The sequence below is a fragment of the Lycorma delicatula genome, chromosome 1 (assembly GCF_047948215.1).
Source record: "Lycorma delicatula isolate Av1 chromosome 1, ASM4794821v1, whole genome shotgun sequence".
In the NCBI taxonomy this organism is placed as follows: domain Eukaryota; kingdom Metazoa; phylum Arthropoda; class Insecta; order Hemiptera; family Fulgoridae; genus Lycorma; species Lycorma delicatula.
The window spans coordinates 95,982,929-96,271,286 of record NC_134455.1 but is presented as its reverse complement, the minus strand read 5'-3'; the positions used below and the strand labels follow the sequence as shown (position 1 = coordinate 96,271,286).

Genomic DNA, 288,358 nt, shown 5'->3' with positions numbered 1-288,358 from the left:
GTAATAGACAAGTTTATAAAATTTAATTACAATAAACTAATTGTAAAAGATTGAATACAGATGATATTGTTTTTACTATGTTTCAGTATAAGCGTAAAAGCTATGGTAATGTCAACGAATTCTTTAATAGTAAAACTGGAATATTGTTACAAAAGTTAGAATTGCACGGATCCCTTCCCTAATATTATGAAAAAGGAGGTCCCTCAGAAACAATCTTATACTGGTTACAAGATGCATATATTTTTATGCGGGGGGTAGATGTCTGCAAATTCATAAGGCTTGCATATCCCAAGAGTCTCCTTTTTACTCTTCCGCTTCTACTTTTTCTTGATTCTTCAATCAAATCTGAACGCATCTGAACTTACATGAAATACGGACGAAGAACCCCAAAGATCGTAAGTCTTTGTGAAGTGGAAATTCCTCCCCGATGGTCCATATCTGTATATGACGAAAAGAGGTATCTCATCTATTATTCAGACTCACAACAACGTACTGTGCACAGATCTCACCCTTCCATTCACCCCCAACAGAACATTCGTCCTTATTCTCAACAGCCCCGTGTATGAATTCTGGAGTTGTTACTGGCTAACCTCTTTGTTGTATTTTAAATATTAATATCATTATATCGGGATGCAATCTGGATATGTACAGGGAAAGCAGTATGGAAAATCATTGGGTAAATATAAGTTAATAGTCATGATTAAAATTAAAAAAAAAAATAGGAAATAAAATTCATCATATATTTCATTTCTTTTAATTTACAAATAACATTTGTGAGTAAATGAAATTACTTTATGGACGTAAATTCTGCTGTTCACCAGTTGAAGCAAAATAATCGTATTAATTACATCAACCGATTTGTGATGGTAAGCACAAACGCCTTTATCAACTGATTTCCGTTTGATTCCCGGGAAAAATATAGCTTTTTTTTGCCTCAAAATTTGTTTATTTACAATCGGTTACGTGTAACGAACAGCGATTAAATCGTAATGCAAATTGTATATCGTGAGGGGTTGTCTGTTAAATGCCCTCAATAAACCGTGCATACACATAAAGAGATAAATAAAGTATATACATAAATAAATATATAATGTTCATATTTATAAACACACTCGTACTCGTAGACCACATAAGTACAAGACATTGAATTTATATATCTATATATTTTATTTTCTATAGAACTAGAGTTCTATAGAAAATAAACAAAAAAAGTTTATAACATCATTAAAAACAAACAAATAGTAACGTAACAAGCTTATGGAGATAAATGGAAAAGTCTAAGCTCCTCATCAAGGCATAGAAAGATGCTCATCACGTATGTGATATAGAATCAGTCTAACAGGCTCTTAGAATTTCCCAACTCCAGAACATGTATGCGTTATTATCAGTCACTGGACATCCTCGCTGATGTCCAGAGGATTAATTGCTAGAAATGTCAAATGATTAGACAATCATTTGACATATCTATAGAATTATAGACAGCAGTTAGATAACTGCTGTCTATAATTTGAATCGAACCCTTTGACTTCTTTGCCAACTTAAGGTAATTCTAGGTAGTTGCAAATTTATTCGTTCCGTACCACGGTACTTCTGCAATAGATTTTGCCATTTTATTCTGGAAATGTTATATAATTTCTCGACGTTACTCTTGTTTATCGTATCCCATAAATAGCTAAAGTTCAAATCTCGTTTAGAAACAATTTGTATATTAAAAGTTTGTTGGACAGCGATAAGTGTGAATTCCTGCCTAACATCTAATAAAGCTTCTTGTACCGCGAGTTTAACATTACCCACACGTGATAATTCTAGATCAAACGAAAATCAAGGAGGTCAAATTACCATGCGTGATTAGAGAGTGGGATAAAAATACCGTCTAGATGGACTCAGGGACAGTCACTTCTCATCAGAAACGTAATATAACTTGATTTAATTTCATTTACATTTATTCTCCATTTTGTTAATCATAAGCTGATCAAGTCTATTACCGATAAGACTTTTGCTGAGACTAATTGTAGGTCTTCAACAATAGCTAGGATTGATGTCTCATCAGTAAACGAGGCTACAGTAACATGGTACGGAGCTGGAAGGTTGGCAGTGAAAATTGAGTACAGGAATGGTCCTAAGACTGAGCCTTGTGAAACTCCTGATCTAATGTCAAAGAATCTAGATAATTCATCGTTGTCTCTAATCTGGAAAAAACGAGGTTTAGTTTCGCAAAAACAGGTAGAAAGGTTGAGGAAGGCTGCACTTCACCTTATGGAGTAGACCAGGTAGCCAGACCTTGTCAAATGCCTATTGGACAATTGCTAAATCTAGCATTCATTTCAGTCTTATTAGCCTTCCTAACCTTTCTAGCTTCGTTATTAAAATACTTGTTTAGCATGACCAAGTCAAGAAATTAAAGACAGGTAATAAGAATTAAAACCAAATCTTGATTATTTAAAAAATTTTATAAGCTATATTCCTTAAAGTTAAGAAAATTCAGTTTTTGGATGTCTTGTTGTTACACACTGCTAAAATTAATTATGAAACCACTCTAAAAATATCGGAATCCTAAATATTTGCGAGATTTACAAGATGAAAATCTGTGCAAGCGGTGTAGAAAATCAGTTGTTTTAGTTATTCACAGACTCAGTTTAGTCTGCTAATAATCCATTAAAAAATATATACCATGTTTATTTTATGTTTATCAGTTATAGATTGCATTTAATAATTTGTAGCTTATGTGTGTACTAGAAGATTAGTGTTCCTTAATTCATTAATAGGTAGTTTTCTTAAATAAACAAGCTATATATATATATATATGACTATTTTTATATATTTTTTTAAACTGTGATTTTTCAGTACTATTATTACTATAATCTTTGAAATTTAATCGTTACGAATTAGCCATTAAAAATTAAACGAGTACTTTCCCATTATATAAATATAATGGGAAACTATATATATATATATAATTATATATATATAATATATTTTCTTCAGTTGTGAAGTTACAGTAACAAATTTTTTTAAATTATATGCAATATTTAAATTTCATTCAGTTTTAAATCTGGTAAAATAAAATTTACTGGGATATTTAATTAAACATTTTTTACCACAATGATTTTTTCCGTTTGAGTAAATATTTATTTTTCTTTTCTTAATTTAGTGATTTATATTTTGGAAAAGGAAATTTAAAAAGTCCCCTAAAAAGTATAGCATGCATCGTTTCACAAAGGAAGGCGAACATTAACTTGTATAACACGATATAGTTCAGAGATATTTTTTGTAACTACGAGTATTACGTGCATTGTGTAGCATCTCGAGTACAAGTGTCACTAATCCGAATAGTCTAATAAATTTCATTAAACAGCCAGTCCCTGAACTGAAAGTATCATTTGTAGAGCAAAGTATACTTTACATCTCGAAGGGCTGTTAACCTTATATACAATATGTTGGGATTAGTTTTCAAGGCAGGGGAAACCTCTTTACTCCTCATTTTCCCTACTAACCTGGAATAATGCATGTTCCATTTTTGCAAAAAATATTTCTAAAACCTGGTACGGGGTCCGAAATATTTATGGGAATGGATAAACTATTTTTGTGTGATACTTGTCTCATGTCCAGTCACCTATCATTAGGTTAACATTCAAAATACGTGTATGTACACAACATGCAATAATATGTGCTCGAAACGAAGAACGGTGAAAAAATAAAATTATATAAACTATTTTTCCAGATTTTTCTGGGAAACAAAGCTTGCGTAATTTTTAACGATAATTGCCGTTTACTACGCCAATAACAGGCAGATGAGTGGTAATCACAACTGTGATGTTAGTTGAATTTTTTTTAAGTAACTTCATGGGAATGGATGTATTTAAGACAGTTAATTTATTGAAGCCCACAGAATTTAAGAAAAAATTCTCCAAAAATTTGTAATTCTTTTGTTTACTTTATAATATTTCATTTGCATTAAAAGTAGTACAATATTGAAAACATAAATTTAAATAATTTGTGCATGGCTTGTAAGAAAATTAATTATTACAAAAAAATACAGGATTTAAAAAAAAAAAAAAAAGTAAAACCGTACAGTTACTCTTTTCTTTAATTAGATTGCCGTTAATAAAAGTCAAATATGTTATAAAGTTCTAAACTGAACTAGAAATGGATCCCTGGCATTCAAAATATTTTTACTTTATGGGATATTGTATAAATTAATTTTATATTTAAAATAAAGGATTTTATAATACGTCCACAGACACCTAGATTCATCATAAATGTTCTAATTTTGAAGTAATGTTTGGCCGAAATTTCGATGGACATAAAGGGATTTTTTAGAATGTTATAAATTTGATTCGAAATAAAACATATAAAAAGATAAATTTGAAGCCAATTTTGTTTTCATCTGAAAGATAACTTTTTGATATTTAATTTTTGAAAATAATTTTCGTCATATGTCCACCACAACTAACTTTAATTAACCGGATACGATCACTCCAGTTTTGAACCAATTTTTCAAGTATTTGGGAATGTATTTCAAGTATTTGTGAATTATTGCTGGTCTATCAGCATAAAGCAGAGACTTTACATATCTTCAAAGAAAATAATCCACTGGCGTTAGGTCATATGAACTTGGAGGCCAGTTCACTGGACCATTCGTGAAATAATTTTTTCATTAAATTGTTGTTTCAATAAATCGATTGTAACGGTAGTAGTATGACGTGCGGCACCATTCTGTTAAAACAGAAATTGTTGCAGGTCGATGGCATGCAAATTTGGAAACAAATGATCACTGATCATTGATCTGTAACGATCACCATTGACATTAATGTGTGGTCCGGTCTCATTTTTAAAGAAATAAGGACCGACGATACCACCAGCATGTAACCCACACCATACAATGCATTTTTCAGGATGCAATGGAGACTCATCAGGTTTCTGAGGATTGGTCTTACTCCATATCCTGTGATTGTGCTTGCTGACATAACCATTTAACCAATCAGAAATGAGCTTCGTCACTACACAAAATTATTCGATAAAATATTGGATCAGTTTCCAATTGGTTTAGGCACCATTCACCAAACAAACTATGCTTATATAAGCATAGTTAGATGGCCGAACACGTCTGCCATAAAAATTATGAAGTGCTCTATAAGTTTTTGCGAACAGAACATTGATTTTGGAAATATATTTTCACAGTTTGTAAAAGTTGTTACGCCGCCAGTTTTCCCATGATCATTTGCCAATATTCACTGATATGAAATGACAAAACAAAATGTCATAAAAACAAAACAAATGACAACTATTTCTACCCAAAGTTCTATCACTCTAAAAAAACATTCTTTATATAACTCAAAAATTAGGATAACTGTATTATTACGCTGATGTTTTTGGTGTATTTTTTATAGTGATTAACATTTAAACATTTTTGCCATTTTGAAGATAAAATTTTGTCAATTTAATTATAATAAATTTTTTTTTAGAACCACAGAAATACAAATTACTACGAAGTTTATTTCTATAAAAAATAATTTATTAGAAAAACTTTAGACATAAAATAGGATAAATACAAGAAATTGTATATTACATACTTAAATTATTCATAATTATGCATAATATAAATTTTTATATTGGAAAATTTGGTTCAGGTATGGTCTTGTTATTACTATTCACATTCATCCTTTTAAAGATTATTTTTCACTTCCTTCGTCAGAGTAACATTACAGTTATACTGTAATTAAACGTAAGGCTCATAAAGCAATAAAGGATAAATCCCTTTTAGTTTGTACTATGGTTTTATGCTCTAGATGTTACGTTTTCATGTTGTAAATAATATATTTTATTTGTATGTCAAGTTTTTACGAGATTATTTATTCACCAAATTTAATTCTATTTTTGTGTAAAATTCTTTTTTAATCTAGCGTTTTTTCGTATGCAAATAAATTTTTACCGTTTTGAATGCTCAATATAGTGTTTAATATAATTACAGCACTTTAATTTGTATGCTCTGTAATTTATCAATTATTTTTTAAGATGTTCGTTACATTCATAATTTTGAAAGCACTCTTATTTTGTGGAAATTTTGATCACGTTTTGTTAGCACTGATTAATATAAAGCAACAGTATATTATTTGAAGCCAGAGATGATTAGATATTTTTTCTGTATTCGTGTAATGAATAATTTTAAATGTATTAATATCAAATATTTTATTGTATTCACTTCTACATTTTAGTGCTGTATTGTGATAGTGTAAATCAGATGATGATTATATGTGTAAAACTTGCATGAATTTTCCATGTAAGGTGACAGCAAAAACTTCAGAAGTTGAACGTTACGGTTTTCCATACATATTTAAAATGTTTTTTTTCCATTATTGAATGTAATATTACAGATTATAAAGTTTGCCTTAGTATAATCATTTAAAAGGTTTTGTGAACGGGAATAAAATTGTAGTTACTAAAATTATTATCATATTTTTAAGAGCTAATATGGTATGAAACGGTCTGGAAATATTTCTTTAAAACATTTAACTAAATTATGTGAATAAAAAAATTCACATTGATGCTCCTTCCAAAATTCAAGTAGTGTTTATCATAACAAATTATTTTTTTTGCTTTTTTATTTACTTCACTCAATGTTTCTCCCACTTCAAGTGCATTACATGTAAAAGAGATATAAAAATCATTTGCATCATACTTAGTATAAAATCAGGAAATCTTGCCCAATTTTTTTTTTATTTCAATACTATTTCTGAAGAGCAGTCTTTTTATATCACAATTGTGATTTTTTTTCTCTCTTTTATTGATAGTTTTTGCTTATTTTTATGAAATGTTTACATTTTGTTTTTTTTGTACTTTAATTGTTTAATTGTTGTTAATTATGGATATTTATGTTTTTTTTTAAATTATGTTCAAAATTAATATACAAAGTTAAATGTACAACATTGTCCTTTTTGTACTGCATTTATTAAGTAGATTATTTGTTTTATTTGGAAAATAAAATGGAAATGGGTAAATAAATATTTTCTATATTTATATTTCTCTAAAAAACGTAAATGGAAATAATTATTAGGTAGATTATTTTGTTATTTATTTATGGATATGATTAGTTTGTTTTATTTGGAAAATAAAATGAAAATGAGTAAATCAATATTTTCTACATTTACATTTATGTAAAAAAAAAAATGGAAATAATTATTTGATAGATTTATTTAATTTCTTTTCTTATCCATTAACTGCAAATTATTTATTTTTAAAGAAAAGGAGTAGCGGTTCGAAATCACAATGCTGATTTTCGTTTTAATATATTTTCTTTATAAAAAAGAGAAAAATGGATTAAATATCAGTAAAATTCAGAACAAACTTTACCATTTCCTTTTTTCTTTTAATATTTCTTTCTCGGTATTAAACGCTGCAGAAAAAAATTAGCTCGGCTTCTTGAAGCATGCAATATTAAAAGGAACTAAAAGCATCGGAGGGTGGTTAAGCTTTGGGTATTATTAGGGCCGTCATTGAAAGCAGCATCAGGGATGGGAAAAGAATTAGCCCAGTTCTCGATTCCTGGTAATCTCTTATGGATGCGAGTGAGTGCAATAGCGACTGCTAAGAGGTCAAAAAAACAACCGCTTCACCGGCCTTCAATTATTAATACCGCCTGCCTTCTCTTGGCTACCAGTTTTCTGCTCCCTTGTACTAAGTTCTCCCCCGCATCATTTCTAGATAAAAAGAAAATGCAAAGATGTTACGAACTGAATGAATATTTACAGGAAAAACAAACTTACAGAGATTTATGCGTAGCCGACCTCCTGGAGAGTGAATATTTTAATCTGTAATTCAATTCTCATCGATATGTTGTATGCATGATTACAATTCTGATCAGTGATTCTATACTTTTTTTTTTAGATTATTTACCATTTATCTACAGAATATTTAATGAGTATTATTTCTATAATTATTACCAAATGTATTCAATTTTTTTAACGATTTTGAATTATAATAATAATTATAATACTTTTTTACTCATTTTATTTCGTATTTTTTAATAATATTACTTAAAGACCACACTCTGTGTAAAACTAAAATTTTCTGTGGAGAAATTTATGAAAATTAATTTGTATATTTTTAATTCTTAGACACAATTCAGAAAAAAATCCGTATGTATCTGTTTGCTAGTAAAATGTGTTTTTCCTTCTAAAATTAAAGAACAGAAAGCAAACGTTAAACTTTGTTTTAGCTTCCTTAAGTGTTCTTGTAGCTGAATAACTGCTAATACAATACGTACAACTACTTATTTTTTTCCACACACCTAGGTAAGTAATTTGATAAATACAAACTGTAAATTAAATTGTAAATTAAAAGTAAACAATAATTACAATATGTTACAAAATTATGAAATAATTTACAAAAATATATTTACAGAGAAAAAATTCAGAAGAATGAACTACACATAAATCTGATGGTACATTGAAAAATGAAAGCTTTAATAAGATTTTTATGGAATTCATACAAAATTTCATAAAAGTAAGATAAAAATTGTTGCTGCATAATAGTAAAATAAATATTAACTTATCTTATTAGAACTTGACTCACTTTTAGTAAATTTTTTGGCTTTGTCAAAGCTATATCTTGGATATAATTTAGAGTAACCATATCGATTCAGTACTTATCAAAATTTGCAATATTTTGTTCAATATTAAACCACCAAGAATATTTAAGTAGTATTATATGAACAGTATAAAAAAAAAACAAATAAATAAAATTTACCCATTCAATTATGCTTAACTTATTAACTAAATAAAATTAATATAAACCCATCGGGTTGATCTAGTGGTAAATTCGTCGTCGTAAATCAGCCGATTTTGAAGTCAAAGTTCTCAGGTTCAAATCCTAATAAAGGAAGTTAATTTTATTCGGATTTGCATATTAAATTGTGAATACCGGTTTTCTTTTATGGTTGAGTTTCAATTAACCACACCTCTCAGAAGTAGCCGACCCGAGTTTTTCAAGACTACAAATTTACGGAATTACTAATAACTTATAAGTTACTAATGACTTTAATTGTTGATGCGATTATAAATAAAACTATTTTTTAAAAAATATATATATATATATATATATATATATATATATAAAAAAGCCAATCATTTTTATTTAAAATGGGATATTATTATATTGACGTTAAATATATTAATGTGTATTAATCTGATGAATTCATTGTGCTCTTGAGCCAGCCAAGTGATTGGAAAAGGTTTAAGGTAAAAACAAAATTAATTCATTATATAAATATATTTTTATATTTGTAAGAACGCTACATTTACTTCCTATATTCATTTAATAATAAATTTAAATATTTTCAATCTCCACAAGTTGTTATTTACTACGGTATCGACATGGTATTGAAGATTCTGTTGCTAAGAGTACTAATCGATAATTATCAGTATAACAACTGTATTTTATGTGAAGCTGCTGAACAGCTTACAATTATTACATATTAATGAAGAAGGTAGCTGTAGCTTGAATTCAGTCTTTGGTAAATCACTTTATAGAATTAAAAAACCTGTGTTTAAAAAATTAACTTATAAGCAACTTTTACTATTTTATTTCTTATTATCTTAAATAAATATAATATCATATTAATTCGTACTCAAATTTCGGTCACTGTGCACTGAAACATTTAAGTATCGGTAGAGTCCAGGATTCTCTTCATGGATATCTTGATTCGTACTAATAATTCCACTTTAAATGGCTCAAAAGCCATTTCTTGATCTTATGTATAAAACAGACTTAATTTTATCAAAAACCCTAAAATCCAGTAACTATTCTATTGGTTTTTTATTCTAACCAATAAATATTTATTTCGCTCTTAATGAACTCCACAAAAATGTGAGTTCCAAAGTACCAATTATTAAAATTATTTATATAATACATTACCTATGATTGACAATCTACAAGAGTACATAATTTTACAGTACTTTAAAAACCTTTAATAATTACTTTACAAGAGTATAACCTTTTTTAGAATTGTATCCACTAACGGTTCAAATCTCTTGTCATATGTTTTGCAACAATTTATTTTTGAATAATCATACAGCTTTCAACTTTTTAAATCAATTTTTTTTACGTATATAATTACTACTTTCAAGGCATCAATTTTACGTTTATTTTTATTCTGGCATTATATTTAAGATTAATTTTGTTTAATTTTATTAATATTTTTTTTTAATATTAAAATTCTACTAAAAATTTCCGGTAATATGTACGGTTGATTATTTTATATTGTATTCAGTTATCTAAAAATAGACACTTATTATTCTATTCTTAGCATTTTAGATTGAGGCTTACGACAATGGTACAAAATTTCGATATAAAAGTTTTTTTTATATATCGTATTATCTGTCTTGCTTTTAAAAAAATTGCACGTACAACTGTATTTTTTTTGTAAATTATTTGTTTGAAAAAGAATTAAAAGTTATATAGTTAAATGGGATTAGAGCTCTTGAGAATGTTCCTTTCGTTAACGTCTATTTAATTATGTATCTGTAATTTACGGATAGAAATTTTTTATTGGAAGTCAAGTATATTTATTTATTTATTATCGATTGAAAATGATAGATACAATTTTATTCAACGTATTTATCCATGACGCAGCTAGCAAAAGAAGTCTTGAGCGCTAGCCGTGAGTTTACATCATAATAATAGGACGGTTAGTAAAAAGAACTAAGTAAAAATACAAAATTTAACTAAGGGAAAATACATGAATTTTTTAACATGTTACATAAAAATAGAAAAAAAAAACACATAAAAAGTTTAAAATGAAAAATAAAATAAAATAAAATAGACCAAAGAAAAAAATACATAGATCCAGAATGTAAAATTATTTAAATGGACATTGAAATCAGTAGAATAAAATGCAATAAATTAATGATCTAAAGAATGAGAGAAAAAAATAATTTCATAATGAAGAAATAAAAACTAATACTTTATAAAATAACCTATGATAAGACAACAAGAAATATTCATAAGATTCAACTGAATACTATTACGGATATATGGCATTCACTTAAACATTCACAGTTTCATATATTTAGATTTTTTTAATGTTAAGCGGTATAATAATTTATTTTGTTGTACGCTATTCATTATAATTGTATATTAAGTTTATTTTTATTAATGTGGATTATTTTTGTGTTTCAATTTGGTAATTTAAAATATATTTTTGTTTTACCCATTCATTTATTTTTACTTTATATTAAGATTACTTTTATTATTTGATGAGATTACTTTTTATTATTGATTGGGGGCTGTTAGAAAATATACTGAGTAAAGAGAAAATTGTCGTTAGCAAACAGTTAATTTTGAAAAGAATCTGGTGTAAGCATTTGTTACTGCTGAACGAGTATTGTACGGTGTATTTTTAAAATCAATATCAGTTTTATATGTAATATTATTTTATTGACATATATATTTCCCTCTTATGTACTACCATCCCACGTCTCGCCCAAAAAAAACAAAAGCTGTGTCACCAGCGAAAGATAATATGGTAACGTTAGGAAGATTCAGTTTTAAAAGATCATTGACATACGTTAGAAAAATTTACCCATGTTATTTTAGCACACTACCTAAAATCAAAACTATTTTCCAAGTGTTCCACTTTTCGGCCAAGTTAATCTGAGACGGAGTTGACAACAATTAAACCATAACTACTGGCTTTCAGTAATGCTGAGGCAATTTCATCCAATAAAATAATATTTCTGATTAAAAAATTATACTTTTAACTCATAAAAAATACTTATGTAAATGTTTTTGTGTGGACAATTACACATAACTTAAAAAAACTGTTACTATTTTATCGAATAGTTTTTCAGTCCTTGAACGTAAAAATGAAGATTAAAGTTTTTACCAATTTTTTACCGAACAAAAGTATGGTATTATTTTCGGTCGCATAGTGGGATTGGGAGAAGAAATTGAATTTGTTTAAGGTATCAGGAGTAAAAAGAAAACTATTGACTTTAAATGCAATTTCCTCCTGTATGTATGTGTATGCGTGCGTGCGTGCGTGCGTGCGTGCGTGCGTGCGTGCGTTCGTTCGTTCGTGTGTGTGTACATATATGAAAATATTTATAGATATATATATACAGGGATGAGCAACGTAAAACTGAACCCATAACGTAGCCGCTGCAGAATCGGTAGGTTATAATGGAATGAAATTTTATGAATGACACGGTTAAATTAAAAGAAAAACATAAAACCTATATTAAATGTTTCATTTATTTGCCACTGTTACAAAATATGTTCAAAATGACCACATTGGACGTCGATGCACTTTTGTGTTCAACTGATCATATTGAGAGTCGACTGACGCAAAACGTTATTGTCAATTGTGTTGATTTCTCATTAAATGTCCACCATTAGTTCGTTAATATTGTGAGAATTCGATGGATTAGCTCTCTCCTTTAAGTAGCCCTAAAGGAAAAAATCGCAAATAGACAATTCTATCTGTCCACTAACAATGTTTTCGAGAACCAAGTTACAATAACCAAGTCATTTCGGTTTGTCTGTCTCGTTCAGTTGTTGCACAGTTATAACGCGGTTTGGTTTCAAATTTAATTTATAAAAAAATTTACAAGATTTGTATTTAACATCAGATTGTTGGGATAACTGCGCAGTGATTTTTTTTGTAACTGCCTAATTCTTTCAATATCAGCAATGGCCTGTTGAGCCAAACGAAAAGTTGCTTATTTCGTTTTGATTTGAAACCGAACCTGTTTTATGCCATTTTTTAACTAAATTGTGTGTGCTACTCTTCGCTGGGATACAGGCATTCGGAAATTTTTCTACGAATATTTGACGTGATTCTTCAAACGATTCAGCACGAACATAAACCTCAAGTATAGCAATCCTTTCCTTAATTGAATACGGCATTTTACACAAACACAACTGCACTCACAATACTGCACTGCGACAAAACGTATATTGCACTGACACGTAACACCTGACAAAGGCAGCAACAATCAGTAGTAACATATACATCCACTAGTCGCGCTAGTTGTGTGACAATCTTTCATAAATAGTGTTGGGTAACGGTTTCATTACGGCTTCGGTTTTATGCTGCTCACTCTGTATATGCACATATATAAAATTTATGGCTCAAAAATTTCCAAAACAACTTGATCCCTTTCATTGATATTTAGATATGCTTTAGGAGTGTATATGAAATTTAACCCGTGAAAATGTGATGAAGATTGGTTGATTTGTTCCTGAGTTACACTCAATTTACGGTTGACAATAATCACATAACCTCAATTTGAGGTATTTTTTCGGTGCATAGTTTGATTGGGGGAATAAAAATGAATTTTTTTACGTTTAGAGGTATAAGGATTACCATTCCTGTATAAAATTTATCACTCGAAAATCTCAAAAACAACTACATCAATTTCATTGAAATTCAGATATGCTGTAGTAACCTATTTGAAGTTGTACATGTGAAAATCTGATGAAAATTGGTTGAGTGGTTCTTCAGTAAAGGTCAATTTATTAATCGAAAACAGACAACTTAATCTCAATTACCTTAATTAGAGGTTATGTTGTCTGAACTGAAATCCTTTTCAATTTGAGGTTATGTTGAAGTTGTATTAGTGCACGTTTTATACGCACTTATGCAGCGAGTTACAGTGATGAGTGAGTCTAAACTTGGTCCTTGTATGTAGGGTCGCTCGTTATTTTTATGGATTTCATCAAATAACGGTTACAATAATTTAATTTTCTTATAAAAGAGAATATATATATATATATATATATATATATATATATATATATATATATAGATATATTAAATTTAAAAAAAAGATTACACCTCTGTTAGTGTCCTCATTAATTTTTTAATTTTGTAGATTTCTTGAGCAAAAAATTATTCAAGTTGCGCAAGAAGAAGTAGATCTTCTTGCGCAAAACTACTCAAAAGAATTCTTTTCTCTTTTCAGTTGATTTTTCTAGATTATATATTTTTTTAATCTAGACTAAATTTTTTTCTATCTAATTTCTAATCCATTTTCTTCTCAATCCCAATAAAAATTTTCTACTCCCAAAATTAATAATATTTTAAGTTATATCAACAAGAAGAAAATATTACCTCTTTACAAACTTTAAAAAAAAAAAAAAATACATTCATATTTATTTTAGGTATTATACCAGAGAACTTATACCAGTAAAATATTTATCACCATAATCTAAAAATAATTATCAGTCATTCAGACAGTTTCCAAATAAGTTAATTAATGCTTTTTTGGTAATTATATTATTATATAAATATTATTTACCTTATGCGAAATTCATTTAACTAACTACTCGTATAAAAGCGATATTTAAAAAAAAATTGGAATATCATAAATTTCAAATACAGAAGTTAGTTACTACGTTGACTAAAGATCAATTTTTCTTGCGCAAAAATTATATAAAATAATTATATACGTTTTATACAAAATAAAATAACGAAAAAGTTACAAAAAAAAAGTATTGCTAATAAATGGATACTGTTAGCAAGAACCGCAAAATAAAAGCTTTTCACAATTAAAAGTCTAATTAATTTGTCTAGTTCTACAACTGTGTCATTATTATAGTTCTAATATACAAATTACATTGTAACAAATGATAAATTACTAGAATTTCAAACGGCGTCCTAGTAGTATTAACGAAAATCTTCTATTTTCTGCAAAGCAAACGTTTAAAGATTTATTCTAAATTTATCACTAAGTATTTGTAAAATAAGCACGATCATAACCGGGTTTTAGGGCCTTATTCTGATTAATGAAAAAAATTACTAGATGGTCTTAGGATTAGGAATTAACCTGCTTTTATTTTGATCAAATAAATCAAGTGAATTTAGTTGGAATGTATCCTATTTTCACAAACCAAATCGATTGATCTTCTGATGTAAAATAGACAAAAGCATTTTCTATTCCATACTTAGGAATGCTGTTATTACTAACAGTACTCCAAAGTATGAAATAACAAAAAAAAAAAAAGAAAAAAGAAATTCGAAAAGAGTTGTAATATTATTTTTTCGTTAATTCACTTTATATATATGATTTTAATTACCACATGTTAACTTTTTTAATTAATACCTACTCAATCAGTTTTGATTCCATACAGGAAATTACAAGGTTTAATATCCTTTTATGTACAAAACAAACGTATATATATACAAATGTAAACTGTTATCTAATTTACTATGAATCATTGAAAGTGTTTTTATCAGTATTTTAGTTTATTTGTTGTTTTTTGTATTTATATTAGTGTTATGTTAGTGGTAATTCTTTGGAGATATGAAGGTTTATACAAATTAAGCGAAAACTATTGAAGTTTTGTGAAATTAAAAACGAAGAACAAAAATAATAATTATAAAAAAACAATTCTTTTTAAATGTAACACTTAGCTTATTAAAATAATTTACCTACACACGTAATAGTACAGAAATTATCATGTAATTTTGTCTATTTTTATTTCTTTAAATAACTTACATTATGATAACTAAGCAGAAACAAATCGTTCACACGGTAAGAAATAATCAAACAGGAAATAAATTTTAAATACTGTCTGTTTTTTTTTGTTTTTTAATAACTGCCTGAATAAGGATACATTTGAAAATACCACCAATTATTATGCACATTGCTTTTAATATTAATAAATTCTTTGCTTTATCTCTGAAGTATTTCAGTATATGATAAATTAGGTCTTAGGCTAGGGACATGCTTTCTTTAACAAGTTATTATACATACCTTCTGATGGGTTTAAGTCTACGAATTAAGACGGTTAATCAAAGATGTTAAATTAATAATATCTGAACGGAAAGTGTATGGATTATTTGTATAAAATAATGTTATATTTTAAAATTAGGTTATAATATATCTTTCAGAAAGAAAATATAACCTATTCTTATCAGAATTACTGTAGTCCGACAAGGAATTGTTTTCCGTTAATGAAGCTAGAAGTTTAGTAAAATATCATTAATATATTTAATAAAAAGAGAGTTGCGTGTTAAAATACAAATTAAATTTGTTATGTAATAGATATTTTACATTATTACCAACGCCTTAGTTGTCATAATACAAAACCTCTAGATTTTGTTTGATGTATTCAGGATATTTTTACAGCCGTACAAATTCAATTGCACGTTAAAGGTTTCCAGTCAGTTATTAAGTACCTGAGTGTCTTGCGCTGCGTTAACCAATCCGCGACAACGATTTTTCCCGCCCCCCAATTGACTAACCACACGCGCGACCGCAAAGAAGGATGCGCTAACCGCAAACCATTGTCGTCTTCTTCCGCGCACCTCACCGATCACCAGAACCAACCACAAAATACCCCGCCCACACATAACCCCTGTCATGCACTCATATTTTGCATCCCGTTCTTTTGAATCGAAATGAACGACGCTCGCATTCTTATTTCGTGGACGAGGCATTTTATAGTGCAGTCTATATGTGTCGGGATATGTGTTTTTTCAGAACTGAATTCATCAACAGTTCTAGTTAATATTTTATTAGTTTATAAGTTATTACTGAAGGAAATTAGATAATTTGTTTTTCAATTTTCGCTGCTGTTATATTTTTGTGTGTAATACTTTATTTTTTGAATTAAGTTGTTAATTGGCAAGTTGTCAAACAAAGTATGATTTTACAAACAAAACATCAAGTTTAGCTAAAAATCAACTTACAAAGAAATAATTTGTATTCTGTGTATGATTAATATGAGTTTAAAAACTTCAATTCATACGATAAAATTAACGGATTGATGAATTTATGATGATGAATTTAACGTCTAGAACTCCGAAAGCAGAATTAAATAATTTGAATTAGATTTATGTTACTGACATAGCTCAGAAAAGCGTGAACAAAAATATGTTTGATTAAATTTTGGTATTAAAAAACGACTACCCACGAGTGAATTGACTAAAGTAAAATTATATTTTGTTAGATTTGATATTGAATTGTAGAGAAAATAATTTTAAATTTTTACTAGATATTTCTTCCTGTGCCATAATTTCAGACGGAAATAATTTGGTTGACCAAAATAAACTCTTTTTTAATTCAATTTTATTCGAATTTTAGTCAATATCATTAAAATATTTATGAAAATACAACTTTCAAACTAATAAAAAACCATTAACTAATTACTATTTAATTTATTGCTTTTAATTTTTGTTCCACAACTAGTTTATTTATAATCGGCTTCTTAAGTGGTACCATAAGTTAATAGTTTGATAATAAGCACTTGGTAGGTTTAATGAACTCCTACAATAATTCTTTTCATAGCAAAAGTTATCAGTAAGCGATAATCTTTCAGATCATTGGTAAAATAAAATGTCTGTCTTCACTACATAGTTCAAAAAGCAAATAAATAATCATGCAATAGCTAGTCAAACAAAGAACAAAACAACTTGTAGACATAAACAAAAAAATAAGTGAAGGAATAAACAAAGATAACATCACTAGATTTGGCAGTAATAACTGCAAACTATCATTTAATAGCCCCTAAGTCAAAAACAAGGACACGTTTCAACCTACGGACGTCCCAACTGCTATCAAGCAGATTGATCGCTGTATGTTAGACGCGATTTTCTATACGATTTATTTAATACTGTGCTATCTCACAACCTCAGGAGCCATAGGATATTCGTGAATTTCATTATCCCATATAAATGATGGTGCCTCTGCAATTGTTCTCGTTACCTTGTTCTGGAAACTTTGTATGATATATACGATACTATTACATGCTATCGCGCACAACTCCAACTCCACACCGTAAGTCCAGATTGGTCGTAGGATAACATTGTAAATCAGAACTTTATTGTAAAACGTGAGATGTGAGTTTCACCGAAGCAGCCGTTGCAGTTCCCTATACTTTACGTTTACACTCACGTGACACTTCCAGATCAAACGCCGAAATAGGTGGAGTTCTAGGTACCGCAAACTCTTTGTTTGTCTGACCAAGACTAAAGACATGACACCAAGACATGTTCACACCGGGACATTCACCCCTTATCATAGCGAATACGATGTACTTCGATTTATCGTGACTAACTTTAATCCTCCATTTTTTCTGTCATACTAAGACAAAGTTCAATACCATTTTCGGTTTCGGTGAGGCTAGTTTAGGGTCTGTTTCATTTATATATGAAAAATCTAGGAAACAGACATTTATTTGATTTTCAACACTTCGTTAGGCTTTATTTTATAAAATTAAGTATTCTTAATGCAAGGAAATTCTCGTAAACGTATACCTTGATATATATTAATCTATATATGATTTTTGCTTACTTAAACAGCTACACTTTTTGTATAAAACCAATAATATTAAAAGATCCAGTTTTATTCAAATAAAATTTTGAAACTTATTTAGTTGCTTTATATATTAATTTGGCAAGAAAACTGTCACCAAGGGGTTCAGAAAACAACTGCAATCCGAATCGTTGTGATATCTTGTGCTATGAAAATTGTCTGTAATACTTGAAATTTAGTTTGATACGTGAAAAATAATTATATATTGTGTTCTTAACTACTAAAAAAAGTTTACTATAACTCGTACGTATATGAGATGGAAAGGTGATCAATTTCTGTGACGGACTTAAGTTTTTATCGGCCCCTAAAAGCAGAACATTTTTTAATGACTAGAATATCGCAATATATTTTGTTTTAATTGAAAAAGAAGCTCTTCAATGAATATTTTAACAATTTAAAGAAAAGTTCTTTCTGAACATTTTTCACGTAAACATGTTTTTTTAATCCCAGAAGGTAGAATAAGTTTTGAAAGATTACTTATCAAAAATGAGTCTTTAAAACTGTTTAATATTTTTTTACGAAGACAAAGAAGCCAGAATCCTTTTGATATTGATTTTTTTTACTGTAACTAGAAGAAATTATGGGTTCAAACGATGCAAGTTTTAAATTTTCTCCATATTTACAAGAAGGTTTAGCAGGGAAGACTGTAAGAGTTCAAACTCTCATTAAATCTGTTGATGAACGGCCTCTGGATCTGGAAAATTTTATCCTAATGCTTCATGATTTTTTGTATAAACAGCTTTAAATAAAGTCATACACCTTTATACATAGTTATATATCTTTAATAATAAAATTATGAGAATATATTCAAAGGGAAGGAAAAATTAAAGGTGAATAGACATCTAGGCGATGATAGAGGAATAAATCGCCGTAGACTATTATTACATAATAGTCTACGGCGATTTAAGAAGTACATTTATAAACAATGGAGTTCTTCAGATTGGCTGTGCAATTTATGAGATTGGTTGGGACAAAGTTTCACTTTTACAGACTAAAGCATAATTGATATACTTCGTGTCTTCATTTTACTCCATACGAGCGTTTTCCTCGCGATCCTGTTTCATCAGATTGACAAAATGTTTCAGAAATTTTATATTAATTAAATGACAAAAAATTATTAATTAATTTTTAATTTAAAAAAAAAAAATAATTTTTGGATGTTTTTATTTTATTTTATTTTATTTTTTATTTTTTTATTTTATTTTAATGTCATAGCAACTTTACAATATGTTCAGTAAGAGAATTGATAATAAGTAAATAAGATCTATTTGGTAAACATTAAGTAGTCACAGACTCAGTAGTTTCTGATAATAATAATAAAGAAATGAAAGAAATGAAATAGAAGAGCACTCAGCAAGGCCGGACTGTAAAGTAACCTAACGGAAACGATAAATACCATCAGAATATTGTTTCTCAGCAATCTTGAAAAATATCTGATTGTGTTATCCAATAAATTGACTGCCATATAATTTCGGTGCCGATCCAAACAAATTTGATAGCCAGAGAGATTTCCTGTCGAACGGTTCGCAATTTAAAATCATTGTATATGAGGTTATTGCATATGTACTAGGGTATGTTTAGCATTTTTCGTAGTGTTTTTGTCTGATAGCGTTGAAGTATGTCAGTTGCTTGCTGTATCCCACAATTCAGGCCCGTAAATCCAAATAGGCTTCAAAATGGATTTATAAATTAATAATTTATTTTCTATTGAAAGCCGAGATCAATGTCCTATTAGGCAGCACATGTTTTTAAACTTGAAGTCCAACTGTATCCGCTTACATTTTATATGTTTTACACAGGTAAGTCGTCGGTGAAGATGAAAACCTAAATATTTAGTCTTGAGAACTTGAAACTGGAATATTGAATATAGAAACAGGTGGACAGTTCTCCTTTCGAAGGGTGAACGTGATGTGCTTCGACTTTGTTTCGTTTACTTTTATTTTCCAACTTGTAAGCCAGGATTCGAGGAGTTTGACATATTCTTGAATACTGTGAGATGCAGTAATTGGATTTTCGTGTACAGCAAGAATTGCAGTATCGTCAGTAAACTTTGCAACTGTGATATCTGTCATAATTGGCAAGTCGGGAGTAAACAGAACATACAAGATGGGTCCGAAAACCCTTCCTTGAGGTACCCCTGATTGTTTAAGCAACAAGTCCGTTAAAACTTCTCCATGTTTAACTAAAAATTTCTGTATTCTAGATAAAATTTTTGCACTACATAGAAAATACGCGGTAAAAGCTTTTTCAGTTTATAAAGCAACCCTACATGCCAAACTTTGTCAAAAGCTTGACTGACATACAGGAAAAGCGCGGAACAGTATTTTTTCTTGTCCAGAGCATGATTTATATCGATAAAAATCCTGTTTGCTTGTTCCACATTAGCATGCTGCTCCCTAAACCCAAATTGGTGAATCGGAATTTGATCGTTCACGAACCGCTTCAGCCTTTTCAAAAGGAGTTTTTTAAGCACCTTAGAGAGTACAGGAATATTTGTACAGTTACATTTGTTGGTTCTTTACTCGGTTTTTCTATCATAATTATTTGTGAAATTTTCCACTGGCCAGGAAAATTACCAATTCGAGTAATAGCATTAAAAATTAGAGTAACTTAACGTATCGCCCGTCGAGATAATGTCTGGAGAACGCGACCGGTGATGGAATCATATCCCGGCGCGTTTGTCGAATCTATTTCAAATAACGTAGGTTTTTAATAATTGTTTGCTTATGTAATATTTTTAATACGAGTGTCTGTTATGTTTATTATACTTTTTAATTATAGGATTTAAATTCGTTATTAGATTTTTAATACTTACAAAAATATATATTACTTTTCATAAAACTTAAACATAATTGAAAGTTTTGTTTATTTTAATAAATAATTTATGGTTCTTAAAAGAATCATTAAAACTTCTACTCTTTGGTCTTTCATAAAATTTTCACTGATTTTCCCGCACTTTTTTTTGCGTTATATTTTTCCACGTTTTATTATGTTGTTAGTCATATACATTTTTTAATCATTTTATGTAGTTTTTTATATTGTAAATTTTAAATGAATTATTTAAGGACAGTTCCTTATATATTGACAAACCATATATAACCTTGTAGGAAGGATGTAAAAAATTATTCTTTGCATCTTATTCTTCATTTATTTTTAATATATATATATATATTCTAAAAAAATATTAATTAAGATAAAAGAATAGATAGACAAAATATGCTCCCTCTGTTATATTTAATTAAAACGTTGAAACTCTTCTAAAATATTAGTGATAAAGTGTACCTTTTAAAATCATTTCGATAATATATAGAAAATGATAATATCAATGCTAAATAGTTTACTTTTTTGTTATATACATCAACTATGCTTAGTGGTATATATCTTTTAAAACCCTTGTACTTAAGCTTATAATTTTTTTTAGCAATTTATTTATTATTCTACAATCGGTTGCAAAAATTATCGCAACCGTAAGTAAAATCGTATGGCTGAGAGTAAAGTGTCAGGGGACCATTAAAAGAAAGCCCACCTCACATACAATATTAATAATATGCATCATCTCTCATGACACAAACGAAGCAGTTACTTTTTTAAAACAAAGATAAGAGAACTAAAAGAAACAGATAACAAATATCGAAGTCAGATAAAGAAGATAATAAACTCTCAAAACATTAAAGTAATTGAAGTAGAGTCACAATTATTAAAATCAGATAATAATAACGTGAATTCTAAAAGTTTAAAAAATATTTAACATAATAACCACAGTATAATCACGGGCCACGCACTTCAATGATCATCCATGCCATCAAAGATCAGCGAAGTCCAGTACATGCAGCATATCAATCGTCTTACTTCCTCACCAAGCTTATAATTTAAAATTTACATTACGTTTAGCCTGGTTTATTTGAAATAAAGGTCAATACACATGAAAAATCATTCCTTTAAGTACATATTGAATTTGTAAGCTCATCCAGGCTTAATGTTTATCATCTGTATTTATATTTAATTTTACAAAATAAATTAATAAAAGTTTTGCAGAAGTTTGATACAACTGTTAATTAAATTTTAAAGGTCTTTCTACGTTTAAAAATTTGAAATACCTAATCTATCAACAAAAAAAAATCTATCAATTTCATTAGTGGTTTACCTAAAATTTTGTACAAGTTTATTTTTGAAAATGCCTTTATTAAACTCATTAGTAAAATTTCTCGATTCTTCTGAAAATGAACTTAAAGTAATAAATAAAGTGGAAATTACACATAAAAACTGTAATTTATTTCACTTGAAAGGTTTTACAATTATTTAATTACAATAAAGTCTATTATAGTTCTTTGTTTCCCCAAAAAATGTTTGAAATATCTATGTAATGTATAACTACTTGTATGTAGATTTCAAGATTCCATATCTTTTTAATATTCCAACAGTATATTATTAAAATGCAATATTTTTTTCTATTTTATGATCTCGAAAATGCTCCTAAAAGTATTTTAACGAGAAATGAGAGATGAATGAAACAATATTTCAAAAAGAAAAAAAGAAAAATTCCTGGTAGACTCTTGTCAGGATCGTATTCGAGACCAGATGATTTAGAAAACAGCATGCTAACCACTAAACAAAATTATTATTTTTAAAGCTCCTCATTAATTATTAAATCAATTATCAGCCGTAATTTAATAATTATTATTAAATAATTAAATAAATTTAATTATGGTTAAGCCTTATTGAATACACACTTTGAATAATCTGTTTAGTTATCATTACAATATAAGCAAAGGTTATCATCGTTTTTGTTGGGTAAGTATTTGTTTGTTACAAGAAAGTAATCAGCATTAATTTGTACTTAATAGAATAGAATTCGAATTTACGTAGTTTATTGATGTTCTATCGAAAATGGACTAAACCGAATCGAAATTACGTCATCCGCCGATCTGACTGAAATTTAATTACCTATTTATGAACACAACTACTAACGGAAATAACTAATTATATTCATAAACCGTGAATTTGTTTGTTTGTGAAGAAAATGTCATTTATTACATAAAAATTGCAATTATGATTACATAAAAAAGGATTACATAAAAATAAGATTGGAAAAAAATGTATTCATTAAAAAGTAAAAGTAGTTATTTACAAATCGAACAACATTTTAATTACTCACATTCACATAATATACCATACAGGCTCTCAAAAATTATTCTAAAAAAAAGAAACTGATTTATTTGATAAATTGACAAATATAATAATATAAATGTTGAGGGAAGAGGAACAGTTTTGAGGAAAAGTGCTAAAGTGCAGGATACATTTTTTATTTTTTTTTTCAGATCACGGACGGACATAAACTGCTTTGGTCATTTTTCCCTATGAGAATGAATATTTTTAGCCTATGAAAAATACTAGCATGAACGGAATTCAAACCTAGGACCTCCGGATGAAAGGCTGAGACGCTATTACTACTCCGCCATGGAGATCGGCGTGAAAAATTTTAATTTGATTACTCATCCACTCACTGATGTTGAGTTAAACTTACAACCAGTTACTTTCTGATAGAACGTCAGTATACAATTTTTATTTCAGTATGTTTACGTGTTTTTTTTTTTTTTTTGTTATAATTCTTTGTCGAATAAAATAATTAATAAAAGAAAGTGTTTCATTTTTTAGTAAAACTGGTTATCATTATTATTCTATATTTTTTAATTCTGAAATAAATCAGATTTTTAACAAGTTTTTTTATATATTCATATTATATGTTTACACCAATGATAAAAAGTTTATGAAATAAGTCAATTGTTTTCTTCTAAAGCCTTCTAAAATCTAAGAAATAATAAGACTAAAAACAAATTCATCATTCCCTTTTTTGTGTATGTATTGTTTTTATTTTTTTATTTTAACTGTGATCTTTCTTTTCAACTGGTTTTATTTAGTGACAAAGAAAAACAAATTATCAAATTCTAAAATTTATTTGATTATTATATAGTGATAAAAAAGAATCGATGCTATTCGAAATTCATAATTTTATTTTATTTAATTTAAAAAATATGCCTTCCGATTTCAAAACGTCTATTTGTGATACTTTTAGAAAAGGTATTTAAGGGGATTTTAACTCTACATCCCAAATTTATATCAAATTATAACTTATTACAGCTTAGAAGATAGAATTTTTGTAAATTAATTAATTTCAATTTAACAATTTCTTTTTAAGTAACGATATTAGAATATATCATTTTACGTGTGTGTCAAGTATAGTAACTGAATGATTATAGATGACCTATCATAAGGTTTAAGTTCCCCAAAAATGGCATAGCAAATGAAATGGATTTCTTTAAGAATTTAAAAATTAAATGACTTACCACTTCCTTTTTTCACTTAATATATTCTATTATTGCATGCCAATTTATCAAAGCAAAACATGTTCCTGTGAAATATAAGCAGACATGTTAGTATCTTCATTTTTTTACTACAACAGATAATTTATATTGAACTTAACTATAAGATAAATCATCATTCTTCTGTACTTTCACAGAATATAGAGTAAAGTATCGTACATTGTACTATTATTATATAATATTTTAAAACAGCAGTAAAATGCTGAACGTTATGATAAGTTCTTTAAGTATGTTAATAGGAAAAATGCAGTCATTTGAATGTTTCTTAAGTAGTAAAATGACATGAAATAAACTGATCATTATTAGAGTAGTGTTAAAATAAGTGAATGTCATTTATGAATACTGTATTGAAATTAAATAACCTTCCGATTATACGGAAAATATATACTAAAAATATATATATATATATATATATATATATATAAATTTCGCCTAAATATAAATTGTAATTGTTTAATAAGCACATTGCGGATATTAAAAAAAGATCTTATTTTTTTATTTTCAAAAATCAAGAAAAGTAAATTATCAAAACAAAATTTCGTAGGACAAGATTAGGGATTAGAAAATCATATATGTATATTTTTGTGTTTTTTTTTATTGTAGAATCGAAACTATTAAAAAAATTGGCATTTTTTTTATTTTTTAGAGAATGATAAATATTTGATAGCATTGTTTGACCCATTTTTTTTTTTTTATTGTAACAATAGTAGACGGAACACAATTTCTTTCTGCTAGATTTTGGTTCTGTACTACTTAATGTTTCTTTTAAAAAAAAAAGTAATAATAAATTTTTCTCAATGATTTTTAAAACTTTTTTCTTCTTAACATTTAAGTTTATATTAAACATTAAAAATATCCTTTCTCATCTATTATAGTTTATTTTTCTACTAATTAATTTTTAATCTACATTAATTATAAACAAATATTATAAGTTACGATTTTTTTTTTTTTGTCTTCAGTCATTTGACTGGTTTGATGCAGCTCTCCAAGATTCCCTATCTAGTGCTAGTCGTTTCATTTCAGTATACCCTCTACATCCTACATCCTTAGCAATTTGTTTTACATATTCCAAACGTGGCCTGCCTACACAATTTTAAAGTTACGATATAAATTTGTAATAAAATTAATTAATTATATAAGTTAATATACGAGTAAAAAGTTTTTAATACAAATGTATGTTACGGTAAAATTGATTAATCCGGTGATTATACATAATTACCGTAAATTTGATTTACGGTAATCAAATTTTTGGAAGCGACTCCAAAATTGGAATCGCTACCAATTTTGGAGAATAACGTATATAATTTGTATATTTAACGTTAATTATACATTAACGAGGTTAGCTAGCGAAGCGACCGTACGAACGAAGCGTAAGCTACGCTCGCTAATCTCGACTAATTAACAATAATATTTTGATTATTTAAATTATAAGTTCTGTAATTACTGCTTACAGTCGAGTTGTTACTTATGTAAAATATTTTAATATGGAGTATATGTTAAATGATCGGTTATTCAATAAATTGCTATATATTTATTAAATTCTTCAACATTGGAGGCGTTTAATCAAATTAAACGGTAATTAACACCGGATTAATCAAACCTACTGTAACATATACATTTTCAACAATATAATGATTAAGAATATATGTATTTATAAAATTTTGGTGAACTAAAATCATACCGATTTAGCCTAGAAATATTAGTTAATCTACAACTTTAAATAAAAGTCATGTCTTTACTTCTAACGTCTATTATTTATATTTTCTACATAAATATCAATTATTTAGTCATAGTAATTATTTTTTTATTTTTGCTGAAACGGTTTACTACATTCTATATAAAAATGATTGAAATTTCTATAGTTCAGATTTTGGATGCACGTATATTATTTCCATCCCCAAATGTTATAAGTAACGACAACAAGAAAGAAAAAGATGACACCTCTTAAATGGATACTACATATGTATTAATTTCGTACTCTTTTTTTTGGAAACGAATTATAATTGATAAAAAACATTCCAACAGACACATTGAGAAATACAAAATATTCCAAGATTCAAGCAGATTGATAAAAAAACATCAAGGAGATAATTTTCAGTTGCCTAAAATCCTCTTTTCTTTTGAAGATTTTAGTTATTAATATCACAAATAGCTTAGACACTAAAAAACAACGAAGAAATAAATAAATAGAATTTAGTATTTACTCCATTTATGACTACGATTTATATACGTTATAATTAATGTATTTTATGCATCTATATTATATAGTACATCATTGTGTAAATATATAGGTTGCAGTAATGACACGTTGGTAAATTATTGTAGCGCATCTCGGAATCAAGTTTGTTTATACCACTTAATCGTAACAACCTATTGGATTTCTTTAAAATTTAACTTGGATTGTAAAGCTGGTTTAAATTTTTTTTATAAAATGTATTTTTATCTATATGTATACGGAATATCTGGTTTTATTTTCTTGAGGCAAAAGACAGCGAAATATTGACAAGAAAAAATAGCGGCGAATCGGATAACTAGTATGAAAGACGATACAAAGAATTATAAAAGTTGACTCTAACACAATCTGTGAGCAGCGAATAGAAGCAAGTGGTACAAAAATACTTCCTTAAAAGTCTTAAGAAAAGGGTAAGAAAGAACGCCTTAAGATTTCTTTAAGAAGTTTCCTTACATTCCGCTACTTTCTAGGCGCTCTACATCAGAGCTTTCTTTTCTGTTTAAAAGTCTTGCCGCTAGATGGCGAAAGCAGCACTTTATAAAGAAAAGTAAAGAGGGGATGAAAAACACGTCTAAGGAATAGAGAAAAGTCAAAGACATCTCGATGCGACACCCTCTTTTCAGTTGACGCGCGCCAACTAAGATCGTATGAGGACGAGACGATGTGCTTCTCGTTCACTTCCCTAACTCTGAATCTTAAACCCTTTAAAGATTTTATGATTGGTTCTTTACAGACAAGTTTTTCTTATGTTTAATAAATCAAAAAAATTTCTTACTTTTAATAAATAAATAAAAATTCCAATTTTTTATATGCATATTATAGACTTAGAAAATTTAAAGAAAAAGAATTAAAAAACTTTTATATTCTGTTGTTAATTTTACATGAATTGTAAAGTTTACAAAAATTTGCAACTTTTTATATAAAACTAATTCATAAAATGTAATATATATATATATAACAATAGGCTAAAAATACTAGATACGTAAATAAAATCTTAAAACAGCATTCGGTTGAATACATATGAAATGGTATATGCCAATTTTTCCAATAGCTTAACGGCTTTACTGTGGATATGGTAAAATCATTATAAAAAAAATTAAATTATTATAATTAAAATAAATTTTTCAAGAAATAATAATTACGGTTTTTAAGTTCCCGTAATCCAAGCATACTTACTTTAATATTTAAAAAATAAATTTAAATTTGTTTATACCACAAATAGTATTCTTTCAGTTTTTATAACATCTAAAATTTATTCTGTTATTATATAAAATGTTACAAGTATACTGAAAATTCATAATAATTTCACAATTATTAATTTTTTCCACAAAGTATCATTCAATAGAAACTAGTTAACATTCATATTTAAATTTTTTTCAGAGATTACTTTTAAATAAAATTCTTTACTTAGATTGTAGTTCTGTAATTTTCTTATCTATTGTCTTCCTAATATAAATTCATTGACTGTGAAATCTATGTATATAATTTTTTCTATCATTTTTATCTTATAATTAAAAACTTGATAATTCTCATTTTTGTGAAAATGACCATTAAAATTTTAGCTTGTGTAAAAAAGAGAGAATTTATTATACAAATAATTCGATTACATGTTATGATATGCGGTAGGTAATTTTGTTTTTAAAAAGAGCATTAAAAAAGTGTAGAGAAAATAGATATTTATAGATTATTTTAGAGAAAATAAAAAAAGGTGGATATTACAATATACAGTCCAAAACAGAGAAGTGAAGATATAAAGTGGAATGGTACAAGTACAGCTTATTAGAAATATTAAAAGAGAAATTTTACCATGTAAAAATTTATATTAATAATTCAATTATTTTACTTAAATCTATATTAAATTATAAATTAATGAACGTAGGCTAATTTTTTATTATTATAATTATTAATATTTTATAATAAATAATATAATAAGTTACAGGATGCATTTACAACGATTTTCTTTTATGATGGGTAGTTTAATTAATAAATTAGCAGTGATCAGAAAGGAATGGAAAATAAATAGGAAAAGGGCTTATGAGAGACATGCTTTGGAAATAGTGAACAAATGCACTAATAAATTTGGAAATGATACTGCTAAGATAAATAGTAAGGAAGACGTTTGATCAATTCATAAAATACATCTAACTTACATAACTAATTCAATATATTTAATTCCTTAAAGTTTGAAAGTGGTAAATTAAAACGTCATTTTTCGTTATGTATTTAATTGAGATTGATTAAATTAGAAAGGAATGAACATTACCGTCATAGAATGTGGTATATCGTAACTAACTTTACATCCAGTACCACGAGATGAGTGTTGTATCTGTAGGTCTACCTATATATCTACAGGCCTAACATTTCGACATACATTTTTTGTACCTATTTAATCTCTCAATTAAATTTTTTGAACATTAAATATTTCTCATCATACAGGAATGAAGCAGAATAAAAATAAATTAATAGGATTTTTATGCATATGAATCAATAATTATAAACGAATATTATTAGGATGTATTATAAATCACCTTAGCATTAATTATTTAGCGTATTAATTATTAATAACTGTTGATCAAAAAGTGAAATCTACAATTATTAATAAAAATTAATGACAAATAATGTAGTGATACTCATCAACTCGTAATGCATCCAGTCGTAATGCCGTAGTTGGTAACACTATCTGATGGGTAAAAAGAAGTACCAATTTATTCCAGTTCTTCAGGATCCAACCGTAATAGTGCTACCTGTTTACAAGTATGAATAAAAAGCCGGCCTCCATGGTGCGAGTGATACCGTCTCAGCATTTCATCCGGAGGTCCCGGGTTCGAATCCCGGTCAGGCATGGCATCTACTTATCATTCTACTACTTATCATTCATCTCATTCCTTGAAGCAATACCTAACGGTAGTCCCGGAGGTTAAAAGAAAAAAAGTATGAATAAAAAAAAGTACAATCAAGCGTGGAACAGAGTATTATTATAAGATTTCTTACGAAATAAAATGTAAAACCATCAGAAATTTGTGAAAGACAATTTTTGTAAGGAACGTTGACAAACATACGCATTTATAAATGGAGTAAATCTTTTGAGATAGGTCGAGAAAATGTAAAGAATATTTTTAAGATGATCGTCGAATTACAGTGCGGAATATTGCTTCACCACTCAGTATCATTACCAACAATGTAGATAAGTATAAGAAATCAACTTAATTTCCGTAAAGTATGCGCATGTTGTATTCAACGAAGTAAACGTTTGAACACTAGCACAAGCTGACACAACTGCAGATGGGTCGCACATTTTTAGTATAATATGAAGAAAGGGGTGATGAATATTCAAAGCCTTTTATTACTACTGATGAAACTTGGGAAGACTATTTTATTTGAAAAACCGAAAGAGGACTGATGCAATGGCGACATCCTTAACCTTCAAAACCGAAAAAAAACAAAAAATACTTTTTCATCTGGAAAAATTATGACTTCATTCTTTTGGGATATGCTGAATGTTTTACATATCGGTTTCTTAACAGAGTAGAGCACTACAAACGTCGAGTATTACTTTAAATTTCCTGAAGGATCCAGTAAAAAAAGTTGTGTCCGAAACAACCGGAAAAAAGTCCATATTTCGTTTTTTTTTTACAGAATAATGTGCGTCTCTCATACGATGTCTACAATCAGTGAATTAATTTAGACTCTTCTACAACATCCCCCTTAGTCTAGAATTCGGATCATGCTCGGACTTATGTGTTTGGACACTTAAAAGAATCTCTAGGGCGTAAAACGTTTTCTAAGAATGAAGAAGTCATTGAAGTTCTCTGAGAGCGGGCCATTCACGGGTATTCTTTTTTCTAAAAAAATTCGGATGTTATTGGAATTTTGACGTCTGTTCATTGAAAAGAAGGGGATCTTGTTGAAAAATAACAGTATAATTTACCTGTTTGTGTTACTTTTTGAATAAACAGTAAACTGCAAGTAAAATTTGAACGATCTTCGTAAAAATATGTTATGATATAAATGAGGTTGCTTTGAACATGTCAATTATGTTACGTAATAAACATTATGTTATTTAAACAAATTATTGTGTTATGCGCTGTTTCGTTTGCATACAAAACCGATATTAATTATCTCAATTTTAACAGGTAAAATAATAATTTAACAATTCATTTGTTTACAGCAGAGCCTCAACTACTGAAAGCATAATCAATTTGCACTTTCTGTAGCGTTCTAATTGTTATAAAATACGCTTTCTATCTTGGCTTATTTTTCAGTGTTTCACTGTAGATGTAAAATATTTCAGTATGTATCTATGTAACTAATTACCTTACTTAATTAGTTAAGTTTTTCAAATAATTAAAATACTGGGAAATGAGTTTCCAACAGTCAATCAATGCGTAAAAAAATGGACCAATAATAATTTTTAATTGAAATATCCTTTAAAATCAATCCTTTTTGCTAAATTTTAGAATATTGTTATTGATATAAACCAGTGTTTCATGTAACTGATTTTTGTTCTCTCTTTTATATCGATTAAAATCATTGTAACCCCACGCATTCAAATTAAAACCTGTCAAAAACAAGATTTCCCTTCAAAATAAATTCATATTTTTAAATAACAATCATGATAAAATTTATGGCTTTTAACTTTTCTTGTCATATTTTATCACTAAAATACATTTGCACCGAGATTGTTTTTTAGATAATGAGAATCCAGGAAGGAGATTCTAGAAGAAAATATTATGATGATGTAATTTGCTTTTAAATTGTATTCAAAAGAAGTATTCTACAGACTTAGTTAAAATAATTAAACTTTATTAAAATAAAGTTATATTTAAAACAATTAAACTCTCGTTTAAACTTTTTTCGTTAGACAAGTTAAAAGAAACAAACAAGCAGACGAAAATCCTAATAAATGCCATTTTGTAAATTATAAGGCTTAATAGAACATTAGGCAATTGTCTAATTCTTTTGCGGGAATATTCTTTTTTTATGAGATACGTTTTGTGATTTCGATTATATACATTTTTACTCTTTTTAAACTGTAAAACTTAAAGTAAAAAGTAAAAAGTAAAATCCAATCCAGGATTTAATTTTAGTATAAAATCACAAATTCATTTTTGCAGTGATTAACTTTTTACAGCTTCTTGATTTATCATTTTCGTTTCGGTCAGAAATCTATTACAACTTCTTACTATTGTAAGGTTTTCTGTTTCGTATTATTTTTACAATTTTTTTTCTGTTATTTATGGTTGTTTCTGTTTGATTATTTTTATAAACTTATGTACGTATATGTTGTTCTGTGATATTCTTTTATTTTTTGTATCATCTCAATTACTCTGAAAATTATTTTAAAAAATCTGATGTGGACAACACATGACTTCCTTGTACGACATTAAGTTACATTTACACATTTTTTAAAATTTAAAGTAATTTTATTTCACTAAAAACTTCTAATATTTTTTCTTTTGTTATTATTGAGTTATTATTTATCGTATTTTTTTTACAGTAGAGGTTAATAATTATTAATAAATCAATATATATTATCTTAAAAAAAAGTTAAAAAAATAAAGATGAAGTCTGAATCGAACCGATGTGCCTTCCTTAAAGATCCAAATACTTCATTAATTAAAATTTCATTTGACTGTAACTCTGGAACCAATGAAACTAAGTACTACTTATGACACATCGTTGAAAATCTCTGATTGAGGGCTTATTACTGTAGTTAAGAAAAAGTCTAAAATCCAATTTTTTTGGATTTTGGGTTTTTTGGACACTTTTGTTTCGGTCGATTGCTGTCAAAATGGGAAATGCACAACTAGATGTTTCAACAGTCCTAAATCCAAAATTTCAACATACTACGACTAATCGTTTTTCAGTTATGCGAGATAAATACGTACGTACAGACGTCATGCCGAACTAGTCAAAATGAATTCAGGGATGGTCTAAATGGATATTTTCGTTGAAATCTGGAAACCGAAATTTTTCGCGATTACAATTCCTTTACTTCGTACAAAGAAGTAAAAAGGTATTGTATTATTCCATACTAGATGGTGGCATCATATTTTTACATCATATGTTCTCACCATATGGAATCTTAAATATCGTTAATAACATATGTCAATCTCCTTAAAATGCAAATTCGCTCTAAATTGTATTGTTGATAAAACACTATTCGTATTTAGTAAATCATGAATTATATTTCAAAGAAGAACATGCAACTTCGTCAAATTTTTCAAATGAAAAATTACCGAAATTATTATTCTAAACCAAGCCATGATAATAATAACTTTTAACAAATTTTGAAAAAAATGTTAAGTACCATTCATATTTGAAATGATTGCGAGGAGAGCCAAAAAGATATACTGAGTGACACATCACTCACAAATACAAGAAGTTCATTCTTCTTACATTTAGCTTATAAGAAAATCAGTATTTTTCTATTTTATAAAATATTGAAACAATATTGATTTATACGAGAAAGATACATAACTGTTTTTTAATTGTGATGACTATGTGTATATGTAGATATGAAAATAAATTTTCGAATACTTAAAATACCCAAATATCCTATCAGCTCTTTCAGAAATTACTGGTTTTTGTAACCACGCAATCAGAATATTTGTTTTTATCTTTCTCCTCTTTATAAGAAATATTGTTTTACCTCTCTATCAATGTTTGTCATTATCATTACGAGAGCCAGCAGCATATTAATGTGTATTTTTCATTTAGAGTCAAAGTAATAATAATAATAATAATAATAATAATAATAATAATAATAATAATAGAAAATATATCAAAGTTTTCTATTAAAAGTGTTTTAAATAACAGTTGTTGATTATTTTACGTGTTTTTACTAAACTAATATTCAGACGAGAAAGTCAAAGAATCATATTTTTTACTAACAAGCGAATGGATTGTTAGATAATATACAATATTTGTGATATATTTATTTACGATAATTTGTTTACATCACGATTTGAATCACAGCTAAGTCGAAATTAACCTACGAATTTCATTAAAGCCAGATGAGCTGTACAGGAATGATATATTAGTTGACTAATGGCCTTCATTTTTGTTTATACAGAGATTTATTTTGCGTGCTCTGTGTTGCTACTATTTATTATTTAATCGAGATTTTACCCACGACAAACCAGTGGAATAAATAACGACCGTATATTATTAGAATTATAAAAATTACGAATTTTTTTACTGAGTTTAATACAACATATTAAAAGGAAAAGCACCTGTTGAGGTAGAGTCGGGACGTAATTGGATAACCATTTCTAAGTTAACAGTCCATGGCATTGCTTTCTGGAAATTGCCATGGTCGACACTGCAGTGTTGCAGAGCGGAGTGTTACTACTAACATCCTCAAATTACAATCCAGACAAAGAGAATGTCTATAGACCTTAATGTGGTCGTTATCTTGCCCTACCACGACACATCCAATTCGATTCAAAATGAACCCCGTAAAGAAAACATTTGAACATAAAACTAATTGAGATATCTTTAAAATAATTTCATTATAATATAAATAGTATAGTTTTATAATTGTATCGCAAGGAAAACGTTTTTATTCAGTAACGTACAGAGAAGATATAAAAATATTGATTAAAAATTGAATCGCTTATATTAAACCAATCTGACAGTATAAAAATTATCGTTATCTATTTTTCAAAACTTATTCTAATGTATTATGATGCAAATAAACAATCATCAGCAGTCATGGTAAGAGAAATTTTAAAAAAATTTGAGGCTTAATCCCGATAAGATTTTCTTTCAGTCATTTGACTATTTTAGAAAATAAATAATCCCTTCTAAACATCAGAAACTCTATCGATAGTTTCGTCTTCATTTCATAATAATTCCTTTCTACTCTGTACTAATCTTTTAATTTTCACATATTTTTTTATATCCTATACCTTCAATTATTATTTGCTTTTAAGTATTCTTTCCTAATATCTTCCACAGTTTCTACCTTTTATTAACTTCCTTTTATTAAACTTCCTTTTATTAACATAGAATCCACCAATATATTACTTATAATAAAAATTTACCACGGACTATTTTATAATCCCTTTCTTATTTATTATTTGACTAGATTTCACGAAATGTCTTTTGCTATTCTAAAACCCCATGCGGGTAGCTTTAATTTTCTTAACCTATCTTTCGAGTTTTGAATTAAAATCATTTTTTTTGTATCGACAAAACTCTTTCACAACACGAACTGATTTTCAAATCTGACTATATCTTTTACGTCAGGATCTATTAGGATAAAAATTATCCTAATTAAAATTTTAGACATACCAAATATCAAAATGATAATACGGTACTCCTGACCTCCGTTGAAGTAGTCCCAATCCGGATGCTATTTTACATTTAAGATATTTTCTCCGAAAAGAGTGTCAAGTTTTATTAGAAGAAGTAGAAACAAAGAAAATATCTTTTATGTTTTTTTTTCTAAAAAACTTACAGATATAATTTTAAATTACTTTCAACTATATCATTATCTCAGCCTAGATTAAGCAAAATTTAAGTACATGTCTATCAATTCACACCAATCACCGATTAGTTGATATCAATTACTGAACGTCTATACCATTAAAAAAGAAAAAAGTTATTCCCTGATTTAGGCTTTCTGAATATACTCATCTATTATGTAAACAACTATTTTACTGCTTCCTAGTTTTAACTTCTCTTGCAAAAAGGTCTTGTCAGATAAATGAAACTGTAGAGATATTTCACTGATAAACTGATGTAAATGCAGTAACTATTGTTTATTAAGTAAGTATTTAAAAGACTAGAATTTTCAAGAAGTTTCTCTGATCGATGTATAAAATATTATTTAGCAATAAATAAAATTTTACAAATTTAGGAATTCTTTGCAGTAGTAAAATCGTTATTACAAGTGTCTTCCTGGAAAAATTCAAAGTAAATTTTATATCCAGTAATTGCGCGAATTTCTTATGTATGCCAATCAATTCTGAGGATGAATGAGGTCATTTTATTTTTTTTTTTGTGTAGTTAGTTCTCAGGTGGGTTTTAGTATCTGTAGGAAAGAATGCTTTGGATAAGAAAATAATTTGTTTCACCTTTCCTCCTTGAACTTATTAATTCTTTCAAGTTGTGGGTTCTGTGAAGTCAAGTAAGTTACATTATTGGTCAACTATCATGATAATTCCAGGACCTGCAGTACAAGGGCACCCTTGTATTCTTTTTTTCCTCTCCCCCTGTGCTAGATCTGCAGTGAAGCGTTAGTCAGCACACGGGAGTGTCCTTTTACTTTAACGGGCTTTCCCGCCTACCGGCTTTACATCCGGCATGGCAGGTCATCCCGCCGGTTGGATCTTTTATTTTTCTGTTTTGCCTGCCTCTAACCACTTAGAGTTATTTAAGACCCAGGCTATTCCGTTTCTGCTATTCTCCAGTGGCCGGGTCTCGGTCTATATGTCTTTGCCTCTAATGGGTATCGCCCCATGAGAAGATCCCACCGGCTCTAAATCTTTTCTTTATTATGTTTTGAGAGTCCCTATCTTTCCCCGTCTTTCCTATTCTTCTTCTTTAAAATATTTGTTACCGTTTTCGTTACTTCTTTAAATGCTCCTATGCTTGTCAGCAGTTTCTCCACGATGTTATCCGCCGTAATGGGACTAGTTACTGTTTTACATCTGTGGCGTTCATCAGCCCACCTTTTGCAGTCGAACACGACATGTTCCGCAGTGTCTATTTCTCCACAGTATAAACAAAATGGATCAAATGCTCTTCTCCTTGCACTCAGGTAAATCCGGAAAACACCATGGCCAGTTAAAAATTGGGATAACCAGAAATTTATCTCTCCAAATTTTTGGTTGACCTATGGCTCGACCCGCCTAATTAATCGGTGTTTCCATCTTCCTGTGGAGGATTAGTTCCATCGTTCCTGCCAATCCTTGTACATCCTTTGATGCGTTCTTGCCCTGTTCTCTCCTCGGGTAATGTTTACTCTCATTGGTGCTAGTTGTCTCAGTGGAGGGGATTCCCCCGCGATGACAAGTGCGGCATCTGTTGATACTGAGGAGTATGCCGAAATTATGCGAAGAGCCACTCGCCTCTGTACTCCTTCCAATATCCTCCGGTTTCTCTCTCTGTCTAATGCTGTGCACTGGACAGCATTTTAGATGCCCTTGGACCGGCCACATTCCCCATTAATTTGGTTAGAGCCAGTACCATCTCCCCCGCTCGATCTGCTGTTTCTTTGATATGTACTGAGAAATTTCGCCGATGATCCAGCCATAACTCCTATTTGGCTTTTATTATTTGGGACACTAGTATATTGTCACGTCTGATTGGTACTGGAAGTAGGAAACACCTACCTGCCAGACATGTGAAAGTTGTTTTTTCCATTGATAATATTAGTCTCTTCTCTGTCATCCAGCACTGTATTTTTCTAGTTGCTTCATTGGCCGCTTTGTCGGCCGGTCGTCTGATATTACAGATGTCTATTCTCTAGGTACTTTTGAATCACCCGCCGTATCCCGTCATCAATTAGCTTTTCACGAAGTGCTTCAAATACTGCATCCCAGCGCAACTTGTTAAACGCATTTTTTACGTCTAATAATACGACTGCTGGAAATTTTCTCGTTCGCAAGGTGCCTTTTGCCGCTTCTGCGACTAGTTTGTGCACTCTTTCAATTGCATCAGAGGCAGATCTCCCTTTCCTAAATCCATATTGATCTTTCGGAGACCACCATTTCTCTCAATCTCGTTTTTTGACCTCACATCGATCACTCTTGTATCCTTAGAAAGTAGCATGTGAATTCACCCGTATACTACTTTACTTACTTTTTCCGATGGCAGGAAAATGTATTTTATACTAAAATTACATAGTTAAGTAAGTGAAGTACGTAAATATACGTACGTAAGTAAAATTACAAGTAATATATATATATACATTTCAATCTAAGCAGCTATTTAAACTTCCAGCCTTCGTGGCGCGAGTGGTAACGTCTCGGGCTTTCATACGGAGGTCTCGGGTTCGAATCCCGGTCAGGCATGACATTTTCACACGCTACAAAAATTGTCATCCTCTGAAGTATTATCTAACAGTGATTCCGGAGGTTAAAATAAAGCACCTATTTAACCTTTTTTATCCTTTTCTTAACCAATAACAAGACCTTTTCTGGAACTTCTTAAACACTTTCAGAATTTTATTTATTTACGCCTTCTTCCCGGAATTATAAATCCTTACTTAATTTGCCTTGCTTAAAGCAAATATTTTTTAACGAAGTCAAAGCTTCATTTTTGTTTCAACAAGCACTAAACTAATCTTTAAAATATTCTGCAATTCTTTAACGATACATACAATTGTTTTCTTTACACCACTAATGCATTTTGAATTTTGAAAATGTTTTGTTTTTTTTCATTTTGAAGTAATGACCGCGTAACAAACTATTGTAATTAAATTTTTGTGAATTTCATAACTTTTTTTTAATGATTATAAAAACATTTTAGTAACAGAATAAAATAGATATAAATAAACCCTCATTTTGAGCTATATATCACTTGGTCTTTAAAAATAATTAATATAAACAAAGATTATAACTATAAATAATAATCTATATATTACTATATATTATAAAATTTCTGTTCTTAATTATTTCTTTAAAAAAAAACTTTATATTCTTTTAGATTAATCTATATAAATAAAAATGTAAATGTTCGTTTGCTCAAAATCTTAAATCTTCGAAAGTTCTTCATCGATTGCTTTGAAATTTTGACACAACGTTGTATTCGAATACACGCGGGTGTTTTTATATACGTACTATTTATATAGTTAAGATGTTACACCTGTGACAGGTAAAATCATGCATTTTCTGAAAAACAGCGTTATCTGTTGGACGTAAAAGCAACACACGCAATACTAAATATTTTACGATTTCATTTTAATGTTTCCGATATGTGTGTCCGCTGTTTACTAAAACAACTGCTGGACTGATTTACGCGCGGGGGAAAAAAGAAAAATCGGAAAAGGGGAAAATTGAAAAAGAAAAAGGGAAGAAGGCAAAAAGAGAAGGAGAAAACAGAAAAAAGAAACAGAGGAAAACAGGGAAAAATAAAAACGGTAATAGAAAATGAAAGGGGAAATGGAATATGCTAAAAAGGAAAAAATAAAAATAAAAAAAGGTAAAATAGTAAAATAGGTAAAATAGGAAAATAAAAAGGAAAATAGGGAAAAGGGAGAAAGGGTAAAAGGGATAAAGGAAAGGTTAAATTTTGTGATGTTCCGTAATGTTCATTTTGTTAATGTTTTATCAAACTTTCTATTTTGTTCATTTAATCTATATATATATATTATATATATTATATTATATATATTATATATTATATATTTTCCAATTTAACAATAGCGACGTATTTCCGGATCTGCTAGTATATGATAAATATTCTTAAGTATATAAGTTCATTTAATTGCTGCTAATAACCCTGAATAGTCATATATTTTTTTGCAGCCAGAATTTAATGGATAATATTTTCCTTTTTAATTCTACTACTTTCTGTACGAGGTTTCAATAATTTCTTTATACAAATGAAATTATCTACAGTACAAATAAAAATGAAAAGATTCTACAGTAGGGTGATGAATTTTGTATTATACGTAATCCATTCTGTATAATATAAAAATAAAAACAAACAATGCATGTATAACAGTACTAAGATTAAAAATATCAGCGATTTTAAAATATCCTGACGTTGGACCTTAAATAATTACACACCATTATGCAATTTAGTCAGATTTTTATAACATTCAACACCTTAGTTTACTAATCTTAATGAATGAATCATAACCATTACCAGATAATGGGAAATTACCGCTGAAACGCGTTGTCAGACCTTAATATTTATTTGATTTTAAATGAGAAATGATATTTAACCTACCTATTATTATTATTCTCTCACGTGTTTATATATATATATATATATATATATATATATAATTTATGTTACTGATACTTTATAGTGATCTGTAGAAAATTTTCTTATTTTCTATTACTACAAATAAAAATCAACTCAAAAATTTATCTGTTTAGGTGTGAAGTTAGCAGAAGGAGAGCCGTATTAAATTAAAAAATAAGTTTCGTTTTTAAACTAATACAATTAAAAAAAAAAAATCTTTGCGTGTATTTACAACCCAAACGTTTTACCATATGAGTAGTATATATCAAAGAAAGTGCACACTTAACCATCTACTATTATCTGTTTAACGCCCCCTACTACTGCCAGTTCTAATAATAACAAACAAGGCTTTTGTGTGTAGTGGCTATTTCAATAGGTTAATAAAGGGCATTGCCATTCAATACAACTATTGACCAGCCAAATGTCTCCATCTTATAGTTAAATAGTAAACTAATTTAGAAGCGTATGTAGAATTATTACCACTACTTAAAATCTTATTAAAAAAAGGTGTAAAAATTTAACTTAAAATTCTTATCAAAGATTACGAAATATACTGATTAAAAAGCTTGTAAACTAAAAAAAAAAAAAGAACTGGATGAAATGTAATTACATTTCAGTAAATGACAGTAAAAAACAAACCATCAGTGTAGAAGAACATAATCGCCAGAAAAACATCGTTCCTATTAAATCATTACCTTTCTCTACTGCATAAAATAAACTGTATTGTCAATAAAATAAAACACAGTCTGCTATATAAAATACCCTACTCCCTCTTAACAAGTTCTGTGTGGAATAAGTTTGACACAGTTTCAAACAAAGGCAAAATGGACATACAAAAGCAATGTACAGTAATAATTAATCAACATTTTCCATTGATGTCCTACGAGGTTGAAACAAATTACAAATACGTGAACATAAATACTAGAAATTTTATGAAAACATAAAAAGAAGCAGCTTTTAATACACTTGAAGTTATTATATCATAAAAAATGCAGAACTGTTATAATAACTAGCAAATGATACAGTTCTCCCTTTTTTTTTTTAGCTATCAATCTTTACTCCTATGTCCAGTTGTAACTTTCATTCGTCAAACTGACATCAATTTAATTTTTTCTTAGTTAATCAGCGTCCCTGCTAGCTTGTGTTTTATATAAAATTGATATTTTTGGATGATTTTCTGATAGTATTCTTTCTGTACGTACTACTAACTTTATATCCTATGTTATCTGATCTATAATTAACATTCAGATACAAATTTCTATTAGAACTTAATAATTTGAGATCATGTATAATCTCAAACAGTATATTATTCACAGAAAAAGGATTTCTGCTGCTTGAATCTTACTCTCCTCTTTTTTACCTGTTTTGCAATAATCGCTACTACATATAAGTACTGAAACTACCACAGTTAATAACATTTTAATTCTGTAACATTTCTATAAATTACTTTATAAAGCTACTATTAACACCAGATCTACTTACAGTGATTGTAATTTTTTATAGAGCATTCTTATTAACTTTTTAGAGGTATCCTGACCCCGTAGGGGAAGACACCCGCATTATGACGATCCCGGTCACCACACCACCCCCTGCGTGCATAGCTCTGATGGGCTTTATGATGGTCGTCTTTTAACTCTCTAAATTTGATAACATAACACTGTCATCAGTTTGGCCTCTGTCAGGATGCCACTGATGCAAATACGTCGGTAGATATTTCCATCAATAAATTTACACAACCTACTATCACCTTCGTATGGTCACTTCAAACCTATTCCAACCACGATTACCTACCATAATTTACAACCCTCAACTATCAAATAACTAATTCGTGGAAGCGCGATGACCGCGCCGTTCCGAACACCGAAGGTTTACGCAAAAGTTTTTTCTATATCTAACTTCAATTAAACTATGTACTCAAATCATTGCTGGATTGTGTCTAAACGCCAAAAATACTATCCTCATACCCACAAAACCAGGGCTGATTGCAGTAACGATAATTCAGTTTATTTAAAATCATTTCTATTTACGTAAAAATCAAGAAATAGATTCACAGATTTAATAAATCTCTAAAAACATAACCTATCTCTCTCTGCTCTGATTCGCTTTCCGGAGCTAGGTCAATAACTACACCCTCCTACATTGCAGCTCCATCTCAGAGTTCTCCACATATCCATTATCATCCTAACAGCGGGGATATCTAAGCTAACCGGGGGACTTGATGCCAAAATGTCTATCTTGGCGAAGTAAGCACCCAGGCGAGACCCTAGCCACCCGGGTTTCTAATCTATCTATACATCTATAACAGCATCACACCCCTGTCAGCCACCCTTCGCAGGGCTAAGAATCTAACAAAGTTAACAACTATGATCCATTCTCTTTTGGTTTACCAATTAACTTGCAGATCTAAACCAAAATTGATCTCGCAAGCTCTCTAGCTACTTTGGTACGTTCAGCCTCATATCTGGGACAGAGAATTAAGATATGGCGCAAATCATCAATTGCCCTACACTCTGAAGACAAGCGTGAATTAGTCAAACCAAATCTGGCTAACCTATCTCGAAAAGCACCATAAACAGAAAGAGACTGTAATATGCCGATTGTGGAAAATCCACTGGAAAACTTCCATGCATGTAATAGCCATCGGGCGATTCAGTCCACCTGACCTGATATAAACGGAAACCGTTATCGTGTATTTCTTTTATGCGCCCAGAGGTAAGTTGGCCTACCTTCTTAGCATCATACCGTAATTTTCGCTCAGTCGCAAGAATATCAATGAGCTTAATTCCAAAAATAACAAGGACCGCCTATCGAGAAACAGTCCTATAGGCATCGATCACAGATAACAACAAAAGACGCTGGGCTCTCAACAAAATATTCCTATAACAATCGTACCTAATTTGATGAACCCAGATAGGTGCAGCATACAACATTACAACTTCGCATACGTCCTTATACATGCGTGGTTCTAAATTTAAGCCTACAATTGGGGTGAATTACTCTCCCAACACTGAAGAAAGCAGAACAATCCTTTATAGCAGCATATTGAAAGTGCTTCTTGAATCAAAGATTCTCATAAAGGATAATAGCTAAATACTTCTGCAGCGAGACATACCTAATTCGATGATCTGCCATTGATACAGAACCTTTATTTAGTGTTTTACCTTCTTCTGAGGCGGCGTCTCGAAGAAAAACGTTTCGATTGCTGAAATAGCTATAAAACTGATTCAGCTCATTCCACGTACAATTACGCTTTTCACCTTAAACAGTGCAGAGAACCACCACAAATTATTAAAACCACCTGATATGTCTGAAAAATATACGTAAGTCTAACAGACTCACAAAAAGAATCAATTTCATAATCACAGGAATAGCATCTTCCATGCTCCTGCCAGGGTGAAAACCATACTGGGGCGAAAACCAACAACTTTTTAGAATTCAACTTATCAGTAATACGAAGATATAATACCTTCTCAAAGATCTTTCCAATACCTGGCAGGAGCGTTAAAAGCCTATAAGAGGAACTCACATTGGGGTCAGTCACGACTTTAAACAAAAATTTAAGAACACCTTTTATCCAGCAAACAGAGAAATAGTCAGCAAAGAGCAATTTATTAAAAAATTGTAGTCAAAGTATCAACACAAATTTCTACAGAGCAGACAAGGAGTTCCACTGTAATACCCGTGGCTTTATTCATAACAGAACTGCAAATTACGTGACGTACCAGTGCCTCTGTAATTTTCACAGATAAAACATCAGAGCAAAAAACAGCAACTTCCTCTCGGACTCGCAGATAATACGAAGTTTCAACATCTCGATTCCCCCCCGAGGGGAGAAGATCCCACCTCGTAGCGTGTCCGGTCGCTACACCACCCCCTCCGTTCCTAGCCAGCAGTGGCTTTAACGGAGGACTTCTTCTCGCCCTCAAACTGATTGCGCACCACAGCTTACAGTTCAGGCCCCGCAGAGATGCCACCGATGCAGATGCCCCAAGGGACATCTACATCGGTAAAAACTCACCCCGAGATAGATTTACATGTTTATGTCTTCAGAATGAAGACAACGGACACCTGCAGCTACTCGTCGCCCTCAAGAACTAAGCTAGGAAACCTAACTGCGGAAAGAAGACCCCGCGCCTAGATCCTACTATAAAGAGCCACTTTCTGAATGTCAGATCCGCACTAACAACCTCAACAATAAACTTCCCACTAAAGTTTGTACATCGAAATTTAGACCTAGTTCCCTTAAGAACCCCGCTTAATACTCTAAATGAGTTTCTATCTAAGTTTCTATCGAAGTTTCAACAGTCACAACATCATCCGGTAACAAATCACAGTAGAATATTTTAAAATTTTAGTTTTATTAGAAACAACAACCTACTGGGTCGAGAAAGCCGACAAAAGAATATATTTTTTTTAACCTTATGCTACAGGATTCCAAACACAACAACCCGAGGATCCTTACTTCCTTGCTTTCTAACAAAAAAAAGCCAGTAATCCAGGAATCCCTTTTTGATGTCCTGACCAAATGAAAATATTGAGACCCCTACCTTCGATATTTATCTACCAAAACTGCCCGCTTTTCACAATTACTCTCCTGCTGAGCAGCTATTCTGAAACGTCTTACGGACTGTTTCAACAAATACTAATGTTTAGTCCACCAAGGTATCCTCTCAACCGAACTACGGGGAAATAAATTCTCAGAGGCATAGATGAAAGCCAGCAAAAATCATTCTGCCAGATTTTTCCAACTGAGTATAAACTAGACTTCGATCTAAGACACGGAATCTTGCAGAGAAAAACCAGCATACGTAAAAACATAAACTTAATCCTTATATTATTTTCTTAAAATTTTTCCTCAATGTTATAATTTTGATCTTCTTTATTCAGAAATAACATTCTACCAGGTTTTTTTTTTAGAGTGATAGAAATTTTGATAGAGATAGCTATCATTTGTTTAGTTTTGATGACATTTTGTTTTGTCATTTCAGATCACGGAGTATTGGCGATTGATCATGAAAAAACTGACGCCGCAACAACGTTTACAAACTGTAGAAATATATTTCTAACGTCGATGTTCTGGTCACCAAAGATATAAAGCATTTCGTGATTTTTATGCTACACATAATCGTCCATCAGAGCAACTTATTCGTCTAACTACTGATAAATTTCGAAAAACATTTACTCAATTCAATGAAATTTACTCTATTTACTCTATTATTATACATTTACTCTATTCAATCTGTACGAACAGACGGAAATATACAAAAAGGACAAAAAATCACAATTGTGATATAAAAAGACTGCTCTTCAGAAATAGTATTGGAATTAAAAATTTTGAGCATGATTTCCTGATTTTATACTAAGTATGATGCAAATGATTTTTATATCTCTTTTACATGTAATGCACTTGAAGTGGGAGAAACATTAAGTGAAGTAAATAAAAAAGCAAAAAAAAATAATTTGTTATGATAAACACTACTTGAATTTTGGAAGGAGCATCAATGTGAATTTTTTTAATCACATAATTTAGTTAAATGTTTTAAAGAAATATTTCCAGACCGTTTCATACCATATTAGCTCTTAAAAATATGATAATAATTTTAGTAACTACAATTTTATTCCCGTTCACAAAACCTTTTAAATGATTATACTAAGGCAAACTTTATAATCTGTAATATTACATTCAACAATGAAAAAAAGAACATTTTAAATATTCCTGGGAAACCGTAACGTTCAACTTCTGAAGGTTTTGCTGTCACCTTACATGGAAAATTCATGCAAGTTTTACACATATAATCATCATCTGATTTACACTATCACAATACAGCACTAAAATGTAGAAGTGAATACAATAAAATATTTGATATTAATACACTTAAAATTATCATTACACGAATAGAGAAAAAATATCTAATCATCTCTGGCTTCAAATAATATAGTGTTGCTTTATATTAATCAGTGCTAACAAAACATCATCAAAATTTCCACAAAATAAGATGTGCTTTCAAAATTATGAATGTAACGTACATCTTAAAAAATAATTGATAAATTACAGAGCATACAAATTAAAGTGCTGTAATTATATTAAACACTACATTGAGCATTCAAAACGGTAAAAATTTATTTGAATACGAAAAAACGCAAGATAAAAAAAGAATTTTACACAGAAATAGAATTAACTTTGGTGAATAAATAATCTCGTAAAAACTTGACATACAAATAAAATATATTATTTACAACATGAAAACGTAACATCTAGAGCATAAAACCATAGTACAAACTAAAAGGGATTTATCCTTTATTGCTTTATGAACCTTACGTTTAATTGCAGTATAACTGTAACGTTACTCTGACGAAGGAAATGAAAAATAATCTTTAAAAGGATGAATGTGTTGTGAATAGTAATAACAAGACCATACCTGAACCAAATTTTCCAATATAAAAATTTATATTATGCAAAATTATGAATAATTTAAGTATGTAATATACAATTTCTTGTATTTATCCTATTTTATGTACAACGTTTTTCTAATAAATTAGTTTTTATAGAAATAAACTTCGTAGTAATTTGTATTTATGTGGTTCTAAAAAAAAAATTATTATAATTAAATTGACAAAATTTTATCTTCAAAATGGCAAAAATTTTTAAATGTTAATCACTATAAAAAAATACACCAAAAACATCAGCGTAATAATACGTTCATCCTAATTTTTGAACTATATAAAGGATGTTTTTTTTAGAGTGATAGAACTTTGGGTAGTAATAGCTGTCATTTGTTTTGTTTTTATGTCATTTTGTTTGGTCATTTCATATCAGTGAATATTGGCAAATGATCATGGGAAAACTAATTATTCGTCTAATTACTGATAAATTTCGAAAAACATTTACTCTATTCAATGAAAAATCAACAAGACAAAGATCTGTACGAACAGACGGAAATATACAAAAAGGACAATGTTGTGTATTTAACTTTGTATATTAATTTTGTGTATTTTTTCCGCAACATCATTTGCAAACTGTGAAAATATATTTCCAAAATCAATGTTCTGTTCGCAAAAACGTATAGAGCACTTCATAATTTTTATGGCAGACGTGTTCGTCCATCAGAGCAACTTATTGGTCGAACTATTGATCAATTTCGAAAAATATTTAACCTACTCAATGAAAAGCCAACAAAGATCTGTATGTACAGACGAAAATATCTGTGTACTGTCAGTGACAGTGGTGAAGAAGATCCGAACGTGTTTAATCGTCACCGTTCACAACATAGACTTTGTCCATCCACTACATGGAATCTTTACGTAAAGATCTTGTTCTACAGCCATACAAGATGCAACTGGTGCAAGAACTGAAGCCGCAAGACCATTATAAGCATCGTTTGTTTGGTGAATGGTGCCTAAATCAATTGGAAACTGATCCACTATTTTAACGAATAATTTTGTTTAGTGACGAAGCTCATTTCTGGTTGGTTAAATGGTTATTTCAACAAGCACAATACCGTATGTGGAGTAAGACCAATTCTCAGGTAATTTACCAGTTTCCACTGCATCCTGAAAAATGCACTGTATGGTGTGGGTTACATGATGGAGGCATCGTCAGTCCTTATTTCTTTAAAAATGAAGCCGGACCATATATTAATGTCAGTGGTGATCGTTACAGATCAATGATCAGTGATTATTTGTTTCCAAATTTGCATGACATCGACCTGCAACAATTTTAGTTTCAACAGGATGGTGTCACACCTCACACTGCTACCGAAACAATCGATTTATTGAAACAACAATTTAGTGAAAAAATTATTTCACAAATGCTCCAGTGAATTGGCCTCCAAGTTCATGTGACCTAACGCCAGTAGATTATTTTCTTTGAGGATATGTAAAGTTTCTGCTTTATGCTGATAAACCAGCAGTAATTCATTACGCTTTGGAACCAAACATAACTCGTGTTATTAATGAAATACGTCTCCAATTACTTAAAAAAGTGGTTCAAAATTGAACTGATCGAATCCGGTTCATCAAAGCTAGTCGTAGTGGACATATGCCGGAAATTATTTTTAAAACTTAAATATCAGAAAGTTATTTTGCACATAAAAACAATATTGCTTTTAAACTTACTGTTTTACGTGTTTTATTTCATTCTTAAGTTCTATTACTCTAAAAAAAAAAAACACCCATTATACATGAATATTACATTTCCTTAAAAAATGAATATTCCAATTCTCTCACAATTTCTTAAAATCATAACTACGACTATTTTAACAGCAGAAATACGTTTCACTTAACAATCTTGTACTCACTAGATCTTTTAAACTTGTTGGTATATCTTTTATTCTGCATCCTCTATTAATTAACGTACACAATAAAAATGTAAGAAAGGTAGTGTAATTCTCTCTTTAATCCTTTAATAACCTGATTTTTAAATGAAATAATGTTTGAGGTATTTATTAAAATTTCAGGAATGCGTCAAACATTCATGATTAAAGTGTTCAAAGAAACACAAAAAAATACCTAAAACTTCATAACTTAATCCTAGAAAGTTTTTTCTAGAATTTTTGAGCCACAAACATGTATTTATTTATATTCATTTATATATTCACGTATACACAAGTTTATATCTGAAACCAGCCTTGCGTCTAATTCTATTAGCATTATACTTCAAACTTTTATTTATAATTCAACTATAATTTAATCATTTTGAAATTCAAGATAGATTCTCCTCCATATTTTTCTAAATTTATTTCACTTTCATTTTTAAATCGTAATTAAATAAGTCCAAGTAGTGTTTAAAATAAGCTTCCATGATTAAATAATTAAGCATTTATTTAGCAGAGCTCTAAATAGGGATTTAGGAGGAAAATAAAATAATTTATGATCGGTAATTGAGAGGATTCTTCTTATACATGCATTTTTTAGATTACATACTTTATAAAAATATAATTTATTTATTCATAGCCAGCTACGTATGCAAAATCTCGGTAATTTTATTTCATAACAACTCCAAAATTTTTAGTGTAATTTGTTTGGCAGAGTTGAAATTTCCAGCAGTATTATGTCATTTTCTTCGGTTGTATTAACTAATTTCTCTAAGGAATCATAGAAATTAAAGTTTTTACGACTTTCTTTGACTTTCCTTCTTCAGGAGCATGAAAGTCAGCAGCTGAATCTGAAAATTTTCTTAATTTCTTACTTCCAAATTTTTTATTTTGAAAGTAAAATTAGGTCACCATCACTACAGCAGTATGAGCACAGCGCTCATATTAGTTCTTTTTACACCGCTTCTCTTTTGATAAGAAAACAATTTTCTGAAAATGTTTTATTCCTACAGCTTCGTTTTAATGTTTGATATAACGAACATTTATGTAAATTTTTTAACCTTAGTAAAACCTTTTCTCACTCTTCCTTCTTACTGTAAAGGCCTTCCGATGAATATTTAAAATTATTCTTTTATTCAACAGATATCCCAATTTTAATACACTTTTCAATCAAAACCTAACTAGGGGTACGTCCTTCCTAACTCAAAAAAAAAAACTATCGCTAGCATTAAATATTTCTAGAACTAGAATAACTACTACTACTACTCGTATTAGAGAACGTAGCAACCACTCTAGTTTCTTACAATAGCTAGTATTTCTATTGTGTTATAAGACATTAAAAATATTCTATATATATATATATATTTCATTGGGTCTTTCGTTGGAAAATAAAGTACTTTTTTACATAAATATTCTTTTAATATACTACGGTTAGTATCATAAAAACTAATTTATTCGGTTTAAAAATTTAGTATTTGGTAGTAACTCGGTAAACAATTAATTTTTAAAAAGCAAGAATATATTTTGTTGATATGAAAAGTTTTTTTAAAAGTTATTTCTATAATTGAGGTGAAAAATATGCAAATTTTTGTCTTTTACATGTTTTTATAAAAATAATATCGCTAATTTTTATCTCATAATAAATACAACAATTTCTATCACATAATAACAGTTTTAATTTACTAAAATTTTCAAATCGACTTCAGAAACACAAAAAAACAACTCCTCCGGTATTTATGTACATAGAAACATGCACATTCGACAGTTTGATTCAGTTAAATATCTAGGCCAGTAGTTGAATGAATGACTTACTACTACCTGGAAGAGATTCATAGGAACAAATCAATCTAATTAAACTTCAAGTATCAAAAACTATTCTGGAAAAATAAATCTTCAAAAAATAAATATCTTTACGGAATAACTAAACAATATACAAAACAATAATTGAATCCATTTACGAGTAGAAAAACGGAATTCAGATTATATTTCAAAGTCATAGAAATATTAAAACAAATCATTTATTTTTACACTAAAACAGATCATGTATTTTTACTAAAAAATACATCTAATCATCACAAAATCATCCTTGTACATATCACACCCATAATATTCAGAGATATGAATATTCCTGGAATGCATGAAAATGAACACTTCTGCATCACATGAAAGCAAACTAGAAAAGCACTAAAATTCAGAATTTGTAAAACTATTTGCAACAGTAAAATATGTAGAAAACAAAATCTATTCTTAATATAGAAGAAATAGTGTTTAAATCTTATAACCTCAATCCACTTATGTATAAAAGTTACAGGGATACCAATCAATTTTCTTAATCAAAACATGAAAATCTCGTTATATTTATTGTTTTATGAGCAAAATATAATAAAAAGAAAAAACATTTTTCAGAAAATAAAAGTAAATCTTTACTTTTGGATAATTTCTTTCAGAATCATTACTTCTTTCTTTTAAGTTTTACATACTCTTTTATTACGTAAAAACATACCAGTTATTACACGTAAAAATCTCTTAATAATAATTATTATCTGAACATAAGAAATTAAATTGATAAAATATTCGATTTTGGCCTACCGCTTGAACCATATATTGTTTTGTTTTTATGAAAATGAGTAAAATCTACATATTCCTTAATTTAATCAGTGTTATTTTGGGAAATAATCTGTTGAATATTATTTTTTTGGAAAACAACTCTGTTAATTATTCTTCAAACTGGTTATATTCATTTAGTAGCTAACTGTGTTTATTATTAAAACTGGTACTCAAACAAATTTAGTTTTTACACAATTTTCTAATGTGATATTTTTTGAATACGTATGATACAAATATTAAATTATGAAAAACTCTATTAAATTGTACTAATATATTTTCAAACAGGAATTTGCTAAGATCAAATGGTATTGACTTAAATGTTATGTAACTTAATTTTATCCAGTTAAATAATAAATATCATTCTTATAATATTTACCTGACATCAACCTAATATTTAACGAAATTTAAATTAGCGAATGAGATTAGTAAAATTTGAAATATAAATAACAGATTTTTATTTAAATTGATACATTTATTGTCCACTATTAAATCTAAAGTGCGTTTGGAAAGTTGCTGGGCAAATGAAATATGGAATTGTAATGACAAAACTTTCTTAATTATAACTTTGATTTTTATTTCATTATTTTATAGAAACGAATATTACAATTACTGGAATAATTTATAAAAAGTGTTCTAAATGACCTCCTCCAACAGCAATAGACTGCACGCATTTGTTTTAATACTTTAATCAGCCGATGTATTGGAGTGACAAATCGAATAAAAACACAACAAATAAAAATACAACCGTAAAAAATCATCTCGGAATAATTCATGTATCATCTGTAAAAAACGTATGTTGAGTACATCTACGGAAGTTTGGTCAATAAAACGTCTAAACCATTGACAATAATTTCATTTTACGGCATGATCTGTATGTTTCAAATCTTCAGCACCTTTACTTTGTAGGGAAAAAGTTTCAGTTCTTTTCTTACAGCTTTAGGTGCGCTAGCAAATCCGATATCTTGCCGCTGTGCTAACTTTGACTTTGGCATTGATATTTGATGGACTTTCGCCATAGCATCCGAAATATCAAGCAGCATGTGTTCGTTTGGTTTAAGTGGCCTTCCATTTTGATCAGCGTCTTCAACAGAGTCTGTTGCCCAAACTTTTTCGATAAGACTTCGAATTAAATTGCGGTGAGGAGTATTTGAAAACTTTTCAGGAAGCTTGTACTGCACTAAACCAGTATATGAGTCACCTTCACAAAGGACGTGTTTAACGAGAACAATGCGTTTCTCTACCGAAAGAAGCATTACGTTTCTCGCAACTGTTGATTCCGATAAACGAAACGAAATGACGATCAATCACAACTCAACAAGTGACGTCTTGGTTTATTACTAAGCAACACCCAACGAACCCACAGGGCAACCAACCTCGGAAGAACAGAATAAACAACATAATTCTAAAGCATACTGCGAGTTTCCGAACGCAGTATATATTAACGGAATTCCAGACGGATTGTTTTCCATTGCTTATTTTCTAAATAGTAGTGTAATATTTAAACGTTCAAATAAAATTATAGAGAAATAGTAAAATGTAGATTTCCTTAGGAAACACACTAATTGAAAGAAATAAAAACCAAAAAATTCAATGGCTAAGGAAGAATTTAAAAGAAAGAAAGAATTATGGAGAAAGGTTGAGTTGACTTCATGAAGTGACTTGTAGTAAGATGCTTCTTTTTGACGAATATATATCAGGAATGATGCAAACCATGTACATTAAAAAAAAAGTGGGAAGGACAGGTTGGAAGCACTTAAATTTGAGGTTGGACAAAAATGGAAAAATGACAAAACTGAATAAAAATACAACCGTAATAAAAACATCTCGGAATAATTCGATTGAATAAGACACATCATAAGAGCAAAATAACTGATTAAAAACAGACTAGTAGGGCCAGTAAAAAGGGGAGAAAAAGAGAAGATGGTAAACAGTAAAGACTATAGACCGTCTAAAAAATTAAGAATAATTGGAAGCTCAGAAATTTGCCAAAAAATAGAGAAAAATGGAAACGACCTCAGAATAGATAATCATACGATACTGATGGGTTTAATTACATCCGAATGTTTTGTCTTAAAATAAAAAAGTTATTCTAGAGGTTGATGAACTCTGAAAATTACTAAAATAAATATATATTTAGCGTACAGCAGCTTATAATAAACGATGACCAATTCATTAGAGCATCTTTCAGCTCCTCTGCTTAATTCTGGGTTTAGGAATCACTTCTAGTGAATACTATAACCAGAAGATTCTTCTGAAAAATGAAAAGATGCTCACCTAAGAATCTTCATGATTTCCTATGTAGTTGATGAGACAAACCTCTTCTAAAACGTTTATTATTCTGAAATCTTAAAGAAATATTCAACCGGAAACTCGTTAACAACAAGAAGGAAGTTGCTAAATTCTTTAACCCAGTGTTTCTTAACCTGTTGAGCGTGACCCCCTAGGGAGGCGCGAGCATATAGAAAAAAATATTATTAAAAATATTTATTAATTTACTGAAAGGAAAGAAAAACAAAATACATTCTGACATATTAAATAATAGAATACATATTTTATAAGGATATTTATAATACCCTTATAAATAGGATTGTATCAGTACTGCACAATGTATTTAATAATTAACTTATGAAACTAAATTAAAATAAAATTTAATAATTATTAGGGAACACCTTGGACCTGTCTTGAACAGCAAAGTTTTTCGAAGGAAGCTTTAATGTTAGAAATAGATCCTCTGATTTCTTTCTCTATATTTACCTTAGATTTATATTTTATCTTCAAAGTACCCACCGCAGAAAATCCGGTTTTACAAAGATAAGATGTTGAAAATGGTAATAGTATACGTAATCCTTTTTTTATTTAGTGCAGAAAACGCATCACCATCCCGGTGATGCGTCGGTGATGCGACCAAAATTCAAAGAGCGATTTATTACTAAATTATCTTTTGATCTCGCCACTAGCCGTCAAGCCGGTCAGTTTTCCTCTTCTACAAAAATGCAGATTTCATTTCTTAATTCATAAATACGTTGCAAAAATTTTCCACGTGATAATGATCATTCCTCGCAATAAAATAGTTACGCTGAAACGCTGAGAAATGCCTTTTGCCGAAGTTTTGAAGATGACTTCCGGTAAAGCCCATAAGGGCTAGGTACGGAGGGTGTGGCGTGGCGACCGCAACTGTTACGTGGTGGATGTCCTCCCCTATGGGAATCAGGATGTACTGCACCCATATCTTTACAAAGTGCAGAAAAGATTCTTGATTTTAGGAGTCTCATTTTGATATAATTCACTACGCCGTCATTAGCACAATATTAAGACCATGACTCATTTCTCTGAAAGCCAGAGCTTCTCTGTGGATCATGGAATGTGTACAGACATACAGTAAGGAGTTTTGTTTCACAAGTGCTTTTATACTTTAGAATCTTCCAGACATTGAACGAGCACTACCGGTGCATATTCCGACGCAGTTTTTTGACTCTATGTTTGCCTCGTTTATAAAATCATTTACGATAGCAAATAATGCAAGTGCTATTGCTTTGAGTTCTATTAGTTTACAAAATATTAGCTCTTCTACTGCTGACGTACCACCACAAAACCAAACATAAGCAATGAAATGAGCATCTTTATTGCTAACTCTTGCCTTATCAAGCTGAATTGAAAACAATTTGCCACGCAATTTTCTGAAAAGCTGATGCTGTACATCTTCAGCTATATTACCAATTCGACAGGCAACAATATCATTTGATAGAGGCATGGATTGCAACTGTTCGAAAAAATAATCTCCAAACACAGTTTCTACAGTCTCAATTACAGTTGTCAAAATAAGCTCTTCAGCAATAGTGTGAGGCTTTTTACATCTGGCTATTTTATATGAAATCTATTAAGAGGCAAGAAAAGCTTTTTCATTCACAAAGTTTTTTTTCAATATGATGTTTGCTTTTCTTTTAAATTTAATTTAATTTAAATTTTATTCGAAGTTTTAAATTTAATTCGAAGAATTCTCGGGGTTTATTTAACGTACTCACTATGAAGCGTTTCAAAACTTAGTTTAAGTTTAATAGTTTTCATGCTGTCTGCTGCCAAAACTTTTGAGTAAATGACATATATTCCTTTCGTTATTTATTTACTTCAGTACTGGTCAACCCAGAATTTAATTATTTTTGAGAATATTTTCTTGATTTTTATTTTCGGAACTACGCTCGTCTGTGCACTTGTTAATGCTTCATTATCGTGTAATGCTTGCTTACGCCCATTTAAAAATTTATCCATGATTCTGTATATATCAACTGCCGTAAATATTTACTACCATCAATTGCAATTAACACGCAAATTACAACATACACATTCACGATAAATTCTATAGCGAAAGAAAGATCAATTCGACTGAGATTGGCAGGAATTGAACGAGGTGCAGCATTTATACACGGTCGCGCAGATATTACAGAATTTTGGAGACAAATCGGAACTTCTCGCGAAGCCGCGGCTTCGTAAAAAAAAGGCATAAAACTAAAAAACACTCAAAAAAACTCATTTGTAAAATAACTCACATCTACCATTTTAATTCGAGTTTCACTTTTTTCCATTAAGTCTAAGCTTAATTTCGATATATGAAAACAAAAATACTCATTGTTATTCATTTTTCTTGAAATTGTAACCTGGTCTTTCAAATTTTATAAATTATACTTTAATTTTTTTCACTGTCACTAAATATATTTAACATTTTTTAGCTATCTTTATTTTATTGAAAATTGTTATATGTAAAATAATTTTAATCACTCCAAATTTTCTGAATTTTTTATGATTTGACATGATAATTTGGGTAAATCATGGAAATGTGTTTTAACGTCACATACACATTTATGTATGTGTAATAAAGAATAATACTAATAATAATAAATTTTAAACTAAACTTTATACCTAAATATATAAAGGTTTGGATTTACTCAAAGAAAACATAAAATGAAGGTTTCCTTCTCTTCTTCTCCATTTCTAAAGGAAATAATATAACTAGAGGAAAGTTACATCTAAAATGCAGGCGCACATTTATACCCCCTTCTCCTGCTTCTTCATGTAGGACTGCGTACGAAGATAAACAGTAGGAGTGTTATAGCGGTTATTAAGATGAATTATAATTAAGAACGTTGTCTTGGGAGAGAATAAGGAATGAAGCAAAGTTTGCTAGAGCGCGACCGCAGTACTGGTCCTAGGAGAGCGGTTCAGCCCCTCGAGACAACAATATTCAATGTATTCTAATTGAATCTTTTCAGAATTCCGGCGGAGTACATACAAACTCTTCTTACTAACTTTTAGCTTCATCAGACTTCATTCTGCCTCTTTCAGCTTTAAGCAAAAGAACAATGATCGAGATATTTATTAATTAAATTGTTTTCATAAACTAACTGAATAAATTTCTTCATGTTGTATTCAAAGTTTCTTATTTCTAGCAGTTAAACAAATTTTCAGCATCCGTTTTATTAAATTTATAGTTATAAGAGTTTCTAATTTTATCCGTAATGTATTTAGCTTTTTAACATCTTCATCTGTAATATTATGAATATGCTACACCTGTTTTAAAAAGTTTCAGGACAAGATCTTATACGTTAAAGAAAAATATAAGAAATAAATATAATTTTGTGATTATTCCAAGTGAGATAATAACAGAAATAACTTTAATTTGTTTTATTAAAACTCCTGGACAAAAAAAATATTTTTGCAGTTTATATTTCATTTTATTGGAAATAGTTTACTATAATATAAGTTATTCAAAGGTAGATAATGGTGAACTGAATAATAAGATGTAAGCACATTACATACTTGAAGCGAAGGAAATAGCTTACATAGAAAGTAAAACTGAATTAAGAATTGATATTTTGTAAAAATTAAAAAAATAGCATTCTACGAGGCGGAGCGTGGAATGTTAGAAGTTTAAAAAAGGTTGGTAGGGTAGAAAATTTAAAAAGGGAAATGGATAGGATAAAGGTAGATGTGGTAGGAATTAGTGAGGTTCGGTGGGAAGAGGAAGGCGACTTTTGGTCAGGTGATTTTAGAATAATAAACTCGGCTTCAAATAATGGGCAGGCAGGAGTAGGTTTCATAATGAACAAGAAGATAGGGAGGAGAGTAAAGTATTTCAAAATGCATAGCGATAGAATCATTGTATTAAGAATAAAATCAAAACCTAAACCGACAACGACTTTTAACATCTATATGCCTACAAGCGCCCATGATGATGATGATGAGGTAGAGTGTGTATACGAAAAGATTGATGAGGCAATTAAACAGAAAAAAGTAGATGAAAATTTAATAATAGTTGGAGATTGGAATGCAAGCATTGGAAAAGGCAAGGAAGGAAATATAGTGGGTGAATACGGGCTGGGCAAAAGGAAAGAAAGAGGGGACAGGCTTATAGAGTTTTGGACGAAGTATAATTTAGTAATTGCTAACACCCAATTTAAAAATCATAATAGAAGAATATACACTTGGAAAAAGCCAGGCGATACTGCAAGGTATCAGATAGATTATATCATGGTTAAGCAAAGATTTAGAAATCAACTCGTTGACTGCAAAACTTACCCTGGAGCAGACATTGATAGCGACCATAATTTGGTGATAATGATATGTAGATTGGGGTTTAAAAACCTGAAGAAAAGGTGTCAGATGAATCTGTGGAATTTAGAGAAGCTTGAGGAAGAGGAGGTAAAGAAGATTTTTGAGGAGGACATCACAAGAGGTCTGAGTAAAAAAGATAAGGTAGAAAATATAGAAAAAAAAATGGGAGAATGTTAAAAAGGAAATTCTTAAATCAGCAGAAGCGAACTTAGGCGGAACAAAGAGAACTGGTAGAAAACCATGGGTTTCAGACGATATATTGCAGCTGATGGATGAACGTAGAAAATATATGAATGCTAGTGTTAAAGAAAGTAAAAGGAACTATCGACAATTAAGAAATACTATATACAGGAAGTGCAAACTACCGAAAGAAGAGTGGATTAAAGAAAAGTGTTCAGAATTGGAAAGAGAAATGAACATTGGTAAAATAGACGGAGCATACAGGAAAGTTAAGGAAAATTTTGGAGTACATAAATTAAAATCTAATAATTTGTTAAACAAAGATGGTACACCGATTTATAATACGAAAGGTAAAGTCGATTGGTGGGTGGAATATATTGAAGAGTTATACGGAGGAAATGAATAAGAAAATGGTGTTATAGAGGAAGAAGAGCAAGTTGAAGAGGATATAATGGGAGAAACAATACTGAGATCTGAATTTAAGAGAGCATTAAAAGATTTAAATGGGAGAAAGGCTGGAATAGACGGAATACCTGTAGAATTACTGCGCAGTGCAGGTGAGGAAGCGATTGATAGATTATACAAACTGTGTGTAATATTTATGAAAAGGGGGAAGTTCCGTCAGACTTCAAAAAAAGTGTTATAGTCATGATACCAAGGAAAGCAGGGGTAGATAAATGTGAAGAATACAGGACAATTAGTTTAACTAGTCATGCATCAAAAATCTTAACTATAATTGTATACAGAAGAATTGAGAGGAGAGTGGAAGAAGTGTTAGGAGAAGACCAATTTGGTTTCAGGAAAAGTATAGGGACAAGGGAAGCAATTTTAGGCCTCAGATTAATAGTAGAAGGAAGATTAAAGAAAAACAAACCAACATAAATCTATAAATGCCAATTTATAGACCTAGAAAAACCATTCGATAACGTAGACTGGAATAAAATGTTCAGCATTTAAAAAAAATTAGGGTTCAAATATAGAGATAGAAGAACAATTGCTAATATTTACAGGAACGAAACAGCAACAGTAATAATTGAAGAACATAAGAAAGAAGCCGTAATAAGAAAGGAAGTCCGACAAGGATGTTCCCTATCTCCGTTACTTTTTAATCTTTACATAGAACTAGCAGTTAATGAAGTTAAAGAACAATTTAGATTCGGAGTAACAGTACAAGGTGAAAAGATAAAGATGCTACGATTTGCTAATGATATACTAATTCTACCTGCGAGTAAAAAGGATTTTGAAGAAACAATGAACGGCATAGATGAAGTCCTACGCAAGAACTATCGCATGAAAATAAACAAGGACAAAACATAAGTAATGAAATGAAGTAGAAATAACAAAGATGGACCACTGAATGTGAAAATAGGAGGAGAAAAGATTATGGACGTAGAAGAATTTTGTTATTTCGGAAGTAGAATTACTAAAGATGGACGTAGCAGGAGCGATATAAAATGCCAAATAGCACAAGCGAAACGAGTCTTCAGTCAGAAATATAATTTGTTTACATCAAAAATTAATTCAAAAGTCAGGAAAACATTTTTGAAAGTATATGTTTGGAGTGTTGCTTTATATGGAAGTGAAACTTGGACAATCGGAGTATCTGAGAAGAAAAGATTAGAAGCTTTTGAAATGTGGTGCTGTAGGAGAATGTTAAAAATCAGATGGGTGGATAAAGCGACAAATGAAGAGGTATTGCGGCAAATAGATGAAGAAAGAAGCATTTGGAAAAATATATTTAAAAGAAGAGACAGACTTATAGGCTACATACTAAGACATCTTAGAATAGTCGCTTTAATATTGGAAGGACAGGTAGAAGGAAAATATTGTGTAGGCAGGCTACGTTTGGAATATGTAAAACAAATTTTTAGGGATGTTGGATGTAGGGAGTATACCGAAATGAAACGAATAGCACTAGATAGGGAATCTTGCAGAGCTGCATCAAACCATTCAAATGATTGAAACCCAAGAAAAAAAAATTTTTAAACATAAAAATGATGTATTCACGTTAAAGTTTTCACACAGAATACAATTTTACTGCTATCAAAAATAAAGCTAGGAATTAAAAGAAATACTGTTTTTAAAAATATTTTTTTATGTAATTTGGAATTTCGAGAATGCAAAACGAAGGTCCAAATAAATACAAATAAGACAGGCTTTTAAAATCTAGTATTATGATGAATTTAAAAAATTCACAGTGGTGATAAATTATGAAATAAAGAACTTATAAGATATAGGGAATATCTTCAATAGAAGGAATAGATTGATGAGTCATGCACTAACAAAATTCTGGATTAATTACTTCACTAACAGAAATTTTTTAGAATGCAAAATATATACGGGGAAGAGTATTTGCGATTATTTCTAAAAATTTCATTTCCTGATTTAGCAACTTCATTCTTTTTCTCTTTAGCCTCCGGAACCATCGTAAGGTATTACTTATTCCGTGAGAATTTAGCAAGTTATGACGTCAAAAATCTACACATGCTATGTTGTAATCGAAAAAGAGATATTCCTACAATATAAAGTTTAATTGGATATTCAAAAGAATTTGTCAAATATTATAGTATAATATTGCCAATACAATATTACCAATATTACTATTTTTAACGAAAAGTGCTTAAGTTAATCTTCATATAAATGATCAAGGGTTGGTTATTGCTGGTCCTAGGTTCAATTTCGTCTTTAAACTTGGTTATTTTCATTTATCATCGTCTCAGTACATAAATAAGTTAAGTTAAAATTTTCTCAAAATGTTTTTAAGAACTTCTCTGATAATTCTTTTACACCTCAACAAAAAATATTCTGTTGAGCTACTTTAAAACCTATGTAAAATCTCTTGTACTTCTGAAAAGACTGAAAACTATTTTCAAGAGTTAGTTCACTGAAACTTATAAGTATGAAAGATATCTTTGTAAACAATATGTGAATCCGATTGGCGTAGAAGATACACCCTTTAAAACGACAGAAAAATGAGAAGGTTGGGGTTAGGAGGGCATTTGATTAACAAAACAAGAGGGGTAATTCCTCTGGAATTCCTTGGCGGATCAGGATGTCTTTGACTAGCGCAGTGGGCAGTGAACAAGCACGCTGGCCTTTGCCCACACCAAGGCATACTGTGGAATGCAGCCGAATAACTTTTCTTTTGTGTTGAACCAACCCGCATTCCCCTTTAGTACTGTAGAACTTGAGCTCCCGACTCAGATATGTAGCCGCTTCAATGACAGATAGAATTACTGACTGCATATCAAAATAACGCTCTTCCTTCTTCCCTACATATCAAAGATCCTTTCCTACCCTTTCTTTCCCTCTATCAAAACAGGGAATTATAGAGTACCCGATAAAATTTAAGTAAACAAATAAAATAGTCCTCAAACTTTGTATTAAACAGTAAAATCTTTGGGGCAAAAGACAATGAACTTTTCCCCTGTTCAGAAATAAGTAGGTAAGAGTTTTATTTCAGCATAATTTTTTTCTAATAATAAAATAAATACTTTACTAATAGATAATTTTCAGTTATTCTTTTTTCAATTTTCTTTTCAGTTCAACTGATTTTGATGAAATAAAAAAAAAATTTCTATGGTGGAACAGATTGATAAAAATGTTTAAAAATTGACTTGTCTTCAGAAATATTTAAAGGAAGTTTATAATAAAATATATATGACTGAAATAAAACGATAAAAAATTTTGTTCATTGATTTGTTTAGGGGGTTATAGATAAACGATCTTACCATCAATAATAAGCTAATATCATATCGATTTCACGTAGCACTTTTGAATTGATGTGAATTAGTGAGGTTAATAATGAATAATAGTAGCTATATTTAGCTCATGCAGTAAGATTTTTGTTGAATTTATTAGCGTTTTTGTTTTCATTAATAAAACATTATACACTGACTAATATTTACAGTTTTATTTTTTAAATATCACGAATCAAATTCATGTGTTTATAGATAGTAAAATCATTTGATAATAAATCTACGAATCAAATCTGAGGTTGTCACAACTTCATTCTTGTAAGTAAAGTTGGCCGCCTGGTACAAACAAATAATGCATACAATCTCCCTTTTTTTTTGAGTTCACCTTTGTTTTCCCCCCTTGGGCCGGACCCACAATTAAGCATTTACACAGCTCCAGGGGGTAACATCGCTTCGAAATACTTCGGCAGGAACTAAGTTTCGCTCCAAGTAGCCGGAGGCCGGTCTTAAATTACATGCTATGTCTCTAATGAGGAACCCCAAAGGGATCTCCCACCAACACTACGGTCTTACTTTAGCCCTCCCGTTATGAAGTCCCAAGGAAGTCCCCCATCCAATCATCGAAGATGGGACACCTGAGCACCCTGCAGCACTGCAGCCACGCTCTCCAAGTGAATATCTCCAAACATCGCATAAGGAACATCTGTCTTCCACTTGACAATTTTTCCGAAGGTGCCTCTCGCCCCCGCAATTAAAGCATTGCCCCCTCCTGTCGGGAGCACTGCAGGACCCAGCTCGGTGCTCACCCCCGAGCACCGAAAACATCGCTCTTTGGCAGACTTCCTCGATACACGACAAACCATCCATCCGATGTGAATGCTTCCGATCTTCAGCAATTCTTCAGCCAGAAGAAGCGGAACCGCCACCATCTCCACCATCGTTTCTCCAAACGACGACCTCAGGGAAAGGAGACCTATCGTTACCGAGTCCCCAGCATTCTTTCTGATATCCCCTTAATAATAATTATTCTTACATTAGGAACGCGTTAAAGTTTATTCCAATAGAGAGTTAAGATTGTTGATAAATATATTTCTTTATTATTAGACAAATCCAAAAGAAATTACTTAAGTTTATTTTCCCATCCGTATAAATCCAGGTCTAGTAATATACGTACACTAGTTGGTCGAAGTTCAGACCAGAGTGTAAATTTTGGGTCATAAAGCAAACATAATTTGTTTGGTTAACAAACCAGCATATTTTTGCCGATCGAATATTATATTATAGTATTACATATTTTTTCAATTAATTTTGTTTCCACTGACAGACGTTTCTTAATGTAATTAATAGCAGTTATCTGATGTAATTACAACATATTCTTTAATTGCGGGTATAAAACTTTAATATTTGTTGAACAGTTTATATCGCATTGAAGATGGGAATTCTCTAGCTCAATTCCAGTTTGGCATGGAGCATATAAGCCTATCCCTACGACTCTTTGTACAGTTTCATTACTGAACTTTTGTCTATTCTAAGGGTCAAGCACCACACTTTTTCCATGAATCCAAACGTCAATTGGCTAATGCAATGAATGTTTTGAAGCTTTTGACAAGTGATTGGGAATTAACTGTTACTCGCAGAAAAATATGTCCTGGTAAAATTTATTTCATAATCAAAACCGGTTGCACAGCCTAATTACCTTCAATTTTAAGTTTCTCATCCGTAGAAATTCTCAAGAGAGATAATCACAGTGAAGACCCCATTCTGGTGGGATGTTAAAATGCCTGTAGAAAAAAGTCGGTTATCGGATGTTTTCTATAATTGCTATAATTTTTCTATAATTGTTTTCTATAATTATTTTTTAATAAGTTTGCTTGTGGATGTTTTACTTCATAAGATATTATCTTGAGGAATATTTCTTAACTTGTGAGGGACGAGCCTTGGTACCATAATTCGCATTATGAAACGGTTATTTAGGATCAGTGGCTTTAACTTTCACATTTTTAAGTTTTTTTTAATTTATTTTTAGTTTGACTAATTTTTTTTTGCTATATTTTTTATATTATTCATAAAGAAGTAATAGCGTAATAACATCTTTACTCTTACTTCACTTCTTGTCTATTCAAGATTTTTACTTCAGTTTCTTTAGATCTGACCTGGCCAATGGAGGGTCAGTTTTTTTATTTTTACTCTTGGAGTAAACTACCTACAAATTTCTAATGTTATCTAAGTAATTCACAATTTAAAAATATAAATATTTAATAAATTTAAATTGTGATGAGAACCTTGAAATTTGATCCACTATTTGGTTTAAAAATTTGACTAAATAATATTTATTATTCATTGTTTAAATCTGTTTTTGATACTAAATTTCATAGTGTACAATTTGTATTTAGGTGGTAATAATCCTAGGTTTGTTCCCAGCAGGATTGTAATGTCATTTGGTAATGTTCCCCCACCTATCCACTGTTGTATTATATTGTAACAGTTCACCCAGTTGAATAGAAGATTGTGACAGAAATTCAAAATACCCACAAAAGCGGTTTCATGATAATGTAACTGAAAAAACAGTAATTAGATTTTTAATCGGTTAGAGCAGTGAGCAAATGTAAATCTTTTACGTGACTGATCTCAAATAATTGAAATATGATTGGTTTGTGTTTCTGATTGAGCCATGTTACTGTGTTTTTAAGATAATCTATTAAGATATAGTTTTATGTAAATACATTTGATAATTGAACAATAATTAATTTTACTTACAACAAAATTTGGGCAAAATTACACGAAAAATAAAAATTATTATTCGGTAATATAACATTTTTCCGAGAATAACTGTTTAAAGCCTTTTATATTTTACGCTGTACGTAATTTTATCAAAATATAGATCAATCTACAGTAGTTCTCTGGTTAATGCGATTTTATTATTCTCTGATCCGAACTTAACCATAAAATTCTATTTAATTATACATAAAACTGGTGGAGTGGTAACGTCTCGGCCTTTCATCCGATGGTCCCGGGTTCCAATCCCGGGAACATCACATTTTGTCATACCTGACTAAAAGTCAGGTATGACATTTTTCACACGCTAAAATTTCATAACTATAATACGGGATAGGCCTGTTATTACTGTATAAAAAAAATAAAACTATTATTATTATTATTATTGTTGTTGTTGTTTGAATATGTTGGATGTGTGTTTTTTTTAATGTTTTTTTATTAATTTTTATCTGTTTATTAAATATATAAGAAAGTTCACTAACCTTACTTTTAAAAATACATTTAAATTACAGTAATAATTTGATAATTATAATGTAGACTTGTACGAGTACACATAAATAAAAGACATGACAATGGTATGTTAAATTCAAAACATTGACGTAAACTAGAACGCTAGAAAATAAAACAGTAACCATTATAAACTGTGAAATGGCAAAATTATAAACGAAATACATGTTCTTCCACATTATATATGATGATATATCTTCCACATAATACAATACGATATGGTAAAATCATCAATTCATATAAAAGCAAACCAGTAATGGACAGCCTTCATTGACAATAGATTGTTCACGATTCAGCTATATGATCGCTTTTAAATTTAAGTTCTAACAGATATCTAATGATTATTGGTTCAGACCGAATATGTTGTTTTTTTTGTATATAATCTTTTTTTAAAATTATTAGTTTTTACTTCATTGGAATCTAAACTAAACGAATGTTTACAAGCGTTTTCGTTAGTTTTCTAACGTATAACGTAATTAGACCTACAGCTTTAAACTTTATTTTTATCATGGATGCAATTATTCAATATAATTCATTACATAGGTTTCAATTATTTTTACCTCTGGTAAAACCTAAAATAAATGATTATTATTTATAAGGTTTATTCAGTTCCCTACGAAATATATGAAAACAGTAAGAAATTTTCATGTTCTTTCTAATTTGAAAAGAGGCTTATAATCTTTTATGTCTGTTTAAAGTTGTATTAGTATCCTTGGATGCCGTATCTTAGTTGATTTGCAAAATTAAATTGTTACAATAGGTATGACAAAGAGTACTGCGATTTATTTGGCAATTATCTCCTATATTGTCCATGAACAACTGCAATTTAAATAAAATTGTTTGACTTCAAATCTTGTAGCTTTCAGTAAGTTTATTTTAATCACCGTACTGTTATGCACATGTGTGTTATATTATGAAAAAAAAAGTTATTGTTATTTTTCAAAAATGAATTATTTTTGAAAAAAATTAATAATAATAATAGATGACTATAATCCACCTCGTAAGTCCATATCCACATAACATGAAAAAACTCCTGAGTTGTTTCCACGAAGTCTTTTTTGAGAACGACCCTGTTGTATGTGGATCTGTTGAAAGTGTTCTCAAGGAACACTTCCATCTCGTATTACAATTACATCATTGGTGATATAATATAAATAGAGTGTATGAAGTGACGGATCTAGGTATCTTGTTTGACAATAAGCTTTGCTTAGTAAAACACGCGGAGAAGGTAGTAAGTAAAGCTAGGAGAAACACCAAGGTTTCTCTTACAATGGATGGCGCGTAACTTTAGAAGGGTAAACATATTTATTCTTCTATACAAGTCAATTATGTGATTAGATGTTGAGTATTATACAGTCTTGACAGTAATATTATAAGTCTTGATGTTTTAAGTCTTGAGTATTATACAGGAATTGAGACCGAGAATACACCTCTATTATGGTTGAGAGTGTTCAGAAAAGATTTTTCTCGTGTTTTAAGGGAAAGTTTCATTTCCCACCATCTGTCAAGACAATGTATTCGTCATCAACTGGAATTTCCTCTTGTTAATAAAATATGTTTCTGGGATGTCCTGAATTTTTATCGTTTGCTCCACGAGAATATAGAACAAAAAATGCGTATTTTCTTTTAATAACGGGTGCCTCAGCCTCCCATAAAGAATTATACAAATTTTTAGTTCCGTCTAAAAACTGAATTGTTTCCTAACGAAAAGTATATGACGATACACTTTTCGTTAGGAAAGTTAGGAAACTATTTTCGAATATAATCAACTCCATAATACGACTAACTTCTTTGATTTCGATGAAAATAAGTTCAAGAGAATCCTTTGTGAGCTGATACGGAAATGAACACCACTGCTACATTCCCTGATCGAGAAAAAAAAATCTAAATACTTCTTAAAGATTACTTTATTTCCTCAGTTTTAATTTTAATTTCTACTTTGTATTTTATTATAAATATATGTTTCGCACATAACATACAAAGATTTATTTAACTGGTCTACTGTGTTTATTAAAATAAAATTATTATTATTATTATTAGAAGAAGAAGAAGAAGAAAAAGATCCTTAGTCAGAAATTAGCTTTAACAAAATTTCTTTTACTTTGTATAAATAATGGCTGAAAAAAATTGAGGCGTAACTAGTAACAAGTAATATGTTTAAATAAGACACATTTGTTTCTTGAGTAACTTTCTTTTGCAAAATTAGTAAAATCTTGAAATACGAGTACAATTAAAAAAAAAAACTTCTTTATTCGTTGATAAATAAGTAGAAAGAAATTAGGAGATTTTCTGGTTTTGATAATTTTCTTTTATCTAATTTATCAAATTAGATCTTACGATATAATTTGAGAAAACATGAACAAAATCAGTTAAATAAGCATTATGTCGAATAATGTATAAGTAATGTAAATAAAATTTCGAAGGATATGAAAATACACACCTTTTGTCCGTAAACTGCAGGATTACAGCTTAACGAACAGTAAAATCTATGATTTTTTTTTAATTTTATTTATTATACTACATTCCATCTTGTATGAATGTTTAACATATAAAATATCCACTTTATAATAAAAAATTGCTAATAATATTAATGGACGAAAATATTTAAGTCCATCAATATTTTTAGAAGTAAGTGTCAGTTATAGATTTTTCGGCCTATAAAATCTTCCTATAAGATTTTGACGTTAAGGATATATAATTTTTTTAAATATCAGATTGAGGGTAAATTAATAAAGAAAACGTAGTTTTAATAATATTGTTCATTATATTTTACATTCTTAAGAGCATAAATAATACATACTAAAATCATATTGCACAAAGGTACTGAGAGATAATTTTATTGATTCTCCCATCGTTATCATAATTAATTTATTATTATTACATTATAAATATACAACAGGTAAGTGTAAACATAACAACTGTACACAACGATTTCACATTTTAAATAATTAATTAATCAGTTAATTACAAATAAAACCAAATTTTGCTCATTCTTTAATACATTTTTAATGAACAAATTTAATTTTAAAAAAAAACTACATTTTTCATTTACAATTAGCTTTTATATTGTTTTCATTTTTAATCTAGGGAAAATACAGTTTAGAGATATTTTTTGAGCTATTAAAACTGCAATAGAAATAATGTTTTAATATTTCATACCAAGAAATACGATAAGATTCTTGGTAAAATAGTAAATATTTTTCGTATTTTTATTTTTAATAGAACTATTCTTGCCTGCAAAAAATTTATCAACTTAAAATTACAAGCTTATTTATATTTTATAAACTGACTAGAATTTTTTTATTTGTAGCCTATTTTCTTTTTCAATGTTGATTAATTCTTTAATAACGAAGAATATTTTATAGTAATAGTGTTTATTAATCTAGTTTTTCAGATTTTCCAAAGAGAAAATTCCAATTTTATTAAAAAAAATATGTTTTTGTTCATCCACTTGTAAAGTTAATTAAAAGAAGCATTATTATAAATAAGAAGAAATAATTTAGCCATCTCTTACATTATTTATTCACAATTACATTTAACTAGTACCTAGAATAAAATTTAAAATAAAAATCAACAGAAAATATTTTTCCAAATTCAAAATAAAACAGTTTGAATGAAAAGTTTAGTAAGACTTTCCCGAATGAACTTTGTTATTACTATTAATGTTTTCTCAGTTATTAAATCATTTCTAACGAAGTTATTACCTCTAATTTTTGTTTACGCTAAATACTAAGTTAATATAATTTATTTACCTCTTCTTTTGTTGATTTTATGAAATATTTTTAAAATATTAAAAAGTTCGTTTTCCCGCCATTTTGGGACTCTTACACTTGATCTACAGAAAAGATATTTACATTTTAGCAAACCTTTATTAGTGCATTTGAACCAGCTTGATAGCTTACACTGTTATTGCGTAACGATTATTACAACATTTTAATTTTGGCGGCCATTTTGAAGTAAACCGGATTACCGATCGCATAATCCGAATCCGAAATCAAAATCAAAATACGAGACAAAGAGTGTTTACACATATACATACATACTGAATTCAATAACGAACTGTTCGTTGGTTGAAAAATACTATTCCGAAGATAAATTTAAAAAACATATTAGGAAAAGTATGTATATCCTCTTATACTGAATAACTGAAAATAATTACGCTAAATGTACCATCTACTAAGGATAAATAGTTCAATTCTTCAATTTTACATTTGAAAATGATTAGTTGATATTTCCTTGTCTTTTGTTTAAATCGCGTCGTAACAATCACTTTTCGGGAATCTTCAGTGAAATGCGCTGCTATTGTTCACTTCAGTGTCAAAGTAAAAATATTAGGTATGATTTATGTGTATATATTTAGTATCTCAGGTGTTTGAATATTTCATAATATTTTTTTAAATAAAATGTGGCAATTTTTTAATATATATTTTTAATATATTTAGAATATTATTGTAAATGAACCAACAGATTAAATACATCCTTTAAACAATTACCTATGCTTTAACTATAATTCTTTAACTTATTCTAATGTTGAGATAACCGTTCTGACTCAAAAAAATCGCCATGCAGTAGTATCAGGTAATTGACAAATTCAAAAAGAAAAAAGAAGCACTTATTGAAGCCATTGAAGCTGGTCACCAAAACGAAAAAACCGTTATAGCATAAGCTGAAAAATCGTAATATTAAATTCGGTTAGATTTATAATTAAAAATTAATACTTTGCATAATTTAGACCGCCGATCTCTCGAGTATAAACTTAGATTATTTTAATTTTGTAATTTTGATAAATTTTGCAATGGAGTGGATGGTATATGTTAAAACTCTACAATACATTTTACTATTTTATTATTATTATTTTATTTTATGTATGTGATAATATTTGCAATTTAATTTTGAAAAATATTTGTAAACATTTCTGAAAAAATATGATATAAAAATTTTATTTACGAGATAACTATTACAAAAAAAAAAATCGTAGTATTAAATTTTGTACTTTTTTGTGGAGTATCAAGGTACAAATTGATTAATTCTTTAAAACTAAAATACTATATTAGCTAGTGAATAATTTTATTTCTTAGGTTACTGTAAAATTTCTGTTGCAATATTTATACTTTCAACATTTTAGTATTCTATTTTAGATTAATTTCTAGATTAACAATTTTTATTGGTTTCTTTTACGGTCAAATATGAATAAATCATTAATCATAAAACATCAAATCATAAAACATAATATGAGTAAAGAGTTTTACATTAAAAAAACAAACATATTTTGCAATGTAGTTGCGAGTGAATAAAAATTTATTTTTTATTGTAACTTATATAATTCAGTTGTTCCCAAACTATAATACCCGAAACCTTTACAGGGAAAGAGTTAAAATTTTCTAAGTAAATTGTAAAATACAACGAAGTTAAGTGCTCTTTAATCAAAATCCGTTTAATCAAAATTTAATTAATTGTAAAATGTATTATAATAATGTGCATATACTGCTTAATAAATATTTCAAATGTATAAAAACAAACAATATATAAAAATTCCATTATAACTTACTCAAAATGTTTTATTTGGAAAAAAATATCTGTACTTCTGTTAAAATGTTAAAAACAATTATACTACCAAATTAAAATATCGTGACAGAGGTGTATGATATAGATTTTTGGTAAACTGTGTCTGAATTTAAATTACATTATTACATATTTGGTATATCCATATCAAAAAATAATAGCACCCAACTTAAGCTAAATTATGGTGCAGTTACTTTAAAATTTACTGTGTTAAACAATATAATTCCTTTTCAGTGGATAGTATAACAACATTCAGTAATTTTTTTATTTTTTTTATTAATTGCGAAAATACATATTTGTTTTTTTTTAAATATTTCGTAGCCTGTTTGAATAAATAATTTAATAATACAGTAAATTTTATTTATAAAATGTATTAAATAATTAAATATTATTATTACCATCTGGTTTTTTCACTCATGTAAAGGTTGACGGGAAGGATGACATTTCGATAGTTACGCTGCAAGAAATTGGCTGTTTTATCAATATTGTACGCTGATGAACCGCCTCACTATATTCTTTGCCGCCAATATTACAACATTCTGCAACAGTTATATTATCCCACCGTGTAAACCTAACCGCTCAAGGCGTTTTTTGAGTCTTTGAATTTCCCTCACAGCTCGAATTATTATCGGAATTATATTGGCATTGTGTTTGGGCCACATATTACTGATTTCATCTGCCAATAGCGTATTTTTTTTTTCGACTTCACTCTCACCTTTTTACTAACATTTATGGATAGCCGGACAGCAATAAAATAAATAAAATTAAAAGATTTTTATTATTGAATTAATTAAATATTTTAAATTATTTTACTACGTAATTATTTTTTTTCTTTAAATTTAATTTCGTAGAAGGAATTAAATCCTAAAGAAGTGGTTTATCCCATAAAAAAAAATATTAGAGGTTTTGAAAATATTAAGTGAATTGAGTTTAGATAAAAAATGAAGACTAGTTTGAAAAATTGTAATTTATAACAGTCTTCTTGTAAAATATAAAATAAATAAATTGAAAATATTTTTACTGTATTATACCACTGTCTGTTAATTTAAATAAGAAAAATAGAAATATTTTTTTCAGAAAAGAAAAAAATGACAAATATTTACACCCTTATTTCTTATATGTCAATTATAACTATTTTCATAAAATAAATGTAAGGAATAAAGTAAAGTATATTTATTAAAGTAAGTATATTTATCTTATTTATTAAACCTAATGCTGAAATTTTAGTCTCACTGAAAACCTATAAAAATTACCATTTTATTTGTTCGACATATGAGCTAAAAATTTAAGTTACCAACGATCATCAAATTAGTTTCATCTCAAATTTCTTAAAGGTTTAATTTAAGAAAAGAAAATTGGAATTAAGCACTTTACATTAATAATTGAGCAAAAATCTCAATTTACTTTTTTTTTTCAATTTTGTAAATTAAACCTTTATTGAGTAAATTAATTTAATTTTGAGTAAATTATATTTGTCTGCCTATAGTACTGTTTCCATTATTTTAATCTTTTATACTTCCCCGTATAGGACTTGAAATCCTACAGTTTTTTCGTAGGTTTTCAAGACTGTGACTTAATTTTTTTCAAGTCACTAATATTTATTTAATTTTATGTATCAGGTTTTCACTTCCAAATATTAAAACACAATTAAAATGAGTTATTCTTTAGAATACATCATGACGATTTTACTGACCCAATTTAGTTTGTGTATTGGTTGAAAGCAATTTTAGTTTATTACCTTTTGTAAAACCATTTTCTACTGAGAGTGTATTAATTTTCTTCAAAAAATCATAGAGAAGAATTGGAAAAATGAAAACTTTATTATTAAGAAAAAAATCCGAGAGATTCAAATTTTATTTGAAACAAAACAATTTTAAAATGGAAACAATTATTTAAAATGAAAACAATTCTGCTCAGGTGGTTTGAGGCACTGGTACCTCTCGGAGCTGTGTTCATGCTTAAGTGCGAATCCGGCTCTGTGGGGCGGTGCAAATAAAGGGACAAAAAAAGGTAAAATTAAAAAAAAAAAATTTATTTTTTTAAATTAAAATTGTTAATGTTTCTTAGTACTGAAATGAGTTATAATTAACAGATTTTAAACATCATTCGTTTAATACGTAGTACAGGTAATTCAATAAAAGCCACTCTTGTAGTATTTAAATCCAAATTAGGATAAAAGCTTTAGGATTTTCTATGAATTATTTCATAAATGACTGGTGTCAGATATTTTTTTGTGCATTCTTTAGTGTCAGTTTGCCAAGTATACTGTATATGCGTGAGTACGCACTCGAACGAGACCGCGAGTGTATGTATGTATGAGATCATCTCACGATTGTGACTGTAGCATTACTTGAACCTTATAGATACTAAGAAAGTGCTACTAAATTACTTACTATTCCCCAAAATGGAGTTATTAATAATTTATGAAAGCCCATACTCAGTAAATAATTTATTAATATCGTCTTTTACACGGAAATAATAAATTGGGTATGTATATATATATATAATTTACATACATTGTAACAGTTAACTTTTGTTAATGTTAATTACAACTTATAAAATAATTTGTTACAATAAATGGAATCTTTCTACCTCAAAATGTTTATAAATAAACAGATTAAGTTATCTTTAAGAATTATAGTAACAAATTTCAGCAGGGAACATTTTATCCGTATTTTTAACTGATTTTTTTATCAGTACAATGTTTAAATAGTACTCTAAATGAAATTATTTCAAATCTGTTTAAATATTTTCTCTTCTCCTTTTTAAAACTTTCTTTTTTTGCATCTACATATCTTTTATCGTAAAATAAAAATATTCATCGTTTAAATTTAAAGAAAAAATCAACATAAAATAGTTATTTCGAAGTATGAAGGTATTCCACTTAATTAAGATTTAATAGTCAATAATATAAAATCATTGGCTTTTTGTAAAAATACAGATTTTTTAAATTTTTTATGTTATTCTTTCAATATTTATTATATACATATATATAATAAATCCATTTTTGTATATAATTGAAAAATTCTTGTAATAGATATATAGAAACAAATTAATAGACAACAAACAAAAGAACCTTCTTTATCAGACTGTCAGATATAATGACGTACTTATCACTAAGCCCTCTATTACGTTATTATCTATGATAAACTAAGATCCTTAACCTAAAAACGTATAGAATTCTTTCACGCTTTATTTGTGGTAATTTGTACTAAAGGAATCTTTTGTAAAAATTTATTGAAGGTAAACACAATTACGGTACTTTTATTGTAATTAAATTGAATAATCCAAAAATATATCTAACTTAATTAAAGCTGTAATTTTTTATTACTTCACAAGAATTAATCCAATTACCTTCACTACTCATTTCATTATCGTCAACTAGTAAACGTAACATTACAATCCCACTTAGATTCTTTTCCTAGTTGCCATATTATAAAATCATTTTAATCTAAATACCTTTTTAAAACGTTAAATTTTTTCGAGTTATAAATTTTCGAAATTATTATTTTCTGTGAGTGAATATAAATTAAAAATGAAACTATGTATATAAATAAGCAATCATTGAACTTTAAAATAATTTATGATGATTTATATATGTCTTACTTTATACAGTTTTTTTTTATTTTTTATAGTAGTTAAACTAATTTATTAAACTCTTCTGATAAGAAGAATTAATTATTTTTAGAAATAGGCTACATTTTAATTTTAAATAGAATAAATCTACATTTAGATTTTCATTTTACATATTATTTGTATGTTTCATTAATCTTTTACGAGTTACAGTATTTCTATATATTGGACAGTATAAAAATAATTCTTAGCTTTATTGTATATATTTCTCCCGATACATAAGTACATTTAAATTATGTACTATTTTAATATTTTGTATTATTGTTTTTATCATTTAAAAATTTCTTTCTAAATGCCAACGATCACAAATATTATGATAAAATAATACAGAAGTAAGTGCTGCTTAAAGAAAGATAAACACCTTAAGAAATAAATAAAAATACATGATAAAAATGAAATAATAACAGAATAGCGGCAGTTCACAATCACGTTTTTAGTGTTACAGTTACTGCATTTACGTTTTTCGGCAAAATTGATTTTTCCGATAAAATCAATATTTGCACAAAGTCAGGATCGTGGTTTCAGTTCAAGAAGTATTTTGAAACACCTCACAAGGCGTAAATGAAGGATAGGGTCAATAGGGCCGCCATACTGCAGAATGATCCGGCGTTCTTTGCTGCGGAGATACAACGGAGTTTACACCACATCGCTGTTCCGTATCATCCGGTTGTCGAGGATTTGTAGATGTTCCGAGGAGATCGGATCCACTCGAATGATATAATTGTGAGTAGAGCAACGAGGCCGGTAAAACCGGATAGTGAGATCCCGGATAAGTTGTAGCACTACTGTTATGATGATGAACATGGTGATGATGAAAGCCTGTCGTTTGGCCATTACTTTGTAAAACGTCTTCATTTCCCACCGGGGATTCAGCGGTTGACGAATCGGATAACGATCGAGGACCGCTAAGAAAATCGGCACCTGAGTAACGAGGTAATGTTAATCCACTTGTTGAATTAGTTGTAGGGTGTAATGATGAACCGGTTGCATGCTGTGGCATTAATTGCTGATCCAATTCAACTCCGGTTCCACCACCTGAAGATGCTGTGGTATCCGGTAATATTACTGTAACAAATGATTGATTTTTATTATTTAGAATATTTATAATAAAAAACAACAGTTTTTTAACTTTTTAAATATTAACCAAACTTACATATATTTTTTGCTGAATGGATACTTCCGTTTCTCTTTATTTAAATACTGCTCAATTTTTCAACGGTAAATAATGAACTTCTTTTGATTTATTTTTCGAGTACCCTTTAAACATCAATGATTTTTAACTGAAAACTACAAATCGTTGTACAGCAACCTTTCCTAAGAAGTTATCAATTTATGATAAAATTATAAAAACCAAATTAAATTACATTAATACAAATAAACGTCAATGAAAATAAATACAATTTTGTTTATTTTTAATCTAAAAACAAAAACAAATTATAAAAAATATTATTATTGTCATTAATTATATATTATATTAATTACATTTCATTTATTCCAGTAAAAAATGACCAAAATGTTATTATTTAAAAATACGTAATTTACTGATTTTCATCTTTATTTTACATCTTTAATTTACAAACAGATCTTTATTTTTATACATTTTAGTGATTATAGTTCATAAAATATAATAAAAGAAGAGCACGATGGATATCTGCCTATATAGTAAACGAGTAGATTGACAGAAGTATCCCCATCAACTTTCCTTTTAGCGTTGTCTGAATCCCAAAAATTAAGCGAAGAACTAAGCGGTTATTTAAACATTTTTAAGCGGTTAGAACAACTAGTTTGTAAATCTTTTCATGTTAGATTTAAAGAAAAAGTGAGATAAAAAGTTCCTTTACTTATTTTTCTTTAACTTACAATAGTTCAACCGAGTTCTCAAATCATGCGACCTTAATTAAACTCATTTCCCGAAGTCATAAAATGGGGAAATTTTACATTGCGTCTTAAATCGGTTGACAATTCGATATTCAATTGTTAATTTTGTATATTTTTGAATATAAAATTTATGTAACTTATCGGAGATGGAAGGGGGACATTTTAAGGAAGGGAGCTGAATCGATAAGATGTAGCTATCGATCCGATTGATTCTGATGTCGATTCAGTATGAGCAGATTAGGTGGCTGTAAAGCGAATTTTATATAATCAGCTACTGATTATATAAAATTAGCATATTTATGCTAATCATCTGATTTAGTTGTAAATAACTAAAGTAATCGGTGCAAAACAATACTATCCTAACCAGGTTAGGGTAAAATTTGTTAACAATTTCTTTTAATTTTGATTAAAAGTAAAAAAAAATTAAAACCTTCTTTTCTTCAAAAAAAAATCGTATTTAAAAGTAAAAAATAATTTTATTTTCAAAAAATTATTTTGAAAAAAGTTTTTTATTTATTAATGGCTAAAAATAAAAGCGTGAGGCGCGCCTCATATAGATGTACAACGACTTTATAATTAGAGCGCACCCCACGCTTTTTACTCATGCATGAATATTCTTGAAAATAATCTTTTTTAAAGTAATTTCCTTGATAACAAGATTATTTTTTTATTTTTTAAAAATAATTTTTTTTTACTTAATTTTTTCTTTTGTAGAAAAGCAAAAAAAGTTTTTAATGTTTAAAAATATATATTTTTTTAATATATTTTACTTTAGAATTTTGATACAAGAATATTCAGTATTCAGTAAATGAAATTCTTGTTTTATCTCATGCTAGTATATTCTAATTCTCAAATCGCCTCTGTTTACTACTATAACATGAATGTAATGTGTAGGTAATCCTGATGAATTTCACATACTAATCAATATTTATTAATGGACATATGATCTGAATATACATACAAACGTAATACAAGTGAATTTACATTGTAACAACTTATACTTTATGTTTTTTACCACTATGTGTTTAATTTTAATAATATCATAAAATATACAACTATTTAAATCGTTTATATACACCATTCTTAAACATACACAAAGAAAAATAATATATACATATGTTTCAGTATCACCAGGAATTATAAGATTTGATTTTGCTTGTTAACTAAAAATTAAATTTGCCGTTGTAAAGTTTAAAATGAAAACTAAGCAATTTTAGTGATTATTTAATTATAAAATCACTTTTTACTTCTTTTGAATCCGTCTTTCAACTTTTTTCTCAATTCTGAGCATATTCCTACATGTTCTTATAATTTTCTTCATTCCTTATTTATTATTTAAGTAATTGCACGAATTCAATTCTTAGGCCTATAAGCTTCTCAATCCTTCTTTGTCTTTCTACCCTTTCTTTCCTTTTCCAAACATTATTTTGCAATGACGACAATTTAATCGCCTTGTAATTTCTAGACTAAAATTCCTCTTACTTTTCCTACTTTAACTACTTAAATCTCAAATATTAATGTTGTATCTACTACTTCTTTCCGCCATTCTATAATCTACCTTTTCTATTTTTTTTCATTCCACCTTCTAATTCTCAGTCTCAGATGTTTTCCTCTTATTTTCCTGAAGTAATTCATTGTACAATTTTCTCATAGGTAGTACTCATCCGGATTCGAATGTGTGTGTATTACTCTAGAATATTTCTTTTCACGATTTATTATACGTTATTTTCTTTTATATACATTCCGGAAAGGTACGGTACAGGATTCCTAAATGCAATGATTTATGGCTTTAAAATATTAAATAGATATTCTGTAATGTTCTGTATTACTTCATTATTCACTGAACAGCAACCGTGGATAAAATAAATTGTGATTATCTTTCTTTTTATTTTTTATCTCTTTTTCTTTATTTATTATGTTTTGCCTTTTGTTATATATTTCTATTTTTTCATTTCATTTAAAATTTTATAAATGTTAATTCTTGATAAACCAAACTACAAGTTTAAATGAAAAACCGATTTCAGCTCTTGAAATATAATCGTAATTGGTAATAATTTTTATGAACTAATTTTTTTTATTTCATTAAATTAAAAAACAAACAATTATTGAAGTTTTTCATGTACTTTTGCAAACATTTAAATTTATTAAAATCGCATACGCTTTCCTTCTAAAACGGTATATACTTTCTGACGTAAAAGGAAAAAAATATATAATTGTCAATATATTCTCCATTTCAAAGTTTCTTAAGCTATCTTTTAAGTACGTTTCAGGAACTCGATTGAATTTTTCTTTTATAATTCGTTGTTTACTTATTAATATTAACTTTATATACTTATGTTAAAGGCTAACACAATTTTACTTCGCACAGTACTTTCTTTCTAATTTTTTTCTCATATTCACTAGCTCATTCGTAAGAATGCTCATTACCACTCTAATCTACAATATATTTTTTTAAAAACATTCAAAATATCTTTAATTACACATGTGTACAAACATAAGTTGAAAAAATAAATCAGATCCAAATTTACAAGTACATTCTTAGTATTCTTTGTGGTCACTGCAAAATAAAAAAGTAAATTATTGTACATGTTTCAAAAATGTTTTAAATATTTGTATAAAAAAATAAATTTTATTTTAATTCTATATTAAAATTCACTTTTGATATCTTTGATTTCATTTTTATAACCATAAATAAAAGAATTTTATACATAACAACAAAACATTTAAGTAAATTAATATTAAAACTTACATGAAGAGGCAGTACTGTTTGAGTTGAACGTGTCTTGATTGTGTTCAGAGGCTGTAAATCCGAGAGAAGGTGTATTAAAACTGGAGGCTGCTGTTGCAGCGGCACAACTACTTAGAGTACCTGCCCCAAGGTACGTTGAATATGGAGTTGCCGTACTATAACCCCAATGATGACTGTTGTTTAGCCCAAACTGACTCATATCTGTAACATAACAAATTTAACATCGGTTGTATTAAAAACTCTGATATAAATTTATTAATAATTAGTTGCGTGGCGAATTAACGGAGATGTTTTCCACTCGTCTTCCCGTACGGCTGAAAGTTTGAAGACTAGATATGTTCTAATGTGCTATCGACTCCGCGATACTGAATTCTGCCCACCGTTCGGTTGTTGGATTCTAGTTAATAACAACCCTTGGATCTAAGGTTATGCTTAGTTGTGGAATCGGATCGGAGAGGCGGGGATAATAAAGAAGATTAAAAAAATTAAAAACAACCGCTGGTTTAGCCGTTCAGGAATATAACAAGCTAAAATATCACTCGCTGCATGAATAAGGGGCTTCAAAATCAAAAAATTCAACAAAATAGTAATAAAATAAAAAATAATTAATAACTTAAAAATAGCTGATTTTTTTATAAAATGAAATCAGTTATTTTTCAAATTAATACTTATAGAAATTTTACAAACCTCCCAACAAAACGTACGACTTGTTTTCTAATGCACTGTTATTTGTTTGATTATTTGATTTTTCAATGTGAAAATATATTCTCAAGGTTTGAATAGAGAAAAACATTTGATTTTGAATAATCTATAATTTTATAAAACCAGTATTTTAGACATATTGAAATTTTTATATTTTTTTTCTTCTCATCGAATTTATTTGGGTTAGGGAAATTTATAACGTAAGATAATAATCATCCCATTCAGAATAATCTTAAAATAAATATTTTTATTTCTAATAAAATTAAAATATTCATTCATATAATACTATTAACTGAACAGTAATATCCAGTACTTTGACGTATTAATTCATTTTACTTTTATATGAGAATTAAATTATTTTGAATTGTTTAGTTTACTAAAGCCACCAATAACTACAAAATAGCCTAAAGTTTTTCAAACAGGTACTGATATTTGTTGAGAATGGTTTACCGAATCTATGTTAGAAACAGTTACTACATATCATATGTATATGATACATATCATATGACCAAACTTTTGTAACAGTATTTTAACACCAAATTTGGTCAATAAGTACCAAGTACTAAATACTTTTGTCAATAAATTAACTAAAATAGGGATTAATTTATTTTGTTAAATACAAAACAAAATAAAAGAAATGAAAGTCGTTGTCACAAAGTTACTACACATCAAAGGATTTTTCATTAGTTTCTTTTTTATTTCTAATGAAATTAAATTAACAGCTTAACAAAATATTGTTTGAGAAATACATGAACCATCATAGATTTTTTACTATGAAAAACGATAAAAGACTCAATTTTTTTACCAAAGAAAAACAAATTTTTTTTTGGTAGTATATAACCAAGGGAAATATATTTCTTTTACACTTGAGGAGATTGAGTCAGCGCTCAAAGATGTTGCTCCAGGGAAAGCACCAGGGTTCGATGGTATCAATCCGGAATTTTTGTTAAACTGCGGAAAATACGCAAAGCTTTGGCTGGCCAGATTCTTCACTGACATAATGCAGACCGGTAGCGTGCCTAGAGAGTTCAAGCGGTCGAAGGCAGTAGCCATTTTAAAACCAGGGAAACCAGCAAACTTACCTAAGTGCTACAGGACTATAGCATTGCTATCAGTGACATATAAATTACTAGAAAGCTTATCTACAACAGAATCTATCAGAAGATATATGATGTTATACCAATTGAACAACAGCCTTTAGGCCAAAACGAAGTTGCACCGACCAAGTTCTCTCGCTCACAACGTATATTGAAGCGGGGTTCCAAAGAAATCTTAAAACTTCTGCTGCATTCGTTGATTTATCGGCCGCTTACGACAATGTCTGGAGAGAAGGCATGATTTGTAAGGTCCTCCGTATAATCCCATGCAAACTAACAGCTCGCCTCCTTAATAACATGTTGAACGACAGAATGTTTCAAGTTATCATGGGATCCGATATAAGCTCACCGAGGAAACTCAAGAACGGCCTGCCACAAGGGTCGGTAATTCCACTTCTTCTTTTCAGCCTCTATGTTGCGGACATGCCAGAGACAAGATCTAAAAAGCATGGCTACGCCGATGACTGGGTGCTAACAATAAAATGTAGGTTATTTGAAGAGTCGGAAGAGCTCCTGATAGCTGACCTGGAAAAACTGGGAAGGTAATTCCGGAGATGGCGCCTCCCACCAAATGCTAGTAAAACAGAGGTGTCATACCTGAGGTGTCTATCTGAGTAACAAGTTTGCTAATAGGGAGCTTAAAATTCTATTTGAGGATACATGGCTCTTTCACAATAAGACACCGAAACACCTAGACGGTAGTGTCTTCGGCTATATCTACGTAGTCTATTTTAGTAAAAATAAGAACTGCCAGAATAGGATCAGAAGTACTGAGTTAAATAATACATTCATTTGTTAAAATATGTTATAAATTCAATAATTTTTCTTACTTCCGATTAGAAGTTTTTAAAGTATATTTTTAAAATCTATTTGTTCTTTCAGCTTAAGATATCAAAGACATTTTTTACATAATGAAGTTTTAACTTTTGGTATTTTGAACTAAATGGTTGGCATTGGCATCATCATAAACAATGAGACTTCTGTTTAATAATTATGGAGTACGGCAATGCAAGATGGTAATTCGTGTTGAGAAACTTGAAAATTGATTGAGTTCCCAAAACGTTTTAGCGAAAGTTAATTTTTCTCCACAGGTCGGTATTTAAAATTAATTAAATCTTCTTCATTGTACTTTAAAAGTTAACGCTAAAAATATTGAACTTATTTTGATAACGTAAAATTCTCAAATATAAAAATTAATTTTTTTCTTAATATTCTCAACTCTGAGAGCTGAAAAAAGATTACTTCCATCAAAACGACCCAAAAGATTATTTAATTTTTAAGTAACAGTTAATATGATTTTGAAAAAACCATTAGATGTCACTCACGTTATTACCTCAAAAATCAGTTAAATTTAGATTATTATAAACAAAGTAAAGAAGCACAACTTTTAGTTACCGCACTAAACGACGAATTCCTAAATCGATGGTACAATTTATCTCGCAAGCCTAAAGCCAGGTATACTCAACAGTTTGATGAACAAACAGGACTTTTACCTCCCTACTTAACCCTCCTATTTCAACCCTTAGCCACGGTGGCCGTATCACACCGCATCACACCCCAATGAAAAACCTACACGTTCAGGGCTTTATCGGTTTATTACAAACCCTCCCACGTTTGCCTAAAAGATTACAGGATTTCCGTCAAATTCTACCAATTTATACACTACCTATATGGTTTTTTGTTTTCCTATTTTTGTTACTATTATTTTATTTTTGTTTTCATTACGTATCGGTTTTGTAAATGAATTGACGATGAATTGAAAAGTACACCTATTTACTTTTACTACTAACAATTTAATAATACAAAAAGTTTTAAAAATGACTGTTATATTTTTCTTCATGTTTACAAATTATTAAAATTTATTACTATTTCTTTCTTTAGTCTTTATAAATAAACATTCTTAACTGTAAGACGAACAAAGATTTGTTGCCGGCGAAATAAATTTGTTAATTTTTAATTCCTTGTAAGAAGTAAGGAAGTATTTTGATCTCGAAAAATTTCGGTTTCCAAACTTCAACGTAAATATCCATTTTGACCATCCCTGAATCCATTTTGGCTAGTTTCAGCGTGACGTATGTATGTACGTACATACGTACGTATGTATCTCACATAATTCAAGAACGATTAGCCGCAGGATGTTGACATTTTTGATTTAGCACTGTTGTAACATCTACTCGTGCACCTCCACTTTTAATTACAATCGCCTGAACCAAAAGTGACCACAAAACCCAAAGTCCAAAAAAATGTGGATATTAGACTTTTTCCTAACTGCAGTAATAAGACTTAACTGCAGCCCTCAATGAGAACTTTCCAACGATATATCATAAGTGGTTATTTCCATTGGTTCCAGAGTGATAGCCAAATAAACTTTTAATTAATGAAATATTTAGATCATAGGTGAAGGCATATTGACTCGAATCAGACTTCATCTCCCTTTTTTAAATTTGTTTTTTTTTTAATTTTAAGTTATCGATTTATTAATAATTATCCCCCACCGGAACTAATTAATCTAAGACTTTAATCCGGGACTAATTTATCAAAGTTATACCCCATCAGGACTACAGTCTTATAGTCCCTCCCCAAAGGTGCTGTGAAGGAGTGTCCGACCAATCATTGATGATGGGACACCGGAGCCTCCCACCCATCCTGGACGGGGCTGTCCCCCACAGACACCCAACAGCACTAATCTATCTTATGGCACCGGTGAAGTGTTACATCCCCACCCTGCGGGTGCATGCCCCTGCAACCTGCAAGAAGGACACCAAGCCTCCCGCCGGCAGTCCTTCCGCAGGTAACTGGCTTCGCCACAGATAAAGCAGTGTGGCCAGTACAGGAATTAGCTCTATGGCCCGGCTTCCAGTAGCGGAAACAAAGGTCGTCAATTGAGCGCCTCATGACTCTACAAGCAACATATCCAATATGACACGTCCGCCAGCCACCAATTTGTCCACCAGGATGGGTGGCAAGCCACAGTGACCACCTGCGTATCACTGTAAGCCGGTCGCATGGACAGAACGTCTATTGACATCCCAACGCCGTAGGGGGAAGACCACGTTGTGAGTTTACCGGTCGGCACACCACCTCCTCCGTTCTGAACCCTCAGAGGTTTTACCGGTGTTCGTCTTTAGACCCTCTCATTGATTTCATATCACAGTAATCAGCCAGGCCTCGGTCGGGATGCCACCGACATTTGTATCAGTAAAATACATACCAAATTTTGCCTTCACATAGGCCTCAAATGGACAGCTTGACGTCCAACCTAACATGGTTCCCTCAAACTAACTAACCGAAAACGCGGAAGCGCGAACCCCGCGCCTAGTCCAGATTTGACAGCACCATTCGTGACTGTGACTGCCTCAGAAAACGAACGATTTTTAAAATTAAATCAGTGCTACACTCATTCCAATTAAAATTATAACTTATGCAATATAGAAATTCAGACCTACACCCAAATAAGTCGACCAAATTAGGTCATATAACAAAGGGAACGTAACCTCATTCCGGTCCACGCAGGAGCCGGGGAATACCCCCGGCCACGCACCACCATCCGGTCCCATCATGGTGTATCGCGTGGCATTACCAAGTCACGATCAGGACCGCCATTGGCGGAGGGAAGCCACGCCTCCGACCGCAGGGTTTACCATACCCCGACGGCGCGGCCATCTCACCACCGGGAGCCCCAAAGCAAATCACAAACAATACCAATATAAACGTGGCACGAAGCCAATGCGCCTACTTCCAACCAATCCAATGTCTAAGCCGGAACCCTAGCCACCTGGGATCCTACCACGATCGAGTACCTCGATTAACCTCCCGTTGCAGACCTACACACCACAAGGGCGGAAAGAAAACCAGCCACTATAGACCACTCCTCGCGCATCATCCAGTTAATACGGAGATCCAGAAAGGAATGTATTTTCTCAAGTTCCCTAACAGCTCGTGAACGTTCGACGTCGTATCGGGGACAGACGTAGAGGACGGTCCACTGTATCATTAGTCCCACAATTCGGATATTGACTTGAATCCACCAAATGCAATCTAGCCAAACTCGCCCGAAAGGCACATTGTCCGGAGAGAAACTGTGTGATATACCAATTGGGAGAGACCCATCCAATCTCACCTAAATCAGATGCTGTAGGAAATATACCATCTGTGTAGCGACCTGTGGGGGTTTCATTTCACCTGACCTGCCAAGACGCAAGGTCCCGGTCTTCAATCTCCTGCTTTGTTCTGACGTCAATAGGTTATTTACCTTGAAAATAAAGCGTTCCTTACGCTCATTAGCCAAGATATCTATTGGTTTGACTCCGGCTATAACACAGACTGCCTCCAGCGAGACTGTTCTGTAACCGCCTGTAACAGCCAGCAAGTGGAGTGGCTGGGCCCGCAGCCCGCAAAATGTCCGCGCAATACCTAAAAGCCGTGCGGTGAGCCCAGACAGGCGCACCATGTAACAATAGCTTCGCTGACACCATTGTAAAAGACAAACATGGTACGGTAATTCAACCACCAATCGGGTGAATGACTATGCGGATTCCATAAAAAGCATCAGCGGCCTGTCTTGCTACATACTGTAGGTGTTCATTGAACCGAAAAGTCTCATCAAGGATAACACCAAGGTATTTTTGAGCCGTAACGTACCGAATGGGGAAACCAGCCATTCGAACCCGGATTCGTCGGAAAGCAGCCGATCGGCCCTTAAACAACATCATTGTCGTTTTCTCTGAGCTGAAAATCATCTTATGTTGGAGAATCCACAGTCGGAGTGTCTCACATGAGCAGCTCGAAATTCTTCCTCGTTACGCGAATCCCCTTCAATCAGTAGCAGCGCGTCGTCAGCCTAAGCGACGACACAACCACATCGCAACCTTAAACGCAACATGGAATCGAATTCTATGATCCAAAGAAGGGGACACAAAACACTGCCCTGAGGGCATCCTTTAGTTAATGTCTTACGAACCTCCGAGCCACCATCACGCAGGGAAACGGTCCGATGGCTGAAATAGCTTGAGAGTACATCTAATTCATTTCGTGTGCACTTACGCTTCTACATCTGAAGCAGGGCAGAGAGCCACAATAAGTTTTTAAATGCCCTGGATACGTCCAGAAAAATTCTTAATATATATTTACATGGACTAGAGGAAGCTATTTCAATCACCTTCACTATGACATCCTCAGTGCTTTTGCCCGGTCGGAAACCATACTGGATATCCATTAGCAAATGATCAGTGACCAATCTAATATTAATACGCATATATAGGACCTTCACAAAAACCTTGCCAATTTCAGGCAAGAGCGTTAGTGGACGGTAAGAAGCACTAACAGTAGAATCTTTACCGCCACCTTCGAAAAGTAACACCAAGTCTCCACGCTACCAACACGCCGGAAAGTGGCCGGTGAAGAGTAACCTATTATATATTCTAGTTAGAGGACCAAGGACAACTGGAAGCACATGAACAAGGAGCTCCACTGTGATACAATCATATTCGAGAGCCTTGGGCCGTGCCATACTACAGATCACTCTGGCGCACCTCCGCCTCAGTGATCTCAGAAGATTGTAAGTCGGTTTCAAAAATCACGACTTCCCGTCTGAATCGCCGGTGGTATGAAACCTCACCCACCATAGTGTCATACGGGAGCATTCAGCAAAATATTAAGAACACGGTTCTTATCAATTACCACACCTTCGCGTGTTGACAAAGCTGACAAGAGGACTTCTTTCCTGCGCTTATCTCCAAGGCCTCTATACACAACGCCGCAAGGATCTCTATTCCCTTCCTTCTGAACGAAGGAGCGCCAGGAATTGCGTTTGGAGGACCTAATGCTACTAAAGTACTTAGCTCTCCTTCTGCGGTAATCCACAGTTAGGGCGGCACGCCAATTGGGATTAACCTCTCGTTGCGCAGCCCTTTTGAGTTGATTCATAGGCTCATCTGACAGCTTCATTGCTGTCAGATTTCGAGACCACCAACCAGACATACGTTTCTGGCCAGTGCCTCTAGGAATGGCATCAGCCGCCGCCACCACCGCAGAAGTAAAATTTTCTACCTGGACATCTATTGGCAGGCCGTCAAGATCTCGAGAAAAAATCTCTAGTCTGGACTCCAACAAAGAAGAGAATTTCGGCCAATCCGACTTCCTATGCAGGAAGCGCCCCGGTAAACAGGAAAGTGACTCTTATGTCCATCGCGCAGCTCATCCGTTATTTCAAAAAGTATCAACCAATGATCGCTAGAACAGTCGTCGACCACAGACCAGTCAAGGACCCTGCGAGGGATGTCTCTACCAATAGTGCTTAAGAAAACTCTTCAATGATATGGTTCAACCCTCCCGGATGTTCGCTCCTATATCCACTTCTGAACCATCATTATCAGAACTTGTGTTGGAGGAGGTCGAAGGAAAAAGCTCCGACCCCCTCCTCCGGCTAGGCTTCTTACATCTCTGTAAAGTCGGTCATGGTTGGACATTCCCTGACCTAACAGTATACGAACAAATTGCTCGCTTTATTCCTTCTATCCAGATGTTGGGCTCAAGCCCACAAGCATGGCGGCTATCCACAGCGAACCACGGGCAGCTGGAGACCTTCTGTATTCTCCTGTCAATCTTTGCACCTCTTCGCCAATACTGGATCAAGTGTGTAAAATCAAACATCAACACACAGTTACAGATTACGGCCCCCGCTCTAAAAGAGCGCGAGCAGAACCAAGGGTAAAGGCCCCTTTGCTCGTAACAGCGACTTGCGAACAGGAGTCAGTGCCACTCTTTTTGCAGCGATGAGACGGGTGCTCGAACAAATCGTGCGCCAAAACACTCTGAATCCCCGTGAAATGGAGATGCATCGTCTGAATAATAAGGACCCAAAACCGTTGTAAAAGTTCTTAGACAGCAAGCTTGTAAAACTGGGGGAGGTACACACTCGACCACCAGCTCAAATATAGCACTGAAAAAGACTTTCTGTAACGCAAACCTCTGCTCGTGAAGAGACTAGTGGTTAACGTCTATCGACACCGACTCCCCAGTAATCTTTTGAAGTTCCTTCACGGACTCATCCTAAGTAGTTAGAACATCCAGATGCTTGACTTGGACGTGGAGCCTCCTGCCACCCCTCCCTGTCAGGGCCTTAGTGATGCCCTCGACCTTCGCGGAAATATCCTTACTAATTCGTTCAGCTGCATCACTATCCGCCCGCACCCGGCTATGAAGGTCCTCTTCCTGCCACTTACGTGCAGAGAGAACCTCGACTTCACCTGGTAACACAGCTCCTTTCATTGAGCAGAGGAGATCGGCGTAGGTTTTCCCGGCCGCTTTAACCAGCACTGTCGTCATCGTCGGGGCTTCCGGTCGTTTCTTGACGATATCCTTTGGTGTTGACATCAACAGGTGCATAAAATAACTTTTCCCAACTCGTTGACCGAAGTACTTGACTGAGCAACGCAAAAGCTGACCGACTTGTCCCGAAGGCCCTGAGAAGCAAACCTTTCTACTATGACATCCTTTATAACTCGGGAAACCGACCGACAGACAATGGAGGCCACCTCCCGGACCCCTGCCACCGAATCAATTATTAGGGCGTAATCAGTGTGACCGATGTCAATCCGTGAACCAACGTCGTCTCCGAACAAGTGTTGAGCGAGGATTGAACAACAAGGAACTGTAGTTACTTGTAGTTCCTTGGAGAACTGAGGAGTGGAAAACATCCTCAGGACATCCCGAAGGACCAGCCTCTCAAGGTCTCTGTCAGCGACACCGTTGTCAATCATACGAAAAATCTCCACATCATATCAGGATGGAGACCGCTCCATTCCCACATTTGAGATCTGCGAAGCTACATCCGTAATTATAAAGGATATTTGGGTACTCTCGTCTACCATTTCCGGCTGCATAGAGTGCTTCTCCTGGGACTCCACATTAGTATCATCAAGATCATCCCGGCACATATCTACCATTCGACTGATGTAATTCATGTTACGAGAACACTGTTTAATTTTCAATTTTGTGGTCCCGTTACGGTTAACGTGAGAACTCAACTGTTTAATGTAAAGTAAAAGAATCGCCGTGTTATTTACCAGGCATTTTACCCGCCATGAAGACCCTTACCGGCACCAACTCTCTGCTCTCCTTCTGAAACGTCAACTGGTGCTAAAGTCGGTAAATCTGCAGCTCTTTGCTACCTCCTAGCCGATGTATCTTTCTTCATCACCTCTCAACGCCTTTCTAACAAACTTTCCTTGCGCCCAAGTTCCGTCATCTCCATATCCGCTGAACTATCACTCCGCTGCCTTCGGAAGGGACTTCACGCACCAAAACCCGTGAAGCCCCGGACCGATCCGGTTTGGTTTATTTATTTTACATAGTTAAAATATTTATGAATATTTGACTTAGCAACTCCTTCAGTTGAATGTAAACAAACTAAGCAAACTAATAATACCATCTGTGTAACCATGCAAATAGTCCTTGGTTACCGTGACCAAACACAAAATAAAAATATTAAATACGATATTTAAATTAAATAAATCAGCGAAACGTAAACTAAACACAAAATAAACGTTATCTAACGAAACGGAAGAAAACTTAATGTAATTAAAATTAACGCAAAATGAAAAATAACGCACAGCCAAAAATTGTCTGTCGCTAATATAACAAACGACAAAAAAAAATAGTACGCAATAAATAACGAACAAAACTAATAAAAATAACAAAACTACGAAAAACGAACAAAAACCTAAAAAACTACAAAACTATAAAAGAAAAACGCAATAACCACAGTTATGCATAGCTAGGAAACCTGACTGTATGCACCAAATAGCTAGACATAACCTAACATTGTAAAAAATTTGTACGATGAATAATAATTCAATAATAACAAAAAAAGAAAAAAATATCAGAAGTTTGTAATGAAATAAAATTTTATTATTTTTCATTTAAAAAAAAAAATGTGTAACTGTAATTTAAGAGGCGTACAAGGAAGTCGTGTTGTCCACATTAGATTTTTTTATTATGAACTGCATTTAACATTATGCAATTATTTGAGTTTGTTAAATACTACCATTCTGCCGCAACATCAAAATGTCTACAAGAATAACTGTTGTACTGGTCATAATACCCGATCTGCGACGCGGAGTTGTAACGTCTCGGTCTTTCATCCGGAGGCCCCCGGAATCCCGGTCAGGCATAGCATTTTTCATACGCTACAAAAATTCCATTTCCATATACCACGCAGAAGCTTCAAACTTATGTGGCGATATCATGAAGCAAAAAAAAAATAATAATAATCGAATAAAAGATTTCACAAGAATATAAATAATTAAACGAAATGTGATTGTTGCAACAAAAGTGGCACTGCTAAAAATGTACTTAAAAAATATTGCCTTTTATTAAATTATATTTTAAAATTATACTTTTTTAAACTTTTATGAATTATATATCATCGAAAACCTGATAAAACCGATTTTATTTTTATAATGATAGTACGTGAACTTATTAAGTAAATTATAAATTTTATAAACAGTTTTATTTCTAATTTTGAAACATTATGAATTAAATTTTATTGCGTGAATCACGTTTTGATAAAATGCAACAATTTCTGATATAAATATTAAAATAATATATATAATATTATACTCACAATAATAATTGTGATTGATCTTAAAATAAATTAGTACTTATATTTTAGTCATGTTAGTTTACGTAGAATGCCGATAGAACGTTTAATTTAATTACGTTCCTAATGAACGGGAAATTCTGTTTGGGATTACCTCCTCATCACAACAAAAAAAAAAATTGCTAAAAGAAAGCTTGTTACCTATCTAAGCATCTATAAAGAGAACTAACCTCGTACTGACTCAAAACTGATCTGTATGTATTTGGGTTAAATCTAGTTTTCAAACTAATCGTGTACAAAACTGTGACCTTTTTTATAGTTTTGTCTAGTTTCTTAAGAAGCTACGTTATTCAATCTACTTAAATTAATACATAATTTGAATTTAAATTGTTTTTAAAAATCTATTTTTTTATATTAATTTCTCAAGTTTAGTATCTGAACGAGAACTGATATTCCGGATGCTTCAGAAAAAAAATTAAATTTGGTTACAGAATAATAAAATGTGAGTGGAGAGAATTAACATGTATCAAAGATTCTTTAAGTGGTATGACGTTGGTTTCCTATGAGAAAAATTATTACTGAAGTAAAATATACTATGATTAGAAGAAAATAAAGATCTGACAACACACTTGTAGGAGTTTCCCGCCACGCGGCTTGTTTGTGATGCACGGCTTATATTCACATACACAGACAACTTAATTAAAAATATTTACCATTTTATTTAAATACAATATGTTTTTTGTTTATTTAATTCAATGATTCTAACTAAAGCCCGCGCGCATACCGTATTTGATTCGCGCGGGTTTGGCAGTTCTTTTCTTTTTCTTGTTTAACCTCCAGTAACTACCGTTCAGATAATACTTCAGAGGATGAGTGAGGATGATGATATGTATGAATGTAAATGAAGTGTAGTCTTGTACATTCTCAGTTCGACTATTCCTGAGATGTGTGGTTAATTGAAGCCCAACCACCAAAGAACACCGGTATCCACGATCTAGCATTCAAATCCGTGTAAAAATAACTGGCTTTACTAGGACTTGAATGCTGGAACTCTCGACTTCCAAATCAGCTGATTTGGGAGGACGCGTTCACCACTATACCAACCCGATGGGTGGGTTTGGCGGTTCTAGTGGCCTCTTTAAATACGAGTACTTTTTCACACTTTAGACATTATTAATTTATTTAATTTTACCGCTCACCTGTGACGTTACAACATAGCAGACGACTACAGTAGAGTTCTAAGGTTTAAATCGTAATAAAGGCAGTTACTTTTACACGGATTTGAATACTAGTTCGTATTTTTCCTTGGTGATTGGGTTTCAATTAACCATAAATCTCAGGAATGTTTGACCTGAGACCTGAGACTACAAGGCTACATTTCATTTACATTCCTACACATCATCCTCTGAAGTAATACCTTACGGTGATTGCGGAGGCTAAACAAAAAAATAAAAAATAAAGAGAACTGCAACAGCTGTACGTCAGTGCTGCTCTAGTGCTACTTGTGGCGTGAGGGGGTACTAATGACGCACTATACCCACTTAGCTACTAGGTTATTTAGAGAATTTTTTGGGGTGGGGATGCGATTTTGCAATTTTTTTTATATTATTACGTTTTAATTGTTAACAATTGTGCCTTAATTAGGGAAAGTCTCGAGATACTGAGGGTGATTTTACTCTATAGCCTCACCCCTTTGACCTTTTTTGTTGAAAATGTAATGGCATTAATGCTCCATATTTTCGTCAAAATAATCTGACCAAGTTTGGTCAAAATCGGTCGAGTAGTTCTGGAGATATTAAATGTGAAACACCGAAGACACACATATACATGTAAACACTTCCACCCGGTTTTTGGGTTCCTTAGGTGTCAAAACGTAAAGATCCGGTGAAAATCGCATATACCCTAATTGGACTGATTATAACACTTTTCCTTCTAAAGCTATGTAGCTCTGCTATAGCGCTACGCTGGAAAGTAAAAAATAAACAGGGTAAGTAAAGAATAATGCCTCAACAAATATAAAAATATTATTATGGCCTTCTGTAGTTGAATAGAAAATAAAACCTTATGAGCACTTACTATCCAATGTAAATAAAACCATGTAAATTATTCTTACCCTCATTTTCGTAAAATAATTCATGTTAACTAATTCTATGAAATGTTGAAGTAAAATTTGCGATGAATGTACAGAACTACACTAAAAATATACTTCAAAATGATCTATTAAATAACTTTACACAGGTTAAATGAATAGATATAAATTCTTTTTTCTAGCGTGTAATGAACACTGCAAGATGATCGTAGATAGGATTTGTTTATAATAGACGGGTAACATTTTGTAAACTCTCATAACTGGTAATAGAAATTCATAAATCTACTTCTGAAAAATCTAAATTTCTCAGAATCGAGAGAACATGATATATTTCCGTAGTCCTTTCCTTCCTGGCATTTAGTATATCTTTCCATATTTCATTTTTCCAGCAGTAAAGCTAAAGCATAAAAGTATTATGTAATAAATTACTCTTGACACAAAAGTTTGATGTAAGAAATACAGAACTATATTATTTTACTACCTACATAAAATACAACTCATAAGTATGAAAATATTATTTTTTATGATCGTCACAGTTGGAATCTTGTAGTTATATTGTATCATTATTTAAATACTAATAATGTATATATTATTAGAGAAAATTTGATTTTTTTAAAGGAGTTTTGATGTTGTAAGTATGTATGAGACTTGAGTCACTTCCTTGCTTATAAGTTTATCTCTGGTTTTGATGAGGTAATATAATTACATTATTTGCAATAAAGGATTGTAGTTCCTAAGTTGTTCCTAATATGCTAAGGTAGTGTTTAGCTGATTGATGTGGTTGTCATTGTAAAACACGGAATTATAGCCTTATTGTAAAAAAGGCTGTGAGCGTGTAAACAATATGTTTTTTTAATAATAATAAACGTACTCTATGAAATAATAAATAAATAAATTGCTTTATCAAATAATAAATCTTAGAATAAAAATATATCGCACCAACACACTTCTCATGGTCGTATCACCATGAATTGCAAAAAAATGTGATAAAAATTGAAAAACTTAAATCAAAATAAATAAATAATTTGTATTATTACTCGTGCAATATGATTTGAAAATTATTTCCAAGTCTCTAGTAATAATTGAGTTGAAAACAAACTTTATTTATTACATTTTTAAAAACATAATAGCAGATAATAGTAAATTTTGGTGATACATTTAGTGACCTGCATAGGAAATTAAAATTATTATTACTATGCACTGCAAGAGGTAGATTTGGAATTAAATCTAAATAATTAAAAAGTAGTTTAGTTTCGCAAAGTTGGTAAAAGCAAAACAAATTTTGATTTTTATTATAATAATCAAAAAAATACAGAAGTAAATTCTCATTTGTATTTGGGGATCCCTTTAATGTTAATGGAAAATTTTACAGAACTATTGAAAGCATTTTAGGGCCGATGGTCCTATAAGATAAAAGCTGTACTTACGAAGAAATGTTTTGATTCTGACGAAGGAAGTAAGAAATTGTTTTCATCTATTATTGAGGCCCTATTTGTAATTGTTTGAAATTTGGAATTCATAATTGAATTATAGTCAGTTGGACCGTTAAAATTAACTTTTCATATAATTAATATTCTATCTGGAAACTGCCAATCTGCTTCGTACTACCACATCTTTATTTTAGGTTTAAAATTGAAGAAAACCTAATTATAATAATAGATCATCATCATCATCATGTTTTGTATCTCTGTTTTTCTTTTTGTACCTCGTACAAAAGGAAAAGGAAAAGAAAATGAAAAAGAAAGGGGTGAAGAAATTTAAAAAATTCAAAATATGATTGCATTTTTTTCCCATTTCCGACTATAATAAACGAGATATTCACTAGATTTGGGTTTGCGAAACTCTTCCGAAAATACCTAAAAACCATTTTCGGTTTTTTGTGAATTTCAATTTTTAAGGAGTGCAACGGTGTACAGCGTGACGGCTCAACCAACACAGCAACTGTTACTGTATTTGCGACGCGACTGGCTCCACCTGCCTTCGGTTACTTGACTAAAAATTATAAAATAAAATTAATTAAAATTTTTAAAAAAGTAGTACGGTCACCTCCTAGTGGTGTTTGTCAGGTACCGCTAAGATCCGGACAAAATACATTTTTATCTGTCCTTCGTACGAGTAACTACTAAATAAGTAATATTTCTAAGATGGGGGCAGACTTTTTGAAACCCACATTCTTAGATCACTAAAAATTTCAGGTCCAAGTACTGCCCAAAATATTGCTCTGAATAAATTACAATACACTGATATATTTTTTTTTAATTTCACACGCTTTAGTTAATATTTAACATTATTATTCTCACCAGCATGAGTTTAATGAACACAACGGGATCCAATAGGAGGGGACCTCAGTCTAGACGGGTAGGGCAAGCGAAGCGAGCCACGACCGATAAACATCTCCTAACCACGTCGGGAAACGCAAATAACCGCGTAGCGCAGACGAGGATGCCCTCTACAAGTAAATATCTAAAAACAAACCTCTAAATTTTGTGAAATTCCGAGTTTAATGGATTAAAATGGATTTTTAAATTTTTTGGGAAAATTCTGGCTTTGTTTTTAATTTGTAGGTAACAAATGAAGATATAAAGCTGATTATTGGTGGTTTTTTAATCTTCATGTGAATACTTAAAAACCAATTTCTAGATTTTTCTAAATTCGGACCTTGAAAAGTATGAAGAGAGGTAAAATGTTGAAAAATGATTACAAATTTTTCCCATTTCCGAGAATGGTAAACGAGATATTACTCGATTTGAAATTGAAAATACTCTTCAGATAAATAACTAAAAACCATTTCCTGCTTTTTTTGAATTCCGATTTTTAAGAGGCGCGACGTTGTACGGCGTGGTGGCTTAACCAACACAGCCATTGCCTCTGTTACTGAGGGTGTGACGCTATTGGCTGCAACTGTCTCTGGTTACTTCATTAAAACACATAAAATAAAAAGATTTTTCAATTAAAAAAAAAAAAAACAGAGAAACAAATTACGGTCACTTCCTACTGGTGTTTTTCAGGTTATGCTAAGAACCGGAAAAATACATTTTTACCCGTCTTTTGTACAGATAACCAGCTATAAGTAATATTTTTATGATGAAAACAGACTATTATGAAACCCACATTCTTTAGATCTCTCAAAGTTTTAGTCCTGTACTGACTAAAGTGTTGCTCTCAAGAAATTACAATACACTGATATTTTTTTAATTTAATTTAAAAATTTAATTTTTATTATCATTATTATTCTTACAAACATGAGTTTTATGAATACAGAAGAGTCCAGGGGGCAGAGCCTACAGGCTAAATGGGAAGGGCGAGTGAAGAGAGTCCTAACCTGCTGAATATCCCCAGACAACGACGGGAAATGCAAGTAACCATATAGCATGGGCGAAGCAGGCTGGCCCGTGCTATATGGTTACTTGCTACTATAGGGGCAAGGGATGCAATCACTCATATATGATATAAAAAAGTTTGCTATTAAAAAAATATCGCAGGCGAAGCCGAGATGAGAAAAAACCAATTAAATATAAAATAGAATGAAATTTTATTTAAGTTAAATTATTAATTTTTCCTTACATAACTTTTTCTTGTAGTAAAATTTTTCCACACGCTTACTTTTTCCCGATTATTCTTTAATACTCTTTACTTTAAACGTTTTCAACGAAACTAATTTTAAATATTCTTTGGTAACATAAAAAGCACAAAATGTTCTATTAGGCTCCTAACTAAGGATTTCTAAAATATCCTAAATTTTCCTAAATATCAATTTCTTCAGCTTCAGTGAAAATATACACTTTTACTTAGCATTTAATTCTCTTTTTTCTTCATTATTTTTCTCTTTCTTCTAGTCTCGTTTGTCCAAAAATTATTTTTTTATTTATCAGTCAGTCCAAAGAATATACTTTTCCATAACAGGTTATTATTTGTCAACTTCAGCAACTGTTACATTTTTATATTTTCTTCAATTTTTTGTTACCACCTTCAAATTTGTATTACCATTTAAATATATAAATTAAAAGGTATTACCTACAACATTCTTGCCTAACTACTTTTTGAGGCTTCATTTTCTTGTTCTCATAAATTACAGCAACCTGGTTTTTTGTGCATTATAAATAATTATTTTTATATTTGAAAAGTTTTGAGCTGTAATAAGCGCTTCTTAATTTAGAAACAATAATTTATTTGAAATTACATATTTAAAGTAAAAGATATAACGTTTTAATCAATCCGGTAAATAGTATCTGTTGTATAATGGTTCTAATTAAATCCAGTTAAATGTATAACAAGGATTATATACTTTTTACCGTATGTATTACGTTTTGGATTTCAAACATTTGAGAGTTTTCAAAACTGGTCAAGGCTAATTGTCAAACTCTAATAGGGTTTGTAGTTAGAGGGATGTAAAAGGTACACTGCAAAATGTGGCAACATAAACTCATATATAAAAAACATAACAATAAATTAGGAAATTTACTATTAATATCAAGTATAAAAATTATTAACTGTTATATTTTAACGCATTTTTTATCCGACATCAAAAAATTCTCACATCTCTAGCGTGAAACAAATTTTTTTGCACATATCATATCAATTGTTTTTCATCATATCAAATTCAGTTTAGCTTAAGTTTTCGTTGCCTTGTTAGTTTTTGTGTTGAAACTGGTTTATATTATAAAAAAATAAAAATAAATTATTATTATTAATATTAAATTTAAATTAGTTTTTGCATAAAAACAAAAATTGCTATGATCGTTTTGATTTGATTATTTTCTGCATGTACATTTACATATTTTTTTTGCTACCTTAATATATTTAAATGCATTTTCTCCGTCAATAGTTTAAACAACATCCATTAATTTTACCATTGTAAAACCTGTGTGGGTGCTAATAGTAAATAGGAGTGGCAGGAAGTGGATACTACTAACACATGTCTGATCTGGTAAATGGTAACTTCCGTGAACCATTTGTCTATCCGTCACTAATCGGCCCCAAACCTTGAAACTTTTCAATATTTTAAGCTGACCTGCCATCATTTTGGTTCATACTAAGAAACAAATGCAGAAACCTTGAACTTGTATTCTATCATTAAATAGATATCTAATTAAGTAAGTGTTAATGGGTATCTCCTTTTAAAAGAACACTAAATAATTCATTGTTAAGTAAATGACAAAAATATTTTCCTAGTTTTGGATAAATAATTAATTATAAAATAAAAAATAAAAAAAAACATTATTGATCACAATAATATTCACATCAACTGAATGTGAAACGTACCCTGAAAATATGGCAACATAAACTCAAATAAAAAAAAAACAATAAATTAAGAAATTTACACCTAACATCAATTATAAAAATAAATAACTATAATATTTTAATGCATTTTTTATCTGACATGCTTAGAATCGCCTCATTATTATTTCAAAAAATCCTCATACCCTGCAATAATCAGATTTTTTGCCACACATCATACCAATTGTTTTTAATCATACCATAGTCGTATTTCATAGTTTATTTTAATTTCATTTTATGAAACATTCATTTAGTTTTTACTGTTACAAAATTAAATTACTTTTTTATAGATCCAGAAAACTTTAATTTATTATATAGTGTATATTATATTCAGTTAATTGTCAAATTTACTCAGTATTGAGATAATATTCCGTCGTAAACATAATATTATTACGTTAGTTACTCTGTAACCTTCTGGAAGGTTAAACTTATTGTTTAATCGCAAACAATCATTGTTATTAAACAAACAAACAAAAAATAGCTGTTTTCTCCTCCCCAAAAAAATATATAAATAAAATATTGTAACTATTAAGACACTATACTTAATTATTATAGTGATGAAATAATTTTTAGGACTAAATGACAAACGATTTAAATAAAATGCAGAATTCAATACATTTTGTTTACATAATATTTTATTAACATATTAACGGCGATTAAAATAATTTTAAAATTGGATGCGAAATTATAATACAACATCGACTATCCAATAAAATATATGAAAAATATTGAGAATAACCTTGATTTCCATATTACACCTGATGACAACTTGCTCTGAATTGATACCTATGTAATGCAAAAAACCGTATCAAAATCGATACAGTAGTTTTTGAGGAAAATCGTAACTTACGCATCTACACATACATACACACACTCACACAACATCTTATCCCAAACGCATATATCGTCTCCGTTCAGCGCTACTGGTGGCCAACAACCGCATAAAACATGTCTAAGAACCTGTTCTGAAGTGATACCTATGTATGCAAATAAGTGGTGCTATGCATGGCACCAACGGTAAGTATGTAAGTAAATGGTATTAAGTACGTATATGCACGTAAGTGGTAACTATATAATGGCAAAAACCCCATCAAAATCGGTACTATAGTTTTTGAGGGAAATGGCAACAGACATACACACGCGCACGCGCGCGTGTGAGAGAGTTCTAGAGGTTTACACACTAAACCTCTTAACCCAAATGCATGTACCGTCTCCGTTCCGTCATGGTATAAAGAGCTTTCTTTTTACTTAAAAATATTATTTTTAATATTGTTTTAGTTAATATATATCGAAATTTGTAATATTTTTTTGAATTCTTGGTGTACTTTCTTATCAGCACTTTATTGTTATTTGAAAAATAACTTTAAAACGAGTATTTAATCTTACTTTAGAAACAAGAATCTAATCCTCAGTGACGTGAAAATTTTATAAAAAACATTAAAACAATATATTAGAAGTTTTAATTAAAAATCAATAATTTTTTTTAAAAATAATGGACCCGGTAACATACTGGGTCAGAATGTTTTCCACAGTTCAAACTTCACCAATCTCAGTAGTATATAAATAATTTAAAAAATCTATTTACTTATTAATAGATTTAAAACTTCTTTTACTCGTACTAAATAATGTCGTTGCATATACCGAGAAATTTCGTCTAAATCTATCGTTGTCTAGGTCAATATCGACTTGCTCAGACAGTTATTAAGCGATTAAATATTATATTATTAAATATTATGAAACTAATAACATGTAAACAATCCCGAGACAAATAATAATAACTTGTGAAATTTTCACCAAAATTGGTTAATTAGTTTTTAAGTTATTAAGGTACAAGCAAAATTGTCTTTTATTTATATAAAGTATTTATTTATTTTTGTTAGAGGTTATAACTGTTTTTAACTAAATTTTCTTGAAATCACTTTTGTTACGTAGTTTTTTTTCTTTCGATTTGAGTTAAGTTCTCGTTTCATGTTCTTTCTTCTTTTCATCTTCTTTCCGTTGTTTCTAGTACTGTTTAATTCTTTCCGAGAGTGGTGGTTTTTGATTTTCTGTAAATTCTTAGGTTTTTCTTTTTCACCTAGTTTGAAATCATCAGTTGTTTTTTGAAACTATTCTATCTATTATTTTTTCCAATTTTTATTTAGTTTTCCTAGGTCTTGGTTCAGATATTGGTTCCACCCTAATTTTATTTTTCTATCATTGTAAAGGTTAAATAATTAATTGTTTTATAAGTTTATTGTCATTCATCTTATAAATATGGTGACAAAATCTCATTCTTCTTTTCCGGATTTCCATTTCTAAATCTTTTATTTTTTAGTAAATTTCTTTGTTAGATTTTAGGCTACAACCTTCCTCTTTTCTTTTGGGTCTAAAAACCTTCATTAAAGTTCATAAAAGATTTCCTACGTTAAACTATCCTAAACACTCCTTGCATATAAGACTTTCGGGTAAATCGAATCGTTAACCGTTAAAAAATTTCCAATGTAATTTTTTCAATGAAATGAAATAAATTCGGGAAAATAACAAGTATCTATTAGTCAAGTATCATTATTGTATGATATAGCAAAATGATTAATTTTTGTAGAGATAAAGAACAATAAACAAGAAACTGGAAACGAATGTAATATATCATCTCATGTCATACGGGTTTATGATTGACATTTAGTTTTACTTATCATCATCTAATAACTAATTATTCTGATTCAAATAGTCTCCAAAGTAGTTATCAATAATAATAATAACTAGTACATTAAAAAAATAATACTAAAACATTCTAAAACGTATGCCTAATTTAATATTAGGAAGTAATCTGATGTCATTCATACTTATAAATATTATTTGTATACAAGATAAATTAATATTACATATATAAATAAAAGTGAAGGTTCTATTTAAAATAGCAATATAATATTTCTTAAATAAAATGTTGCATATAAAATTTATCTATAACTATATATTTACCTTAAACATTTGTATTTTTGGACTTGAAAAATTTGATGACAAAAGTTGTAAATTTTTTTGATTACAAAAATGAAAGCTACATAAAAAACAGTGCTAAATGAAATACCATTCCGAATATTTATGATACAAAAAAAAGAAATTTATTGAATGAAAATCAGGTTACTCTACTTTCCAATGATGTGAGCAAACGAATACAACAAAGGACCTACTCTCTAAATACGTAATAACAATCGATATAATAGCACTATTTTCAAAACCTTAAAAGATACACAATGTTTTATATATATATATTTATCCCGATGTACTATACAAAAACGTAAAAAGAACATCATATAAGAGTTATTATTCAAACAAATAAAATATCTGGTTTAAAAACAGGTCAGTTTGATGAAACGGTAAAAAATTTAATCTGTTAAGTTTTATTGTTTGGCAGACTAATTGAAAGGTAGGCAGGTGTGGCTAGCAGCTCATCTGTCAGCGTTGGCGTTGTTTTTATATGAAAAAGGATGTGGATTTCATATCGCTACTGATCGATACGAGCTTACTCATAAAGCGGAGTAGGATTTTTAATCACGGCGGAACTCGGATACTACGCCCGTGTCACCAAGCACTAACGAAATATCGGATTTTTAACGTTTTTATAACACGTTTTTTAATGAAAATATTTTCTACAGTCGACTCATGTCTGTCTCTCTATATGTTCTATCTCTCTCTGATTTATTAATTTTTAACCGCTTCCAGGTAAGGCGATAGTAATTAAAACAGTCATAGTGAAAAACTATTAGAAAAGTGATGAAAATTTTTGAGCAGTAACTAATTGGTTTTTCTTTTTTTTATAACTTTACTCATATTAATTTAATAGCATTACTTATTATTGTTATTACTATTATTACGAAACCGCAAAATGTTTCATCCTAAAAGACAAGATGTCATGTTATAAATTGTAGCTTCCGTAAGGAAGTTTAATTAAAAAATATCCAGCCACAGTCGTATGAATTTAATATCATCATTTATATACCCAAAACAAAATAACATCAAATTCAAGTGCCTGGAATTTATTGGAAAACATCGTCTATAAAGTAAAAACAATATTCTTTATTAAAGCGAAATTGAAATTTCTTAAATTATAATTAGAGTTTAATTACAAGAAATGAAAAATTTAAGTTTCCGTGTTTTGTAATTTATTTTTATCATTCATTATGATCGAGTTAAATTTCTTTTGTAATGCATCTCTTATGTAAACTTTCAAAGATTACTTTTTACTACCCTCATTGTTATATTCATTCATTTAAATATTAAGAAGTTTAAATAGATAAAGAAACAAGATGAGAACATAAAGTTGATGCTTTAATTCAAATATGATTTTTTATATTTATCTCAAATAAAAATGTTATATGAGTTGGTATAAAATGCCTCACTGTCATAAAAAAAAGTATTTCCAGCACTGAAAAAGAGATATTCAATGTCAAATTAGGTTACATAAAAAAAGATCAATCTATTTTTGAAAAAATTGACGAGTTATTGAGACAGTTATTAAAATGAAAAGAAGTAAATGAAATAATAAAAAAATATTAAAAGATCGGAGAAATAAGTAAAAGTTGGATATTAAAACGAAATCTGTTAATTCAAACAGGAATTAGGAGTTAGTAAAAGGAGAAATAATATTTTTTACCGATTGTGGTAACTAATACCAGGAAAAATACCAAGAGAAAAAAATTAAGATTTTGAGAGTAATGAAATTTTTGAAAATTCTCATTTAAATAGATTATTAAATGTAATAAAAAAGTTAGAAATTTTTTGGTTCGCCGACAAAATAAAATACTTCTTTTTTTTCTCCCTCTCCAGCGAATCGGATTCCACAGTAAAGCATAACACAATCTGTGGGAATGTCTTTTTACCCTAATAAACCGGCTGGATCTTAACTATTAATGCATGCCTCTAACTCCCAGAATAGGGTTACCAGGCCCGACTATGTTGTTCCTGTTCCCCCACCCTAACAGCCGGGACTCGGTCTATGTCTTGCTTGCCTCAAACGAGAACATCCAAAAGAGCATTCTCACCGGGACTACGTTCTTTTCTATAAGAGGACGAGAGAGTCCCCGTACCTCATCACTGCTACCCATCTGTGCATGTACAAACGAATAACAGCTCAGCAGGGAGCTATCCCTCATCCACCCGTTACTCTAGCTGCTACCCTATCTCGGAGGTGAAGTCCTCTGATGTCCGTAACATCCCCAGCGAATTCAGCGGATTTTTCTTTAAAACTACCAGCCATCACCAGACTTTCATTCTGATGACATCGAACTTCCAAAAATAAAGTGTCCAGGAATTCAATATAAGCATCAAAACCGGAATTTGGGGAGCAATATCAAGAGAATACAATCGGAACACCAAGATTTGCCCAAACAAACCCCCTACCGGCATCACATGACACCACAGGCACTCCTGCCGTAAGGATCCGATCGCTGCCGATGACATACTGTCCAGTAACCACATTGCACTAGCAGAGACTGCGGTGCGCGGCTCATAAAGAATAACAACTTCTGCAGATTGTTGAAGCGCCATTTCCCAGCACACGTCAAGAGAACGTCGACTTCTGCCAGTGCTGAGTTGCAAGAACCTCATGTTCGGATGGCACAGTCATCCATCTTGTGGCCCTCCGAACCACAATTGCCACATCTCTGTGGGTTGGTACAATCGGCTCGATGGTGCCCTTCCTGGCCACAAGTGAAACACATCTTCGTGCGGTCGAGAACGTTGCAGCCTGACGATGTATGGCCCAACCCCCAGCACCTGAAGCACCGCTTCACCGAGTTCCGCATGCGGACCCGGCAATGTACCCAGCCCACTTTCAACCGTTGAGCAAATAGTCGTAAAATAAAATGCTTGATAAAATTGTTCTTTGCACATTTTGAAAATATGAAGAGGTGGCTAGCGATCTAGAAGAAGATCGGATTCTAACTATCCAAAAGCTGCATAATACAAAAAGAAAACACCTACTTAGATTCAAAAACAAAACAATCCATTAAATAACAAAAATTTACTTAAGAGCATTAAAAAAACATCACGTTAAAAGAACAATATCTACAAATATAAAAAATTCAATAAATTCTGTCAATTATTCTTTACTTAATACAGAGAAGGATGTAACCCACTGGGTTGAAGTTGAGGCGCTCAAAGAAATCAAACATTTGGAAAGGAAATATTTTTGTAAAAAAATATATTTAAATAAATGTGATTAGTAATGGACTAGACAGACGGGATTCTTATGGTGCAAATTTAACCCACCAGTTGGTATAGTGGTGAACGCGTCTTCCCAAATGAGCTGATTTAGAAGTCGAGAGTTACAGCCTTCAAATCCTAGTAAAGTCAGTAATTTTTTACGGATTTGAATACTAGATCGTGGATACCGGTGTTTTTTGTTGGTTGGGTTTCAATTAACCACACATCTCAGGAATAGTCGAACTGAGACTGTACAAGACTACACTTTCCTTACACCCATATATATCATCTTCATTCATCCTCTGAAGTAATACCTGAACGGTAATTCCTGGAAGCTAAACAGGAAAAAAAAGAATGGTACAACTTAGCGAATAGGAAGAGGCAATCTATGCAATATTTTTTAACTTAATTTCTTACAATTGTATTTAACTTAATTACTTTTCCTTTTTTCTGTTTAGCCTCTGGAACCACCGTAAGGTATTACTTCAGAGGATGAATGAGGATGATATGTATGAATGAAGTGTAGTCTTTTACACTCTCAGGTTGACCATTCCTGAGATGTGTGATTAATTGAATTCCAACCCCCAAAGAACACAGGTATCTACGATCTAGTATTCAAATCTTCATAAAAGTTAAAAACCCTTTACTAGGATTTGAACCTAACTCCAGACTTCGAAATCAGCTGATTTGCGATGTCGAGTTCACCACTAGACCAATCCGATGGGTAATTTTTTTTTTTAACCTCCGGGACCACCGTTAGGTATTGTTTCAGAGGATAAGATAAGTGACAAGTAGCATGTGAAAATACCATGCCTGACCGGGATTCGAATCCAGTACCTCCGGATGAAAGGCCAAGATGCTACCACTCCGCAAGGATGCCGGCAACATTATTACTCGTTTTCTGTAACTCACAATGTTTTTTTTTCATGTTTGTCCTCAAACCTTGCATCCTTAATTTAACATACTTCCTGACATTGCCTACTGTTGAAATTTTACACAGTTACTAATGTCGAGGGACAATACAATATTCCATCATCACTTTGGTAAACATCCCCCCGTACGGCGGTAAATAAGGGTGGGGATGTAGAAATTGCAAAATCTGCAAAACGGCTATGCGGAGGTTTTCGGGTCGCAGATGACAAATCCGATAGCCGTTTGACATTAAAAAAATGACAAAAACTTGGTACGAGAGTTTTTGTGGTTTCGAATTTGACAACATTGCAATAATGATGCATTATCAGAGATGGATCGATTGAGTAATCTTTTATAAAAACTCATAAAAAACGTTTGTCGAAAATTATTGTAGATAATTAAGTATATGAAATAAAAACTGCACTATTTCGTTACTTTGTATAGGAAATGTTTTAATTGAAGATTTGTTTGATATTTTATAAATATATTAGAAATTTCAACATATGATGTTATCTTTTGAAATCCAAATTAACCTACCAATTAAACACATGCAATGTATGATAATATTAAAGTATGACTAAAAGTATGAAGAAAGTTTTTAAAACTTTTGTAAATTTTTTGTATTATTATTTAATTTTTTTCATTTATTTCATCTATTTTAACTTGTTCAATTGTAGTAAAGGGTATGATAAAACTCTGGCAATGTATATTAAATATATATTCGAGAAGATATATATGCATATATCAGAAGATAGATAACACCTGTTGTTGATAGCCAAACCCGTTCCTAATTTTCATGAAATAAGGATAAAGGTTTTTGTTTATGAAGTCGGAACGATAGTTTTGAAATAGCATTGAGATATAAATACTCTGTAAGCTCTCTGAAAGGCAGATACGGTAATATGGATTCAGGAATCTAAAGATTTATTTGATTGATTTACTTTCTCAAAAATTTCTATTTTAGTCTAAAGAAAGTTTCCCTCGAGAAAATATTTATTAGATACGATAATATACTAATATAAAAGAACAGCCAAGCTAGAGCCTGCATAGACTACTAATTTATTAAAAAGCAGTCGGTCAGGGCTGCTTCGCTGAACATCCTGGACCCATACCTATATCATATGATTAGGAGTACCACGAGATGCTGCTGATTGCGTGGAGCAGGATACGGTAGAACACGTAGTGTTTTCACGCGTTTGAGGGCTGCCATGATGAGCCACGGCGCAGTAAACGTGGATAATGTAATAAGTGTGATGTTGGTTGACAGAGATGTTTGGACGAGAGTGACGACTGCGGTTTCAGCCGTAATTAGAAACAAGGAAGCGGTGGAGAGGATCAGGCAGACTGGAAGACTGCAGTTGACCTGAGGCGACCGAAGCCGGACGGCTATGGGCGGTTAGCCTTATGGGTGTACGGCGGGGGCTCCTTGGAGTGGTCGTTCGTCGATGATTCCCTGGAGACGTTGCTCTGGCTATTCTAATTCGGTGAAAAGAGCGCCCGGGTGGTTGCGCAGGGGCTGTGTACATACCATATGGATTAGTTCTGTCCCCTACGTGACTAGAAGGGGAGGTTTTTTAGCGGGTGAGAGCCCTCTAAAAAAGCGTCAGGCCCTCTTGCCATCACAGCGGGCCTGACGGCGGCTGGCAGAGCTTTTTCCTCCTCCTACGGAAAACGAAAAAAAAAACCTCCTGGACCCCGACGCGTTCGTTATCCTCATGGTTGTGAAAATATCAAATACTTTATAGATATTCATTAAATAAAAAGAAGTTATACTTCTTTAAAAATTGGAAATATATTCATTATATATATATATATATATATATAATGAAGTAAAAGGATACATTTTTTTTTTTGTTTAAGGATTATCACTGGTATCTTAACCCTGAACAGAGCTAGGGCCCAAATTTATGGCTTAAATCCTTACCTGAGATAACACGAATCTATTCTGAAAATTTGAAAACAGTCGGTTGGTTCTTGCAAACAAACAGACAAATTTTCACACTTATTTATAACATAACTATTTTCATTAAATGTGGAAACATTAAATTTGTATATTAAATGAATTTATTTAGCAATTAATTTTTAAAGTATTAAATGAACAAAAATTACCTATGCGACCCAATAATTTTGATACAACCAAACAAATGATTCATCATCATAAATTTAACTAAGTGTGTATTAAAAAGTTAATACATAAATAAAATAAAATAAAATATATAAATTATTCATTATTCTTGTCTTGTATTTTAAATTTAACATATTTAATAAAACATGATATAACAAAATATATATTAAAAAAGTAAATACTCTGCATTTACATAGACACTATGAGTCACCATGCATTAAATATTAAAAACTAAATTGACAAAATGGGAATTCATTTGAATAACAATGTACGTATTAATTTTAAACAAAGTCAGACAACAGAATCGACTGGTAACGAATTATAAATTTGGTTGATATTGTGCATGTGACGTAAAATGAATTAAAACGCCGTAAAAGCAACAGATGTTCCCTAAATTCTTCTACGGATTTTTTTTACTAATAAAACAAATACAGACGATTGAATAAAACAAAATTTATTTTAACTAATTAAATTACTCTTTTAGTATAAATCTATTTTATAAAATCTTTCTATGACTTTACGTTTATCACATGATTCTTATTAATACAAAATATTCAACAATCGGTAAGTGTAGTTTCATATTATATGCCTTCATATCACATAACTGAATTGTCATAAATACGGATTTGTAAATTTCTGTTTTTTTTTTTTTTTTTAAATAAATGTCAACAGGTTATATACAAACAATTTAAGGATTTCTTCCAGCATATCCGTTCAGCCGGTCAGTAATTCCAATATTTTCGCTTTGTGTATCTCCTCTAACCAGTCATTAAAATAGCGAAAAAATATTTTCTTTGAAGAGTCATAATTGATAATTAATGAATAATTTTATACTGCATTAAATCTAAAAATCTGCATTAAAATCTTTTATAATAATTAAATACGTATTATTTTTCTGCTAGAGGCGAGTTTAAGTGTAACAAAACTTGTGGGATTTGTGGAAAATCATATTTAAAAATTATAGTGTCTTTTACCTGTTTTCCTGCCATTTGATTTTAATATTCTGTATCTTTCATTGGTATTTAAGAATTGTTTTTTCCCGTTTTCCTGACTTTTCAAATTGAGAATTTAAAAATTGAAAATATTTTTCTGATGGTCGAATTTTACCATGGCTCTTACTTCTAAAATAATTGCTATTTCGGCTTTTAATGAGGATTTTTTTTCAAGACAATTAATATAATAAATAAATAAAAATAAATAAATGTTTTGATTTTCTATTATGGATATAAGAAAGGCAATCGGTAGTTAACTATATATTCCGTTTTTTCTGGCTGACACCCTAAAACAGGTGGCAATAGATGATTGCAATGTAACTGTATAGGTGAATTTCTTTGTAACTTGTTAAAAAAATGGCATGCTTGATCAAGATTCGAATCCAAAACCTCCAGATGAAAACAGAGACGCTACTATTCCAACACTAAGATAAAAAAAAGTTTTATTAATACTGAGTTTCACATCATCGAACTATGCTTCGACTATAATTCGTTTTTATCTAATTTTTATCGTTTTATTAATCTAATTTTCGATTAGTAATACGAGAATGATCTTTAATATTAGCTCGTACATAGAATAATCCACGGTATAACTTTTAGTACCTTCTTTCAACCGTAAAATAAACTTTGATTAATAACTTCATGTTCATTATTTAGAATATTATCACACAAATGATTAACCGAAGATAACACAAATAGAACTACCTCATTTGCAGCCAACTACTCAAAGGACTGTTTTTCAAAGCTCTCTCCAAATTCTCTTTACTGATTTAGGTAAAACTCTTTGAATTTTCCTACGTCTTGCCTAATCCAATGTTTTCTTAAAGGCATTATGTGATAAGATCAGCTTAAAAGATATACCAATAAAATGTTAATGGATTTGATATATTGTAATAAACTATCATAACGATGTTTTTTTTTGGCATTCTTCAGAGGCGATTAGTAATCGATTCATATGAAGCTACATTAAGTTTGACAGATTCTATTACGAAATATTTTAATTAATATTCCCCTACATTAACTATAACATCAGAGGTGATCGATTTCTATTTCTTGAAACGTCATAATGTGTAGTGAACGTCTAACGAGCGGATAATTCTAAAACCTAAACGATAGGCAACGTATTTTCTATACTCCAATTCAGATTCATAAAGTCTCTTACGTATGAAGCTTTTTTTTTAACGAAAGTTGGAGCATCTATAAAGAGCCTAAAATGTAGTCATTCCGCTGAACAATATGCTACTTTTTAGGGTTTCAATATATTCATTTTTGTGGACTTGTGAAAAAGACCTGTGAATAATGTAATTGAATCTATCTGCTTATCCATTCCTAATACAAATCAATCTATTTTTAAACATAATTGGCATATATTCACAAACATTTTTGAGAAATAATTAATAATTTACATGGGAACTTGATAATAAAGAATAAAATTACTAATATTATGCTGAATTTTTTTAAAAATATTACTAGTCGATGTTTAGAAAGCTTAATCAATACTCAGGGTAGGAATGGATGACTATCTTCTTGCTACCAAGATTTATTTGGTTCTTCAGTATAATATTAACAGTGTCAAGTTACTTCAGACAATCTAAGTAGAATTACTGTACATTTAGGTATTTTTAACTTTGACGAGATTAACAAAAATTTTTAATTTTCGATCTCGTATTTAAAAAAAAATATCAGTTTTTATTTTTTATCATAATGAATTAAAATATGAATAGTTCATATATCACGAAAAAAGATTAGATGGAAACAAGTCAAGTTTCAAGTATCTTATAAACTCGTGTGTATATATATATATATATATATATATATATATATCACTACTCTAAGCTACTCAACTAAAAACAGGAAGAGCTGTTTAGAGTTGACTTTTTACCTTGAGGTTTATTTTCGGTTCTCAAAAATCGCTGTAAGATTTGCTAGATAACTTCTCAAGTGAATATTACTTTAAATAAATCATAATTAAAAATTAGGCTTTATGTTTATTGACATACCCGTCCAATATGTCATTTCATTCCTTGAAATCTATATTTTATATTTTTAGTTTAAAAGCCGAATGCTAAAATTATTGTGAATAAAGTTTTTAATTTATATTTTCCATTCTTATTATAAACATGGAAGAATAAAAATGACTATCCACAATTTCTTTTTGGAAGGAGAATGTCAGAAAGCTGCTTATAAATACTTAAGTAATTGGCTATAGAATTTATATTTTGATAAGCATATTGAAATTATCACTCACTAATTTTATCAAAATCATTTTTAACATTCTATTTTTTTTCTGTTAAGGCTAAAATATTTATACTATTTTAGTTAAGTTTTAATAAAATGTTATTTGTTGCAGATAGTTTGATTTTTTTGCTAATTGTCTAATGGGTAGTAGTAGCTACTGATTCTACAGAACCTACGACTTTGACTTTAACGAACCTAAAGGGTTTCTTTGAGATTCAAATATTGTAATAATTGTCTGGGTCAATCTAATATTTTATAAATATGTGTTACAAATTTACTGCTATATTGATTAATCATATTTTAATAACTGAATATAAATCGTCTCTTTTTGTAGAATAAACTAACTTACTTCAAAAGCGAGTTGAATTAACAATTAAAATCATTATTTATAAAAACTAAAATTAAACAAGTATAAATTTATTATTAACTGACTCTGACAGGTTGACATTGCTGGCATTCTAAATGCGAGAGGATCAGCTGTTCTTTGAAGTGGATCCAATGCGCTACCAAAATGTCCAGAAAGGAAAGGCCGCTGGCCGAACGCGAAGGCATGGAACTGCTGCTGCTGCCCTACAACACAGAACACTACGCTTAACTGCATTTCTGTCCCTGGTATAAAACATAAGCAAATATTAATTTGACAATATTTAGATAAGACATATTTTAAATTATTAAATATTATGTTTAATCAAAATATTTTATTCCTTGTTTAATTTCTCCTATAGACAATCGTATTTTCTTGTTGAAGTGATCTTCAGTACTACTCAATTCTGAAATTAGAAAAATTGCAGTTCATAAAATTCACATAACCACTCGATTTTATTTCTATTCATGGTCTGTTTGATAAATGGAAAATCGTTTATTACAATCATACAGTTTTCATCTAACAACTACAAACTTCAATGGAAATGATCCAGTCAACTATATATAAGTAAAATCTTATTCTCAAAATGTGATTTAGACGCTAATTTTTTTTTTCAGAATTTCAGATAGTGATTTCAGTGAATAATTTTATAAATAAGACTTAAATATGTATCTTTATTTTCTTTTATAATTAACTGAATTAAATAATACAGGAAAATTTAATACCAAATTTTAATATAGAAAAGGATTCTTTTAAAATAAATTCTTTAACAAACCAGAGTTAAGAACAAATTCTTTTAAACCAGAGTTATTGTGGTTTTATGCAGTGAATAGCTTTTTTGTAAGGAAACAGTTACATTGTTTACGATAGCGTTTAACAAGTGATAGAAACATTTAAAATTTTTATTACAGAATAATATTTATTATTCCTTACAATGATAATTTTTTTTTTAATTTTGAAAAGAGCAGCAAGAATTTTAGGGAGATGATAAATAAATAAGCTTTATATTTGGCAAGATCTATAAAAAAAGTAATAAATGTTACTTGATGATATCGTAATTGTGTTTTATCGGTCATCTAGATATAATTAAATTAAAGAAAAGGATAAAGGATACAATCTGCAAATCAAGACTAATCAGAAAAAAAATTAACGATGTAAAATAATATTTAAGCATTAGCGCAAAATAAAAAGTAATAAGAAAGGAATAGAGAAAGTATTATTATTACTGTTATTATTATTATTTTATATTTTCGGAGAGCTTTCGATTCTTTTCAACATGATATTCTAACACAGAAACATTCTTCATGTGGGATAACCAGAAGAATATGAAAATGGATATCTTAACAAGAGAAAATTTTCCAATAAAGTGTATGGAGAAATCTCATAAGCATATAACATCCCATCAAGTATTTCACAAGGATCCAATCAAAGAGATTTATTTTTCATTACGTTTACCAGCGAAATAGCTGAAAAAATTAAGCCTAATATACTTTTGTTTATCAATTATATTAAAATATATAGTACAGTTATCAACTATTATAATGAATACATTGTTTTTCAGACATATTAATTTAGTATACAAGTGGTTTGTTGAAACTAAAGCCCATCAGGTAAAGAATGGCGAGGGGCGGACTGGTGTGGCGACCGGAACGTCACTAGGCGGGTCTCTTTCCCTTCGGGATTGGGATGTATGTACGTATGTACATAAGTATGTATCTCGCATTAACTCAAAAACTATTAGCCGTAGTATGTTGAATTTTTTTATTTAGGACTGTTGTAACATCTAGTTGTGCACCTTTCCTTTTTGATTGTAATCGACTAAACTTGTGTCCAAAAAAGCCCAAAATCCCCCAAAATTAGGATTTTGGATTTTTTCTTAACTGCAGTAATAACCAACCTCTCGTTGAGAGCTTTGCAACGATATACATAAGTGGTCCTTATTCTCATTGGTTCCAGAGTTATAGCCAAATAAAATTTTAATTAATGAAATATTTGGATCTATAAGGGGAAGGCTCATCGGTTCGAATCAGACTTCATATCCTTTTTTAGATTTATTTAAAAAAATAAATAAAATATTTTTAAATAATTATTCAATAACATAAAAAACATCAATAGTTGTTAGTAAAATAAATTTTAAGAACTTTTAAAAATGTGTATGTGTAATTTAATAGGCATTATTAATATATGTGTATATGCAATAGAGTTATTGAAACATCTGATTATTTAATATTAATTGAAAATTATCATTTTGAATCATATTATTTTTGGATTTTCTAATTTAATTTTTAATTAATTTTATTAAATTTTTCTGGAATTCATGTTTAATTTTATCTACAAAAAGTTAACTACAGTGACTTAAAAATAGTACCTCACAAGAACAACATATACAATGAAGCATGCATGCCCGATCTTTAATAAATTGCAAAAGATTCTTATCTTTTACTTCATTACTCTTCTGATATTGTCAGACAATTTTCACCCTTAGTCGGAGTTGAACATCGTTTCGTTTATTTTTTATTATCAATCATTTAATCGCTCTTTGGTTTGATATCTTAATTTGTGTACATTTGATCTTAATTTGTGTACACGTTCTCTAGTTTTGAAATTTTCTTTCTCTCTTTATATTCATCGTCTTATCTTAATCTTTTTACTCTTTCCCTTGGTCTTCCCTCATCAAGTAAATTTCTATTGCAGTACTCGTTCGATGCACTTCATCGTCCTATTTCTTCATCATTAACATATATGCAAAATGATGTTAAAAGTTAATGTTTACCAATTGTATAAATAAAGTTCATGTTTGATTTATTAATAATTATTAACCTCTGATTGTAAAAATAAATTACTATAAATTAGAATTCAGTAAGTTATTAATGAAATAAAATTTTATGTACTTTGCATTTTTTTTAAATGTGTGTATGTAATTTAATAGTAGTACAAGGAAGTCATGTTGAGTCTACATCATATTTTTTCTTATTACTTCAACTCTTTAATTGGTCGCTAGCTTCCCCTTGTTATAACGATTATATCATGGAGGTTGGAATGATTGTAGTGATGATGTATAGGCATCATAAAAATATCTCGTATTATTACTAAAATTCACGCTGATGACAAAAATATGTCCGTTGAAATTTCCGTTGAAATCTGAAAACCGAAATTTTTTGTGAATTACAATAAAAGAAGTAAATCTTTGTAAGCTCGTAATCTAAATCCTGATGCTAAAATAAGCATTTTTGCTTACTTACTTTTTATGAAAAAATCAATAACTTTAATTTTTTCACTGTTCCTCTGTGAAGAGAAATTTAAATATTTAATAATAAATACTAAATGTTTTGTCTTTTTTTCATTTATTACTACATTGACATCTGTTTGGATCAATACGTTAAAAAGAAAGATTAAGGCAGAATGAATTTGGTTCTACATCTTGTTAATGCGGTCACGACTAATCCGAGACCCGTGCCATGTAGTCATGACCTCGTATTATTGTGTCTTAAGGACATCTGTGGTGTTTAAATGACATCATAATCTTCTAAGAAAGCGTTTGGTGTAATACTGTATAATCCTTCAGTAATGCTGCTGCAGTTTGGTGTCTCAAGAGGGTTGTAAGGGTTCAGTTTGACTAGCTTTTGAACAGCTAGCAGCGGAAGGCATAAAACATTCTTCTCTGTAAATGTTACAGTCTTTAATATTTCTTATATTCTTGTGGTTATTCTGTTTTGACTTTTATTTAACGATGTCTTTACCTTCTAGAGATATCTAAAGTAAAATATTACTAAGAATTATATATACATAATGATATATTTGCCATTATCATTGTTTCTTAATTTTCTCTTAATTCTTTTGAGCTATCATAAATTTATAAATAGTATTTTCTTATCGTCTTCAAAAAAAGAGAATTTTTTAATTTAAAAATTTTTATTTATGCATACATAAACCTAACTTATAACCAGGTAAGCCTACACTGATTCCTATGTTTCTGTTTATACACAGCAGAAAAAATTTTTTTTAGCGATCCCGTAATGTTTCTTTCAAGTAAAACTGAGGAAGATTACTTTTACACAGATTTAAATATTAGATCGTGAATACGGATATTCATTGGTGGTAGGGTTTCAATCAAATACACATCTCAGGAATGGTCGATCTGAGACTATACAATACTATACTTCATTTACATTCATAAATATCATCCTTATTCTTCCTCTGAATTAGGAGACTTACAGTGGTTCCGGAGGCTAAAAGACAAATAAACTGAGGAAGATTAAAAAATAAATGAATCTCCGCAGAGTATTGGAAGCTACTGTTTTTTGTCAATGTCTTTGCTCAATATTACATTTTTATTATATTTTTTACAGCTATCTAAATTCGAAAAAAGTACTCACTAAACAGTAAAAAATATTTTTTTTAACCAACCACAGTTATATTTCCAGGTGTAATTTGAAATGTTTTAGTCATTATACGAATGAGTTCTGTATTCTTACCCCTTAACTCATCAACGTTTATTGCTAACGTTAAGGAATTATTATAAAATTTCATTCACCAAAATATGTTGATGGCTGCAAAATTTCTCATTAAAAATCCTGTATAATCTACAATAGTATATTTTACATTTAAAATGTAGTATTAAAACAGAACAAAAAATCAAATAAAGATTTAAAATACATTGTTAGGAATTGTATACAATTAACAATAGAACATTTTTTAATTAGTGAAAAATGTAAAACGTATTAAATAAATCTTACTCTAATAACAATAGCCTGCTTAAGAATTTATTTGTTTTACATAATAGTATAACATAAAAGATAAGAACGGTCAATAGTAAGAAAAGTAATAAAAATCTTCCCTTTTTTAATTATAATTACATTTCACCTATTTTTATCTTTTTTTACACCTGTTTTAATACATATTATCCTTTTCAAATACAATAAAATTTTATGACAATTACTTAGCTTTTAAAAAAATCTTTCATTTATTAGACATACAAATTTTTCATATATGTATTCATTCTGTATTTAATTATTTATTCATTCCACAAATGAGCGCAAGAGTTACGTTAGATGTTCATTCTAACAAAGCTACAAAGCTAACAAAACTACAAGAGTAAATAAAATCATATACCTAACAAAGGTATCAACTATAATAAACAATTCTTAGAATAACTACTACTCCAGGAATATCCATCATAATAATGCTTACGTTGCGATAAATATTACACTCTAAATTATACATATACATTTTTCACACATCGCACACAATTTGTTCCCAGGTTTTTGATGCAGAAATTTGGATTATCCAAAAGAGATTTTTATAAAAATTTATAGACAATATACTCTGATGATTCATGTTAAGAAAAAAAAGGAGGGTTTACATAATGAATGAGGAAGTAGTGATTATAAGTATCAAACATAAAGATTATCAGTTTAATTAGGAAAAAAGAGATTGTTTGGTCGTATGGTAGGTGAAAAATAATAGTTTTTAAAAAGATTAAATTTGAAGGATAATAGAAGTAATAAATTTCCAGGAAATAGTAAATAAATAAGTTTTTTTTTATTCATATATTTAATATCGTATCAACCTCATTGGTCATTAGCGATACCTAATGGATCACATGTATAGAATATTAAATTACAGAATGCTGCTTGTATCAGTGTTTACAATTCAAGTGTTTAACACAGATGTAGAAGAAACATGTTTAATTAAAATTTTTTTACTTATAATTCATACTTATATGTAATGTTGAAGATTCAAGTCCTTCAGATAATTAGGAGTTTTCTCGCAATTTGTCAATTATTTAATGGCGTTTCTAAATCTTGAAGTATCTTTTGTTCCAATCTTTTTATTTGGTAGTTTGGACAGTTGGTAATAATGTGTTTAAGTGGTCTGGCGATATTCACATAGATTTCGCTCCTTTTACAATAAGTGATATACGTGGCTGAAGTTAGCGTGTCCTATTCTCAATCGAGTTATGATAATTTGTTTTTTCCTAGGATATGCCGGGTTTTCTTCATAAGTACTTTTTCGATATTTGATTACAATTATTAAAACTATAAATTATAAAATACTTAGACTACAATTATTTTTAAGTAGCTCTAAATCCAAAATTTCAACATTCTACTCCTAATTGTTTTTGAGTTACGCGAGATACATACACGCGTACAGAGGTCACACCGAAAATGGTCAAAATGGATTCAGCGATGGTCAAAATGGATGTTTCCGTTGAAATCTGAAAACCGAAATTTTTTGCAATTACAATACTACAAGAAGTAATAACTGTAAGCTCGTTATCTAATCTAGACTACAATTATTTTTTAGTAGGTTTAAAATAAACCTCGATGATAGACTTGTAAACAAAAAAAAGCAATGTAACTGGGGGTGATCCTGAACTTTATTGGTAACTCTATCTACAAATTCGAATATACTCTGTCTCTGAGCGGATGTGTGCATCGTTCTGTGCAAGTATTCGTTTGTATCGATCTGGATCATTGTTTATATTTAGTTCTAAAGCAAGGAATAGACAATGTATCAATGTGTTCATCAGACTGATATTTCTAAAACTAGTAGTTGATAATGCGAGGCATTATAAAAACAAATAATGTTTTCAAAAAATTTTGAAAAAGAATCTTAAGATGTTGAAGTAGAATTTAAATAGCTTTAATACTCTTAATAACAAATAAATATTGTTTTGGTTGCATTTTCTATTTTTTATTAATATAACGTTATCTCTTATTATTTTTCAATTTAAAACAAATTCTCTTTATTTAACTAAGCTCTAGCTGGTATTAAGAGAATTTGTGATGAGGTGAGCCTCTGTGCGCCAGTTTGATGCTTGTGTATGTTAAGATTTCAAGCCGTTTTTATTTTCTATTTTATGTCTGTTTTATTATTGAAACAAAATATTGTACTCTAAAAAATTGTTCCAAAACAAAGGTTTATTTCAGTTTTTTCGATCGCAAAAATTGTTTCTTTATCATAACACAAATACAACAGATAAAATTGTTTAAAATATGATTAGCATATTCAAGGTTAAACACGAATAATTAATAAATAATATCAAACCTGGGCCACATTATAAAACAAAAGCGGGATCATTTACGTTGTAGTAAAATGATAAATACAATAAAGAAATTTTGCAAATAAAACCAAAAATTCCAAGGTTACATAATTTTTTCTGAAGTAAGAATTATTTGTCCATCTGCGACAAAAAGCGGCGTACAATGTAAAATGTGTATCATTTTAATAACACGGTTACAACTGAAGTAGGTTAAAATTTATCATTATTTTAGAACCGGTTCAATGGATTTTTTTACGAAAACATTTTTATTAAAATTACTCATTTTTTACAATATTAAATAATATCTTAAGCTTTAATTCTTGACTTATTATCTATTTTAAAAACAGCCGGAAGAAGAAAGAGTTTTATTCTGGCTAAATCATTCCATAACGATGCAGGAAAAACAGGTAAATAGAAATTTACAAGGAAAGGGAAGGGTAATGCGGAGATATGAGATTAGATGAGATGAAGTGAAAATCAAAATGAAGCAAAGTAAGCAGTGTGTGCGATCAGGGAAAGGTTTAAGAGCGGTACTTTGCATGCTACAACGTCCATCCCTAATTAATTAAACAAGCGATTCATTAGAGATTCACCCCTATACTCGGGATGAGTTGCAGGGTTCACTTAATCTACCCTTTCAAAGCCACATTTCAACAGAGCTTCTGGCTTGGCCCACCCAGAAATTAATATAAGGAAAGAAAATATTGATGAAGTATTAAAGTATTAACCTATTTACATTAAAATTAGACTGGTGAGTATATTTAAACCTTTATTGTAATTATTTGTACTTCTATTTAGAAAATTTATTTTTCAAAAGAAATTTTGATATCGAAGAAAAGCCATATCATGAAGATTGTGCAATCACAGAATTCATAATGGAGAATTCTAATAGGCTACACAAGATATGAGAAAAATCTTTCGTATAGAATTTGAGGCAATAAATTTTTACTTTTTTTCTTTGAATTAAAATATAGTTAAATTTTTTGCCTAGATAGAGAGCAGCTGATCATTTGTACTAAGTTGTCTTTTGAAAAGGAAAAAAGTAACTTTGCAGAGGGCACAAAATCAAGCCTATATCTACCATTCTGTCATGCTTTATTTTTTAATTTATCATAAACATCACCTTAAAATATTTTTTCTTTATAGAAAGAAGTACTCTGCAGCTTTTATTTTCAGTAACATTTTAAAGTAAAACTTACAATTTAAAGTTAAATTTAAAATTTACAAAATTTCCGTATTTATATTAAAAAAGCATGGCTTTTCATTAATCTAATAATAATTATTGATCAACTACCCACAAAAATGCGGATAAATTTTCTATTTGCTTATATAAAAGTAAACAAAAGATATCAACGTTAACAAGTGTGAATTATCTTTATTCCTTCAAAGTAATATATAAATTTCTTATTTGCTTTTCCAATCAATATTTCGACTAATACGAGAGGGAGGTGTGGTTAGAAGCTTTTCGTTGTTTGTATATTGCGTTCTTCATATATGCATGTTAAATCTAAATCTCGAATACAAATTTAAAATAAATTTCAAATTTATTTTTAGAGAAAGGCATTTGAAATTTGGTAATTCGCACTCGAATGACGATGTTGAAGTCAGCTATAAAAATGTCGAACAGGATTAACGGGTAATATTTCTACTAATGATGGTATTTCTTCATTGGATTACCTTAGTTTTATCAGCAAAGTTTTTTTTTTTTTTTATTACATTGTTTCATTTCATGAATTTCACTATTATTTCATGTTGCTTTTTTATGTTCTATAGTATCAGTAAAGGTTTCTGGGTCCACAGTATCAGTAAAGGGTTCTGGATCACATTAGACTGTGAGGCTAGGGGCTTCATATCAGAGAATTTCGAACCTATATGAAATTCTAATCCTTAGCTGTCTAATGTTAATTTTTGATAAAAGAGCGTTTTTCAATATCTGTATAAATAATAAAATTCTTAGCCGTAGTTAACTGTCTAGGTATTATGGATATGATTTTGCACCCCTCTGTAAAGCTGTCTCTTTTTTTGTACTAAGAGCGCTATCAATTAAGAAATTTATAGAATTAAATAACGACTGATTTTTTAACAGGAATATAGCAAAGCTTGGAAAGCAATAATTAGCAAATAAACAATTTTATTTAACAAATTTAGTAGTACTATATTTTCCTGACAGGGGTTGAAGCTTAATAACATGTTTCATATTAACTTCAAGAATGATTTTCTTTTTTATTCCTAATCTGTATTATTTTTTCAGTGTATTCATTATAATTACTTCATTTCTGAAATTTCTGTTCAGAAAAATATTGTTAAATTAAAGAAAAAAATACCCTAATTTGAATTTTTACTCAAATTACCTTTACTCAATAATTAAATTTTTTCGTTGTTCTCATAAACTTTGTGATTTTTCAAGTCATTGATCATTTTTTAAACAACAGCTTTCTTTGTCATGAATGATTGTTTTTAAAATGAATTGGTTTGCTGAACTGAAAAAGAAAAAAGAAAATGTGCAACATACGAGTAAAGTAACCATTAAAAGTATCAAAATTAGTATTTGAAAGGATATTCTGTTAAAATAATTACCACATTAATTTCCTCAAATAATTAAAATTATCATAACGATCCTATAAAAACATCGACAAGTATATACTCTTTTGGACAGTTACATATAAGACTATGTGGTGTCTAATTATATTTTCAAGAGGGTTAATATACTCCAGCGCAAAATAACTCTCTTTTTTTTTTACATAATATCAAAAAACTCATCTGCGGCAAAATTATTTTTTTGTGATTATCTTTTATCAAAATTTGCCATATTTTATATCAATTTATATTGGGTAAGGATTTTGAAAATAAATCAATAATTAGTTGTTTAGTAAAGCACATATATTTAAAAAAATAACCAAACGATGTTTAAATATAAAAACATATTTATAGTTTTACTGCAAAATTCAGATGATTGTTTTCATCAGTTGAAGAAAGGTTTCATAAATGAAATTAAATTGCATACATCAGCAAGAAATACGTTATAGAATAAAACATCATCAATTATACTATTCCGCTATAAACAGAGCTTTTTTTCAAAGGATAAGACGAAATGACAATTTTGTAGCATGCTGACCGGGATTCAAACCTGGGACCTCCGAATGAAAGGTTGAGACGCTACCACTCGCGCCTATAAACAGAGTTACTCAGCTTCAAACTCATCTGAAAAAATTACCCTGATCAGTAAATGTTATTTAAAATTATTCGTTCATTTTTTCTATAAATGAAAATAATTCAACGGATTTAAAAACTACACGTATTAAAAAACATTTGTAAAATATTTTGATTATTTTACCGATTCGAAGCATCATAACATGGGCAACAGGAATGGCAAACAAGAGACTTTTGGAATAAGATTTACAGAAAATTTTGAAATTAGGAGATCTGATTGATATAAATAGTATCTGAAAGGAACTTGAAATAAGGTAAATAGGATAAAAACTACTTAGATGGTTGTATATTAGAAAATTGATTGTTTTGTTGTCATGTTATATTGAAATAATCACTTTGGTAGTAAAAGGAAGTTTAGAATATAGAAATTGAAAGAGAAAAATAAAATTTTCAGTAAAGTAGACTACAATTGAATATGTAGACTGTAAAACAATTTAATAATAGAATAAAATAATTTAAAAATACACAGCATAGAATTTAATGAGTCATAATAAATAAAATTATTGCGGAATATCGATATATATATACTCGTACTTTATTTATTATTATGCTTTTTTACATTCCTTTTCCGGAAAAAACGTAATTTTTTTACCCATTTTAATATTTTTATTTGTTTTTTAACTATTTTTTTCCATTTTTTTGTTTTATTATTTTTTTTTTCATTAGAATGTAATGAGCAGGTAATAATTTTGAAATATTTTACAAGTGAAACGTAATTTTTCGTAATAAAGAACCGAGTTGGAAATATTGATAACATGAACATCATTTGAGTATCCGAAACCAATTTAATTCAAAAGAAAACAGAATAAAAGAAAATCAAGGAATATTAAATATAAACAACTCGTGTACTGCTGGATTGAAAGTAAATTTTACATCACTTCGAAACCCCTTTTAGTGCTTATTCTTTCGCAGCCCTTCATCAGTTTGCAACCCTCTTTAATCTTCAAGGGAATAGACTGTTAATCCCAATTTTACCATTAAAATTTACTTGTTAGATCGTACAAACCTGTTTTAATATATCACTAATGAAAAACCGTCAGGACTTGATGATTCCAATATTGAAGGATTCTTTGTGTTGGTTTGATTTTTATTTTGTCACTATTATTTTCGTTTAGATTTTCAAACTATCTCTCCCTTGACATTCCTAATTACAACTATCCTTGGTTAAATCCGGTTATGACAAATAAAAACGAAATATTTCATTATTTGACTTTAGACTTAATGAATTTGAATTTATATCTATTACCTTTCTTATTTAAAAAAAAAACTATGCGTATTTGATTAAACGCCAAATATTTATACTTTATTTTCACACTCTAACGTAACAGAAAAAAAATTAATACGTAACATTTTTAGCTGGCAAATTTTAACTTTTCTTTTAGATTGAAAATACGTAATTTTATCATCCTCTTCTTTTCTTACAGTCATCACATCTTTCTTGAGAATAAGAAGGATCTGACTTAAAGAGTATGAAATAAATTTAATAAATTCGAAGGTGTGAAATATTAATATATTGGTACTTGCATATTATTTATCAAGGGATATTTACTCAGTGGGAACGACAAAAAAACATAACCATAATAAATATACTGGTTATCTAATATGGAGTAATAACTATTATGTGCCTGCTTACATTACTGCATGTCTATTCATTTCATCTACCGCAGCAGCTAAGTGTAACAATTAAGACTTGTGTAAAATGAAAATGCGTTAAAAGATTTGTTTACAAATTTTTAACTTTTAGAACTGTAAACATCATAGTATTGGACCCTAAGTAGTCGTTTATATATGAAAATGAAACTGTGCTGATAGTTGTAGACGATCTTTTCCAGCGAGGAGAGGATAATAAATTGTTTCCTAAAAATATGGAAAGGATTTAAACATGAATATTGCACTACTTTGGTAAAAGAGAAAAGATATTGATTTTTATATCATTAAGTCAAATTAATCCTTCGAATAAAGGAAGACTGATAAAGTAGTAAATCAAGCGAGAACAAGCGCGACAAAAAATTAAATTCACAGGATGATAAAGAACGACACTCAAATGTGTACGATAAACATAAAGCCTGATATAGGAGTTTATACACTCAGCCATAACCTATGGAATTTAACTAAATAAACAATTTATAAAAGCTACATTCATTACGCAAGTTATATTAAAAGTTTGACAATAATAGCTCAAGTAATTTAAGAGTAATTAGTAATATTCTTCTCATCTTCATGAAAAATTATGAGTGTTAATGAAATCCTAAAAAATAATTAAATGAACATTAACAAAATGCAGCCTCAACGATAGAAATATCAATAAAAATATATGATGTCGTAAATCAGGAAATACAAAATGATCAGTCTCCGGTTAATTTTATTAAACAAAAAGCAAAATTAATGTTGTAGGTAGACGAAAGCTTACATAATTAGGTGATCCTTAAACTTTACTCCTTTACTAAGGATTTTTTTATAGGCGTTAAGAAAAATCAATTTCTTAATATTTTGATTATTCATTTACTCAACAAAACAAAAATTACGGTTAAGAACAGATAACAGATAACAGTATTTATTATCAACTAAACAATCTAAATAATAGTGAAATTCAAAAATATTTCAATAGCTATTTAAAGATTTAATATTTCTCAACAGGACTGATATAGTAGGTATAATTTCATAGAACTAACAGTACTCAGTATTATTGAACTCCTTTTTCATACTAATTTTAACCCACAAAATATACAGACTATAAACAAATATCAAAAAAAATACAACGAAATTCTGAACCGTACGGTAAGTGTATCGCAGATATCATTTCTTCCGCTCAGAAACAAAAATTTCTGTAATATAAATAAAATAGTTTTTAACAAAACGGTACTGATATGAAGAAAGGTAAGACACTACATTTCTATTAACAAAATCTGTTATTAATTTAGAATTTAAAAAAAAAAATACATGTTAAATATATGTAATAGACAATATATATACATAATAGATAATAAACAATGTTTAGCGTTCCAAATAAAAAATTAAAATAAAAATTTATTACAAAACTCTTACCGCCCCGATTTCATTTATATGTAATACACATCACAGAAACGTATCACATTTACAGAAATAATACAATTCTCATGATTATTCGTTGTTTAAAAAATGAAATCGAGCCGGTAAGAATTTTGTAACAGTTTTTTTTTCTTATTATATGAAACGCTTAAACGATGTTTATTATCTATTATCGTATATCTATTTTCTATTATTTATATTTAACATGTATTTTTTTTAAAGAAAATTCTAAATTAATAACAGATTTTGATAATAGAAATGTAGTGTATTACTTTTCTTCATATCAGTGTCGTTTTGTTAAGAAGAGTTTTATTTATTTTACAGATTTTTTTTTTATTTTTGGGCGGAAGAAATGATACCTGTGAAACTCTTATTGTACGATTTACATTTTCATTATAATTTTTTTTTTGATATCGCTGCGTTTTGTTAGATTTTTCTTTTATTTTTTTTTTATGAACTACAGATTGTTATCTTATGGATTTATTATTAAAATCTATTGTTTTAGATCTAACAAATTGACTTTCACGGGCAATGTTTTTTGTTTATACTCATATCATTCACGTCATACCATATTTCTCTTTTTTTAATAAAACTAGAAAATCATCTTTACGTTTCAAAAAACCGTGATGTAATATTGCACTTATTTCTTTATAAGTGTAACCCTCGATTTTTATCGTTAAATTCAATTTTACTAATCGAATTTATTTCTGTTTTATTTATTCCTTTTTTAATAAAACTAGTATAATCTCTTGTAAATTAATATTTTTATTTTTTTTAAAGAAGTGATGGGAATTAAAAAAATTGTTTCATCCTCAGTATTTTCATTTACATAAGAGCATTTACTATCAAAACAAGCTGCAGTATATTTTCTTTTAAATTGCATTATTTCAAGCACATTATCAAGTTTTTGTACGCTACCTAGTACTGGCAAGTGCTGCAATCTAGCAGCGCGATTCCTAAAGGTACATTTAAAAAATGAATAAACTGACATATTCGAGTCCCGCAGTTCATCAAATGGAAAAAACGTTATCTAACAAAATTCGAGGTATTTTTTGAAAGTATTCTTTATTACAAATCCAATTGAACTGAAATATAATGTTTTCACGCTTATTTTTATTTTTTCCGATTTTCATTTTACTGTTAGATCATGTTTAGAACTGTAAACATAGTTCGTTGACTTCGTCGCCTCTTACCGACGAAGTTATAACGAACCTCGTGATCCTTATCAATTTTGCTAAAAGAAAAAGAGAATAAACACAGAGCCAGGAATCAGTCTTTCTCATGATTTTGAACGAATTTCTTGAAATCACTAACAGCTGTAAAAACAGAGGGAATTGATTAACATTACAATCAGGAGTGTTGACGGAAAACATCTGAATTAAAACAAAAAAAATTCTCTGTATAGATATATTGCTTTGTTCTTTAAAGATATCGATGCAACACTTTACAATTTAAAATAATTAATAACTTTTTCCTGGGCGCGCCAAGAAGTGTCGTTATCAGCGCCCGACTATAGAAAACAAATTAACTAAACAATACCAAACCAAAAATTAACTATCATTAATAAAAAAATATAAAAAGTCATCAATTAAAACGCATAAAATCATAACAAAAAATACTCTTCATACAGTATAGAATAGATGTAAAGTGCCTATGCCGTTTACTAAAGACAAAATAAAACAACAATGAAGTACAATATTAAAAATCTAGCATAAAATAACGAGATTAACGATCTAGCATATGCTGAATGGCAGAAATAGATGAAAAAAATTATAGAATAAAAGAGTACAATATCACAGAAAAATAGTTAAAGTTAAAACACAATTTAAAACAATAAAATATGATTAAATATTCGAATACAGAGGCACGGCCTCAAGAAATAATAACTGATAACACCGTCATATTGTTACCTAATATATTTTGGATGTTAGTTCCTAATTTAAATTTCCGACGCAATGCTGCATTACAGACGTAGTCTACAAGGATGTGGTGTACCGTTAGTTGGCAGTCGCAGCGAATATAAACTGGTGAATGAGCTAGTTATGAGATGTTTACGAGTGTGTCTAGTGTGCCCTATTCGCAAACGGCAAATAATAACCTCCTGTCGACGTTATTTCAGCATGAGGAGCTCCACGGTGACACAGTGTTCTTAACTGGTTGAAGTTTATAGTTGATGGTAACGTTCTGCTACTCATCAAAAACCACCCTCTTCAGAAAACAGCCAAGATCATCAGAAGAAACGTGATTATGAAAGGAGGCTGTAATCAAATCTCTTTAGTAGTATTAATTAATAACTGATTCAAAAGATTAAGATTCACCTTTATTCAAGAGTTCATTTAGCTTATCTGATAAACATTTAATAATCAAATCAATCTTCCCAATATTCATATCTAAGGTATGAATATTAGATAACTGATGGAATCAATTTTTCACTTAAAATCTTCATAGTGTCAATCATTCTATTAAGTACAAACTTGGAATCCATAATCACTTACAGAAATATTTTTCTATCTTTAGAAATCTTAATGCTTAATCACTTTTATCTTTAATCTTTTATCACTTAATGCCCAATGGATGAGGAAGAAGAGTATCTATTTAATGATGTCAACAATCTACACGTTAATTGTCTTTTGAGACATTCTTGCATGATTTTCACAAAAACATATTTATACAATTTATGAAACAAAAATTAAATTGTAATTTTGTACATAAACAAATCTTGAATGAAATATTCTGGTTTATTATTGTTTTTAAATCAATTATCTTCTTTTCCTAAAAAAGTACTGCAATTAATAATATTGAATTTTTTTTAAAACAGCAATTGTTAATACTATAAACTAAATGTTTCCTCTTTCTTTTTCCTGTTTAGCCTCCGGGAATTACCGTTCAGATAATACTTCAGAGGATGAATGAGGATGATATGTATGAGTGCAAATGAAGTGTAGTAGTCCTGTACAGTCTCAGTTCAACCATTCCTGAGATGTGTGGTTAATTGAAACCCAACCACGAAAGAACACCGGTATACTAATACCTAAATGAAATTATTTAATAAAATAATAATTTATATTAGTTAAATAATACTTTTAAATGTTACGGGAGTATCAGTTAACGCGTCACTTCAAAAACAAAGTTTTTTTAATAATTTTTTTTTTTCTCCGCCCCTTTGGATCCGGATCCGCAACTAAGTATAAACTTAGATCCGAGGGGTACCAGCGCCTCAAACTACCTTGGAAGGGCACGAGATTCCTTCCGAGGTAGTCGGACCTTGGTCTTTTCTTGCTTGCCATGCGTTTAATGGGTGGCTCCCAAAACTGGACCACCCACTGCGACTTGATGCACTGGGTCTTGATGCCTCGCCTCTAGTGACGAACTCCCAAGGGAATGCCCCACCGGGACTAGGATCTTACATTCTCCCCATTGCCACCTCAAAAGCGTCCCCACCCGATCATTTCAAAAAAGAAATTAGAGAACACAAAATGTTCGTCAAAACTATAACCGAAGATAATATTAGGGTATCTCTTCCCTGACTCTCCAGAGAATCTATAAAACTTTAATCTCATAAAGTCATTGAACAAGCAAACTAAAAATAATTAACGGAAAAATACGCAGTTATCTAAAATTAGGGCTCAGACCAAATAACAACAGTAGTACCCACTGTCTCACTCAACTAAAGGGCAGGTAATCACACTGTCTGGTTGATTATTTAAGAGGGCTGCAGAAACTAGAAATGTTAAAATGAAGAAAAATATAGATATTCCAGCGAAATCGTTATACAACGATAGTAGACCAACTACTGTATACCAAATATTATTACTACCATATCTACTGAATATAGGCATCGTTTATCATGCATTGCTTTTCGAAAGAAAGGTGTATATATATATATATATATATATATATATATATATATATATATATATATATATATATATCAGTTTGTAGTTTTACAATATTTGTCTTAGTCTAATATAGGTTTAAAAATGTATATTTATATGTTTGTTTGTTTGTCCCGATGCGTTCCTTTACCATTCATCTGATTGCGATGAAACTTCGGTGAGATGTTGTGCGCACGCTCCAAAGGTTTCTGAATTAGTTTGGATGCACTAGGTGTCGCTGGGGGTTGAGATATTTCGAAAAATTGTATTTATGGTCTGATTTGGCTTATATACAGCATATACATTAATTACGTGAAAATAAATATAATTTTGCAAAAATGGACCCACTAGGTGGCGCTGGGGTTGGAATATTTAGAAAAAATTTATTTATGGACCGATTTGGCCTATATTCAGAATATACATCAGTTATGTGAAAAAAATTTTTTTTGCAAAAGCTGTACCCGCTAGGTGACGCCGTTGTCGAGATATTTACAAAACAAAAAAATAAATATACAAACAAACATTTTTATTCTATATATATATATATATATATATATAAAAGGCAATCTTCGTATTTGTGTCCGCTACAGACTAAAAAATTCCTAACCGATTTACGCGCGGGGAAAAAGGGAAAAAGGGAAAAAAGGAAAATATGGAAAAGGGAAAAAGAAAAAGAAAATAAGGAAAAGGGAAAACTAAAAAAAGGAAATAGAAAAAATAGAAGAAAAAAGGGAAATAGAGAAAAGATAAGAAGGGCAAAAGGGAAAAAGGGTAACATGCCTAGATTATGATGTTTTGATTTGTCCAAGACAAATCACGAGGATTACAATATGCATACTTCTAATTCAGCTAAAAAAAAATAAAATAATTCGAGTTATTTTACTGGGTATGAAGTAAAAAGTATTTTTCCCCATATAAAATAAATTCATCCATAGCAAATTTTTTTTGTTTTTATGTTTAACCTCCAGGTCCGCAGTAAAGCATTTTTTCCGCAGAGGATTAGATGAATGCTTTGGGAAAAAGAGAAGAAAACTGGGGAAAAAAAGGGAAAAAGAATAAAGTGAAAGGTTAAATTTTGTGAAGTTCCGTAATGTTCATTTTTTTAATGTTTTATCAAACTTTCATTTGTGTTCATTTATTCTATATATATATATATACAGTCAAATCTAGCAATAGCGAAGAATTGCCGGATCTGCTAGTCTTATAATTACGATATCAGCAAGGCACTTGATATACGAAAACCACCAATCAAAGATTGCTTTTTTACGAGAAAATTTCTGTTGACTATTCAGTCAGTCCCTGCATAGAAAGAATGAAGGTGTTAGAACTAACATCATCTGTATTTTGGAGGAGTTTTTTTTTTTTTTGAAGCAACAATGAAAATTTTACCGACTATAACATTTGATTACCTTCTGGTGAATTATAAATATATTATTATTTGTTAAATGCTCCCAGTACATGAATATCGAATATCCCGGTAGATCAGTTACCGGCACATTATTTACAATTCATGTTATTTACGTTTATGTGATTATTTACATTCCCGTAGGAATATTCAGAGTTCTCAATTAAAATAAACAAAATATTCAGCGAGCCTATTACAGTTGATTTAGTTGTTTTTTTGTTTACGTGTTTCCATATAACTGGCGTACATTGAATAGCAATAGAAAATATAAAAAAAATCAGTAATATTTAAATCTAATTTTTCTATATGGATTTTGAACAAAACTTATACGATTTTTTTTTTTTCATTAACAAAATTTGAGATGAGATATGAAAATTTTCAATCTATCTTTATGCTATACAGTTTGTCACAAAGAATTACTTTTAATTGAATGACATATTAGCTGTTTGATTTGATTCTTTTGGTTAGAGTATTCTTGTTTTTTCAAATTCTAAACCATATGTTTGTAGCTACTTTTGAGATTTTTTATGACCATTTTGTACTAGGGTTTCCTCAAAATTAGTTCAGAACAGTAATTTTAATAAATACTTTAATAGGTTTAAGGCAGAATCCTACAACAATACATGAAACAAGAAAATGATAATTAAATATAGTAAATGATAATTAATGGTTGATTTGAGGCGATATATAGATTCATTAAAACATTATTTATTAAATGAAATATATTAACAGATGTTAGAAAAATAACAAACTCAAACAACAAAAAATGTATTTTATAACAATGAAGAAAATTAAAAATAATGTACATTGATCATTTTATGTAATTTTTTGAACAAAATAAAAATTAATCATTGTATAATATGATTTCATTTACAATTACCGAGAAGTATTGACGTAATCAGTGACAATTTTTATTTTGGTTATTATTGGACATATATATAATAAAAGCTAATTTTAATAACATGCCTAGGATTATGATGTTTTGATTTATCCTAGACAAATCACGAGGATTACAATATGCATACTTCTAATTCAGCTGAAAAAACTAAAATAATTCCAGTTATTTTATTGGGTATGAAGTAAAAATAAATATTATTTTTCCCCCATTTGGAAGAAATTCATCCATAGCAAAACTTTCTTTTTTTTGTTTAACCTGCAGGCCCCAGTTAAGCATTTTTTTTCCGCAGAGGATTAGATGAATGCTTTGTAGAGTGTGTGAAAAATGCCATTTCAGGATTTGAACCCAGGGCCTCCGGGTGAAAGGCCGAGACGCTACCTCTTGCCCAAGAAGGCCGGCATCCATAGCAAAACTGCTTAAATTTTAATTACACACGAATTTTTCATGCCATAATGATTGCCTAACATAAGTGTCTTATATATTTCGTAAATTATTTTGAATTATTTATTTTGTTGTTTTAGGTTAAGATGTCGGGAAATCTATGCATATAAAAATGTATTTACGGTTAAAGAGATAGACTATAAAAATCCAGTTAAAACGAGAGTGCGATAAAAATTGCTAAAATAAGTAATAAATTAGAATATAACTAACTGCTTTTTCCATTAAAGTTGCTTCTTATTGTATTATTAAACCGTTAACTTATTGAACTATTGGTACTTTTAAGTGAGATTTTATCTTGAGCATTCTATTTTATTTACTTTATCCATTTTATTGCTTTTTCATTATATTGAAAAAATAATAAACTGCACTCTAGTTATTTTAATTTGTTATTTCATAGATTTATAGTAATGACACATCGTAACAGTTTCGTAATAATTTTTTTATGAAAATTCATTTAATAATTTTCTAGTTTATCAAATACACGAGAAGTAGATATATATTTAATGTACCTGAAGTCCTATATCAGCATTATGGTGATTAAAATCCAAAATTGATAAAAATCTTTAATTGTAAGCATTCCAAGACATTTGATGTTCAAATAATTTTTATTTCTTTGTTTACCGCTGTAAGCTGTAAGTTTTTTGCCAATTCATAATTCTCCAGATAGCAAATGCACACTGTTTAACCGCTATCAACAAATAGGTACGTGCGACTTTCTTGAAGGAACATTGCAAACATAGGTGTTACTTCCCTGATAGGCCAGGCAATAGTACTTTAATTTAATACAAACACTTTGTTCCATTTTTCTAAAGATCATATCTTATCCGGTTTAATCTTAGTTATACGTTTGTCAGGCTACCATACTGATATTTATCACCAGCCATCACACAGTGGAAGATTAATAATCAGAAGCCATGAATCATGAAACTTTCAGTCTCACAGCTTCTTGATACTGACCCCTACCAACGTTCTGTTCTTATGTTCTAATGAAGAACTTGTGCTTGCCTAGCAGAGGCTGGATGTAAACAACTACAGATACTCATTACAGTCCAAACACTCTCCGACTTAAGAAAGCTACACTATTCAGACTCCTGCAGAATCATGCAAGTCAATAAATTTAAATTTAAATCATAAATATATGAAATAATTTTTGTTTTACAAGTAAGTTAATTAGATAAATATATTAAAAAAACATAATTAAAAAGAAAAAAATTTATATAAATTTTTGAACTAAAAAAAAATTAGTCAATGAATAATATGGTTTCGTTCACAGTCTCAATCATCGGTATTTATGATATATAAAATAATAAATTTTGGATTAAAATTCCAGAATATTAAAAGAGTCAATCAATCAGTTTTATAACTTTTTTTAAATACTGATAATAATATCACAGATTATTTACGTATGATGTACTCATCATATAATTTGAATATTTTATACCTTTGTATACTGTTATTTTTATAATATCAGTTAAGCGTTCTTTATCTGATATTGTTTATATTAATTTAGAACTCTTCCTGAATTTGTTGGCTTAACACCAAACTGTAATTTCTAAAAATAAACACTACTGTTGCATTCGTAAAGTGCATAAACACACACGTACCTAAATAAAACGCAAGATTATAGAAAAATGTGTACAATAGCCATTAAATACTACAACCCTGAAAATTAATATCAAAAATTCTGAATAACTCCATTTTCCCCTGTATTCTTATATTAGCTTTCTTAATTAAGATATCTGCTATCTTTTTTCTTTTTTTTTATTTATTTATTTTATATAAAAAATAAAATGAGTAGGTAATTATTCACTTGTAACTGAAATAAAGCAGTATAGTAACAGTAATGGACAATTTAAAAAAGTTGAATTTCATCGATTCTCAAAACTCAGAGCTTGTTTTGTTGGTACATTTAATTTCCCTGTTAAATTTCAAAATTTTCTAAAGAAAGAAATACAATTATCTTTTTTTCACGTGTATTTGATTGTGCTATAATTATTAATTTATACTGGATTTATCACGTGTGTGTCGTGTTAGGAATATCGTCTCTGTTTTATTTTTCGCCAAAATATCCTGCTGATGTTACCTAAAAAATAGTACAGACAAAAAGTATGATAGAAAAACTTCATGCAGAATTAAATAGATTAAATTAAACCCAAATAAATTCAGTTTTGGTTGATCCCATTTTAGTTTTAAATATATGTGAAAATGAATAATAGCTTTTTATTTATTTCAAAATTAGTAAGATGTCCAGTAACTTAAATTATTAATTTTACATAAGTTGTTTAACTAAAACTTATACAGAAGAATACTAAAAATAACTTTTTTAAAATAATAAAAATATGTATAGCTCTTTCTCTAAGGATTGCAAAGTAAGTGGTTTTTTTTGTTTTTGTTTTTTTTTATCAGTAATTCAAAACCATACCAAGTAACCCCTTCTATTACTATACACTAAATTAAAAAATATGACTGTTTGAATTAGAAGGTACCAGAATACAAAATTTAATTAGCAAATAATTTTATTGCCAAAATGAAGTAGTTACCATTACATTGAATTTTACATGGTTCTTATATTCGATTTCTGGCATGGAAAGACGTTTTTAATTAAGAAAAAACCTTATTTCCATTGCCCTGCCTATCTGAATGACTGATGTCTTTCTTAATGATAGTTACACCGTTGAAAATAATTCTTTCGGAAATGAAGTAATGCATTTTCAAATTTAAAAAATGTATTTTCTGGCACAATAAAAAAAGGGTCAAATTCCTACTTATTTAATAAAAAAAGTTTTGTTGATATTTTTTAATACCAACAGTTCCATCTGTAATTAACTTTCACTGAGAGGAAATAACTATCTAAGAACAAACGACCGAAAACGTTCGGAAAAAAATTGTTTTAGTTTGGCTTTAAATTAAAATAATTTTTTAGATTTCAACTTTTTAACTAAAATTTGTCAAATAATTTTTTTTTATTCTGTCATTTTTTATTTTACCTCCTGCGTTTAGAAATACTAAGAATTGGGTAATTAAGTGTTAAATTAAAACAGATTTTTGTTTCTGTAAATGTCAAATCATATTATAAATGTAAATTTACAAATATTACATAAATTTATTGAGCAAAACATGAATTAAAAAATATTATAGGTGGTTTTTGCAAAATTTTATGATTTGTCGCTTTATCAGTATCTCTGATCTAATGTTATATTAATTATTTTTTATTTCTAGAAACATACCTTTTCATACTATATGTCAAATTTAATATTCAGTCAGAGTGTTCAATCCCAGTTTTAGATTATGTAGATATATACTCAGCGACAATATCTAAATTGAGGGTTGTATAAGCCCACCTACAATGAATAACAACAATGTTAACTGCAGGCCTAAATATACCGAACATTTTTTAATCGCGTTCTCACAGATTTTTAGAAAATTTGTAAGTTTTCATAATTTTTCGTGGTAGCAAGCCATTAGAGGAAAATATTTAAAGATAATCTACAAATTTTTTAACAGTTACATACAAAATATATATAATTAATCAATTTTAAAATTTTTACCATAAAACCTCGTTATCTTTTTATTAAATTAACAAATATGCTATTTGCATAAATATAATTAATTTTTTTGTATCTTCCACTTCTAAATATTTGTCACATTTCTCAAAATACTGAAGAGAAACATAGTTATTCAGTTCTAGTTCTACTCACGTGTCGGCATAGTTGTGCACCGCAAGTTGGTTCAACTGTATCTCATCCAATTGTTCTGTATGTAACAGAATGTTAGTATTTTAAAAGTCTAAAAAATTGATTCCCAATTTTAAATCTCTTAAATTGTAAAATCCGTTATCCCAGAAAGTAATATCTGAATAAAAACTGTGTTTGATATAATATTTATATACGTCCGTATCTTTATATATATGAACTTTAATTTAGTTTGTATACTGGGAAAGTGTATTGTTCATCATCATTGTTTTTAATTCATCAGACATTAAGTTGAAGAGGTATGGAAGGGGTTCTATAAATTTAAGATGGTGTTTTTTGCTCAAAAAAATATTATTGGGAATATCATTGAAAAAATACCACTGAAATACTTTAGATAATTTTTTATAAAAGGAATTCCTCCCCAAACATATTAAACGTTATTATTTGTACTTATGAAATCGAATTTTAAAATTACTGTTTAAGTCACTTTTTACCGGGATAGAAACAGTTATCATAGGAATAGAGAACAACCACCTCTAAAAGATATATTATATACATTTTTCTACGGTTTTACATTTACAAGCTATAATTTATTATTAAAAAGACATTGCGACAAGATATTTTATTATTTCACTACGGTTAGGGAACAATTTTTTGTCCAAATAGAGTTAAAGTGAATGATTTTTAGATTCAATTCGTTTAATGAATTGCTTTTAGAAGTTTATATTACGTTTTTTTATGCGAAATAAGTAAATTATTAAAACCATGAAGTTAAAATTGGATTTTAAACTTTTCATCGATAGGTGAGAGGTAAAAATTAACTTTTGTTCAAATATGTCAGGATTTCATTTATATTTTTGTTATCATTTTAACTGAGAACATTTTTCAAACTATAGCGTGCAGAAAAATCTTAGTTAATTTAAGGCATAAATTTTGAGAAATACATCCTTCTAAAAACAAAATTAATTTTTTTTAAATTTTCATTTCTACAGATAAACAGTTCCTAAGAACACTGAATACTGGTCACGTCAGTTCATTTCTGTCAGAACAAAATTGTAGGGAGGGGAGAATGGGTGTTGTGGCGGATGTGATAAGACTGCGAAGTGGACCATCTGTACTCCATCATTTCTCTCCTTGACACCTCCTCCCATCCTTAAGCACAGAACTTTGCAATGTATTCTCCTACCTCGTCCTGACAACATCCTATAGCAAGATCTTCTCTATCTTTCATCATCTAACTCTATCTCACTTTATAGATCTCTCCTTCACAATTACTTCACTGTTTTCATCTCTATTTCTCAAGTAGTGTAAACCTCTCAACTCGCATTCTCTTGTTAACTACAAGAAGTAATACTACAGAATTCTCAACTGACTGGGTGACACTTCCCTACATTGAACGTCTAACTTTATCACTGTTCTACTCAATAAAAACAGTTACTATTAAATCTGACAGAGTATTTATTATTATTTTTTTTTTAATGTATTTAGTATTGCTGTTCTTTTAATGTATGAAAGGTTCTTACTCATTTTCTTGGATAGATGGATTGGATGGATTAGATAAATAAAAAGTGAAGTTATGTCTAATTAAGATATAAGTAATTCATAATAAATTGTGTCAACCTACGTTTATAAAAATAGTTGGTAATAAAAAAACAACTATTATTTAAAATCAAATACAACTTTCAAAATATAAAAATAGATATAAACACAGTCTTGTGGTATAATGCATTATTAAAGTATAACTTGTAAGATGTGAATGTAATATATTTAATGGAGTTTAAAAGGCTGGCACCAAAAATCTTTTTTTGATTTTAAATTCCAAAAAAAATTGAAGTCTTATACTTTTAAATGTTGCACCTTTGTTTGTTAATTTACGTGTAGAATTTTAACCTTCTCAGCTTTCGTCTTTATATATTTTTCCTTCATTTGAAATGTTTACAGATCTTCTCAAAAATTTGTGACCTATATTATTTTTACCATTACTGCTCTTTTATCCCAAAAATTACAACCCTACATGTTCAGTAACTTAAAAATAAATGTATTGTCCAAATTGAGTGCTAACGTTTAATGCATATATTAGTTTTATTTGACTTTGATGATTGTTTGTAAATTTTTTATTCATTCCATTTAAGTAAAATTTTACCACTTTCAGTTTAGACAAATTACTTATTGTTTAACCATCAGAATAACATTTTTAACCCGTTTAAGAATAGACCTAAATTAGTTTGAGCAATCAAATCGTTTTGTCATATAAAAAAAAGGTTTTAAATTAAATTCAGAAAAAATATTAAAAAAACATTTTGTTATAAAGGTCCACATTTTGTTATAAAACAAACATTTTATTATAAAGATTATAACTTGTTCAATGGCTTGTAAAGATAAACAATAAATTTAACTTTTATGACGAAGACCGATTTTCGATATTTCGAAAAAAATTCAATGCTCTTCGTACAGATCAAACAATCTTAGTCCCTGAAACTAATTGCTGGATTTAAAATATTCGAATCCAGTCGTTCTAACTGTAGGTATTTTTTACGTATTCCCTAGTTTTATCGATGCATGAAGTTGTAGACAAAATTTTTTTAAACGTGTTAAAATATACATACACCGTTCTGTATAAATTGTACCGTTCATATATGTTGTACATATATATATACAAATGTCAGCTTATACCGATTCAGCTGATGAATGCGGTTTACACTAGCTGACATCAAAGATAAAACCAATGCGAGATTAATTTAAAAAACATGTACGACTATTTAAATTTGCATTGATAGTGTTAAAAGTTTTATAAAACTATGTCTTTTAAGAATATATTACTATTTTTTTGATAATTTAGTGAAATTTTTATCATTATTTTGTAATTCACAACTTTTTATTAAACTATCTGTAATTTATTTCGAATTTTGCCATACTCGTGATAAATACTACTATTTTGCTCTTCTCTCACCTGAGAGAAGAGCAAAAGTCATCAAGTATAATAAGCTATACTTTTAGACAATATTCCGAAGAAACTAATGAATAGAGACTCAAATAGGAGAAACTTACACCTGTTTGCGACGACCGTGTAGTAATTCAGACGATTATAAGGACCTATTTAGTGACACAGATTTTTCTGATGATCAAAACCTCTTCATATAAAAAGTAAAATCACTCATTAAAAGTTCTTGGATAAAACTTAGCATTCAATCGGCAGATTACTTTTTTTTTAATTTTTGAACACGTAGTATGGTATCTTCTGGGATAAAAGGGCAGTATTGGCAAATATAAACTGCATAATGATGAAAGATAGGATATGAAAATTCTATACGTGAATGAACAACCAAAAATGTAACATCTTAACTTTAAAATTTAACCTAAACGTGCAAACCAAAATACGTACCTTACCTAACATTTTATATATAAAACTGTCTTGATTTCCCTAAAACATTAACATCCCATTCCTACTATTTTATTTAATACGTTTAACCAATAAACTTGGATTCCATTAGAAATTAACTGCATTCTCATTTCATTTTAACAGTAATCCTATTAAAATTATTTACGTAATACATTACACGTAAGTGATATCTATACGGTTTATAATTCTTCGAAACCTTATCTTTTCGAACATCTTTATTTTATAGAAACAGAAATCTCTCTATAATTGCAGTGACGGTACAATCTCGTCTAGTTTGTTTTGGATCAATACGAGTGTAACACAATTAATTCTACTTTTAACTCATATCTTCTCTTTAAATAAATCCGTAAGTTCTTTTATAAGTGCAATATTTCTGTATTCATACTTTCATAAACCTGTCTTCCTTAAATTAATACTTATTTATTTATATTAATTTTCGTGTAAATTCAACTCTTTATAAATAAAATTATTTAAAATTTATTACCGTTAGCTTAAAAAATAATTTTTTTTATGTTTAATTTTTATTGTAAATTAACGGTACATTCATACACTTGATTAATTTCTAATTTTTATCTAACGCTTGCCTTAGAAAGTTTATGTAAATTAAATCCGTTGATTTTTCAGCTCCTAAGTGCGTTATAGAAATTAGATTGTTTTGTTTTGATAATTTTTAAATCATCCTGTTTAAATCTTAAATCAGTTAAACTACTCAAAAAGAATGCTTTTTGATTATTATGAATACTATGATCATATGTGAGAAACAATATACATAGATTTGTAAATGAAAAACCGTTTTTTTTCCAAACGCTTAGTAACAGCGTACTGAGTAGCTCTGCTAGACGCAGATATGAATCAAATAAAAGTATCGGGTTAGCTGCTATTAATTAGATTTGAACTACAACCTCTTTAATTAAACTCCGAAATTAGGAATCAATAATTATTAATGTCATTAAATTAGAACTGTACCTGGACAACATGAAAAAAAATACATTGACCTAATACATATTTATAATGGATTATTAATAATAATAATATTATTATTAGATATTCTCTGTTAATGTATTCAGAGTTAATGTTTAACATATCTAATATCTGTCAAGGGAGAGTACAGTCTCAAATATTAACTTAAAATTAGTAAAAAATTTAACTTTTATTATATAATAACGTTTTCTTTTAATTTATATCCCTTCATGTTGTCATAACTGGGAAATATAGCCAACAACCAGTGAAGCAGTTTATCCAGATAGCGATCAAATGAATGTTTTCTTTATATTATCCATTTTGTGTTCCGTTAAAGTTAATAATTTCTTTAAGAATAACAATAAAAATATTTGAGTGATTTTATTTTATCCCTCAACTCACCCTCTGAAAATCTTCTTAACCTCCGGGACCACCGTTAGGTATTGCTTCAGAGGATGAGATTAATGATTTGTAACGTGTGTGAAAATGCTATGCCTGACCGGGATTCGAATCCGGGACCTTCGGATGAAAGGCCGAGATGCTACTACTACTGCCACAGAGATCGACACTGATAATTCTTATAATTTCTTTTCATTACTGAACTTTTTTCAAAAAACTAAAAAAAGGTACATTCATTTGACTATGTTTTATACTTCCTCTACTTTATGCTAGAGTGAAACACCAAAATTTGTAAAATTAATCACTATCTATAATAACCAATCTATTCTCATTTTAGAAGAGACTGAGTAATGTTTTAATTATGAATCCGGGTTTCCGGTTGTTGGACATTTCCCAGCTAAAAATTATCTCAGAAAGTTTAAAAAATTGTTTTTTTTTTTTCATTATCTTGAGAAGTTGAATAAAAAATGTTTGACTAACAAAAAAAATTTATTATCAGAACAAAAAGAAATTATATTAAATAAAATATTTTTTTAAAATAACTGTAAAATTAAGTGATAAACTTGTATAAAAATCACAGAAATTCTTCTTTGGTTAATAATTTCTGCAGAGAGGAAAATACTCTAACAATCATGTTTTAAGATAGTGGCAGTTACGACAATTATTTTGAACTGGTCCTCTAAAGATAAAGTTACTTGCACTGTTAAATATGTCATTATATTTTATTTATTAAATTTTATTCGCGACATATTAACTTTTGTGTTTTTATACCATCTCTATACACATATTCCTACTCAACTTATAAAAGAGATTAAAACTATTGCTAATAGAAATATTTGTTAAAAGATTACCGATAACTGTAAAACTGTTGGTCAAGAAATGCTCAGACTAATCAGGTAAAAAGAAAACTAGTAAAAAGTAGTATCCATTTCTTTAGTATTTTTTTTTTTTAATAATATTTGAATTTAAGTAATGAATTAGAACTACACATTAACAGAAATCTGATTGAAAAATAGTATAAGACCACCTTCCAATTTTAAAATTACTGTGAAAAACAAGCTGGAAATATAATTAACTTAATAAAGAACTTGTTCATTTGTTATTAAGTTTTAGAGGCATCAGCAAAGATTAAACCGAGAAAATTATTCATATCGAATAGCTATAAAACTTAAAATGTAACTACAGTTAAATGAAATATTTTTATAAATTATTGATTTAAAAAAAAAAAAATGTTTATACTTATTTTTCTAATACTTTATTAGAATATACAAAAAGATGTCGCAACAAAATGATAAATATAAATATTAAATGGAAGACAAAAAAACAAAAATGTATACAAAAATATTTTGTATGAATAATTTTATATAGAAACAGAAGGAAAAGAGTAGGAAAATGAAAATTTATATTTGAGAATGAATTGATTTATTAAAATTTTTAATGGATAAAAAACCGTACTTCATTCTTTTTTGAATCTTCGAATAATTTTTTTGGGGATTTGCCAGATATTACACCAGTTAATTCTCGTAATGTTAATCTGAAGTAAATATTGAATGTAACTATGGTATAACATTTCTGTAAAAGGAACTTTTCAATCAGAATGTATGATTAAACAGAGAATATTTGAAATCGGTAACTATATGGAGAAATTTTGTGTCGAATCCTCGGATCGATTATTTGTTTTAGTCCAACCAAAACTTACCACCATGTATATCAAGCTAGTTTAAGAAGTGTTATTAAATAAACATATTTTGTAACCTCATCTTGACATAAAGATCATCTGATTAGTTGAGGAATAAGGAATCTTTAAGATATAATGTTTTCATATTTAATACAACATGACCGAGAAGCAGTTCATAATTTTTGGAAATTTATCTACTATCTAGCTATTATTTATTGATAAAAATGGAAAAGACGAAGAAATAGAGCTCTTAGCGCAGTCTTATTACGTATCTTACCAATTAGTTGATTTTTTTAAAATTTAATTCATGTTAGCAGCATTGGGAATCCCAGGTGTACTTCTTTTCTCCTAAGCAGGTTGGTTGTGTAAACGTTACTAAGACAAATAAAATTCTAATTACAGATTGAATATAACAAAAAAAAGTGTACATTTACGCGCGCGTGCAGGTGTGTGTGTGTGTGTGTGTGTGTCTATATATATATGTATATATATATATATATTTATATATATATATATATATAGACACACACACACACACTTATTACATATAAGATATATATATATATATATATATATATCTTATTATGTTATATTACATATAAGATATATATATATATATATATATATATCTTATATGTAATAATATATATATATATATATATATATATATATATCTTATATGTAATATTTTAAACGCAACAGTTGCGGAAAAATATTAATCACTTTATGATAATTTCTCAAAGTACGTTTCTCATTAAAAAAAAACTCTCAGTTGATCTATAAATGCAATTTGAGTGGGTATTTATTTTACATAGTAAATAGAATTTTGGAATTTCGTTTCTTTTTTAATATTATATTTACTATTTTATTCACTGTATTCAAGAAAGGCGTTGAATGAGCAACTTGAAGATTGTGTGTAGTCGAAATTTTTGCGTTCATTTTAACATTTTATGTATCTCCAGATATTTTTTTCTAAACACTTTGATTATAATGCAATATGGTAACTAATATAAACTAGTGCAATTTAATAATTTAATGAGGTATCCAACTACGAGAAAATTATATAAGAAGTCAAATTTTAATAAGTTGTGTGCACTTTTCAAGGGAATTCTAAGTTAATTACTTAAACGAAAAATAGTATTACGGAATACTTGTTTGATAGCTTCAGTATTTTCAAATTACTAAAACTCATTACCATAATAATTCACTTTGAATCTATTTTAGAACACAATAAACATGGCTGTTGAAGTTAAATAAAGGAAAACGTAGGCGGGCATATATGAACCAATAGCGTAAAAGTTATGAAAGTGCAAGATTACAAGCAACTATGCCAACAAATTACGCAGCTGGTTACAACTATTTCCAGCCTCAGCGAAAGACAAAAGGGACCTGTACTGCTACTACCCTCGCTCCAGTCCTCGACATTAATTTCGCGGGGATTAGGCTTCCTAAAGACAACTTCTGTGCTCCCTTCAACAAACTTATACGATCCTACAAGTGGAACGTTTACTAACAAAATTAATCTGTGACACTTCCTCTGAGAGCGATCAAATTTAAGTCTTCTGTATAGAAATAATGGTCTATATTTATAGCTACTTGTAAATGATGACAAAGATTAATTTAGCTTTTAATGGATCTTAATGAAACGTACTGTTTTGTTTTATACAACTAATAATAATAATAATAATAATAATAATAATAATAATAATAATAATAATAATAATAATAATAATAATAATAATAATAATAATAATAATAATAATAATAATAATAATAATAATAATAATAATAATAATAATAATAATAATAATAGTAATAATAATAATAATAATAATAATAATAATAATAATATTATTATTATTATTATTATTATTATTATTATTATTATTATTATTATTATTATTAATAATAATTATAATAATTTTTCAGTAAAAGTTTATATTACCGATAAATAATAATCATGCTCTTTTTTGTATTTTAGCTAATTTATTTTTTCATTGTTCTTCATAATGATTTGCTAGTGTAGATATAAAAAAAATAATAATAATGTTAAAATTAACACAAAAACACGTAAAAAAATGTCTGCATTGTATTATTAATAAAAGTGAGTATTTAAATCTGATAAAATGATTAAAAACTTGTAATTAAACATAATAAAAATTTTTAAATCCGTTCTATACTTCGGTAAAACAAAAAAAAAGTTTTTATTAGGACTGTACAGAAAGGACAAAATAAAGCAATATGGTTGAAAAAGCCACTGTACAAAAATACTGAATAAATAAATAAAATAGCAAAAACTTTTAATGAGTATCCAATAGTGTATGTATATAAACGTAAATTGTTACTGACGGCAGTGTAAAACTGAGGGAAAAAACTAAAATTAAGGTAATAGTAGATACAAAAATTTAATATTTTACATATTACACCTGCATCACAAACTAGAATATCTCTATTTCTACATATGATTTCAATTTCTACTACTACTAACATAACATAATACTGCGTATGTTACTACATACGCATTGCATATGCATATGTTACTACATAACATACGCATTTGAGGAAAATTTGACGGACAGTTACAAGACAGTTATTTAGGGAGGACATCCCCAGATGTCATCAAAAATCCATTTATTAACTTGAAGTGTTGTAGACACACGGTACAAGTTCTAAAACATAATACAGCTTTTTCAAGGCAAACATATAACCTTTTTATATGTCGAACAATTTTTACTTTTCGGAAATATCTGGATTAACAGTTGCACTTTATTAAGCCAGTGTGCAAGAGTAGTTACAACACTTTTCATGAAGCGAACTTCTTTTCAGTTAATAATTCCTTTTCAAAATATTGATATTTTTTACATAAATCAACGAGAAAATTTTTAACTACTTTATCGTTGTCCGTTTGATCTCTGACAGTTTTGTTTTTACAACCGAACCGTTGCAATCGATTATAACAACAATAACCGGATGGTTTATGAATGTCTGTTTTAGTTGAATAACTAGTACCAAATTTAGGATTCACGATAAGATTTGGAAAAATAAATGACTTAAAATCAGAGTATAAAACAAAAACCACATGTAGCGTTGAAAAATGATTTCTATACAACATATTACCGCGTTTCTGTTCCTCTCCTTTACCAGTCCATTTAAATAGCATTCTAATTCTCTTAACCTTTCCCTGTTTACAATCTTCGAGGCTTTTTATCGCTTTCGTTTCAGTACTCCAAGATTTAAAACAGTACAAGCAATAGGGGCAATATTCAAAATTTTCATCACTTTTATTCGTATCATCCAACAATCTTGGTAACCCGTTATACCCATATTTCATGTTTATTAGAGAATAATGAGATGGATTTAATGTAAGATCGGTTAATAGTAAACAACTATACCACGATTTTTTGATTATTATTCGCACGTTTTAAATATACATTTTTAGAATTAAAGATTCATTATAACTCAATACATTTACTCCGATATCAATGTTTTGAGCTTCAAATTTATCGATATTTTAAATCCAAACAGGATAATCGATTCCTTCAATGTTTATACGATTGTCAAATTTTTATACACTGAAACTCGATAATTCCTTCCATTATCGAATAAGAAGGCTAAAATACACAATAATACACATTTTTGATCATCTATTTTTGATTAGAGCTTTTTTCTTACTTAAAGCATCCGGTAACGGTAAATATGAACTGTTTCCACCATAAAACGGATCGAATTCATATACCAAAAGATCCAATCTCAATATTTTATTCATCACCCAACCGCTACCCATTTGAATAAACCTTTCCAAAAATTCGGTAATTATATCATATACTTCTAAATATTGTTCTTTCAAGTTAGTTTGATTTTCACAGACATTAAGCGTATACCTGTTACTGCTATGAAAACTCGCAAAAAATAAATCGCAATTATTATCTGCGCATTTCTAAATTTTGGCAAAAACAATATAATATTTACTATTTTTTTCTTTACTTTTTTTCGCTTGAAATCTTATAGCATTATATACATTATTTTTTATATTCATTAAAAATTTGTTAACATCTATAAGATTTTTATCGGCGAAATTCCACTTCTGCTTAAATGCAAACCCAGTTTTTGTAAAATATTATGATTTGTCTCTTTATCAGTATCTTGATTTAGCCCTTTCTGTATCACTGATCTAATATTATATTAAACATTTTTTTCTTTCTAGAAACATACCTTTTCAGAGTATATGTCAAATTTAATATTCAGTCAGAGTGTTTTAGAGTTTCAATTCCAATTTTAGATTATGTAGATATATATTCAGTGACAATATCTAAATTGAGGGTTGTATAAGCCCCCCTACAATGAATAACAACAATGTTAACTACAGGCCTAAATATACCGAACATTTTTTTAATCGCGTTATCATAGATTTTTAGCAAATTTGTAAGTTTTCATAATTTTTCGTGGTAGCAAGCCAAAAAAAAAATTGATAAATTAAAATGTTTTTAAAGATTGGTGATGGGGAATTCTCCAACTAATGATGATGAAATCATCAACAGTCTATAGTATGTTATAGTAAAATTCATTAATAACGAACCATGACTATTGATACAGAACCCAAGGGTATATTTTCTCTGATGAATGTGCATTTATTGTTAAATTTACATAATAAAAGAGTGGATGTAATGAAAAAATACATGGTTAAAATTAGCTGTTGAGATGGGTGCAAAAAAAGAATACATTAAAGGGTCCTGAGGTTTAACGTACCTGGTACTGATGCAGAACCCGAGGTTTTCACACAACTGGTGTTCATTTTTTACTTTCCTCGACGATTTTGGTAAGTTTTACTGCACACTTATTACCATTTTTTTTTTTTTTTTTTTTGTTAATTTATTGAACGCTAAAAGATTGGGTTAAAAAGAAAACATATTAGCGTCTAAAAATTGTATTATATCTAAATTTTATTTGTTAGCCTATAATAAAAAACGCACCGATATTTTATTTTAAAACAGCTTTTTCTTAACTATGCAGTATATATTTGTATTATAATAGATAATGACAGCGGAAAAATTTACGGTTACAAGGTTACGGCAACTCAGAATTACCAAACACTCGGCTGTAACGAGCATATTTGATCGGCCCCTTGAATCTCGTTATAACCACGTTTTACTGTATTTCAAATCTAACCAAGTGGAAAGTTGGAGAAAATTAAATGGACAGAAAAACTGAAATCTTCAGAATTAAAGAGAGTTAAAATGATGCTGATTCAGAACTATTAAAAATAGGAATGTAAATAGGAATGAACTATTAAAAATAGCACATCTACAATAACTGGCTGTTACACATCGTGAGAGAAGAAGGATGATGAAAACAACGCTAGAATGGGACAAAATTCTGTCCGATCTAAAAATATTTGCTGTTGATAAAGGAAAATGGAAATGGGCAAGGGACTGCCTCAGGGCAAGTATGATACAATCACACATGATACCTTCATATCTGATGTATATATATATATATATATATATATGGTATGTAGTAGTTTATCACCCTAATGCACCAGAAAAATAATTTATATATTTCACCAGGGTTACCTTATTTAGGGTTAGCTCATAAAAGAATCGACTGTTATAAGAGCTACGTTGTGGTAAACCTATAAACATTTCAAATTTAATTCAGAGTAAACTGTTATTACTTTTAATTCTCAGTAATACGTGTGTAATTATCCCAGTAACAACAGATGTAGAAGTACATCAATCAGTATTTTGAATTAAAGCTATGAATCGAAAGCAGACAATTTTCTACGAATTCTAATTTATTGAGTTTACATTTAACTGTTAGGCAACGGAATATAGTGAAGAAATAATGATAAATATACTTTTCATTATTTTGTAAAAAACAAATGGGCTTCATGTAAAATTAATGTGAATATTAATTAATTCATTATAAATTAATTAGTGTTCCGTGCAAATTATTTATCTGAATTAAATAAAAGAGTTGATAAGCTATGATATATGAGGAATTAATTAATAAAATAACGGATTATTTATCGTTAATTATATATTTATTTACATGATTTACTGCATGAAATATTAATAGAAAAGTAAGAGCTAAGTTACATGCTATGGTCTACACTGTGTGGGTTGTTTTTTTTATAATTATTTTGAATTAGACATTCATTACTTTCACATCGGAAAACATAATTATAATTTTGTTTTTTTTTAAGAAATTTGCGTAAGCCTGTGAAATTTATTAACTTCTCAGTTCAAACAAAGCTTATGTGAGTCCTTTGTTCTCTTTTCAAGAATATAATGTAGATAGACATGAAGTTATAAACCTGTTAGTTACATTCATAGATAGTGATTTAATAACTATTAATTAGATTAACCTAAAAGTTCTAAATCGCTTTATGTTTATCGTTTTGTTTTTTAATGATTCGCAATGAAATTGATCAAAACTTATACAAATCTTTTTATTCATACTAATTTAAACATAAAAATATGGTCTACAAAAAAATAGTTAAATGTAAAAGCTAGTAGCAGGGTGTACATATAAAAAAATAATGATTACGAGAAAAAGAATAACTCAAATACTGTTTATAAAAATATCTACTCGTTAAATATTACTTACAAAGAAATAAATACATAAAGTTAAAAGGAGATGATCAACCGAAGCTCTACTAAAACATCGGGTGGAGATGTAAACGATGATCGTACAACAGACGGGGTAATTTAAGTGCACTTGTCAGGCTGCAGCAGCGGCGGCTGGTAGCGTCTGCTGTTGTGAGAGCTGAGCCGCTCAAAGCTTACCGACACAATTAACTTGGTTTTATTGCTCAGCCACTGTGCTCTCTAACAGAGAGCGACCATCGTTGTCGCTTCGTGTAAACATCAATATTAGCCAATCGCTAGCGTCATGAGATTACAGACTAAAACAAAATTCGGATAGACATTATTAAACCTTCCTCTTAAGCGAATAATCTGTTTTAGAATAACCTAATTATTTTTCTGTAATTCCATTGCTGTTATTCATTCTATATCGATTCCATAATATTATTTAAAGAATTGTAAAATAAATATCCAATTTAGGAGATTATAATAATTGCTATTATAATCTATCACTATAATTATATTAAAAACTACGCCCATACGCGCACCTACACTCACATTCTTATATATATATATAGAATGATTCCAAATTGCACGAGAACCCCTCGGGAGATGATTCTATAAACCAAAAAAAAAAAAAGGTTATATAGGTCAGAAAACGGTTCGTTTGGGAATTTTGGCTAGCAAAACATTTAGCCCTGCTTACTGTTCTCTCTGTAAAATTAAACCGTACTAAAAATCTTAAAATACAAATTGAGAGGTAAATTTGGTGGTTCCTTATGTTTATTGATTTAAGAAATCGGATAAAAGTGGTCCGACACCTCAACCTTACTTAGATTTTAAGAAAAACGGGGTAAAACACGTAAACGTTTTGTCAGAAAATACACTTTTTTAGATTTAGAATAAAAGAACTTTCTTAATTTACCAATAAACATATACAAAATTCTTGTTAACTTTGTAGAGAATTTAATTGTGAGAAAATTTATATAAATAATGTCTATTAAGATTTAACACAAATTTGAGAAGTTCAACTTTAATTAGAAACAGAACACACAAAGTGAATCGAAAAAGTTTACCAAAAAATTCTAAAAATAAATTTGAAAAATATCCCTCTAAAACATATTAAAAATTTTTATTTTTTTTTTATAAAAAATTATTTGTGAAGTGCGAAAGGTTACACAGTAAAAGCTGATTTACTTTATTTCTTATAAACTTTATTTCTCAATCGAAATATTCTTCATTGATTTTAAGTAATACTTTTGTAATATTCTTATAAGCGTAAGTTTCTTTTACAAATTATATCGAAAAGAATTTTTTACAATAATAACATAAAAGTTTGTAAGGTTACCGATTAATTAAAAAAATTAAAAAAAAATTCCATCACTGTAATCAATCATCTGTTACATTCCAAAACGTAAAAATAAAAAAAAATAAAAACGTCAAATTTCAAAACCTAAAATTTGTAAACCGTAATTATGTTTTTACGCAAAATCTAAAAAACTTGATTACTTAGCTTTGTAATAATTGTATTGCGCTGACTTATTGTGTGAAAAATAAAACACCGTATATTATCTTTATAGCAAGAAAGAATTATGATAGCTAAATGTAAAAATATAGAATTAAAACTACAAAAAACCTACGTAGCATTTTTCATTGTTAAACAATCATTTTGAGGAGATGTAAAAATATTTTTATTCAAAATAAATAAAAAAAAAAAAAAGGAAAGACTTCAAAACAACATTGCCTACAATGTAATACAAAAGACTAATGAAATAGAGTAACAGCTAAACAAAAAATTAGCTCATTCATGTTCTAAGGAAGTATTGTGATCGCGAAAAATTTCAGTTTTCAGATTTCAACGGAAATATCCATTTTGACCATCCCTATATCAATTTTGAGTAGTTTCGGAGTGACGTCAGTACGTACCTACGTATATGTGTACGTATGTACGTATCTCGTATAGCTCAAAAACGTATAGCCGTAGAATGTTGAAATTTTGGATTTAGGACTGTTGTAACATCTAGTTGTGCATTCCCCCTTTAGATTCCAATCTACTTGACCAAAAGTGTCTAAAAAAGCCCAAAATCCAACCGATTTGGATTTTGGACATTTTCTTAACTGCAGTATTAAGCCCTCATTGACAGCTTTTCAACGATAAATCATAAGCGGTACGTATTTTCGTTAGTTCCAGAGTTATAGCCGGATGAAATTTTAATTAATAAAATATTTGGATTTATATTTATTTGAAAAGGCATTTCGGTTCGAATCAGACTTCATCTCCTTTTTTACTTTATTAATTTTTTAAATTTTTTTTTAAATTAAATATATTGATTTATTAATAATTATTAACCTGTGATCGTGAAAATAAATTTACAATAAATAATTAATCCATAATAACAATAAAAATGTACTGCAATAGAACTTTACTCGACAAGAGAAGAACACGAAGGAAAGAATAAAAAGATTAAGAGAAATGTAAAACGAGAAAATTTCAAAAATAGAGACCATATACACAAATTAAGATCAGAAGAATTATATCAAACTAAAAAGGATTAGAAAATTGGTAACAAAAAAGAAATAAACGAAATGATCATCAACTCCGACTAAGGGTGAAAATTGTCTGACAATATCAGAGAAGTAATGAACTAAAAGATAAGAAATTTTTGCAAATTATTAAAGATCGGGCATGTATGCCTCAGTGTATATGTTGTTGTGAGGGTCTATTTATCAGTCACACTGTAGTGAATTTAATTTAGATAAAATTAAAGAAGAAATCTAAAAATAATACGATTCTAAATTATAGTTTTCAATTAATATTAAATAATCATATGTTTCACCAAATCTATTACACATACACATATGCAATAACGCTACATACACTCTTTTTTAAAAGGATATACAATTTTATTTCACTAATAACTTCTATTTTTTTTTCACTTCCACCAAAATAGTCCGATTTTGTCCATTAACGAATTCGACCGAGATTTTAGGTCGTTACATTTTATGTATCAATTTGAAAGTGATTGGCGCAAAATTACAGCAGTTATCGTTCCACAAGAAAGTGAAATATATATGTGTATTATATATATATATATATATACTTTTGAACTGACGGTGGTTTTGGAGTCTGGGATATGAAATGCGAAGATATGTCGAAATTTTCCGAAGTTGAATCATGGTACCCATTACAACAGATATCTTTCTTTTGAAATCAACCTAAAAGGAGCGAAATTTCTCTGATTATTGCGAGGATTATCCATTAATAAAACTCATTATTACCGGCTGTCAACTACCAAACGGAAAGAATGAAACACAAGGTACCTCAAGATCTAGAAAAATGGTTGAGTAATGTGACAAATTGAAAAAAAATATTTAGTTATCTGAAGGACTTGAATTTTCAGCATTATATGTAAGTGTGAATTATGAGTAATAAATTATAATTAGATATGTGTCTTCTACATGTGTATTAAACCCCTGAATTGTACTTACTGGTATAAGCAACAGTTCTCTGTAATTTAATAGTGTACAAATATGACTCACATGATGTCGCTAATGAACAGTAAGGTTGATGCGACAAAAAAATAATAAGATAAGTAATTTAATAATTACTTTTTTTAATTTACCTTTGTTAGTAATTATTAATTGTGCAAAATACATAGGCTAATATTGGTAAACTAATGTTTAAAAACTCGTTAGATTCTACGAATTCTCGTTTTATGATCTATCACTTTACATATTTATTTAACTAAGATATAAATTTGCCTCAAATTTTTTAAAGTAAAATTTTACCATAAACTTTGTTTTTCTTTTTTTATAGTTACTAACTCTCTGGCAAATAAGGTAACCCTTACTTTCTGATTTATTAGCTGTATAAATATCAGGGTGTAATTGTTGTCAATGCTTTATTCGAACTTCCCTATCCGTTTTTCGTTAGAAAGGGTGTTCTGCTTCTTTTAATAAATCTTCGACTTTATTCTCTTGGTGCGTTTTCAATACTTTCTTTAAAATATAATTTATTAATTATATCTGGATCGTATATCTATTGCGATTTGACTGTTCAAGCGACAACCTGTTTTATCTCATTGAAAGCTACTATCTTACTTTTTTATAGAGTAAAAAAAAATCTGATGTGGACACCGCATCACTTCTTTGTACGCCTATTATGTTATATATATACACATTTTTTTTAAAATGAAAAATACATAAAATTTTATTTCATTAATAACTTTTGAAATTTTTTTATTGTTATTATTGAATAATTATTTATTGTAAAGATTTTTTTACAATCAGCGATTAATAATTATTAATAAATCAATATATTTAAATAAAAAAAAGAAGATGAAGTAGGATTTGAACCGATGTGCCTTTCCCATGTAAAATCCAAATATTTTATTAATTAAAATTTTATTTGGCTATAACTCTGGAATGATTATAATTATAAATGATTATAAATACCACTTATGGTATATCGTTGAAAACTCTCAATGAGGGCTAAAGTTAATAAAAAGTCCAAAATCCATATTGTTTGGATTTTGGGCTTTTTTAGACACTTTTGGTCAAGTCGATTGCAATCTAAAGGGGAAATGCACAACTAGATGTTACAACAGTTCTAAATCCAAATTTTCTACATCCTACGGTTAATCGTTTTTGAGTTATGCAACATACGTAACTACAGATATCACACCTAAACTAGTCAAAATGGATTCAGGGATGGTCAAAATGGATATTTCCGTTGAAATCTGAAAACCAAAAATTTTCGCGATCACAATACTTTCTTTACTTCGTACAAGGAAGTAAAAATGGTGGATATAGATCTAAATTATTGATTGTCAGCAATATGATTTTCCATGAAAATTATACTATCTTTAGTGATACGTATATTTATTTTTCTCTTTATAAACAATATAGAGAAAATGGATAAATGTACTTTGCAGGCTTTAATAATTTACATCATAAAACTTACGAGACTACTTTCATAAAAAAAAATTAAACCATTAAACTAGTAAATTATAGGCTACATGTTCTAAAGTTTACGACCTATGTAAAATGACACTTATGTATTGTGTCTGTATACTCGTTATTGGAAAAACTGGACTCCTCTTCATTAGATAATAAGAATTAATGATCCGTTAAACATACATATCGATACAACTATTATCTACAACATGACAGTATGAAAATGTAACTAAAATCAGAGAATTTTTTTAAAATTCGTATAAGAGTATAACCTATTTAATTGTTGATTCTACTCTCTTTTACAAAAATGATATTTACATTACAGACAGTTAGGGTTATTGTTACAACTATCCTAATATAGTAGACACTCGTTTTAGTGCTAAAGCTGTGGCAGGAAAGTTGTGGTGATGAAGGTGGTAAAGCCACTTTTGACTCTTCTCACCACTACCAGGCCCCAAGCTCCATCTCGACAACGGAAATTGGAATAGGCTCAGGTGGACAAAGGAAGGGACTGAAGCAATTGAATTACGACCCTATCAGTACTTCACTGAAAACAGCAGCGCTCTTGTTCTCAATAAATTGAGTTCTCAAAGTTTAGTTGTAAGACATCAATATTCAATATCAAAATTACACCGAGACTAATACTGTTACTAATATTATTATCATTCCTGGAACGTTTATATTTGTGAACAACCATGAATATCTAACATAACTATGTTTTATCTTTGATATTAATTGTTTTAATTTCTTTACTGAAGTGCGTGAAATACACCAATCTACATTATTTGAAGAATTAAAAATTACTAAGTAGAAATCATTTTTTCAGTAAGTAAAACTAATTAAACTGTAGCAAAAATTTAAAATAAATATAAGTTTATTGAAAAAGATAGTTTTATTTAAAAAAATAAAAACCGACTTCAAAAAACTTATGATCTATACAATACAAATCCTACTTCAAACAATGCAAAATTGGTAATAGAAGTTTTACTACTATAAAATGAGATCTACAAAAATATAAAACAACAATAAAATGTGACATGCAAAAATATGACATAAGAAAACTTTATAGGTGCTTAGATACATATATTACCAAGTATATGCCTAAGAGAATTCAAGACGGGGTATATCCATGCTTTCTCTTATATTCTCTTGAGATCTCATTTTACGTGTAGGAATCCCGATTAGCCACCTAGAGGTCAGTTGATACTAATTTAATTTAATTTTCTGTTTAATTTATGTCGGCTGCCACCGACTTCAAAAATAGTTATTCGTTGTAAATATTTTACTTAATAAAAACAAATATATAATTATTTGAAACATTTTAATCCTATTATTTTTTGAAGTCTGTTAATTTAATTTTTTAAATTATTTTATTTCACAATTTTTAGTGGTATCTATCACGCACACACTGACACACACACACACACACACACACACACACATAATATTTAACGCCTTAGCAATCTTTGACGGAATATTCCGACATGACCAATGTGCATGATTAGGGCCTTTGTCGGAATATTCCGACGTCAACTTTTATCCGGGTTTAATTCGTTCTCTGTTATAATATTCTGTCGTTTTACGTTTTTTTTTTTTTTTTTCAGTAGTACTCTGCAATGATAGATAACGCCAGTTGTTAGTTTTATTACAGTGTAAAGTGAGGAATTTTCATTTGTATTTGATCGTAATCAGCTGACCTGGCCGTACAGTTATTGTTCTAAATAATTTTACTGTAGTTAGTAAATAAAAATATAATTATTTGTAACTTTTTAGTACTATTATTTGTTGAAATCGGTTTTTATTTTTATTTTTTTATAAATTGTTTGTTAAAACCTCCTCCTTTTGCACTGTGCGAGCAGTCAGCCGCTAAAGGTGTAGAGCCGTTCGGTTTTTTTGGTAGTTTTTCTCAGACCCACCGGGTTAGTCTAGCGGTGAACGCGTCTTCGCGAATCAGTTGATTTGGAAGTCGAGAGTTCCGGCGTTCAAGTCCTAGTAAAACCAGTTACTTCTATACGGATTTGAATACTAGATTGTGGATACTGGTGTTCTTTGGTGGTTAGGTTCCAATTAACCACACATCTCAGAAATGGTCGACCTGTAACTGTACAAGACTACAGTTCACTTACACTCATACATATCATCCTCATTAATCCTCTGAAGTAATACCTGAACGGTAATTCCTAGAGGCTAAACAGGAAAAAGAAAGAGGTAGTTTTTCTCAGATTATCATTCAATATGGTTAAAAATTACAGGGAACTATCCCGAAAGTATACTCTTTAGGTTAAAAAAAAATATTATCAAAATCAGATAACAAACCTCGGAGATATTGCATAACAAAAATTATAAAAAAAAGTCGAATTATGAACCTCCTTTTTTGAAGTCGGTTAAAAATAAATTTCAAAAAGTTCTATCATCTTACGAAAGGTTTCAATAATTAGAAATATTATATTGTTATAATTTTTATTCGATAATAAAATTCGTAAAAGCCAAAATTTATGCTGTTTAACTTTTCTAATTGGAACTTTCTGTTCTAATGCTGTACTGTTATGTTGTGCATTTTTCGATGTAGTTTTTACAAGAATTTTTTGATTCGTAATCAATAGCATCATATAAATTACAAATAACCACGCAATAGTGCATGTCATGCAAAAGAATGTGTGCATACGAAAGTATTTCGGTAAAGATTACATTAAAATTTTCAAAAATAACTGTTTTCCTAATATCAAACTTAAAACTACAGTAAATATTTGCTACTGCAATATTATTCCTTTATTTTTCCAACAGTAAGAAATATTTCATGCCAAATTTACTGTTTTTAGCTTGAAAATAATTACTGAAGCTAAAAACGTAATTTTAAAAAAAATTTTTTAATAGTCATTCATAGACAAGAAATTGTGACGATAAGGATATCCATTTTTTCATTGGTTTATTTTTTTTATACATTACTCATGCTCTATACATAACCAAGTTTTTCTGTCTTATTTTTCATCTTCTGTTTCATCTTATTCTTATTTAAATATCATTGAAACACTAAAATTTATTGAGTTATAGGTGTCAGATCCGATTATAATAATTTTTTTATTAGCAAACGTAGGGCAAAGCAGCAAATCTTATATATGGCTTTTGAAGATCAACTAATGTGACAAGCAAATCAAGGGCATTCCTCAGTTATTTTGTTTTAGATCATATAATGCATGAGTCAGAATATTTTAAATAAATAATTAAAATATCTTGCAGGATGTAATAGAGATGTATAAAAATCTGAAATGGTTTAAATTAAAAAGTTTGTTACCTTTACTAAAAGTTGCATTACTAAAATATTTATTTCTAAACGTTCTGGTTGCTTCTATTACAAAAGACATCAGGTCTATTCTTGCAATGTATATTATAGTGTTTTCTTAAAAATAAAATGTATATTATAATGTTTTGTCCAAAAAAAAACTTGTTTTTTTCTAACCGTTTTTAAATAAATTAAATTAATAATTATAAAATTAATTTATTAGAATATATTCCGGCAAATTTATGTAAAACTAATCGGTCGGTCCAGACAAACCACTCTCTACTCCAGGGCGGCAGAGCACGCTTAATTTCCCGTTCCCGTCTAGCCAGTGGGCGCTATCCCCTGGTCACCCGCAGAGTTTTTTCCTTCATGGTTGTGAAAAAAATACTGATAAATAAAAAGGAATTAACGTTTATCGAAACCTGAAAAATAAACAAAATCACAAATGACAGAATAGAAAAGAAACTATGATACTTAAAGTATATACACCTTTGACGACGAAAAATTCATAATTATTTCTGTCGTCATGGTGATAGAAATATAATAATGCAGTTAAAAGATTAATATTTTTTTCTTTAACGAATATCTTTTTAATTCACAACTTCACCCCCAAGGGAGTCTAGAGCCTCGGGATATCCCTTTATAATATTCAATGGAATATCACGAATGTATCATGCAAAGTTGAAAAAAATCGGTCGGTTGGTTCACACGTGGTGCCAGAACAAACAAACACTAAATTTTGGTTTTATTTTAAAATTAAAACAATAGAAAACTCTTTTTCAATTCGTATTTAATCGGTTACTCTTAATCAAACGGTAAATCAATTTTCGATATTCTTTTTTTATTTTGGAGGGAAAGGTTTTTAATGCATCTGTTGTAAGTTTTTTTTTTAGATGACTTAAGTAGAAAATATTTTAGTAAAAAGTTTACTATATAGACGATTTGAAAATATTATTCAGTTTATGTCGTGTCACTGCTGTGTATCGGACTGTTACAATCTAATATCATTTTCATATTCAAAATGTTTTTTAGCTAACATTCGAGAAAATTATTTTCAAAAATAAGTGTAAAAACATCAACACGTATTGAATGAATGTAGTAAAACAAACCATAATTCACGCTTCTTAGCAGCCTCTTTTTGCGCTGTTTTTTTTTTAATTTAATTTCCTTTTTTTTATTAAGACATAATTTTCTTGCCTTAGTATTTCTTAAAATCGATTTTTTCATGGACAAGATTTTATATAGATCTATCCAAGATTTAATTAAAAACTAAACTAAAATTCGATAATAAAATTAAAATAGCCGTCCTTAGGTTTGGCAGCTGTACTAACTTAAATCGCTCTAAAAGTGTACATTTAAATACACTCGTATACAAAATATGATTTATTTTTTGTCCCAAAAGTGAAAATAGGTAAATCTAATAGCATTTTTTGAATCTAATGGCATTTTCATACAACTACAAATCAGTCCATCTCATCCCTTGAAGCAATGCCTAACGGTGGTCTCGGAGGTTAAACAAAAAAACACAAACAAAAAAAATAGCGCAAAAAAGAATTTTTGCGCTGAATCAAATAGGGTTTCACAATTAGTCTATCATGTAAGGATTTTTAGAGACAACAATATTATTTTACAACATTACCTGTTTAAAATGCATTCTTTGTTAATATAATCTTAATTTTATTAATCATGGCCCCTTGGTATTGATACATAATTTATTTATTTAATATATTTCACTTGCCAACAATCTTTTTAGTATGTCTGCGTATTTCAAAAAACGAATACTTTTTTCGTGGTGGGAACCTTCCTACCTTTTAATCATGAACCTAAAAGTTCTATATCCTTTTTTTGACAAATTCAGATCTCCTACAAGGTCACTGAGGTTTTTTTGTGTTGGTAAATTTGCTTCACCAGATGAACACGAAGCTTAACAGTTTGGATCAATCCTTACATCATCATTATCCTCTGCCAGATCTTCGTGTTGTTGATCATCGCTAAGTATGATATTTTCTAGGGGTTAAGGCATAGGCAGTTCTTCACTGTGAGCCACAGGCCTCATGGGAGATGGTAAATTAGGGTATGAAATCGTATGCTTTGGTTTTGAACTAATGCTCGCAATTCTAGTCAGACAAAAGTAACAATCGGTAACATGATCCTTTGGATCCCCCCAAATCATTGGTACAGCAAATTTTATGAGTTGAGAATTCACTGACCAACTTGTAAAGAGTCTGAAATAAGTAGCACAACAAATATGAGAGGGGGAGTGTTTGTCTTCGTCACCAACTTTGCAACCAAAATAATGCTCATATCATTTTTTGATGGTAGGAGTAAAATAACGTTTCTGAAATTTTAATATTACCTCACCACAAATGTAACAAAAGCTGTTTTTTTGATGGGGGAGGGGGGATGTTTACACAATTTCTAGGCATTTTGCAAAATCACACAATACACAATCACTAGTAAAAATATTCACTACACGTCTTAATTCAAAAGATGAAATGTAAATTTAGAATACGTCGCAACTGAGAAACGTTTACACTGAAATATATCAGTACATACACACGAAAGGCGGACAGATATCAACACAGTGAACACTGAGCACAGACTGCTACGGCTTGAACCACTAACTCAGACATTATAATCAAAACCGATGTTGCTTTTGACATCAATTTCGCAAACAATGATGACTAAATATGTAAGAAAGCCATCTTCTGACTCATTTTATAATTGCATCATCCAGCAGTTGTGACTAATTGTATTGTTCTATGCCATTGCAGACCTTTCGTAACAAACTAATCACTTTTAAATGCTTAATCAATACAATTTTTTTATTCATTTAAATACGTAATACCATAACATAATTGCATAATTTCCGTAAAGTATATAACGCTGAATAGAGTTTAACTTGAAACTAAGGGGGACAGAAAAATCCTGTTATCATTTAAAAATTAACTGTTAAAATTTTAAAAATGCATAATAGAAACCACTTCTACTTGCTCCGGAGAAAAATTTTGTATTCCAGTGATATTAGACAATATATTCTATATCAGTGAAATAGACAACGTATATTTAGACAATGATACATATGTTTATTTGGAATTAATTTGTTGTTCCATTTCGCCTAAGAAAAATAAGCCTAAAAACCAACGCAATAATCAGAAAAATACTTTGAATTACAACAAAATTATTATTTTTCTAGGGTTTGCTGATTATAAAATAAAATATTATTTATCACTAAAATGTTCATAGGCTAAGTATTAACTTCTTACATATGAAAAATACTCTTGTCAATTGCACCTTTGTCGTTTTAACCAAGACAATAATTACAATATGGTAGCATTTCGCTAGGATGGAAAAATAGTTTAGCATTGTGGATAGATATTGAAATTAAAAGTAGTAAGCAGTTAAATTCTTTCTTATGAAAATGGAAATTGATCACTGATAAGAATAGATTAATTTGTAAATAAAAATGTTCAACGTTACAGAAAATACAGAAATTGGTACAAACGCAATAATAAATTATTAACTCAGTGTTAAATTATGAAGCTGATGTTTATTTTTTATACTTGTAATACTTCAGAAAAGATAAAACAACACACACACGCACGCGCACATATGTATTTTTGTGTGTGTGTGTATGTACTTGTAAAATTAAAAAAAAAATACAACAAATGTACATAAAAATAAAAAGCCTACTTACTACAATATTTCCCCAATTTCTACTTTTTGAAGTTGGAGCCAAATTAAAAACAACTTAGCAGCTGATTTGATTTGATATCGATTTCAAAAATTTGAAACTTAAAATTGACACCAATTGTAAAATATAAAGAAACGCTACCTCCTTGAAACAAGAAAAGTAAAGGCAGAAAAATATATGTCTTAATAAAAGTATGAAAAGGAAGGAAAAGATGCTAAGTTAAGAGATTGTTACCAAGCATATAATAATAATCAAATACAAAAGCACAAAATTTGTACTTCCACATTCCTAAAAGCTAAATTTTCTGATTAATTTTGATCCCATAATATTTTTAATATTTTCATAGCACATAATTAAACACTAATAATTAGGGATTAAGCAATAATAATGGCAAAGAGATTTAAAATATCATCTAATCGTCTACGAAGACAAAGAAGTTTTATTAATAAAATATTCCACTTAAATTACCTGAAATAACATGAAAATTGGAACATAAAAATCTTCAATAGAATAAACGGTTCATCAAAATCGATTAATCTGATGGAGAATAAAAAAAATTATATACGAATTACACTGAGAAATGTTTAAACCTCATTAAAATACTACAGAATTATAATGTTAATTTCAAAGGATTTTATAAGTTTTCCAAGTAAATTTATTACTTTCAATCCGCTGGAAATTTATTTTGGAATGTAGATCTTGGCAGATAAAACCTTTCTGATCATATGTGATAATCCATTTCAAGAAGGAGAAGATACTCGGCAATATTAGCTTTTCTCGAGAAAGATTCAGCTTATATTTGACCATTATATGATTTTTACAGTTAAAATATAATTTAAATAATTGATGGATTAAGATAATCATTATTACTTAAGGACTTATAGATAAAAATATTAACCTGTAAAATATATTTAACTATAATGTGATTCTTAGCAGGTAAAATTTTGAAAGTGCGAAATAAAATGATTTTCGTTGGCCATCATTACTGATTTAAAACAAATAAGATAATAGTAGTACTATATTCTTGTGGCCTGTAAAGGACTATATTCGGAACGTCTTCTGAAAATAATTTTCCGGGTTAAAATTACATTATTATAGCTGCAAAAAAATATTTCTCATAATTTGTTTTAATTCATGGTGTTAAACTGAGAAATAAATTGTTAAAATGATTAACAGATCAGTTGTTAATCAGTTAACAACTGATTAGTTAACTTTATAGAAATATTAAATAATTAAATACTAAAACAAAATACTAAATAATTGTAAGCCCTACATTAAATTATAAATATTTTTCTTTAAAGTGGTAGGGTCTCAGCCTTTCATCTGGAGGTCCTGGGTACGAATCCCAGTCAAGGCGTGAGATTTTTTTTACTCTAAAAATGTCCATTCCCATAGAGCAAAATGACCAAAGTAGTCGACGCCCGTCATCTCAAAAAAAAAAAAAATAAGCTGACAAATTTGTTTGCCTAGTGTGGAAAAAGCTTTATTTAAAACCTATATTTTAAAAAAGCGCTCATTAAAATATTTCACAAAAAAATTTACTACAGTACATATATATTAATATTCTTTAAAAATGTTTTAACGTAAAGTAAGATGTGATTTTTATGCAGAACAAAGTATTCTATATAGTGGTGGTCTTTGTCCTAAATAATGTACCAACACACGCTAACTTTAAACAGCCCATTTTTTCATCTAGTGGTGCAAATATATCATATAAACTACCTTTTATTTAAGTTCTGCGACCGAACCATAAATTTGTATTTAATACATTATAATTCCACTTTTTACCGGTTACAATATGTATTTTTTATTAGCAATAAATAATTTTTATTTAAATTTTATAATTACATGTTTAGGTAGATAAGATCTTTAATGAATAAAAGCAGTGTTCAAAAACATTTCATTATATATTTATAGAAATGCTAGTTGGAAGGGATTTGCGCATCATATAAGCATAATCTAAACAAAGCTCTTTGGTTTGTTGAATAATTTACACGACTTAGTATGTTAGTCGGTAACTATAATATTCTAAATATACCCCTAAAAACATTATGCAGAACAACAAAACATATATTTAATATTTAAATAAAATATAAATATATTATTTTTATCGGTAATAAAATGATCTAGAAGAGCAGTAATTCTGAAACTGTTCTTTTAAGATTTTAAGTTTATTAAAAATAGTTATGCAAGGCTGTTCAAATTTAATAGTCTTTTCAGAATGATTATAATAAATAACAGCTTGCATACTTTTAGAAAAAGTCGTAAAATGAACTACATTAAACATTTGTAAAATTAATTAGACGACCTTTCATCCTTGCTTATTCATATAATATTTACACTTATACGATTTGTGTTTGCTTTCATTACGTAATAAATTAAAAAAACAATATGAATTATGGAACTGGAATTTATTCCCTGTAACCCATGTTTTTATTTCTTAAAAATATTTTGAAAAAGAACTTTGGCGAATATAATTTCTTGAACGATTCGATCAAATAGAAAAATTTAGATTATTACTTTAGATTTTTCTACATTTAAGTTTTCTTTTTGTTTACGTAAATACCTAAGTTATTTCTCTTTTTACAGGCTATTGGTGGTTGGGTTTCAATTAACCACACGTCTCAGGAATGTTCAAACTCAGACTGTACAAGACTACGCTTCATTTACATTCATACATTATTCATCCTCTGAAGTAATACCTTATGGTTGTTCCGGAGACTAAACAAAAAAAAAGAAAGAGGCTATAGATGGCTTCGATTTACGTATTATGAAATCTAATAAACTACACAAGAAACATATTTTGTTTTCATTACATTCCAATAGTTTTATTTCGCGGAATATTATGGGTGAACGTTGGGATCAATACACTCCTTTTCCTACGGTATTTTGATTAATCCTACTTCCTCTACTCGATACACTTCTATACGACCCTATTTGTTTTACATGATTTGCTCTGCGTGAAAACCTAGATTTAAGTTGTATTTTTCAACATTTTTTTATGATTACATCGGAAACTATTTTAGTCAACGGTATATGTTAGGTAATATTATCAAATTTATTAAGTATCAATGTAAATAAATTAAAGGTATAAAATTATTATAAAACTTTAATTCTCATTAATTAAATCCAGTTCGGCTAATATTTCAAAACTTTGATGATTGATTTTTATTTTATAAGAATCTGCTTGTAAATTTAAATGGGTTGAACTCTCAAACACCTTAAACAAGTACACAAAGATATTATAACAAATTAATAGAGCTTTCTTCAACGTGAAATTTTGCAAAAGTTTTGACCGTTATGGTGAAAGGAAGCACCAATTTATGTAACTAAATTCACAGTTTCTTATACCTTTCTTTTCTTAAATTAAAAATAAACTACATTCAATATTTTTTTTTAATTCGGCTTTAGTAAACATTCTTATCTTTAACATTATCATAAAATGCAAGTCTGATTTTATCAAATCTATGTCTAAAATATCGACTGACAAATAATATATATATAACTAGGTACAGTATACAAAAAATTATTTATAAAATTTCCAAGGAAGCTGGAAGGTTAGATCGGGTACGGAACGAAGAAACAAGAACCGAGTGGTACAGTTATAGCTTGAATGAAAAACTGACAAATTACTGAAAGCGATGGAAGCAACACTGGAGAGAATGTCTGATAAATAGGATTTCCATACAAGTAAATAATTATCAACCACATGGAAAAGGAAAAAAAAAAACATGGAAAGGAGACATTGGAAAACGGCGTGAAAATTGGCATTAAGATGTGCTATTGTATCTGATAAAGTTATCAAAGCACGGAAAAGAAGTTATTTGATATTACCATGCAGTTCGACTCGTTTGAATCACTAAAACAGTCACGGATTTTTCTTTCACATATGTTTTCAGAATGATTCGGTCATTACATTTTTACGGATGCGAATCACTGTCTAGTATTGGTTTTGCTTTTATACACCAGTACAATGCCCATACATATGTTAAGTGCTCGCCCACCTCTTAGTAAATACAAGCCCTACATAATGAAAGAATTAATTTTTTTTTAATTTATTAAAAACTGCCCAATTGTAGTATTAATTACACAGAATTATTTATCATAAATCATTAAAAATTATTTGTACTAAATAATTTTGTTTTACTTCTTCTTATGAAATCTTTATATGGAAAATTATTCGGTATGGATCTGATACCTAATTTTAAAGTTTTTTGGAAGGAAATAAAATTTCAAACCGATTGTACAGGTAGTCCAATACATTATTAAATCTTTTATTCTTAAGAGATCAGGCATGCAATTTTAGGAGTTTTATTTTAATGATAAAGTTTAGATAAATGCAGTGGTACGGGAATATGTCAAATGCTTGCCGAAAAACAAACAGGAAAAAATAAAGCTAGAAATTAGTATGTTTACCAAACCAGCTGTCTACTTAAGCCCGCATTTATAAAAACTTTGCTTTAAAAAATTCTTATTATCAGAAGATTAATTAAATAGAAAAATTTATTAAGGAAATATTATATAGATATAAAGTTATAATATTTAAATATTATAAATATGTTAATGGTCAGTAACTCACTTGTTTTGGAGCGTGGTTCTCGTGGTCCATCAACAGTAACTTTAATTGCTTTAGTGTAAGTAGCAACCTGAGGAGGTGAGGAGCTCACCGTTATTGTTAATGTGAAGCTCTTTCCTAAAAAAAAGAGAGAAAGAAATATCATAAATTTATTATTATTCATTAAAAATTTCATATTCCCTCCTTAATAAAATGTATTGTTAACAAGTAATGAATATATATATATATATAAACATATAAAAATAATAAAAATACACATTGAAAGCAACAATTTTATTTAAAGTTTATTTAAACTCAATGTAAATAGTAAAGATATAAATACAGAGTTTACGAAAGGTTACATAATAGAATAAATATACATAGAACAAACAAAATGTACAATTATTACTGAACAAATTTAATTATTTGAAGTACTACGAAATATATCACAGTATTAAATAAAATTTAACTGCAGTAATTTTGTTATGAAAAATAAAATATCGGATTACCTTACTGCATTTCAAATGAAAAATATTTTTCATGTGAAAGACCATTCAATTTGAAAAATGTAACTATTCCATATAATATAAGAACACATTATACAAAACATATAGCTTTTCTGTCAGTTCATCTGTCTGTCTGTCTGCCGTCACCTCATCTTTTCCCTCTGTCTTTCATAGCTACTTTACTTCCATAAATTCAATTTTTATTTCAATATTTTATTTTCTTAAGTTTTTATTACAGAACTCTAATAATATAATTAAAAAATAGTTGTCGTAGAAAAAAGTCTAAATGATTTCATCACTATGTTAATTAGTTTTAACTTATTTTATGATTATTTCATTATTTTCGCATTATCTGCAAATATAATAATAATAATAATAATAATAAATATTTTATAATTATTGTTATTATACACTTTAATAAAAACTCTTGATGCATTGAGTTAGAAATTATATTTGATGGGAATTCATAATAATTTGAAGGAAAAGATAAACTTTAAAAAAATATAAAAGTATCCCAAAATAATACCTTCTCAATTATTATTTAAATTTTTATTTTTAAGTTTCGCCTAATTAGAATTAACCACCAGCAAATTTTTAACCTTTAATTCGTATCTGCTTCTTCAGAACTTCGAACTAATAAGAATAATTTAAATAGTCTAAGATTTTTTCATAAAGTGTAATTTTTGAAGTCGATTTTGTTTATTTTTAAAAATTTATTTTATTTAGCTCTTTTTAGAATGCGGATAAGCCTAAAAAACGCCAGCTGTATTAAAAAAACTTCTCACGCACGAAATGTAAAAAAATTAGAAACTAAAATCTTATAAAAATAACATAGGTATACGAAGAAACGACCTAGGAGGATGTTACAAAGTGGAATTTAGAAGTCTCTAGTTCATTAACTTTTATTCTAAGTGACGAATTTTTATTATGAAGACGAGTTTACTTTTCATTTAATAAAATTTTCTATTTAAGTTATGCCTGGAAAAAATAGGACCACCACAGGAACTTTCTGCACAAAAGAAAAGAAGAAATAATCATTAAAATTTGTCTATTCTGTAAACAATAAAAATCTAAACAGACAAAAAAAAAATTGCTCAAATAGTTTGAACTAAGGAAAACTTCTTTGAAATTTAAAAAAAAGACTTTTGCTATACTATTCCTTCAAGTCAGTTAAAAATAAAATTAAAGTGTAAGATTAAAAGCTATTTTAAGGAATTTAATCCTAAACTATGTAATTTTTGCATGTATGTTTTCCTTTATATAATACATTTATTCATTTCTCTGTTACTCCTACTTCTTTTTTAAAATTATTCTTATAATAATATTATTTTACAAGAACTACTCCAACATATAGATATGTTAAATCAGTTTTTGTAGAAAGACAGCTCTATCTTATGTATGTAAAATTGCTCGTTTTAATTAAATTAAAAGGTATATAATTTAGGTCTTCTTTCATTTGGCGTGACTAAATAAAGAAATAATTGAAGTCACCACCTCTCCTTCTGTTTCGCGGGCATACAGCCTTATAAATAGCGGGTTATACTTTTATTTATTTCTAACAAGCATTTTTCAGTTTGAAAATGCATAAAATTCATTCTCTTTCTGTTCCTATAGAGGTTTTTCCTTTTTAGGTGTACTAGTTTTCCCATAACTTCAACTTTAATTATGTTTTTCATCCTTCTTTAATTATTTTATTAACGAAAATATTATCCTTCTTCAAAATGCTAACAATCTTATAAAGAATATTAAAATATTTACAATAAGAAGTTCATGTTCGGTTTAGGTTTTGTAAAAGTAATACAACTTCAACCAAGCTCTAACTAAGAAAATAATAACATCTTGAATAAAATTTCTCAGCCGTTCAATCTTTTCCTCGAATTCAAAATTTCAGCTCTTTCTTTTCCGTGTTAAAGGAAACCTATATGCTTCACTTCAATTTTTTTTGTAACAGATATTTTTTACCAACAGTGTTAGAGAAAATTACTTTTTGAAGCTGTACCTACGAAGTGCCGAATCCCACAACTGCAACAAACCGTGACATCTGCACTTAATGAACAATATCTGGTTGCTAGCTCTTAGTAAATAAACAATTAAAAAATAAATCGATTAATAAAAAGGAACGTGAAAAACAAAATTTATGGAAGTTGTATTACTAAACTACTTAAATAAATTGTTTTTTAAGGTATTAATTAATTTTTATACAAATTTATTTCTGGTGGTAAACTTTTATTGTACATAACATTATTACATGAAAAAAAATAGAAGCATAAATATATTAAAACTAATTATTTGATTTTCCTACCTTATTTAATATTATCACCTGTGATTAAGAATCTAAGATTATAATGTCGGAAATAATTTGAGAAGGAGTATCACACGCAATGTATTGCAAGGTACCAGTCAGCAACCACCACCAGTGAACTTAGTGTGCTAACTATTATCTATTGTGTTTCATGTAATATTCATTGTACTGTAAAAAGAAAAACAAAGTAGAATATGTTAAGCACATGCACTAACAACAGTTACTTAAATCGCTATTAAATCATATATCCTCAAAATCGGTCGTTTTCTTTGAGTATAAACAAACAGTTGAACAAACTAAAATAAAAATTAAAACACTCATATCCTATTATGTGCATGCGTACACCCAAGTTTTTCGTTTTATTTTGTGTTTACTGGCTAATCTTTCAGCATCCAACACATCTAATGTTTAGATTTTGTTTATATTTAAAAATCAGTAGTTAATTCTTTCATAATGAACACTCATCCTTTTAAGTTTTAGTTTTCTCATAACAGCATACTGGACTAATTACAGTTCGTTTTTTGATTTTATCCAGAATTCGATTCATCATTGCTGAGATAATGTCATTAATTGACCAAAAAATAACCAAAAAAAGAATGAACAGCTTTAATTAATCTCTTTCAATTTTTTTTTGTATTAAAAATATATATATATATATATATATATATAAATAATAGCAAACAAGGATAAATATTTTGTACTTTTACAATCGTGTTTCTGGAAATTTTCTATTAATCCTAAATATATAGTTATTGAAAACACTGATAAATTTGTATCTTTACTTTTAAATAAAGTTTTTATTTACTGTAAATTTTTTTTACAGAAACATCCAAAAACTTTTAAATAAGATCTTTTACCTCAGAAAAATATCACGCTTTTATGGAATCTAATTTATTTATTTAGCGTATGGCGCCAAAACACAACACCAATTACAATCAAAAATTACAAACGAAGATTTAACAAATTAATATAAGCTACTGATTCTGGAGTCGCCATCAGGAAATTTAGGATTCCCTTCATAAGCTGTCCTAGGGCAAACTTCTGTGATGTGTTTAACAGTTTGATTTTCACCACACTCACAAAGGGGCGTCGGTGTTTTACCCTATTTATACAGGAAATAGGCGCACCTTCCATGCTGAGTTCGTATTCTGTTTAGCGTTGACCGTGTCTTACGTGGTAAGTCAAAACCCGGCGGCTTTTGAGTAATACATGGGATTTGGTTATTCTACTTTGTGGTCCATTCTTGACGCCAGGCGTTAGGTTAAATCCGTCCTTTGTGGCAGCAATTGCTGTTTTGATAGGTGGCTTTCTAGATCGAAGGCGACCACGATTGTCAACCTCAATGTCCTCATGCATTGGTACATTGTAAAATTTTTACTCGATAACTACATTAATGATGTAATGATGTAACCTTGTTCAAATTTGGCTTACCGCAATATTATATTCCGGTGACATCTAACTTTTTTTATCAGTTTCTTTGGGATACTCTTTATCTTATTCAACTCTAAATAAGTTGACTAAAAAAATTCCATGGTGGCAGGGAGCTGATGAAATATTGCATGATATTTTAGCTAAGAGCTTGTTTGAATTTTTTTATAGATAAAGCTAAAAATGGTTTCATTTATGTTTAATATGTGTTATTTATTTGTTTATTACAATTTTTTTTTATTTTGTTGTTGTTAATATTTCCATTTATTTATTTTATGTTATTTTTTTATTCTGTTTGTGTTGATAATATTATCTTAGGCATGTTAAAATTCCATCCTTATAAATGACTGTGGGAGGCTACTACCTAAGGTAAGTCACTGGCTTTCCCCAAACTTATTATCAAACATGTAACATAAGAATAAATACTTTTGTCTGTTGAATTATACATCCCTCAGTTTACTTTCCTGTCCTACCAAATATTCTCATCAAACATCAAAATCATATATTACTTTTACAATATTTGCTGAAGCAATTTGCCTTTGTTTAAACGTCGATAGTATTCATAAAAAAAGTTGATGAGATTTACCTTTTAATTTTGAAGGGCCAAAGACGGTTGGAAGACTATAAACAATCAAAAACATGCTGAGATATGTCTACAAAGCCAGTTTTATTGGCAATTCTATTTTACTTTTAGCCCTATTTTTATTCACAAAAAAATTATAGTAAACGTTTTTTGTCATAAAGATCAAGTTTCCAGTTTAATTCTATGTAATTTTTATCATGAAGAAATAAATCATCATAACTTAATTGCATTATTTAAAAACCAATACGCGCGCACACAAATATATATTTATTTATTGATATATGTATATCTATATATATACACACACAAGTATATATACATATATATATATATATATATATGTGTTTTATTTTTTGTTTCTCAATATTTTAATGTGTTCTGTATTGAATGCATACTAGATTAGGATAGTTTTGTTCCTAATTTTACATTTGCTTTTAATGTGTACATACACATATAACTTTTCCTCTTTGCAATTTGCCCAATTTTAGACCACTGATGGCCGAGGGTGGTAGAAAAAGGGAGAGTATGTTGGATAGAAAGGGGGTTGCAAATAGATTGTTCCATGATTTGAGCTCTCCAACAAACACAGGACATTAATATTGATCGCCCGCGATCGGTTTTTGTCTGTATCCGAACAAACATCACAGTGGGTGCATCACGGTAGTAAGCGGCATTGGCTATTTCCCTTGTCAATAGAATGGAGTTTATCTCGGCACATTTTCATATCAGCTGGTGGTAGACAATATATAAAATTCGTTGGATGATTAGATATTTTTAACAGAGATTGTTTTTCTATTTAACGTTGGCTATTGGCTACTACTATTAGTATAAATAACATAATTTATATATCAAACTGACAAGTTAATTTCAGTCAGTTATTACTACTATTATGATATGAATAAAAGAAATATATATATCCCATTCTAAATTTATGTTTACCTAAAATTTATTGTTAATAATAAATAAATTTATTTTTATGGACGCGTATTCAAAATTCGTTTGACTGATATAACAACCAGTTGTGAAGTTTGTGAACATAATTAACTTCCTAAGAAATGGAGATTAGAGTTGATTATTTTTATTCATATTGAAATTACTTAATAAAAACTTATTATTATAATTTAAATAACTAAAGTTATTTCACACTCACACGACTGAATCTCGAGGTCATGACTGGGCTGATTCGACGTAAAATGCATGTCGTCTTATTAAATGTCGACTCGTTAAAATATCGTACATTTATTGTAGTAATACTGATAAGATATGTTGTTTGAACATAAAGATCGCTAAACTGATTCTAAATTTTTGGTGTATCTCATTATTATTTCAGATAATGTAATAAAATTATAATCTTCTTGTAGCTGCTGTAATTTATTCTCTATGCAATTTTTTATCTTGCGATATAATTATGATCATATTAAAATTGATATGCATATTAATAGTAAGATCATAATTATATTATGATCTATGTAATATAATTATCAAATATTCTTTATGCAGCAGATACTTAATATTAATTAACATAACTTAGGTTTTGTTTACAAACTGTCTAGCTTACTTATCCCTTTTATTCTAAACTTTAATGTTGTTTTCATAAAATTTCTGCCTTACGAGTTAAATGAATCAGAAATGTCTTGAATAACCGTTAACTTTATTCACAAAATTTTATGTGATAACTTATTAATTTCCAATCTGGATAACTCACTTTCGGTGGGAATCGGAAGTTGTTATTATCAGCATTCAATAGAGCGTAACCAATTTACTTAATATGAAGCTATGAATATTTCAAAAGAAATAGTTTTTGTCGTTATGAAAAGGTGGTTTGGAACACCCGAAATCTGTATTATAATTTTGCGATCTCATTTGAACTATGTAGTTTTCGAGAGTTCACGCTACATTAAATAACTACTTATTAAAATTAAAAAAATAATAAGAGTGCATACATATATGCATATATATATATATATATATATATATATATATAAATAGAGCCCACCGGGCTCCAAACTTTATGGTCTAGTGATTAACTCGTCATCGCAAATCAGCTGATTTCGAAGTCGAGAGTTCTAAGGTTCAAACACTAGTAAAAGCAACTTTGATAAGGTACAGTACTTTTATACGAATTTGAATACTAGATTGTGGATTCCAGTTTTCTTGGGTGGTTGGGTTTTAATCAACCACACATCTCAGGAATGGTCGACCTGAGATTATACAAGACTATACAGAAAAAGGAGAGTATATATATGTGTGTGTGTGTTTGTGTGTGTGTGTATGTGATCAATATCCAATATGTATTCAAAAATTCTTGTCTTTAAATAATCTGAAACAAGCAACTGATGATGAGTTACTTAGAAATCAGTAAAAAAAAAATCAATTCGTATAAATTAAAAAAAAAAAAAATAATGAATTAGTTAAGGACTAAATAAGCAAATCATAAGAAAGATTACAAAATGGGTATTTCTTATTGTGTAAATAAAGTAAGAATAATTTTTAACTACAAACTAGTAGCATCATAATCCTAGTCAAAAGCGGAAAGTTTCCTTAAAAACGGTTTAAATCAATGAAATACTTAGCTGAGATTCCAATCCGAAAGAGCATAATTTTCTGTCAATATTTATGTAAAATAAAAATATAACTGGAAAGTAAAACTGATTATTCAATGTAAAGATCACCTTGAGCTGAACATTATCTTAAAATGTTAAAGTTAAAATTCTCTAACAAATCTAGGTCAATAAAATTTTTTTTGGGGAAAGATTAAGATCTTTTAGTTACTTTCCATCAATGTAACGTTTACAATGTCATTGTTACTTAATGATATAAGAAAAAAATTGTCTAAAATTGATAAATTCATCAAATGCTATTTTATACCAGTTAGAGGTTAATTCACTCGATACTACTGAATCAAGTTACACTCAAATTTTTGTGCGTATTACTTGAAAATCAATAGCGTAACTTTATTATTATTATTTTTTTTCATTCAAAGTATTTTTTGACATTCGTAATTACTGAAATTTATAAAATAGTTGTCACTACGTTTTATGAATGTTCCCTTTATTGTCTATTTCGATTTCCACTTAATAAATAAAACTTAATGAAATTTAAGTCATTTACACTCAATTCCGGTCAATTTCTATAAGTTCTCTTAAAGATACATATTAACTAATGAAGCTTGATTAATTGTGAGCGTGGTATTCTGTTTTCATGCTTAACTAGATTATTCATCTTTCACTATTTTCAATCAAAATATTTTAAAGGAAACATTTTTCCCACTGAAATTATATTTTAAATTTAAATGTTAAAAATTTTAATATATCTATGAATCTCTAGAGTTGATTCCCTAACAAAGTGTAACAAAATCAACTGAAAAAATAATTTATAAGCACTCTACATAAAAAAAAACCTTTTTCGTTACATATGTACGACAAAAGCAAGCACGTTACATCATTTCAAACATTAAATTTCAAAAAAGGGGAACGCGCTTGCAACCACGACAGTGCATCTGATGAGGATGCAGTGACGAGTGCAGCCGGAGGGTCACTATCACCATGGTTACCGCCCCGTCGTTTACTATCCCGTCTGCCACCAATCATTGGTCAACCAGAGAAAATTAACTCATAAATATTTACGATAACTCATGCACTACTCTTTTTTTTTTCTTTTTTTATCTATAATTTTATTTTTTAATCAAAATACAGGAACTGGTCATGATTATTAAACAAAAACAACTGATAAAAACAAAAATGTTTGAATAAGCCATCAATTTTTTACTAACACATATGGTGATGACTGTTAAAACGAAAAAGCATAATTCAATTATTTACCGTGGCTTAACACACTTTTCTCTTCCTCCTGTTCATTTTAACTCACCAACCACAAAATAAAAAAAAGCTGTCTCCACTTAAATTAAACTAATACGCTACTGAAAAAAAAAACGTAGGTTCAGCGTTTTTATAATAATAATTATTAATTGAGCTATCATAACCGACAATTTTTTAAATGCCTGTTTTTAATTTTTAAAAGGTTACTCAATATTATAATAATAGTACAAATAAATTTTTATGTAATCTATTTTATTTTAATTTATTTATTATTTTTATTTATTTTATAAGTTTCATTTAAGCTTTAATCATAAATGAAACAATTAATATTGGTTGATAAGTCTTGAGATCAAGATGGTCAAGTGAGTCTAAACCTTGTGTTTAGATATTTTACGTTTTTATTCTGGTATGACAGTTTCGCACGATTCACAGATAAATTTTAAAGAGAAAGGTAAGATAAAAGATAGGTTAAAAAAGTATTTTCTGGGAATCGTACTCGAAACGAATTGAACTAAAAATCAGCAGGTAAATATTACATCAGTTGATCTGCCGGAAATCATAATTAAGAATTTCTTTAACTTTACGAAAGATTTTAGAGAGTATTATCAGTTTTGCTTAGTCAGAATTTTATATTTTGCAGTCTCTAGAAGTTATTCAACATTAAATAAATATTTTTGTTAATTTTACATAGTATGATGTAATTTCTTCAAAATATACGGGGGTTTGATCAGCGTTTCCTATTTGAGATGGCAAATAGCGTTTATCTTTTCTAAGATTTATTATGTATTTCTGAAAATGTAATATTTTTTGTTCATAAGCGTCTCGAAGTCGTTGAAAAATGGTCGTCTTTCGTCTTATTGACAAATCATTTCGTACAAAAAATCGTGTTATCCGGATGGATAACACAAAAAGCAAGCCGTGGATACGGCTTGCTTTAAAATTAACTATATTCAACGATTTAACGATTTCACGAGCATATGATTGACACATTTCTCGTGACAGCATAACCGCATTTCCTTTTTTCATACTAAAATCATACAATTTTTTTCTGTCTGTGTGTGTTTTGGTTTTAAGCCACGAAAAGCCGTTTTATTACCAGTGCCTTTCACCAGAAGTTGTTTCTTCTTACGCCAGTCTCAAATGTAGCTTTCATCTACGTCAAATTTTCTTCCTGCCGCCCGATTTCGCGAAGTTTTTCATTTACTGTAAAAGATCGTAGACGCTGTCCTTTTGTACTCATTTTAATTCCGTAATTAAAATAAATCACCGTATTAAACTTTACAAGATAAACTAAACAGATAAAATGCACATAACCGTCCACATATACAAACAGTACAATGGCTGTGGCGAATAGACAAGACGACGATGGGTAACTGATACTGTAACTGTAGTGTCATTAGAACCGGATGCAGCCTATACAGAATGAATCAGTTTTATAAAAATACCGTAACTTCGTTCCTATCGATAATATGAACAGGATGTTAATGATTAAGGATGTATTTTGTATAAGCGGCATCCAGCATTGATAAACGAAAGCGTAATGTAAGTAAACGGTACAACGATTTAGATATTATTGCTTAAATTTTATTAATCTCTTTTCTCTTACTTACTTTCTGTTAAGAACTATTAATGAATTTGAAACTTTGTAAGATGGTAGCGTTAAAAGCGTTAATTTTTTTATTATTCACTAGGGGGTTATGCCTCTATGATTGCTTGACCAGTTGGCTTTCGCCACCAGCTGATTATTCTTTTCTCATTACTGTAACACGCAATAATTTTTATTCTTAGTTAGTAACTCGTAAAGTGAACAACTATTTAATATATTAATTCAAACTTGATATCTTACAACAATCGAAAATCGAATCGCATCGTAAGTACCTTCATAAGTAATTTAACACATTACCATCGCCCAGTATTATGTATTATAATTCAAATCAATAAAATGGTTACAGTCTACTTACAAATCAAAAAATTATTTTATTTAATCAAACACAATACTAGAATTTAACAATTGCAATCCTAATATATTTCTTGGAAGATTGTTAAACACTTTCTACTTGTATTCATGGCCTACGAATTATCATTAGAGTAGGAAATTTTGATGAGCTATGCTGTGTTAATAGAAATTCTTCCATTACAAAAACTTATTAGCCTTTTCTCAAGTATTTGATCAGTTCAAGAAATATATTTTACTTTTCAATCTCTAAAACAATTGTTTTTATGTTTACAAAGGGAACATAATTTCAATATACTTCTTCAGTTGTATAAGCAACTTAAATTTAATGTTTAACTATATGAAAATAACTTTGTTATAGAAGAGGCAGTGTCTTTAACGGCTTAATATATGTACGTATCATAAATCTCTATGCTTTGAAATACATTTCTGCTTGTTATTAAATATCTATAGTTTCTGAGGAACAATCGGCTTAATGAAATATACTACATAAAACAAAGGTAACAAAGAGATTATACTACTATTACTGCAATAGTAATATTGTAGCAGGTAAGGATATTGTATATAACTTATAACAAAATCAATATCATTACTAATTATTCACTATAAAAAGGAAATGAAAAACTGAATTAATTATCCACGTTTTTTTTCTAAGAATATGTATTTATAGTACCTATTCATCCTTTAATAGTTCTATTTTTAATTATTTCCATTTTAGTTGAGCAAAAATAATATTTAATTCTTATTATCAAGAGGATTTTGTTTCATACATGTACTGTAAAGATTATTTAATGAATGTTTATATATGCATACTAATCGTAAAAATTAGCCGTGAAAATTTTACAGTAGAATTAATTTAAAGTAGGAAAATTTTAACTCATTCAGAATTCTCCCTCTCTATCTTTCTCTCTCGGGAACCTATCTCCTTTTTTCATTAATTATAAAACAAATACTCATGTCTGTTTTTGCAGCTCTACAAAGTTCAGATACTTTGTAAAAGATGCAGTTAAGAGGATTTAAAAAGAATTAAAATCGTATATTATGAGCTAAGACTAAAGGTGAATGTTCGTTACGCTATCCACAATTAACTTAGTTATGTTACGGCTCAAGACGGAATGTACTCTAAAAAGACTCGAATAATCATTTTATTTAATATTAGTGTAACAGTTTGAATTTTCAAAAAATATTTTTGATATGAACCTTTCCCTATCTGAGGATTACAAATTAGAGGAAATTATTTCACTTATCACGTCGATAGAGCTAATTTACAACTGTTTTTTAGTTACTACTAAATCGATTTAACCATGTTGAATCAAAAAGCTTTAGAAATTAGATTAAAAGACTTTAAATCACACAATCACAATTTTTGTTTTTAATCGTTGTTTGATTTATGTTGTTTTTTTTAAAAATCTTGAAAAATTTCTTGATATTTCTCAATGCAAAAATTTTGAATTTCTTACTGACAATAATAATATGTTAAAATTTTATTAAAATATTTAAACAAACTGCTTTCAAGAAATTAGAATTGAATTTCGCAAATTTAAAATATAAAAAGTAATTTATCTTTTATAATTGTACAAAAAGTTTTTAAAAGTATAAAAGTTTAGTTTTTAAAACGTTTCAGAATGCCATTTTGACCACTTTAGACTTTTATATAACTGTTAATTTCTAAGCATTTGAGGACGCCAATGAACTGGTAGACATTATTGTAGTTATAATAGAATGATTTTTTCATCTTTAAACAAATAGTTACTGTAACATATGTTTGTCATTCTAAGTCCAACGACATGCATGTGTAGAAGGAGAAAATCAAGCTTCATTTTTCATATAATTATACGTTGTGTAATATTATAGTATCCCAAAAGTTAGTTACATTGCTGTTAATTACCTTGACTAACATGTTGTATTCTTGAGTCTATTTTCAATGCAACATATTTTTGATATAAGATAGATAAATTGCACTGAGATTGTAGGACGCAGGGTCACGTGGTTATTTGAAAGCAAGTTCGCATGCTCAGGATGCTCAGGCTGTTGTTCTTAGCAATTTAGTTACCCTGTTTTTTTCTCTTTTTTTTATATATTTCATTGAAACTGAACCATTTTTAGAAATTTAAATTTAAATTTGTTAATATTTTTTCATTGTCACTCATTAAAGTTATCCTTCTTGTGCTTGTGTAAAATATATTAAGCTGATATCCTTACGTATTTGTAATTACAGTATTTTAATTTTTACTTTCGTTGTTAATTTTGATATGTTTTTTAAAAATGTTTGTTGCTTATTTTTAAACTCTACTGAATTCCTACAATCCTGTTTTTAAAAACTTATTTACGTTAATGTTGAGTCTTTATTTTAATAATTTTCTTACCTTTTATAGTATTAAATTTACCTTTTTCTCATACAAATAAAATTGTTTTCAGGTGATTAAATCTAAAATTACGTTGCCGACTTTCCAACCTTGATAAACTAAAAACAAAGATTTTCCGATAAAAGATTATTTGCTTTTGAAAATACGATCCTACTTGTTTGCTTTAAGCGATTAAATTTGTAATTAATTACATATTTAACAAGGTCATATCAATACTGCTCTATTTGATCCCTTTAATTTTGAATTTTAAGCTGCCAAAAAAATAAAATAATCTGCTTATTGCTAAATCTTTTTTCCATATCTCACTCTTCATTTTGTTCTTTGTGATATAAATTTATAAAAATTTTCCGGAACGGAAACAGGATTTTTTTCGATTCTCAATTTCTAATTGTTTTATTTCTTTGTATTTATTAATAACGAAACAAAACATCGTATTTGATTGTTGAATACATAAATAAAATATGTCCATTCAGTACAAACAGAGCAGAAGAATATTTAACAAAATTTTCCACACAAATAAATTATAAATCTTTCGAGAATTATATTGCATTAGATTAACGCATCAAGAGGGAGAAAACATTTTGATTAATTCAATCATTGTTTATGTATTACAAAATACATAAGTTTAGAAAATTTATAAAAAGCCTATTCTTAAGGTATGAAGGTATGAATGTACATAAAATATTATCGCTTCAAAGACCTGCTGCGTTGAACATTGCGGCCGCATACCGCACGGTTTCGCGAAACGCTATTGAGGTCATCTCCGGGATTCCCCCGGTGCGGCTGCGTGCATTGATGCTCCGGCGGGTTTATCTTGGTATGACTAATTCTTAGGACTTACTTCTGGCCGAGTGGCAGGAGGCCTGGAACACCTCACCTACTGGTGTATAGACGCGTAAATTAATTCCGAGAATAGATGTATGGGTGCAGAAAGGACTGGGTGAGGTAGGTTTCTATATAACCCAGCTCCTTTATGGACATGGCAAATTTGAACCGTGGAACGTGCCAACCTGCATCGATTTGGCACGAGAGCGTCTCCTCTATGCAAGTACTGTGATCTTGAGGATACCGTTGAGCACACCATCTACCAATTCCAGCTATGGGATGTGGTCAGACAAGATGTCGGTTAAGCTGGCTTTCTCCGGAAGAAACAGTTCCATATATGTTGACAGGAAGAACGGAATGGGACAAGGTAGTACACCTAGCAACTAGTATCCTGAAAACTAAAGCTAGAGAATGGGATAGAGCCTGATTCAGGGCCCAGATCAGTAAGAGGACTGAAGATCACCAGCAAGGAATCAGAATTCCATACAAAAGACCTGAGACTCAAACGAAGAAAGTGACTTGAAGGTGAAGGGGCGAAGGACAGCCCCCTGTGAAGCCGTCGTGCGTCTGCACTTGTGCGGATGGACGATGGTGATGAAGAACGGGGACTCTGAACCCCTGGACTCTAAAGGCACTTCCTGGGCCCGCGCAATGCTTAAACTGCAGGACCGACCCGGTGGAGAAGAGACTGTGAGATATGAGTTTTAGTTGGTAGGGTGCTCATAGGCTCTTAATAACATCTAGCCGAACCCGTGCGAGTCCGACACTCCCCCATTTATGGGTGATGCGTAAATGACATTTCTCAGACTCCACTATAACAAAAAAAAAAAAGGTATGAAGGTACGAATACTACATGTATGTGTATAAATAAGTTCTGAAACAAATAAATGGATAAAGAAATGTGTGTATGATCACAAATTTTAATTTTTATGATAAAACTAACAGCTTATATGCATAGCCAAACAAATATGCAAGGCTGTAAGTGGTATGTATTCATAACCATTATGTTACTTTTATATTTCTTCAATTTTTTAATTAAATATTTGTTTGCTATTATTTAAATAATTTTTCTTTTTATTAATTGATTAATTTTATAATTTAAAAAACAAATATCTTTTCAGACTAGAAAAATTGTTGGTTTTATTTATATAACTGTTATAATACGAACACTTTTTCTTAATATAAAATATAACTTTATTATTATTATTATTATTATTATTTTATGTATATTTTCTGTAACATATTTTAATTACTAACTTATGAATTTTCCGGTTTTACATAAGTATTTAAACTGGTGGTATTTAAAGCGGAAAACAGATCTACCGGTCTCAACTTTGCCAGTTATAATAAATCAAACATTTAATTAATTTCTCTATTAAAAGTTATAATTATATATTTCTTAATATTCTTTAAATAAGGTGTTAATAATATTTTGGTTTTTGGGTTTCTATTAACGGCATATACAAATTGTTATTTTAAAAAGTATATTTTGAATTTAGCTTAATTCATGTTAATGTTAACCTAACGAACAAAAAGTTTCATTTGTAAAATTTTGAATTTTAATTTAACAAAACATTAACACGTTCTATCAGTTACATTTCATTATTTCTGTAATAGAAGGCATCTGTAATGGAATCTTTTATCTATTAGTTTGCAAAAGATAAATTAAGTTTTTGGTTTCGACTAGTGTTAAATTTATTACATTAATGATATTTTTTAAATTCATGTTATATTTCAAACCATGATTATCGTTATTATGAAACAATATATTTTATCAAGGTGTTACTTAATTTCCTATGAGTTTTATTCTACTGCTTTATAGACTATTATTAAAACTAATTTAAGCTCTTAACGAAACTGTGTCATTTTATAGGAAATAATTATTATGGTTTAATGTTACATGTTCATGCAATACGGCGCCAGTTGTAAGGAGTGAACGTACATGTACGATGGTATCTGTTGTGATAAGTAGAGACATTAACCTAATTTACTTAAGTTAGTGATTGCAGAATATGTTTTATCCTGGTTGAAAGCCATTTTTGATCTGAACTATACTTTTTTATTTTTATTTTTTGTATTATTTTGAAGAAATATTTGTTTCAAACTACACCCGTGCGCATATGCAGACACACACACACACACACACACACACACACACACACACACACACACACACACACACACACACACACACACACACAAACACACACACACACACATACACATACATACACATATATATATATATATATATATATGTGTGTATATATATAAATATAATAAAATTATATATATATATATATATATATATAATTTTATTATATATTTGAGTCATTCAATAATTGGAGACAAATGACTAGAAAAATTATTTTTTGTTCAATGAAAACGAAACTAGGTTTTTTTCAACGTACGAGTAATCCCCACCTATATTAGGCACTTTTCCGATTTTTCTGTGAGAATTCTTATAGTAGTAAAGCATTGCTCATCTTGCTGTATTAGCCGTTCTTGTACCGCACTCTTGCTTGACCTGCTCATCATTGGCGAACGTGATGCCACGTAAACCCGTTTGAGAGGACTAAACAAAAATAGTAATCTAAGCTCAGGATTATTAAGTGGATGAAACACCTCCCGACTCAACTTTAGAATAGTATGTCTTTTGAGCACTATATGGATGCATGTTATCATGCAGAAGAATTATGCCTTTTGAGAGAGAAGTAAGACACCTACTCCTCATTACGGGTTTCATTTTATATTTTAAACAATCTTACAATTTATATTTTATATTTTGGTATCATACAAAAGCATTCACTGTAAACTGTACGTTGGTTTTTAAAAAATAGGATTAAAATGGGAAAAACATCGTAAGCACTACTTTACCGGACGAAGCGTAGGTTTTGAATTTCTTCCTCGTGTGCGAACAAGGAACTCGGATGTTTCCATTCCATACTCACAGGTCTAGATTCTGACTCAAAATTATTAATTTGTTTTTTACAAGTTATTATGGGATCTAAGAAACCATTATTTTTCTCTAAATGTGAAGTTTCTTACAAATATGAATTCGGGTGTTTTTGTGATTTTGAGTCAACTGTCTCGAAACCCACCTTGAACAGCTTTTGCTTTAATTCAATTTATTGTGGATAATAGAATGGACAATACCAATACTCGTACAACAAATTTCAGTAATTTCCCAAATGTTTATGCTACTCCCATTGGAAATAAGATTTTTAAGGCAATTTTTCCAAGGCGCTTGTCGAACTCTGCCAGTTTTTCCCTGCGGTGAAAACTGATGATACTTGTTCTCCCTGAGTTAAAAAGTTCACTTCACTTGCAAAACTTTTAATGGTTAAGACACATTTTACCAAACTGCTTAAGATCCACAAATAAATCTTGGCCATCTTTACACTTTCAGAAAATAAAAAACACTTATCACAGTACTTTGTTTTTCCACGTTATACATTTCAAGGGGAGAACAACAAACAAATTTTGAAATAAAAGGAGAGGTTATGAAAATTGGAAATCTTTTTGAAGAGCTGGTATTTACGAGTTAGAGCTGTCAACTTGAACGTCAGACAGTTTCAGTTTATTCTTTTAAATTGTTTTTCTGCTCATGCCATTTGCCTCTATAATTATTGAACTATAAATAATTTCTCTCTCTCTCTAAATCTCTCTCTCTCTCTCTGTGTGTGTGTGTGTGTGTGTGTGTGTGTGTGTGTGTGTGTGTGTGTGTGTGTGTGTATAATTAAGTACTAACTACCTACTACTAAGTAATAACGAAAAAATGTTATTTTACTCTTGCAATGTTGGTGCAAGTTCTATAAGTTAGATTTTTTATGTTTTCTGGATTTTTCGAATGATTTTTAAGGAACAGAACTAATTTTTATCAATAATTCAAGATTCTTCTTTCTTACTGTGGCACTAGTATTAGATTTACATTTTCACTTATTTTTTACGGGCTTACCAGATATCATTTTTTTTTTTTTAATTTTTACATTTGCTTAAAACGAGCTTTTTATAACGTTTAGTCAAAAATTTGTTATATATAATTTTAAGAATAGGAATCAATACTATTTTACGGGATCACGTTTTTCACATAAAATTATATTTATTTAATTATATTCTACATGTAAATTTTAAGGCTAATCCTTCCGAGAAAATATTACTCAGCTTCTCTTAGTTGATGGAGTTTAATTAAAACATTTAATATATTTTAAACTGTTGATTACATTCGTATGAATCCATCACCGACTTTCCTGTGTTCATCAAATCCTTAAATGAACGATATAATCTATTTACGATAGATTATAATATGCCGCTATATAGTTTTGCATTTTAGTTTATTAGAACGAAATTTGAAACAATATCCATAAATTTACTCGTAATTAGTAGGTGTACTCCTGTATTGATTGTTACTCACGTAATTTTAACTACTGTATCAGCATAATTATACTCGTAATTACGGTAAAAAAGGTTTAATATTTATAAAAGTTTTATTATGATTCTTTTGAAACCAGATACTCTATTAAGCAGACAGCAAGTATTCTTGATTTCTTGGATATGATGCACCTAAAGCTATGACAAAATTTGTACTTGATGATAATCTTTGGTTGTGCATTGTAATCTACAAACAATAGGCCAAAAAATTTAATGACTGCGGTTTATTCCAGCCATATGTTTAAATATATATATATTTATACATACGTAACTTAATTGAAGAAGGTATGAAAGGTATGTAATTAAATAATCTACTTAATTTAAAAAGAAAAAATCCATTTTTATTTTTAATACGTTATAACAACTATATAACAATATATTTAGTATAAACTTTATTTTTCTTAATTAAACATCAAGTTTCTAATCCATATTGAGAAAAAGAAGTAACCAAAATTTTAGAAGAACATAAAGCAATAATTGTATCGATTCAATAACATAAATTTTTAGACTAAAACATCTTCAATCTTGTAAATTTTTAAGTCTAAACGTAAACTAGCCTAATTCAACCTTAAAAAATGCCTATTTTAAGAAACCGCTTTCATTGTTCTTAAAGATTATTTGAATTCGAACTTTTGGTTTTAAATCATCCTCTAAGAGAATCTCTCTTTTAATATTAATGTGCAAAAACAAAACCTATACTCTGCTAAACTGTCAAGCATCAATTATCAAAAAAAAAAAAAGGAAAAGTAGAAGAGTAAAGTTTCTCGTGTCAGAAACCTTCAAAATTCCGAATCGTAACATCAAAAATCTGTTTTTTTCCTATAAAAGAAGAAATAAAAAAAAAAAGGTTTATCAACTTATGCAAAATTTTCAACTTGAAACAACCATTTTAAAATATTAATTAAAAAATAAGGAGCAAGTCCAAATCTAAATCTCGAAGAATTTCGACTTGATCACGTAACGAATTCTAAAGAAAATGATTAAAAAATTAATGAAAGTAGTTTCATCATTTTTTCTTTCTTGTACGAAGTAAAGAAAGTATTGTGATTGCGAAAAATTTTGGTTTTCAGATTTCAACGGAAATATCCATTTTGACTAGTTTCGGCGTAACGTCTGTAGGTACGTACGTACTTACGTATTTATCTCGCATAACTCAAAAAATATTAGCCGTAGAATATTGAAATTTTGGATTTAGGACTGTTGTAACATCTAGTTGTGTGTGCACTTCCCCTTTTGATTGCAATTGAATAAACCAAAAGTGTCCAAAACACCCCAAAATAGAAAAAATTTGGATTTTGGACCTTTTCATAACTGCAGTAATAACCCCTCATTGAGATCTTTTCAACGATATATAGTGTCACTTATTTTCATTGGTTTCAGAGTTACAGCCAAATTAAATTTTAATTAATGATAATTTAGATCTTACAAGGGGAAGGCACATTAGATCGAATCCAACTTTATATCATTCTGTTTTTTTAACTTTTTTTTTAACTGAAATATATTGATTTATTAGTAATTATTAACCTCTCTGATTGTAGTAACATTTTTACAATAAATAATAATTCAATAATAACAATAAAAAAATACAAAAGTTATTAATGAAATAAAATTTTATGTACGTTTCATTTAAAAAAAAAATGTGTATATGTAATTCAATAGGGGTACAAGGAAGTTACGTGGTGTCCACATCACAGTTTTTCAAATAATTAAATTAAGTAATTTCCAAAACATTTTTTCAAAATTTCTCTTCTCTATTTAATTCTGTAATAATTAAAAGATTTTTGTAAATTTAATTCTAGAGACTTCTACTAAACATTCAAAGAAAAAATTAAAAAGATATTAATCCCCTAGTCACTGCATTAGAAAAGGAAATAGAATCTTATGGTTTAATAATAATAAAACTGAAATTTTCGCAGTGTATTTCGTAAAACTCCTTAACTGCATAGAACCTATAGAAATATTAATTTTCATATGCATTGGCAAGTAAATCCGAAATCTCAGAAGAGCCTTAGTCAAACTTAAAAGAAATCAAAGAAGAATCTACTCCTTACAAATAAAATAAAGCTTCAGGGGAAGATTCAATAACTGCAAAACTATTAAAATCAGCGGAACCAGATTTAATTTATAACCTGTATTCAATCTTCTTAAAAAATCCTGGATGAAGGAAAACTTCTCACAAAATGGAAAACTGGTTTTGCTTTAATTCATTTAGCAACCATCAATAATTACAGAGGAATTTCCATTCTACAAACCGATTAAAAAATATTATCCATAATCCTACTTAATTATGTTGAAAATATTCTTGATGAAAATTTAGAACTTAAAAAATTAAATCCTGCGTGGAAAACACATTTGATCTGGAAAGAATAATTTGACATTAATTATGTAACAAAGTAATTATTTAGTAAAGGCTATGAATTTTTAAAATCCTATGATTTGGATAGACAGAAAAGTTTTATTTAATATTGTAGAAGAATTTAGAATCGATCCCAAACTCAGAAAATTAATTCAAGATACTTTCACTGATATCTATTACAAATTAAGTTCATGGGAAAGGAGGGACTATTGTACTTCTGTTTATCAGGTTTTAAAAAAAAATTATACCCTAGATTCTTAAATTTGGAGAATTAGAAGTTCTAGAAATTTCTAATTCTAGAAACTATGATGAAGGGAATTAAAGGTAGATGTTTAGCTTTCGCAGATGATCTGGCATGTCTAACCAAAAACACCGAGTAGGATAGATTCAACATAATCACCTCAAAGAAGTAGCGGAAAAAATCGGATTAAAAATTTCCATAGAAAAACTAAATTCCTAAGAATAAAAAATGCACAAAATTTGTTAAATTCAGTCTTTAAAAAAATTTGAGATGCTGAAATATCGAAATATTAAAAAAAAATAACCCAAGGGTTTAAGAATTACGACCCGAAAGAATCTAAAAAATGAAGAAGAGTATGGAATAGCCAAACGGTTCCACACAGATGCTTTCTATAAAACTAAAAATAAGACATTATAACCCGGTAATTAAACCCGAAAATATTACTCATCGGAATGTTTAAGCAGAAAGAAAAAATTAAAATAGAAAAACAGGAAATTTATGAAAATTTTAGGATCCACAAAATAAAACAAAATCTGGAGAGAAAAAATTTTAAATAAACCAAAAAAATCTAAAAAAGTTCAGATTCGATAATTAAAAATTAATAACTTAAGGGCGGCCGTCTTTGAAGAATGAAAAAAAATAGGCTGAAAATTATATATTCTAATTCTTTAAAAACTGAACAACTGAATTCAACTTTTTTTTAGTAAGCTGAGAGAGAAACATAACCTCTGAAGAGGAAATCTAGTATAGGGAAATTTTTTTGGAAAAATCCAAAAGTTGGAAAGTTTCCTATGCAGAATCAAAAAACCGTGAATTAAGATGAAGAAGATAGATGAAAGAATGAATGAACGGCACAGTGAAATAATGAATGAATATTGGAAAAAGAGAAAATAGCAAAATAGGATGAAATAAATGTCGTAACTCGTACCTAATATAATAGCCAAATTTGAGAAAAGAATTATGAAAATATGTGTTAGGATTAGCTTTTAAAAATAAGTTACCTAATTTTGTTTATTCAAATACTAATTAAATAAATAAATTAACAACATTTTACAACACGTTTTATACTAGTTAGTTTATGGTGCTTGATTCAGCTATATTAAAATATGTACTTACACAATAAATTTAACTTTATTATCAATTCATTTCTTTTGCTGTGATAAAACTACAAAAATGAATCGTAAACGTATAAAATAAAGATTATTTTTATATAATTTTAGATGTTTTCTATATTCGTAGGTAACATTCGTTTTATAGTTGTAAATTATCGTAAATGTCTCATTTTCCGATCTGTGAAACATTAACTAACTTCAGAATTTTATATTTATCCATTAATTGATATGTTATAGAACAATCATCATATGGTTGTTTTATTATAAGAAACTATTTATAATGAGTAATATAAAGAAGTGGAATGAGTAATCTGTAAGTGTAATGTGTAATGAGTTATGTAAATAGAAGTGTACAGAATGTAGATAGTGTTTTAAGCATTGTTATTTACTTTAAATATCTTATACTTTGTTGGTTCCATACTTCGACATGCATTCAGAACAATTTTGTTACTTCCTTGTACGAAGTAAAGGAAGTATTGTGATTGCGAAACATTTCGGTTTTCAGATTTCAACGGAAATATCCATTTTGACCAACCCTGAATCCATTTTGACTAGTATCGGCGTGACATCTTTAGGTACGTACGAATATATATCGCATAACTCAAAAACAGTTAGCAGTAGGATGTTGAAATTTTGGATTTTGAGCTGTGTAACATCTAGTTGTGCACCTCCCATTTTCACTGCAATCGACTGGACCAAAAGTGTCCAAAAAAGCCCAAAATCCAAATGTATTGGATTTTGGACTTTTTCTTAAATGAAATCCAGTAGAATCCCTCATTGAGAGCTTTGCAACGATATATCATAAGTGGTACTTATTTTCATTAGTTTCAGAGTTATACCCAAATAAAATTTTAATTAATGAAATATTTGGACTTATAAGCGGAAGGCAGGTTCGAATCCAACTTCATTACGTTCTTTTTTAACTTTTTTTTTTTTTAATTGAAATATATTGTTAGTTTAATTACTATATTAGTAATTATTAACCTCTGATTGTAAAAACATTTTTACAATAAATAATAATTCAATAATAACAATAAAAAAAAAAATATGAGAAGTTATTAATGAAATAAATTTTATGTATTTTTCATTTTAAAAAATGTGTACATGTAATTTAACAGGCGTACAAGGAAGTCATGTGATGTCTACATCAGATTTTTTTTAAAAAGTAAACTGCCTATAATATAATAAACTAAAAAATAATATTCCGAAAAAACTTTGCTTTGTATTCATTTGAGTTTAAAAGGAGAAAAAATTCTAAATAAAGGTAAAATTAATTCTTTCAGAAATTTGTATTGTATGTTTTATTAATTATATATATATATGTTTTATTATAGTGATGTTAGCACAAAATCAGATAAAGAGTTAGATTTTCAGTTTTGTAAGAAAAGCACTGGTACTTTGATAATTAGATACACTAAGCAACAAATAAGATTCAATTTTATATAAATAAATGTTAAGAAACATTGATGGTATATAAAACATGCAGACTTCTGTTTAAAAGAATATTTATTTGTATTTTACAACATTACGGTTCATCATTAAGTTCATTGATATCACGAATACTCTTGTAGAATATTGATTTTCTTACCTGAATGACTTTAGGGTCAAATCCATCTCGTAAATTATCTAATTGACTTAACCAGTTTATAGCTCACAAGTTGGAAGTAGCTTTACTGTTAGTTCTGAGAAAATGAAATAATCAGGTCCTTCTGCTTTCTAGTTGCTAGAAAAATATTAAACCTGAAATTTACTGTATATGTTCAGTGACATTGATAAAATAATTGCTTTTGAATTTTATTGATAAAATAATTGCTTTTGAATTTTAGTTAATCAACTAAAATTAGTATTATTATCAACAAAACAACTAACTACAAACATATTTCAAATAATATCAGTATTTTTTTGCTGTTAATAATAAACAGTATGATTTTTTTTTGTTCTTGACGATGACCATTTTGTCCCAACTTGTGTCTCGTGTGAAGTTACATATAAACACTTGATTAGGGCATCTAACGACCAGATATTATAACATTTTAATGGGTATAGTTTAAAATTTTATAACAAGAATAATTGTTAAAAACGAAAATAATTACGGGTTTTGTTGATGAAGATGTCGCTTTAATATTCTACCCATCTTCAGATCACGAATATATACTATTAAGAACTATATCATATGATCATTCTTTATATTATAAAGAAAAAAGTAAGTTTTCTGCATTTTCTTTTAATGTGCAAATAAATTGTACATAATCAAATAATCTTCATTAACCTCGTCTGAATTTTTATCTATATTGCTGTTATTTTATTTATTTACGTTTTTAATTAAATACAGTCGAACCTCTTTATAACGAAATGGAGAATTGCGAGAATGCTTCGTTAAATAGAGGTTTTCGTTATATAGATGTCTGTTTCAACCCGTCTCGTCCGCGTTGAAAGTGTCTTTTCACGTATTTTCTTCTAAAATCGGTTTCAACACAGTTTGCTTCCATGTTACAGAGTTACTTTCACTGGCATTTTTACTTTCTCCAGAAATTACTTTATGAATAATACAATGTCTTTTTTTTAACTTCTCTAACCACCAATTGCAGGCCTGAAAATGTTTGGGTCCTAATGCGGCTCCAAATTTCAAGGCGTTTCTTTAATTAATGTCCAGGAAAATGGAAGCTTTTTCGTGGATCACTGCCATCCATTAAAAATGTCTTCGTCGGTATCATCATACATGCTACCATTTAATATTTTTCTTACTAGATTTTCTCTACGCTGATCTCTAGTTGCTGCAGTATCATGTTCCGATTTTTAAAAATTGTTGACCATCAACTCGGCGAGATTTCAGATTTTTTGCGTGATATATATTTTTTTTAAGAAGTTGTCAACTTCGTATATAAGGCTAATTTTTTCCTAAACACTAATGCACTTCCGTTTTGAGATGGTATGCGGCACACTAAAGAAACAGTACAGTACTGAAGAACGGGAGTAACGTAATTCAAAGACAGAGACCAACTGAATTAATCCCAGGAAAAATTATTGATGAATTTCATGTATACACTGAACGATAGAGGGAATATGTGTTAAATGTTTTCTAAGAATTTAAATTTTTATGTCTACGTACTGTAGATAAATGTCTCGTTTAGATAAATGAATTAAGGTTTGCCCAGTTATTTCAGTGAACTCTGTTAGTTAATGGATTTCGGGAAGTTCCGCCATTTTAATGTATAGGTAGACAGTAACTACAGAACACGATTTTAAATCTTTAGTTAGAATTTTATTGTTAATAGGTTATAACAAAATCTTTGGAATTTTCGCTCTACTAGTTCAATAGAAATAACCTGTCATTCTTGACTGTTGTATTCAACTAAGTTGAATACTTTGTGTTTGTACATAAGTACAATCTAGGGTTGGAAATCAAAAGAATAACTACCTTAAACTCACAGAGATATCAAAACTAAATCTAATATTATTATTATTATTAAAAAATATTTGGCAAAAAGTATTGTATGTTACTATATACTGTATTATGATAATATGCAGCTGTTACCATTTCGTTGTATAGAGGAATGAATACGTTAAATAGAAGTAAATTAATTAATATGTATTTTTATTAAAATGTCACGGTGCAGTAGAAATATTTGTAAAATCGAGGTTTTCGTAATATCGAGGTTAACACTAATAACAGAGGTTAATATAGAGGTTTGAATGTATTTAACAATTGATTGTGTATTTTTTAAGCTACTTTGATCAAGGTTTTATTACGGTTTCCTAAGATCCATCCAGGCAATTGCCGGAGTTATTTCTTCTTTTATTCCTGGAATAGCGTAAATACCAATTTCTGACATCATTTACAATAATATGCGTTATAAGTTAAAAATATTATATTTATTACTATTAAGTAATGTATTGTAATTATTATATATCGATAACAAGGATATTTACTTATTTGTTGTAAATTATATTAGTGTGTAATATGTGTGGTGGAACAATTAACCTATTTAATAATACTCAAATGATTTTTTTTGGCTTAAGATTTCTGGTAACACCTACTGAGATCATTTAATAATAATAATATTATTATTATTATTATATGATCATTTTTATCAGCTACGTAAAATATTTTTATTGAACATAATCTTTTATTTAATAACAGGAAAAACTATTTAACTAATTTAATCCTAATAATTTAATTTATATTTTTTATTCATTTTCATATATAAATTAAATATTTAGCAACATAAATATTGAAATTTATTTTAAAAACATAAGACCTTTGTCGTATAATCACGTATGTATGTATATGTATATATAGTCATATGTATATGTATATATAGTCATTGTCAGATATATAAGCACTATCATGCAAGTATTAGTTGAATTACTTGCCTTCGGACAGTGTATCAATAATATATCTGGACTGTTTAAGTAACAAGCTAATTAACCATTGTTATTATATAATTACTGGGTTAATTAACATGTAATATACAAATATCTTATAAAACCTTTAAGGGCCTAATCAATTTTCGAAATTTGATTCACCAGATTTTTTTTAATGAGTATAAACATGTAGTAAAATACTTGCTTTTATCGTATTTTCTTATATAAAAGTAGTGAAATATGTTTCCAAAAGCAAAATAATATTTAGTAGTCAAAATATTAAAAAAAAGAAAAAAAATATATATATAAAAATTTAATAAACTTCACTTTTTTTGTTATATGGACTGCGTATATTTCTTAAATGCACTTTTTGAGAAAATAAATCAATGTCAAAATGTACGCACCAATTTGAGAAAAAATGAGCTTAAATTAAATAAAAACAATACCCTTGGATAAAAACCACTGCATGAGAATTACTTTATAGACTAAATCTTAGACTGTTAGATTATTTTATAGAGTTTATCATCATACTTGAGTGGTAGCTTCACTTTTCAAATTTCCGGGTTTTAATTACAGTCAGATAAGCATTTTTTTTCACACAGTACAAAATCTTCACATCAATTTCCCAATTAAAAGCTTTAAGTTTATGTAGAATAATAATCTGCAAAAAAATTAAAGAATCCTTTTTACGAAATTTTCGTTAAAATTTTAATCGAGAAAAACATAAAACAAAACCTTTTTGTTAATAATAGTGGCTAAAAATTAACCTAAATATGAATGATAAGAACAGTTAATTATAAATTTTATTGTCTTTACGTTATATAGGTTTTAGTTTTACCTGAAGTAAATTCTAAGTGAAACTGTAATAAAATAATTAAATAGAAACCAAATGAAGCACCCAAAGAAATTATATAAGATTTTTAGAAAAAACCTTCTCAAAAAGTTGTTGTTTACTATAGTAATAAAGTGCATCGAAACTGGGACTGCACATTCAGAGCCCTTCACAGTTAAACGAATATATTTAATCACGTTTTATATATGATATAAGTATGTTACTTACCCAATTACTAGAGAAGGATTAAAATTTATCAAGGTATATGTTCTTTCTATTTTTTTCTATAACTGGATTACGTAACTCTAAAAAAGCTGAAATAATTTCTTAGAGTAAATATCAAACGATTAATTGTAATTGTGTATCACTGGGTTTTTATCATGCTGATAATATTAAAAAATTAGTAATTTATTATAAGTATTTCTGAATATATATATATATATATATTGCAATAAGACCGGTATAACAGACCTGAGTAAAGGATTTCTGCCAATTAAGAAGAAAATATTAAAAAATATAATAATGGGAGAAATCCAGAAAGGGGCTAAAAGAAACCCGTTTAGTAAAGCTAACAGGTCCGTTTAACAACCATCCTTTGTAATGCTGCTCCCTGACACACCTAAACAGATGTTGTTTAATGAAAAGGAGTTACCGGACCAGGGTAAGAATCTCATGGGATAATGTGATGACAGACTATCATTCTCATGCTTCAAGTTGGGTCCGGTTCTGCAGGTCAAGAGGATAGGAATATAAATATTTCAGGAAGACCAGTTGACAGTCAGTCTGCGAGGAGAGTCTGCGAGAGAGTTCTAAGCAAGGAATTAGATATGTGAGTTTGAGGCGAGAGTATCCTGCGAGGAGTTATGAGAGTCACTGAAGGAGTGAATTTCTAGTGCGTACACGTTCGACGCGATTAAGGTGACGTTACAAATAATTTCAGTGTGGATAGTAGAAACGTGTGAAAACAAGAAATAGTTCAGTTAATTAATGTTAAACTATAAGTGAAAGTTAAATGTACAAAATTTCATTGATAAATTGTTAGAGTAGTTTTATTTGTGAACAGCAAAGGAATTTGCAGTGAAAGAAGTTTATACTTGTTTTATCTATTGTACTATTGTTGTTATTACACGACTAGTAGTTAAAGGTGTTAAGATTATAACGGTCATGCTAATATCTTTTATTAATGGGACTGAATTCTGATTTTCAGTTATTAACTACCTGTAAATAAATCCTGACGATTACTTTAAATTTTGTTTTGTATGTAATCACGGTCTATTATTATTATTATTGTGGTTGTGATTACTATTATTATTATTTGTTAATATTCTTTTTGTCATTGTTATTATTGATTTGTCATATTTTATTTATGTTCTTAAATCAATAAATTGTAATTATACAAACATTTTGAATTGGTAGTCTCTTAATATCCTGATCGACCCGCGAACACGCAATAATATATTAAGTAAAATAAGATCATAACATCTCTTATGATGAGTCCTGTAAGAAAGTAATCTGTAAGAAATATCCCATAAGTGGCAAAAATATTCATGTTAAAAAATTTAATTCAATTAGTTTTAATACTTCTACAAAAATATCCACTTTGAAGAATATCCCCATCAAAAATTATATACTATTCTTCTTGTATTGTAAAAAAAAATTGATGAATTTTTTCGATAGATGGTTGACATTTAATAAAGATAAAGTACGATTTAAGGTACTTCAACCGTTGATTTACTTATTTTTAAACATTTTACTCATTATTTTCGGATGTATAACAATTATGAATGCAATAAACATTTTAAGAAAAAATATTCAGAATAAATAACTATTTTTTAATTTTATTGCAATTTCACTAATCAAATAAAGTAATAATAATAATAATAATAAATATTACGGAAATTAATAATTTTAACGATTTTATTAAATAATAATCTTTATAAAAAACTTAGAATATAAATATTAAACGTTTGTGTGATTTCATCATGAAGCTTACTACTGCTATTCAGGATTGTACCAGTGATTTGCAGATCCAGGAAATTAATGTGTCCTGTTAGATATATTGCCTACATCTCGTGAAAATAGTAGGCTAGGTATTACAAAGATTTATTTCTATTTTATTGTAATGGCCGTTACTGTATACTTACTTTAGTATACGTGTCGGTATGGGCTGGCGCGTGTGTTATGTGCATATTGTTATTATTATTGTTGTTGTTACAAAAAAAAATGTTTAAAAATATTACAATTGACTTATATTTAGCAAATACGTAATTTTTTTATTCACGTAGATTCATAATAATTCATTATGTAAATCTCGTTAAGAATGGATAGATATACTCAAAGATAAAAACGCAACTCTATCACCATTTGCCGCATCGTTTAAGGAAAGCCGTAATGAAATTTTGATGAGAAAGAAAATCTTGATCATTATCACAAAACACACAATTTATTATTTTTTTATAGACGTGTTGATAGCACTCTCCGTTTTCACATTTTCATTGAGTGCATACCTTATGTTTTGTTGTTTATTTTCGTTAGTAGTTGTTTCTTCTGTTGTTTCGTTCCTGTTTTGTTCAGTTTTTTTTTTTTTTTTTTTTATTGTAATTCGTTTAAGTTAGTTCGGTTTAGGTTACTTTGCCTTGCGGGCTACTTTTGTAATTCGTGATTTTGTATACTGTTAATTTTTCGTTTTATTTCATTTCATTTAACGTTCTGTTTGCTTTTATTAACGTTTTGTTTTGGTTTACCTAATTACAGTATTTACTTTTGATTTTTTTTTTATAATTCGCCTACTGTGGTTAAGGGCGATTTACCTTAGCAACACAGCTGTTATACTGTTAATTTTGTTGTTTACATTCGTGGTATAGAAGTTATAAAGTCGAACTATCTTGATTAATTTGAAGTTAAAATATTATGTATAGTTTACCTTATTTCTTATTTTGATGTTTTGAACTATGACCGATCCCGATCGGTCTGACGGTACGTCCCCGCTCATGGGGGATAATTATACTGACAGTGCAGCTAGCACCAACCGTGAAGTTCATCGGTGGTCAATTGCTAGGCAATTAGAGGCTGTTAGAAGGAAAATAGTGCAGGTAGATGTGTCTGAGCTGCGGACAAGCATGGAATTTAGTGATGATGGTGATGCCCTGAATGAGTGTGAGATTGACTTTCATCCTCAGCCGACTGTTTCTTCTGTTGAGAAAATAGATGATCTACCATTGAGGAAAACATCAAAAAGGCGGCTGCGGCTTCACCCTCCCGAGAGTACGGAGGAGCAAAAGAAGCCTAGGGCGGCAACTATGGGCCCTTCCGTGGCTGAGAGGCTTGCCGGGATTCTAGTGGACCGGTTTGTATGGAGGAGGCAACACAGACGGGTGCAGAAGAGGATCCACTGGCCAGTAGGATGATGAGGAGGAAATGCCTTACATACAGTGTGTTCTGTCTTCTCAGACATGTTAAAGAACTGGGTGAATTAGTTCGTAAAAATACGAACACAAAGCCAGAGATCAAGGATTGCTCACGCTATATGGATGAATTAGCGGGTACGGTTGAAGTGTTCCGGGATGTCTCATAGGAACAGCTCGTTGTGACTAAGCGAGTGCCTGTTACGGCTGTGAATGTGGTGGAAGAGGCCACCCAGAACTACTTTACTGTTTCTGATGTGTCCTCTAAAATGGAGGACACTGGTGTCACCTTGGCGCCTATACCTCGTATGGATATCCGGCAAGCACTTGATAGTGGGGGATGGATGATGGTGACCTGCCCCGTCTGTTCATCCAACGGTGGTCTAAGGAGTTGTGTACGTCCACTTAGGTTCTTGAGGTCGTTAGTGGAATAACGGAATGGCATGAATGGTCGATCATCCACGGGTGCAGATTGACCACCTCGAGGTTGTTGAAGGAGATTCCCTGGGTGGGACCTATGATTTGCTTGGGCTCACTGCGGGTGGACCAAGTGCTGGTCGGTGATACCCGTGCCATTAACCTGCCCGGCGGGGCGGTGGATGTAGGTGGAATGAACTTTGTGGTGACATTGGACACCTCTGAGAGCGAGGTACGGTCAATTACCCGTATGGTGGAGTCAGCTCGGCTAGTTCTGGCCGAGAACCCCAACGTTTGTTTTTATGGTCGTCAAAGAAGGGTGGGTCCTCAACCTCCATAAGGTGGACGAGTATATGGCTTGGAGGAATTCTACTATGCTCCGGCCATACAGAGACGTGACTTTGTTGTTTGTTAAGGAAAGTCGGGTCCCGGTAAGGAAGTCGGTGAGGCCTCCAACCGTGAAAGTCGTGGTGATGGCGGCGGGATGGTTGTACGCGGATCTTCTCCGGACAGTGAGGATACCGTGTCGCCGGCAGAGGCGAACATTTGTCGCCACGTAGAGGTCAGACAGAGGATATCCACATAAGAATTCAGGATATTTGTGACGTTGCTGTCAAGTTGAGACAAGAAATACTGGACAAGGTGGAAAGTACCACTGTCGCAGCTGGTAGGGGCGTTCGGCGGGTCCATTTGCTGATAAAGGACGTCGATGCCCTTACCTTGAAGGAATAATTGTTACGTGATATGAAGAAGACTGCTGGGGATTAGGTCACTATTGATGTCCTCTCCCTGAGGCCGTCGTATGGGGAAACTAAGATGACGACTGTGGTGCTTATGGAGGGCCTAAGGTTGGGACAGCCCCATCCAGGAGGGGTGAGCCGCTTAGCTGTCCCACTTTTGTTGATTGGACGGGGACTCCCTTGTGTCTTCAACATAGGGGGGGGGGGTCCAAGTAAATTTGTAGTCCCGGCAGGGCATCCCTTTGGGGTTCCCCATTTGAGGCGTGGAGTCAAGACCGGGTTCCCGGGTAGGGGGTCCCTTGGGTTTCCCTCATTACGAAGATAGGACTCTTCTTAATAGAACGGCGCGGAGGATGAGGAGGTTGTTGAGGACTATCAGGGACGAGACATTCAAGGAGTACATAGGAAATCTTTCTCACCTGAATGGGGACGGATGCTCCTTATGGAAGGCTGCAAAGAGACTGCAACGATGATCAGGAACGCTCCTCGCCCTACAGAGGCGTACTGGGTCGTGGGCGAGGACTGACAGAGAAAAGGCCGATCTGTTTGCTTCACACCTAGAGGTAACGTTCCAACCCAACGATGCTCAGTGCCCCGGTGATGTGGATGTTAACGATTTCCTTGAGAGCTCGATGCCAATCAGCTTCCCGATTAAACCGATCTCTGCAAGGGAGATACTGAAATAAGTCAACCAAGGAAGACGATTAAGGAAGGCCCCAGGCTTTGACATAGTGACGCCCAAAATGCTTGTCATGCTACCCCTTAAAGGCATCGAGTACATCAGGAATTTGTTTAACGCTGTTCTGCAGACGTCTTACTTCCCAGCGGAATAGAAGGTGTCGCAGGTGGCGATGATTTTGAAGAAAGGGAAGCCTGCACAGGAAGTTTCTTTTTACAGAACAATTAGCCTGTTACCGGTCTTATTAAATTGTTTGAGAAGCTACTACTGCACAGGCTTAGGCCAGTGTTGGAGAGTAAGGGGATAATTCCGGAACATCAGTTTGGGTTCGGGTGTGGCCATTCCACAATCCCATAGAGTCATCAGTGGGTGTCTGGAGGAGCAGAAATTCTGCTCGGCGGCGTTCTTAGACATCTAACAGGCTCTTGATAAGGTATGGATACCTGGCTTACTCTACACGTTAAAGCCACACTTCCTCAACCCTACTTCCTAGTCTTGCGGAATTATCTTGAGGGGCGTTTTGCTGAGGTGAAATGTAATGACGAGTTTTCAAGGTTCTTTGAGATTAGATCGGGTGTGTTGTATTCCATATTCGCTGCGGACATTCCGGTCCTGGATGATTGCATCTTCGCCACGTTCGCTGTTGACACTGCTATCCTCGCCGTTAACGAAAATCCTGGCCTTGCCTCGCAGACCCTACAAATGGCAAATCGTGTGTGCGTGTGGCAGAAAAAGTTGAGGATTAAGGTTAATCAGGGTATGTCGAGGCACGTCATTTACCATGCGGAGAAGTGACTGTCCCGGTGTGTACTTCGATGTTGTTTTGATCCCGCAAACGGAGACTGTGCGGTATCTGGGACTTCTCCTGGATCGGTGTTTGACCTGGAAGTGTCACGTGAGGATGAAGAGGAAACAGCTAAACGCAAGGTACAGGGTACTTCATTGGCTGCTACGGAGGAACTCAGGCCTCACGTTATCCAACAAGATCTTAATTTACAAGACTATCCTGCGCCCAATCTGGACGTACGGTGTGGAATTGTGGGGAACGGCTAGTACTAGTAATGTGGAAATTATACAACGATTTCAGAACAAAGTAGCAAGGGTAATTGCCGAAGCTCCGCGGTCCACGCGGAATGATGAGATTCACGATTATCTGGAGCTCACATCGTTCGTGAGACTGCACGACAGCGCAATGTCAAATACCTGCAGAGGCTTGAGAATCATGTTGAGGCTTGATGAATCACTTTGCAATTAATCTACTCGATAACAGCAGAGACGTCCGACGGTTGAAACGAAGCCATGTACTAAACGTAGGGTCTGCGTAACAGTTGGGATCTAACACCATCAAGTTTAGTGGTGTCGTATCTAATTTCTTGTTACTTCTCTTTCTTTTTCTTTTTAATTTGTTATTAATGTTTGTTTTGTGGACTATATGGTGCTGAAATTATTGGTTTGTGATTAATGACTGAGCTTGATATTTCATATTTGACTTTAAGTTTGCTTATAACTGTTTATTGTGTAATGTTTATTTTGGGGGTTCCTTAAGGATTTTCTTATCACGTGCTTTTGTCAGGAAACTTACTTATGGCTCCGCAGGAGAGCCGATTGTAATTACAATTGTTATTGAGCAAAAAAAAAAATGTAATATCTTGCTAAAAGTACCAAACCTTCATAATACATTTACGTAGAATTCAAATATTCGTAAAATTATTTATTTTTTAATAAATATCTTTCAGTAGTATTTAAATATTTATAAATAAATTTATTATTTAAGGTACGCAATTTTATAGAATTACACATCATTATGTTAATAGAATTACATTATTCCCTGTTTCCGATTTCTTTTTACTTATTTCTCGTGACAGTAACCCTGTATCTAGTGAGAATTGTTTTTTTTAAATTACAAGTAATGGTGGTTGATTATTTTTTAATTTAAATTCCTTTATCATATCTAATTTTTGGTATTCAATAATGGTATTGTTAAGAAATTCAATCTGAATGTTGACCAAGCGCATATTCAAGCGTCAAACTTGAAAATGAATCTAAAATTACAAATCGTACCTAGTAAAATATATATAATAAAGAAAAGATTTTCCAAAACGAGTATTTTTATAAAACATTTTCTTTTACATTTTTTATACAGAAAAAAATTACATTACAATTTTTAATTTACTTCCAATGTTTACGTTTACAAAAGATGTTTATAATTAGTTTAATTTCTCTAAGTTTACCGTAAATAAAGGGGTAAGTGAATATATTATTTTATAGGAATTAAACCAAAACAAATGTTGTACTGCATGGAAATTAAACCGTACAAAATTTTGTTCATAATTTGAAATCTGATGCTACCAACCACACAGTAAACTATGGTAAAACAAAATGCTCTAATAAGGAAAATAAAAGAAAAATATTAACATAAAAGAATATAATAATACTTAAATACAAAATAGAACTTTCCAAAAATATGTTATTTACATAACAAAATTACAAAGGATAAATTAAATATGAAAAAAATTAGAATTATGCAAGTGCAAGCCGAAAGCTTTAGTCCAAAAAATAATTTGGTTGTTTAAAATAAAGATTTAATATGAGTTGGAGAATAGTTTTAAAATTGTTTTTATGGACTATGGACCTTAGAAAAAAAACCATTGATAATAGTGGAGCCTTAAAGAGATTGAATAGAGATATTTGAAACATTTTTTTTTTTAGAGAATGTTGAAATTTAGATGGCTTTGATGTTCCAAATTATGAGGTTTTAAGAAGAATTACGAAAGAGATATGTTGAAGATTTTGTATCTTGTAAAAACAAATGATTCTGGAGGGCATTATTTAAGGCATCTATTATATTAGCTAACTTGGCACTAGAAGGAAAGGTAAAGAATACATGCTTTTATAGAAGTAGTTAAAAATAATTTAGTAAAATATAGAAACATATTTTGATGTTTAAAAGGTTATCAAATAATAGAGATATAAGGGAATTACCACTATTCAATCAAATTACTAATGATAAATCCAAAATTAGTCGACAGAGGAAAGAAGATAAAAAATATTTCGTATCAATTTTCTAATAGTCTTCATAAGAAAATAATAAAAAGCATGAAATATTTTTTCCTTTGTGTGTAGATAGATATAATTGAAGGAAAATTAAAATAAAATCTGTGTATGTGTATAATCTGTGTGTGTGTGTGTGTATATATATATATTTCATGGTAATTATATTCATTATGAAACGTAATTAAGTTATTAAGTTAGCAAGGCATCAAAATAAAGATTTCATTAAAGCTTTTCATTAAGATCCTATTTAAGGTTATTTTAATTTTGTTAATCACTTATTTTTAAAGCGAAACTTCTTAACGCAGGCTTCGGGATTGGGAGTTAACTGAGAAAAAACGGGCTTCACGAAACAGTTCCACGCGTTAGTCCATTCGTACGTGGTAATGGAAATTTGCCGGGTGAAGCACAAAATTTAATGAATTGAATTAATGAACTGTATACTGTGAGCTTCTATCTCTGTGTTAGATGAGTTTGATCTGAACAGTTCAAATCAATGGAATGAATAATATTAGAGAAATAACATAATTAAATTTGCAAAAAGTATGATATGAAATAAAATAATATTAAATAACATTAAATTTCTGTTCAATAAAAATGTTTGTTATGTTTAATATTTTCTTTATTTTACGTAAATAAATATTTTTTATATCTGTATTTCATTCTTAGTTTATATTTCAAATAAATTAATTTTTTTTTCATTTGTGTATGATTATACGTTATTTTACATAATTAATAATTCATGTAATATTGCGTAAGAAGCTTTGCTTCCGTCATGTGTCCACGCGCCGACGCACTCGTTTAATTTTATTAATATTATTTATTTTTTATGATTATTATTATTTTAAAATAAGTTTCCTTGGTTTCTAGTACGATATGAATTTAACAATTTTTACGATCGTTTCTTGAAACCACTTGAACGTAATCTCTAATGGCTATTAATACTTAAGTTGTTCCAGTTTGTTGGTCTAATACACGCACATTACCAGTACAACCCAGGTTATCAGTATGTATGACAATACGAGGTACGATTACGTACATTAATACTGAGGGACCAGAGGAGAACTCATATGCACGGCTGTATTTGTGTTTGTGCGTGCGAGTATGAGAGTGGAGTCGGTCGGTGAGTCACCGTGATTGGGCGACAATACTGAGAGCATGCATTTTGCCCTACCACCCCTACTCGTTATCGGGATTGCGATTAGCCCTGCGTTGGTTGTGTTTTATTGATTGGGTCCACGGACGCCTGGATTGCATATGTCGCGTTCACCGAAACTGTTAATTGATGAGAACACTTTATTTCCCCCGCCGGGCGGTTTTTTTACAAAACCATGTTGGCCTTGCCACAAATCAGAAACACTTTTTGGTTTTATCTGAGGCACATTGTTGTAATGAATGCAGCGGATGATGAAAATATCGTAACAACTCTGATTGAATTTATGAGCTTTGGAGTTGCCGGTTGCTGCCGTTTCTCTCTTTTTTTTTATTCAACTCCCTCATTCTCCCCTACAAATTTTATTTCTCACCGGTGTGGTATGCTGAGCCCAAATAAAAAATAACAACTTAATTGAGATTCTACATTTAATACTTCTCAATAGCATGTCAGTTAACTTCTCAAAATAAATAAAGATGAATTATTATAAAATAAAAGACCTTGTTGATTAATGTCGTATTTTATATTCCCTTTATTTTGCGTAAATTTATAAAACTGCTAAAATTGATTAATTTGATTTCGACTATCGTAAAGATTTGTCTATACCATAATGTTATACACACAAATCTATAAATACTTATAAAAAACTTCATTAACCATAAAAAATTAGATATTCGTTTAATACTACAATTAATAGGAAAGTTACCAATTTATGAATGCTTCAACAAATAAATTTTAGCAGTCATTACGTAAATCATTAAAAATAATTTATTTTTCTATCGTAATATTTTATTGATAATATTTTCATTCATATAACTCATATAACATTACAGCTCAACTGTTCTAATAACAGTTTATCATGACCATATCTGACAAATATCTAAACAATGTCTTCTTTACATTATAATATCGATCGCTACTTAGATTAAAAAAATTATTAAAATTAATCCGTATGTCACGTTAGATAACCTAACAGTTGTATGCGATTTAATTTTGCACAATCATTAATAATTTTTCTTACATGGTAATTACAATTTTCTTACAAGATGAATTATTATAAAATAAAAGACCTTGTTGATTAATGTCGTATTTTATATTCCCTTTATTAATTTAATTTTTCTTACATGGTAAGAAAAATTATGCTGGCCACGAAGCGACCACAGGGCGCAACCCCCTAGTGTATCCAGCAAGAAGGGGAAAAAATTTATTTTATTATTAATACATAAAATTAATTATTAGAATATTTTATAGGTATTATTAATATTGCCTTCACTTTATATAGATAAAACAATGAAAATTATTTAATAAATTTACGCATACTATTTTTTATCTGATTATTCTGTTTCTGATCTACACTTCTGACCTGCCTACTCCAGCCAATGTCACGGTTGCGTCGTACGTGGATGATACGACAATCTTGGCGGTTGAAGATATCCTGACTACTGCCACAGAGAAATTGCAATCTTCAATGGATATCATCAGCGTTTGGTTGCGTACATGTAGAATAAAGGTTAATCCGGCGAAATCCAGCCACGAGACATTCACGATAGGAAAGGAAGATTGTCTGCGGTTCGATTAAACGGCGTCAGAATACTTCAAGTCAGTAAGGTGTGGGTACTGTGCATTTACCTTGATCGCCGTTTGACCTACAGGGATCATGTTAGTGAGAGAGGAAGTTGCATGAAATTAAGCTTAAGAAGACGTACTGGGTGTTGGACAACAACTTTCTTTATCCGACAAGGTTCTCTTCTAAAGGCTTTTTTGAAATCGATATGGACGTAACGGATTGAACTCTGGGGAACGGTCAGTAACAGCAACGCGGAGATTATTCAGCGGTTTCAGAACAAACTTCTACGGAACACAACCCACGCGTTTTGGTTTGCGAGGATGCTGAAATCTACGATTATGTAGTCATACCATACGTTCGAGAGGAAGTTGGACGTCTAGTTTTGAGGTATGAGTCCAGGCTGGATAAGCATATTAATCATCTCGCATTGAATCTAATAGACAACAGCGAGGACATTAGGAGGCTAACAAAGCTGCTTGTATTTTATCTTATAGAGGGCCCGTTATGATGGTCTGGATTGGCGGCTTGGTGCTCATGTTTATTGTTTCTTGGCTATTTCAAAGTTACTCTTTCGTTTACTGTTCTATTTAAAGTTAGTAATTTAAATAAAGTAACATTTAAAGGCATTAACAAATGTTATATTATTTTATGCATTGTTTTTTATGTTATATTATTGTTTATGTATTACTTGAGGATTATCATTGGGGGTCCTGTTTCAAGTGATGGTCAGTCATACGACTTACTTATAGCTACAATGTAGTAGTTGACTAAGTAAATAAAGAGATTCAGTAAAAAAAATAATTAGATGTTTGGAATTTTGAAAAAGTAAATTAATATTTTAACAATCAATTATAAAATTTGAATGTTTTAAATTTAAATGGATTTAAGTGGTTCTGTTGTGCAATATAATTCTATTTCCTAAAATTGCAAATTACCTAGAAGAATATGGTGTATAATGAAGAAGTTTAATAGAAAACTTATAATTATTTATATTTAAATTGTAATAATAATAAATTATTATTAACGGCATTCACAAACAAAAGTAGCAACAGAAACAAAGACCAGGATCACTTAGTTGATACGTATTAAGTTACTCCTATATACAAACTTATTTTTGAAATTAATATATGATTATAAATGTATATTTATAAATAATAATAAAAAAAATATAATAGTAATAATATTAATAATAATAATATACATATTACACGTTTTTTTCTCCTGAATACTTATAATAGGAATGTTGAAAGTTGTATTCTTCTGACTACTGTAAAAATCCTCTATGGCAACAAGATTTTAACATTAATTATGAAGGGTTTGGACAAAACTTACTTTCCTCTTACTCCTATTCCTTTAAAATGTAACCAACAAAATTTTATTTATAAAAAAAAATAAAATAGAAAGATTGCTGCGCGGTTGTTTATTTTTAATCAATAAAAATTAAGTTAGTTCATTTATACTTTACAATATATCGTATTACATTTGAGTCGAAATAATATAATACCAGTTAATCAATTATTCCAAAATTTTCAGCTAACCGATTTCTTTCAAAATAATTTTAACTGTCATAATACTCGCTGATTAATAAATTATTTACTTACAAAATATTATAATTAAATCACAATATTAGTTCTTTTTTTTAATTTGCCGTAATATATAAGTAGGAAAAGTCAAAAGATGATAGCTTCCTTTCAAATTCAAACAATTTTTGTTTTTATAATACATATAAATATTGGATATATGAAAAAAGAGAAAGTGAATAACTTTTTTTGAATTTTAGATCAACGATTCCATTAGAGAGTTTAGTTACTTTGTCGTATTTTGCTTCACACACTTAACTAGAAGGCTAAAATTCTTTATTGTATTCCTCCTCACAAAAAATATAAAATTGAAATTTGATGTACCTAATCAAACCCAAACGTTCATGTAAAAAGATTACTAGTGAAGCTTCTACATGACTATATCATTTCAGTTTACCTGGTTTTTCCTGTTTTTTTCGTAGCATTATGACTGATTTATACACAGCTTTGTGGCAGAAATCTTAACAAAACCGAAATTTTTCTTCCTTCTATTCTAATATGAACAGTATTATCATTAAATAATTTATTCATAATTGTCTTCTCAAAGAGTAGGGAATGAGTGACCAAACTTAATAACCGATTTACTTATTCTATGACATCTTCAGGGTAAACAACACGCGCAAAGTCGCCTTATTTTATGTTAAAAAGAACGACTGATTTTCTATATGATAAGGCTATACTTCTATAAGTTCAGTTTGTTTACATGTGGCTAATCTAAGGAAACGTGTGCATGTAGCTAATCTAAGAAAAAATATAAATTATAAAACTATTAGTGGTGATTTGGATGATATTCTAAAACGAAACAAACTGTTTTTTCTCTTTTTTTAAGGTAATTTATTTTCTGGACACAATAATATCTTTTTCTCTAGTTCAAGAGAAAACCGTGTATACTATCGCCTGATTCAATTAAATTTTCTATCTTAATTTATAAATTTTAACAAATAAATAAATCGCTTATGAAATTTTATGTAATAACTACAAGTACAGGCTAATAGGCTAATTTTAAAAAGTAAATTTACAATAATATTGTGATTTTGGTTTCGCAGTTGGAACGATAGCAGCCTTTCATTTTTGTTCGAGTGTTAACAATGAAAAGATTTCTGTTTAATTGAAAACCCAAAATTGCTTCTATCTTAAAGTAATAAATTGTTTAAAAGAGAAGCTTATTTAATTTTAAAAAATATAAAATTTAATTATAACTTCTAAAATTAAGCAAGTGATACAATTATACGTGATAAATTGGAAAATTGGGATGTAATATTAAAATCATTTGAGAAAAATTTTTTTTTTTATCTAATTTCCTGATATAGATAAAAAATAATATATCAAAGTTTAAAATATTCTTTTGCATTAAATTTTAATTATTAATTTTTATTTATTAAACCTTTGTTTAAAATAAACCAATTCTTATTCATATTTATTGATTCAAAAATCAATTAAAATTAATTCGTACAAAAAAACAAAATAGTTAAGGAAAACTGTCTAATTTAAAAGAATTTTAAGAATATTTACTTTTTAAATCAGTATTTTTTTATAAATTTTACTTTTGAATTTTATTTATGTGAATAATTAATTAGAAATCTAGAACATTATTACTCATTTCATTTTAATCTTTGTCATTCATTTTTTAAAAACTTAAAACTAGTTTGACAGATTTTCATAGTTGATATCTGCAGTACTGTTCAATTCGAACTTTTTTTTTGCAAATTCACCTCGGACAGTGCATCTTGCAAAGAAACAATCTACTTTTACTCTTTACGTGTAAAGAAACTTTGACTGTAAGAAGACATATTAGTATTTGTTTTATTTATGTTATATGATCAGTTTTAGATGAAATTCATATTAAAATATTTTAATTCATCATAAAATTACCGACAAATATTAAATATGTTACTCATTCATTTGATCCCATCAAATATGAAGGAGTAACAAAAATAAATTTTAAATAAATATGTCATTAATTAGTAATTCTTTAAAAAAATTAAAAATATCTATTGAATATTATTATTGAATAATTAATTTCATGAACTCAAAGCGTCATTTATATTTTTGCCATACATATTTTACATCAGACCAGCGAAAATTTGAAAATATTTCTGTAACTCAGAATCATATTAAAAATTCCTAATAATAATTATATTTGTGTTATTTTCGTTTGTTTTGTTTATTTTGATGATATTGCAATCATATGTGATTAGTTTTACAAACAAAGCCTCTCTACTGCAGTATAGCAGTATTTGGGCTGACAAGATTAACTAGTGAGTGGGTAACCTTATTAACCACTGTTTGCAATAAACGCTGGAGTTTAATCTATTTAAAAACCAATACGTTGGTGAACTGTTTACATGATATTGTGATTGGACAGTGTTGTAATAGCAATGCCCGTTCGTATACTTACTTACTACTGCATTCCATATATATATATATATATATATATATATATATATATACATATAAAGAACATAAAAAAATATTGTAAATTCAACGACATACAGTAAAATATATCATAAATCGTGCTTGAATTTAAAAAAAAGGTAAGTTTTGAATACAATATCAATTCTGAAATTTCATTTTAAAATATTAATTCTTATTAAAGTTGTTCATTTACTGTATCCATTTCAGACACAAGAAATATTTATTCAAACAGAAGGGTGTTAAAAATTAAAAAAATTAAAAAAAAAAAAAATTAACAAAAAATTTGTATGGCAATGATAAAATGATAAAAACATTAAAAAATGATAAATAAATAATTTTATTTTGAAATCAGAAGAACAAAAAAACCATTTCATTTATAATATCATACCAATAATACCTTAAAGGGTAAAATGTTAACAATTTTTTTAAATATTTAATTATTATAAATATTATTTAATTTTAGTAGTTAGCTGCTGCTCGTACTTTACAGTATAGTTGCCTTTATTGGAGTGCTATCTATTTGATATTCTGTAAAAAAAATTACTGTATACAAGATTATTGTGGACCTATTGTGGTCTGGGAGAGAAGAAATATATTCCTTATAAGGTATATTCACTTACGTCATTTTAGTACTCTTTTTTAACAATAGTGGAGCTAACCTTTAGGCTATAGAAAAATGTAAACATGGATTGGGATTCAGTAGATTTATTAGATGATGTTGAAGAGAGTGGTTTCTGCGAGAACTGTTTACTAACCTTTCGGAAACGTGGGTCGCTGGTGTCATCAAGCAGAGACCAAAGAAACTATCTCACAGGACGTCAATTAGGGATAACTTTGTGGCCAATTTAACCGAAGGCACAAGTTGCGATAGCGGGGGATTAAGTTATGGGTTCCCAACCAGGTTCTGTTCCACAGCAGACTGTATCTATACCTCGAAGATCTATTGCCCTCAACAATTACTCTTATAATGTCCGTTTGTCGAATGGATTTTATAACCTTCTGATGTAGGATACCAGCGTTAATATGAGGTCAGAAAACTATCAGACCTCCTCCTATTGTGCTACATGGAATCACTAACCTTCTGAGGCTTTATGAACTAGTGTAAACAGTTGTAACAAAGGGCGATTATAATATGCAGTTAGTCAGTGCCAAACAACTTCGAATTGTTTCAAAGAATATTGAAGTATACAAAAAAATTATAGATTTAATTTGGAAAAATCGAATTATTTTAATTTATATACGTTTAGTGTCACATATGAAATACACAAAAAATGTGATATTTCATACATTAAAGTCATGAAAAATTTAAAACTAATACTGTTGGCTTATGATTCAATTATAATTTATAAGATTTGAATTTTTTTCTCTTGCTTTTATTCAATATCATTTTCAAAATTTTTCTCAAAAAGATTTCCAGTTACTTTTTTTGTTACGTATTGATATTAATTTTCATATATGCTGGTCGATTAAATAAATTTTAAACCGATTATAATTATTACTTTAATAAGATTAAAGTACAAAGATATGTATATTAAATATATAATTTCGATTATAGGACTTTCAAATCAGAACATTGTCAGTTATGCTCTTTGTGTAATCTTAAACACGAAGAAAATATATTTCATTAATATCTCAATGTAATCTGTCAGGTTTTTAACATTCCAATTAATTTTTTTTTTAAATTAATTAATTTTAACAAACAATTCATTTTAATCTTAAAACAATTTTTAAAATATATGGTACTCTTCCGTTGTATCACGTAAAGTTATTAAATAATTTCTACTTTATGAAAATAAATGCTTAATTGCAGTGGTATAAAAAGCATATTACAAAATATCTTGTCCTTCTCCTAGGCTTGTCAGGAAAACTAATGGATTTTAATAGTAAAATGCAATAATTTTTGTTAGATAGTAGAAATATAATACACATCATATAGCAGAATAATGTAAATTACATCCAGTTTATAAAATAAATTTTTGTTGTAAGTATTAAAATACCTACAATCCCTCTGGTCAGCCTACAATACCAACATCGTTTGGATCGGCACCCGAATTATTTGGCGGTCAATTTATTGGAAACACGATCAGTGATTTTTCAAGATTGCTGAGGAACAATTATCTTGGTTTGCTTATAGTTTCAATTGGGCTTTATGGTCCGGCTGAACGGATTGCTCTTCTATTTCATTTCTTTAATTTTTTTAGGATTAATACATATATCTGTATGAACTCAAATTAATTTAATATGCCTTTTTTTCACTAAATAATATTCTCTTTTTTGTATTTGTGTTCTACTAATCAGAAAAAACCAGTGAATTTTATAAAGTACATTACAAAAAACTAATACTTTCATAATATATAATTAAAGCAATTGTAATAGGGTTTTCCACATACATTTACTTTACACATATTTAAAAAGAGAACTTAGTTAAAATGAATAGTCATAATTGAAGTTAAAGTCATAAAGACTTTTGTTTTTAATCTCATTTGTATTTAATTTTTTATGTATTATATAAATCTCATATAATTAATTATAACGCAATTAATTTGAATAAAAAATATAGTATGTATATCTCTTAATAATGATATGTTAATGTCAAAGATATTATAATGTTATACAGGATGATAAAAGTTGGAATTATTTAAAAAAATGAAAACTAGTTAATAAAAACATAAAATATTTCTATTATACACAATTAGTAAAATTAATGAATTTTATTTAATTTTATATATGAAAGCAATATTTTTGGAGGATTTCCTACTAATGTGTTGAATCAATCGTTTTTAATTTTTATTTTTTACAGTTTAATATATCTATAATCAATTCGTAGAACAATAAATATATGAATTGAAAAAATTTCGTTTTTTAATTGATAAGATTTCCATCAATATCCTTTTAATATATTTTTTTTTTTCGATGACTTATAGTTGTATAGTTTTTTAAAATAAGTCAATAAAATACATTCGTGACAGCTTTCTTGGTGTTTCACTGTCGTCGAGAGGTTTTATAGCTTTTGGATTTTCATTAGCTTCAACTTTTCTTTCATATATTGTGTTGAAATGTTTAATTTTTTCATATAAAGTGAAAGTGTTTTTACCTTCGTATAATACAGTGTGAAGTATGCATCAAGGTGATTTTGTGATGATTTTTAAGAAGTTTTGACAGGAATCTCTGAAGTACCATTTCAGGAATAATAAAGTAGTTATTTTGTTACTCAGTGATAAATTTGATTTATTGTTCAGTATCTTACAACATTTTTTGTAGTTGATATTGATATTCTTTCATTCTTTCTGTATGTGTTAATCTTCTAAGTAAGCCATCACTTTTAGATATTTTGCCATGTTAGATTTTGGAACTTCTGTGTTTTTATATATTCTGTTCACTAAATTTCCTTCTCCATTCCTCTTGCTTATCTTTGGTAAAGTATAAATGTAGTGTAGGTAACGCAAAACAGGCTTTTCATGTACTATTTCAATAGCTATGCCGTAAGTGAAACTTGTTGCTGTTGTGTTAGGTGTATCAAGTAAGATACAAATATGGAAAAGTTAAAACACGTCTTTCAGCACCTCATCTTGAATTTATCTTAGTGACTATTAGGGTATTTTTTAAATCTCAATGTGAAATAGCGATTTAAAAGGTACAATTTAATGACCGAAATATATTGAAGGGAAAATTAGCTTTTTTTTGAATAGTTTATTTGAATTTTGAAAAAAATAACTTATCCTTGTGCCTTACTATATCAAACGCTTAACTATCAAGAAATATTTCCAAACGGTACTTTTTTCGTAGAGTGCTTTAAAGATATTTTTTTATCTGTATAACTTGTACTATTATACTACGCCCTGTTCTAAATCCCAATTTATATTTAGGAACAATAGTTAAGCTATCTGTTTGTCTTCAGGAATAATAAAGTAGTAATTTTGTTACTCAGTGATAAATTTGATTTATTGTTCAGTATCTTACGACATTTTTTGTACTTGATATTGATATTCTTTCATCGTTTTCCAGTAATTTGGAAGGTGTAAGTAATGTAATCGAATTATTTATAAGCTGAAGATGATTTATGCTTAATTTTAATTTGAGCAACATTCAAAATATGTGGTAAATAGTTAATCAATACAACATGTAGATATTATATAAATAAACAAATATGAAATTCAATACAAAATTATTTATAACTTATAAGTACAATCATAAAACTTTATTAGAAAGCTTGTTTGTAATTTTCCTTGCGATAAGATTGAAAGCAGAATTCTTCTTAAAGTAAATGTACTTAATACAGTTTGGAAATGTATTCCTCTGCATATTAACAGAAATGATATTACTTCACGATAATAATTTCTATCTAACTCAGATCTCGAGACTTCTAAGATTATATCTAACCAAAGATTATACCTTATAACATTAGTCAGAATTACTTACTGTTTATACGTCAATCTGACTAAAATTTCAGAATTTCAGTTTAACGAAATTGAACCTAAAACGACTCCCGTAACCAAATTTAAATACTGAGTACAACAAACTATTTAAATACTGTTTGTCTTTCAGTGAAAAGGAACCGATAACATAAAAAAAGCATTCAGTAGTTTATACAAAAATAGTATCTTAAATTTAAATTATCTAATTTTTTAAGATAATTTTAGATAATCTTAAATTATTATAAAATCTCGTATAAATTCCCCTTAGAAGTGAGTATTTTATATCACTAACTAATATGTAAGTAAATTGACATTTTGAACAAGAGTACAATTTTATCTTACAGGCTGCTTCTTTTGCGAACCAAAGGTTCAGACAGCATAATTCCTTGTTCTTAAATTTATTTGAACCCATTATCTTGAAATGATTAAAAGTGGGGATAATTGATTCTTGATATAATAATTAAAGAAGGGATTTCAACACACTGTAAAAAGAAAACAATCAATATGACGATTTAGTTTTCAAAATAAAATAATTTTTAAATATAATTTATTATAAAAACAGATTAAGTTAAATTCATATTAATCCTTGAAATAATTAATGAATACAATACAATTAATAAAAGTTAATTGTTGCAAAGGTAAAAGTGCATTTTCATGTCAAGTCTGATAAATAAACAGTGCACACCAGGCCAAGAGATTTATGAATCCTTCTCAAACAATTTTTCTATTAGAAGAATAGTCATATTTGATAACGCTTAAATTATTTGTTTACATATAGCTCCTCCTTTTTCGTCAATGCTTCGTTTTTACAGTAACAACAATCCTTTTAAGGATTAAAATTACAGCTCTTCCTCTTATTCTTTTTCCATTTTTTATTAATCTATATATAAAAAATGAATGTTTTCATGAGGAAGAAGGGTGAAAGGGAGAAGTTGGAAAGGGAAAAGGGGAAGGAGAATAAGAGAAAGGTAAAATTTGTGAAGTTCAGTTTTTTAATTTTTTTATAAAATTTTCATTTTTGTTCATTTAAACTCTCCCCCACTCACTCTAGCTCTCTCTCTCTATCTTTTTATACGTGTATATATATATATATATATATATATATAGCAATAGCAAAGAATTGCCGGGTCTGCTAGTTTCTGAACAAAAAGTTTTACTATACCGTGAATATAATTTTGAGTAGCCTATTACTGTTATATTATAAAGGTATTGTTGAAGTACACATTCAATGGAAGCAGTATTTTAGTAGAATAAGTTAGCATTGACAAATTAATTAAATAATTAATTTTACCATTTTCAATATTTTTCACAAAATCATTTTCTACTGAGAGAATAACATTAGGAAATAAAATAAACTTTTGTAACAGGCAGGCAGAATTCTCTATTATGTATGAATTAAAAATGTTACTTAAAAGGATAGATAGTTCTTTTTAAGTACTATAGATACATATTTAACCAATAAACTACTTTTTGGATCTGTAACTAATATTTCTACAGTAAATTTTCATTATTTGGTTAAATAATTGATTGATTATTGAATCTGAATTTGCAGAAAGGAAAATGAATACGAAATATAGAGAGGAAAATCATTGTACTGACAACTGACATTGTCAGTTCACTATTATGTGTAAATGCAGTGAGTGATACGGGACATGAATGATTGGTTTAGCTGTGTATTGTTTTAAAATATAGAGGGATATTTTCTGAAACAGTGGTTTCTTTTCTCTGTTTAGTAAATACAGTATTGTTCAATTACAGTTAAATTGAATTTTGTATCATAATTACGTATTCTAATACATCAGTCAATACAATTCATAGAGAGGTAAACAAAAAATTATATCTATTTAACAACCTCTCTACTCTTAGTGCTGCTCATCTGATAACTTTTGATTTATTTGAATCTGAATATTAATCTTTCCCTGGCCTGAATTTTATCTACTTCCATAAAACGAACAAATGAAGTTTTTTCTTTTAATCAGTACTCAGTAAAGAATCAAACCTTACCTACTCCCAACTTAATCATTAAACGTTACCCTGAATACGATAAATGTAATGTAATTCCTGTTTAAGAATTTTATGGTTTCAGTAACTGAATTAAAGGATAAAATTTTATTTTTATCAGTAACAATAAAAACATGTTGCCAGAAAATAATCCAACATCATGAAAAATATTTAATTTTGTAAAAAATTTAAAGACAAATACATCTCTTATTTTGGTCTGAATCGTTTTCCTAAAATCGATCCTGAACGTTTAATTCTATTATTTTTTTTAAATTTATATGTATTTATTTAGATTTACCACTTTTTGGTGTAGTTTTAGCTGTTTGTATGTATTTTGCTTTAAAAAGTTTTCAAAAATACAATAAAAACAACATATATATATCATCAATATAATTAATTAAAAATTGCCTGGAGATAATAGGAAAACTTTTTGGAATATCAATAACGAATATGGAATATTAATTAACAAAAATATTATTAATTATAAAAATATCTCCGGGAACACTTTTCTGTTTTCGAATTGCAGGTAGAAAAATATTTCAATCTGAATTTTGCTTCTAAGACGAACTGAAAACATACTAAAATTCTTGGGACCCCTTAATATCTAGAAATACTAAAATTCAGGTGCCTTGGCTTCCTCACCAATTTCCTCTTCAACATATTGAAGAACTGCTAAAGTCAATTTATAATTTACCATTTCTTGTATGTTGTGGAGAAAATGTTGTTTTACCATTTTTTTTTTTTTTGTTACATGGATTGTGCCAAACGAAGAAATGTTATCTATTTCTGGACATATTATTAAAATGTTTTCCCTTTTATTCACAATATGGAATATATTTCAATATATTTCATCGAAGAGAAGTAATATTATTGCAGTACAAAATTTCAAGAGAATAGGTTTTTTCAACCAAGGAAAAATTTTATTATGTAAGAAGCAGATATATTAAATACGTTATTTTAAATGTATGTTAAAGAATTGTTGAAAAACATAACTGTAACGTATCCGCAGAGCCATTGCTGTAACAAGACCTGCTTCTGCTTGTCATTGGTTAAATTTTTCTAATTTTTTTTAATTTTGATTTTTCGAATTATTTTTCCAAGACCTTGAATTTAAAAAAAAAAAAAAAAAATTTAATAATTATTTTATTTTTTACACAGCCAATGTCTGGCCTTATGCTTTTTATTTATCTCCTTCTCTCCCCGGTGAAAAACATTTTGTTACACAAAAAAGAAGAAGCTTGTTACTCAAGCTTGTTCTTTTTTTTTTGATCGGAAAATTTTAATCAAAGAGGTTCCAGAACTGTATCTTGTATTTTCCAAGAAAACTGTTGAAAAGCCCAAAAATGTTGACTACACAAAACTCTTTTTTGGTTTTCCATACATTATTTTTGTTAAATTGATAATAACAACAAAAAGACAAGACTTTTAACAAAATCTGTATAGAATTTAAATTTTAGAATATTTACCGAAATAGAAAACAAATACATGTTTCAGAAGTTTGACATTAATTGCAATCAAAACAGTCCAAAATATTGCAGCTTTAAATGTAATGAAAATCGGTTTCATATTACAAATAATGATTAAAATATTTAAAAAATTATATCAAAACAAAGTTATATAAAAATCTATCTATTATTATTACACTACTGCCCAAAAACGAGTATAATTTTTTTAGGATGTAACTGTATGTCTGTATGTTTTTTCCACCGTAGAAGCTCAACGACCAGACCGATTAGATGTACGATCCAACGTTGGCATCCATACCTTTTCGAAAGTGTCATAGGCTATCTATATATATATATATATATTTTGTCTTCGGTAATTTGTCTGGTTTGATGCAGCTCTCCAAGATTCCATATCTAGTGCTAGTCGTTTCATTTTGACCCCCTACATCCTACATCCCTAACAATTTGTATTACATATTCCAAACGTTGCCTGCGTGCACAATTTTTTCCTTCTACCTGACCCTCCAATATTAAAGCGATTATTCCAGGATGCCTTAATATATGGCCTATAAGTCTGTCTCTTCTTTTAACTATATTTTTCCAAATGCTTCTTTCTTCATCTAATTGCCGCAACACCTCTTCATTTGTCACTTTATCCATCCATCTGATTTTTAACATTCTCCTATAGCACCACATTTCAAAATCTTCTAATCTTTTCTTCTCAGGTATTCGATCGTCCAAGTTTCACTTCCATATAAAGCGACACTCCAAACATATACTTTCAAAAATCTTTTCCTTACGTTTAAATTGATTTTGATGTAAACAAATTATATTTCTGACTGAATGCTCGTTTCGCCTGTGCTATTCGGCATTTTATATCGCTCCTGCTTCCTCCATCTTTAGTAATTCTACTTCCCAAATAAAAAAATTTTTTCTACCTCCAAAATCTTTTCTCCTCCTAGTTTCACATTCAGTGCTCCATCTTTGTTATTTCTACTTCATTTCATTACTTTCATTACTGTTTATTTTCATGCGGTAGTTCTTCCGTAGGACTTCATCCGTGCCATTCATTGTTTCTTCTAAATCCTTTTTACTCTCAACTAGAATTACTCTATCATCAGCAAATCGTAGCATCTTTATCTTTTCACCTTGTACTGTTATTCCGAATCTAAACTGTTCTTTAACATCATTAACGGCTAGTTCAATGTAAAGTTTAAAAAGCAACGGGGATAGGGAACATCCTTGCCAGACTCCCTTTCTTATGTTCTTCAATTATTACTGTTGCTGTTCGGTTCCTGTAAATGTTAACAATTGTTCCTCTATCTCTGTATTTGAACCCAATTTTTTTTAAAATGCTGAACATTTTATTCCAGTCTACTTTATCTACTGCCTTTTCTAGGTCTATAAGTGCCAAGTATGTTGGTTTGTTTTTCTTTAATCTTTCTTCTACTATTATTCTGAGGCCTAAAAATGCTTCCCTTGTCCCTATACTTTTCCTGAAACCAAACTGATCTTCTCCTAACACTTCTTCAACTCTTCTCTCAAATCTTCTGTATAGAATTCTAGTTAAGATTTTTGATGCATGACTAGTTAAACTAATTGTTCTGTATTCTTCATATATTTATAAGCACACATAAAAATATATGTAGAAGTGGTAGAAGGTTTTCCGGTTGAACCACAAGATTTAATGAATTGCGAACACCTCCATCACTGTGTTTCTTTCTTTTTCTGTTTAGCCTCCAGAACCACCGTAAGGTAATACTTCAGAGGATGAATGAGGATAATATGTATGAATGTGAATGAAGTGTAATCTTGTACAGTCATAATTATTATTCCTAAGATATGTGGTTACTTGAAACCCAACCACCAAAGAACATCGGTATCCACGAACTAGTATAAAAATCCATAAATAAAAGTAACTCTCTTTACTAGGATTTGAACCGTAGAACTCTCGACTTCGAAATCAGCTAATTTGCGATGACGAATTCACCACTAGATCAACCCGGTGGGTCCATCACTCTGTTAGCTGGGTTTAATGTGAATCATTTAAATCAGTCGAATAAATAAAATTACAGAAATAATAAAATTAAATTTGCGTTAAGTAAAACAAAATAAAATTAAAAAATCTCTCTTTAATAAGAATTTTTGTTTAATAATAATAGATTTGTCGTGGGAACTGCGTGTGAGGCTAGAGGGTTAGGTGATGCGAGCACCTTGTGCGAAGCTACACCAATCATCCCTTTCAACTGGTAAGAAACGGGGTGCTGTTTCAACTGGTATCAACGGGGCATACAGGGTGTTCTGGGGTGCTGCTTTGGGAGGTGTAATGGGGTACTCTTATTATATCTTTGCAAAAAAAGTCAGAGTTTCAAAATTCAAATGGGGTATTTGTTTGTAGGTTGAAGACTAACTTTTGCATGTATCAGGTACACTCTCAATCTAACAGATCATAGTTATTCGGAAATTTTTTATATCTTCGCAAGCAATTTTCCAATTTTCAAAATTCAAACGCACTATTTGCTAATGTAATACAAAATCGCGATGAAAACAAACCAGAACAAAAAGTAACTGATATACTCAGAAAAATCGAGTGGCCTGAATTATGCCGAGGCCAGCTTGAGCCCGGTGAACTCCCTCAAACGGTCTTTGTAGAGTTTGATGACAGTGCGATTAAAGGTAATGCTGCCGGCATCGGATTGAGGATCGAGCCCACTATGGTCGAATTTGATGCTTTAGATGGACAGGGCAAAGGAAAACGGCGTATACTCTTACTAATATTGTGCTGGGCTGTGACGATGCAAAAACTAAACGGAATTACCCTAGGTAGAGCTGTCGTAAATCTAAGAACTCACACTTTTGGCCAGGGCCAAGCCTAGGTAGCACTGAGTCGTGTGAGACAACTGGAGAGTTTAGCTATTAGTTGTTTGGATTCCAGAAAATTGCAATATGATCGCACAATAAAAATTCTCTCGAGGAACTAAAATCCTTGAGAAATCTGTAAGTTTGTATTGGTATATGCCAATTAAATAAGTAAATTGAAATGATTATAGTTTCCTCTATACGTTAAATACGTCATACCCATAGGTTTTTGAAACGTGAATTTTTCTCGATGATCACTAAAAATTATTAAATAATAAAACGTAATTATAAAAATTAAAAAACCCGATGTCAACAAATTTAAAAAATTAATAATTGAACTAAAATTCGGCAATAAATCGAACTAAAAAAGAAAACATTGTATGGGAATAATGGTTATCCAGTACTAAACATCGTTATGCAGTATTTAATTAAATAAAGTGATGGTGACCAATCAACTTTCAGACAGTTTTCATTTCTTTACATACTCTTTTCATGCTGTAGAAGTAGCAGGCATTTAAGGTTGTCTAATGATTAAGTTCTCACCAGTTTTTATATCGATACCCACCGGGTTGGTTTAGTGGTGAACACGTCTTCCCAAAGCAGCTGATTTGGAAGTCGAGAGTTCCAGCGTTGAAGTCATAGTAAAGTCAAATATTTTTATACGGATTTGAATACTAGATCGTGGATACCGGTGTTCTTTGGTGGTTAGGTTTCAATTAATCACACATCTTAGGAATGGTCGAACTGAGACTGTACAAGACTACACTTTATTTGCATTCATAAATATCATCCTCATTCATTCTCTGAAGTATTTTCTGAACGTTAATTCCTGGAGGCTAAACATGAAAAAGAAAAGAAAGTTCTTACATCAATAAGAAAATTTTATCCTTCAACGAAAATATTTAAATGCAATCGGAGAGCTCTGAATAGTAATTGCCCTACATTAAAGAGCCTCCCACCCTCGACTGCATTTAATAATTTTCCTTGTAGGACAAAGTTTTCTTATATATATAAAAAATTAAAACTGTCTGAAATTTGATTGGTCACCCATTATTTAATTTAATTAAATACTGCATAACGATGTTTAATCCTTTATTTCCCTACCTTGCTTTACTTTTTTAGTTCGGTTTATTGTCGTTTTTTTAGTTCAATTTATTTATTTTATTTTTTAGCAGTCATGAATTTTAATTTTTAGGAGATTTTAATTTTATTTCGTATAAAGTTTTTCGGACACACAGTTAAATTACTACCACCAGTCGACATAGTTTGCATTTGTGAATATTTAAAATTTTTTATATTTTTATATAAAATTACTGTATTTGTTAAATCTTCCGATCTTCATTTTTTGGCTTTATTTAATTTACTATAAAAAGATAAAGTAACAACTGATCAACAATAAATTTGATTATTTATGCGAATACTTTTGCAAGTGGTTTTATCTTGCTTTTTGAAGTTAGCAAACTAAAGAATAGTTTAATCTGCTGATATACTTAAAGATAAGTAACATAAATTTACAATATGAGTTACGGACAGCCGTAAATTTATACGGTAAGATAAATGTAATGATGTTACTCGATGATACCGTGATACATTTCTAGGTAGAGAACTCCATTCTGTTAACGTGCAGAACAAAATGGTTACTTGTGTCTCCGTATATATGCCATCAACATATTTTCGTCGAGATATATTTTACTCATATTAGCACACAATAAAAACTAAGAAACCGCATTACGGAAGCTGCAATATCCATTAAAAATAGTGCTGAACTTCAAGATGTCTTAAGAAGCATTGATTCTTCAAGTTGAATACTTTAGAAGATTTTACAAACTGGCTGCTAAATTGAATTACTTTGAGGGAGGCTTAATAAATTATATACTATGAGGAATTTTATTTTTTTTTATCATAATACGTCAAACATAGAATACGTTTTGTTTAACTCAGTTTTTATTGCTCTACAAATTTTTTTTCCGGAAACTACTGAACACAATTCTGGCAGTTGTTTCACAAAACTTTCATGTCACAATAGCATATAAAAACACCAAATTTTCTCTTAGATATTTGTTTCAAGAATTTTATTTTGGCTATTTTCATCTTCTTACAGCAGAAACCAGTATGAAATACTTTGCAAGCATTAACTCAATAACAATGCATTTCCAAACATAAATTAACGTTTAAATAAAAAAAAATTATTTTACATTTATTTCAAAACGGTTTTAGTATTATGAGAATATTTTCTCTTTAAACATGTAACAGTTTTTAACACATTTAGATCTACCGTTTCTTTCTAGGATTAAAGTCAAATTTCTGAACATGTATTTCTTTTATAATGATTATATTTACAACAGTTTTCTAGGAATTAAATTTTCTACAAATTTTCTAAGAATTGTTTTTATTTTTTTGGCAATTCAATAAAGTTGACTTACAGCTTACCTAAAAATGTGTTTTTCGATTCTAACTCTTTGGGTTTGAAACGTTTTTTCTCGAAAACTGCTTAAGATATACATATTCAATTAGTTTATTCAGATTTTTCAAGTCAATACCTACAGAGAATCATTACATTTTTCTTTTTATTTGGGTTTCAAAATTATCAGTATAACTTCATTTAGCCTGTAACCTTGAAGCAGAAATCAGAGCCAAATATTTTGTTAAGCGCAACTCGAAACGAAGCATTTGCCAACATATTTATACATTTTTGTTATTGTGCTGATATTTCAAATCGCCTTGCAATATTGTATCACCTGTATATTTATAAAAGATTTTCAGCCGGGTTGAATAGTTTATTTCTGTCAGGAAAATTAAGTATTTTACAAGCATTTTTAATTCCAGCAACCAATTTTTAAAATTGTATCGAATTATCGAAACATTTTCATATGTTTCATAATATTGCCTGATAATATAGACTTTTGTTTATTTTGTTTTTTGTCTTCAGTCATTTGATTGGTTTGATGAAGCTCTCCAAGATTCCCTATCTGGTGGCAGTCGTTTCTTTTCGGTAAACTCCCTACATTCTACATCCCTAACAATATGTTTTACATATTCCAAACACTGCCTGCGCATAATCTTTCACATCTACCTTTCCCTCCAGTAACAAAACGTGGCATTCCAGGATGCCTTAATATGTGGCCTATAAGCCTCTCTTTTCTTTATTTTTAAACTTAACCTTTATTGAATAAAACACATTATCAGACTTACAAAGGAGATCAGACATAACTTTCATCATTAAAATTCTGATGAAGAAAAAATCAAACTACATTACAATAATTTTTATCATTTCTTGTTTGATTTTCACTATTTTTGAAAATATAGTTTACATCTACCAATCTTAAAGTTCCTACTCTATAACGTCATTATTAAATTAGAATATACCAATATATGGAATACTAGATGAAGACCTTTATGTCTGACATTTCATAAAAATCTGAACTTGAAAAGTAATTTGTTCTATTCATAAACTAAAAATTTATCCTTTGATAAAGAATGATGAAAAGCAAAATTTAAGTTGGTAAAAATATACAAAAATCATCTTTTTCTCTTGTGTAATTCCTTTGAAACATATCAACCCTATAATAATAGTGAATTGTGCCAAAATTCATCAAATTAAAAACTTTATTTACAACTCAAAAAATGTATTACACATACTTTTTTTAAAATCCATCATTAAATCTTATTTCATTTATTTTATTTTTACTCAAATGTGTTGTTGAACGTATCGAAAACGAATAAATTTTAGAAAGGTAAAACAATTTTTATATTGAAAAGCAGTCGGAGAAGAAAGTTAAAATTTTCAAAATATGTTTCCTTCCAACTGTTTTTAATAAATTTGATGCGAACAATTATCCTTTAATGTTTTCTAATATTATGATTCGTGAAGTATAAATGCTAAATTTTCTGTAAAAAAAAAGAAAAATGTTTTCCTATAAACATTTTAAAAGTTGCATAAATTTAAATCAGGGTTTTAATAAGTTAATCAGACAAATTCATTAAAATCAGTTTGACTATTCTTGTGTGATTTAAACCGAATGTAACAGAATAATTGTGTAGTTTCCTTCAAATTCAAATGTAGCTTAATAATAAGAGAAAGAACAGTGTACGGATGAAAACTTCAATTATATCAGTACAGTTAGCAGGTTGACTGCCACATTGAAAAATTCAATTTCCAAGGCTGTTATACTTATTTTGCTAATAATACCCACTGCCATTTTCTTTTTTCAATTTCAATGAAGTTGTTACTCTATTAATAATCTTTGATACCAATTTCACTTTGCAACTTTACTTTTTGAAATATTCAAAAATTAAATTGAGACATCAATTTGTATCTAATAGCAACTGTGGATAAGGAGACACCTATTGATGTCTCAGAATTTTTAACATATTTTAACTGAATATCGTTTACTTACTAACAACTGATGGTATTTATTTTTAATTCTACAACTCCAGAATTGTTCGAATATTATTTTTATTAATTGCTATATTTTTTTGACAAATTACTAAAAGTCACTCTCTTCTGTAATAAAATCACATCTTACTAATTATTCTTCGAATTGAGATTTTTAAAGTAAATTTTGAATTTAATATTTTTAAGAGTACTTGGTATTAAAATATAATTAAACTTTGTCAGTAAACAATTAAAATTAATTCGCATTTTATTACAACACTTTTCAATTTTATTTATTTTGCTTTTATTTGATGATTTTCAAAAAACATTATTTAAATTCAGATGTAAGGAAAGACGTCTGCGCTACATATAACACAATAATATACAGAATTTTATTTTTAAAATAATATGCAATTTGGTACAAAAAAATAAAAAATAATATTCTATTTTAAGTGTGAAATTAGACTGAAATATCCTATCATTTGATGTCTCATTGCACGGATTATGTCTCATTGAAATAATGGATAACTGGCTGAGACATTTAATGTCTCATGGCATTCAACCTGTTAATATACAAAAACCGCTTATCAGCAATTGAATTCGATGCGTTCAAGCGCTTTTAGAATTAAATTCAATCTTCAGGAACTCCCATATTCGTCCTATTATAAAATTAATTAAAATTTCACATATAAAATTATAAAAAATCGTGATATTTACTTAAAACATAACAGTTGGTGGTCATATTTTTTTTTAATTATCTCAACGTAAACGTCCTGTTAACTGTTGTCTTACAACTGAACAACATTTGAGACCACCAAATTGATGGAAGATGGAATTTAATTCCGAAAGCGCTTAACGCGTCAAATTCAATTGTTAATAAGCGGTTTTTTTTTATACTAACTATAATTATATATTTATACCAACGGGAAATGCTTAACAATATTATTCAATTATATTATTCTAAATTTAGGTAACAGGAATGGAATTATTTCGTTTAATTATCTCAGCCGAAATATCTTTATCATTTATATGGCTATGTACAAAGTCTCGTGTTATTATGAACTAGTTTTTACATTTTAAATAATTCTAAAAATATTTACTCAGGAAATGTAAAATAACAGAATTTTCTTTTTAATAATATTTTCATACTCAAACAAAATTTAATTCTTATTAATAAACAGTGTAGGTCCTTGAATCTCCAGAGCATTCATCTTGCCTTATTATTCAATGAAACTAAGTCGAACTTTAACTTATTTCATTAATATGAATTTATTTTCCGGTATAGTATATTCTCATGTTAAGAATACAGAAATTTCGATGAACATAATTTATATCTACGCTACTGTTCCTTTTAGTCCGGGATACTAATGAAAGAAACTTTTCGTCAAATTTTCCTAAATACAATCAGATTTCAATTATTCAACATTATACAGAACCTTTCAACTATTTGTAGAATAGCAGCTAAGAATAATACAACAGCGTGAAAACAGTTACATCTGCATCGTTGCTCATTTCCTCTGTAAGCTTTACTTAAAATATTTAGAGAAATCCAGGAGATTAAAGCAATAGCACGTCAATAGCTTTCGTAACTAATGTTTAAAATGTAGTTATTTCCTACCTCCAATTTCCTCAGTAAAATTAAAGTACAATTTATCAAATAATTTGAAGAAATACTCATAAAATTAGTATTGATTATTGCATTATAAGAGGAGAGAAATATTTTAATTTTAGTAATCAAATATTTCAAAAAATTTAATCATATCAAATCATAATTATATTCGGTGAATATAAATAAAACTCTAATAGAAATTACGTTAATCGATTTTATGAATTAGTAGTAGTTTATCTGATTTCTTCAATAATGTTTAATTCTTTATCAAACAAAAATAGTTAATTATGAACAATATTAATTTTTGTTAATCTGTATTAAAAAATACTAATTTATAGAAATTTTACGTTTAAAAAAAAAATAAAAATGTAACAGAATTTAATAAATTTTCAAAGAATGATCTTCTGAATACGAATGGAAACGATATTGAGTAGTGCGAAGACGTGGATGCTTCAGATCATTAAAATTAAACAAATAAAAGTTTAAAATTTCAAAAATCTAACTTTCTTGAAAATAGTTAAGAAAATCAATAACGTATTTCCAAGTAATTCGGAACCTTACAGTTATCTGCGAAATGACTACATTTGTTTAAGCGATGGAGAGGTATCCACTAACTCTAGTTGTTCATCGAATAACAAACCATTATTCTGATGTTAATTCTCTGGTTCAAATAATAATAAATCGAGACATTTATTAATTTATATGTAAATAATCTTTAATGTTCCTTGAATTTTATTACATTGTTACTGAATATATGATTTAATGAAAGTGTACATGTTGACTGTATAAGAATTGAATTTAGACTGAGCAATACAGAAATACATTGTTACATTATTAACATAAATATCAGCTGTTAACAAGGCTAGCTGAATATAGACTAATTCATATACTTTACAAGGAGTAAGAAAAACTATACAGATTTACTTTTACAATATAATAAGGAAGAGATGAAACCTGAGTTTTAACACTAGTAAAACTCCATTTAAACCGATTTTTATTTGTATGTTTGTTTGTATTTTTATTTATTATTCTCTTACTAACTAAATTTACACCCAACTTTAACACCCAAAATGTTGACTCTAAAATAAATACCTTTTATTACCATAAGGAATAATTAAAAGTATTAAATTTTATTTTAAAAGTGTTTATAATTATGTTATAATAAATTTGTTTAAACCGGTGATTACGCAAACTACCGGCGAATTTGATTAATTCCTCCAATATTGGAAAATAGCAAATATAATTTGTATATTTAACGTTAATTATACAAGGTTTGCGAGCGAAGCAAGCGTAGGTTATGTTTAGTTAGGTTATGTTGATATGGGAGAAGAAACCCCCTTGACGTGCACACGGTCCTCGATGTCATCAGAGGCGTCGAAAAGTTGTTGATATACTTTGTTAGGTTAGGAATTTATGATTGTATTTGTCTTTGCTCATGTTGTTGATGGAATATGCTATGCCGGATATACCGATGGACATGGAGTGGAGGGATATTGTGCGCGGTGCTCTACCGCTGACGCCGAGGGGATATGACGCAAAAAGTAATGAGGAGTCATGGGAATGCGTGGCGGATCGAGAACAGGTACGAGTCCATCGTGATGCGTGTAGGGGCCAGGGAGGCAGCCTCTATGCCTAGGGTGTTCGGGCCTACTCACGCGCAAGAGTGGGTGGGTCGGAGCTCCCCGATGATGGCATGGGGGGTCCCTTGAGGTGTGCATGGGGGCACGCGTAACTGTGAAGGGCAAGCTAAATGCGTGTCTGGATCAGGTATAATACGGACGGGAAGAGTAGCTCTCCTGCGGAGAAACATTCTGATCACCGGAAGAGGTGATTAGTATGTTTTCGAGGAGGCACGAGAGACCCCGATGGGATGTCCGAGTTCGGACGAGCTAGGAAGGGCAGACTGCGCAGCCATGACACCCTGAGGCGACTGTGTTAAGCTTTTTACCTTGGGCTGGTCGTCTTGGGGGAGTTTAAAAAAAGAAAAAAAAAGGTTATGTAGATACTATTCGTCAGTGCACGGAATTAACATAATCTAACCAAACATAATCTAGGCTTGCTTCTCTCACTAACCTGAATTAATTAACAGTAATTTTTTGATTATTTAAATAATAAATTCAACCCACCGGGTTGGTCTAGTGGTGAACGCGTCTTCCCAAATCAGCTGATTTGGAAATCGAGAGTTCCAGCGTTCAAGTACTAGTAAAGCCAGTTATTTTTACACGGATTTGAATACTAGATCGTGAATACCGGTGTTCTTTGGTGGTTGGGTTTCAATTTACCAGACATCTCAGGAATGGTCGAACTGAGAATGTACAAGACTACACTTCATTTTCACTCATACATATCATCTTCATTCATTCTCTGAAGAACTATCTAAATGGTAGTTACCGGAGACTAAACAGAAAAAAAGAGAAAAAAATAAATAAAAATAATAATAAATTCAGTAATAACTGCTTATAGTCGATTAGTTTTAATATGTGAAATATGTTAAATAGAAAATCTGCAAAATGACCGGTATATTTAATCAATTGCTATGTATTAAATTCTCAAAAATTGGAGGCGATTAATCAGATTCAACGGTAATTAAACATAATCACCGGATTAATCAGATTTACCAATATAAATATATATGTATAAAAATATACCGAAACTCTACCCTTACACTCGTACTAAAGTTTCTACGTAACAATAAAGCTTCAATATCCATAGGAATTTAACGGTTAACAAATATTTCAAGTTATTTTTGTGGTACCCTTAAATTATTATGACTAAGTCTTGATTTTATTTTTTACTTTATGCAACAAATCAAACACCAAATTTTTAGGTTATTAGTTGTTTTTTTATCTTTAAAATAAAATTACTTAATTTGTTTTTTATTAATTGAATTTAATAAAATAATTTTATTTCTACTTGATTCATATATAATGTAATACTATTTTAAGCTCAGTATACTGAACAGGTGATCGTGTTTTCCAACATCTAAATAAAATTTAACAGAACATTCTCTAACAACACTTTGCAAAACCGTTGACACGTTACAGTTAACATTTACCTTTTAGTTTTAAAAATGATTGCAAATTATAAAACACGATATTTTAATCGAACAAAGTAATTAACTTTCTCCAATTAACTCCATTTCAAGATTTTTCTTAGGTGCCAGTGGCACATTTCTTCTTCGTCAGAAAGATTCTTCATGACCAGCTATAGAAGAAACTGGATGGCCGGATATAGAATTGTATGTACCTTTATTTTTAGATTAATACATTTAATATAAATTATAAAATCAAAAATATACTACTTTTTTCATAAATATTTTAGGTAAATAATTAAGTTGTAAAGAAGGTACTTCTAAATTAGATGAACAATAAATCTATATTAAGTAAACAGTTTATTAAAACTTAATTAATATATTATTTAAAATTAGGTTTAAGAATTAAAAAGACTAATAAAAATATTTTAGGATGTATTTGAATTAAGTATTTATTTAAGATAACTCCATTGATTAAGCAATAAAATAACTATCGTAAAATTAATAAAAACTTTTCTATAAGAAAAAAAATGAAAATAATAGTTGTTTTAATAAAAAATAGGTTGTGTTTAGAGAATAGAAAAAAATTTAGTTTTCTTTAACCAAATACTAAACAAGTCTAATCTTTAAAATAATTTATTTAATTTTGAGATAATTTTGAATCTGGAAATACACAACTTTTTATTTATCATAAGATATTTTATTATAATTCCGTAGAGTATCTCATCTCTAAATTTTTTCCATTTTTATTTAAGAAAAGGTTATCACTATATTTATCAGCATAACACTGCAGTTTTATTAAAACACAACGCATTGTATTTTTAACTAAATTCTACACTTCTATTTAAGTGTGTTTGTGAGGAGGGAGAGAAAATGGATTTAGTTGATAACATTTTAACAGTAATGAGCTTAGTTGATCGCCTTTTACAACTGTTTTTAACCAGCAGGTCAAAAACAGTGTTGTAAATATTCCTTTACGTTACCATTTTATTGTATTGTTTTACAAATTTTGAAATAGCATTGAAATTTACAACTATACGGGAAAAATTTCGTATGTAATGAAAATAATCCTTCAACAACAAAAACTTTTAGATGCGGCCTGTTATTAAATTACGTAATAAGATTTACGTTGGTGAGATCCTATCTTTCTTAAAAATTTAATTTCAGTCCCCCGAATTCTTGCAATCAATCTTAATCGAGTTCAAGTCCTGTTCCTCAGCAACTGATATTCCAAATCGGATCATAATCTATGTTTCAGAAATTAAAGCACCTATTTACCCAGTAATATCCGAAATATCTTATTTTTATCAATATTTAATTTAGCATATAACTCGTTTTCAACCAAAATTTTATGGAACTCAAAAGAAATATTCAAACGTCTTCGTGAATTATTCATTATTCGTTATTCATTATTATTATTATTCATTATTCGTGAGTTATCCATACATTCCAAAAGAATCTCACTACACTAAATTCGAAAATTCATTTAACTCTGCGATTAAAATTTAAAATTACGGGCAATTTAACTTCTAGGCGAAGTTCTTCTCTCTAGCCTGGGTAAACGAATCAAAGCATTTTATACAACTTATTTGCTCCTGTTTAACACTTTAAGTCATCGGTGTGAGGATAATTGCTCCTCAATATTAATATATCTAAACTATAATAAATTTTCATAACTGAGTGAAAAACTGTCTATTTATCAATAAAATGTTTCACGCTAAGATTTACTTTACAAATTTAAAAAAAATAATAAGTTTAAAAAGACTTTTTAAAATTTTTCTTTTTTATTTGTTATTAATGTTTGTTTTGTGGATTATACGGTGCTGAAATTAATGGTATGTAATTTATGACAGAGCTTGAAATTTCATATTTGACTTTAAGTTTGCTTGCAACTGTTTATTGTGTACTATTTATTTTGGGGGTTCCTTAAGGACCTTCTTATCACGTACTTTTGTCATGAAACTTACTTATGGCTCTGCAGGAGAGCCGATTGTAATTATAATTATAATTGTATTTGAACAAAAAAAAAAAATTATATCCTCAGAGAAGTAAAGCAATTTAATTTTTCATTTCTTCGTACAAGCCTGGAAAGTAATCTGTTTTGATTTATAACTATGCAATAAGGATTTATTAAGCTGAATATGTGTGACAAGAACATATTACTGACAAAACTATGGAATCATTTATTATTTCTTTACAAGTGGATAGTGAAATTGACAGTGATTACGATGAATTTGATGACAATAACCGCGGAAATTCTAATTTTTGCGAAATAGATGCCGGTCATTAAAATAGTTTTATTTTATTTTGTGAGTAATTATTTATCTTTATATTGGCCTGGCTGTATTTGAAACATATGAGCACATAGCAAACAATGTATCTATATTGTTTCTTGATATGGTTCTAAGAAAGGTGACTCATTTCCTGAGTTTGTTTGTAGGGCTTATCCGTGTTTAGTTTTACAATAAATAAAATCACAATTTATTTGAACTAGGTATAAGTATATATATATATATATATATATATATATATGTCTGTTCTATATATAAAGAACAAACAATTATAATGTTAGTTAATTTATCATTTAGCGTTTTTCTGCTGAAAATAATTGTTGAGAATAGGCCTACACTTCTATAATATTTAAAAATATACCAAAATATTTCTTTTTATGTAAAAACAGTAGAATTATAAAATATTTAAAACTAATCCATAATACAAGCCAGTAATATAAAAAAATAAGTTTTATTTACATGAAAGGATTTTACTTTTGAACGTGAAACTAAAACTGAAAAACTGGACTGAATATTTTCAGTTTTTATAACAGGCGTATCGGAGCTTCAAAATTCATTGCAGCACCTATATATATATAGATAGATAGTTATAAATATATGTGATTATATGATAGTTATATCCAAAGACGGATGGAATATATCCTTAAAATAAACTTAATTCAGTTAATCTTTGTGCTAATCTCCTTTATCTAACAAGTGATAAAATATGGAAAATAAAATATCCTACTTGTTTCGCTACCCGTTTTTTTAATAGAAAACATGGAACAAACAAAAAATGTTTACTTTTATTTTATTTTAATCTATGAAATATATAAAATAAAAGTTTAAGGAGGGCTGATTATTCTTATAATGGTTTCTTATCCGAACAATAGCTTTTATATTAATTATCACTAAATAATAACAAAATCCTAAATAATAAAGTTTACAAACAATTTACTACAAACTTTATTTGTAACAATTTTTTAATGTTTGCATCTATGACTTTATTTCAATTATTTAAACGTTCAGCGTACTTTGCTTTTTCTTTGCTAATTTAAAAATTTATTATCAAGCAACAAAAATAATAAATCAAGCTACATACTGATGTTATAATTAAGTAATAAATAATAATAATAATAATAATGTTTTTAATTTAATTATAATTATGATAAACAAATATTAATTTTTCTCAGACAAAATACCGCAATTCCACCCGAAATAAGTTATATTTTTATAAATTACTACCCATGTAATCTCAAGTCGCTTAAACTTCCCTTGAAATCAACAGAAGACGCTCTACCCTTGAAGACAAACAAAATCAGTTTAATATATTCTTTACACTGGCAGACATACATAATTATTATTAAAATGGACATAAAAAGTTGAAGACAATGAAAACCACAAGGCTTATTTGTTTTGCAACTAATGAAATCTTATCGATTGAGTTTCTGTAACTTATTAGAGCAAAGCTTGTATGTGATAACACTTAAATTGTAATCTGTTGCATGAATTAAACCCATATTAGAACTGAATAGAAGAAATATTAGATTTAAAAAATTAAAAATTGATAAAAAGAATCTAGAGATGCTATCAGATCGGAAAAATCTACTTTTATCACAAAATAAAAGAATCAGAGCAGATCTATATCATTCATAAGCCATATCAAAGATATAAAAATTAACTTTCTAGGAAATTTGGAATATTATTGCAGTATTCAGCAGATCAAACCGTCACATAATTTCTTGTGATTGATACTAATATATTTCTACTGAAAATATTTTATAAATATCGACAAATTAAAAAACCACAGTATTAGAAAGTTTTTTCACTGTAAACTAAATATTTTGAGTCGAATAATTTTTTTCCCCATCTATATATGCGCTAATAAATACTGTAGTTTTTTTCTTTAAATTCTCAAGTAAGAATTTATTATTCTCCACTTATTTAGTTTAAGCGTCTCAAGAATTTAAACTTTTAACACTTACTTCGGATTAGAATGCTTTGTCCTACATTGCCTTATATCATTTACACCAAGTGATAGCTTCATGGATTAAATTAAACGTACATATCCTAAAACAATTATATAATAAATAATCTCAACAATACGGCAGTCAATAAAATACGATTTTTTAAACGATAAATCTATATCTAAATAGAGTGGAAAAAAATAAATATGAAAGATTGAATCATTTTCGTGGATCACGCATCTTGACAATTTCATCACTTTCATAACTGTTTATTTATCAGACCACTTCTTTGAAAAAGTAAAAATAATAGTAATAACAAAAATAATAATTTTAAAACCCTTTCAGTTGATATCACTCTTAAAACTTGATTAATCTTTCAACCTGCAATAAGACCTGATTTTTTACTCATAAATAGTATTTTCAACTCTTGTGTGGGTGGGTGTAGGCCTATGTAGAAGGTTTTGCGACTCAAAAATCTCCAAACTACTCAATCAATTTCATTGAACTTCAGATATTTTTTCTGTATTAGTTTATCTAAAGTTGAGCATATGAAAATTTTATGGAGATTGGTTGAGCCGTCCTTTAGTTACGCTTAATTTAAGGACAAAAAAATTTGGCCGGGGCAAGTTAGAAGCATGTTTCGTTAGAATGCTGCAAGTTGGAACGTTGACTTTTTCTATCTGCGAAATCTATTGTTAGCAATATTAAACCAAATTAAGTAATATTCGAATATTAAAACCAAATTAGATTAACGAAAAGTTGGTCTTCTTGCGATTTATTTAAAGGTTTTCTTCATTTTATGTTATTTACTTGGTGGTGGCCTTAAAATTGAATGAGAAATAAAAAAATAAAAGTTTCATTATTACCCTTGATGACTACGTGTTGTTTTCGCAAGCGTATATGTATATAATTTCAGTAATGTATATAAAATTTAAAATAATTTACTGTTTACATATTTCCCTACGGAATATAGTAAATGTGTTACAACTGAAAAAATTAGTAATTATTTTACACTGTTTTTCCAAAACTTATAGTAACTTTCTATAAAAATAATGATGATCATTGGACAAACAGTCTTCGTGGTTTCAGGTGGTTTTAGTGCCGCTTGGAAGAAATAAGCCGGTTGGCTTGTTAATTCGTTAACATACTCGACATAAGGAAGTAAAAATAAATCGTTTCATTGCTCAAATTCTCTCCTGAACCTGACGTAGTATGTTTGATGATCTTAAGAATGGCTGTCACTTTCATAAGTGATTAATATACCATATCAGTTTGCCTATATCCATTCGGTTATGGCATCTAAGACATACAGTTTATAACTTTTTTTTATTCTATAGATTTTTCTAATTTAGAATTTATTTCAAAATAATTTTGTAGCACTTTGTGCTGATTCTTTTTCAAGTTTTGTTTTTAATTTAATTAAACTCCAAAGCAAATAGAAAAATCTGAAGCATCATTAACGTATATTGACACTGCAAATTTCAATAATTTGGCTACTTATTTCATGAATACACAATTCAAATTACAATAAATCGCAGAAATCAACAAAACAATACACGGTAAAATTATTCTAGAAACCAATAAACACAATTATTACTGATACATTACAATAAAACAATGACGTACAATTAACGATAACATTCAAACATTCAACCTCAGTCACTGATGAATTATTGAATAAATATGAGTATTAATTGTGATATTGTAATCAACACTGTACAAACTTAAAGAAACAATTTTATATGTTGACCAGTTGTAGTTAATGAATTTAAAAGAAATTAAATTATATTTTAAAATCAAATATTATATACTGTTTTTAAAATAATATAAACACGAAGAAAAAAGAAATTAAATTTTAAAAATTAAATATTATGTATTTACTGTTTTGAAAACAACATAAACACGAAGAACACCTAACCTACAACGTTAGACCAGATCGGTAAATAAAATAATTATTTTACATGAATCTTTTTTTTTAATCTTTTATTTTCAATAAATGATACGCACTTTTTAATTTTTATTTATTAGTAAAAATAATAAAGTTATTTGTACTTCAGAAGGCAATAAAACGATAAGCATTCTAACCCAAAAGTGTCACAAAATTTGGGGTGTTTAATGGAAAAAAATATTTAAACTAAAATGAAGGTAAATAAGAATAAGAATTTCAAAAGCTGTAGGCAAATTTTTAAAAAAAGTTTCAAGCATTTCTCTGCAAGACTGACTTTTCGTTTCCGACTCCCTAACTATTCTGCACTCAAAAACGCATTAATTTTAGAGTACAACGCAGTATATACTTCGATTAACTAGTAAAACCTACTCACAAGCATCGAGTTCCAACTCACTCACCACTGACTCATTGCAGAAGCGCGTATGAAAAATAAACGCTGACAACATAACCACAAATTGAAGTTATGTTATCTGTTATTGAATTTAAATTGAGCGTAACTCAAGAACGAGTCAACCAATCTTCATAAAATTTTCACATGCGCAACGTCAGATACACTACTACAGAATATATAAATTTCAATGTAATTGATTTTGTAGTTTTTGATATTTTGGAGCTAAAAAATTTTATACATGAATGGAATCTTCCATACACCTCGAAACGTAAAGCAGATTCATTTTTACCCCTCAAAAAAAGTAATATAGCGTAAATTTCTTCAAAAGGTCGGTAAAAAATATTTCTTCACATAGACCACTAAATTTAAATAACGTTATTAATGTTATTTCTGGTTTTGTTGACTGCATAATAAATATACTTTTGTCACAAAAGAATGAATGTAATCCATATTAAAATTCTATATAAAATGTAAACTAAAATTAAAAATTATGTCTATATTGTTTTATTTTCCAACAATGTTCTAATTTAGAACAACGATAATCTAATATTTAACTGCGTATTGTTTAGTAAAAAAATAAATTTGTTACAAAAATGTATAATGTACTAATAGTCGCTAGATTTTAAACTTGAAAAATAGCACATTAATTAAGGTCATTCTTTGTAATATGATTAGAGAATTCAGAGTAAACTCCTAGACTAAAAAATTCTATCCTAAAGTTGGTGAAAATAATTTAAAAAATTGTTTTAGATTTTTGACAGCCTACTTGGTGTATCGTCTGAATAAAATTTTGTTCTAGGGAGTTAGTACAGTTAATACTCCTACGATGCTATTGAGCAGACGTTCATTTTACTTTTTTATCAAACCCAGTTTAAATATAAAATAATCAGAATTGTTTAAAATAGTGCCCATCATTTGTTTAAAAAAACGGTATTTCTTTAAAAACTCACTTGTTTTAAATGTAGAAATTATAAATAATTTCAATTTAAAGAATTCTTTTAAAAATCATAATATTTTTAATGCGTTTGATTAAGTAAAATTCTTAGAATTAAAATGTATATATGATTTTTCATGCGATCAAACACCAAGACCCTGATTCTTAAAATATAAAAATCTGTAAACTGGTAATATTAATAATTTTATATTCACTAAATATTACAAAAAAATTAAAAGTAGCTATCATTATGAATCGATTTATTATAAAAAAAAGAAATGAAATTGTATAAAATGTCATACTACCAATATATAGATCAAATCTGATCTGATGTTACAGCAACAGCGAACAGGTTTTATTTTATTTTTCTATAAAAAGAAATGCCAAGCATCGGCAGAAGTATTTGAAATTTGTATTTATTTCTTTACTCCTTCATTGGTACATAATAGAATAAATCCACCAATATAAATACGCATATACTCGAACATATACAATCATAATAATATAATCCTATATCTTACTTATAACCAACTATCTAGAATTAGTGTCTTGTATAAATCAGTAAAAAGAGGTTTGTATTCAATAACATATGTTGATTATGAGATAAAATGTTTTTAAATTCTTCCGCAGTTCTGCACAAGGAGGCCGACTTTTCGTTGTTTTAATCTGTTTCCTATTAAAAAGTATCAATGCATTCTAATCTAACATTTACAAAAAAAAACCTTTCATTCATAAAAAAGAGTTACACGATAAAACGTGCTAAAATAAGAAATAAAAAATAAAATTGGCTGACTATGTAGCGTCTCAGTATTTCGTGCAGAGGTCCCGGGTTCGAATCCTCTTCAGGCATTATTTCATATGCTATAAATTTCCACCAGGCTAATGATCATATCTGTTAATGCCTGCTCTTTCACAACAAACAAAAAAAAGAAAAAAAAAAAAAATTAAAAATTTCAGTACTCATCACTCATACTGTATAAGCGCGTATGAAAAATACACCATTACACAGTTAACACAACCTCTATTTTTTCGACTTTTTATAAAATATAAAGAAAATAAGAAAATAAACGTTCAATAAAAAAAGATGCAGCGCCAAGAATACAAGGAATTTCCAAGCGATCACACATCCAAGCACTAACCGCGTTTGTTGCGTCTTTTAAATTCGGTGATCAGATAAAAATCGGTGTTTTCAACACGATAACGCAGTTGATAATTATTCGACGAGATCTCTTCTTATAGCTGACTTTAAAGCTAAAAATAATTAAAAAGAATATTAACTAAATTATCAAAAATTAACTGTTATAAAAATATTGTTATTTATTATTAGATGCGTATCTGGGATAAAAATAAATTCAAATTCATTCGTTGTTTATCTGGTATAATAAATTACTATAAAAAGCTTAAGCTGAAATTAAGTATATCCTCAAAGAATATTTTTCAGAGTAACTTTTCGGCAGAATTTTTTTGGGTCTTTAGGATTAGGTCCTCGTCAAAGTTATTGAATTATAATAGATTTTTATTTTAATCTATTAAAAATTTAAAAAAAAGACTAAACTTTATTTTACGTAATAGATAATACAAATTATAACAAGTAAATAGAAATTAATTCAAGTATTATATGAACTAATTTTTTATTAAATAATTATAACTTTTAATTAAATAATTACATTATATTATACAAATATAGTTAACTGTTTAGTAAATTCATATACTTATAATGAGTATACAATTTTGTGTTATCTGTTGACGTTACACAATGGAAAAAACCGATTTGCATGTCAATCGTGATACCATATTAAATACATCGGTTCTTATCAGATCAACAGATCACCGAAATTAAGCAATATTGGGCGCGGTTAGTACTTGGATAGTGACCCCTCACGAATACCGCGTGCTTTTGGCTTTTTTTTCTTTTACTAAAACTCTGTATGTATATTATTTTTTATAGTTATGTTACGAAAAGATTTTTCTTAAATATAACAGTTTTTTGACACCATTAATATATTTACCAGTTAAATAGCCAATTTAAAAAAAAATAGTTTTTTTTATTACTGTAGTTCTGACGAAACAAATTTACCATTGCCCGTAAAATAGTCTCACCAAAGGAAATCAAATAGTTTACTCTTTAATATATCAGTGTATTTAAAAATAAGCTCTTATACTTCTAAACATTAAATAAGTACCTAATACATTATATGAAGTAAATAGCTCCAGAATAATTCCACAAGTTTATAACGAAATTTAATGTCATAATACAAAATTTTAAATGAGAAAAAATGTTTTCATCACACTCACTTTATAAATAAATATAAAAAATTACTGTTGGATTAAATAAATAGATAAATAAATGACCAACACCTCTTGGAGAGTCACATAAAAGTAGTAGCCGTCCCCGGCATAACTTAACTTCATCGGTCAGACGTGAACTGTTTTATTCAAAGTGGTAGGCATGAAGTCAAAAATTGTAGTACGATTGCTATAATGATTAATGATTAATTTTTTTTAGTTTGTCAAAGTATAGATTGCAAAGCTAAATTTAAAATAAATTCATATCATGCTACCACTCATTCCGTAATGATCGCATAACGTTGAACAACCGCTTCTCTACCGGTCACCGAAGTAAAGCGACGTTTAATTTAATAGTTACCTTTTTATATTTAATTATACTGTAAATGTAATTAACATAATTCCTTAATTTATACGGTTTTATATCATATGAATATTAAATTTTGATAAGATCTTGCAAAATTTTTATGGATTTATTTATTCTAAAAAAGATACTATGTAACTATCTAAAGTTCCAAAGTTAAGGAAAACAGAAAACTAATACTGAGTTAATTAAGAAAGGACTGCAAAAATGCACTGTAATCATATGTAGTTTCCAATAACGTGTACTTATTTTTAGATAAATTGAATTATTAAAGAAGGAGAAAACAACTCGATTTCTATGGCCAGATTTTATTGGAACTGATAAATTAATTTCATCCATACTAGGATAACAAGACATGGTTACCCTTAATCTGTTTGCTTGGAATTCACCGCTTCTTATCCGATCACGGAATTTAACCGATATTGGAATACGTGGGTGACTGGATGGTAACACCGCGTGCCATTGGCGATTTTTAAAATTAATTTTTTATTTATTAATTACTTACTACTTTTGATTTTTTTCACCAAATCTATATATTAAGAAAATATATTTTCCTTAATTAATAATTTTGTGCCAAATTATAATAGTTATCTACCCAATTTTACTCGTATTCAAAATGAAATCTAAACACTCCAGACTGAATCCGTAAGCGTTTTAAAAAATATTAAAACATTATGTTAATGTTTCGTCAGTGTTTTTAAAATTGATTGAATTTGCCTATTCAAAGTCAAAAATATTTGAATTGAAGGATCCCAGATTTTTGCACATACATTTTTCGCTACTTCATGCTGATACGCTTACAAAACGGCAACTGAAAATATTCTGTCTTCTAAACGATGACATTGACAGCAAAGTCACCTTTCGATAAAAATTAACAAGATTTTTTTTTTTAAAGATATTTTATTTCACAATCTTTCCGAGAATTTATTGTTCATGTTACTGATGTGTTTATTATTTTTCATTTCTCCTTGAGAAAAACAACAGTAATAATAATAGCCTTTATTGAGAAAATATTTACAAACAACTTAAAATTTTGACAAAAGAAAATAGTCTTTGGTCTATGACGGTCAGAAGGATTATGAGCTAAAAAAAAAAACTCCTTGAGAATATGTATTTCTTAATTTTAAAGATTTATAAAAAAAAACTTAGGTTGCACCTAATCTTTATTTTTTTTATTTTTATTTCATCATTTTTATTTTGAAATAAGAAAACCATCCAATTTTTGATTGGTAAATTCTTTAACAAAAACAGAATATCATATTCCGGAATATTGTCAAAATATTTTTTTTTTTTCCTTTATCTATATCTTGAAAGTTTAAAAACAATTTTTTTTCAAAAAAAATACTTTAACGTTAGAAAAAATATTGAAATATTTTCATGGCAAAAATGAAAAAGATTAGAACATACTACATTTAATTTAAAAAAGCATGTCAAACAACAACACCGCGGTATTTCAAAGCGGTCACATCCAAATACTAACCGCGTCCTATGATGCTTAACTTTAGTAATCAGATGATAACGGCGGAATCAACATGATATTGTCGTTGGCGAGACTGTCACCTTTAAAAATGCCTTAGTAAAATAGGATGCAATGTTAAATAATTATACTCATTATTCTAATACAACTGGGTAGGCGTAGATTTTTAAAATCCTATAAGTTGAATAAATTTTCAAAAATTTTTATATAACAATACAAATAACCTCACTTTTGATGAATACAACGTAAAATAATAACACAATTGTTATAAATTCAGTTTTATCAAAGTAAAGGTTTATGCAAGTGATAAATATCAAGCACATCACGTGACCATAATCAATTTTTGAATTAATGTAGAATAAATTCTATATTGTTATACTTAACAATGACTACAATAAATTGTGTATTTATTTTGATTATGATGTTAAATGTTTTAAGTCAGACAGAAAAGGCGACAAAAAGATTTTGAAAAATTAAAGTTTTAATTAATGGAAAAATCTGACATAAAAGAAATGAATAACGATTATATCTTATGATGAGTGTAAACCGACAATGAATTCATTACGTGAAATTTTTGTATCATGGAGGTACCTCTTTCCAGACAATATTTCTAAGTACGATCCATCCCTTTATTAAGCTAAGAATTACGAACCGGCAGTGATCTATGAAATAATGTTTAGAATAATGGAAAAATACCAAGATACTTGAAAATTACCAGTTTTTTTAATAAAAAATGAATTCTGTTAACTAGATTGCTTTATTTTCATGTATAATCTAGGCCTAATAATTTCTATTCATATTTGCGATAGAAAAAGCTAATTTAAATTTAATACCTAAACAATAACATATTTGTTAAAGCATGAATCATCATAACAGCTCATAAAATAATAAAGAATGATAATTATTTTCTTTTTAAATTAATTGGAGCAGGAAGTAAAATTCAATAAAATAAAGGAACTTTCATTATTACTATAATAGCTATATATTCTGGATACATAGGTGAAACATAGGTAGATACATGTAGTAGTGTATTCTGGATGCGCTTGAAAATGACAAAATAAAAATAAATAAAATATAAAAAGTAAATAAAAATAAATTTATTACTTTATTCCTTCTTCGAGTACTAAAACCCTATTTTTTCATAATATTAAAGTTTTCTTATTGATGATTTAATGGATAGGTTGCTGAAAACAACAATCAAGATTAGTAATAGATTACTGTAAACAAATCTCCTTCGTAATAAAACAAACAAAACCTGTTTTCTTCTTTTTTTTATAAAACTTGGAAAAATATCATTAAAATCAAATTGCTGAATTACCAAAATGTATAAATATGAAAATTCAAAAGATTTAGAATACTTCTAAGCAAAATGTTCATTTCGATTAATATTAACAAATAATAAAAAATTTTCGTTAAATTAAACAAAGTTTTATAAATTATAAATATCAGGTGGCCAGGACTACCTCAGTATTTTTGATTTATGCGAAGCTTTCTATAACTCCTAAAATTGCGAGAATTTAAATGTAAATAACGCTTGTTAATATAATAATTTGAAATATAAAAATAAATTTAAAATATCTATTTAAAATATTAGTATTGTCTTTCAGCTTTTATTAACTTCTGGTATATTTTCAATAAAATAGACGCAAAACGTTCTAAATAAGATAGAACCGTCATACCAGAAATCGTTGTAGACAGGTCAGTGAAAGAGTCTCTAATACTATAAAACAAAAAATATCTTTAAGTTAGTATTATAAACTACGTAAAATCTACTCAAATGTAATTCTATAAGTAGAATAAATAGGAATAATCATATAAATAAATAAATATTTATGTAAATAAGTAGGTATTTCTTCAGTCGAATTTGTAAATAAAAGAATAATAAAATAGTTTGAAAGAAAATATTCAATATTATGCAAAACAACAGAATCATTTCGAAGAACAGATCAAATTTACAGATATACAAAAACAATTTGAAAATTTTAAGCGTAGAACATAAAACTGAATATGCTACAAACACGGTTCATCTATATGACTTTACAATCATCTAATTTGCATAACAATATATTAAACGAATAAACAAAATGTATTATTCGACTACGTATTAAAGAATAATCACATCCACTTTAAAACGGATGTTATTAAAACAGTATTATCGGTAACTCCATTGAAAAAGACAGCTGCTGCGTTATTGACTTTGAAACGTTCTTCAGGCTGAACAATTTACGCTAAATTTTAAATTGATAATTAAACTGCAAAATTTTTCGGAAGACATTTTTAAAATAAAAAAAAAATTTAAGAAAAATATACGGACCCAATTAACAGGACGGAATTTATGAACTAAAAAGTGAAACAGAAATTTACAAAAATACAGAAAAAATAAAAAACACCATCCGGGGAAAAGATTACAATTTTAAGAGCATTTACACAGAATGAGCGAACACAAAGTAACAAAACAAATATTTAACTTTTATATCAGTAGAACTATTAAAACAAACTGGTTTAAAGGAATAGAAAACGATCTTGAAACTTAATAATAGCCAAAGAAACCAGTTTAAATAGAACCTGTTTAAATGACTAAAAAAATATGAGTTTCCAGAATAGAAGGACAAGAGGAGTAAAAGACGGAAATGGAGCGAGAAAGAAAAACAATAACACAGTGAAAAAATAGTGGTAAAACAAAATAAGTTCCAAACTATTATGTAAACGTGATCCTTATTGGTCCGGGAGAACAAAAAATAAACGAAAAAAAAGAGTATCGAAAGGTAACAGACACTATATTATTCATCACGTGAACAGACACGACAGGTATGGTATGAAGCAACACTACTTGCAAAAATATTTTACAAATGATCTTAAAATAGCGTTACAAATGATCTTTTCACTAATTAAAACTGAAATAGAAAAACACGTGCTCGTTAAACTCATTAAATAAGTAATATATTAAATGCAATTTCTTAAAAAAGTGTAATTATTTAAATTCAGTTGGCTTATTGCTGATAATACTTCTACTAGTGAAGTAAATAAATAAATAATAAACCTTAATTCAATAAATAAAGTATAATGTAAATAGTGAGTTCTAAAAAAAATTATATTTTATAAAATTTTTCACTATTTGTTAACAGCGTTGAATTTAAATACTTCATAAATGTTTAGAAAAATACAAAATTCTAATTTTTAACAATTATTTTGTTATTATTGCTTCTATTTATTAATTGTATCGTTGCATTAGATAGGCGCTATGTCTTATATCCCAATACGCTATTGTTAACATCAAATTTTCCCTTCAATGACAATCTAAATTACTATGTAGAGATGACAAGCAAACCATAGGCTAATAGCAATGCCACTGATATTAAAACTACTATTAGAATAAACTACTATTAAAACATTACGGACAGTAAATACATTAGATTTACGGACAGTAAATATTTACTGTTTTATATATATAATTCCAGAATGGCAATATTTATAAAAGATAATTATTTTTTAGAACAAATCTTCTGAAAGCTATTCAACTAAATATATTTCGTGTCACATTATGTAGAAACGGAATAGTTTTTTAAAAGAAAATGATAAAATTTCCTGTCGTATTACTTAATCAAAAATAAACATAATTAAATCCCTGAGTTGGCCGCTTCCTTTTTCTCGGATTTTCTGTCATCTCTCAACACAGCTGATCCCTTATGATGCATATATGCCTAGAATAAATAATTAAATGTAAGTAAACATAATCTTGATTTGGTTTAGCAAAAATAAACACGATTTTTATATGTCGACTTAGATTTTTTCTGGGTTACGGAAAAGTGATATTAATCGATTTATAAACATTTAATAATTTATTAAATACAATTTTTTTTAGTTATTATTATTAAATAGTTTGAATTTACACCTATGCATTTATTAAAAATTACCTCTAATTTTTTTATATATAATTTTAAAAAACAGGTTACCAAATTGCAATTTAATTTCCTCGAGCGCTTTTGGATATTTTGCCATCTTCAAGGGGAATATAGTTATGATTAAAATTATAAAACTATCATAATTGAATTATACATAACAATTGATCGTCATTTTATTATTCGTCAAAAGTTAAAGTTCAAGTTTAATTCCATTGTTACAATTGAGAAACTATTACAATACGGACATAGTCACTTAGACTTAAACTTTAACTTTTGATGAATATTAAAATGACGATCCATTGTTTTTTATATAGATAATTCAATTATAGAAGTTTTATCATTTTAATAATAATTATATTCCTCTTGAAAATGGCAGAATAGTCGAAAGGACTCCAGGAAATTAAACTGGAATTTTGTAAGCCTTTTTTTTTAAATTGTACATAATAGTTATTATACCAAACGGTACCATGTTTGAAAAACGAAATTTATTTTTTTCTACTGAAATCTATTTAATTTAATTTTATAAATTAATCTTTATTTACTTAAAATAATTTTTATTTAGTTTTGTTCTACTTTCTGATGTAACTTTAATTAAGCATTTAGATAAAATTTTAACTATTATCTACGGATAAAAGTATATTTTCCATTTTATTTTTTGTGTTTTACTGTGTGAATAATATAATAAATTTATGTTAATTATGGGAAAGTGCTGATAAGACTTATGTTTTAGCGGGACCCAATATTGTACAATCTATGAAAATTCATTTATAATAGTAATGAGTTATATATTATTTGATACATAACCTTTCTTTCTTTCTAATCTTACTTTATATTTTTATATTACGTAAAAACATAAATTTTTATATTTATTTTTATTATTATTATTACTTATAAAAAATAAAATAAAAAAGACAATTGTAAAATGTCAGAGTTCTATGGCTTACGAATGTGTTTATAAAAATTTTACATTGTTAATTATTTTTTTATTTGCCTCACAATTTGTTTATTTAACATCGGTTCCGAGTAAGGAACCACAAGTAAGTCGTATTATAAAAAGCAAATGGTAAGGCGTTTCCAACGAACACCCTTAATAAAACGTACACACACACACACATATATATATATATATATCTATATATATATTATAATAAGGTTCGTATATATTCGCACTGATTATGTTTAAGAGTAAATTCAAATGATTATAACCGTTGTCTATAATTTGAACCGAACCGTTTGCCCTCTTCGCGATCGTACAGAAGTACTAGGAAATCGTGAATTTCTTCGTCCGCGTGAACCACATTACCTTTGCAATGGTTCTCGCCAATTTATTCTGGAAAGTTATATAATCTCCATGTTATTTTTGAAAAATCGGTTTTTAGAATCACTTGTATATTTAATAATGAAAAAGATTTGTTTTAAAAACAAAATAAAAATTACTGTACAACATTTTTTTTAGGAAATCAATTTTAAGATTCGCGTAAGACTATATTAGACATGTTAAATATATTTTTCTATTGTATACATGCTAAAATACATCCAATATATACAATATATAAATATTCCACATAAAATATATCCATGCTAAATTTCAAACTTCTGTATTTATGGAAAGTAGCAATTTGGAAAGAGAGTAGAGGAAGTTGTAGTGGTTTTATATATAATTTAGAGCAATAGTATTAAACCATAGAAAAATATTAAGGAATTTAATACTGAAAACAATTTTATTTTTAAAAAATAATAGAATTTTATTGAACAAAAAATATTTCTTTTTGGAAAAACATTAAAAATTCATCTATTGATGTAAAACCAAATTGTGACATGTAGATTTCGTTTTGAGCATAATTTTTCGTTATAGTAATAAAAAAACGAAGGGATGTGACTATTGTAAACAAAATTTTTACTGAATTATTCTAAAAATTACTAACTGCCCCTTGAATTATGAGAAACTGTCCACAATCTCCCTTGTTAATTTTACAGAAAATCTTGTTTGCTTTTTATATAATCTTATAAAATACATTAACACGTGATACTAACACGATTGTCAAAATACTTTGGTTAGTAGTCTGAGTTTTTTTCAAACTTTATCCTCATTTTAATAACTGTTGTTTTTAATTTATTAAACGATTTCTTTATTAAATTAATAAAAATGAACATATTGGCTTAAAAGATAAAAACATTTCTTAACTGATAACCGTTAGATAAGCAAAAATCATTTGTCTGACAACGTACAAAATAGGCGAGAGCAATGAAAAGAAATTGTAAATAAGCAGTTAATAAGATATATATGTAAAATGTGTTTTAATTTATATTTCATACTAATATAAATTAGATAATAAAATTGCGTACTTTTTTGTTTATTTTTTTTTTTTTAGAAGAAAAGTTACTACATTATTTAATACATTAATTTTACGTAAAAAAATTTAAAAAAAATTAATTCAACATAGTTTACAATCATTAGTTTTTTTATTTTAAATTGATACATTTTTAGAATGAATATTAAATGAACATTAAAAGACTTAAATATAGTTAACAATTATTTAAATCTCCAAATAATTCCTTTAAAAAACTTTTGCCCAAAATTTTACATTTTTAGTTGATATCATTAAGTTTCAGAATTGATTTTAAAATTATACGGATCTTTAATTTAAATAAAATAGAAAATTAAAACATTACTTTTATAGAAAACTAAGAAAAAATAAACATTGTTGGTTATAGTTGCAATCTTCCCTTTTAGTTATCATTTCTTTCTACCATTCTTAGGCGTTGATTAAGTTGTAGGAAGGAATTTATTAATAATTCAACATTTGAAACCCTTATTATTTTTGTGTAATTTTTTATCTACATTCTTTATTGTTTTGTTCAAAATTTTATTAAACGTTTTCATAATTTGCAGCAGTGCGACCCTTTTTTCTGCTTTTTAGACGATAATAATTTGTCTGGTGTTCGTTTAACATTAAAAAAAAAAATTTAATCTGTATTTTTGAAAAGCTTTCTGGCAACTAATCTGTTTTTTTTTTTTTTTGTTTGCCATCCTAGTAATATAAAACATAAGGAATCTTGCTAACTTGACAAAAAAAAAAATTTCTATTAATTATGGTAAGTTTGTTCCAACTACACTGAATGAAGGGCTTTATAAATAATTCAGACTTTTCAAAATAATAAATAGTAAAATTATTAGTATTATTACGAAGAAAAATTAAATTCGAATTTATAAAATAAAAAGAATTTAACTTTCAATAAATAATACTTTAATAGTATATACTACTACGTTTTGCAACATCACCGAGAGATTTCATTTTAAAATACTTAGGTTAATTTTGATTTTCCAAACAATTTCTATTAATTATCTACAGTTACATTACCATTATTTATTAATATTGTACTTTTCTCAAAATCATCCCTTCTATAATTATAGAACAATCCACGTGATAATAAAATAAACATATTTTATATAAATAACATTTACGGGAGTCTTATTCGCTTGAAATTCTCTTTTCAAGACCTTTTACATTCGATTCCTATTACTTGAGTTATAAATAATTAAGTTATCCCGATTTGGAAAGAATAACCGATACTGTTTGTATTTATTTCTTTCATTTGTTTTATTTTTTTATTTTTTATTTTTTTGAATCGTGATTGACATTTAAGCAATTGGGATAAATGATTTTATATACCTGCTTCATGAAAAGCCTTTCATGAAACCTTAATAAATCTAGGAATGTCCAATTAAATTCTAAGACTTACTAATTCGTACAGTTCTTTTTAAACTATCGGAAAGAACCACAAAATAAAAATACTTTAAATTGTCTTGTTTAAAATAAAAATGAATTTTTAATTTAATAAAATTGTTATGTTTCTTCAAGTTTAGAAATAAAACTAGAAGAAATTTTTGTCCGTGCAGGTAAATTTGTTTGCATTTATAACTTTCTAAGCATTTATGATCTTAATAAGAGTAGTAGTAGTAATAATAATAATAATAATAATAATAATAATAATAATAATAATAATAAAAGTTTTTTTTGCTCAATAAAGTGAATTTTTATATTAATCAAATAGAGAGTTAGAATATTTCTATTATTTTAAAAACAATTGTATTCATTATTTTTCTTTTTTTATATTAATCGGTAAGGTTTTAGTAATTAAATTAATCAAAGCAATTTTTTTTTACTTTATGTATTATCGTCTAAACCTACATTTGTAATAGAATCTAAAATTGAAATAACTATCATAGAATTTTCTATAAATCATTTAAAATAATATTAATCGAATTTTGCCAAAACTTAGAAGTTAAAATAATTTACAATTTTAAGTTAAGTAAAATTAATTTTATAACTTTTTTCGCGAGATTATAATAATAATATGTAATGTATTTCATTCTGCTCATCAATTTATGTAATATAAAACATGAAAGTATTTTGATTTAATTTTTTAAATCCTAAATAAAGTATATATTCATTTAATATACAAGTATTCCATAAAATTTTGGTTTTTCTTTAATCGTATTGAAATATAAAACACACTTAAATACCGGTAAATAAACGAAAAACTTAATGAAAATAAATTAGTTATTTGGTTATTAAAATATAATTTTTAATTTATATTCCTAAAAAAATTATAACAATAATAAACAAAGAATTTTGGCACAAATACTTAAGTATAAAATTAAAAAAGAAAAGAGTTCAATATCATTTGAAAGTTTATGATTATTTGACTTTCAACACATTCAATAACCGTTAATATTTTAATAATATTTCAAAATAAATTCGTAGGCCAAACACGAACTTCCTCCTATAGATAATAATTATTTTTCGATTTGTTATTACGCAAGGCAGTTTTTAACTTATCAATTAAAATTAACTTTTAGTAATTATAATAAAACGTTTTTAATTTATTATAATCTATTTTTGAAATATAAATATAAATATTGTATCGACTCATTAACCAAAGAAAATTTATTATTTTGTGTAATACTCGTTTTACATTTTTAATACTGAATGTACTATAACTTAAATATTAAACGATAAAAGTAAAATCACATATTCAAAATTTCTTATTCAACAATGCAAATCAAAAATTGCTTAATGGTTGCTAAAATTAATCATGAATAAAGGACGTACTGTAACTGATGTTGTATTGGGTAAACCAGACAATTTTATTAAATGATATCTCTTTTGTGACAGTTATATTTTTGATTAAAGAAAATTCATTAAAATGTTTATATAACGCTTCGAATAATAATAATAATAAGAGTAATAATAATAATTTAAAGTATGAAAAATATGATAATTTTCGTTTAACTCAATCTAACTTATTTCTAATAATTACATTACAACCATGGAATATAACTTATGTTATATTCCATGGTTTTCTTTTTTAACTAAACTTTAAATCTATTATTTATGTGTAATATATACAAGCATACTTCATGGAAAATAAAAATAAACATTTTTTCAAATATCTTCTTAAGAAAAAACATTATTTTCACTGTTAAACCCAAAAAGTTTTTATTAAAAATTAAATAATATATAATAAAGATTTATTGTTCATTGTCATAATTGTAAACATGCAAATATTGAGAACAAAGATTTTAGCCACGTTTTATAAAAGGCTGAAAAATATAAATATTATTTATTTTGCTCAAGAAGCCTTTCTAATAATGATTTATAAAAAATGTATTATAAAATAAAATAACTTCCTAAAAGTATTGTTTCATAATTAAGATCCATTGAACAAGCATAAGTAGAGATCGGTAAGTGACTCCAGATCTAAGAAACTATATAAAGGGCATAATAACAAAAATGTTAGAAAGGAAGTAAATATATGTAACGTGTAAATAGTTCTTTTAATATAAGATTCGCGTTTAATAATATTAAATAAAATCACTGTTTTATTAAATAATATTTAAGATGTAATACCACATAAAACACACCAGTTTTAATAAATTGAGAAAAGGATTGTTAATTTTTTATTACATAGTACATCTAGTTTTTAATTTTTTAGGGATGTTACCGGAGTTAGTAATCAAGATATTAACAGTCCGTTCGGCAATAAATGATTTATATCTGCATTTTTTTACTGCACCAAATCAGGAGAAAACTTTCAATAAATCATTAAAAACAATTGCATAATTAAGTAAAAGTGACCAGGAACAAATAATTACAGACATTTTAAATAAAATGACAATTTAATGTATATATTTAACAAATAATAAATGTACTTATTCACTGCTATAAATGCGGGTAAGAAATTCAAAAACTATTTAAAAAATTATTTTCAAATAATTTTATTCTACAACAATGCATTTATGAAAAATAGTGAGTATTATTTCGTAGAACTGTCATTGATGGTGAAAATGTATGTATTTATACTTATATAATTAAAAAAAACTATTTTAATCATTTTTATTATAAATTATTTTAATTATTTATTTTTATTATAAATTCAAAATATTAATAATTTAAATTAAATTAGGAAAATATAAAATAAATAGCAAAAAATATTAGAAGTGAAAAATAATTTGAAATTTTTAATTTTATAAATTTTATTTTGCTTTTATTTTATTTTGTTAAACGTAAAAAGTTAAAGTAATTATATAAAAAAATACATACATTATGATTTTTAAAAATACGTAACCTGTTTAATTAATTTTTTTCTATTTATCCAATTATTAATAATTATGTAACTGATAATAAAAATAATTTTCTTTAAATAACCTTACACTTTTCCGAGTGTCATTATAACCTTAAATTTAAAAATATGTATTTCTTTAATTGGGACTTAAATTGTTTATAAATATTGATATTAATTATATTTTTATATATGTTATAGTTTCCATTTTAAAAAATGGAATGTAAATTTTTTTACCTATAGCTCTATTTAGTCTAATAAAACTATTATAATATAGGCCAAAAAAAAATAGTTATCAATTTTTAGAAAATAAATTTTTTATTACGCAAAACATTGACACTACTTCTTTTTCTACGGAAGTCTTATTTACGATTCCTTTTCTTTCGTACATTTTAAATCTGTAAATTCTGATTATTTAGTTTAACATAAGGAAAACCTTTGAAAAAATTATTTTTTATTTTTACTTGCATTAAAAGTTATAAATTTATAATTATTTTTTGTATAAAATATCACAAATTATTATTCTTCCCTTCACATTTAATAACCTTAAAATTCAGTTGACAGAGTTAAGAAAACAGATGAAATGTATACACGCCTGTAGTAAATTAATAAATAAATTATAAATTAGTTTTATTTATATCTAAAACATGGAAAATGTGAGGAATATTTAAATAGTACACAGCCATTATAAATCGAATTTCATTTATTTAAATATAGAATAATTTGAGTTACCCCGAAAATGATAAGAAATAATTACTATTTTAAAATCACTCATGCAAAACTTTAAGTAATGACTTTAAAATTATGATGTAAAACTTACAACAATGGGTAATCTAAAAAAAAATTTGCGTGTGATCGTGAGCGCGGTAATATTTGAGATAGATTAACCCTTTTTTAATTAACGTTGGAAATATTGAAAATTCCTTTAAAAAACTATTTCATTAGATTTCTTAGTTCAAATCGAAGAATTAATTAAAGAAATATAATTTTAACAAAACATAGTGTATTGTAACTAATATTTTTAGAACTAATAGTGCATAAACGACAACAATTATTTCCAGAAGTTGCATGGAATCATGGGATTTTAAAATGTACTAGAATGTACTTAATTTATTTTTTTCGGAACGATCAATAATACATTTTTTCTAAAATAATGTTTTAATTGTATACTTAAACAAAGTTCTCAGTAGTTTTCGTAACAGAATCAACAGCAGAAGTCTTGCTTCTGTAAGCTTTCAGCACCGTGAATAATTTTTAAAGTTACATAAATTCGAGTAAATTTATACTTTTTATTATATAAATAGTCTTATAAGCTTAATTATACAATTATACATCAACAGGCTTTGAAAGGTTCTTTATTGGTCTCTATAAATTACGGTCAGCCTGTAACAGTATGTGAAAAGAGGTAACGAAAGTAAAACAGTCCCTCAAAAAGTTGTAATTAAAATATTGGAAGGTATTAAAAAAAGACTTTAATTTTTTCGTTTGTGTAACGGAAATTCCCCTAGAATAAACAGGTGAGATGTTATACAGAAAATATTTCTGTAGGTCAAAAAGAGAGGGAAAGGTTGCGTTTATGAATGACTTTGTTGACATTGTTGCTAGGGCAGGTTCACCCCATGGGAAACAACTTTTGCATGGAGGGAAAAAATCTGTCATGCGCAAAAACTTTGACTCGAAGTTTGTCGAGTGGAGCGCGTCACTTTCTAAAGAAGTGGGAAAGTTTTCTGAGTCTTAGCAATACTTGACGTCCGACAAATATCGTGACACGCGCCCCCTTAGGTCGCGACGCGCTATTAGTAAAACGTTGTTTTCAGAATTTACCGCTTTTCCTTTTCGTTTTCATTCTCATTAAACAGTGGAATGTTTGTTGTTTTTTGGTTTTTTTTTAATTAAGGTTTATGTTATGATAATAAAGTATTGATCATAAACGTAATAAATGAAAAAGGTAGAAGTAAAACAATCCGTAGTTTCAGTGCAAAATTTTAAGAAAAGCAGCCTTTCAGTTTTAAGATATATTTTGGTTTTAGATATTGTAAGTGAAATTCTTATAAAATCTTAATAATCAATTATAGATAGAAAGCATATTTCTATTAATTATGAAAAATTTAAACGTTCGTTTTCTGATACTACTATAAAATAATACACAAGTAATTATTTCTATTTTAGCAATAAAAGATAGTCTGAAATTAAGTACAATACTAAAAAACAATTTTAATGTTACTTTAATAATAAATCATCTATTTACATATTTTTAATTTATAAACATATTTTTATAAAAAAAAAGATTAAATTAAAAAATAATTTTTTTTAACATTATCTCACCTCTTCCACTTCTTCCGACGAACCTTAGATCGTTAAACTTAGCGACTTGATTCTTCATGACGGCCGTGCAGTTCCGAAGTTCAGCGCAATAATTTTCATCATTACCAGCTCTAACAGTTACAACTGTCCCATCCATAACGTCCCCAAGAGCCACCACTTTAAAAGCGACGGGTAATGTTTTATTTGATCTCCAATGAGGAGGTAAAACGGTGCAAACAAAATGCGGACTACCGGTGCGCACTAATTCACCGGGATGTTCCGACAAAAAGTCACCTAGTGTTCTTTCAGCTAATATATCGGAGGTCATCTTTGAATATGTATCATTAAGAAGGGAACCTGTGCCACCTTCGGGGGGCGAGCCCCCTGCGGACGCGTTCCCCGTCAGATGCATCGTTTTAGTATCATCACTTAAACACTCCTAAACGACCCGCACGGTAAATCGATTGTCATATTCACATGTTCCCACTTTTATTCAAACCACCACTTCACTTATGTTTAAATTTATTTGTAGTTACATAAAAAAGAATACGATGCGTTTTTGTCATATTTATTTAGTATTAAATTGTTTAAATTACTAATCTAATTTTATAAAACGAAATGAATTTTTTTTTTTTTGTTTAACTTGAAGGAGCTATTCGATAAAAAAATTTGTTTTTATTTGCGATTAAATGTTGATGCTTTAATCCTTCAATGTGTTAAGTGAAAATTGTGCGAAAGGTACGATTACACCGACGATGATGTTGTCACGTGTAGCCGACACTTGTCGAGTGAGCGAGCGGCAAGATGGCGGTGGGTGGTTTAAAGGAAAGAGGCTTGCGTGCTGCGTGCTCCTTGGACGACTTGTGGCCGCTTTGGTACAAAGGAACAGACCACGCGGTGGCAATCGCGGCCCGTTTACAGTTTACAGTTTTCAAGCGAATGAGGGCTCAGTGGGGTGGGGGTGAGGAAGACGCGGGGGTTGGAGGCGGGGTGCCGTACGACGCAAACTCTAAACGTGGACACACACATGCTCGCTCCCCTCTCGTGGCCCGGCCCGCGTTAACTTTTTTAAACCGAACTGCAGCCGAATTGAACCGAACTCCTTATCATAAACTGACCCCTTGGTCTCTGTGCTTCCCTTTGTTTCCGACCCTTTGACAATGACTTTTTTTAAATATCCCCCTCCAACCGGAGAAAGTTGTACATTTCGCTCGAGTGAACCGTGAATCATAAAGTGCTCTTTCTAGTCCGTCTCGTTAAATTATTGCGGATATCGTGCCTATGATAAACGGTACATACAGCTTCGCTAGATGATCACTATAAAGGCTTTATATTCGTTCAATAACTATAACAATATACCGTAACCGTAACGTAGTTCATGATGTACGTAAATATTTATTACATGTATCCCGGCGAATGTTTACCTATATCTATGCTCGAATGTATCAGTACACATGTTTGTTTATGTTATGTTGTTAACCAAGGAATTTTTAGCCATTTTCTCTAAAATAACGAAAAATTATTATACTTATCACGGATATTAAAATATTTATTTTTACTTAAATAATTATTAAAAGTAATTTAAGAAATAATAATAAATAGATAATAATAATTAAGAAATAATTAGATTCAATTAAACAAAAATATTTATATTAATCATTAAAGAAAAAAAATTCAAAATTCTTTTAAATTTAATAGAACGCCTTTAAAACCAGCAATTTACATTTTTTTATATTACAAAACATTTAAAGAATTAAAGATCGTATTAAAAACATAAATAATTTTTAAACATGTGAAAAAATATTTTTTTAAATTTTTAGGTCTCTGAAAATGATATTTTTAATAAAATTAAAACTAGTGTATTTGCGAATAATTTTAAATATCAGTAATTTATCAAATAGTAACATAAATTTAACCTTCATTCTGTTCTGATTTTTTAAAAATTACATATTTCCCAGAAAATTTATTTTTCTTTATTATAGTTAATAAAGGTTTGTGTAGAAAAAACCAATAAAAAAGGAGATATGAAATTTGTGTAATATTAAATCACGGACGGTTTTTATTGTTCTTAACACATCATTTCCTTGAAGAATTTTAAATTTAATATTATTAAATTTATTTCTCAATAATATTGTAATGCGAGTATAACGATTGTAATATTAAGACATTAATGAGTAGATATTATTCGTTAATAGTCAAAGTAATATACTCCATTTATAAAAGTTATATAAAATTATAAAACTACATAAATTAATTAAATAAAATTAATGTTAAATAAACTGTAATCTTTACTAAATTTGTAAAAATTATATCTGTTTATTCGTTTTAATTTTCTTTGTTCAACCCAGTTATATTTAAATTAAAGTATATTTGACTATTAAAAATTTAGAAGACCGTCTGTAGATTTTACAGTTTATTTAAGTGTGTATTTGAATATGTTAATTAATAATATCGGAAGATTTGAACACAAGAATACAAATCAGCCATCCGAAGATCAAATAACATTTCTCAAAAGTAATTGTAAGATTTTAATATTATTATACCATTTTAATTAAATTATCTTAAGCTATCGAAAATGTTATTCAAAATTTTATAAAATGGAAAAGAATAAATAAATATATTAACAAAATTATTTTATTGAGATAACGTAAGAAGGTATTTTCTTTCAGTAGATATATTTATTTTTATTGTGTTTTTATTCTAATTATCGAAATAAGATTTTGTGTTTGAATATAAATATATGTACACGTGTTTAAATCAATAATTAATATTTTATTTGTATTTTTAATTATTCATATAATTGTGTTTTTCACGGGAAATAAAAAGAAAAATTAATTTTAGTATTTTGAAATATTTTTGAGGTGAATATTAAACTGTGAGCGGAATATTCTTAAAGGCTAAGTTGACATTTTTACAAGAATCTTTCATTTTTAATATTATTTTATAGGTATCATATATATTTTTTTTGTTTTTGTTTTAATCGTTCGATTGTCTGATTCAACGATTTCAAATAGTAAGAAAATAGGTAATATTTTCTAAAACGATACAGATTTTATTCATTTACAGAAATACGTCAAAAACAGAAATCTATCAAAATAAATTTAAAACAATTAATTTCGATTAGGTTGTATTACACGGCAACATAGAAATAAATTTAAAGAACTTTTCTTATTGTATTTTATGAAAATATAATGGGCAGTTCCTTTATCTTTATTGAAATTTACATTAGTTATATGAGAAAATTTTCAGTTTAATTTGCCGATCTTTGTTGCGAAGTGGTAACGTCTCGCCCTTTCATCGGGGAGTTCACGGGTTTGAGTCCCGGTCAAGAAGTAAATTTTTCGTAAGCTACAAAATTCCATTTTCATTGTCCTACGTACAAGCTTCAAAGCGCTTCTGTGTTGAATCAAATCAACTAAAAAAAAAAAAAAAAAAAAGAAATTAAATCTACCCAAAACAAAAAACGTGTTTAAACATAGAAATAATACAGAATTTGTAAATTCAGTACCAACAAATGTCATAAAAAAAATACTTTCATTAAATTAGAACAAGAACGGCATAAAACACCTTAGAATTTAATAACAATCTTTTAAGAAATGTTAATCATAAAGATTTTAGTAATGTAATCATACATCTAGTTAAATTTTATCAAATGAAATGTTTGTAGGACAAATAGTATAACGATGGCAGAACAATAGTAAACAAAAATATATGCATAACAACTCCAAAACTATTTAACCTGTTACTAAATTTATAAATAACACAACAGATAACACTTTAAAGTTTAAAACATCAGTAGATGAGGCATATTATATCTGCAGGGTGGAAATAGGGAAAAAATGTTACCAAGCATGAGACCAAGTGGAAAGAGTCCGTAAAGGTGTGTGAATTAACATACGAAACTATAAAAATATTTTATTGCTAATTTTTTTTATTAACAGATTATTGTAAAAAAATGGTTTTCCTCAGTTATCTTTCGGTTTTTCTTTAATATATCTGTTATTAATTAAAATAGAGGAACACCACTGGCACCATCGGATAGCTTAGTAAATTCTACGAAATTTTGCTCGCGAGCACTTTTTTCTACCACCAGTAAATTCGACAGTATTTAATAAATACAAAGCCGTTCACCAAGTAGGCGCGCGAGCGCGCAACTGCAGTAGTACAGTATATACTTCGAGTCGTGCGCGCCGTAAACAAATACCCATAACTTTTTATGCGTTAAAGATATTATAGAAATTCAAAATGGTATGCATAAAAAATAGCAAAGAAAAATAATAAATCATATTTTAAAAGTATTTCGAATGTGTGAATTCTCGGTATTCTTGTTTTAAGTGTGAAATTTTCCAGTTTGGTAATTTAAGTCCTGTACTTATAAACAAATTTTGAAAAACTATAAAGTGAATAGAAGATATTTATCTACAACTTTATCAAGTTTTAGAATAAAATTTTTTTTATTATTTTTTTATAACTATTTATTGCGATATTTTCATATTTTAGAACTTTATTTTAAATTTTTGTTGATAAAACTCGCTGAAAAATTAATATTTTAGTAAAACCAATTCCACCATCTGAAAGTACGTGTTTTATCTGACTGCTAAATCATTTTTAAATTTAAAGAATTACAATAAAAATCGATTGATTTTTCTAACTGGAAAAGACGCTAAAATATATTTTCTGTATAAGAGACTACCGAAAATTTGATATACAAAATCATAATAAATATCCTATAGATGATATATTCCTGTTAGTATTCGTAGATAATAGCTTTAAGAAGAAATTACAGTTACAGTATTCTTAGAATAATGACAGTTTGTTAAAAATATACTTAAAATAAAATCTTTAGGCCTTATTTTTATAATAATATGATAAAATCAAATGTGTAGGGCAAATGAATAAAAATTCAGGTTATAATTGTACAGGTAAAACTATGAATAATTACATACCAATACAAATACTTAACAACTTATATCTTACATTATAGTATATATATTAAAGAGAATATATTCTTTGATACACGTAAAATAATATTATATTACGTGTAATTATACAAAACGGATATATAACAGCGAAATAATAAATTAATAAATGCATCCTCGCAGTATGATATAAAATTTACTTTTATTGTAAAACCTAATTTCTTGAAAGGATTTTTATTGGTGACCAATCAAGAAATTAATCGTGTAAAAAAACGATCAATCCGTTTAATTACAGTGATTCATAAAAACTATTATTTCTTTTTTGAGAATCTGAAGTTGAATTGGATATAAGATTTCACAAATTAAATTTTAAAAGCAGCTACATACAAACAAAGCAAAAAACAATCAGTGTTATATACAAATCCTACTAAAAGGAAGAAACTAAGATAGCTGTAGAACTCTATTTCTACCAGATATAACAAAATATAAAAAAAATAAAATCTGAGCAAGATTAAAATGAATTATCATTGTTAATAGACGACTGCGTGTGTAATGTGCAATTAATTGAAGCTGGAGAGTAAATGATTTTTAAAAAAGAATAGACACTAAAAATATATAAAAGAAACAAACATACTTATGATAGATGGTAAAAATTAAAAATTCGATCAATTTTTATCACATTATTACCTAAAACATATAGAAAAACGAGTTTAAAAAAAATGTAAAATAGGTTTTATAATTAATTTTCTTTACCAAAACAAACACTTAACATTTTTTATTTTCATTTAACATTTTTTATTTTCATTTAACATTTTTTATTTTCATTTTTTTTTTTTTTATGATTGTATAATAATTGATAAGCTAAATATTTGGTAGTAGAAAAGTATTCTATACAAAACAATTCTAATTTTCTACGTATTTTCTGTAAAACTTTTTAAGGAATTTTAAATCTTAATTTTCATTTCGTTTTGTGATTTTGGTTTCATTATTACTTGGGTTAGACTAAATAAACATATAAATTCTCTTGCTTTGAATGTGCTAGACAGCGGTGATTACGTTAGACAATTGAAAAGGTTCATGCGCTGGACCTTAGTGAGGTCGTTGAAGACACTTTATTTTCATGCTGTCTTTTTTCCGGTAATATTTCTTGTTAATATTTTTTACCGATTTTTGCTTACTGTTAATTTAATACTTATTTTTGTTGTTTTGTCGTTAATACGGTTTTCATTTGTTCGTTTATCTACTTGTGTTTATATTCTATTTCATAAAAGGCCATCGCGAGAAAACGAAATGTATTGGACGCATGTGATGCGTAGATTGAACAAGGTATAGAACTAACTGATGATAGTGTTTTTGCTTGAATTCTACTGTAAATATGTTTATTAACATATATTACTATAAACATTTACTGTTTGTTTTTGTGGAGGGAGTCATTGGATAGCCCTCTCTCATATAATAATTTTAACATAGTATTTGCATACGGTTTCGTCAGGCAAAACCGATTGTAAATGTTTGTTCTACAGCAAAAAAGAATGTAGTTTCTTTTAATTTCTTTGAGTGAATTATGGAACTTACTTTTGAAATATTTTTGTGAATTACCAAATTTACTTATTAATAAATTTTTATTTTGTTTTTTGTTATTTTTTATAAAAATCTGCCTAACTTTCATATTAAAATACTACTATATTTGGTGTTTGTAATAAATATAAAAATCTATGAACAAATTTTACCCATCATTTTCTCTAAATAAGTTAATACCTTAATAAATAAAATTAAAAAAGTATCATGTTTGATAATTCAATACGTCATTTTGTCAACCGAACATGGGCCAATTTGTCAATAAAATATATTTGAATAAGTGAAATGTAGATAACTGCGTAGGTAGATTAACGGTAAGTAATTTTTAGTGCAAGAGTTTGAATCTAATTTTAGAAATTTAATCCATAATGTCAGTGAATGAGTGAAATGTAGATAACTGCGTAGGTAGATTAACGGTAAGTAATTTTTAGTGCAAGAGTTTGAATCTAATTTTAGAAATTTAATCCATAATGTCAGTGAATGAGTGAAATGTAGATAACTGCGTAGGTAGATTAACGGTAAGTAATTTTTAGTGCAAGAGTTTAAATCTAATTTTAGACATTTAATGCATGTCAGCCTGCAAGAGGCAGGTAGGAAAAAACTTTGGTCCAAATAGAAAAATATTTAAAACGTATACCGCCTACAGTTAATTATATTTTCATCATCGTGTGTTTTAATGTATTGAATTAAATTTTTTTATTAAGTTCGCCTTATATAACGACTGTAGTTAACCAAATGCATTTTTTTACTTTTATTCTATTTTATAAAATAATTTTTTGCCTACTATTATAGCACCTCTTCCTTTAATCCGTATGATTCAGCTTTCGAATCTCAACCAAGATTTGTATTTTTCACACGCCAAAAAAATTAATCTTTGATCAAATGAGACTGATAAATGGAATTATTACGTTATATTTCAACTTGAAAATAAACATTTTTGTTCTAATTTGTAAAGATATAAAGTTCTTTATAAATTTTTCCAATTGATTTAAAGGAAAAAATATAAGGTTTACTCAAATTGAAAAAATTACCTACTTTATACTGAAGTAATAGAATAAGCCTATTTGTACAATGTAACATGAATGTTGATATATTATGAATATGCAATATGAATTATTCCTCTTTACTTACTTTTAAAAAAATATTTATTATTGCAATATTTATTCTAAATAGTAGTAGACCCGTAATTATATTTTGTTTAGAAACGTTGTAATAAATAATACATCATTTAATATTATAAATTTATTGGACCACTTAAGTGAGCTTTAAACACACTCTAAAGTATAATAAACCCCAGACCAATTCTGAATTTCAAGTACCAACCTCCTATTCAAAACTACATCACGCGGATATTAAAAGCAAATCTAAACATAAACTTGCATTCTATATCCTGATTTATTTTTTAATGGGTTAATTGCTCTTTCCCATATTTAAATTATTAATAATTAAACGTTTTTTAATAATTTAAATATGTGAGAAAGTAATTACTCAAAACATGTAAATCTGAAAATCGGTTAATAAAATTTATAAGTTATTGTAAATTAATTTTAATTTTTGTTTCGGATTATCTCAAGAAATAATGGACCTATTTGAAAAATGTTTTTACTGTTTTAATCGCGAAGCATAAGTAATACATAGTTATCACGTCGTACATTTTATTTTATTATTACTTTGATGAGGGTGAAGACTTCAATTGATAAATCATAAACACTTCGATTGACATCAATTTCACAAAATTGAATGTATAAAACTGTATTATTTCACAAAATTAATAATTTTGTTAAAGTAAATTTTTCTGTACACTGCATTCGAAACGATTTCTCGTATTCTTGAATTTCATACCTTACTGAAAAAAAATATAATCATAGTAACATACATAACTATAAAGTAGCAACGATATTTCCTTAAAATTGTTAAACTTCCTAGTGATATTTCAAAAATAACTAAAACAAATTGAGTAATTAAAAAATATTTTTATGAAATATATTTCATTTTGCCTCTTACCTATGTGTCTCAAATTCTGGCAACGTATAAAGAATTCTGATAAAGAATTTATTTTTTATTATTTAAAATTTTTTTTCATATAAATAATTTCTTTCTCTTATTTTTTATATCTCTTATTGGAAAAAATAATAAAATATTTAATTAATATCTTAAACTCAATCTAAAATTAATGAAGACAGTTCTAAAATTGTGAGTTTTAGGAGTAAAACGCATGAAAATTTTTAATTAAACTCTTTAATACAAATTAAACTGATACATACGGTGTGATATTTTTATACCAGTAAACTCACTGCAAAGAATAAAACTTTCATTTAAAATTCTCTTATGATATACTAACTATTAAAAATTTCTGGACATTTCATTAAATTTAATAAACTTTATAACCTTACAAATGTGCTGTCTCAATAAACAGCATGATTTAGAGAAATATGAAAATCCAAACGAAGGTTTTTTTAGGCAGATAAAACAACTGTTTCTCATATTCTGTTAGAAGATGGAAATTTTTATTTAAATTCTTAACCACATGTGGAATCTTGTGCATATAAATATGTTGAATATAGTTATAGCTTTAAAAAAAAATCAAACTTACCGGAATTAAAAATTTAATGAAGTTATATTTTATAATATTTTTAATTAATATTTAAAGACTAGACAAATAAAATATTTTTATGATTTAACAATTTAATACAACGCTATATTGCTATACTACCCTTTCGTTTCAATGAAGCTTAACAATTTAACCCTTTTCCAGAAATGAAGTTGAAAATTATTGCTTCCTTTTCTATTTATTTTCTTTTAACTTGTTATTTTCTAAACAACCTAAAATTGATTAGAATTTTTTTTAGTAAAGGAAGGTGGGGTTATCTAGCTATAATAACCGTTTTACGATCCACCGGGTTGATCTAGTAGTGAACGAGACTTCGAAAATCAACTGATTTCGAAGTCGAGAGTTCTGACGTTCAAATTCTAGTAAACGCAGTTACTTTGATACGGATTTAATTGATCGTGGATACTGGTGTTCTTTGGTGGTTGGGTTTTAATTAACCACACATCTCAGAAATGGTCGACCTGAGAGTTTACAAGACTACACTTCACCTATAGTCATACATATCATCCTCATACATCCTCTGAAGTAATATCTGGAGGCGATTCCCAGAGGTTAAACAGGGAAAAAAATAAATAAACGTTTTATGGTATTTTCTGTTCATTCGAATAGAAAATTAAAAGTTCGACGGAGAAATAGATAGTATGAACAATTATATCTATTTATAAGGTAAAGTGGAGATAGAGAAAGAGTGATTAGTATAAAACATTTCATACGTGATTTTTAAAATTAATAAGTTTCTTTTTTGGTTTAAAAATTGCAAATAATTAACAAGATTTCAGTTTGAAGAAAAATTGTTGATAAAAATTAAAATTTGCTACTGTACTGGATTAGTTTATTCCTTTTTGTTTTTATTTTTTTAAACTTTGGGACCACCGTTAGGTACTACTTCAGAGGATGAGATAATAAGAATTTTTGTAACGTGTGAAATGCCATACCCGGGATTGAAGCCCGGTTTTTAAACCCGGTCAGGCATGGCATTTTCACACGCTACAAAAATTGTCATTCATCTCCATTCTCTGAAGTAATACATAACGGTGGTCCCGGAGCTTAAAAAAATGACCGGGATTCGAACCCGGGACATCCGGATAAAAGGCCGAGACGCTACTGGATCATTTACCATAAAGTTATTTTATGTATAAAATCTTTGTTACTTTGAAGAAAAAATTTTACTTTTATATGTTATTAATTGTCTGTTATTTTGTAATTGTCTGTTGTCTGTTATTAATTGTTTGTCATTATTATTATTATATAAAAACGTAGATTTTTAGTGGATATAATCTTTTCCATAAAAGTTAATTTACAGTTTAAAATTTTACAGTTTAGATACTCCATTTTCTTTTAAGTTATTCAACTGATTTTTATGGATATCCATTAACAAAAGATACTAGATAATAGCTTTTTGGTGAAAAGTAAAAATATGTACTACAATGTCAATCTACATAGTTAATTTCTCCGGTGCGGGTTGTTATAATCAAAAGTTTTCTTGTAAAAGCTTGGCGTAATTTTTATCTTTCATGTTGTACAATATATAAAATCTAAGTTATAAACATCCTAATAAAGATGGAAAAATATATTAATATATTCCTACTTTTATGCGGATTTGAATACTAGATCGTGGATACCGGTGTTCTTTGGTGGTTGGGTTTCAATTAACCACACATCTCAGAAATGGTCGATCCGAGACTGTACAAGGCTACATTTCATTTACATTCATATACATCATACTCTGAAGTAATACCTTACGGTGGTTCCGGAGACCGAACAGAAAACGAAAGAATGTTAAAAACATCTCCCATGTTCTTTTGGAATTTTTAAGATTCTTTTTTTCTGAAACATTACTAAAAAAGTAAAACTTAATGTCGTTCTTTTTCTGTTTTACCTTTTTTGATATATTTCATATCCTGTACTACTGCAAAAATTTGAAAGATAATAATTGAGTAGGTAGATTAATAAATAAATGTTATATATTTGTTTATTTTACATATTTAAAACTTAGGTAAAACAATTACTTAATTTTTTTATCAGTAAAAAAAGTTTTAAAAAGTATGAAAAATACATAAACTGTAAATAAATATGAAAATCTAGTTGAAATACCTATTTATTCATTTTTTATTTATTTATTTATTTTTTTTTTTGAGAATTTAAAATAGTAGACTGATTTTCAAAAGACAAACGTTTTACACACACACACACACACACACATATATATATATAATTTTGTAATAAAAACCACCTTAGATTATAAAGATAAAATAACTACTAAATCGAAATCGTGTTAGGAATTCAGAAGCTGTTATTTAATATAACATTCTATTGAAGTACGTTATTAAATAATTCAGAGAATGTTAATTCTTTAAATGGAATAGATTAGGTTGCAAGGTTTTAACAGCCGTCCTGAATGAATTAATAAAAAAAGACCTAGTTCTCTATTTAAAGTTCCGTTTTTATATGAATATTATTTACGTGAATTTTTTTTTATTTATTTATAAAATTACTCCTTAACTAAACACAGTATTTACTTCACAGCAATTAATGTAACCCAGCTTTTTAAAAATGAAATCAGAAATGTAGAAGTTCATTAAAAATTATTTACGCTCCTCAGATAGTAAAAAAATTTTCCCAATAAAAATATTGGTTTTTGTTAGTTGTCTGCTGATAAACTACCAAAAGAACAAGGTGCGTGCCACTGCTGTTTTATAATCATAACTTAATATGTTGTTTGCTTATCTACGAGTATTATACATACTGAAAGTTAATGAAGTAATTCATGTTCGTTTCTTGTTTTTTATATAACTGTTTTTTCGAATTTTTAATTTTTTTATTCTACTTTACTGTTTTAATTTTTGGTACGGTTCAATTTTCATTTTATAATTTTTAATTCTGATATTAAAAATAATAAAACTCTGTACGTTTATAAACAAAGAGTGACATCTGATATTAATTCTGTACAAAATGAACACGGTAGGGGTTTACGCCCCTAAAATGGAAGAATCTAAAAGAATCGAGGGGGAATAGAGAGAAAGGAAAGAGAGGGTTATAATGGGACTTCGGATGATGAAGAGGGAATGGGGGGTTACTTTAATTACATCGACATGCAGGACGAGAGTGAGTAAAGGCAAGGGATTCTGGGATCGGTAGAAGAGGGACAGGGGAAGGATTGCTGGACTTTACGTGTGGTAGCAAGACACGGGCAGGGCTTCATTTATCAATACTGTTCCTTCTCTGGTTCCCAGGAATTCCTGGAGAGGGCACTTTACACCACTCCCTGAATCAATTGTACAGGAAACACTCGCTGTCTGCAACAGCTGACGGAAAGCTCGTACTCTGACTCCCTACTCACTCAAGATCTCTTCAAATCCCTTACTTCTATTTAAACACCTGTTCTCATCCTCAAACACAATCCCTCAAATAAGTTGAAATACATGTAAATGCATTACAAAGGATTACTAGATCGTTCAGAGTTTGTTCTTCCGGAATCCATTACTATTATTAATACAATAAAGTAATAAAATATGGGTTATTGGTTCAAGTAGATTCTTAGTTAAAAAATTTAATTCAGTTTATTTTCATAAACTTTTTAAAAAAATTATTTCACTTAACTAAAAGGTGTTCATTCTAATATATTTTTATAAGGAGTTATTTTAAACAGATTTACATTAGTGAATGTTTTTAATATGCAAGGTTTTTTTAATGGAATTGTATTCACTTTAATCATTTTTGGAAAAAATCTATAATTTTTATTATTAGCTTATTTTATGCACCACGTTTGTTAATATTGACAGGTGTGGTAAATATTTTTCATATGTCTAGATCCACTATGGAAATTATTTATAATCCATCTCTCTATGACGAAGCATTTGTAAGTCGCTGGAGAGAATTTTTCCTATAATTTATTTTTCGCTACTTTTTTTCTATAAAATCATCTTAATAGTTTTTTGAACAGCGGAATATTATCCTCATGCCATAATCAAACAGGCTGTAGGAGATCTGAAATAAGAAGGTTACTCTTGAAATTGCTAAAGCCATTGTAAGATAATATAAAATGATATAAAATTTAATAGTATTATTTTTGTAAGATAAATTTCCTATATATAAAATTAGTTTCATAAAACAGCTGACTGATTAAATAATGGTTTTACTTTAAAACGGCAAAAAACAAACATTTTAAAACTTTTCTTTAATTTAGACACTTTTTGCTTTAACAAATTTATTTGTTAATGGTTGTTTGTCTAGCAGGGATGTTAGGTTGAAAAAACAATTCATTCTGTTTGTCTTGACTGATTACATCTTAAACGACACTCGTAAAATTACACCTGAAAAAGCAAGAAATAAAAGATTACCTCATATAAGAGAAATTAATAATTAAAATATATAAATTTATTACTCACGTAAAATTATCGATACTGACAGTAGTTTTGGATTAAGTTCTTATTGAGCAATACCTTAAAACAATGTAGCATTTTACAATCTTCGATAATGGGTTCTCAGTTATTTGATTTCAATTTTAATCCCTTGAAGTTTCCGGCATTGTTTTCATAATTATGAAAAATAGATCTAATTAAACCGATCGTACAATTTTAGCTACAGAAATTTCTTAAATATTTTTAACTACTATTATTTACTATTTTTATTTTATTTTTAAATATTTTTAAACGTTTGTTTAACACAACTGGTACTCGGACTTTGTTCTAATAGAAATGATTTTTTTTTTACTTTCAGAAAATGAACTTATTAAAAATACTCTTGGCACAAATTAAATAAAAATTGAGTTATACATTGAAACAACAACGAATCAGTAGAACATTTTTTTAAATGTTAATAGATGCTATCAATTGAATTACTTTATTATATATTTTAATTTGGAAACGTTTTAATAAAGTATTTAGTAGAATGAAAATAAAATAAAATTTTAAAGGAATTTCTTACTTTTTGTTAAATTTTGAATTGAAGAATAGGTTTTTACAGTACTAAATGGTTATAGTTTATTTATAAGCGGGTGCATTTTTAAAAATTAGAGAAGGAAAAATTTTAAACTTTCCTTATTTAAAATTTCAAACGGATAATCTTTGTAAACTTTCTTTCGGGAACAGATTTTTTATTATTTACCTGTTGAGTTTGCATTTAGTAAAAGACTTCAGACAAGAATTAAACTACATAAAACTTTAAAACCGCTTATAAAATGTTAATGCTACATTTTCTAAAATTTTATTTAAGTTTTTCATTTCCAGATAATGAATGACAGCCATAGCCCGGAGTGTCTACAGCTAATTTATGTTATCTGAGACGCTATTTAGTCATATTATTTATTTAGTCATATTTTTATTGTAGCCTTAATTTAGTCAAGAATAATTTATAATCGATAAAAATTTTTCATGCGGATATAAATTTACATTTTCAGTTTATGATTGATTTCATTTTTAAACGTTTATAATGTGTATTAAAAGTTTATTTTTTAAATTTAGTTTTTTAACATGATTATTTAAAATCAGTTCTAAATATTGTCATTTCAATATCGACGATATATTATTCTATCAAAGTTTTTTTTTTTTTTTGAAATAATAATATCTAAGTTAATATTAAAACAAGTTAATATGTATTTATTGCCAGCCTCCCTGGCGCGAGTGGTAGCGTCTCGGCCTTTCATCCAGAGGTCCGGGCTTTGAATCCTGGTCAGGCATGGCATTTTTACATACGTTACAAATCATTCGTCTCATCCTCTGAAGCAATACGTAACAAAGAAAAACCTATATAGATTTATTACTTAAATCTATGATAAAATTTTAGATGATTATTCACAGCACCATCGAAATCTAAATGAACTAGCCTGATGACTCAAGAAATAAGACAAACTTTTTAATAACTTAATAGAATTAAAATAAAACACTTTCTATAATTAAAAATGATAACGATAAATTTGTGGAATTTTTTAAATAATTTCTCAATTCTCGAACAATTAATTACAATAACTTGATCACATATAATCCGGTAGTAATTATTTTTGACAATATTCCAACTCCAAGCCATTTTTTGAAACTTTTTATCAGTTATAATGGAAATGGGTGGTTCATTTATACTCTAGTTCATATGCTTACAATTTACAAGAGCGAGTAAATTATTTATCATAAATAGTCTTCTTACGATGTCGTCTACATGTAGCTTCTGTTGTGCAGAGTTTATTATATATATATATATATATATATATATATATATATATATATATATACATGAGGGTAAGTCAATTATTATCCGCAATGTAGTTATAAATTTGATTGCAATACAAATAGGAAACTTACATGTACATCATTTTTCAACATAGTCTCCTTGCATTTCAACGCACTTGGTCCATCGTTGCACAAGCTTCTTGATGCCCTCATAAAAGGTTTTCGGTTGAGCTGCGAGCCAGGAAGGCATCGCTTCTTTCACTGTTTCGTCCGACGAAACAGCCCCTTAAAAATCGACGGCCCCTTAATGCCTGTTTGAGTGGACCAAACAAGTATAGATCAGGACTATACCGAGGAAAAGCCAGTACTTCAAAGTTGAGTTTCTGGAGCGGTTCAGCAGTGTGGGCAGCAGTATGTGGACGAGCATTGTCGTGCAACAACACAACACCTTTCGACAGCAGTCCTCGGCGTTTGCTTCGAATTGCAGGCTTCAGCTTGGCAGTAAGTATCGCACTGTAACATGCACTTTTTATTGTCGTGTTCTTTTCCTCATAATGTTCCAGTACTGGGCCTTGTGAGTCCCTAAAAATCGTAAGCGTCAGTTTTCCTGCGGACGGTTGGGTCTTGAACTTTTTTTGCAGGGGCAATTTTGATGTTTCCATTCCATACTCTGCCGTTTACTCTCCGGATCCTAATGATGGATCCACGTTTCGTCACCAGTGATGATTCTGTCTAAGAAGATGTCCCGTTCGTTACCTTAGCCGTCCAAATGTTTTTGGTAGATCTCCAAGCGCGTTTGTTTATGTAACTGTGTGAGTTATTTTGGAACCCATCTTGCACAGACTTTATGAAACCCAAGTCTGTTATGGATGATTTCGTAGGCAGAACCGCGACTAATTTGCAGACGATGTGCCTCTTCATCAATATTTACTCATCTGCCTAAGAAAACCATGTCACGTGCACGCTCAATGTTTTCCTCATTTGTAGCAGTAAACGGTCGTCCAGCTCCTTCGCCGTGCGTAACAGTTGTGCGACCGTTTTTTAATTTTTCAATCCATTCGTAGACACTCCGTTGCGGTAACACACTGTTCCCGTAGTGTACCGAAAGTCTACGATGGATTTCGGCCCCTGATACACCTTCCGACCACAAAAAATGGATCACTGAACGTTGCTCTTCTTTGGTACAAACAAAAAGCAGAGCAGCCATGGTTAACGGCAGGGCAGCGATAATGGGTCTAACCTAGCAGCATCAAACCTGCACAAACATGACAACAATTAAACCACGCATACGTCATCTACGCAACATGATAGTACTACCAACATAAAAAAAAATATAAGTAAACTGCGGATAATAATTGACTTACCCTCGTATATATATACATATATATATATATATATATATATATATATATATATATATAAAAGGCAGGGTGTTGGATGGACGAGCAATCTTACATAGTTGTATGTTACTGTTCTTGAAAGCCATTCTATGTGAGTTTTTTGTCATTTTTTGCAGGTGTAGTGCTTCATGATGCTGGTGGACACCAAGGGAAATTGCTTACGTTATAAAGGCGTACATTGTTTTCAAGACTCGATCATCGCGGCACCAAGGAAATTCAGACAACATTTCAATGAACACGATGCACCATCCGGGAAGTGATCCAATCTATAGTAAGGAACTTTCGAGAAACACGAACATCCATCAAAAAAAGGTCCCCTGGACATCAGTCTCGTTCCCATAACATAATTCAACGTGTTCCATACACGATGCAACAAAGTTCAAACAAGTCTACCCATCGATTGCATCATGATATGAATGTTCCCCGTAGCAGCATTTACAGGATTATGAGACAAGACCTGTACCTGTATCCGTATAAGATATAGGTAACACAGCAGTATCTTCCGCCAGATAGGCTTAGTGGAAAAATATTGTATGATACACCCTTGGATAAATGCAACGAGAACGAAACATTTCTTGAACAACTAACCTCGCCAAATGAGGCACATTTCCACTTATGTGTTTATGTTAATAAGCAAAACTGTAGATTTTAGGATCGATAAAACCCTAGCCCAAGTGTATGAAAAACCTTTGCGTAATGTCAAAGTTACCGTTTGATGTGCCATGACTCATGATGTGTCATCGGTCCGAAGTTTTTCGAGGACAGACATGGTTATGCAGTTATCGTTAATAGTAAACGCTATAACCACATTCTCAATAGATTACTCATTCCTGAGTTGGAACATCGTGACCTGTCATAAATGTGGATGCAGCAGGAGGGCACTAATTGTCACACAGTACGACAGCCTATGGCAACTTCCCGCCAACACTTCCCAGGGCGCCTCATTCCACGATTTGGTAACATCAATTACCCAGCAAGATCACCACATCTATCACCGGCAGACTCCTTCTTTTGGAGTTACCTGAAGGAGAAAGTATACGCCAACAAACCAGGAACAATTGATGTACTAAAGGAAGAAATAAGAAATAATTGCTACCATTCCAGATGACGCGTTCCACCGAACCATTCTGCAGCTTAACGACAGAGCCGAAGAATCCTTTCGTTTTCAAAACTTAGTGTAGTGTGCAAAACTCCTGTATATCAATATGTATTCACCACAATTTGCATTAAAACTTATTGTAACTGCAGATATTTGTATTTAAAATGTATCCGATTATTATGGGATACCTGTATACAAATAAATAAATAAATATATATATATATATATATATATATATATATATATATGCTGTATCATGAAGTTCTAGCGGGACTCTCAAAACCTATTCTACTTGTAAAAAAAATGGAAAAAATACTTTAAACCTATGTCCTAAAATGCTTCGTTTGCGAGTTACGGCTAGTGAAAGATTTCGCTCGGATTTCACCTACCTCGGTGGAATGAGGTCGTACTGAAATTTTTAGAACGTTAATTAAGAAGCAAAAATAGTGATTTCTTATGGCTTTTGACATCAGAAAGTTGAATAATGGAGATACAAAACTGTATCTTCTGTAGTTTTTTAGAAATCTCTAGTGAAACCAATAAATTGAGGTAAAACAACTGGTTTTTATATATATGTACAATAACTTTATAAAATGGATAATAAACAAATAAAACTATTAAACAAAACCTAAGAGATTTATTTTTGAACTAAATGGTGTAACTAAAGTTGAATAAAACAAAGAAAAGTTAGAAAAATTCGAATTTTGTTTAGAAACAGTTCATTACTACATTTGTCAGAAAAGTACTTATTAAATGTAAAAAAAAAACAAATTATTTTCTGGTGATGTGAAAAATTTGTAAAAATAAATTTTACTGTTAAAACTTGCTGTTAAAAAATTTAAAAGAAATCCTGGAAATATATAGTAATTGTAAAAATTACTTAGATAATATTTTTTTTTTATTAATGATAGAAATATAATAAATTATTTGAAAAATTATTTCAAAGTTGACAATAAAATAACAAAAGCTGATTAATAATGTGAAATACTGCATTAGTATTTAAATAATTCTGTAAGGTACATTAAGTATATTGAATACTGGGAACTGTGCTGCCTTTAGCGAAGGTTTTCTGTGAATTTTAGTTTGAACGTTATCGGTTTGCCATTGAAGTAATGCAGTACTTATTTACAACAGAGGAATACGCTGATATGGTATTCATTTTTGGTATGTGTAATGGTAATGCTACAGCTACTGCAGTGTAAAATGAAATACCTTTCCCAAATCGCAGGATTTCAGATCCCAAAACAATTAGCACGACTTTTCGCAATCCTCGAGAAACAGGTTCACTACCTAGTAATCGTACCAGCTACAAATGTTCTGTCGCTCACGACGCTGTTATTGATAAAATTATTATCGATGCATTTCCGCGCAATCCAGACGTCAGTAAACGACGTCTTTCTAAGCGGATCGGATTTTCGCATCGATGGTTTGAAGAACACTTAAACAAAACAAGTTTTATCATTATCATCAACAGCCAACATCAAAACACAGGAGACTGTCCGCTTTGCTTGAAGCTCTGTAACTGGTGGAATACAAATCGACAACTCTACAAATATGTTTTGTTTACGGACGAGGCAAATTTCACTCGAGATGGCGTAAAAAATTTACGCAATAAGCATACATGGGCAGAAGAAAATCCTTATAAAAGTGGGGAAGGCAATTTTCAACACCTATTTAGCGTCAATGTATGGTGCGGCCTTCTTCACAATCAGCTGTTTGAACCGTTCATATTACCTGGCCGCTTAAATGCTGAGGTATACTTGCACTTTCTTCAAGATCAGTTACCGCAGCTGCTTGAAGAGTTTCCTATTGCGCAGAGATGAAACATATATTTCCAGGACGATGCAAAGTATACTTCCCTACTTCTCTTGTGCCGTTTTCATCATTTCTCTGAGTAATAGATCGGTCGTGAAGGTCCATACTCCTGGTCACCAAGATCGCCTGGTCTAACACCTTTACATTTTTGGGTCTATAGATGAAAAATATTGTATTCAAAGAAAAACTACATCCTTGTGAGGAATAAATTGTTCGCATTATGAAAGCGATGAGCAAACAGTCCCGAAGAAGTAAAGAGAGCAACAAAAGCAGTAAAGAAGCGTGGCAAGAAATATGTTGAAAATGGCTGACTCATTTTTTAACATTTATTATATACTGCTACCTATAATGGTACTTTAGTCTAGTGTACTGTATCTAAATAAAATTCTAAATTATCGAGCTTTTCTTTGCTTTATTTAACTTATCTTACACCATTTTCTTCAGAAGTAAATTTTCTACAAGTTTTGTTTAATCCGAGCGAAATCTTCCATTAGCCGTAACTCGCAATAAATCATTTTAGGACATACGTTTTATGAACGTTTTCCATAATTTTTACAAGTAGAATAGGTTATGAAGGTCCTGAAGAACGACGTGTTACACTCTGTATATTTAACACTTCTTTGAGATTTTGTTTTACACTCTAAATAAGTGAAAATATTACTTTTTATCACTTAATTTGATTAAATCAACTATACTTCCATAATACTAGATAAAATCAAATGTAAAGATGTATTAATTACAGTTTTATTTTAAAACGCTGTTATTTAAAAGGAAAGAAATAATAAGTTATTAAATCTGTTAGTTTATTCGTATAAGGATCGACAACAGATAAATAAACTGTTTAACATTTTACATTATTTAATTTTATATGATACATTGCTCCGTTTATGAATCATGAGATCTTGCCGATGGTGAGGGGGCTTGAGTGCTCAGTGATACAGAGTAGCTGGACTGAAGGTGCAACCATTTCGGAGAGGGACCTGTTGAGAGCCAGACTAAGGATGATCCCTGAAAGAGGGCAGCAGCTCTTTCAGTAGTTGTTAAGGGAGTAGGTACGACTTAAGCGGCCATATCAACATCACTCAATCCTCTGAGTATGCGCAGCTGAAAGCAATGGAAAACTACAGCTGCTTTTTTCCAAGAAAATGTAGCTGTCTACATTTTCATATAAAAATTATGAAGGGGCCTTTCTTATTTAAATATTCTGGAGATAAACTAGTCCTCCGTTCGGATTTCCAGGTGGGGACTACAAAGGCAGGGGTCACACGAAAATGAAAAAAATAACATTCTACGAGTCGCAGCGTGGAATGTTAGAAGTCTAAAAAGGTTGGTAGATTTGAAAACTTATAGAGAGAAATAGATAGGTTAAATGTAGATGTAGTAGGAATTAGAGAGGTTCCGTAGGAAAAAGAAAACAACTTTTGTTCAGGTGATTTTAGAATAATTAACTCAGCTTCAAATAATGGACAGACAGGAGTAGGTTTCGTAATGAAAAAAAGATAGGGAAAAGAGTAGAGTATTTCAAAATGCATAGCGATAGAATCATTGTAATAAGGATAAAATCAAAACCTATACTGACAACGATTGTTAACATCTATATGCCTACAGCGCCCATGATAATGATGAAGTAAAATGTGCATACGAGGTGCATACGTTGTGTCTACCGGTCTGTGCTAGACGGGTTTGTTCATCCCTACCACATGCTCAGTACGAGATTCAAATCCTTTCAGCCAACACATTATTTTTGACAGAGCCATCAGTGAAGTTGTGTTTTTATTGTGTTACGAAAATGGAGCATCGGAATTTAGAGCAACGTTGTGCAATCAAGTTTTGTGTTAAACATAGGGAATCCGCGAGTGTGTCCTTTGAAAAGTTGAAACAGGCCTATGGGGAACATTGCTTATCAAGAACACAAGTTTTTCACAAGGCCGAGAACATTTTGAAGAGCAACCTTGCTCAGAGAGACCTTTAACTTCAAAATCTGACAAAAACATTGTTATTGTGAGGGTTCTTATGAGATCAGACCGTCATTTAACAATAAGGATGGTGAGTGAACAGTTAAATTTAAACACTTTCACCGTACATAAAATCTTGAGACGATTTAGGCATGCGAAAGATTTGTGCGAAATTGGTGACGACAAACCTCACTACGGAACAGAAGGACAAACGAAGAAAAGTGTGCGTGATCTTCTTGAGAGGATTGATAATGACCAAGAATTCTTTAATCGTGTGATGAATCCTGGATATTTGAGTACGATCCTGAAACAAAGCGGTAAAACGAAGAGTGGCACACTCCGTCATCTCCTCGACCTAAAAAATGTCGAATGAGCAAATCAAAGATCAAAACCAAGCTGATTTGCTTTTTTGACAGTAGGGGTATCGTGCATAAAGAATTTCTTCCTCCAGAACCAACTGTCAACCAAGTGTTTTACAAAGGTGTCCTTGAAAGGCTCAGGAAAAGAGTGATTCGCGTGATACCAGACATTGCAGACAAGTGGATGCTTCATCATGAAGGCCGTGTCACACGGCCATTTCTATCAAGGAAATTTTGACCTTAAAACGCATTCCTACTGTTCCTCAACCCCCTATTCACCACAGTTGAGTCCTTTTGACTTTTTCCTTTTCCCGAAATTTAAACATCTCTTAAAAGGACGTCATTTTGGAGCTCTGGAAATCATTCAAAAGACTGTGACCGACCAGTTAAAAGTCCTACAAGTTGAGGCTTCCAGCGCCGCTACCAGGAATGGGAACAACGACTCCGACAGTGTATAGCTACACAAATGAACTACTTTGAAGGGGATAATATTGTTGTTCGAAATAAAATAAAAACTTTGGTAAGTAAAAAACCAGACTTATTACTTTTCTCAAACACCTCGTACGATGAAATTGACGGAACAATTAAACACGTAAAAGGGGATGAAAACTTAATAATAGTTGGAGATTGGAATGCAAGCATTGCAAAAGGCAAAGGAGCAATTAAATTGGGTGAATACGGGCCGGGCAAGAGGAATGAAAGAGGAGACCGACTTATAGAGTTTTGTACGAAGTATAATTTAGTAATTGCCAACAACCAGTTTAAAAATCATAATAGAAGATTATACATTAGTAAAAAGCCAGATGATACTGCAAGGTATCAGATAGATTATATCATGATTAATCAAAGATTTAGAAATCAATTCGTCGACTGCAAAGTTTACCTTGGAGCAGACATTGATAGCGACCATAATTTAGTGATAATAAATGTCGATTGGGGATTAAAATTCTGAAATTAAAAACGTGTCAGATGAATCGGTGGAATTTAGAGAAGCTTGAGGAAGAGGAAGTACAGAAGATTTTTGTGGGGGACATCGCAAGACCTCTTAGTAAAAAAGATAAGATAGAAAGTGTAGAAGAAGAAGAATGGGATAATGTTAAAAAGTAAAAAAGTAAATTCTTAAATCAGCAGGAAAGAACTTAGGCGGAATAAAGAAAACTGGTAGAAAACCTTGGATTTGAAAGGATATATTACAGCTGATGGATGAATGTATAAAATATAAGAATGCTAGCGATGAAGACAGTAAAAAGAACTATCGACAATTAAGAAACACTATAAACAGGAAGTGCAAACTAGTGAAAGAAGAGTTGATTAAAGAGAAGTGTTCAGAAGTGGAAAGAGCAATAAACATTGGTAAAATAGACGGAGCATACAGGAAAGTTAGGAAGATTTTGGGGTACATAAATTAATATCTAATAATGTGTTAAACAAAGATGTTACACCGATTTATAGTACGAAAGGAAAAGTCGTGGGTGGAATATATTGAAGTGTTATACGGAGGTAATGAATGAGAAAATGGTGTTATAGAGGAAGAAGAGGAAGTCGATGAGGATAAAAGGGGAGAAACAATACCGAGATCTGAATTTAAGAGAAAATTAAACGATTTTAAAGGCTCCTGGAATAAATGGAATACCTGCAGAATTACTGCGCAGTGTAGGTACGGAAGCGATTGATAGATTATACAAATTGGTGAGTAAATTTACGAAAAATGAGAAGTTCTGTCAGTCTTCAAAAAGAGTGTTATAGTCATGATGCCAAAGAAAGCAGAAGCAGATAAATGTGAAAAACACAGAACAATTGGCTTAACTAGTCATGCATCAAAAATCTTTACTAGAATTCTATACGGAAGAATTGAGAAGAGAGTGGAAGAAGTGTTAGGAGAAGACCAAATTGGTTTCAGGAAAAGTATAGGAACAAGACAAGCAATTTTAGCGCTCAGATTAATAGTAGAAGATTAAAGAAAAGGAAACCTACATACTTTATAGACCTAGAAAAGGCATTCGATAACGTTGACTGGAATAAAATGTTCAGCATTTTAAAAAAAATTAGGGTTCAAATATAGAGAGAAAAACAATCGCTAACATTTACAGGAACCAAACAGCAACAGTAATAATTGTAGAACACAAGAAAGAAGCCGTAATACGAAAGGAGTCCGACAAGGATGTTCCCTATCACCGTTTCTTTTTAATCTTTATATAGAACTACTAGTTAATGATGTTAAAGAACAATTTAGATCCAAGTACAAGGTGAGAAGATAAAGATGATATACGATTTGCTAATGATGTAATAATTCTAGCTGAGAGTAAAGATTTAAAAAAAGTTTTAAAAGAAACAATGAACGGCATGGATGAAGTACTACGCAAGAACTACCGCATTAAATTAACAAAAACGAAATGAAAGTAACGAAATCTACTAGAAATAACGAAGATGGACTATTGAATGTAAAAATTGGAAGAGAAAAAATTATGGAGGTAGGAATTTTGTTATTTGGGTTACAGAATTACTAAAGATTGAAGAAGCAGAAGCGATATAAAATGCCGAATATCACAGGCAAACGAGTCTTCAGTCAGAAATATAATTTGTTTACATCATATATTAATTTAAACGTCAAGAAAAGATTTTTGAAAGTATATATTTGGAGCGTAGCTTTACATGGAAGAGATACTTAACGATTTGAGTACCTGAGAAGAAAAGATTAGAAGTTTTGAAATGTGATGCTACAGGAGAATGTTAAAAATCAGATGGGTGGATAAAGTGACGAATGAAGATGTGTTGCGGCAAATTGATGACGAAAGAAGCATTTGGAAAAATATAGTAAAAAAAAGAGAAGACTTATAGGCATTCTAGAATAGTCGCTTTAATATCGGATGGACAGGTAGAAGGAAAAAATTGTGAAGGCAGTCAACGTTTGGAATATGTAAAACAAATTGTTAGGGATGTTGGATGTAGGGCGTATACTGAAATTTAACGGCGATAGGGAATCTTAGAGAGCTGCATCAACCTCGCCAACTAACTTAAAGCAAAAAATAATAATGATACACTGATACACAAAAAAACAGTTTTTTAAAATTTCTTTAATACTTATCACACTTTTTTTTTGCGTATCTGTGAATATAATATTTCTATAACAAATTATCCTTTTTCTGTAATATTATATTGTCTTAGTTTAATACAATGTCACTTTAAAGGTCTATAAAAGTTTATATAACTTACGTTATGGAATATTATGTAGTTACTTTAAAACTCCTTACCAGATGTTATTCTTTTTTTTTGTAACATCAGCTACATATCTAATTAAAATCCAATAGTGATCAGATAGCAAATTAACATTTCATTTTCCTTTACAATAGTTTTTTCAGTACTAAAATATCTTGGTGGAAAAGTTCATGTTTATCACATACTGCTCAAAGGTTTTGCGGGAAGAAATTCTGTAAATGGTGGAAATGGACTTTTAGTAGCATATTACATCTCATACTCCTGTATGAATTTATCATTTTACGTACAATATCGTGGTATTTTTGCGATTTATGGACACCCAAAAAATTTTCGCAAATGTTTTAAAATGCAATCCAAGCAATGAGTTTTACATCGGTTAATACAGGATTAAAAATTTCATCCTGACTCCCTCCCTAATTTGCGGGCCAACAAAAATCCCTTCTTTAATCTTTGCTTCTCTTATTTTTGGAAATTTATTTCTTATGTACAAGAATTATTGACTGTCCTTCTTCATAGTTTATACAAAAATTTTTAGTATCCCAGTTTTATATAAGGGGCAGTAAAAAATAGTTTTTCCTATTTAACTGGAGGCTCATGCATGAATAACGTATTTTCATACGGTTTACTACCTAATGCTGATCACAAGCTAGTCTGTCCCATTCACAAATGCAACAGTATTTTAAAATCCCGAACTACGTAGTAATCCCAACAATTTTAAAAATTTAAATTTTAGAATTTTTCAAAAACGGAAATAATAAAAGAAGAAAATCATGATTCAGACTGTGAATTACAATCCAGTGAGTCATATCTTATATCACAAGGTAAGGTAAACGGCTTGGTAAGAGATTTAAACTTAACAAAAAATCAAGCTGAACTTTTAGGCTTAAGATTTCAGGATTGGAATTTACCTATAAAAAGAAAATATTAAAATTTCTGCCTTTCGAAGCTAACAAAAAGATTTTTTCTTAATATTTTGCTAAAGAAAATTACTTGGTTTATTGCAGAAATATTGATGAGCTTGAAATTCATGAAATTCAATGAAATTTGAACGTGATGAGAAATTCATGAACGTGAGGAGTGGCGCCTCTTCATTTGATTCTTCCAAGTCCTGCTTGAAAGCAGTTCTACTTCACAATAGTAATAAATCATCCAGTACAAATCTTTAGTCTGATGGAAAAGTAATGACTTTAGATTGGTTTTTCGCATTAAAAACCAGATAGATTTCATGTATCACATGTTCAAAAATAAAAATTGTGATTGCCAGTAATATCTTTGAAATATTGTTTGTATAGAATATTGTTTTGAGACGTCGTGGTTAACACAGGTAAAGTTAAATCTCAATATACGTAACAAGAATACAGGGACAAAATTATGTAATCGGTTATATTACGTTAAAATCTTCTGATAATAAAACAAAAATATTTAAGGATATTCTAAAATTCAAATTCGTGTGCTTACGTATTTCATTATTCTTGGAAATACATAAACATTTTCATATTTTATTATAACGTAGGTATACAATGTTTTTTATGTAATAGGAAAAAAGAATTAGGTTGGGAAATTAAAGACTAATAATTAACAGTCTGTAATTACAGCAAAATAAAATTTAATATAGTTTTTCTAAAGCATGGAAATTTGTTGATTAATTTTTTAACTCGTTGTACATGCCAAGTCTACATCGAAAAAATTAAACTGACTTATTTGACATGTGATGAAATTATTCTATACATAATTCATGTATATGGACATACATATAATCACAACATTGAAAAAATTCAATGTTCATCCCCATTGCCAAAGAAAAATTTCTCAAACTTCCATAACAACGCACTGATAACATACGCTAGTAAAAGTTTAGTGAGAATCATACTAAATCTCACCGTGACAATTAACAGAGAATTACCTGAAGTCCAAATCGGTTTCAAAAGGGGATGGACACAAGAGACCACTTGGATGGATAATGGAGAAATCAAAATAATTCCGGTAAACATACTTACATCTTTATTTACTATCCAAAGCATTTGATGCCATCGACCAAGACATATTATGGAATGGCCTCTGAGAAATGGGTACGCCAGAACATCGTGTATGCTTAATCAGATCACTGTACCTTAACCAAAAAGCCCCAGTCCGTCTATGACACTGACTGGTGTAAGATTAAGAAAGGTGCTAGACAAGACTGCATTTTATCCCCTTTATTATTAATCTATATAAAGTCTCTATTATGAGAAATGCTAGTCTTAACGACTGCAGTATTGGAGTAAGAGTTGGCTGTAGAATCCTTAATGAACAAACATACGCAGATGATACGACCCTGCTAGCAGAAAGCATAAAGATCTTGAAACTCTGATCAGAACGTTGCCAGAAGTAAAAGGTGAGGTTTCATCTGCATATTAAGAAGAGGAAGATTATGACGGCCGCAGTAGATAAGAGCATCAGCGTGAGGATTGGCCATGAGAAATTAGAGTCGGTGAAGATTTTGTGTTTATTGTTTCAAAATTCTTCTGGATTGGAAACTGCACACCTGAAATTAAAATATGTCTAGTAGTTGGTAGGGCTTCCATGTTTTCGATGAACAAAATACGAAAAAGTAAGGACATCAGCTTAAAAACAAAATGCAGACTGATCAGCACTATTATCTTCCCTATTGCATCCTACGGCTGTGAAACATGGACCATCAAGAAGGCTGAAGGTGCAAGATGTTTTTGAGCTCTTGTGTTGGCGCAGGGAGATAAGAACCCCGTGGACGGCCATAATAACAAATAAAGAAATTTTTGATAAACCCAAGCCAAATCTTTCCTTGAAAACCCAAATGCTGAAGCTGAGACTATCATATTTTGGTCGTGTAATGAGGAAAAATAATTCCTTAGAAAAGTATGTTAGGCATGGCGAACGGAAGAAGACGATTATGTCGACCAAAAACACGTTGAATGAATACTGCCAAAGAAGCAACCAGCACAATCTGGAGGAACTGAAAGAAGCAGTAAGCCATCGGATGAGCACGATCCATAAAATGATTGAAGCGGTACGTGACAGAATGCTTAAGAAAAAGAACATAAAATTAGTCTTAATTATGAACAAAAGTTAAATTATTGGAATAGAAAATAAATTTTGGCTTAAATAAAAATTAATTTCGATTATTTTAGGAGATTGAGTGTTTTTTTGTGACCTACTTATTTTTTGAAATAGAAAGAAATTTACTGAATTTATTTTCTCCATAAAAAACATATCTGTTAAAAAGAAAAAAAAAACAATACTTAGAGGAATAAATATGATTTAAGTGTGAAATCTTGCCAGTTATTAAATTACTATTACGTTATATAATACTCATTTTAATGCTTAACAGACTTAGATTTACACTTTTGTACAGAAATGCTGGATGGTATTTCATTTTAATTATTTTTTTCTTTTAATTTTGTAATACGTAGCCTTTTAGTTCCGTCCAAAAATCGTCCATTGGATTTTTATTATAGAATTTTTAAAAGGTTGTCAGTTTGAAAATAATTTAATTCATTTATTTATTTTTAATTAAAATCTGAAGTAGCATATAAAATTTTTCTACAATGCCAATTTTTTAAATTTTATTTTGAGATGAGTTCCACCACTCCAGCTCACTTGTTCGTAGAAAACACAAAACTGAATTTTTACATGAAATTTAAGTTTCTAAGACATTTTGAACAATTTAAATTACTATAAATTGTAATTTTTATTATACACTTTATTTAATAGATCATAAAATTACGCTATCAGATATGACGTATTAAACCGGTTGCAATCCGTAAACTTATTTATCAAAAATCAAAGCAGAAACCTTATTTGAAATCAGAGATGATAATTATGAGCAACAGTAAATCTTGGAATTGTATATAGTAACAAAAAGCTTTGAATCAGAATTAAACCCTCTCTTTCCCAGTACATAATATATTTTTATTTTTATTTAAAATAATACACCTCTAATAAACTTTATTAATTATAGTCATAACACATCCTACTCTCTACATTCTCATTGGACACAAAACACACTTAATGTATTTATATTAACAGAAGTGAAATGAAAAAAATTTGTGAACATAAAATTTTCTCCCAGTCAGATCTTAAAAAAATCTGATCTAAAGAATTTAAAAGGTGAAACAAATAACAAAGTATATTTACATACTACTGAAAACTAAATTTAAACAAAAAGAAGACTGAAGAAAACAAATGTTTACCTATAGAATTTACAAATAATGAAAGAAAATTGCAAAAATAATCTGGAATTATCATTAATAAACAGAAATACTTATTAAAAAGTATTGTGGTTAAATGCATGCATTTCATGCACTATCTTACATATTTACAAGCATCCAGTTATATCAGATTTCATAAATCTCAATAAAAGTATAGGTTTCTGCTAAATGAAATCCTAAGTAACTGCCAATCAATGTAAACGCCAAGGAAGTTTTTATTCAACCTAAATTCACGAAGAATTGATCAATGTAGATTCTAACTATACTTATTTTATGGGAGGAATGTATACTCCCTCATCGAAAAAGCTATTTTAGTTGAAAGGTTGATCATTGTCGACAATTAGCTCTGAATCAATAAAGAAATCATCATTTCAAGTCATTTTCATTAAATAAATCATCCATTTTAGGACAAAAAAGGTTTTTTCTCCTGGGTGTACATGGAAGTATTGTCATAAGAATTCGGACACGATATTTATACAGTAAACAAATAGATGTTAAAATAAACAATTAAAAGACTAAATAAGAGTAATATAAAAACACAGCAGAGATGGTATGTACCCATAATGTACATTATAAGAGAAGTAAAACCAAAATGAATACAACATTAAAAAAGTAACTTAAATGAACAAAATTAACATCCGGCATACGCCACATATCATAAACAGACGATAAAGACCGTATGAATAATCAAATTTTTGAATCAAGATACACGGCTATTACAAATCGTAAGACGTTCGAAAACATCATTGCATTGTTCGCTAACACTCTACGGGCACGTCAGCCCCTAGTTTAAACTTGCGACTCAATGCCGCATAACAGATACAATCCAAAAGGATGGCGTGCACAGTTATCAGTAGCAGCGACCACAAACTGGGGCATCTGATTAAGTATTCGGATATCCATGAACGATCGTAGCGTGCCCTATTTACAAACGGCAAATAATAACCTCCTCTCTACGGTTATTCCTAAAGTAGAATTTCCACGATGAGCCAGTATCCTTAACTGGACGAAGTTTATTGTTGATGGTAGCATTCCATTTAGTTTGCTGCTCATCATGAACCACTGACATCAGAAAACAGAGAAGATTGTTTGAGAAAACACGATTAATGAAAGGACGCTAGAAACAAGCCTATTTTGTTGCAATACCAATGCGCTTATTGCTTGAAATTCCACTGTGACTATGGATCCAGCAGAAGCTCATAGATGTACTACGTTGAGTGATTTGAGAAGAAATGGCACACAAAATCTCACAGACAATAAAGTGGCTGAAGTACATGTCACCAAACGTCTGCAAGGCACTCATGGAATGAGTGGACAAGTACGTGTCGAAATGTTGGGCTAAGTTTATTTAACGCCTTGTAAATAGCATACAGCCCCGTGACCAAAACACTGGCAATGCTGGGAAGGTCAAACATATATGTTCTATTGCCAACCACAAAAGCACAACCATCAGAATTATTGTGAATAAACTATATTATTTATATTACGGTATTTAAAATATTAAATACTGATGTGGAAACCACATCACTTCCTTGTACGGCTATTAAATTACGTATACATATTTTTTGCTGCACTTCATTCAAACTAAATTCATTTCAAAGCAAGATATGATCCTGTAATTCTTTAATGAAGTGAACAGTTGAACAATTGCTGTAATATTAGTTTTCATTATAAAATATTTATACAATTTAATTTACTAGCATTTGGCACCGTTGGTATTAACGTACAATTTAATTTTGTTTCTTAACGACTGACTATTATGAACGTAACAATTTTAATTTAAATACAATTATACATATTTTAATTTTAATACAATTATACAGTTGAATTTGAATTAACATATTTTGGGAAATCCCTGATGATGGAGCAACGGCTCCGAAAGTACTCGGACATAAACTTTTAAAATTCTTGGTAAATGGAACTTTATTTTATACAATTATTAATTCAACAAACTTACATGAAATATTAGGATAGATTAAAAGTACCATTATTACTCATATTACTAGATCAGTATTATTCTTATCTTTGTGAGTTGCTGATTAACAATAGTTTCAGATTTCTGGTGTGTTGTATAAATAAAAGTTAATAATAACACCGCCCAACAGAATTTTTTTTTTAATGTTTCCTTCCCTTCATGAATCAAAGCTTACTATTTTGGGGTTGACGAAAACGAATATAACAAAGCAAAACTTTTATTAGCTCTAGTTTCTGATATATGCAATAGGTGGAATTTTATTTTAAAGGATTAAGAGAAAACGATACATTTTAATTACACATACCAAAATTTTAATACATTACAACACACACATCACATACATTATAATTACATATACCAGCTACATACTTAGAAAGTCCATTTTACATTGCTTATTTCAACGGTCCTGATATCTTTGTTCCATTACAGAAATATCCTGATGGAATATTTCTCCGTGTTCACTCCACAACTAGGAGAGAAAAAGTCCAGGTGGGAGTGAAGAAAATGGATTTTTAGGGACATGTTGTTGAGTTAATGGTTTTTTGCAGAAGTACTGTCACCAACTGACTGTAGTTCTCATCTCTTTCGTTGCCTAAAATTCCATGAATGACTCCCTTTAGGTTTCCCAAGCTTCCTATTCCTTCCCCTGTAAAATTTTGTCAAACGCAGGCTGCTTTACAAGTTTTCGAATTTGCGGCCCAACAAAAATACCTTCCTTAACTAACTTTTGCATCACTTAATGCAGAAAATTTGTTTCCTAAGCACATAAAGGTCTGCCCTCAGTTTTCATTTTGACAAAATCTTTCATCAAACCCAGCTTTATATGAAGGGGTGGAAGAAGAACAACTTTTGGGTCCACGAGAGGCTCGGCAACGAAATTTTTCTCTCTAGAGTTAAGATCTCTTGCAGACCAGTCTGCTTGAATATAATGTGATTTCCTACCCCTACTGTCCCACATACATAAAAAGCAGCAGTATTTAGTGTACTCCAGTCGTATTCCTAAGAGTACAGCGATGACTTTTAGATCATCACAGATTTTCCATTTGTGTTCAGCATATTTGATTGAGTATAGGAGGATTGCCATGTCTGCATAAGTCTCCTTCATGTGAATTGCATGCCAACAGAAATAGAAGGAAGACGTTTACCGTTGTGAAGTAATACAGCTTTTAAACTAAGCTTGGAGGAGACGATGAATAGCCTCCAATCAGTTGGATCATGATTCAAATTCAAACATTTCATCAAGCCATTAACGTCGCAACAAACAAGATTGTTTTTCTTCTCAAAAAAAGAAAGCAGATCCGTATGACACTGTCTGAACTGTGAGACCCTAACATCACGTTGGAAAAGATTTCATTGCTGTAGTCTTGACCCTAGAGGTTCTCGAATCAAGGTCTCGAATGAGATTACTCAAGTATGATTCAGTATTTCCGGTTTATCAACTTTTTCGTCAAAATCAAAAACTCATGGAATGTAGAAACCTGATTGGATCCTTCTTCTTCCACACTGTCTTCATTTTCTACTTCAAGGTGATAATTTTGGGGTGGAGTGGGAAATGGAAACTATCTGAATGTGGAATAGGTCGAATAGCAGATGGAAGATTAGTATGTTGAACTGTTCCTCTTTTCTTCACTGACAATCCTGCCTTTATAGGTGGAGTCATCCCAACCCTCGCAGGAATGCGCCCACCTCGTGATGATTCCGGTTGCCACAAGCCCCCGTTCCTAGCCCTGATGGTCTTTAACGAGACATAGCATTACGCGTTGATAATCCTGCCTCAGATATGCCGGCGCTGATAGCAGTTATCTATAATTTGTAGGCTCCCGCCAAACTATAGGCACAACAAAAGCCATAGATCGTTTTTTTTCAGCCATTCTCGTAGTATAACTGAATAAGAGTTGCAACATAAATGAGAGCCCATGACTTATCCTGGTCTCCTACCCTCACACCAAAATAATGCTGATAGATTGTCTTCACAAGAGGCATCAGATTGCGTTTTATGACGAAAATGTTATTTCACCACAAATGTAACAAAAGTTATTGACTGAATTTACACATTTTCATGGCATTTTGATTTAACAAATTTTTCACTTCTAAAGCACTCAAAAACCAGAAATTCTGCATTAATTACAACACGAACAATATGAAACTCACAATCATAGCAACAGTAATAATGTTTATAACCTACAAACTGCTGGAGAACGTTATGTTTTGTCATTTAATAGGTGTAACAAAAACAAAATAACCCCCAAATTAAAATGTAGATCGGGTAGAAAAATACATGTCATTGTATACCCAAAGCAAGAGCTAATTTGTAATTTTTATGATGATCGCTGAATTCAGCAGATGGAAATACATAATAATAAGCTATTTTTGAGCCCGAAATATTTTCATAGTTGGACAGTGTACTTAAACTATTCCGTTTAGTGAACTCCTGTATACTGGTTACAAATGTTAATTTCGACCTTACGGTGTAAAATATTCACTTTTTATTATTGAATTATTTGGTAATTAATCAAAAATGAAAAAAAATAATAATACAAGAAAAATGAAGAGAGCATGTAGAAAATTATGTCAAAAAATAACAAGAAGATGAATATGAAAAGAAAGATAATGTTAAGAACAAGGAAAGCATAAAAAGATGATTCAGAAAGGATGGTGAACAAAAAGAGAGAGAAAATTTGAAAACTAGAGAACGTGTACACAAATTAAAATCAGAAAAATAATTAGATCAAACCAAATAGCGATTAAATGATTGGTAACAAAAAACAAATGAAAAGATGATCAACTCCAACTTAAGGTGAATATTGTCCAGCAATACCAGACGAGTACTGAACTAAAAGATAAGAATTTTTTGCAATTTATTAAAGATCGGGCTTGTATGCCTCAGTGTATATGTTGTTCTTGTGAGGGACTATTTTTCAGTCACTATGTAGTTAACTTTAATGTAGAAAAAATTTAACAGAAATTAAACTAGAAAATCCAAAAATAATATGATTCTAAATTATAATTTTCAATTAATATTAAATAATCAGATGTATTACATACACATACGTAATAATGCCTATTAAATTATATATACACATTTTTAAAAGTGCATAAAACTTTTTCACTAATAACTTCTGATTTTTCATATTTTTTTATTGTTACTATTGAATTATTATTTATTGTAATTTTTTTTACAATCACGTTAAAACAATATATTTAAATTTAAAAAAAAGTCAAAAAAAAAAGGAGATGAAGTCTTCTGACTCGATTCGATGTGCTTTCTCTTGTAAGATCCAAATATTTCATTAATTAAAGTTTTAGTTCGCTATAACTCTGAAACCAATGAAAATAAGTACCATTTATGATATATCCTTGAAAAGCTGTCAATGAGAGCTTATTACTACAGTTAAGAAAACGTCCAAAATTCAAATTTGTATGGATTTTGGGCTTTTTTGAACACTTTTGGTTCAGTCGATTGCAATGAAAAGGGGAGGTGCACAAGTAGATGTTACAAAATTCCTAAATCCAAAATGTCAACATCCTACGGCTAATCGTTTTTGAGTTATTACGAGTACGTACATACATACGTACGTACGTACGTCACGCCAAAACTAGTCAAAATGGATTCAGGGTTGGTCAAAATGGATATTTCCATTGAAATCTGAAAACGTTATTTTTCCCGATCACAATACTTCCTTTATATCGTACTAGGAAGTAAAAATAATTATTTTCAGTCATTAAGTTAATTTGTTTATAATATATTTTTTTAGCACAAAAATTATTGCAGTCTATTTAAATAAATATTACTAAACGTGATTTATGACATCAATACTGCCTTCAGGTCGTAACGCAATTAAGGCCTGTGTAATTGAAAAAAAAATAGTTTTTCATTTTCATTACATACATACTTAGAACATCTACTTATTATAATATGATATTCTTATTGACAGATTATAATAATAATAAAAATAATAATTACATTTTAATTTATTATTATTTCTATTATATATAAATATACATTTATAATCATAAAATATGAGATGTCATTAATTAACAAACAATATATTAGATCTAATTTGACAAAAACATTGTACACTATTTGATCTTTTTTATCGTGTTCAACCTTAGACTTGTGTAGATTTCATTATTATTTTTACAAGATAATTTGAATTATCTTATAATTAAGGTAATCGTATAATTACTTTTCTTAATTACTTGTAACTTTAGTAAGAATGCAGTTGAGAATTTTATTTCAGTCATTTACACTGCCTTTAAATTATCTTATATTGTGGTAAATATCAACGTGAGGAAATAGTAGAAATAGAACTTGAGTTACACGACTGAGAGATTGCTACTGAGAGCTCTATGGAAGAGGGTAAAACTTACAGTGAGCCTGTCAAACTCAGTAGGCCTAAGCTGAATCTAGTGGCGTGCCTTGCCTCGCCCTATGTAATTAAAGTTAACCCTCCTTTGCATATTGTGTCGCTTGTTTGTTTCATTGTGATTTATACCAGTTCCTGAATTTAATATGCAATACATAACTTAAATTATTCTCTGATACATTAAATTAAATATCTTCCCGTAAAATATTTTTTTTTTTTTTATAATTGTAAATATGAAGAAGAGTCATTTGTTTTTTAACATTTAATCCTTTTTAGAAATAATTAATTGTTTATTTCATATACAAGGTCAAAAACTATTATATTACATAAATTTTGTATCTGCCATATAAAAACAATAAAAAATATTTAATATTGTAAATTCTCTAGTGCAATTATTTTGTAGTTCAATAGTTTCTTTTTAAATAAAAATTATATTGTCACACAGTAAGCTATAAGCTTAATTATAATTCAGCAATGGTCTTATCTAGTGTTGGTCTGAACATTAATTCTCAGTACCGTTAATAATCCCTAACTTGGCTAGGGTTTTCCCGTAAACGGCAATTTAAAGCCAACTTAAAATTATCATTCTTTAAATCTTAAGTAGATTTGAACTAATAGCATCTGAACATTTGATAAATTACAATGTTCTATACACACTCAACTGGTTGATAGAAAGTCTGTTTGTATTGTATTATATACGGCAAAAAATATCTATAAACACCGCCTTTTTCATGTTCTTTTTCTTCACTCACTCTCACTCACTCCCTCTCTCTCACTCGCTCTCTCTCACTCGCTCTCTCTCTCTCTCTCTCTCTCTCTCTCTCTCTCTCTCTCTCTCTCTCTCTCTCTCTCTCTCTCTCTCTCTCTCTCTCTCTCTCTCTCTCTCTCTCTCTCTCTCTCTCTCTCTCTCTCTCTCTCTCTCTCTCTCTCTCTCTCTCTCTCTCTCTCTCTCTCTCTCTCTCTCTCTCTCTCTCTCTCTCTCTCTCTCTCTGGCGCAAAATTTACATTAATGTTATGCAAATATAAATAATCTCCATAATTTTTTTTATTTCAGTAATGTAGTTATTTCAAGATTAATTCTGCCTTTTAAGTCATCTCTATTGTACGGATTTACAAATTTTATGAACTCGTAGTTAGCCTATCTATCTCAGAAGAAATTCCAGGCATTTTCAGTCTCCACGTTGTTAAATAAATATCATTGTAAGTTTTCGCTTTGTTTATCTTGCCAAAAAAAGATGTTAAATATATTCAAAACATGGTTTATCAAAAACATAGCGATTTTTGAAGTTTTTTTGAATTTGATATTCTTTATTGTTATTTCCGTTATAGTGAACTGCTATCATTATTATATCTAGAAGTATGTAGAAAAGTAAATGAAACATATTTTGTGAGGGAAAAGGGAGAAGAAACTGGTAAGGATTTTTTTTATTGGTATCTTGAGAGAAAAAGAATTACTCTAAGGTAAATATTAGGCATCATTTCTAACACTTTTTCTAATTCTCTGTATGTAAGCGATGTCCATTTAAAATTATTGTAGTTATTTTGATTTATATTTCCTACTATAACAAGATTTTTCATTATTTTAAATTTAAATTACTCATCACATAGTTTTTTTTATTTATTTATAAACCTATCTAAGTACAGTGCATACCGAAGGTCGCTGTGCAATCTACTCGTACTTTAGAATGATGCATTTTGTTCTTTCAACGTTAGGTTTGTTGCCCTGTGGATTTGTTGGGCGTGGCTCAGTAATAAACCAAGACGTCAGTTGTTTAGTTATGATTGAACGTGCTTCGTTTCGTTTTGTATTGTTTCGTTTAACGATATCGATATTTGCGAAATGGATCGTTTGATAGAGGAACGCATTTTTCACGTTGAACACGACTTTCGTGAAGGTGACAAGATTTCAAAATAGACTGTTCCTCACCGCAATGCAGTTCGAACTCTTATCGAAAAATTACGGCAATAGGCTCTGTTGAAAAGACAATAATCGAAGTGAATGACCACCTAAACAAAAAGAACAAAAGCTGCTTACCCTACAAAGTAATGTGTGTTCAAGAACCGAAACCTACCGATCATGCTAAAAGATTAAATTATTGTCAATGGTTTAAATGTTTATTGACAAAAATTCCGTAGGTATCCTCAATATTACGTATTTTTACAGATTTAGCGTGGTTTTATCTGGGAGTGTAGATTTTAATTCACAAAATACACGACCAAGGTTGACAACAAATCTCCAGAATTAAACGAACAATCATTACACGAAGCAAAAACTGGAGTCTGGGTGGATGCGAGAAGAACGCCCATAATGGTTCAATCTTTTTTGAAAATACAGTTAACAGTGATCGTTATTGTGCTTTTTTAACAGGCTTCTTTAGATAATTAACAGAAATGGAAATCAATCACGGTTGATTCCAACAAGATAGCGCCACAGCGCACACAACTAAGTCACTGATTTGTTTACGAAATGTCTTTGGTTAACGAATCATTTTGAGGGGTATGTGGCCTACAGATCGCCTGATCTGACTCCCACAGATTTGTTTTACACAAGGCAGCAAAACAAGCAGTGTATCACAACAGACCATGCACGATTGACGAAATAAAAATCGTAATAACGGCATACGTATGCCAGGTATTCCAGTACATCAGCTGGTTAAAGTGTTTGAAAACGAACTGAAATCGTCTGCAGTGTTGTATTGATGTTGGGGAAGGTCATTTTCAACACCTTTTTTAAACTATTCCAGTTACTGTAAGATCCGTTTCTATAAAATAATAAACTAAAAATTATGAAAGTTTCGCCATTACACTTCCATAATTCCAGTACATAGCAACTTTCTGAACGCAGTGTATTTTTAATAATTTACTAAAAACAGTGAAATGGTTAGAAATTGAACTTCAATTTGATTGGCTTACTCTATCAGAGCGACCTTATGATTTTTATCTATGTAAAGCATGAAGAAACATACTTCCCTAGTTACATTGTCTGAAATCAACGATATTGACTACGGTACGTCAGTCTTTAGTAAGCAGAATAAAAGGCCACTTTTAGGTCTGAATTCATAACACCAGTTAGGTGGCTTGTGATGTTCAACGGTGTAATGGTTAAATAAAAAAAACTCAAGAAACCTTTTAATTCTCAATTTACATAGTAAATCTAGTATTGGATGCTAACTAATTATTCTTGAAGACGGTTTTGCTTTTCTCAAGAATTATAAAAAAATTACGCCAGCCTATGTCATATCGACTAAAATCTACATACCGTAACCAGACAATAAATGTTACTGAA

General features: G+C 29.2%; 1 protein-coding gene across 1 annotated transcript; it reads right to left on the bottom strand.

Moving 5' to 3' along the window:
• Positions 1-54,185: 54,185 nt before the first annotated feature.
• LOC142317574 (uncharacterized) lies at positions 54,186-249,803 on the bottom strand. The gene is made up of 6 exons (XM_075354132.1): positions 249,413-249,803; positions 163,086-163,199; positions 110,010-110,162; positions 78,362-78,562; positions 74,327-74,778; positions 54,186-54,647 (listed from the first exon to the last, which is right to left on the bottom strand). The coding sequence occupies exons 1-6, from the start codon at positions 249,801-249,803 to the stop codon at positions 54,186-54,188; spliced, it is 1,773 nt and encodes a 590-aa protein (XP_075210247.1).
• Between the last annotated feature and the right edge of the window lie 38,555 nt (positions 249,804-288,358).

Bases quoted from the DNA above. Each gene is read 5' to 3' on its own strand.
- LOC142317574 (XM_075354132.1), bottom strand. From the start codon at position 249,803: ATGCATCTGACGGGGAACGCGTCCGCAGGGGGCTCGCCCCCCGAAGGT. The intron at 163,200-249,412 runs GTGAGATAATGT...TCTTTTTTTTAG, and splicing joins CGTCGGAAGAAGTGGAAGAG to GAAAGAGCTTCACATTAACA. The intron at 78,563-110,009 runs GTCAGTTAATAA...GTTATGTTACAG, and splicing joins AGCAATGTCAACCTGTCAGA to ATATGAGTCAGTTTGGGCTA.